This window comes from Vulpes lagopus, chromosome 7 (genome assembly GCF_018345385.1).
Source record: "Vulpes lagopus strain Blue_001 chromosome 7, ASM1834538v1, whole genome shotgun sequence".
Classification (NCBI taxonomy): Eukaryota; Metazoa; Chordata; class Mammalia; order Carnivora; family Canidae; genus Vulpes; species Vulpes lagopus.
The window spans coordinates 118,772,613-119,028,298 of NC_054830.1; the positions used below are offsets into that span (position 1 = coordinate 118,772,613).

General features: G+C 37.8%; 1 protein-coding gene and 2 long non-coding RNA genes across 15 annotated transcripts; 1 reads left to right on the plus strand and 2 right to left on the minus strand.

Moving 5' to 3' along the window:
• Positions 1 to 102,144: 102,144 nt before the first annotated feature.
• CSNK1G3 (casein kinase 1 gamma 3) lies at positions 102,145 to 215,920 on the minus strand. 12 transcript variants are annotated; one of them, XR_005988852.1, is made up of 15 exons: positions 215,555 to 215,688; positions 180,554 to 180,982; positions 172,876 to 172,916; positions 168,506 to 168,575; positions 154,761 to 154,909; positions 153,027 to 153,261; positions 136,560 to 136,645; positions 136,357 to 136,441; positions 134,188 to 134,336; positions 132,442 to 132,537; positions 128,579 to 128,674; positions 118,834 to 118,940; positions 118,295 to 118,318; positions 104,518 to 108,423; positions 102,145 to 103,829 (listed from the first exon to the last, which is right to left on the minus strand). XR_005988852.1 is itself a non-coding variant. In XM_041761538.1 (15 exons), the coding sequence occupies exons 3-15, from the start codon at positions 180,729 to 180,731 to the stop codon at positions 108,369 to 108,371; spliced, it is 1,371 nt and encodes a 456-aa protein (XP_041617472.1). In that variant the 5' UTR covers positions 180,732 to 180,982; positions 213,999 to 214,599; positions 215,789 to 215,920; the 3' UTR covers positions 102,145 to 108,368. The 12 variants fall into 12 exon arrangements, 11 of the variants coding, with proteins under 11 accessions (XP_041617472.1, XP_041617471.1, XP_041617474.1 ...); XM_041761538.1 differs by lacking the exon at positions 215,555 to 215,688 and adding exons at positions 213,999 to 214,599; positions 215,789 to 215,920 and having other exon boundaries at positions 102,145 to 108,423; XM_041761537.1 differs by lacking the exon at positions 215,555 to 215,688 and adding an exon at positions 215,789 to 215,920 and having other exon boundaries at positions 102,145 to 108,423.
• Positions 215,921 to 218,756: 2,836 nt separating this feature from the next.
• Positions 218,757 to 223,187, minus strand: LOC121494741. Of its 2 annotated transcripts, none has more exons than XR_005988855.1 (3): positions 223,054 to 223,187; positions 220,106 to 220,333; positions 218,757 to 218,806 (listed from the first exon to the last, which is right to left on the minus strand). It is a non-coding gene; the product is annotated as an uncharacterized LOC121494741 (long non-coding RNA). The 2 variants fall into 2 exon arrangements; XR_005988854.1 differs by lacking the exon at positions 218,757 to 218,806 and adding an exon at positions 219,423 to 219,541.
• On the plus strand, positions 219,538 to 228,828 carry LOC121494740. Its single transcript, XR_005988853.1, has 4 exons — positions 219,538 to 219,741; positions 223,104 to 223,777; positions 225,589 to 225,674; positions 228,173 to 228,828. It is a non-coding gene; the product is annotated as an uncharacterized LOC121494740 (long non-coding RNA).
• Positions 228,829 to 255,686: the final 26,858 nt, after the last annotated feature.

The following is a 255,686-nucleotide window of genomic DNA, read 5'->3' on the forward strand; positions in this document are numbered from 1 at the left end:
AAGCTACCCAGGGGGCCTCTAGTGTTTTCAAGGTAAATTGGAAGGAAGGAAGAAAAGAAAAGAAGGAAGGAAGAGAAAGGAGGGAAGAAAAGAAGGAAGGAAGGAAGGAAGGAAGGAAGGAAGGAAGGAAGGAAGGAAGAAAGGAAGGAAAGAAGGAAGCAAGAAGGGAAGGAAGAGGAAGAAGGGAAGAAAGGAGGGAAGGAAAGAAGGAAGAAGGGAAGGAAGGAAGGAAGGAAGGAAGGAAGGAAGGGAGGAAGGAAAGAAAGAAGGAAGGAGGGAAGGAAGAGGAAGGAGGAAAGAAAGGAGGGAAGGAAAGAAGGAAGAAAGGAAGGAGGGAAGGAAAGAAAGAAGGAAGGAAGAAGGGAGGAAGATATAGATATATAATTGTTATTATAAACTGTGTCTGTCATTTCACCCACTTAGCTGAGGATGTCTATAGTACCCTTCTAAGAAAAACTGTTGTTTTCTTCAGCAACTGCCTTAACAACTTAGTAACACCTGGAGTATGGGCCCACTATACACGGACAAAGTTTAGGGGAAAAAGAACTTAACTTACTCTGTGTAATGAAGTAAGAGGGAATGTGGAGTTATCCACCCATGCATTGAGAAAGAAGCTGCTAGCCTGAGAAAGGAAACTAGAAGTGTCAAGAAGGAACCCTGCAAAATGGCAGTGAGCTTGGGTATCCAGAGGGGTATCACTGTGCAAGAATTATATGTAAATTTCAAAAATAATATTACAACTGAGAAACATTTTCTATCTATGTGATATGGTTTCTTTACTATCCTCTAAGCCTTTAGCAAAAGCCCATTCTAAGCAGAGACACTTGCAAAAGAGCTGAGCCCCAAGGAGGAGCTTTCAGGGATAGATCTAGGAGATAGTGGTGAAGACAAGGAGTACAGTGAGCACAATGACTGAAGAAGAGTTGGGAGACAAACCAGGACCTCCCACGTGGACAACAGGAAATTGCTTCCAGCAGGGAGCACCAGGAGGGGAGAGAGAGGCTGCATCCTGCCATCCAGAGCTATGGTCTGTTTAGTCAGTAAAGAACTTATGTGTGGGCAGAAGAGGATCCCAACAAGAACCTAAATTGTATCTTCCCCTGCAGTTGAGAAGTGCCTGGGAGTGTCAGGAAAATTGGAAATGTGGGCAGGAGAGAAACCGATCCTTTTGAGGAACTAGTTGCCTTTGACTTCTTGTCAGCATATAAACATGCTCACATCTCCACCACCTTTTTTGAAAAAGATTTATTTATTTATTTATTTATTTATTTATTTATTTATTTATTTATGAGAGAGTGAGCGAGACAGAGAGCATGAGCAGGTTGTGGAGCAGAGGAGGAAGCAGGGAGCACAATGCAGGGCTCAATCCCAGGACCTTGAGATTATGACCTGAGCCAAAGGCAGAAGCTTAACAGACTGAGCCACCCAGGCACCCCCAGAGTCCTATATTTTAGAAGAATTGTCCACAAAAACTATCTCTGCTTCCCCACCTCACATCCTCTCTTTAATCCATAGCAACCAGTTTCCATTATCCTTGCTTCCCTAAAACTAATTTCAGTAAGTTCACAAAATGACCACCTTTGAAATTCCATACAGTAAGTACCATTTAGTCATCATCTGTTTTCACATAAAGACAGAAACTCAATTAATTTTAGGAATAAAAAAGTTACTTGATCAGTGGTTTCAATTTAACAAGGAAAGACAATTTCTTATTTACATAGTGGGTTTCTTTTTGACAAAACTTACAGGCAGTTTCTCATTCTTCTCTCCTCTTTCCTCTCTGCTGCAGTCAACACACATGATCCTCCATCCTATTTTGAAACTCTCTCTTCAACTTGCTCTATTCATTGCGGCTTCATCTTTTCAACTCCATGAACTTTTCCTGCTCAGTGCGTGGAGGCTATAGAAGTGGAGGCAGGGCTTCATGAAAGACCAGCTGGATGGGTTAGCAGAGGTCAGCCCCTAAAGGCTGTTATAAACCAGACTGAGACACTCAGGCTTTATCTTCAGATTGGCGGGCAGCCATTGCAATAGGCGATGGTAAGTATGCAGTACTTATAAAATTTATAAAACAAGAAATAAGATTTCTTATTTTTGAAGGTCACTCTAGAGAAAGTACTGAGTGTATGAAGATAAGAGTAGGAAGGCCAGGGAAAGAAATGTTGCCACAATGCAACAATGGTCAGGATGCACATATATCCTAGGAGAAATGAAGATTAAAAAGTGGACAGATTCAAGAGATATTCTGGAAGCAGAATTTACAGAACTGGGTGGCTGACTGAATAAGGAGAAAAGCGTAGACAATACACTCATGATTCGGTCTCTAGCTGAGGGTAGCCAGGTGAATGTTCAGGTCACCCACTGAGATAACACATACAGGAAGAAGAGAGGTAGGCTTATGATTAATTAAGTCTGGGCTTTAAGGTTCCTTCACCCAAGTGGAAATGTCTGATAGGCAATGGGATATATGCCTATCAGGAGAGACGTTTGGACCAAAATATAATTTTGGAAATCATGAGAACATAGAAAATAAGTGGAGAAATGAATGTGATGATTCTCTCGTCTCCTGTATTTACCTACTTCATGTGAAACTATAAGAATATAACCGTGGTTGGGGAGGACTCAAGACTCTCTAAGTCTTGATGAGGATGAATAAAAGGGACTCAACTGGAGCTTCAGAAGCCAAATCTAGGCTACATCATCTACATGCACTTATAAATGTTAAGAGAGAGGGGCCAGAATGAACTAACAGAACAAGTGACCTCAGAAGAGCCAAAGGTAATTCATAGTGCAAAAAAGAAATGTTTTAAAAATTCTCATTGATAACATCAGGTCTTTGAGAGTATATTATATCCCTTACAAACAAAATAAATTAAAAGCAGAAGCTGCTATGACAGGAACGATCAGAGAACAAGAAAACATTACTCAACATGAAAAGTATTAGTATCAAAATTAAAAATTCAATAGAAATTATTGAAGAAAAACTTCAGTAAATTTCCCAGCATGTAGAATAAAAAGAAGAAATGGGATATACAAGAAAAAGCAGTTAGGAGACATACGTGATCAATTAAAGGTCCAACATCCAGTTAATTTATTCAAAATGCTTTCAGATGCTCAAAGTGGCTTTTTTAGTTCTTTAGAGATAAATGATATGACCATCCTCATACATCCCCACCTAATCAGTTACAGAAAGCTTTGTTTTAGTCCAAATCGGTAAATTCAATCCAATGCAGTAATTTTAAAGTTCCTTGGGTAAAATTCCATCCTTTTCATTTCCTCTTCCTGCCTCTGCTCCCACAGGATGGCAGCTGGAGAAGGAAAAGTGTGACACACCTGTGGCTTCAGGGCAGCGTGAGACAGGACAAGATAGAGTCCTTATATCCATGAGTGTCCCTTAGACTCTTGTTCATCTTTACTGCAAAGTAACAGGATTGGGGGATCCTGTGACTGCTCGTTGTAATAGTTGACCTTATTATGTCTCTGAGTATTGTGGAATCTACTGGCATCCATTCCTGGTCTCTTTTGGCTAAGTGAGGGCCAGGCCTGCTGAGGCTCTCTGGCTGGTGTGTGACCTCACTCCAGTTCTCAAAGGCACATGGAACTCCCTTAGTCTCATCTTTGAGCCCCACTTGGACCATGGTCCTCATAGATTCTGGCCCCCATGGCTTCTGCTGCCAGGGCTCCTCATTGCTTGCCACAACATGCCAGATCTGCAACTCAACCAGCCTCCATATATCCTATGGGAACTCAGGATTTCTCAGAAAATAAACCCTGGCTATTTCCTCCCAACCATGTTGGGCCACTGAGCTTACATTCTAGTTTTGTGAGCCCCTACATGGGCTGTGAAGTTTGTGGAACACCTTGTTCCATTGCCCCAATCAAGGAACAAGCATTCACCTCAACTATGTAACATACTCTTCCCCAGTGACATGAATTGCCCAGAGAGGACAGATCAAGTCAGGTCTCCTACTGCCTCCTACAGGAACCAGAGGAACAGGTTTGGGGCCTTCCCTCTTTTTGGTTGGGCCCTTCTTTGCCCTGTTTTAGGCATAGAACTCTCTCTATGGTCTTATCCACCAAGCCTGCCTTTTGATGTATAAGAGAGAGAGAAAAAAAAAAGGAATTTAGAACGTTTTTATGTCTCTCAGAAATCCATAGATTTCAAGCCTGTCACTTTGCTTTGACTTCAAGTATCCCTTGTTAAATTTTAGAAGCTGAATATAGATTCATTTTTGTCTCTTTGCATTTCGACTGTAAAGATTCTAATCCTACTCCCCTAGGTAAGTTGATACCTCAAGGTAACCAGAGAAAGGGCCATATACACAGAACTGTAAAATGGGAGAGAATACTAATATATTTCAAAATATAAACCCCTTTCATATTCATATACTGTCTTGATAGCCTAAAATATTTTCTTAAGTCTAAGGCTACCTCTGGAAGTATGGCTGGGGGAGAAGGAAAGAATAGGGGAATATGCAGTTGGAATTTTTCTTGTGCTTTGTCATATCCATTACTTCAATACATTATTTTTTTAAGATTTATTTATTTATTTATTTTATACAAAGAGAGAGTGATAGCACATGCACATGAGTGGGGAAAGGGGCAAAAGGAGAGGGAGAGAGAGAATCTCAAGCAGACTCCCCACTGAGCACAGAGCTTAACACAGGACTCAGTCTCACAACTCTGAGATCATGACCTGAGCCAAATCAAGAGTCAGACACTTAACCAAGGGAGCCACCCAGGAACCTCTTTTAATACTTTAATTAAGACTTTTGTACCATGGGGAATTGAGAAAATACATGTGCCTATACTTTGAGCAGGGAAGATCTCTTCCATACCAGAAAAATGGTGGTGGTGATGGACACTGGCAAACAAACCAGTGCTCATTTGGAATAGTGATTTCTCAAAGGATACCAATCACAGGGGAGGTCATGTGAGTATGACAAATAACCCCAAGTAAAGACCCAAGATGCCTCTTCTTGAGCACATACAGCATTATATGCTGGCCTTGTAAATAGCTAGGGGACAAGTCTTAGGTAAGTGTTCCTGACATTTGGACTGGTGAGGGCTAGTGCTGCTGTGGTTTGAGTTACATTCCTTCTAGATCGATCTCAAAGTCTTCTACTTAATATCCCATCTACATTTATTATCATTCAAGCCTTTATCATTTCTCACCTTAATCAATGGGCTGTTTGCCATTTAATACCTCGTCTGCAGCTCTATATCTACCACCATCCAATGGTACTGAATGAACAAATGAACGAATGGCTACTGACTTTCATTCACTAAAATCTATTTGGGATTCTCCTGCCTCGTGATCCTCCTAGTTATCAATCAAGAAAAATAATTGTCATTATAAAGCATTTCTTGTAGGATCCCTGGGTGGCTCTGTGGTTTAGTACCACCCTCGACCCAGGGTGTGATCCTGGAGTCCCGGGATCGAGTCACACATTGGGCTCCCTGCATGGAGCCTGCTTCTCCCTCTGCCTGTGTCTCTGCCTCTGTGTGTGTGTGTGTGTGTGTGTCTCTCTCTTTCTCTGTGTGTGTGTGTGTGTGTGTGTGTCCCTAATGAATAAATAAAATCTTTAAAAAAATAAAAATAAAGCATTTCTTCAGTACTTGAGACGTTTTTCTATTATAAAGGGAAATTTCTACTTATTGGTTAATATACATATTTTAAATCATGTTAGCATATTTTCAAGCCTTACATATGCCATTAAATTATTTACTTAAGTACATAGATATTACTGTACTCTTTCTTTGATCACTAACTCCCCCAAATAATTCATTTGACCAATTAATATATAATTTGAGTAAAGGGAAAAAAATATATCCAACCAATTTTTTAAGTGTTCAGATAAATCAAACAGCAGCTCCTAAAGATTTATAGTACACTCCCTCACAGGCTGTTATCTAGTTTTGAAATAAAATGATTTCTAAATCTTGGCTAAATAGTAATGTTTCCTAGCAAAAGAATGGAATTACTTTATGAGAAAAATAGAAATAGCAGACTTCTGAATAAAAATAGACTTAGAACGTGGCTTAGAAATTATTATTCCACTTAATTCTGCCCATGCCTGCAAACACACATCACATGAACAATCTCTCTCTCCTTCTCTCCCTCCCTCTCCCCCTCACTCTTCCTCCCTCTCTTTTTCCCTCTCTCTATCTCTTTCTCTCTCTTTCTCTAACTTTTTAAGGTTCATAATTTGACATTTGGAATTCTCCTGTGACCTTAAGAAAGAATTCTCCAAAGGACTGGATTTGGGGAATTGAGATTATTAGTATTACTCATGGAATGAAACACATAGAGGTGCTTTCACAGCTTCATCAGGCTACAAAATTAGTCACTAGACTTGCTGGCAAACTCTCAAATTACAAGTCCTGATTCCAGGATGGAAATATAACCTTAGTGAATCATCATTCACAGGAAAAGGAGTCAAAGGCTTTAAACTTTCCATCCTCTATTTAGTTTTGAAACAATACTTGGCCAGGTGATTTTTTTTTTTATGTTAGTATAATATTTCTTATTTTTACAGGCCACTCCAACCATCTTTTTTGCCAGCAAGGGGATTAACAATTGCATGTGATATGTAATAGCTATCCCCAAAAATCAGCATAGCTGGCAATGACTCGAGAGTAATTTAGATGCCTTCAAATCTCTGACATACAAAGCCATTAGTTCAGCCAATTCTGACATCATTAAGTTACACTATTCTTTTGACCGGTGAAATCTCTTGGTTCCTTCCAACCCCTGCCCTCCCACATTTGCCATAAAGTATTCTTCAAAACGCATTGAGATTTTATGAAAGATAATTCTAAGAGTAACAAGCAATCTCTCATGCTCTGTCCATTGTTGGATTCAGTATGGTGGTCTTTACACCTTTCCTGAATGGTCTATATGAGGCTGCGTCTCCTCCGAGAGAAAAATCCAGTTCAGAACAATGACATTTGCTGATCAGTATGTAGGTTAAAAAGAAAAACCAAAACCCTGAGTTTTAAAATATAAGAACTAAGTAACCTGCATCCTAAAATGGAATCATCTAAATGTAGAAATGGGAATTCTTGTTAAAACCTACTCGTTTTGAAATTTGAGCTGAATCAGGTACATAGCTGTAACTTCCTGAGCATTTGTCTTGAAAACTAATTAGAAAATCTGGAGATAGTACTTGGTATTCCTAACATGTCCCGGAAGCCTTTGTGTTAGTTCTTTCGATTCCAACCTCCCGTTTGGAAGCTATCCAGAATCTAACAATCAGACGAGCTTGACTCACCAAGATTCACTTTCTCAATGTATATCACTCAGTGAGGACATGAGAACAATAACTTGGTGAATGGCGCGAGAGACAGAAAGTAAGAAAAGGTATTCTATTATAATGACTATAGAACAGTTCCCCATCAAGAGTACATTCGGCTCTTTATAAAACAAATGTGTTGTTTCTTTGCTCTTATACACAGATATGTCTTTAAACATGCAAGGGAAACCACATGGAGTAACTGGAAATTAATCATGTCAACATTATGCTCTGCTTATTTCTAAACCACAGGCTGGAATTCAGCTAACCTAAACTTGACGGAATGTTCATGTAACAGCTGGCAACATGAATTTAAAAAAAAAAAAAAAAGGACTCTGAGAGTAATGAAAACAAAAAATACAGCCCGTGACACTGATCTAAGTTTTGACAGACGTTTTTGGTCAGCATAACATATGAGCTCAGAAATGAAGTTCTAGCCATGTACCTTTCAGAAAAAGACTCCCTGTATAAATAAAGTTGTTATAGAAAATGACTAGAAGCATCATACCCTAAGCATCTTGGCCAATAAGAAATTGAACATTAATGGAAACTGACTATTCCTTACATGTCCCCATGAGCTAATAGACGAAACATCCAAGGCATCTGGAATTACTTGTTCTGTTATGGGCTGTCATACAGTTTATCATCCCAGGACCAATTTGACGTGGCTAGCGCTCTTAAAAGCCCCAGTAACTCTGCGGCTAAACAAAAATTCCATTTGGAGCAACAGCAGCACTTGTCCACCATCGGAACAGGTGGAAAGAGAAGGGGTTTGAACACAACTACTTATCACACAACACTAATATACATAAAAGAGAAGAACAGGCCTGGCACTTGATTCTTAAATTGTCTCTGGCCAGCACGTCAGTATTGATTGAAGATCCAGCAGCAGAGAAAAGCATCACGTATACATTCAGAGATGAAGGGGCGGTTATCCACTCTATTTCTTGTCACCTGGCTGGATCAGTCTCTCATTTTTAGGACAAATGATAATAAAAATCATGAGCGTTGTATGGTACCTCTAAAGAAAATATCTCTTCCACTCCCCCAACAAACGGTAAAAAACAACAACAACAAAAAAAAAAACAACAACAGCAACCTAATAGTCTTCCTTCCCTTCATAGATAAAGGCAATCTGATGTGAAAATTGTGAAAATGTTTTCTCCTAAGTGATGGAATGTGCGGTCATGCACCAGCAACCTGGTGCTGAATATCAACTTGCCTGTTCTGGAAGAAACCGCTCTGGGGTTGGACAGGGCGCACGGTTAGAAAGAGAGGCCCTTCAGTACTTGAGGGGAGGCTGTGCACTCTATTTCAGAAGATGGAGGTTTATCTTCCAGCGTAGGGCTTTGATGTTATTCATATGCTAACAATATCAGCATTTCCTCGCAGCACTCAATACACAGAGGATAAAAGACATCATTTGCTGACATGGGTCTCAACACTTTCCGTCCAGCATACTGATCAACAATCTGCATTCAGCTTCCACAGCTAAGCCACCACATAACCTTTAAATTGTTCTTTTAGCACTTTCAAATTCCGGTCAAAATAATTTACCATTTTATAGAATAAAATGATGAAACAAAGAATTCTAACTGTATTTTTCTCTTCAGTCCTAAAATGTGGCTTCAGGGCCCCGAGGGCTCCTTTCATCTCATCTGAGTGCTGGCATATGATGTGATTGTTAACATAGCTGGCCACCAGATGAAGTGAATTATCTAAACTGCCAAAGTTCCCACTTTCTTTCCAATTTAAACATCAATTTAACACAGAAACTGAAGGGTATTATGAAAGCTTTAATATGAACCATTTCAGACATGAGAAAAAAATACTGGAAGGGTTTTGCAAGCAGCCAAACAAATACGGAATTTTTTTAAACATAAAGATGAGTCAGGGAAATGAATGGAGCAGCAGAGTGTACACGGTACATGCTCTACCCAGCAGTGATGGAGAAGGACCTCTTTGTCTTAAATAAACATGCTTTTCAGAACAGGGGAGGATTTCACCAAAGGAAATAATCTAGGTGAATTGTTAGGTCATTAACTAAATACAGCAATCAACAGTAAAGTGAAGACTTCTGATTTAAGACATTTCAAAATGCATATTATCCACGTGGACAATCTGGAATGTTTTTTAATAGTCTCCTCTGGATTATTGGAATCCTTTTCAAGAGATGACTCACTTTTCTCACGGAAATGGTTTTCTCCATTTGGATCACTAGCTGTTAACAGAATGTGCAAGCATATGTCCTGCATATCTCTTTGGAAATGAAACCACTTCATAGTTAATTCATAACAATAGGCATTGATGCTTTCTCACACAAAATAAAGTACTTCCTATATTCCCCATAAATTAAAGCAAATTTAAACCAAAAGGATATGAAATATCAATTTTTAAGCCTTCACAATACAAATGCCATTAACATGCAAAATGCCTGAAGAGATATATTCACAACTATACAAATTTGCCCTTATCAAAATATGACATTGGAAGACTTGAAATAAGATCTGAAAAGTCATAATTAGCTAAGATTTGATAATGAGCTAGTTGAATACATATGATTTTGCTAGCCAAAAACATTCCTGAAAGTTAACGTTATTATAGACTTTCCTCTAGAAAATAATATTGCTTAGAATCAATTTGTTATTTAAATAGGTAGATGATAGATAGATAGATAGATAGATAGATAGATAGATAGATGATGGATAGATAGGTAAGTTAGCCCTTTTACTATACAGAACTGCTCTAATCACCATTTCCATCTTAAAAGTATAATTTGGGAAAGTGTAAGACTATTAAAAATATGTGCAGTGACTGTGGGAAACATTAATTACACTCTAGATGAAAGCAAACAGGATATCACCATATAAGGATTGCATGGCTGTTCCCATATGGATTACACAGGGAATATTATTGACAAATTCAGAACAACCATATGCAATGCTCAATGGCACTTCCAAATATAAAACACGAATACAGTATTTAATACATTTACAGCATGTTGCATACCAAATGATCAAGCAATTTACTGAAGATTAGCATTTAAGAAACAAATAACACTACAAATACCATATGTACCTGTTAATGATTTATTGTTTATGTTGGTGATATTCATGAGATTGATCTTGTGTTAAAAACAAGTTTTCAGAGAATTTTCTGGCTCGGCACACTTCGTGGTAAATTAAAGAAAAATTATAGAACCATCTTGCCAAAGGGGACCTTTGAGATCATGTGGTCTTATTTTAAAATGGAAAAATTAAAGCCCTGAAATGTCAAGCTGCTGGCCCAAGATTGCAATGTCCAGGAATGGCGGAGTCCCTGGTTTCTGGGCCAGCCCCCAAATTAAAGCTGCCCTAATTTGCTCATATTTACTCAAAACACACATATATTTTTAAGTCTTCATAGGCTTATCTGTTGTCCAGCACATCACCTGCAGAAACACCCAGCTCTGGGTCTGACAGTGTAACAGCACCGCTCCTTTTCCAGGGTGATTTCACTGACAATGACTCACACTTCCCTTGGATTCACTGGGGAACAGAAGGAGAGGGTGACCTCAATAGAAAAACAGACGTGGCTCCATAAAAGTCATAAGAGAGCCGAAAAGTGTTTAATCCTGAAATGGGCTCCGTTGGAAAATGTCTTTAAAATGATGTTTTGTTCTTCCTATAGAGCACTTTGAGAAACATAACCACACATATGCCAACCCTGCTCCCAACATACCAGCCATGACTAGAAGGCGAAGAGAAAAGGCCTGAAAATTAAGGCAGAATGTATGACTCTCAGGTGCACAGTTTAGCATTATATAACTCTCCATCCTTCCTCCCTTATGGCCCCTCTGCCCCCAGCATAAACAAGAAAAGCTTCCCTCTGGACTCACCACCCCTGAAAAGTGTTAAACCAAATCACTCAAGTGAAATTCCAGACATATACCCAGATATAAAACAACAACTTTAAGGAAACCTGGCCAGTCACTCAAAATATACTTTTTCCCCCCAACAGAACCTTAGGAACTTTCTTAACACTGAAATGTCAAATCTCCAGACAGATTCTTAGTAAATTATATCAGGACAGTAACTGTTTCCTCTTGAACATCATTTTCATTTCAAGGCAAATACAGCTCCAGCCTAGAACATTCCCTCAAAACCAGGATTATAATAGGAATTCAGCACGTTCAAACTGAACACACTTGAATAATTATGCCAGAAAGCCTTCAATTTGGGATTTGGGGAAGGGAGAAAGTTAATCTTTAAAATATTATTACCAAAACAGACCATTTTTATGTTTATTACAGAAGTACTGGGTCTTCCATGGATTATGGAAATTGGGGATCCCTTATGAGGCTTACGAGGACTTGTTATTAAGTTATAAAATCATTTCCCAACCACCTAATAATTCATATCCAATACTGTTCATAAGGTTCTGAGAGTTGTCATTAGCCCAATATATAAAAGGACACTGCTCCCAGATTAATCACTCTAATTCCTTCTCTGGCTCAGTAAACCCCACTCTTCCATCAAGCCAATTATACTGGAAATTATCCTGTTATTTTAACTTTCAATGAGACATTTGTAATAGGTTAAATGTAGTACATAGAAACATCTATAGGAATCAAGCTACATACTATCCATGTTGTTACACATTGTCACTTTTCAAAAAAAAAAAATCAATAAGCCTGAGAGTGTAGCAATTATATGACCAAAGTGTATACCCACCTTATCCGCTAACACAGTGCAACAGTTGCATAGACTAAATTTAATATTAATCATCAGTAATGGGACACTGACCAACTTATACAATAATGGCACTGCCATCCAGCCCTTGAGATTTCCCTGATCAGTGATAGTTGTTCTATCTATCCCTTTTTGACATGGTATACAGTTACTACACTCTGGATCCCTTAAAGTCAAAGTCCACAGGGCGACAGTGAGGTCATAGATGTGAATTTAGCTATTTCGAAGACAACAGGTCAAGTAGGGATAGATGACCCTGTCAGAGTTACTATGTGTATTCAGATATCTGGGAATGGAAAGTAACCATGCTCTTACAGATATGGTCCCAGTGCATTCTCCAGATCAGTTTTGATACACCTTCGGGTTAATTATACTGAAGATTTCCTGAAAGAAATATTGACCAGTAAGCATTGCCTAGGCAAGGAGAATGGTGATCTAGAAGACTTCTCTGACATAGGGTCCAGGAAGAGAGCTATTATAGATAAACAGTGATTACCACCACCATCTTGTCTCTCTTATATCTGTCCTTGGGTTTGACAGATATAACATTGCATCAAGATGATTTGTTCTGAATATTGTAATATTTTGCTATCATGGGATACAGAGGAGACTTTTTAAAATTCACCAAATTTCTTAGCAAAAGAGAAATAAACTAGTTAACCTGAGCAGTCTGAATATACTCATCTACCTCCTTGCTACTTGAAGTGGGTGTCCAGGGATCAGCTCTACTGCCATCACCTGAGTACATGTTAGAAATGCAGAATCTGAGATACCACTAGACCTCTTAAAATCGAATCCACTTTTTAACAAGATCTCTAGGTGATTTATGTGGACATTGAATTGTGAAAAGCACTGATATAGTTGTGTTTATGATGTTACAACCAAAGAGAAGAATTGAACCCAAAGTATTATCCTTATTTCTTTCTTGTAGCTCATGGAAGATGTCAACTTGCATTTGGTATATATTGTATACAGTCCCAGAGCTTAGCAAGTAAAAGCCAAAGGATCTCCCTGACACCACCTGAGAAACCTGTTTCCTCAAATAATCAATTATTTTGAAACAGAAAATGTTAAGGCTGAGAATCAACAGTTCCAAACACTAGGCCTCTCTTGCCAGTATTTGTGTGTCTTTGGGTAAATCAGTTTCCTTTTCTGTGTTCACTCTGTGCTTGATACCATGCAGAGTTCTTGGGATTCAACACTGGACAAGACAGACATGGCCTCTTTGCTTCAGTTTTTCATGCGTAAGCGTAAGAAGATTTGAGGCAAAAATGAGCACAGACATAAAATTTTGTGGTAAGTTCAAAGAACAGTAAGCAATTGTTTAGCGTGGTACAGGATATATGGTAGATAGTCTGGGGAATAACCTGGCATGAGAAGAGTTGTGTGACTTGTTCTGAAGTTTGGTCTTAGGCAAAAGGGGAGCCATCACTAGAGTGGGATGGGAAAGACATGAGAACAACCTGAATTTTAGAGCTATTTCTCTGCACTGACTAGAAGGATCCATTTAAAAGAGAAGAGGCTGAACACAAGATATGCACTTAGGAGGATACAGAAGAAAACCAGTAAAGAAAAGACAAGAACCTTAAGGGGGGGGGCAGCCTGGGTGGCTCAGTGGTTTAGCGCCGCCTTCAGCCCAGGGTGTGATCCTGGAGACCCGGGATTGAGTCCCACGTTGGGCTCCCTGCGTGGAGCCTGCTTCTCCCTCTGCCTGTCTCTCTGTCTCTCTGTGTCTCTCATGAATAAATAAATAAATAATCTTAAAAAAAAAAAAAAAGAACCTGAAGGGGTAGAATTGGCCCATATAGAACTATATGGTATACCGAAGTTTTCAGGAGAAATTTCTAGCAGCAATTGAAAAGAATGATGAGGTTGTTAACCAGGAGAGAGACCACAGTAGGAGGAGTGGGTTCTGGAGCAAGAAAGCAAAGGACAGTGACCATCAATCATTGAGTCTGCAGGCTTGGAGAGGCCTGAGGAGGTTTCAGGGGTGACATCAATAGACAGGACAGAATGAGGATTTGCTCCTCAGACAAAATGACAGATGAAGGGCAAACTATAAACCAAACCCCTAGAATCAAAGTGGAACAAAGATATCGAAGGAAAGACGTCTGATGATAGTGTGAGTGTATGAACATTTTAGGAAAAACAGCAAGAAGTGCAAATAGCATGAATTCTTTTAACTCTAAGGAAATTACACACCTGGAAGACAAGAATGGGAGGAAACAACATCAGAGTGACACAGTGACAGAGTAGCAGCAGCAAGTAAACACTCCACCAACTGCAACAGGACAAAATGTGTTCTACAGATATGAAGAGGGATTGATAGAAAGCTTTTCTTCTACCTATTCTGTTTGATAATGACTTGTGTTTTTGTAATTTCCAGACTTGAGAGTTAATCATCGCAGTGTGGCTCACTTTGACATCTGTGTGGGGTCACAGAGTCTTAGATGTTTTCCTCTCTCTACAAATGATGACACACACTCAGAATGCCACAAAACCCCATTTCCCAATAAGGGGCCCTGTCCATTAGCTCTCACTATATTGATGGATATGGGTCCCCATGAATACTAAGTGCACACAGCCTCACTGACTACCAATGAGTAAAGGAAAAATGGAAGCAAGAACTGCAAAGGGTTATAATCTGTTCCAACCCCCAGCCCAGAAATGGATTTCTATAGCTAGACTTGGGGGACATTATTAGAATCCTTGCCTGGTTGGTGTGAAGATTCAAAGGTAAACCCCCTTTGTTTAACCTGATGTTCTTTCTAGCTGCAACCTGCTCCTTGATTCAGAATCGGAGGATGAACAATTAAAGAATGGCAGAAAATCATACCTGATGGAGCACTGAATGCAGAATTTTACTTAAAATTAGCATTATAGTCAGGAACTGAGTGTGTCTGTGTAAATCAACTCCATAAATACACTCGCCTCTGGTTGAAGTAGCACCAGACCCTCTGTCCTCAGAGAGAGTTTCAGGCACTCTCCCTGGGACACCAAATGCTGATTCAGAGACATGGGGTGGCAATAAATGACTCAAGTGGACTTAGAGAAATATGCCATGGTTTTACCTCTTGCTTATCAGCTTTAGGAGCCTGCTTGGACTCCTAGGTAAGAAATGGCTATTTTGTCAGCCACCAAAAAACCCATTACAAGTACTGTGTATATTTCTGGTGTGTGATACAAAGAAAGGACAGTGCAGGGGCAACTGGGTGGCTCAGTTGGTTAAGCATCTGCCTTCCACTCTGGTCATGATCCTGGGGACCCGGGATTGAGCCCCAAGTCAGGCTCCTTGCTCAACGAGGAGTCTGCTTCTCCCTCTCCCTCTTCCCTCTGTGCTCTCTCTCTCAAATAAATAAATAAAATCAAGAAAGAAAGAAAGAAAGAAAGAAAGAAAGAAAGAAAGAAAGAAAGAAAGAGAGAGAGAAGAGAAAGAAAGAAAGAAAGAAAGAAAGAAAGAAGAAAGAAAGAAAGAAAGAAAGAAAGAAAGAAAGAAAGAAAGAAAGAAAAAAAGCAAGCAAGCAGGGCCCCTGGGCGCCTCAGGGTTTGAGCATCTGCCTTCAGCTCAGGTGATGATCTCGGAGTCCTGAGATCTAGTTCTACATCAGGCTCCCCACGAGGAGTCTGCTTCTCCCTCTGACTGTGTCTCTGTCTCTCTCTCTGTGTCTCTCATGAATAAATAAAATCTTAAAAAAAAAAAAAAGAACGGACAGTACAGTATCTCTCTTCTCTCCCACCCTCTTACCATCTCTCTCTCTCTCTCTCTCTCTCACACACACACACACACACACACACACACACACGTGCACGCACACGAGTAAAGAGGAAGGGCAACCATGAAAAATTCTAATGGTGCAATGTGAGCCAGAGTTATTTGCTTTTTGCCCTTTATTCATGGGAAGGAACAGACAAGGAGGAGGAAGGAGCAAAGAAGAAAAGCAGGTAGAAAAGGTGACAGGCCCATGAAGGCCAGTAGGAGACAAAGAAGCAGGACGCAGCAACAGCTGCACACCAAACTCATCATTAGTTCAGAAGCAAGCGGTCATTGTGGATTAGTGTGGAAAAAGCAAGTGGTTTGAACTTGAGATCAACACGGACTCAATACAAAACAAAGTGCCAAAGGCAGCAACAAAACTGGTGAAAATCAACTCTATAGAGACTGTTTTTCAGGCTGACATTAAGCAAAGCAGAGGCAGCCAAGGGGCCTTCCTCCTTACCCCTTTGTCTTGTAGCTATCGTGGCCAGCCGGAAAGAGAGGATAGGGTGGAAATCCAGGTGGGAAGTACAGTTTGCATGAAGAGTTAGATCAGGAGTCTTGCTTAATTGTGGGACCTTGGGTAGCTCTCTTTGCCCCCAGCCTCATCTTTCTCATTTTGTGGATGAGAACTCTGAAGCACAGAGAGTTTAAGTAAGAGTTCCAAGAATTTGCACCTCCAACAATTTAGCACTAGAGTGCATGCTCTAAAAAATATGCCATATTATCATAACAGTCCTTGGAGCAAATCTGGTCAACTTTTGCATTTTGCGGGAGAGGAAACTGAGGCTTTCATTGGTGATGTAATTTATTTTCTATCACACGGACAGTCAGGACCATCAGCCCATTGCAGGAACAGAAGATCCCATTTCAATTGGAAACAGTCCCTAGCCCCAAATGAATAATCCAGGGCCCGCCCTGAAGGGTGACATGTTTGTCACATTTTATTCAATCACTTTCCCCTGCAGATAATGGAATGAGTCATGTTATTTATTCCTATCAGATTCTAGTGGGGAAGGCATCTTAGTAACAAAATATGATGAATTTGCAACTAGTGGTATTTTTTTCATGCTTAATGTAAAAGAACAAGAGGAGAGGAAGGGAACCAACTTTTATTAAATCATCACTGAGCTCGGCATTCTGTGCTCTGATCCTCACAGATATGGAAAGACCCTGTGGCCAGAAGGGTCTAGGAAGAGTTAATAACAAAAAGATTCTTACCTGAGAGGCTATAAAGAAAGTGTGAGCAACTGTATTGTTTAGTTATATTTAATTGGCTGGGGTAGCTAAGACAAACATTTCTACTGAAGCAGAAATCTGGTTATCACAGCCTTCAGAATTCACTCAAAATTTGTTGCTTGCTATTCGCTGATTTGGTAGGTGATGGATGACAGCAAGCTTTCTGGGTACAAGGGCAAGTTTCCTCAGACTGAACATGGTGATTCAAGCTACAGGAGCTTCACCTCAAGCTGGCACCCACCACCACCCCACCAAATGTTCTCACCTTCCGGAGGAGAATTTACCTCAGGTCATAATGTAGGCAAAAAAGACAAACAGAGGAAACAGTTCCATCTAAAGAGCTGTCTGTCCTAAAACTCCCTTGAGATAAATGACTCCAAATAAAGAATTATATTCTGTTGCAAACCTTTCCTTTCTCTGCCTCCATATAAATCAGGTCCATAACAGTAGCATTGAATTTTCTAGGCTAAGAATAGGGATTCTCTAAGACATAGACACCAAAATTCAGCTTCAGAACCTCACGTGATACTTCCTAAAATGAAGACTCCAGGCTTTCTGCACAAACCTCATGCCGTGGCACCTTCACTCACTACCCCAACCACCCAGTTGACCCAGGCCCGAAACAAGTTAGGACTATGCATGTAGTCTGTTCCCTGCTGTTGCTCTGTTCTGTCCACTCACCTCAAGTGGGCTTCCCCTCCCCTGAGCCATCTCCCTAAAGCTTCTGGATTCCAGCTCATGAGTAAGAAAGAGTAGGGGTAAAGCAAGATAGAGGAATATGATCCACCAGTGCCCTATGTCTCCACCAGTCCAGAAGCAACTGGGAGGGGCCTCAGCAGGGACACCCTGCCTCATGGTGCCCCTTCTTCTACACCCCTGCACCCTGTGTCTTCCACCAAGACTGTAGTGTTTCCAAGTGCTGACTCTGCTGAAGCTGAAGACCTCACCGGGACGAGTGTTATGGAGAGTGATTGATTGAAATTCAGAGCACTTTGCAGAATGATTTGTTTGACATTCCCAGTAGGAAACTCTTGTTTGTTGAACTTATTATTCATTCATGTATTCATGAAAAAAATACAATAAATGCATAATCTCCGCATAGTGCCTCAATGATCACATTGAAATGAACCCGGAGCTTTGCAGGGCTAAGCAAGGTCTTTAGTTTGCAACAGAACGGTTTTACATCGCAATATCATTAACTGTGTCTAGAGTTTACATTATGCTTATAAATCAGCAAGGGAAATTTAACCTCCATTGTAATTTAAGGTTATACAGAGAATCAGACATTAAAAATGCATATGCATAATAATAACTCCTTGTGTGACTTTTTTTTTCTTTTTTTTTTTTTTTTTTTTTTTGGTTTTCCTCTTACTGAGTGATTTAACAATTACCTTGTTGAGATGTAACTGAGTCTGTTCAGCTAGTGTTTGTGTTTTGACTTTTTGACAACCAGAATACAAGCCAGGGGAAATGCAGAAATTATTTCCAACATCCATGGGTAGCTTGGGAAAATGGCTCTTTAAATAAGTTATTAGAGGAGGGGAAAACAATCAAGGGTATTGAAGAAACACGGGCTGTCAAACGCTGTGTTTTAAAACAACAGCCATTACTAGGGCCTAAAGCAGGAAGGTCAAAGTGTTATGGTGGCACATTCTTGGGCTGGCCCTTAATGTTTGCATTTGCAGCTGCTACAGTGACAGTCGCTGGTCCTCCTAGGGAGAGCGAGTGCAGGGAATAAAAGGAAGGACCATCACAGCATGGTGACCTCCTTTCAAAAGCAAATGTTGGTCATCAGAAGACAAAAAAAAAAAAAAAGAACTGAAGAGCTACATCATGCATGCTCTTGCCTCTGAGCTTTCTTTCATATGGATTGCCTTTATTCTCAAATACCCCCAGTGAAAGCTGCTAGAGAGTGTATTCTTTTATAAAATTTAATTTACCTGACCTTTCTCCTGTTCACATGGTAAGAGTCACCCACAAACGTCATAGCTTGCTCTCATTTCATGGGAGAAAGAGCCAAAAGGAGAAAACCATGACCCGAAAGTGCTTTCTGAAGCCTGAGTAGCCAGACCCTTGAGGTCACTGGTGACCATGACCATGGTCAAGCATGTGATTCATGTCACAGGAATATCTGTAGACTTTGTGCAATTATTGAATATCTCACATCAACTATGTCTCTGGAGCTGATCCCAGCTAGTCCTGCACAGGTTCCATCAGGAGCCTCTACCCAAATTCTTCATCCACATACATGAAGCCACTTCGCACTCCTCAAACTCTTGCCACTTTGCAGTGTGCTCCTTTTAAAAAATTCCCTTTTGCCCACCCCTACCACACATATAACTGAGAGGCAGTACATACTACATACCCCTCACTAAGATATTTTGGGTCTATCTCTCCATTTTCCAAATGACTCATGGAAACCAGCCTGTGTTCTCCCCTGACCTTCTGCAACAACACTCCAAGAAGACATCTCCACCCTCAAAAGCTGCACATGTTGATATATCCAAAGTCTGTAGACAAATTCAAAGTCTTGTTCCACTGTATACCTCTGAAGCTTATAAGCATTGCATTGTTTCTCATTCTCTGTTTCTTTTTTTTTTTCTTTAAGATTTTATTTATTTATTCATGACAGACACAGAGAGAGAGAGAGAGAGGCAGAGACACAGGCAGAGGGAGAAGCAGGCTCCATGCTGGGAGCCCGACGCAGGACTCGATCCAGGGTTCTCCAGCCAGGATAAGGCCCTGGGCTAAAGGCAGCGCCAAACCCCCGAGCCACCTGGGCTGCCCTCATTCTCTGTTTCCATTCAGAAATTCCTTCCCTAATTTTTTTTAAAGATTTATTTACTTATTTGAGAGAGAGAGAGAATAGTGGGAGGAGGAGGAGAGGGAGAGAGGATCCTCAAGCAGACTCCTTGCTGAGTGCAGACCCTAATATGGAGCTCTAGCTCATGACCCTGAGATCATGACCTGAGCCGAAATCAAGAGTCAGTCTCTTAACCAACTGAGCCACCCAGGTGCCCCTCTTCACTGATTTTTAAGACACTTCTCAGGATTCTTCACCATCCCCCTCTTTTACATCATTAGTCACTCCAGCTCTCTTTCCTCTCCCACGTGCCTGTGTGGTTGTTGACGCTCTTCATATAATGTAGTCTTCTCTCCTAAGCCCTGCTATTTTCCTGAACTTTACTAAAAACACTCACCCACTTTGAAAATATCAAAATGTAGGACTTGAGAAGACAAATACAATAGGCAAAACTGTGGCAAAGGCAGAGAAGACAAAAAGTTAAACAGATTTTAAAATACTGGAAATGAGAAAGGATTCTATGTAAGAAGTAGTGAATTTTTTCTAAATAATAAGGGAATTACAGATTTAAATACACAGGAATAAATTTTAAAACATAGATGCAATGCAAAAACAAAATTAGCAATAAAGGTCAAAAGAAGGGATGGAAAATCCAAATATGGGATCCCTGGGTGGCGCAGCGGTTTGGCGCCTGTCTTTGGCCCAGGGCGCGATCCTGGAGACCCGGGATCGAATCCCACGTCAGGCTCCCGGTGCATGGAGCCTGCTTCTCCCTCTGCCTGTGTCTCTGCCTCTCTCTCTCTCTGTGACTATCATAAATAAATAAAATTAAAAAAAAAAAAAAGAAAATCCAAATATATTAGTGATAATAGAAAATATTTCAAAGGCAGATGAAAACATCCAACCCCTCCACCTCCTAAAACAACTAATGTAGATATTTTCATGGGAAACCTGATACAAATATATAAACTCTATGATTTTAAAACTATTCCAGAGCATGTTATAAACTTTTAAATGTTTTAAACAAATTTACAAATTCCCAGAAGTGATACTAAAGTCAAAGAAAAATAGGATTTAAAAACACTATAACTCAATCTCCTTTATGAATGCAAACCCAAAAAAATCCTAATTAAAGTACAAGGACAAATATCCCAAAAAATGTATTAAATGAGTAATATATTATAAAAAGTAAGATTTCAAATATCAATGTAATTATTAGCAGTGGAATTCAGTACATTAATAAAATTAAAAACCAGGAAGTAAATTTGACTTCTGCAATGAAGGAATACTTGGTAATATACCTGCTTTCTCACGATAAATAGAAAACTGGAAAAATTCAAGAAGCAACTGTTTTCAGACATTGGGTAACAGGTAGCATGTGAACATGATCCCTGAGCAGAGGGAAAAATTGAGGTCAGTCTGTCTTTCTGCCTGCAGGCACTTTTTGGATAGAACATAGAGTCAGAATCTAAGCAAATCACACTTAATGAGTAAGGTAAACCTCTACCAAGCCAGGCAGCAAAGAAATGTAAGGAAACTCAAACCTAAACAATCTCTAAGCCCATGCAGAGTTCTGATAAGTCATAGTGAAGAGACCTCACTGAGAATCTACCAATATATTGAGGAAAGATCCCCAAAGGGTTATGGCTGAATAGCAGGACTGAACTAGCTAAGTAAAGGCTACTGTAGGTCACTGTGACAGAGCTTAAAATAAATCTGGAAAAGATCAAGGTGAAAACAAAATTCCATACTTCTAAAAGGGAAACAAGAAAACCAACATCTTCAACAAAATGTTTAACATCTAATAAAAAATTATTATATGGGTGAAAAAGCCGAAAAACCATCCATTTGAAAAACTTGCTTCTATCTCACATCATTCATAAAAATAAATTCCAAATAGATCATAACTATGATAAATATATACATATGAAGATAATATAATGAATTCATATATCTAAGAGGGAGTATATTGAATTACATATTATATCAACATATAATATTCATAAAATACTGATATTATAAGAAGTTATAGGGAATATATTATATATTTTAAATAATATAATGAATTCATATAAAATAACACATATAACATATATAATGACATGAATATACATATGAAAATATAAAATGTTTTTAATTGTCTTGTGGTAGAAAAAGCTTTTTTAAGCAAGACAAAATCTAGAAATGTAAAGGAAAGATGAACAGGTTTGACTACTTATTTTAAAAAAAAAAAACAAGCTTATATTAAGAAAGATAGATAAGTAAATTTAAAAGACAAAAAAGACATTGAGAAAAATGTTTATAACATATGTAACAGGCAAAGGTCTTCTGTAAACCATTAAGAAATAAGATAAACCAATAAAAGTGTACAACAGTATAAACAGGCAATTGACAGGAAATTTAAAAAACTCAAATGGCCAATAAACATGAGAAAAGCTTAAGTGAATTGCTTATTAAGGGAAGTGAAATTAAAATAAGTTATGTTTTATTTTCACCCATTAGTTTTGACAGCAATTAAAAGAATTACTAATATCCACAGCTGACAAGACTGAGCAAATGGGCAATCCCATAGAACCTCAGTGAGTATATAAATTGCTTGAAGATCAATTTGGTAATTTCTATCCACATTGAGAAATGCATATGCACTTTGACCCAACAATTGTGCTTCTAAGAATCTATAATACAGAAATGCTCTAACCTGCACACAACGATAAGACAATATTAATTTGAGGAATCTATAGTATGAAATTTTATATTCAAAGCCTATTTCCAGCTCTAGTCAGCTGTGGGACCCTGGAAAAGATAACAATATCTCTGAACCTCACTTTTCTTATCTGTAAAAGGGGAATAGTAATAGGACCTAGTTTACAAGTTCAGTGCAAAGAAAGAATCAAATGATTTATGTGAAGGGCTTAACATAGAGCATGGCACATCATAAGCTTTCAATAAAAAATTTTTTCTTCATTCTCTGCTATATTTCCTAGAACTTAGAACAGTGCCCATCATATAGCAGGAGCTTCATAAATATTTGTTGTGTGGATTTCATATTATTTTTTCTCCTGCAGGCCTCATTTCCTGTGGGAAATCATCTCTTTGGTGTATGCTGTCATCTCTGCGATGTATCACTCAGCACCCGCCCCCCAACTTCAAGAATGAAAGACTTATTACCCCAGCTGTTGGAGTGCAACCAGAAGCCTGCACCTCACTATAGATTTGTCCTAGCTGGAACTGCCTTAACTGAAGAAAGCCACCTGGCTCAAAGGCACCTCCCCACCCCAGGGCAATCCACATCAAGTGAGTATTGACAGGAGAACTTAAAAGCCTAGACCTCCCATCCTAATTCAGTAAAGCTGTCATCCCATCTTCGAAACTCCCCAGAGGGTCACCTGAGGTTTCCAATGAGACAATATTGCAGCTCAATCTCTCACTCTACCAAATCCTGCTTCCCAGGTGTTGCCCCCACCCATGTGCTCCAATAAATCCTCAAAATGCTCATCTTAGATCACGCTTCTCTAACTAACCCAACCTGTGATACTGACATCTAAATCTAAATTAGCAAAAGATATATATACATATTTTAAGATTTTTTTTATTCATGAGAGACAAAGAGAGAAAGGCAGAGACATAGGCAGAGGGAGAAGCAGGCTCCCTACAGGGAGCCCGATGCAGGACTCAGTCCCTGCTCCAGGGGATCACGACTTGAGCCAAAGGCAGACGCTCAACCACTGAGCCACCCAGGTGCTCCAAAAGATCCTCTTGTAATACCCTATTTTTCCCTTCATAATTTGTAGATAATAGTAATAATAAGGATGTGATAATTTAATATCTCCTTGACTAGACTCTAAGCTAAGTAGAGATTCTGCTTTTGTTTAAAATGTTCATATTTTATGAACATTACCTCGCTTCATCTCATCCTGGTCCCGATTCTGACAGGAACCATATATTTTTATTATTCTTGATTTGTTTTGTGTTTTGTGTTCATTTTTACTACACCCAAATCCATGTCTGATCCTGGAGACCCCAGATCGAATCCCACGTCAGGCTCCCTACATGGAGCCTGCTTCTCCCTCTGCCTCTCTCTCTCTGTCTCTCATGAATAAATAAATAAAATAAAATAAAAATAGAAAACTGACAAGATTTGCCCACACTCAGATATGCCAACATGAGAAGAGCTCTGATACATACTGACAAGTGAAAAAGCCAATTGCAGAGTAATACATAGTCTGCCATGATAGGTAGACACATACATACATAGAAATACAGACAGATATCTAAATGAATATATGGTGTGCTATACTATAAACCTTTAGTTGGGTGGAATTGTGTCTGAAGAAGGATGTGAATGGAAAATGATACTTAATAGTATATGACATAATTCTGAATTGTATAAACTTTCAAAGAGCACATACGGCAATTTTTAAAGCCTTAAAAAAATTTTTTTCAGAAAACCTTACCACCTTCAGGGAGTCTTCCTTAATGGAAGATTACTGAATATCACCGTGGGTCTCCTAACATGGGGTAAGAGGCCTCTGTTTGTTTCCATGATGCGTTGTAAGGCTCAAGTGATTCACATCTCTGTATGCTCTGTCTCGGCCATCAGACTGAAAATTTTACTGAGTCTGAGGCTGACCACTCTTTTCAATAATGCCTTTCCAATAATCCAGGTCAATACTATTCTACTCAGCATTGTACTGACTACCTGATAAATGCAAGGCCTTGTGGGCCTTACTCGTTGTATTTGTATATGGCATACTAACGCATTACCATGGGAGTGCTCTTTCTGTACACGCAAGAAATTACAGGGAGTACTTAGCTGGGCCAAAGTTATAAAAAATAAAAGCCATACTTAGATATTCTGCAGGTTACCTTCCCACCGAAGTTCCTATGCACCAATACCACTTATGCTAAAATTGATACAATATCATAGGATGCCCAACTTAGTGCCACGCTTCAAGAGATGTGCCAATGACACAGCATTCAATCAAATATGGCATCAAATAATCTCTTTTATCTGTAAAATTTTACAAAAACTATTGAGTCGGATTAAAGTGGCATCGATAACCAATGACAGATTTTTAGTTAGCTATCCTGACCTCTCGTCTTCTAATTTTTGACTCTTGAGGTAGTTAGACATGTTTCTTGAGATCCTGGAACTCCCAGGGGGTGTGAATGGATTGATGCCCATAGGCAGGTCTGTGAATTTTTCAAGAAGGGACAATTACCACCTGGCCTCCAAAGAACCAAGGCCATGGAGTTTTACTTTTATGTTTCTCTTTGTAAATTTCCCCCAGCTTTTACCTATATTGAATTACATTGTGACTTATTTCTTCCAAGTTGACATATGTATACAGCCTGAAGTGAAGGGAGCAGGTCCTGACATGAGTTTAAATTTCTAAATGCACGGAGATTGAAGGTAAGTGAGTATTACTATAACATTACCTGTTGACACTGCAATAAATTTGGAGATCAATTTACCTTTAAAATGTCACTGTTCCCATGCTTGCATTCAGACTTAAATAATCTTCTCATCTACAGATTGATTACAAAACTATTTGGATTCTAAAATTTGTATTGGAGGATCAGGAGGAGGAAGAGTATATTAGAAAAAGGAAGTGGGGGATCCCTGGGTGGCGCAGCGGTTTGGCGCCTGCCTTTGGCCCAGGGCGCGATCCTGGAGACCCGGGATCGAATCCCACATCAGGCTCCTGGTGCATGGAGCCTGCTTCTCCCTCCGCCTGTGTCTCTGCCTCTCTCTCTCTCTGTGACTATCATAAATAAATAAAAAATTAAAAAAAAAAAAAAAAAGAAAAAGGAAGTGGGGGTGGATTTTAAAAATCTGGCTTCTGAAAATTATAAATCTTAAAAGCTCATTTTAAATTCCAGCTGAAATGAATCATCTTTAGTTAATGCTCCTATTAAAAATGAATGTGATATAACTGCAAATATGTTAGGGTTAACAGATACTTAGGAGGGCAAAAAACAGTCACAATTTTCTGGTGTACAATGAAATAAAGACGCTTCAAAAAAACTTTTAAGGAAAAAGTGTCACTTGGCACCAACCATTTATTCAATATCCATCTGTCATCACTGTACTTACTATTTTTCAAGTAACCAAAATTCCTTTGTACATTTTGTATTTCTCTTCCTAAAGGTCATTGACAATGTAGATGATAAGTCAATACAATCATAAAAGCATAAAGAGAACAAATAGCATCTAACGTGCCATTTACCAGCCAAGGGCCATCGCTGTTTGGAACCCCTTATATCTAATGTTGCTCAGAGAAACTCTGTTTCATTTGTATAAGATTCAGTGCATAATCAGGCTGGAAAGACAGAGGAATTAGACTAAAAAAAAGTGCCAGATTAGTTCACAAAAGGGGGAGACCCATACTCATGTCAAACAAAAAGGTTGAAAGGCCAAATTTGGATAAATTGTGTTTTAAAGGAGAATATTTAAATAGAGCTAGGGTTCTACTTTAAGCCTAAGGGTTGTTTCAAGGGTCTCTTTCCCTAGAAGATTCAAAATAACAATTGAGGTACTGAAGCTCTCCATCCACCAATAAGCCAATAAACTCAATAAATGGATTTATAAATGATATATCCCAGAGAACATTTCAAAAATCTTCTTCCCTCCCTCCCTACAAAACCCTTAACTTAAATCCTGAGGAGTAAGAAGCAGCATTTATCATGTCACCAGAAACAAATTCTAGATGTAAAATAATATGCTTGTTGAACAGCAATTCTATGTCTCCATATATGGAATTGTTCTGGAAACATGGTGTAGCAAAGAATGAGTAAGGACTTCGGCAATGAGAAAAATACGGGGTTTTTTGCTTTTCATCTTCTATTCTTCAACTAATTGTTTACTTTCATGAAGACTCAGTTTCATCATCTGGTAAAATGGAATAAAAATATCTCCCTTACAACATTTGAGGTTCAAATGAGATGTCCACACAGTAAAGCACATTGACACCACATGAGGTAGCTGAGCAGGGCTACTCCTTCCTATTGTTTTCCTTTTCTGTGATTCTGTCTTTCCACAACGTGGTGTATTTCTTCTTACAAGGACACTAGCAGTATGCACCAAGCTGGGAGAGTTTCACAAATACTAGGCAGCACCTCAGAGTACTAAATTGTTGAACAATGAATTACCAAAGAGATGAACAAAATAATCCGCTTAATGAAGACTCAAGTCTTTGAGAACAAATGTTCTAAATAGGTAACTACATGAAAAACTTGTTGGGGGGTGTTGAAAAAAAGACATTGCTATTAAACAAATATGTTTTTGATCAAATGAGCTAAGCTTCTGTGATTTCTGCTTTATGATTTATGCAAAAATATACATGTAAGTGAATGAGTGCTAGGCCTCTTAATGTTCCATTTGGGGAATTCTTTTTCAAATGGCCCTTCTTTAAAAAATCCCAACTTTAGCTTGCTGCTTACAGCAAAATATCAAAATGACAGTTAAAATATTGGAACTCTCCATATATTGGGAAGATAACAAATACCACCAATAAATTCATAAATAATACAAACCAGAAAACATTTCTGTAAATCTCTTCCTCTCCCTATTCCCACTGAACCATCACTGCCTTCCCTGAGGCATTTGAAAGAGTGACCAGGTATTAAAAATAAAAGTGTGGCAAGGTAAGCAAAAAAGAGACAGCTGATTGCCCTGAAAAGAATAGGTGTCAGCACTGAATCAAAATATGTATCCCAATGAGCACACACAAAAGGAAACTTTTGCAAGGTTCTTGGCTTTATAAATACTGAAAGAAAGGAGAGAGAGCTTGCATTTACCAATCACATCCCCCTCGTTAAAAGCTGTTTGACGCAGGAAAGATGAGTCACTGCCAAAATAGCAAATAAGATCTTTTCAGGCCCAGCACCCAAAGTCTATCTGACAAGGGGCCACAGCATGTCACTTGAAATGATGTGCTTCCTGCCTAGGAAATGATATGGATGGCCATACCCGACTGAGTGTAACAGTGGTATGATGGCAGGCTCTGAAGGCTGCTTTATTTGGTAATTGTTTGGGAATAGGTCTCTATACTAGCTACATAATTTCTCACAGGGATGCTATATCATCTGAGGGCTTCAAGTTCTATTCACCTGGAAAATGTAATCTACAATGAGGAGGAAAAAACTGTACAACAGCATGACCATGATGTCTCTACAAGGCGAAAATGCCGGCAGTAAAGAACCACACACTGATTTAAGCGCTCCTGTCAACATTTGCTTCCTGGGGGCCCTGAGGACCAATACACTCTTGCAGGGAAGCAAATTTGGGTCTTATAGACAAAGCTCCTAGAACTGATTATTCAGTCAAGTCCCCAGGAACCCTTAACACATTTCATATTTTTCAATTTGAAAGAATGGTACTACTTATCTAGAAACCTCCTTTCTCCCAGAAATATAATCCATCAACAAAAATATCACATCAGCAAAAAAGAAAAAAAAGGAGAATTAAATGTCTGCCTATTTACTGTTTTCTTTTCAGTGTCCTACAATTGATATATGACTAATATCCAGCTGTCCATCTAAAACAAAGTCATTACTTGGTGAGACCATTCTTGCCAGTTGTAGTGAATGACTCAGTAAAATGTTGCTGAATTGGGATCTTAGGTTTTACCAATTCTGATAACCAGTTTCACAACAGAGTTCATCTCTGGACAGTTTGTATTTTGAAAATGGATCCAAGACAAATGCACTAAAAGAGCTGGATATAAAAATTCAAGCTATTCAGATGGACTTTAGCTATAGTATATAAGTTCTGACATATTGGTTAACTTAAAATGTTTACCATGTCTTTTGATATTATCACCTGCAGTTTAACAGTTGTTTTAATGTTATAAATTGTCCTGATACTCTTAGCCAATGACTCAGACCATGATGCAAGAAGGAGGAGACTTAAATACACTGTCACTCTTTAAATCTGACATATATGCCTACTCTACCAATTTCTATAAACATTTAAAAATTGGAAGCAGATTTAAAAAAACAAAAATCAAAAACCACACATATAAATTGAAGTGAAAGGAAGCTGATTAATAATAGAACACTGGTCTGGGTCACCAGAAAGTTGGTAAAGCCCAAATGAAAGTTTCAGTAGACCAAAACAAATTCCCACTTCATTTCACTTCACATATTCTCTGTCCTAACCCCGTGGATACATATTTGAATAACTCTTTACTCTCAAAGACTTCTCAATTTACTAAAAAAGGACATAAAACACAAACCTTTGCAAAACTCATAATAAAAGCATTAAGAGAGGACCATCTGAGTAGTCAAGGATGGAGACAGGAGAGAAAACTGACTCTTATTCCAGAGGATACTGGAAGGGTATGAAGATGTAATCAAGGTTCAAGCACAGAGGAACTCACACTTCTTGTGTTATAAGGTAACTGAATATTCTGCCTCAGCATAGTGATAAGGGGGTTAAATGATTCATTTGCAGCAATGAATGAACTAATATCTCATTGATGACTTAAAACCTGTGACCACTGGGGCAGCCTGGGTGGCTCAGTGGCTTAGTGCCCCCTTCAGCCTAGGGCCTAATCCTGTAGTCCTGGGATGGAGTCCCATGTCAGGCTCCCATGCAGGGAGCTTCTTCCTCTGCCTGTGTCTCTGCCTCTCTCTTTCTCTCTCTCTCTCTTTCTCTCTCTGTCTCTCATGAATAAATAAATAAAATCTTAAAAAAAAAAAAAAGTGTGACCACAAGTAACATGACCAGATTGCCTGGGAAGAGGTTAGGAACTCGGGGCTCTGCACCCCCAATCCACCCTTTCCTACCAGGCCCCTTGAAACCAGTACATCATTAGGTTTGGCCAAAGCACAGTGAGATGTCTTCTTTTATGGGACAATGTATATGAAAGGATGTTCATCTATGAGCGCCCAGGGGAATCAGAGATGCCATTGGCCAACCCAAGATGTCATTTAGACTATGATGCTACAGAGATCAGACTCTAGCTCCTTGTGGTGCTAATTTCTCGGACATCATGGAAGTGATCCCACTAGGTAGAAATGTTTGATTAAAGCAACTTTTTCCAACTGAAGTCTTCTTTTAAGTTACTAATGACGAAACTTACTGATTTTCCTCAATGAACAGCATTGTATGAATCCATCACTGTTTTTTTGTTCTCCCTACAATTTTGTACCAACCAAGGAAGGCTTCATCAAGTCATGAGCAATACAGTATAAATTCAAAAAACACCCTCAATTTTAGATCTGAATGAAGTCCTGAAGGAAAATATCTATGTCAATTTCCTTTAAGATTATGATCATTGCCTTGGAGCTCACTCATCACCCTGTACTTCCCTCCCTGTCTGCAAATCATCCCCTTTCAGGACAACCAGTATAATAATATACTCAATTATGGTCACTAAAAAAAAAAAAAAAGAAAAAACAGGAGGTGGGGTTAAAAGTCCTTGACATAACCAACCAATCAATCATTTACTCTCTCTCATTCAGATCTGAGCATTATTATTAAGATCTATTTGTAAAGACCCATGGTTATGGGCCCTGTGACATCCATTACTGAAGTGAAACAACTTTTCCCTTTCATAAGAAAAGATGAGGTCAATGTGGTTTTTGTTCTCCTATGAAGTGTAAGGCATCTGTGAACTTTCAGAGACATGACCTGCCTTTTAGAAAGAAAAGAACAAAAAAAAAAAAAGAAGAAGAAGAAAAGAGCAATAAACGCCCTTAAGCCCCCTAATTAAAAGTCCTCTTACTTAGAAATCATGCTTACTCATGTTCTATACCAGAAACACCACTCATACTTTGATTCGTTCATTAACAAAATTAAATAGCTATGTACCAGGCACTGTCCCAGATGCTCAGGATAGACCAGTGAACAAAACAGATCAAGATCTCTGCCAGTGAAGATCTCACATTCTAGTAAAATAACTCTGGGTTTAGGACAGAAGTGGCATTGTGGAAGAAAAGAAATCATAGGGGCACCTGGCTCAGTGGTTGAGTGTCTGTCTGCCTTTGTCTCAGATTGTGATCCCAGAGTCCTGGGATCGAGTCCCATATCAGACTCCCCACAGGAAGCCTGCCTCTCCCTCTGCCTATGTATTTGCCTCTTTCTGTGTCTCTCATGAATAAATAAATAAAATCTTAAAAAAAATAAATCATAAGTCCATCAATAAATAGTGTTGGGACCATTGTTCATCCATTTGAAACAAAATAAAAATAAAGTTAGATCCCTACCTCATACTGGACATAAAAATAATAATAAATTTTCAGACTAAAATGTAAAATATACTCTTTGTAGTAACTTAAAGTAGGAAAAAATTTCTTAAACAGGAAACAAAGCAAAATCCACATTGTTCTATTTGATTATATAGTAATTCAAAACTTCTGCAAAAAAACAGCAACAAAAAACAAGCCACAGACTGAAAGAATGCACATACATAATCAGGAAAGAATTTGTATACAGAATGTATAGAACGTTCCTACACATCAATGGGAAATAAAGATTAAAAGCCTAATTTTTAAAATGGGGGGAAAAAACATGTGCAGTATATTCATAAAAGAGAAAATCTTAGGAGCCAATAAACTTATAAAAAAAAATAAAAGTGATGCGGCGCCTGGGTGGCTCAGCAGTTGAGCGTCTGCCTTTGGTTCAGGATGTGATCCTAGTCCAGGGATTGAGCTCCCTATGGGGAGCCTGATTGTCCCTCTGCCTATGTCTGTGCCTCTCTCTGTCTCTCATGTATAAATAAATAAATTTTTTTAAGTGATAGGCCCTAAAGTTACAGGGAAAATGCAATTTTGGCAGCAAGGAGATGTAATTTTACACCCATTAAGTTGGCAAACATTTTAAAGTCAGAGGATACCAAGTATGGATGAAGACGTGGAGCAAGAAGACTTCTCAGTCACTGCTAAGGAGAGGAGATTGGTACAGATACATTGTAGAGCAATTTGGTAACATCTAGGAAACAGCTTGCTCCAATGCTCAAAGATACCTGCCTGAATATGTTCTTCTATTTGTACCACTGTGTATTCTGAGCAAAAGTTGGGAAAGAAATTAAATGCCCCATGAGCAGAAAACCACAGAGATTATACCATATTCAGCAATGCAACCCTGCAGCTGTTAAAATGAATAAACTAGGGCCACATTTAATTAACACAGAGAGTACTCAGAAACACAAGAGTCAAAGAAAATTATTTGCAGGAAACACAGAGTATGATAACAAATCTTTTCAAAATCTATTTTAAAAAAAGCTAAATATTTATAGAGATTTAGATTTGAATAAAAGTATTTCTAAAGAGGGTGCCTGGGTGGCTCAGTTGGTTAAGACTCTTACTCTTGATTTCGAGGCTCAGGTCACGATTTCAGGGTCATGAGATCAAGCCTTCTTGTGTGGGTTCCATGTTGGGCATGGAGTCTACATGGGATAGTCTCTCTCCCTCTCTCTGCCTGCCCTTACCCCACCCCACCCCCAAAAAAGTATTTCTGAAAACCATTAACACAAAAGACATTAAATTCACAGTGGTGGTTACTTCCAGAATGGAGGCTGGGGAATAAAGTTAGGGAGCAGCATACTGTGATCCTCAACACTAACTGTAGTGTTCTGTTTCTTTAAAAATATCTCAAGTGGAGATCACAAAAATCTTAAGATTTAATAAATCTGATTGGTAGATATATACATGCTCCCAAAGATAGCCTGTACTTGTCTATACTTGTCTATAAATGTGAAATATTTCCTAATAACATTACTGGTTTTTAAAGAAGAGGGAGCATAAAATAAAATTAGATGAAATTTGTTCCTTTTGTACCTGAAATAGGCAAAACAAATTTGAGACCATAGGCTCACACTGTCCATTCAGAAATAAAACAAATTAAAAGAATTGTGTGTCTGCTTCCCCCCTGCCCTCTCTCTCAAAGTATCACATTCACCTGGCTGTCCCTGCAGTGATTAGCTGCTGGCTGCCAAGTGCACACAAAATGCATTTGCTAGTGTCCTGTCAGCCCAACCTATGAAGAAGCCTACCTTCAGGAAGAGCCTAGACAGGAAATCATCTTCTAATACTCAACCTTGCAAATAACACGGAATACAAATTTCATTAAGCATCTGTCTTTCAGTATTTTTTTAATTCCTACCTTGTTGCAATTAGAAAAGAAAAAAAAGACAGGTGCCTGGGTGGCATCTGACTTTGGCTCAGGTCATAATCTCAAGGTCTTAGGATCAAGCCCCACTTCAGATGCCCACTCCTCAGAGAGTCAGCCTCTCCTTCCTCTTGCTCTGCCCCTCCCCCACCCACGTTCTGTCTCTCAAATAAATAAATAAAATCTTTAAAAAAAAGAATCATAGCATGATCTTGGCTTGAGAAAATAAACATGGTGATCATTTTTGGCAGGCCATGGAATAGAAACAAATAGGACTGAATCATTGATTCCCCATCTTCTTCCTTCCAGACATGTTTTCACTCCTACCTTCAAGTATTTTTTTCTACAATGGTTTTATCTATTCACTTTAATCCCTATAGCTAATAAGTTCATGTGTCATCTTAAGCACTTCACATTGCTTCCTTCGAAAATGATCCCACTCTTACAAAGTTGAGGAATTTAGTACAATCTTATTTTCTACATTATGCTGATCTGGGCCAAAATAATTTAGGAGTTTAAACACAAATTAGTGTTTTATTACATTTTGTTATATATGGTATCTTTCTAGAATAATTTTTAATGCTCAAGAATTATCTAGACAGTTCCATAGGTTTAACTTGTATCAATGAATAATATAGTCTTTTTTTACCCAGACTTCTGCAATTTTTACCTCTTATTTTTGACTTTTAATCATTAGGAGCTGTGCTTTCCAAACTTTAATATACATATGAATCACCTAGGGGTCTTGTTAAAATGCAGATTCTAATTTTGGTAGGTCTTGGGAGGGGCGTGATATTCTGCATTACTAACAAGCTCCCAGGTGATGCTGATGCATCACTTTTGATCAAGGAGCTCAAGTAAATTTTTCAACAATACATAAGTAGTGTGTTTTCTGCATCTTTGCATATTTGAAAATGTCTTTCTATTGTTTATACATGTGAATAACATACTCAGTAACAACAGTATACTTGAAACACAAATTTTTCTCACACATCTCTTTGGTAGATGCTCTATTATCTTTCAGTGTTATTATGCATTGCAGGGAAGGAATATTGAGGCTCACTTTACCTGAGTCCTTTGAAATAACAGCACTTTTTCCTATCTGGAAGCTTGCAAGAGGTTTTCTTATATCACAAGAATTCAAAATTCTGCATAATAAATCTAAATGTATTTCTACTTTTATTTCATTTGGTGGAGACAACAGTGAGCATTTTTAATCTGAAATTTTTTCAAGCTTATGAAAAAAATTTTCTTCATCCCTGATTAAGACATGTGCCCAAAATTTTTTTAATTTATCAATTCTTACTTTCCTTAAACTGGATCATCTCCTTTATTCCCATTTCATCAATTATAGTTGGAGATTTTAATACCTAACCTTCAATAACTGATAGAACTAGACAGAAAGAAAGACAGTAAGGATACAATAACTTGAACAGTATCAACCAGTTTGATCTAACTGAATTTAATATAATGCAACTCTATACCTTCTTACAATAAAATATGTTACAACGTTGAAAATGAAAGATGTGTGGATATACTTGCCAACACCAACGAATCTTAGAAACAAGGTTGAGGAGGGGAAAGGCATTTCATAAAAAAAGGAGCTTCACTGAAAAACTATTTTCATAAAAATAAGCAAAACTATTTACTAAATATAACTACTATTTACTCTAGTAAATAGTCAGAAAAACAAACAAAAAAGGAATACAACACAATTCACTATACTATCTACTTCTGAGAGAAATGAATACACAGTATATTTAAAGTTTTTTTTTTCAGGTTTCTTTTTTTTTTCATCTTTTTTTTTTATTCAATTTGCCAACATATAGCACCCAGTGCTCATCCCATCAAGTTATTTAAAATTCTTAAATGTTCTACTTAAAATAGATAACAGATTTGTTATTTTTATTTCATTGCTATACTAATCCCATTCAAATGTTAAAAATTCCAATCACAGAATCAGCTTCTACTAAGATAAATGAAAGTAAAACTCAGAAAAGGGTGGAGGGAATGATAGCATGAGAACCTTTATAAATCTGCTTCAGGGGATCCCTGGGTGGCTCAGCAGTTTGGCTCCTGCCTTCAGCCCAGGGCATGATCCTGGAGTCTGGGATGGAGTCCCACATCAGGCTCCCTGCATGGAACCTGCTTCTCCCTCTGCCTGTGTCTCTGTCTGTCTCTCTCTCTCTCTCTCTCTCTCTCTCTCTCGGTCCCTCATGAATAAGTAAAATCTTAAAATAAAAAGAATCTGCTTCAGCATAAAAGCAAGTGAAAACTCTAGCAAAAGTTGTCAAAATTAAATTTTCAGAACACAAAGATTTAATTAAAGTCTTGCAACAATCTCAGGAATGTTCAAGAAATATTGCAAAATTGCAGTAAGAATTTCAGGAATTTTGACTTACTCTCATCCTCTTGCCCTACACAAAGAAACAGAGAAGTATGGACAATATACATAGAAAATAATAGTTATCAGAAACTGACCTGAAGGGACCCTAAAATTAGACTTACTCAATAAAACGTTTCAATTAGCTCATATAAATATATTCAAGGAAATTAAGGAAACCATATATAAAGAATGAAGGGACCAAGAGAATGAAAAGACAAATCATATTCCAGGAGAAAATGTTTGCAAAAAACAAAACTGATAAAAGACTGTTATCCAAAAAAGACTGTTATCCAAAATATATACAAGGAACATTTAAAACTCAACAATAAGAAAAGGGACAACCCAACTGAAAAATTAGCAAAAGATCTAAATAGCTATCTTAGCAAAAAAAAAAAAAAAAAAAGATATACAGATGGCAAATAAACAAATGAAAAAATACTCAACATCATATGTCATTAGGGAATTGCAAATCAAAACAACAGTGTGATACCACTAACACACTTAATAGTATGCTTGAAATCCAAAATGCTAATAACACCAAATGCTGGCAAGAATGTGGAGCAACACGAACTCTTAGTCATCAAGAGTCAACTTAGTCCCACTAAGAGTCAACTCTTAGTGGGAAAGTGAAATGGTACAACCACTCTGGGAAAAACCTTGGGAGTTTTTTACAGAATTAAGCATATTCTGAAAATATCCCACAGTCACACTCCTTGTTTTAACCCAAATGATTTGAAAACTTAGGCCCATACAAACACCTGCTTTTTTAAAATACATGTTTATAGCAATCTTAGTCAAAATCCCTAAAACTTGGGAGCAACTAAGATGACCTTCAGTAGGTGAATGAATGAATAAACTGTGGTATGTCCAGAAAATGGAGTATTATTCAGCACTAAAAATAAATGAGCTTCCAAGTCACCAAAAAACATGGATGAACCATAAATGCAATTTACTAAGTGAAAGAAGACAATCTGAGAAGACTGTATATTCTGTGATTCTAACAACATGATATTCTGGAAAAGGTGGAACTGTGGAAGTAATAAAATGATCACTGGTTGCCAGCGGTATGGAGGGGAGAGGAATGAAGAGGTGGGACACAGGGGATTTATTTGCAGGACAGGGAAACTATGTATGATCCCACCATGGTGGACACATGTTAAAATATAAATTTGTCAAAACCCTTACAAAATACAATGCCAAGAGTGAAACCTAATGTAAAGTATGGCTTTTAGGTGATAATTATGTGTCAATGTTGTTTCATCAAGTCTACACTCTTGTATAGGATGTTAATGGTGGAGAAGGTTGTTTATTGGGAGAGGGAGAAAATGTATGTATGACTCTGTACTTTCTCCTCAACTTTGCTGTGAAATGAAAACTGTTCCAAAAATTAAGTACACGTATAACACAAACAAAAAAGAACTAAAGAAAAGAATGACAACAATGTCTCATAGAGAAAAGCAAATAACAATAAAGAATTAGGCATTATAAAAAAAGAATCAAATAGAAATTCTGCAGTTGAAAAGTATGATAATCAAAATGAAAATTCACTAGGGGGGGTGAAGAACAGATTTTAGGAGTCAGAAGACAGAATCAGCAAACTTTATTTGGTCTGAAACACAGGAAATAAAAAGAATAAAGAAAAATGAATGGAGCCGTAAAGAAAGGAAGTCTTCAAGTATACCAATGTATGCCTAATGGGAGTCTCAGATGGAGAAGAAAGAAAGAGGCAGAAAGAATATATGAAGAAACAATGGTTGAAACATCTCAAATTTAATTTCAAAGATTCATCTACAACTCAAGAATCTCAATGAATTCCAAGAAGAAAAAAATTCAAGGATATCTAGACATATCATAATTAAATTGTTGAAAAGCAAAAACAAGGAGAAAATCTTGAAAGCAACAAAAGATATACAAGGGATCTTCAATAATATTAACAGCAAGTTTCTCATCAAAAACCACAGAGGTTTCAAAACAGTTCACTGACATAATCAGCCTGCTGAAAGAAACAGATGGTCTACCAAGAATTCTATCTCTAGAAAGAAAACCCTCAAAAAGTGAAGGAGAAATTAAGACATTCGCAAACAAATAAAAACTGAAAGAGTTCAAGAACCTGTAGGTCAGGTTCTTGTAGGACCTGACCTACAAGAAACACTGAAGGGATTCCTTCAAGTTGAAGGAAGGAACACAGGAGAGTAACTTGAATCCACTTGAAGAAATAAAGAGCACTGGTGAAGATAATTACATCGGTAAACATAAGAAGTATAAATATAACATAATGAAACATCTTTCCTCTATTTGATTTATAAGACAACTTCATAAAAGACAACTTATAAGACAACTATATGCCCAACTTATAAGACAACTTATAAAAATGGTAACTGGCTTAGAATTTGTGAAAGTGTAATTTGCTTGGCAAGAATGGTGCAAAGGAGTGGGGCCAGAATGAAATTGTGTGAAAGTAACATTTTGTGTTCTACTGAAGTCAAACTCATGCAAACTAAATTGTTTTTAGTTAGGATGTTAATTTTAATCCCAGGGCAATCACTAAGAAAATAACATATATATATATATGTATAACATATATGTTATACATATATATATTATTATATATACATATATATTAAAAGAAATAACAAGGACAGAGATTGGTAGAATATATTTTTTAAAAATATGGCCAAGCATATAAACTCAGAGACATTAAGGAGGTCACGTGATGTGATGAGCACTGAGTATTATACACAAATGATAAATCACTGAACGCTACATCTGAAACTAAGCATGTACTTTATGTTAGCTAACTGAATTTAAATTAAAAAAATAAAAAAATAAACTCAGAGACAAAAAAGTTGAAAGTAAAAGAGTAGAAAACAATGCCATGCAAGCAGGAATCAAAAGAGAATGAAAATGGCTATAACAACATTACATGCAGTATACCTTAAGGCAAAACCGTTCATAAATTATCTTCATTTCACCAGTAAGGGAATCAAAGCATAGAGAAGTTAACTAGTTGGTCCAAGATCACAGAACACACAACTGAGAGATAGGAAATGAGATTTAGGAAGTCTAGCATCCAGAGACAGGATGGACATTGAGGAAAAGCTGCAATTCTTGAATCTCAAAATGAATGTTTAAAATTAATATTGTATTTCAGGGTTTGGCAAATATTGGTCCCTGGCCTGTTTTTGTAAGACCCATGAGCTAAGAATAGTCCTTAAATTTTTAAACAGTGAAAAAAAATATGAAGAACATTTCACGACATATGAACATCATATTAAACTATTGTCATTCTTGTGCATTTTGTCAGAATCAAAGCTGAATATTTTCATGTGTCATACCATACAGCAGTTCCATGGTTTAGTAGAGATGAAGTTTCATCTCCAATATTTTTGTTTTATTTAAATTCAAGTTAGTTAACATATAGCATATTATTAATTTGGGGATAGAATTTAGTGTTTCATCAGTTGCATACAGCATCCAGTGTTCATTCCATCAAGTGCCCTCCTTAATGCCCATCACCCAGTTAACCCATGCCCCGCCCCTCCCCTCCAGCAACCCTCATCTTGTTTCCTATAGTTAAGATTCTCTTTTGGTTTGTCTCTCTCTGTTTTTATCCTATTTTATTTTTCTTTCTCTTCCCCTGTGTTCATCTGTTTTGTTTCTTATATTACATGTATGAGTGAAACCATATGGTATTTGTCTTTCTCTGATTGACTGGTTTCACTCAGCATAATACCCTCTAGTTCCATCCACATTATTGCTAATGGCAAGATTTCATTCTTTTGGATGGCTGAGTAGTATTCCACTGTGTATATATAATGCACTTTCTTTACCCATTCATCTGTCAATAGACATCTGGGCCCTTTTCATAGTTTGGCTATTGTGGACATCGCTGCTATAAACATTGGGGTGCATGTGCCCCTTCAGATAGCTGTTTGTATCATTTGGATAAATACCTAGTACTGCAATTGCTGGGTCATAGGGTACTTTCCATTTTTAACCTTTTGAGGAACCTCCCTACTGTCTTTCAGAGTGGCTGCACCAGTTTTCATTACCATCAACAGTACAAGAGGGTTCCCCTTTCTCCACATCCTCACCAGCATCTGTTGTTTCCTGAGTTATTAATTTTAGCCATTCTGGCCCCTGTGAGGTGGTATCTCATTGTGATTTTGATTTGTATTTCTCTAATGATGAGTAATGTTGAGCATTTTGTCATGTGTCTGTTAGCCATTTGCATGTCTTTGGAGAAATCTCATTTCTATCTTTTGAGCTCAAGGCCAAGACTGAAATTTTTCTGAACCTCAAGAACTACCTTCAACCATGATTATCCAACACTGAATGCCTTTTGGAATCAGTTTTGCTGAAGACTATAATGTTTTTAGATGTAAAAGCTTTCCCTCAGATGTTTAGTTCTGGCTCTGACAACATAGATGGTACTGGACTAACTATGAAATGTAGTTGTGGAAGCAGGACGACATAATTTAAATTTGTTTAAAGGCATTATAGACAGTCAATGCAGGCTCTATTTAAGGAGCTTTGCTTTCCTTGAGAAAAGGAAAAATATGAAATGAACTTTCTGCTCACTTTGGCTTTTTTTTCCCTAGAGCCATTCAGTGGAGGAAGGAACGATGTTCAGGCAGAAAGAGTGGTCTTGCTAGGCTGACCACTGCCCCAAGTCAAGGTAGGCACAGGAGCTAAAATATTAGTGCAAAGACTCAGGCAGCCCAGGTGGCTCAGCTGTTTAGGTTGCCTTCAACCCAGGGCCTGATCCTGGAGACCTGGGATTGAGTCCCACATCGGGCTCCCTGCATGGAGCCTGTTTCTCCCTCTGCCTGTGTCTCTGCCTGTGTGTGTGTGTGTGTGTGTGTGTGTGTGTGTGTGTGTGTCTCATAAATAAATAAATAAAATCTTTTAAAAAAATAAAATATTAGGGCAAAGACTCACATATCAGGGGACTTTAGAGAAGAGAACCTCAAAATTTGCCAACCAATTCCCCTTTCACCGTGTTTATAGAATTATAGCACACACACACACATGTGCACACACAGCAAAAAAAAAAAAAAAAAACAGCAGCTGCAAATCTAAAAAGTTAAGCACAGACGTGAGCACCCTCCTGGTGCTGGGAGACGGGTGTTAGAGTTCAAGGTCCAAGCCAAATGAGAAGGGCTAGAATTTCTGCATAATTAGAGAACTGCATCCAAGGTCTAAGGACAACACCCTAGAAGTAAGGGGGGGAAAACCTGAGCCCCAACAAACAGCCATTTATAGGAATAAAATGATTTGCTGTACTCATCCCCCTGTCAAAAAATTTAAGCCACTCTGATTCACTTTTTAGCCCATGGTCTATTTTGGTTTGGTCTATTTCAGTCATGTGCAGGTAAAAGTTTCACAACCAGCTTTCCAAGGGCAAAAAATCCAGATTTGTAGCATTTGTCCATTTCCATTGTGCACATATTCCCACCAGGGCCAATTTCAAGTTACCAGTATGACATCACTGAACACAGATTTGGGGAGAGATGTGCACTAGTGACTCTCACCAGCTGATATGAGAGGGCCCCAGCACACTCCTGAAACCATGCCGCCCAAACCCTAGAGTTCACATCTTCAAACTCAATTAAAAAATAAACCCTAGAGTTCACATCTTCAAACTCAATTTAAAAAAGGAAGATTTCATAAACCCGAATATATCTTATAATTCAGTGTTTGTTTTAATATTTACAAATGTTGAATTAATGTGACTATCTCATTTCAGAGATTTTCTTTTCTGTAAGGTAAGACTTACAATGTAACATCATTCTTGAACACAATCTCTTCTTTGGCCTTCAGGATGAGTCTCTCTTATTCAAAGATAAACGAAAGAAGTATGCTGTACACCCACTGAAAACTTTTTTCCATGGATTTACCTTAAACTCATGTTGATGAAACATAGTTGGATTCAACAAATACCATGGAGTGTATACTCTATTTAAGGCACTGTGCAATGCAATGAAGGGTTTCATGTCTTTAATTGTTTTTATCAAAACAAAAATTCAACAGTCTAAAAGAAAACTTACTATAAGGAAATTTATATTTTTCGTGATTGCAGGGAAGTGGGAGTTGAGAATTGTGGCAGGGGGTGGGGGGGACCCAAAGCAAAGAGCAGGGATATAACAGTGTACATAAGGTTGAAAGATTAGAAAATGAAAATACTGGGTTCCAAGGCTCCATCTCTTGTCTTTTTAGTAGCATGTGAACTCAGTTTGAAGCCACCCCCACAATGACCCATGACCAACAGGGGACATATTTCCATTCTGGCTTCATGAATTTGGTATTGTATTACCTTATTTGTGGCTCTCCTCCTCTGTCAGGGAAGAGTCAGCCAAGTTCTTCTGGGCTATTCACATATGTCTAAATCACCCATTTTCTAGCACTTGAGAAAAGTATTCTTTTTCCTTCTAAAACCCTGGCTTATAATGAATTTACTCCATAACACAGTGTTTCTGTGAGGAGGAAAAAATCTTATTTGATTCTCTAGAGATGATGGCTTCACTTCCCTTTGTGTCTTGATGTATAAAAACATATATTCTAATATTACATTTTTATCCTGCTGAAATGCAGCATTATGTTTGCCTTGGCTTACACGATTCCACTTGGGCTAATGTCTGTTTAGCTTTGTTAGACTAAGTCTATCCGATGTATTAATATGGGAGAGTGTACTAGTTTCCACTGCAGCTGTAACAAATTACCATAAATTTAGTAGCTTAAAACAACACAAATTTTTTATTTCACAGTTCTGGATATCAGAAGTCTGATTTGGTCTCATTGGGCTAAGACTGTGGTGTCAGCATGGCTGAATTCCTTCTGGAGGCTCTACGGGAAAATCATTTTTTACCTTTTTCAGCTTCTACAGACTGCCTGTCTTATTTGGCTCTTCTGTCTTCAAAGCCATCAATGACCACCAAGTCTCTCACACCTCATACCACTCTGATAGCGACTCTCCTGCCTCCCTCTTTCACTTGTAAGGACTTTGTAATTACACTGGGTCAATCAGGATAAACCAGAGTAATCTCCCCATCTTAAATTCAGCTGGATAGAACCTTAATCCCCCTTTGCCAACTAACATAACACTTTCATAAATTCCAGATGAGGATATGGACGCTATAGTAGTGCCATTATTCTGCCTACTACAGAATGGGAGGGAATAACAGCTAGATAAAAGACCAAGAAGATGTAGAACAGTTTTGCAACTCCATCCGTTCTCAAAAAAGTCATGACATGCTGTCATTACAAAACTAAAATACATAATTTATAATGATCAGTCCCTCTCTCTTATGTTTGTGTGGCCAAGGCCCACTCTCTTTGCAAATGGAATATCCTCAGGAGTGATTGCATTTCTACAATAGGGAGATACTTTGTATATTGACTAGACTTCTAATGTTGCTCCAGATGACTCCAAAGCTAAAGGATAAAAGCCACTCATTTCACAGATAAAGAAAGAGAGGTCCAAAGAGGTAAGAGAATTCACCCACCTCTTCACATGAAGCAAGCCAAAGACAAGACTTAGAAACCAGGTCTCCTGATTCTCCATTCAGGGCTCTTTTCCAATCCAAGGCCACAGCCAGTGACTGAGGGTCTTTGGTAACTTTCCTACTGTCAGCATTAGGGAGGAGTGTAGAATCCATCACTCTTGAAAATCAAAACGATGCCATTCCCTCCAGTGTGATAAAAAGTCATCCCACTCTCATCTCAACGCTAGTGTAAGTGCTGGGACAAATTATGGGTGCAAGGAGATTGAGTCGATCATAAATTCATTCCCAACATTCCTCTGGAAAACAATGCTGATTAGCTGACACCACAGTTTTTACAAATCCCCCCCACCAAAAGGGGTTAGGAAATACAAATGCTTTTTTTTTTTTTAATTTTTTATTTATTTATGATAGTCACAGAGAGAGAGAGAAAGGCAGAGACACAGGCGGAGGGAGAAGCAGGCTCCATGCACCGGGAGCCTGATGTGGGATTCGATCCCGGGTCTCCAGGATCGCGCCCTGGGCCAAAGGCAGGCGCCAAACCACTGCGCCACCCAGGGATCCCTTTTTTTTTTTTTTAAACACCATTCAGTGAGAAATAAGAATTCTGCCAAAGGGATCAATGGTGCTCTGGGAAAGCTTCTGCCTTCATGATAAGTGGACAGTAAGATCTAGGTTGTGTCTTTCTTCGTATTCCTACTTGGAGGACAAGAGCTTTTTTGTTTGTTTGCTGCTCTTTTATAAGCATTAGAAAGTACCTAAAATATACATAGATATTTTTCTGAATAAATAAATATTGTTGAACCAGGCCAGCAGTTACAACAGCTATTTGAAATACAGAGAAGAATATCAGGTGAATCCCAAGAATATTTTCCTTGACATCATTGTGCCACTGAATTCATATCAACAGCCACCTCCCTCCCCGTTGTTATGTGACAAAATTTAATTTCACTTGATATCTACCATATGTCCAATTCTCTGTTACTTGCAGCCAAAAGTACTACTCACCTATAGAGTCACTTTACACACCACAAGTCTACAAATCAGATAAATGAAAACAGCTGCCTTTAGCGTAGGGAAAATTTATAAGATCACAATAATGTTCAATATCTTGACAGGGTGATAATGTTCAATATCTTGATAGAGGTTCAAGTATGCAATTTCCAAAACACAGTATATATACATTTAGGATTCTTGCATAATTATATGTAATTTTAACTAATAGAATAAGAGCTGTAAACAAATGTTGAACTCTGGTTTATGATATGCACACTGAAGTTTTATACAACAGGCAGTATATGGATATCTGCAATTTACCTTGCAGTGCATCAAATGATAAAATACAGAGCAACAGAAGTATTGATATATGGTAAAGCAAGTGCAATAGAATGTTAGAGACAAGGAGTGCCCATTTGGGAGTTCACCCTCAAATTTTTTCAACTTTTCTGTAAGTTTGAAAATGTTTGTAATAGCCCTATCTCATTAATATATATGTGCCAGACCCGGAGGGAATGATGGTTTTGAAATTTCTGTTTATATGAGGCAGAGTAGCTCTCTAATTTGGGATAGGAAGAAATAGCTGGAGGACATCTCCTCCTAGTATGTTACAATCATAGTATTAATCCTCACAATAATAAAACTCTTGGTGGCAATTTCTTTTTGAACTTGACAAAATCAATACTAAATTTTCCTGAAAGAATGAACAGATAATAATAGTTGGTAATTTAGAATAAAATAAAGGAATAAGGAGGAACTTATTCACTTGCATATTAAAACAAATTAGAAATCTAGTAAGGAAGCATTTACCCTGATTGAAATTTAATATACTCAATTTCTAGAATTATGGTATATATGCTGTATCTTTTAAAAGCACCTAGAAATACTGGATTAAATATAGCTAACATCATCTTAGAGGCATAACTGAGATATGAAAAAGTAAGAGTAGTCTCCAGGAGTCAAACCACCAGGGCCCAATTAAGTACTACCTGCAGAGCCCTCACCATCTGACAGAGTAGAATACATTTGAACAATGATCAAGTGTAAGAAAAGAGACACCAAAAGGAGTAATCATAAAGACAAATGATTTCATTAAGTAGGTATTATAACAAATATTTGAGGGAGAGAGGCAAGAGGGCGGAAGAGCAGGGGTCTTCAATTCATCTGGTCCCACAAACTTACCTAGATAACTTTCAAAACATCCTGGACACCTATAAATTCAACCTGAGATGTAAAGAGAGGACAGCTGAAATGCTACAGAGAGAAAAGTAGGAAGGTGGAAAGAAGGAAGGAAGGAAGGAAGGAAGGAAGGAAGGAAGGAAGGAAGGAAGGAAGAAGAAGAAGAAGAAGAAGAAGAAGAAAAGAAGAAGAAGAAAGAAAGAAAGAAAGAAAGAAAGAAAGAGAAAGAAAGAAGAAAGAAAGAAAGAAAGAAAGAAAGAAAGAAAGAAGAAAGAAAGAAAGAAGAAAGAAAGAAAGAAGAAAGAAAGAAAGAAAGAAAGAAAGAAAGAAAGAAAGAAAGAAGAAAGAAAGAAAGAAAGAAAGAAAGAAAGAAAGAAAGAAAGAAAGAAAGAAAGAAAGAAGAAAGAAAATGGGGAGGGGAACCATGACAAGTCAGGCAAAAGCAGAGCTGCAAAAGCCACTGAGGCACCAAAGCCTAGCTCTGGACAAGCAGGTACTTTAAAAATCCGCACCTGAGTTTTCCCTGACTGAAATGTGCTTAGCAGAGAAACAACACAGTATCACAGGAGTGGCAGTGAAGCCTCAAGATTGCTGGAGACACTATACGAGGAGGGGCGCCTGGGAGAAAGCTCACAATCTTGGTAAAGGACTGGATCACCAAAACCCTCCAGGCATTTGGGAGAAGCCAGCCGATTAGGTGAGCCAGCTCTGGAGCTCAGCGTGAACGAGGCTGCTGTCCTCCATTCCCATCAGGAGAGGCGGCCCCTGGGAGCGCAGGTCCAGCCAGTACAGGGCCCTTGATCCCAGGGTGGGTGCTAAAGCAGACAAACCCGACTCTCCTCCGTTCCCCATGGGACACGTGGAAGGGGGGTGGCGCCCAGGAAAGCGAGAACTCTTCTGCTGCTGGGCACCCGGCCTGTCCCCAGAGGCATTAAGGCCAGTGTGGACTAGGAGACTGCAGTTCCGTACTCGCAGGGAGCTCTTGGCTTCCGAGCTGGAGATCTGGCTGTCACCATTTTTAATTTTTTTCTCTTCTTTTCACCTTTCAACTGAGAGAGGTGGGGTCCCTAGGGAACAAAGGCCTCACAGAATAAGCAGCTCATTTTGAGCCCGGGACCCAGGACACGGCGGACACCTCCATCCAGGCACAGACACCTGAGAATCAGCGCAACAGACCCCTCCCCTATAAGAACTACTGGAAGAACAAGCTTAATGAACAAGCAGCTCCGAAAGCTTCAGGACTGAGGGAAAATAGTATATAGAACTAGAGGGTTGGATTTTTTGAGGGTTTTGTTTTGTTTTGTTTTGTTTCATTATGAATCATTTTTATATCTGGTTAAAAATTTCCAGTATTTTTTTTTCTCTTTTCCTGTCTTAACTACAATATTTTACCAACCCTTTGTTTTTAAGCTTCTTCCCTTTTGACTTCCATATTTCTACAATTACAAGTCTCATTTTGTTGTGCAATGGTGGAAGTTAGTATTATCTAACACACAGGCCAAAATACACCCAAAACCAAGTGGAATACCATATTGGTTCATTCTGTGAGACTACTATCTCTTCCTTCCCATTCTTCCCCTCTTTTATCTTGTTTATGTTTTTGTGGTTGGTGTTGGGTCTTGATATAAGTTTTACTGGTTCATACAAGTTTGAAATTGAGCATCTTCTAATATACATTAAAAACACACTCAGAACCAAGAGGATCACCCTCTAGGTCCCCTTGGGGGAACTATATTCTCTCTCAACCACCACTTCCTCACCACCACCACGACCTCTCTTTTTTTCTTCTTCTTCTTTGTTTTTTTGTTTTTAGTTTTTTATTTTTACTATTTTGTTTTAAATTTTTTCACTTTAGCAATCCTCTTATTTTGATCTGTTCTTCTTTTTCTTTTATTTTCTGGTCTCTGTCCTCTTTGGAATTGTCTAGGGTGTGTTTTACTTAGGTCGTGGTTGATATTTTTGACTCAGCTCACTCATACAGCCACTCTGCACTTGACAAAATGATTAGAAGGAAGAATTAACCAAAAATGAAAGAACCAGAAGCAATACTCTCTGCCAAAGAGCTTAAATATGAGGTCAGAAATTCAATTCAGAAGTACCATTAAAAAGGTACCAGTGACCCTGGAGAAAAGCATAAAGGGTCCTAGGGACTCTTAATGCAGAATTGAGATCTAATCAGGCCAAAATTAAAAATACTTTAACTGTGATGCAGTCCAAACTGGATGCTCTAAGGCTAGGGTTAATCAGATGGATGAGAGAGTGAGTGACATAGAAGACCAGTTGATGGAAAGGAAGGAAGCTAAGGAAAAAAGAGAAAACAATTAAGAACCCATAAAGAAAGTTTTGGAAAATAAATGCAAGCTAGAAAAAGAAGAATATATGTCTAGTTGGAATTCCAAAAGAGACTGAGAGATAGAGAGAACCACAAAGTATATTTGAACAAATCATAGGTGAGAACTTCCTGAATCTGGGGCAGAAAACAGGCATTCAGATCCAAGAGATAGAGAGGTCCCCCCCAAAAACAATAAAACCATTCAACATTTGATAGTGAAACTTGCAAATTTCAAAGATAAAGAGAAAATTCTAACAGCAGCCCAACACAAGAGATTCTTAACTTATATGGGGAAAATATCAGATTAACAGCTGACCTCTCCACAGAGACCTGGCAGGACAGAAAGGACTGGCACGATATATTCAGGTCACTAAATGAGAAAAACATGCAGCCAAGAATATTTCATCCAGCAAGGCTCTCATTCAAAATAGAAGGAGAGATAAAGAGCTTCCAGGATAGGCAGAAACTGAAAGATTATGTGACCACCACCAGACCAGCTCTGCAAGAAATATGAAAGGGACCCTGTAAAAGAAAGAGGGAGCCCAAAGAAACAATCCACAAAAACAGGGGCTGAATAGGTAATATGATGACACTAAATTTGTATCTTTTAATAGTTACTCTGAATGTGAATGGGCTAAATGATCCCATCAAAGGACGCAGGGTATTGGACTGGATTAAAAAGCAAGACCCATCTATATGCTGTCTATGAGAGACTCGTTTAGACCTAAGAATACCTCCAGCCTGAAAATGAAGGGGTGGAGAACCATTTACCATTCAAATGGCCCTCAAAAGAAAGCTGGGGTAGCAATCTTCATATCAGATAAATTAGAGTCTATACCAAAGACCATTATAAGAGATGAAGACGGATACTATATCATACTTAAAGGGTCTATCCCACAAGAAAACCTGACAATCATGAATAGTTTTGCCCCTAATGTCAGAGCCTCCAAGTATATCAATCAATTAATAACCTAAGTAAAGAGATACTTAGATAACAATACACAAATAGTAGGAGACTTCAACACAGCACTCTTAGCAAAAGACAGATCTTCTAAACAAAACATCAACAAAGAAACAAGGGCCTTGAATGAAACACTGGACCAGATGGACGTCACAGATATACACCAAACATTACATCCTAATACACATTCTTCTCAAGTGCACATGGAGCTTTCTCCAGAATAGACCACATACCGGGTCACAAATCAGGTCTCAATCGATACCAAAAGATTGAGATTGTCTCCCTGAATATTTCCAGACCACAATGCTTTGAAACTGGAACTCAATCACAAGAAGGAACTTGGAAGAAACTCAAACACATAGAGGTTAAAGAGCATCCTGCTAAAAGATGAATGGGTCAACCAGAAAATTAGAGAAGAATTAAAAAGATTTGTTGAAACTAATGAAAATGAAAACACAACTGTTCAAAATCTTTGGGCTACAGCAAAAGCGGTCCTAAGAGGGAAATACATCGTAACACAAGCCTCCCTCAAAAAACTGGAAAAAAAAACTCAAATACACACGCTAAAATTACACCCAAAGGAATTGAAGAACAGCACATAATGCCTAAACCAAGTAGAAAAAGAGAGATAATTAAATTTGAGCAGAACTCAATGAAATAGGGACCAGATGAACTATAGAACAGATAAACAAAATCAGGAGCTGATTCTTTGAAAGAATTAATAAGACAAATAAATCCCTAGCCAGCTTTATAAAAAGAAAAAAAAAACTCAAAGTAATAAAATTATAAATGAAAGAGGAGAGATCACAAGCAATACCAAGGAAATACTAACAATTTTTTAAAAACATATCATGAGCAACTATATGCTGACAGATTAGGCAATCTAGAAGAAATGGATGCATTTCTGGAAACCCGCAAATTACCAAAACTGGAACAGGAAGAAATAGAAAACCTAAACAGGCCAATAGCCAGGGAGTAAATTGAAGCAGTCATCAAAAACCTCCCAAGACACAAGAGTCCAGGGCCAGGTGGCTTCCCAGGGGAATTCTATCAAACGTTTAAAGAAGAAATCATACCTATTCTACTAAAGCTATTCCAAAAGATAGAAAGGAATACTTCTGAACTCATTTTATGAGGCCAGCATTACCTTGATCCCAAAATGAGACAAAGACCCCACCAAAAAGCAGAATTATAGACCAACATCCCTGATGAATATGGATGTAAAATTTTTCACCAAGATACTAGCCAATAGGATCCAACAGTACATTAAGATTATTCACCATGACCAAGGTGGGATTTATCCCCAGGATGCAAGGCTGGTTCAACACTGGTAAAACAATCAATGTGATAGATCACATCAAAAGGAGAAAAAACAAGAACCATATAATCCTCTCAAATGATGCAGAGAAAGCATTTGACAAACTACAGCATCCATTCTTGATCAAAACTCTTCAGTGTGTAGGGATAGAGGGAACATGCCTCAATATCATAAAGGCCATTTATGAAAAACCCACAGCAAATATCATTCTCAATGGGTAAAAACTGAGAACCTTTCCCCTAAGATCAGGAACATGACAAGGATGTTCACTCTCACCACTGTTATTCAACATTAGTACTAGAAGTCCTAGCCTCAGCAGTCAGACACCAAACAGCAACACAAAAAAGGCATGCATTCAAGCTGGCAAAGAAGGAATCAAATTCTCCCTCTTTACAAATGACATGATACTGTGTATAGAAAACCCAAAAGACTCCACCCCCAAGATAGCTAGAACTCATACAGCAATTCAGCAATGTGGCAGGATACAAAATCAATGCCCAGAAATCAGTGGCATTTCTGTACACTAACCATGAAACTGAAGAAAGGGAAATTAATGAATCAATCTCATTTTCAATTGCACCCGAAACCATAAGATACCTAGGAATAAACCTGACCAAAAAGGTAAAGGATCTATACTCCAAAAATTACAGAACACTTATGAAAGAAATTGAGGAAGACATAAAGAGATGGAAAAACATTCCATGCTCATGGATTAGAAGAATTAATATTATGAAAATGTCCATGCTACCCAGGGCAATTTGCACGTTCAATGCAATCCCTATCAAAATACCATGGACTTTCTTCACAGAGTTGGAAGAAACAGTCTTAAGATCTGTATGGAATCAGGAAAGACCCTAAATAGCCAGAGGAATATTGAAAAGAAAACCAAAGTTGGGGAGCATCACAATGCCAGATTTCAAGTATTACAAAGCTATGATCAAGACAGTGTGGTACTGGCACAAAAACAGACACATAGATCAATGGAACAGAATAGAGAATCCAGAAATGTGCCCTCAACTCTATGGTCAACTAAAATTTGACAAAGCAGAAAAACTATCCACTGGAAAAAGGACAGTCTCTTCAATAGATGGTGCTGGGAAAATTGGACAGCCATGTGCAGAAGAATGAAACTAGACCATTCTCTTACACCAGACACAAAGATAAACTCAAAATGGTTGAAAGATCTAAATGTGAGATAAGAATCCATCAAAATCCTGTAGGGTAACACAGGCAAAAACCTTTATAACTTGGCCACAGCAACTTCTTGCAAGACACATCTATGAAGGCAAGAGAAACAAAAACAGAATGAACTATTGGGACCTAATCAGGATAAACAGCTTCTGCACAGCAAAAGAAACAGTCAACAAAACTAAAAGACAACCTACAGAATGGGAGAAGATATTTGCAAATGACATATTAGATAAAGAGCTAGCATCCAAGATCTATAAAGAACTTATCAAACTTAACACCCAAGAAACAAACAGTTCAGTCATGAAATGTGCAGAAGACATGAACAGAAATTTCTCCAGAGAAGACATACACTGGCCAACAAGCACATGAGAAAATGCGCCTCATCACTTGCCATCAGGGAAATACAAATCAAAACCACCATGAGATACCACCTCACACCAGTGAGAATGGGGAAAATTAACAAGACAGGAAACAACAAATGTTGGAGAGGATGTGGAGAAAGGGGAACCCTCTTGCACTGTTGGTGGGAATGTGAACTGGTACAGCCACTCTGGAAAACTGTGTGGAGATTCCTCAAAGAGTTAAGAATAGAGCTACCCTACCAGCCAGCAACTGCACTACTGGAGTTTTATCCCAAAGATACAGATGTGGTGAAACGACAGGACACTTGCACCCCAATGTTCAGAGCAGCAATATTCACAATAGCCAAACTATGGAAGGAGCCAAGAAGTCCTTCAACAGATAAGTGGATAAAGAAGATGTGGTCTATGTATACAATGGAATATTACTCAGCCATCAAAAGGATGCATACCCACCATTTGCTTCGACATGGATGAAACTGGAGGGTATTATGCTGAGTAAAATAAGTCAATTGGAGAAAATCAATCATCATATAGTTTCACTCAACCATGGAATATAAGAAATAGTGAAAGAGATTATAAGGGAAAAGAGGGGAACTGGGTGAGGAAAATTAGAGAGGGAGACAAACAATGAGAGACTCCTAACTCTGGGAAACACACAAAGGATTGCAGAAAGGGAGGAAGATGGGGGGATGGGGTTACTGGGTGACAGACAATAAGGAGGCCACTTGATGGGATGAGCACTGGGTGTTGTACTATATGCTGGCAAATTAAATGTAAAAACCCCAAGACTTGAGAACGGGGAGGCCACAGTTTAAGTCCCTGTCTATGTCAGAAGGACCAACAACCATAAGTGCAGAGAGAAATTGGATGTGCCCATTCAAGCATAGAGTCAATTCACCCTTCCTTCACCACTTTATTATACCAAGGCCCCAGAGTGTTGATGCTACCCACCCATTTTAGGGAAAGCTATCTTCTTGACTCATTCTACCAATTCAAATGTTCTCTCTTCTGGAAACACGTTCACAGACACACCCAAAAGTAATATTTTATCAGTTATGTGGGAATCCTACAGCCTAGTCAAGCTGACAAATACAAGTAACTATAACAACTCCTAAATCTTGTTTTATATATTATATATATGTACTAAGGGCTAACAAAATATCTATATTATAAAACAATACCCAGAAACATAAAATTAAAATATGAGTTTGGATGTATGTCTACACATGAATGTGTACATATTCTTTTTTTAAAAAAGACTTTATTTGGGGCACCTGGGTGCCTGGGAGCCTGCAGCTCCCCCTGCTTGTGCTCTCCCTCTCTCTCTGTCAAATAAATAAAATCTTTTTAAAAAATATTTATTTGAGAGAGCGTGAGCAGAGGGGAGGAGCAGAGGGAGAGAGAGAAGAAGCAGACTCCCTGATGAGCAGGGAGCCCAATGTGGGGCTCAATCCCAGGTCCCTGGGATCATGACACAAGCCAGAAGGCAGATGCTTAACCATCTGAGCCACCCAGGTGTCCCATGTGTATGTGTTCTAACATGGATTATCTTGAGCACCTTCTGGGATAGTCATGCTCCCCTCCCTCACTTTGAAAACAATTGGTCTATATGAGTCTATATCATATAAAGTAAGGATGAGGCAGTAAGAAAGCCCCATAAACTTCCTTCATTTTCTAGGTGATGCCCAAATTTCTGTTCATTTCTTCAGTTTTAACTCTTAGCATAAATGGCTTCCAGTTACCTTTCAGGGAACATTTTTAATTACAGAAAGGGGAGAGAGCACATGAGGACAGCAGCTAATTCAGTGGGGAGCAGATCAATATGAAACCCAAAGGGGAGGGCTAGAAGTCACAGAGCTTCAGAGAGTAAATATCCCTCTCTTAGAGACATGAAGCCATTTACTCAGAAAGAATTTATAGCACACACTTAATAAAACTGGAATATTCTTCAGTTCTTACAAATTTTGTTTTTAAATAAAATGTTTAACAATCTGCCACTTTCTTATTTCAAAGAGAAAAAGAATAGGCCCGAATGTCTTCCACTGCAATGATCTTCAAGATGAGTTCTGTGCAGCTGGCTGGACCAGCTCCCTCTCCCCTATTTGCCATGAGCATTCTCCCTACACTGCTCACCTGGTCAAAGATATACTTAGTCGCAGACAAAGAATGAAGTTTTTTGGTCAAGAACTTCTAAGTATCATGTTTCTTTCACATCAGCAAAATAGAGGACACGGATTTTTTTTTTTAATTCTAGAATTTTCCATGCTTCAAATCCTCTATAATCATTAAAAGCAATCCTTTAAAATGCAATCTTTGGATTATTTAAAATCTACATGCTTTCAGTCCTTTTTTGCTTTTTTTCCACCCATTTTATACTTTAGAAGATGTAGCTATTTTAGTTTTGAATAAAACCAAAAGTAAAAGCTAATAATTTCTGTTAGCTTTTACAGAAAATGAAGTCACGGTAATCAAATGAGAAGAAGAAAAGGGCACAAGGGGCAAAATTTGATTTTCTTTTAGTAGTAGTAGTAGTAGTAGTAGTAGTAGTAGTAGTAGTAGTAGTAGTAGTAAATATATAGAAATCAGTTCTTATTTTCAAGTGTGATCCTAAAGCAACTGACACAAGTCTGGGCTGGAGCTGGGTTGAGTGACATATTCAAAGCTTCCATTCCCCTGAATCCACATATCTGTAGATCAAATATAGCCAGTTTGAGCTTATTTCCAGTCTCCTCCTTTAGCTGCTCAGGAAGTCAAGTTTTATAGATAATGGAGAGTATAACGCTTTGTGTATCAAACGTTTTAATTTTAATTTATTTAAGTTATTGGTTTGGCAAACTTCCCAAAATGGATTTCATGTTCTTAGTTAAACAATATCAAATGTAATTGGACATTTTCTTGATACATTTTTTTCTGTATCTTTTTTAAAATGTTTTATTGGTGTTCAATTTGCCAACATATAGCATAACACCCAGTGCTCATCCCATCAAGTGCCCCCCTAGTGCCCGTCACCCAGTCACCCCAACCCCCCACCTACCTCCCTTTCTACCACCCCTTGTTCATTTCCCAGAGTTAGGAGTCTCTCATGTTCTGTTGCCCTTTCTGATATTTCCCACTCATTTTTTCTCCTTTCCCCTTTATTCCCTTTCACTATTTTTTATATTCCCCAAATGAATAAGAAATTTAACAGTCATGATGACTATCAATTTCCATATTCAAAAAAAAATCCATATTCACCCATATATCCGTGAGTTCACATTTACCTTCTATGTGTTCTTGTCCTTGTCTCCCCAGAACTCCAACACTGTAGGCTCCTCTTGTTGTGAAAGTCCTTGTGGACAATGTTTCTAATTGGAGGAGTTCTTCTACCAGCCAGAAATCTGCACCTCCCTGAGTGACCATAGCTTAGAAAACAGAAGCCATCTTACTATAAATTATAGTACATTGGCTTCCCAGGAGAAGGTGAAAGATGATCCTATATGAAAAGTGCAAGGGGCTTTTACTCAATTTGGTTATTTATCAAATTTTTGGTTCTCTCTGGTTTTCAAGGATAATGCCAATATGTGAATGCTTGGTAAGTAAACTATCATTTAAGGACTAGTCCTCAGAATATTCATAGTGTATATCAAAATTTGAGTGGAAAAATCTGAGTAATAGCCCAGAGTATACCAGTATTTGAGTGGAAAAATCAAGGCTCCAAGCAAAAAATTCCTTATCCAGGTGACATTAAGTCCATTAAGATACTGAAAACTGAACTCATGCATATGCTCAGTGAATCTGTTTCTACTTGGAGATTAATAGACACTCTAGATTCTGATTACAAATTACTCAGTCTGTAATTCTGACCCACAATCTTTAACACCTCATTTCACTCCGTGCCTTGGAATTTCATTAAGAGTTCCTTAGACATGACTGTAATGCCAGAAAGCCAGAATGAGTAGAGGTCAACCCCTACAATGGAGTTGAAGCAAAAGAAACAAAAAGCAGTGCACACAACTAGCCAGAAATAATCACGTAGCCCTGAAACCAGCTCTTTATTTTAAAAGATTAAAGCAATCTTTTTCTGTTGACTAAATTACCAAGATCATAATCCAACTCTTTACTTATTTTTACTTTGCCAGTCTGGCTTCAAATTTGCTATGGTATTGATATAAACATATTAAATTTTTTTTTATTTATGATAGTCACACAAAGAGAGAGAGGGGGGAGGGGAGGCAGAAACACAGGCAGAGGGAGAAGCAGGCTCCATGCACCAGGAGCCCGACGTGGGATTCCATCCCGGGTCTCCAGGATCGCGCCCTGGGCCAAAGGCAGGCACCAAACCACTGCGCCACCCAGGGATCCCGATATAAACATATTAAAGGGATGTAACTTGAAATTCAAGCACTGGGAAAGCATCATAAGTAACAAACAAAAAGGAGGGGGAAAAAGTCCCTCCCAAAAAATAACAAACAAAACCTTCGCTATCCATTTCCCAAATTTCCAGAACACATAATCAGTTAGCAATGATAAAGCCTGAGAATCCTCTCTATATAGCAAAATTTTGTCCTCCAGGGAATTTCCACACACCAAAATAATCCACCTGACAAAATAAAAAGATAGGACTGGGTTGCAAAATTCTGTAATGAGCAAGAAATTCTGTAATGCCATCTGTGTCATGAAGATGTAGATTCTCAGGATCAATAAATTGGAAGTTTAACAGATGTATTTTGTTATTTTCCTCTCTCTAGTAGAGTTCTGTTCTCACAATAAAATGCCAAATATGATTTATATTGATCAATTTTAGAACTTTTGTAATATACAAAGCACCTCTCTGTTGTGGGAAAGCAGACTCTCTGAAGGGTGTCCATTTACAGAGTGGGCTTCAGCCATGACATGTAAAGATTGCCCACTGAAAAATAGGCATCATATCTGTAAAACGCTATGCTTATAATTTTTAAGAACAAATGGACTTATGAATTGTTCTGCATCATCTTCAGTTCTCCTATCCCTAAATAGCATTGTTAACCAGGATCCCCTTCCCACATTGGAATGGCAAATAAACTAAGTGTAACACAACCACACAGGAGCTGATACAAGTGAGATCAAGTTAGGTCCAAGGAAGCACAATGCTACATTTCAGGAGGCAGGATAATTCAACACCAGAAAATGGGCCTCTGCATGCCAAGATGCAAAGGGAAGCCAAGCCATTTTGTTCAGTGAAATAGGGTCTCTCCTCAAAGGGAGACTACACTGTGGGGCAAATGCATTACAGAATCAGAGTTTCAAGGAAAAAAGAAGGATGCTTTTCCTAAGTGCTGGAAAACAAGGTGATTTAGATATATGTGAAAAGCTCGAAAGAAGCTGGCTGACTCTTTCCTGACAGAGGAGAGCCACAAATAAAGTAATAAAATTCCAATTTCATGAAGTTAGTGCTAGAGAATGGAGCAATTTCCTGTTTTCACTGTAGGTCACTGGATGGAGGGGTAGGGGTGGGGGTTCAAGAGCCATCACCATGGAGTTCACACAACATGAAAAGAACAATGAACACTTGGGATGGCAGTATTGTAAATCCTTCATGGTAGCTCTTTATGTGTGGTATTTGCTTAGGGGATCCTTTTTCCTCTTCCAGGCAATTCTGATAAATAAATCGTCCCTTTCTCTTAAGTTTCTTATATGGCAACCAAACCTAACACCTTGATGAGAATAAATAAATAAATAAATAAATAAATAAATAAATAAATAAATGTAAATCTTCTTAGTAAATGAAGTGCCTCAAATATAGTACATGTTCCATAAATACGCATGGAATAGAGCTTTACTTAATCAACATCTGTTTGAGGCAAATAAATGCAAAAGTTGCTCATCAGGATCCAGGCCATATCCACTATTTGGCTTTGAGGGAGATTTTCTCCTGCTATAGTCCAGAGAAGGTTGTACTCATGAATATTTATATAAGTACCACTGATTAGTGGGGTGGGGGAAGTCTGCAAGGAGAACAGATGGCAGGTGCTCTCAAAAACCTTACCCTTCCCTCCACTCACAATCTCAAACAAAGATTCTATCTCACAGTTCTAACCTGCTGACTTTTTAACTTCCCTCCTTGTGGCACTGAATGTGGATTCTTTCCAACTCAGGTGTTTTGAAGTGTACTGTACTGTCCACTAGAGAAGAGAGACTTAAGGACACCCCAGGTCCTGTGCAGCTTGGGTTCCATCCCCTGACAATCTCTACCAAGTAGATGCATTGCTTGTGATGTGGAAGGAAGATGAGAGGCAGAGTCTGAGCTGGTGCTGCTTCTTTATGTGGACATGCACAGCCATGGAAGGTTTTGATTTTTCCACAGCAAGAGCAATAAAGAACCCAATGCCTGGTCCTTAGCACTGTGAATGTGAAGAAGTAGGACCAGAGCATCCATTTTCATGGTTTGGATCATGTCTGAGATGGTACAGTCCAGAAACTAATATCTGTGTGACAGACTCCCCATACTGGTGCAGATGAGCTACAAAAATGGGCAGTCCCTGGTACTACTCTGATTTATTCCTGGAAGCTCAGCCCAGAGTTTGTTCCTGGTCCTCTGACTCTTTTGTAAGCACCTAATTAAGCATTTTCTGCCTAACTAGCTATTAGAACACTTCTCTTCATAGTTTTTTCCTTCTACTTTTTCTTTGATTTGCAACAGTCAGGTAAGCTAAGAGGGGAAAAAAGATTTTTCTAAGAAAGTTTAAGCATTATATATTATATAATATATATAATTATATATATCATAATTATATACATATAATTATATATTATAATATATAAATAATTATAGTATATTATATATTGAGATCTGTAGCACAGAGATTTTATAATGACTCATATAATAGGCAAGATAGGGATAAGAAGTAAAGAAATTCCTGCTCCACAGGACCCAATAAGACTCTCCAGGGACAATGAGGGGAGCAGAGAGCAGAGGGCAAGAGAGAGTATCCAGATTCAAGGTTCCTCACTCACAATTCAGAAGGGAAAATGACAACAACAAAAAATCTATGTAAAGAAGAGCTACCCAGATAGTCCAGGCCTGAACTGATAAATATGAGGGCTGATGCCTGTCCTCTCTTAAAATAGGAAGACAGCTTCTTAGAAAAGTCCCACATTCAACATGAAAGGATTAGAGCAGCAAGAGCTGGGAACAGGTGGGCATAAGGACAACTATGTCGATTCTATTCTAGGATGATGCAGAAAAGATAATCAAGAGTTCTTGATCCTGGGATCCCTGGGTGGTGCAGCGGTTTGGCGCCTGCCTTTGGCCCAGGGCGCGATCCTGGAGACCCGGGATCGAATCCCACATCAGGCTCCCGGTGCATGGAGCCTGCTTCTCCCTCCGCCTGTGTCTCTGCCTCTCTCTCTCTCTGACTATCATAAATAAATAAAAAATTAAAAAAAAAAGAGTTCTTGATCCTTCCCCCCACCCCCACCCGGAGGGAAAAAGAGTAATATGGGGGTTGGAAGATGGCAGGTAAGCAAGAAGATGTCTGAGGTCAAGAGAGGGATAGCTGCCAACATGAGAGCTTTTGCAGTTGGAGACAAAGGCAATTACCATCATGTCACCCCAAGACCAGCTGGGCCAACCACACCTCAGTGGATGCCAAGGCAGGAAGTTTGGGGAACAGGCTCACTAAGGAACATCACTGCAGGTTCCACATTGGCAGAAACTGATGTCCCAAGTTCAAGTGGGACAAAAAAAACTGAAGCAGAGGTCAAGAAGACCATATATTGCTTTCCTGATGCCAGAATAATACATTTCTTTGATGAAAAGAGATGCCCTGTGAGTGGTAAATAAGGACAAAAAGGGAGCATAAAGACAACATAGCAGTCTGAGAATATATATAAGGTTAGGTAAAATATATCCTGGACACTGATCATGATAACATTTAAATTTAGCTTAGAAGTCAAAGGTTGGACTGAAAATACCCAAATAGGAAAGAAGAAGTTATCATGTCAAGGCAGACTGGGAGACTCAAGGACAAAGTGAGCTTGATTACAGAAAATAGACTTTTTTGTGGAAAAACACATCATCCTGTGTAAATTATGATACCATTCTAAAAGCTATAATTCATTTATTGAGTGGTTGCCATGTGTCAGTCACTGCCCTAATAAAATGCAATAAACATTATTTCACTTAATCTTGGTGTGGCCAAATTACCCTCCCTGTACAGGTAAGGGAACTGAATCTCACAAATGTTTAATAGCTTATCCAAGGATGAATAAAATTATATACATGACAAAGATGTGATAAAGCCAAATCTACAGCCAATTCTACAGCCCAATCTACAATATTTCACAAATTACCCCAACAAGCAGTCAGTTACTTCAAATGTTTCCTTCCTTCCTCTTCCATCTTAGCTGTTGGACACAACAGAGACAGATCATAAGGATTTCTCTCTGCATGATGGTTTGGAAAGAAAGAAAAAAACTCATCTCACCACAGCTATTTTCTTCCCATAACTGGAGTTTGCTTTCCTGGCCCTTTTCTTAACCATATTCCCAACTTAGTAGATCTACAGGCACTAAATAGAAAAAGAAGAAAGACCAAGAATGCAGGTATTTGGATCTGGACAGATGGCAGGTGCTATTAGACATTTATCATGCCTCCTTTCTAGACTAATTCACTATGTGGCTAATTCACATAAAACAAAATGGCTATCAGATATTCTTCAACCCTTAGTTCTAAAGCAAGAATTATGAAATCAATGTACAAATTATTTTTAAAATTCTAATGTAACATTATTTTGGATGCCATAAAACAATATAAAAGAACTTGCTGGTGGCATTTCCTTTCCCTGCCACCCCTTGGAACGAGGCTCGATTGCAGTGTTTTCCAATGTTCTTCATTGGAACCCACTCAATTACTCCTACTCCTTCACAATTTTGACTATCATTGCTCACAGAACCTGAATCAGACTATAAAGGCTTACAGAAGATACACCATGCTGGACACCAGATTCCATTCTTTCATTCTTTGCCCATCAAACCATCCCTGAAGCTCAGGAGGCAGGCCTGGGTGCCAGCTGCCAGCTCTGAGTTGGAGAGCTGGAGCTGGCTCAGGCCTGACTGGGGGCCCAGATACCAAGCTTCCCCAGCCAAGCAGAGCCTGATTTCGGCTTGACTGCTTCGCTGAGAGCTTCCATGGCATCAGCCAATGCCACTGAACAGGTTCTGGATGGTTGTCTCCATAACTTCTGTTGCTACTGTCAGACTGTTGAGCCAGGAATCTTTCCCAGAGGACCAAAAGCATATTTTACCTCAGCTTCTGTGCTTTTATCTGCATTTATTTTAGCATTCAAAGAACCAGGAATTCCTAAGCATGTCTTGTTTGCTTTTGTATGTCCCTAATATATAAGCACTCACACAATGCTTATTTGAACAAACGAATGACTTAATAAAATAATGAATGAGTGATAGAATTAATCAGAAAAGCAAGCATAACCATGTAAAAATATATTTAATTTAAAAATAGCTCTTATTCAACCTGATATCGCTGTCCAGATGCCAAGGAATGATGCCCAGTGCTTCTCAAACTTGAATCTACTGAAGAATCACCTAGAGATCTTAGTATATAATACAACGTTTGATTCACTAGATCTGGGATTGTGCCTGAGTTTCTGCATGTCTGAAAATCTCTCAGGTGATTCTATTGGCTCAGATCACATTTGGAGTGGCAATATCCTAATCAGCACCAACTAATGGGTCTTAACATCATTAAAATCTTATTGAACTTCTTAGACAAGGCAAACTTACCTATGATTAATAAAATAACGTATGTGCATTGGCACACAGTAAGCAATTGATAAAAAAAAGTTAAATCATAGTTTCAACAGGAAGTCAGTAAATTTGGCTTATAGAAGCAACAAGGAAATGGACCCAGGAATTCAAGAAGAGAGTGTATGTGAAAAAATCTTCTCACTCCTATCTGTCAGAATGAATTTCAGAACTTTGTATCAAGTGAACACAGTGTGGTCAGCTTTGAGCCAGGTTAAATTTGCCAGCCAAACCTTCAGTTTTAAAATACCTTTAGACCAAGGTATAATTCTTTCAAACTTCTTTGTCAACTTCATTTTCAAGAAAATGGGAAAATAGTTCAAACATGATCATTATCCCAAAAGAGTTTTTAAAAATTGGGACACCTGGGTGGCTCAGTGGTTGGGCATCTACCTTCGGCTCAGGGCATGATCCCAGAGATCCAGAATTGAGTACTATGTTGGGCTCCCTGCATGGAGCCTGCTTCTCCCTCTTCCTATGTCTCTGCCTCTCTCTCTCTCTCTCTCTCTCTCTCTCTCTCATAAATAAATAAAATGTTTTTTAAAAAGAGTTTTAAAAAATTGCCCTCTGTCATTGATAAGTAATAAGAAAGTAGTGAGCAAAATGGAACTTCTACTGAGTAAAATTACACATTAAGTTGATCGTGGTTCTCCAGAAACCAACACCTATGAGAAAGAATGTAAAAGACAATATATTCCCATTGATAATTTAAAAAACATGATTTTGAGGGTGCCTGGGTGGCTCAGCCCATTGAGCATCCGACTTGGTTTCAGCTCAGGTCTCAGGATGTCATGGGTCCTGATATTGAGTCCCAAGTGGGGCTTAGCATTCACTGGGTGTCCGCTTGAAAATTCTCTCCCTCTGACCCTCCCTCCCCCTCTCTCAAATAAATAAATAAGTCTTTTAAAGAAAGAGCATGATTTTGGAAGAAGATACCCATTTGTTTAATAATGATGTTAGGATTCTGGTACATAGTGGCTTCTAAAAATTAAATAATTACAGAACAATCTCTATTTCCTGGCAACAATATGTAAAATCATGCCTATGTACCTAATTTGGAGCTAGCGTGCAAGTGAAAATCATAATAGAACTTAGCTAATAAACATAAAACCTGATGCAGAGAACCAAGTTAGTAGTATTCCCAAGTTCCTGACACAACCATCATCAATTGGCCATACAAGGCCTTCATCTTGTTTCACTTTCTTTTTCTGCTTTAACTTCAATCTCCACTCCTAATCCACAACTCCATTGGTAGGAAATCACTCTAATGTGTTTAACGTATTCCTGGACCACTTACATATATTTGAAACATGGTACTGTTTTGTTGTGTGTTTGTTTTAAATTTGCCTAAGTATAGGGAAGTTATAGGTTCTGTTACCTCACTTTTTCCTTTCAACACCATGTGTAAAAGATTTCTTTCTCTAGAAAGATTTCCTAATGCTTTTTCTAATTCATTACCTCTGTAAGTATCCACAATATCTAATCTATTTCCCTAGAGATAGAGACCTAGGTTATCAACCACACTCTGCCCTACAAATAATGCTTAATCGAACATTCTTATACATGCCTCCTCAAGGGACCAGAACACAAGTTCCAGAGGAGTGGAATGAATGTGTCATGAGACCCTATGCATACTAAATTAAACTCAGTTTCTCCAGATCGTTCTGCAGGTTAGCTTTTTGAGTATATAGTCTCTGTGTGATCCATGGTTCTGGATTTTTCTTTCCTGTAACATTTTTAAAAATATTGTTGACAGTATTCCTTGTCAGTGTTTGACTTCTCAGATCATGTTTCTTAGCCAATTCCCTATCAATTGACTTTAATGATGGTGCCATTCATTAAATAGAATTTATAATTTTTTTTGTAGTCAAATTTATCATTATTTAAATCTTATGCCTTGTACTTTTAGGGTCTTATTTAATAATTCTTCCACAACTCAGAATTACAGAGATATTTTCTGATGTACTTTTTATTCGGTTTATAGTTTTATACTTCATTCTTAAGCCTGGAATTAATCTAAACTGTATTTTTAATAACTAATTTTGTCTTTCTCTAATAGTGGCCTGTTTTCTCACTTTTGGCTAATAAATAAATCATCTCTTTCCATTAGGTCCACTCCTATACATATCAAATTCCCATGCAAACCTGGACTTGTTTTTGAGCACTTAATTCTACTCCACAGATCTATCAATATGTCTCTGCACCATACTGTCTCATTCCTACAGCCTTGTAGTAATCCTCCCCTTCACGACTTACTTACATTTTTCTGAAATAAACTCAACTACATCTTGACTTTTTTTAGTTGCTAGATTCAATTTACTAACATTTGAGTAAGAATTTTTGCATCTATATTCATATGTGAGAGCCACACAAAATTATTTTTTCTTGAGCTATTTGTAGCAGACATGATTCCCCTACTTATTCCTAACAGAACATAGACTGTCACAGAGATAGATGCCTTGATTTCAAGGGATAATAAGTCTCTCTGACCCTAAAATATGAATTATGATTGATTTAACTCAATCAAAGGAATTCCATTCTCCTCCATCGGTGATTTCTCTGGGTATCAGTGTATGATCCATTTCTGGCCAAGAGACATAACAGGACAGGTGCTTGGGACCTTCCTTTCTTCCTGTATAAATAGCCTCACTTAGAGAAAGCCTTACCCTACTTCTTTTTTTCCTTGCAAAGTGTGAGACTGTGAGGCTCTAAGTTCCAGTCTGAGGTAACAACCATGAGGATAAAAAGGCAGTAATAAAGTTGGTAAAGAAGATGAGAAAGGAACTAGGTTCCTGATGGAATTAGTAGGTAAGTGAATCAATTCTATCAAGCACTATCATTTTTATTACATGAGAAAAATAAATCAGGGCAGCCCCGGTGGCGCAGCGGTTTAGCGCCGCCTGCAGCCCAGGGCGTGATCCTGGAGATCCCAGATCAAGTCCCACTTCAGGCTCTCTGTATGGTGCCTGCTTCTCTCTCTCTCTCTCTCTCTCTCTCTCTCTCTCTCTCTCGGTCTCTATGAATAAATAAATAAATCTTAAAAAAAAAAAAAAAGAAAAGAAAAATAAATCACTATTTGTTTAAAGATGGCTAGGTTTTTTGTGACTTGAACCTGAACCCTAAATTATACACCTAGTTTTATTGTAGGTTTTCCTAGAAGCAGACCCTAAGGTAAGGATTTGAGATGTAAAAATCCTATATAAAATCTTAACAAAGTGTAATTCGCTACATCAAAAGATTAAATTATAAAAATCACAAGATCATCTCAGTAGATGCAGGAAAATGATTTTATTAAATTAAACATCTATTCATGATTTTAAAAATGCTACTATACTAGAAATAGAAGGGATGAGCTTATTGCATAAAAAGCTATCTGTGAATTCTACTGCAAAAATTATACTGAATGATATAATACTGAAAGCTTTACCTCAGAGAATGAAGACAAGATATGGATGTCTGCTGTCACCACTTGTAATCCCCACTATCCTAGCTACTGCAATAAGGTAAGGAAAGAAAAACATAAGAAAAAGACTGGAAGATAAAAACTAAAAGTTTTTTTTTCTACATGACATAATAAGTATACTCAAAAATCCAAAAGACTCTATAAACTATTAGAATTAATACTAGGATTCAGAGCAATCACAATATTAAAAATCTGTTTTAGGGATCCCTGGGTGGCGCAGCGGTTTGGCGCCTGCCTTTGGCCCAGGGCGCGATCCTGGAGACCCGGGATCGAATCCCACGTCAGGCTCCCGGTGCATGGAGCCTGCTTCTCCCTCTGCCTATGTCTCTGCCTCTCTCTCTCTCTCTGTGACTATCATAAATAAAAAAATTAAAAAAAAAAAAATAAATAAAAAAAAAATAAAAAAATTAAAAAAAAAAATAAAAAAAAAAAAAATAAAAAAAAAATAAATAAATAAAAAATAAAAATCTGTTTTATGTCTAAATACTAGTAACAAGCAAACAGAAGTAAAATTCTTAAAATTCAAAGAGCATTTGTAATAAGATGTGAAAAATACCTAATAGCTTGGAGTAAATCCAACAATAACTATGTGAAAATGCTGTAAAATACTACTTACAGAAATTAAAGAAGACCTAAGAAAACAGTGAGATGTAGTATGTTCATGTATTCTAAATTAATGCTGTAAAGATATCCATTGTCATGCCTAATTGATAGATCCAATGAAATTCCAAACAAAATCCCAGCAGGTATGTATGTGTGCATGTGGAAACTGGCTAGCTTAGATGTTATATAGATCAATAATGGCCAAAACTTCTTGAAAAAAAACAAACTGGAAAACTTCTGCTAGATATAAAGCTACTTTAATTAAGACAGTGATATATTGGTACAAAATTTTTTTTAAAAAAGCCAGTGTACAAATAGAATTCAGAGCAAGTTGGCAGACTATGAAGCCCCAGACCCTCTTTCCCTCTCAATAACAATATGTGGACCAATTCTCACTTGTGGGAAACCTAGAAGCCAATTAAGAAACTCCTATACCCCAGAAGAACATAAAAACAGCCACAGTGAAGACAATAGGAAAATTCATGGCACTCACTTACCTTAATTCTTCCCTCTTGTTGATGTGGCATGATTGGGAGAAAGCCCTCAGCTCCCAGCTTCTTCCTGAGGAGGAAAAGATTGAAGCATATGTCTAACAGTCAGACTTTTGAGAGGCTTCCTGAGGGACCTGTATCTGTCTCCTGTGTCAGGGCACTGATAGGACATAACTTATGTACTCTAGATGCCTGGGTGACACTGAATGATGAAAGAGAGCAGGACAGCTTGACTATACTCCTGGTACAGCAGACAGGATGATATAGCTCCATGACCTCTCCCTTGAGAAAAAAGAAGAGCAGAAAATGTGCCCAAAATTCTGACTCAATGGGGTACCTGGGTGGCTCAGTGGTTAAGTGTCTGCCTTTGCCTTTGGCTCAGGTCATGCAGTGTCCTGGGATCAAGTCCCACAGCAGGCTCCGCATAGGAAGCCTGCTTCTCCCTCTGCCTATGTCTCTGCCTCTCTCTGTGTGTCTCTCATGAATTAATAAAAAAAAATTCTGACTCAATGCTGGATGAAAAAACCCACCAATCAAAAATACTATACCCAGCAAAACTGTACTTCAAAAATAAAGGGAAAATAAAGCTGAGGGAATTCATCATCACTAAACTTGCCTCTTAAGAAATATAATTTCTTCTCCATTTATTCACCCAAGGAAAATTGGTACCTATGTGTGCCAAAAGTCATAGAAAAAAAGAATCATGTTGCTTTTACAAAAACATGATTAATAATGGTTAAGAGTTGGGGACAAAAAGCAAATGACTATAAAGAGTAGAATGAATGAATGACAGTTTATATAACAGGATAACATACAGCAATAAAAATGAACAAATTATTGCAACACACGGCATCACAGATGAACCTCATAAATGTAACACTGAGTTACAATAGCCAGATGCAAAAGAATAATTTCTGTATGATTCAATTTTTATAAAATTTGAAAACAGTCAAAACTAATCTATGGGCCTTAACCTCAGTGGTTACATTTGTAGGGGTGATAGGAAGAAATTATAAGCACAAAGGGAATTTCTAAAATTGGGTCATATCCTAGTTCTTAATCTGAGTGGTTGTTACATGGGTGGGTCCATTTTGTGATAAGTCATCAAGATATAATCTTATGATTTGTTCATTTTCCTATGTGTATGGTAAGAAAAAGGTATACACTAAAAAAAATGTCTCTATTACTACTGACTCCAATCCACATAATGGTCATATCCACCATCTGACCCAGGGTAATCATTTTTTCTATTTATTTGCCTCTGTGTTTTGTTGTTTCCTATTTCTTAATTAAGATTTTTATTTTGTTATACAGTTGCCACTTGCACAACATGGGATTTAGGGGTGCTGGCCCAGCACACAGTCAAAAATCCATGTAAAACTTTTGGGGCACCTGGGTGGATCAGTCAGTTAAGCATCCAACTCTTGATCTCAGCTCAGGTCTTCATCTCAAGATGGTGACTTCAAAACCCACAGTGGGCTCCACACTAGGCATGGAGCCTACTTTTAAAAAAAAATTCCATGTATAACTTTTGACTCCTCCAAACCTTAACTATTAATAGCCTACTGGCGGTAGAAGAATTAGTTTATAAATAGTTTATTAATATGTATTTTGAATTTTGTAAGTATTATATACTGTACTTTTACAGTAAAGTAAGCTAGAGAAAATAAAATGTTATTTAGAAAAATCACAAGAGAGGGGCATCTGGATGGCTCAGTCTGTTAAGCATCTGCCTTCAGCTCAGGTCATGATCCTAGGGTCCTGGGATTGAGACCCACATTGGGCTCCCTGCTGAGCAGGGAGCCTACTTCTCCCTCTGCCACCTGCCCTAGTTGTGCTCGCTAGTGCTCTCTCATGCTCTCTCTCAAATAAATAAAATCCTTTTTTTAAAAAAGAAAAGAAAATCATAGAAGAAAATATATTTATATTAGTGCATTTATCACACACACACACACACACACACACACACACACACAAAATCCATGTGTAAGTAGACCAATGCAATTAAAACCCATGCTGTTCAAGAGTCAACTCTAATTTTGGATTAGCATGCAGTTATAAGAAATAACGTAGCAGAATCTCATGAATCCTTTATCCAGTTTCCTCTGATGGAAATATTTTGTAAAACCATAGTAGAGCATACAACCAGGATACTGATGGAGATACAATCAAGATAAAGAACATTTCCATCATCCCAAGGATCTCTCACATTGACTTTTATAAATACTTCCCTCCAGTAGCACCAATACTGTTCTTCATTTCTATAGTTTTGTCATTTCTATTATTTTATATAAATGGAATCATACATTGTGCAACCTATTGGGATTAGCTTTTTTTCTTTCACTCAGCATAATTCTCTGGAGATTTATCCAGGTCATTGTATATCAATAGTTCTTTCCACTTTACTGTAGAGTAGTATTCCACAGTATGGATATTCCACAGTTTGCTGGCCATTCACCTGTTACTTACAGTTTGGGGTTGTTATGAATAAACCTGCCATGCATATTTGTGTACAAACAAACATAAGTCTTCATTTACGTGGTTTGGTTTACACAGACATGGGTGCAATTACTGTGCCAGGACATCGTTGTGTGTTTGCTTTTTAAAGAAATTGCCAAACTATTTTCCAGAGTACCATGTTACAGTCCCATAAGCGATATACAAGTGACCCAGTTTCTCCACTTCCTCACCAGGCTGTGATGTTGCCACTAGTTTTTATTTGAGCCATTCTGATAGGTACGTAGTGATATTATCATAGTGGTTTTCATTTGAATTCCCCTGTTGTCTGCTGATGTTGAGTCTCTTTTCATGTGTTTAATCTGCCATCTGTGTATCTTCAGGGAAATGTGTAGGCCTTTTGCCCATGTGATAATTGGACTGTTTGCTTTTTTTACTGTTGAGTTTTGAGAGCCCTTTCTATACCCTAGGTACTCGTCTTTTGTCTGATGTGTGATTTGCTAATCCTTTGTCACATACGTTGGTTTTCTCCCATTCTGTACCTTGTCTTTTCATCTTTCTAACAGAGTGTTTCCCAGAGCACATTGTTAAATTTTCATAAAGATCAATTTATCAATTTTTTCTTTTATAGGTTGTGTTTTCGTGTCAAATCTAAAACCATTTGCCTGGTCCTAGATCCCAAAATCTCTGTCTTGTATTTTCTTTCTGAAACACTAAATGTGTTTTAGTTTCATGTTTTACATGTAAGCCTGTGATTCATTCTAACTTTTTATAATGTGTGAGCCTTAGGTTCAAGGTTTTTTTTTTTTTTTTTAACCACAGATGTCCAATTGTTCCAGCACTATTTATTGAAAATTCTATTTTAAGTTTATAAATTACTCTGGCATGTTTGTAAAAACTTAATCAGGCATGTCTGTGTGTTCCTGTTCGTGTGTATGTCTGGGTTCTCTATTCTGTTCCCATGATCTACATATCTATCCCACCACTAACAGCACATAATAATGATTACTGTAGCTACACAATAATTCTTGAGATTGGGTAAATGGATTCCTGCCACTCTATTCTTTTTCAAAATCATTATAGCTACAGCAGTTCCTTTTTCTTTCCATATAAGCTTTATATAATCTTGTCCAGATCAACAACAAAACAAACAAATATATATATATATATATATATATATATATATATATATATAATCACTGGTATTTAGATAGGATTTGTATTAATGCTGTTTATCAACTTGGGAAGAATTGACATCATTATTTTGTTGACTCTTCCACTACAGAAACACAGATTTTTCTCCATATATCTTTAATTTCTTTCACCAGTGTTGTGTGAAAGAATACAAGTCAGCTTACAAGTACTGTACATGTTTTGTTAGATCACCACTGAAGAATTTTATTTTTTTGAGCGAGTATAAACAGTATTTGAATTTCAGTGTCCATGTGTTCATTGCTAGTATATAAACATGTAATTTTATATGTTTATCTTGTGTCCTGCAACCTTGCTGAACTTAGTTTTTAGGACTTCTATTTTACTTATTTATTCTCATTGTTCTTCACATTTTTTGAACATTGAAGTCCTCAAAAATGAAAAATATGCTACTTCCATAATATAAATATCATTAAAAATATATCTGAACTTCTTGAAGGTTTAATTCCACTGGCTACTGATTTTTATGCATGGTTGATTATTTCCATGTATGTTTTATATTTCAGAGGTTATGATCTCCACTTTAGTGACACGTTACTAGCAGGAACGCAATAGAACCTGATTTATTTTGTTTGTGTAATTTTACATTTTCTCCTAAAGCATTCCAGGGGTAGTATTGTCTTAGATTTGATTTTTATAACTAAAAATGTACACATGCATTACAATACTCATAATTAAAAATTATTTGAGAATTTTTTCTTCTATGAAAAAAAGGTTTTCTTTCTATGCTGGTGAGTTAACAAAATATTAGAAAAATACCAGAATTATCTAGTCCATTTTGCACTCAGGGTCTGGTACTTTGAGGGTTTAAGCTTTATGCATCTCCAAATTTAAATTTCCTACATCATTTGGCATGTTTGGTTTGACCATTAAGACCAAGTCCTTTGGTTAATGATACTAGTCCCATCTCTAAGGCAATTGCAACATCAACTCATATTTTTTTTTCCCTCTGGTTTTAGCACCTCCACCCACCTCCATTTTGGATTTCTAATGATTTCCTTTACTTTCTTAGAGCTCAATTACACATTTAGGGTGATTTGTTATACTCTACCCAATGTTTCAGGGTTTTTTGTAATATGAACACTTTAATTCTATTAAGACAGATGTAATGTCAGCTATTACTGTTTTGATTACACTATTAAATTCTCTTAATTAATATTTTACTTAGAATTTATCATCCAGGCTCATAAGTGAAATAGGCCTATAATTTTATTTGGCTTTATAACCAAGATTGCAGTAGCTTTTAAATGAGTTGGGTGGCTTTAATATTTTTCTATTTTTTGGAACAATCTGTATAATATACACATTCTATTACTCAATTTCTTGGTAAAATTCTCTTACTAAGTATTCTGGGTATGAGTCTCTAATGGTAGGAAGTCTTTGATCTACACTGCCAGGGTTGGGTTGTTCTTGTTTTTGTTTTTGTTTTTGTTTTGGTTTTTGTTTTAATGATTATTGGCCTATTTATATGCTCCTTCCTCATATCAATTTTGGCATTTACAGAAATCACTCTTTGCCCCTTTTCAGACTGTACGCATATGTTCCTTCATAATATTTTTATCATTTTAAATCTGTGCTGTGATTATTAGAAAGTTTTTTCTGTATTGTGTCTTCTCTCTTATCTAGTTTAGGTCACTCTTGATGGAGGTTTGTATCTTATAAATCTTTTTCAACCAGCTCTTGATTTTTGTTCTGTACTAAGGAACTTTAGACACAGTAATAAAGTTAACGTCTTCCAGACATTTTTGTTATAATCATGCTTTGTACAACTATAAATTCAAAATATAATAAAGCAAATCAAGAACTTATTTAAATCTAGACAGTGCTTGAGATCAATAGGGTCTCTTGGGTATTAAGGCCAGCATTTTTACTAGTCTAGCCTTCTCACACCCTCTAATCACCACAATCATGCCTTATGTATTACCCATTGTTATGATAAAGAAACCACTAGAACACTAAAAGCATCTGAGTTGTTCATGCAACAGCTTTATTCTGGCAGTTACCACATCGTGATGAATACCATTTTCCATAATATAAATCATGTTCCCTCAGAAAACAAAAAATGTCATTTCTATTTCCATTGATGAAAATGCAGCCTGGGAGGGACCTCCCTGTACATACTTTCTAAAAAAAAAAGAGAGAGAGAAAGCACAGTGAACTTTTTTAAATGTCATCAGGGAATGAAACTAAGAACTATAGGATTTTAAAATTAAAACTGACTAAAGATGTCAAATAGTTCATCACCCTCATTTTGTAGCTTAAGAAGTGTTAGCCTAGAAAGCTAACATGTACTAGATGACCCCTGAGAACCAGAACATACTAGATCACTGATTTAAGACTGATAAGGAACTGAGCTGTTTTGTTTTGTTTTTTCCTTTCCGAAACATGTTAGAAAAAGGACAAAATTCTGAAGCAGCTGGGTGGTTCCATCCGTTAGGCAACTGACTCTTGATTTTGGCTCAGGTCGTGATCTCAGGGTCATGAGCTCAAGCCGGCTCTGCACTCAGCAGGGAGTCTGTCTGAGATTCTCTTTCTCATTCTCCCTTTGTCCCTCCTTCTGCATACACATGTTCTCTCTCAAATAAATAAATAAATCTTAAAAAATAAAAGAAGAAAAAAACAGAATTCCTAGACACTAAGAACTTGGTAGTGACCAAGGGAAGATGGAGAATGGGGGTGTGAGAGGAGAAACAGAACTTAGGGAAGAATCCTACAAAGCATTTAATGAGGACACATGAATTTGAGAATACCACTCAAATTACCATATGGTAGTAAATGAGAACCAACCTCTTTCTTCATGTCACTTTTATAAATCAAAGCCAAAGGTCCCATTTATATTTTATTGCTTAAGTTGACATTATCATTCTCGTTGTTCAAACAGTGATATCTTTACCTGCAAAGTTATCTCTGCAATTATGGAGGGTGGGATGCCAGAAAGAAGGCAAACAGAAAATAGGCACCACATTTCTTTTATTAGAGAATGCTAATGATTGCCAGTATTTCCTGTCTGTCACATTTGCAATCTAGGAGGAAAAGGAAAATATGAAATGCAATTTAATTTAAACTCAGAGCCTAATCATCAATGACCTTTAAACTCTGAAACTAGCACTACTGCCCACATGGTAAATGCAATTATGAGATTTGATTTCCTATATGTTATAGGCACTGAAACTGTTTTAATTGACACTGATATATATTTGTAATAACTTCTGTATAAATTAAAAATCAATGCCAATTTCAACTCTCTGGTTAATTTTTTTACTGAACAGACAAAAATTTCACAGGTGCTGCACATTTGCAAATGGCAAAACAACAAATAAAACAAAACAGAGATCTGATACAGAACTCAACTGTTTTAAACCCAGAAATGAGCTTCTGGCTACAGGACTTACCAAACCCACTGAGCAATGGTGCCAGATCGAAATTTGCTTCAGCCTTTAGGGAGCTTTCCCAAATGTTATGACAGGTGAGGGCCTCAATCACTCTGCTGGCTCTCTACTCCTACCCTCAGACTAAACCAACAGCATGGTCTCTGCTTCATTTTTGTTTGTGAGACGCTTCTGTTCTGCTTTAGCTGAGGCCCAGCTGAGCACAATGGAGCAGTCCTCAGGATAGTTTGATTGGGTTCCTGTATTCAGAGGTGGCACACTCGTTGAGGTGGTTACTCCCTCCCCCCAAACATGGACTCAGATTCCAGCAGCCAGGCTTTGACCGAACCATGCCTAGTGGAAAACTCAGCATGCATGGAATATGTGCATGAACACACATACACGTACCCCTACACAATGAGGGAGAAGGTTGTTGTGGTGGTGGTTCTGACTTCCAGTTGGTATTTATGGGCAGGTGGCTTATAACACCCTTCACCACCAGGATGGGAGACAGCACTGTGCAGGGGCCATTTAGGATTTCAGAGCACAGACAAATTGAAACTCAGACTCTTCTGGAAAAGCTACCACCCCCTCTTGAGTGCATCCACTTAAGCTCTTCCTTCCTTTCTAAACTGCTGGCTAGAATTTACAGCACTTTTCATACAGCAAATGCTGAGGATCGGGAAAGCTGTCAGGGCTCTTATTTCCTTTTTCTTTTCCACATTGATTTCATCTGAGACTGAACATATCAGCAATTATGCCTGTCAAATCCAGACTTAAACTTCCTATACAATTTTGAGAGTATCCCCTGTTGACATCAGGCCATCTGGAGTTGGGTCTTCTTTATGAATCCCCATATGTACACAATCAGACCATACAGTTGACTATACAGTGCTATCATTTCAGGCTTCCTCCTCCAAAGGCGCAAGCCAGGGAGCATTTCTCATAATGATAAATAAGAAAAATGAGAATTACATGCTTACATTTGGAAAAAAAGGAGTATCAGTAAACCGTGTGGCAATAAAAATTGTATTCAGCTGGATTGGGAGCATTTGTACAAAACGAATGTGTGATCCAACTTTAACAATATTTTTTATATTTATTATATATATGTAACTAGAGGTCTATGAACCTCAAACAAAAACATGGCAAGAGGTATGTTTTCAGGGGCTCCTGGGTGGCTCAGTAGGTTAAGCGTCAGACTCCTGATTTTGGCTCACATCATGATCTCAGTGTCCAGGAGTGGGCTCAGCGGGGAGTCTATTTGAAAATTCTCTCTCTCCCTCCCCCTCGGCCCCTCCCCCTACTCTCTCCCTCTCTTCCTAAAATAAATAAATAAATCGTAAAAGAGAGAGATGTTTTTATGTGCTCTTCACCTGCTTGTGTTTTCTAAGGTTTCTGTAATAGTTTTGCATTGCTTTTGTTATAAAGTAACAGAAAAGTTTTAAACTAGCATGAGATGACCTACTGCAAGAGAGTGTAAAGAATGGAAGTCTCCTTATAGACCCAGAATAGCCAAGTGTATATAAACAGAAGGAAATGTACAATTGTATGTAAATAAACATACACAGAGCTCAGGAAAATAGAGCTGAGCTTGGGAAAATACAGAGCTGGAATCACCTTCCCAGAATATTTTTATATACACCCACAATGATATTTATATAAACTCACCATCTGAGACTTCTCATGTTACTGTCTTGCCATTTATGCAGCCCTGACGCTCCAGCAGAGCCTCCTTTACAACCCCATTTTGAGCACCTTAACCTCACTCTGGCATACAAATTCAAATGGCAGTAAATTATAATATGGGGAGTCTTCTCTGGTAATAGCTCAGAAAATAAAAACTAACCAAACTTTTCCAAATGCCTTTTTTTTCCAGAGAAATAAGGGATCATGGGAAAAGAAGAGGTGGTTTAAAACAAAAACAAACAAAAATACTATTCCTTTCTCTCAAGCCAATAGCACTAAATCCTAACTGCCTTGTAAATCTCCACCAATTTGGGCTCCATGTAAATCTCAAACGAGTTCTCTCACTGAACCCTCCCCTAGAAAGTGCCTGGCAGGATGTTTATAGAATCATTACTGGTACATTTTTCTCTGCAAGAAAAAAAAAGTGATGGCTGTGGTTTCATTCTTTAGGGGGTACAAAAATGTATTTCAGGAAGCAGTAAGCCTTTTCATTTAAAAAAAAAAAAAAAGACTCTAGTTCCAACCATAATTATATTCTCACAAAGAAATTGAGAAATGGGATTTTCTCTTTTTTTTTGGTAGATCAATGGCTTTATCCAAGCAACAGCTCATGAATAAATCTCTTTTTAAAGATCTAAAATGTGACACAAGCTCATTATTAGAAAATATTCAAATAACTATATAGCTTTAAGGGGGGAAATTGTAGTACAGTGTTCTGAACAGGAGCTGCATTCTCAATGATGTATCTTTTTTTTAATTATTGGGAAAGTACATTTTTGGTTAGATTAAAGCATATCTTCTCTGAGATCACTTTTCCTACATATTTCAACTGTAACAAAATAATGCAACACTAATCTCTAAGACTTTTTTCAGTAATAGATGTTTTTCCTCAGTAAATCAATGCAAAGGCTAATCGGGGTGGAAGGTGACTATCTCTTGTGGTTATAAATACATTTGCATTGCTATCAATCTTTTCCACTACCAATGTTAAACGAGGCTGAACAACCTAGGGGAAAAAAATAAAATAACGTTCAACGTTAGCACGTAGTAAATGCTGCCATCAAGTGGCCAAATAGAGAGTTGCCCTAACAAAAAATAAAGACCACTAAATTGCTAACACAAGGTTTCAAATCTGGAATCAATCTTACTTGATTTGACGAGCATTTTTATCATAAATAGGGGCCTTAAAACTAAGATCACTGGGTAAAAGAGGTCCCATGGTCTGTTTTTGAACAGCCCACAGGCTAAAAATGTGGTCCACAAACTCAAAAACAGAAACCAAGAAACTCTACAATAATACTCTACAAGTGAATATTCTTTAGGCTATTAACATTAGTAGCTTATTACTAAATTATAAGCCCTCATCCCAAAACCAGTCTAAGGCAATGTTATATGTTGGTGGCATTGAACTTGAACTATAAAATGTTGAAAAGCATTTAACTCTATCTTCTGACGTCAATAAATTGTTTTAATAATCTTAGAACCTAATATGGACAAATTGTCTTAAGAACTTCCATTGTTCATTGACTATAATTAAGTTTGAAGTAGGTAGGATGTCTGAGTAATGAGAAATGGCTTCCGTGGAACTCAGCCTGATATATTTCCCCATAGTTGGTGGTGGGAGCTATAGGTTTTTAACGTTTTAAAAGATGGACTCCTGTATCTCTGATTAATTGTTTGTTAACTTATTTTCATTTTGCATGGTGGGGGGAAAAAAGTACAATACAGAGGTGAGAATTACAAAAACGTGCAATTTTTTTAAATCAACAGATTTTAACAATGTTCACGAGAAAAATTTTTTCTTTCATTTACATAATGGTATATGTGAAAGCACTAAGCCCAAGTGGGGATGTTTATTCTCAAAGACCTTCTAAGTGATGCAGGCAATTAGATAGTTCATCACTGCTCAATGAACAAACACATTTTTTTTACAAACGCATTTTAAATATACATTTCATAATTAATAGAATTTTGGAAGTAAGAGCTGGTTCTGAGGTTATCAAAGTTCTATAAAACCCAAAGTATTTCTTAAATTGTGGTCAAGTAAAGTATTTCTCAAATTGTGGTCAAGAAACCACCTGCAAAAGAATCACAGAAAATGCTTATCAAAAAATGAGATTCTTATGGGCAACTGGGTGGCTCAGTCAGTTAAGCATCTGACTTCGGCTCAGGTCATAATCCCAAGATCCTAGGATGGAGCCCCACATGGGGCTGCTGAGCAGGGAGACTGCTTCTCCCTTTGCCCCTCTCCTTGTTCATGTTCTCTCTGTCGCTCTCACTCTTTCAAATAAATAAGGAAAATCATTTTTAACAAATGGAATTCTTAGACCTTATCTTGGACCTATTGAGTCAGAATTCCAAGGGAGAAAGGATGGAATTTGAATTTTTAACAAATCCCTTAAGTTGCTTTTATGACCTTAAAATTTAAGAACCTTCTCATTTTAGTATATGAGAGACCAAAATGAACTGATTTTCTTAAGATCACAAAGTTTGGAGCCAGAAACAGAAACCAATCTTCCTGTCCTACAGTCCAAAATTCATTATCCCATACTATGTAAACTGAGAAATATTTTCCCATATCCAGTCTCAAAATCTTTGCACTATGAGGGGTAACCACTGACTACATACAGAAGAGACACTTTGTAAGTATGTCTTATGGTCTTTAATCAGCTAAAAATAAAAGAAGCTACATTAACAAGAAGGTATCCATCACCATTAAAACTAATAATAGCTGACTTTTCTGAAAAGACAACAGTGTAAAGTGGTCTCTGCTCCTTCATTTACTATGAAACCAAACAAAAACAAGACCAAGTAATATATATCAAAAGATGAACCTCCACGTGTTGGACTGTTCACTCAAAGAGAAAAAAAATTTCCTACTTGAACTGAAGGCCAGTTACAATGTGACTTTGCCAGCCATTGAAACTGGACTGGTCTTCTGACTTGCTTTGACCAGAAGAACACAGCATAAATACTGCTTTGAGACTTCTACAGCTCAGCCATAAGAGGTCTTGAATCTCCTTACCCTCTCAGAACATGAAGGCACCATGCTACGAAGACAGCAAGGATGATAACCATGCAGAGAGGACCAGACATGCCCAGCTCCCTCAGCCATCACAACTGAGTCTCTACCATAGCCCCATAAATGAACCAGAGTGAGACCAGCAGAACTGCCCAGACAACCAAGAGAACTGGGAGATGTAATAAGTTGTGGTTGATTTCAGTCACTAAGTTTTGGGGTGGTTATTATGTAACAACAGGTAATTAATACACTAAGAAACAACCATAACCCTAAACCACAACACAGAGAAAAACTGTATGAAGAAACGATCACAATGTTAAACCACAAGAGCTGCCAAGTACAGTGAAAGTCCTGTGAAAACAGGGGAGGGCTCTATGAGAGAGTCACTACAAGCCCTGAGCAGAGGGAGGCATTTGTCACGCTAAGTGGGTGGAGTATACCAAGACAAAAAGAATCACTCTTCACCTGAAGGGCCAACTGGATCTATGAAGAAGCTACGGGACCATCAGTAAAACTTACTTCATGTGACAGGGTAGCAGATATTACCCAGCTGAATAAGAAAGCATACAGACATGTCATTTTTTCAAAAGCTACTGCAAGTGAAACAGAGTGACAAGAAACTATCAGTAGCGAGGAGTCCTGCAAAGAAGCAGGGAAAATCATTATGAAAAAAAGAAAAGAAAGAAAAAAATCAGTATGTGCAGAGAGACTTCTGGCTAACTCAGAGAGTTGATTTAAATACTGAGGGTAGGGCAATAGTGAGAATGTGCTCAAAAACCATGGTCTATATAAAATTCAAACATCCTACTGCACTCTACTTAAGCCTCCTCTATGCTATCCATCATCAAATAGCTGATTCAGGAGTGCGTTACAGATGAATAGTAGAAAAAAATCAGCTGGCGTTTATACAAAAGGAATACCAAAAGCCTGAGAAAAAGAATATGGCAAGCAGAAGGCAGATCAAAATTCACAAGGCTATAACATACATCAGGCCAAAAATGAAAAACACAGTACTCTTTAAATAAGTTATTTTTAAAGTTACAGCCCTTCTAAAACAAGAATTCAGATAAGACATCATAGAACTCAAGGAAAAAGACCACAGAATAAATGTAATGAAAAGTGATGCATCAGAGTGAAAAAAAAAAGAGGAGAAAAATGAAACTATTACATAAATGAAGGTCACAATAAAGGCATTAAAGGGGGAAAAAAGCCATCTCTAAAAGCACATAAATATAGAAAAGCACAGATTTTTGTAAAGTATTTGAAAAAAATTTACTATTCTAGAGCCAAAGGAAATCCAACATATATATAATTGACATTCCTCAATAAGAAACATAATAATAAATATTCAAAGATAAGTAAAAGAAAAATTCCTGAAATAAAGGAAGAATCAAATGTGTAGACAGAATGAGGACACTGCATACCAGAAAAACAGTTGCTAAAGAATGATCAACATAGCCTGAGAAACTTACTAGAATTTAATGTTACAGGATTCTTTAGGGGACAAGAAAGAATCAATTTATCCTATATGAAATATTAAAATTTGGCTGACCTCTGACTTTAAAAAAAGGTCACTGTAGAAGGCAATAGGGTGTACCTACCAAGTCCTCAGGGAAGGAAAATAGAAACCAAGAATGTTCAATCTAAACAAGTTATCATTTCAAGTATAAAATCATTGACAGTTAATAAGAAACATACAAGAAATCAAGTACACATGTCCTTTGAGCTCTTCTTTAAAACAGTACCTACAATCTGATATCTCATAAATTTAGAGATGAATGGAGAATTGTGAAAGACTGTGAGAATTATAAGTAGAACAGAATATAAATGTAATAGATCATAACAATTTAGAAATAATATTACAATCTAACTCAGGTGGTATAGGAAAAGGAGAAGTAGGAAGGGAAGTTGGAATAAAGAGAAAACATACACATCTCCATAACTCTTAGGAGTCAAATAGGTGTTGAATCTTGAAATGACAGCTCATTAAATCATGATTTAAAAATATAAAGACTGAAAAAAATATGAACACTTCAGACCATGTGACAAATAAAAATGGTTATAAACTAAGAACAGATCAGGGTACCTCTCTAAGTCAGTTGAGCATCAGACTTTTGATCTCAGTTTGGGGTTTTTTTTTTGCCTTGGGCTCCATGCTGGGCATGGAGCCCACTTTAAAAAAAAAAAAAAAAAAACCTAACTAAAACTTGATCATAAAAAAATGATAGGTTCAAAATTTTAAAAATTATTGTCAAGACACTAAATGTGAAAAAGCAAAAAATATCCTCGATATTTCTATATCTAATTTCCTCACATTAGAACCAGAGGAAAAAATAATCTGCTATGGAACACAGTGATTCCAGAAAGACTGAAGAAAAAGAAAAGACAAAGAAAGAACATAAGCAGAGAGACCTGAAAGTGCTGGTCAAGGAGGAGCCAGAAATTCATCAAATTTCCCTGTAGAGATGGGAGACTTTCCTCTTCCCTCCTCCATGGTAAGAGCAATGAAGCCCATTTCTTCCTGCAGGAGGTATATCATTCAGACTAGTAAACCAAAATTAAACAAACAATTATAATAAATCACAGCCCAGTTTCTCCTCATTGCCTCATTTGACATTTATTCAACAAAATTAACAGTGTAAAACAAAACAAAAAACACTTTTCACTATAACTGTATTTGTAAGTCACTTTAAACTGAGAGTTTAAATGCGTCTATTCTGAATTTTTTAAATTATTTCTTTTAATAGTTGCATTTCAGAATTGCTTTTACAAAAAAAATACTATCCTTTTTCATGTAATTGTGTATTTTTTTTTTAACTATCTTTCATTTAGCTGGCACAAGGGTCAAGAGAGAGGAAAGGAGAAAGGAATTCATTTGAGAGATGATGGTACCTGGTTGAGTTTGACATCCTTCCTCTCATCTTTGCATGATTTTCACAACTCATTGCAATGATTCTTCATGGAGTTGGAGTGGTTGGACAGCCCCTGAAAAGCTGTGGTATAGACCTCTAGGAGAGGATGTCCTGATGTTATTCCAAACAGTCTTGAAGAACTGGAAGATTCATGGAAGCTGTTAGGTGTTCCTGACACTAGGAGAACCACAGGACTCTCAGCGACAGCTACCTCATTCTTCACTAACCTAGGAGTGACAGGTCTTCCTAAGGAGGAAGTGATGGCTACAAGTGACAATCCAGCTCACAACTTGGAGCTGGAACAGGAAGCCACAAGGATATGAATGAGAGAAGTTTTCCCAGGGAGGTGGCAAGTTCTAAAGAAACTGTGAACATCACAAAGCCGGGCATACTAGTGAATCAAGCAAATCTTGTCAGAAAATTCCAATACATACTGTACACACTGAGAGGAATAAATGGAGTAATTGGTTTAAGTGAGGAAGTAAATGAGTATTATGGTTATGTGTGCCTTAAGCTCTTAAAATTCCTTTTAGTTAAGCTTTGAGAGTAGATTCACTTCAACCTTTCTTCTAAAATGGATCCAGCAGGTTTTAAGTGACTGCTGGAGCCCATAAAACAGAGATGAATCACCAGTAAAACTGATCTCTTATGTTCCTCTAGTAAAATCATTGCACAATATTCACACTACGTTCAGTAGCTGATGGATCATATCTAACTGAACTTTGAAAATGCATCACTTGGGTGTCATCCTGTATGAGATGGGCTGAGAACATTACGCCTCTTGCTGTCTCTAGCACAAATGACCCAAGAGGTATACTTAAGGGGGAAGTGACCACAGAAAGAGTAAAGACAGAAACATCAAAGAATGACAGGTTCAACAATGAACTAACACTTGACCTTTCCTTACCATCTAGATGTACATGGAACCAACAATTCACTTTTAAGTCATTAACACTTTTATCAGAATCACCTGTTTGAGAAATTACCTATGCCTTAATTTCACACAGCTTGTCACACAAAAAAGAGAAAGCTAGCTAGATTTCATATTCTCAAGTATTAGTGTCATTTTTCTCAGAGGAAAGTTAAGGAGCTTTTATTTGTAAATATTAAGGAAAGCGGTAAACGATGATTCATAAATAAAACATGGAGTACATCCACGTGGCAGGCCTCCTCACACATGCTACCAGATGTAATCCACAATGAGCAAGTCCAAGGGCTTGAAGAGGAAATGGGGTTTTGTTCCAAGGAGTGAGGTTGGGGATGAGCTAGGGAATGATTAGAAATCTCTAAGTTAGGGGGGATGGTCTTCTTGAATAGAAGAGGCCAGAATCTTCCTCCAACAGAGCACTCTGGTAGAACGAGTGTGTAACAATGAACCCTAGGAGCTATGGCCTTAGGAGACCACAGAAAAAAATTTACTGGCTTCGTTGTTCATAGGGGAAATGGCTGTTCTGAATAGCACACTGACTCACTTTTAAATGTTCCAACTAGATTGAAACCATGAGCAGTGTCTGATCAACCATGCTTCACAGAAAACTAGAGTCCTTACCTCAGATTCCTGCCCTAATTAAACTCCCAAGCCTTTGTTCAACCCTAGATTTGGGAAGGGCCTTCCCCTCATGACTAATAGTGGACATTTTGCCAACTTTTGTAAGCAGGGGCTCAGATTTAATTTGATTCAGGAAAATAAAGCAATATGACATTTTATTATATTCTACTTAATATAATTTTAATAAAACAATATATTTTAATATCTTGAACTTGAGTATTATAGAGCAAATACATTTCTGTCTCATTTGGCTTTCTCAGTCATAGAATCAACCCAACATTTCCTTCAGCAAAAAATGTGTTATGCCCAAATAACATCACTGCATTTAATTTAACTGTTACTCAATGGTTTTAGTGTACCATTATTCTATTCAGACACTGCCCACAACATGGCTACTAAAGAAATGTAAATGTTAGGAAATACTGCAGTCTAAAAGCAGTGAGATGAAATCTCATGGCAGTGAGAGTGGGACAGAATTCTAAATTCAAGGGGCATCACTATGACTGCTATGGACTTGCTGAAATTGATTATCAGTATGGGGGATGTCAAAAGTTCAATGGCTCTGGTAGGCACCTTCCTTTACAAGCTAGCCCTATCTATTTACAATGGCTCACACACATGTTAAGAATAGTTAAATCTGCCAGGGACAAAACATGGTAGCATTGCAAGCAAGGACAGTGTCTTCCGATCTTTTTATCTTGTGGCAGACCCAAGATATTCCACCCCGATCCCCAGAATCTGTAAATGTTACCTTATATGACAAAAGGGACTTTGTGGATAATCTGGTGAGGATTGGGAGATAGGATTAACATGGGTTACCCAGGTAGGCCCTAGGTAATTATAAGTGTCCTCAAGAAAGAGAGTTATGAAATCAGAAGGAGGAGAAGTGAATGTGACTATGGAAACAAAGAGTGGAGAGATGCAGGCACCAGCCAAGGGATAAGGGGCAGACTCTGGAAGCCAGAAAAAGTAAGGAAATGGATTCCTTCTAGACCTTCCAGAAGAAACCAGCCCTGCCAACAACCTGATTATACCAAGTAAAACTGATTTCAGAATTCTGTCCTCTGGTGTCATTTTCAGCCAGAAGTTCATCATAATTTGGAAAGAAAGAAAAGTAAGTAAATACGGGCACCTGGGTGGCTCAGTCAGTTAAGTGTGTGACTCTTAATTTCAGCTCAGGTCTTGATCTCAGGAATGTTGGCCCTTCATTGGGCTCTGTGCTCAGTGGGGAATCTGCTTAAGATTCTCTCTTTTATTCTCCCTCTGCCCCTCTCCCCCTGCTGTCTCCCTCTCTAAAACAAATAAACAAATTCTTTTTTTTTAAATGAATAAATAAAATAATTACCTCTGATTCTTATCTCTTATTAGTTTTAAGCTAATAACTATGGCTAACTTCAACATTACACAAATTGGTCCTCCTAACTGATCCTATAAAACCCCAGCATTTATCTAAGGAAAAATATACCATCTCTAGATAAAGTGCTTACACTATTTTTTTGACAACCTACCTGGTTGATAATATTTCTAGTCATTAATTTCAGATTCAGAAAGAGGGAATTCAGCCATTTTTCATAGCCCTGCAGAAGTCATGTACATTTCTGCTGAATCAAGCACAAGATAATGCTACAAGATCCACGCAACTGAAACACATCACCTCAGCCACCATACACTGCTAACTATTAAAACAAAATGGGAATCGGTTTTTCAACCGATAGTTTACCTAAAAGTCTCTCTTAGGCAGGTTTGACCTTTACATTATGAATTTCATTTTGCTGTAAGCTCTTACATTTATATTACTGCTTAACATGCACTCTTCATAGAAACCTGCCCTAACAATTCCTAACTGTATTTATTCATGCTGAGCATCCTGCTTAACCACTCGCCTAAAATGCAGTACAGCTACCAGAAAAATAATATTTCCTGTTATTTCAGAACTGTGAAGGTCAGACCAGCTTCATGCAAAGGGAAATGAAATGTTTTGTGTCTTTAGGCTGTGCAGTATAATTTTAATGCTTTTCTTGCTGTTGATGGGAGCACCTTCACCTGGTCTTCATTGTACTGTTAGCTGTTGTTCTCCTCTGCCTTCTTCCCCATGCCTTTTTAACTAAACAAGGTTACTCCTAATGCCCACCATCGATAGGAGTTAAGGAACATGCACAGCATTGAAAATTTAAGTTAAAAACAGCTTTTGTTACCAGAAAGCAAGAATTGCATTCATGAAATAGTTCTGCAAAGTTCCCTAATCAAGGAATTAATCCCTTGAATAAAATAAGTTATTTCATCCTCTATACTATTTTGAGGAGTCAGATGATTTCACAGATTGCCTCCTGTTGGTTTCCAATTAAACTTGCACATGACGGTGATGAAAGCCCATCCCTACTCTAAGTGGCTGCTTTCCAATGGAGTCTTACAGCAGTGTGGCTCAATGCTTAGGCTCAGAAAGACCTGGGTTTGAAATTTCATTCTAGTCAGTTATTTGCTGTTTGAACACATGCAGGCTGCCTAACCTTCTTGGTGCTGCATTCAACAAAACAAATGTCCATTGTTTTATTATTATTGCCCCCTTGCTTATGGAATTGTGATAAAATAAACCTCAGGACAACTGCAGAATTTGCAAATATTTCTTGCATTGAAAATGTACTTTGCACAGAAATCAGGCCAGGACCTTAGAGATATGAAAAGGGAAGTTCTATAGGACCAGGCAGTGTGTCAAAGTGTGTGCCCACACACAGGGTCGGCAACATAAAATACAAAGAGAGCATTGTAAGCTTAGATGGGTTTGGGAGAAGGATCAACGTCAGGGGGGCTCCAAGTTAGCATGGGAGGCACAACAACAAGTAAGATCCTAGTGATCTTCAAAGACAAGCATTTAAAAGGCCTTACGTCACCTATTGGCTTCCAGTCACCACTGGAAAATTCCTTGTCATGTTAGAGATCAGAGGGCAAGAACCAACTCCTTGAGAATTTCCCATACAACCAGCTTATAACTCTCCTATTATCATCATATTACATATGGACATGAGAATGTTCTCCAATATTTGTTTTCCGCAGTGGGTTGAATTGTGGCTCCCAAAATACACATCTGCCCAAAACCTGTGGAAGTGACCTTATTTGAAAAAAAAAAAAAAGAGAGTTTTTGTAGTTGTAGTTGAAGATCTCAAGGTGAGATCATACTGATTGAATAGGTGGGCCCTAAATCCAATGACAATGTCATTGTCACAGACAAAAAAGATGCAGACATGGTGTAGAAGGCCATGTGACAAAAGGCACAGTTACAGAGTCCCAGGTTTGAAACCTGACTCTAGTCCTAGAAGGGAATCAAACTCTTCTTTAATTCAGCAGTTCTCTTATGGAGGGCCGCATTTGATGGGTATGCATTTAATATAAGTTGGGAAGTGGGAAGCTATATCTGTGATTTATCTACCACCTAAATTCCTTAGACAGTACTCCTAACTCCAGATCTTACCAACCATTAGATCTGGGACTGTTTACGTCTCACCTTGCTCAGGATCATGTCAGGAACCACAGAAGTACAGAGCCGTTAGGAGAACACCCTGGTCTTTCACTGGTAGAGTCCATGCCTGGAGCAACAAGGCAGTACTACATCTACCTGCAGCTTCTTCCCCTGCAGGCAGTTGCCTCTCATGCTTCTCTGGCATTTTTCCATAGCCTACAAAATGTGACAAAAATAAATTCAGACTTCAATGTTTCTGACTTAGAGTGTCATCATGTCATTAACTCAGTACCTCCCTTCTAGAAGGTGACAAGGGCAGTCAGTGTCAGACCTCAGTGAGAGAGAAAGCTGACAGCAAACAGAGGATTCTGTAAATCTCCAGTATTACAGAGAGGTCATCAGATGAGGAGTGAAATCAACAACTCCTTCCTTGCAAAGGCGAGATCTAGGGGCATGACAGAGCAGAAAAAATTCTCCTGAGATAAAGGCTTGAAGGGCCCCTGGGTGGCTCAGCAGTGAGCATCTGCCTTTGGCTCCGGGCGTGATCCCTGAGTCCCTGGATCAAGTCCCACATTGGGCTCCCTGCAGGGAGCCTGCTTCTCCGTCTGCCTGGGTCTCTGCCTCTCTGTGTGTCTCTCATGAATAAATAAATAAAATCTTAAAAAAAAAAAAAAAGGAGACTTTCCTTTCCTTGTACAAACATCTGTACTATTTGGATGTCCATCACTGGCATATATTGCTATTTGAATTAATAAAAGGATACTTGGAAGCTCCAATTGGCACAGGTAGCCAGACAGGCTGAGTGCTGAGCTGCACTTCTTAGGATCCCACAAACCACAGTAACAATGGACTTGTTAACGTAAGTCTTTAAATACTTGGTTAATTATAAAAGATGCATGGAGTCAGAATAATATTATATTGCTCTAATATATCATTTTCCAAAGAATTAATTTTAGAGCCAATGGCCATATCTTAATACCAGTTTATGAAAATAGAAGGATTATTTTCATTATATACAGTCTAAAAAACAAAATATGGTTTAGGAAACTATGCAATCATAGAATTCACTTCAGTATCAAATCTGATCTCCTTTCCTCAAAGACTCCTTTATATGAGGTAGATGCTTTGATCTCAAGACACAATTAGAATAAACTGGGGAAAATATTTGGTCTGAGGGCCCCAAATATAAGCATCACAGCCAAAATAACTCTTGTGTGACCCAATTTAACATAAATACTTAATTTTTTAAATCAGTTTACAGATGCTTAATGAAAGCAGAACCCAGTCACAAGGCAGAGCCCTGTCATATCCTTGGTGATAACTCCTTAGGTGTCAGGACTCCAAAAGTAAACTTGAAGCCATCATTTCACATGAACTTAATTTGAGCCAGAAAGAAATTAAGGCCTGTAGTATAGTTTACATGAAAATGACATAAGCATTCATTCATGTCTTTTTGTCCTGAAAACCTTTTGCAGACAAAGGCTACATTTTTAAGGCGCATAATGACGGTACATTCAACTTAGTGAAAGGTGAATAAAGAAGAGTTCAGGATATCATTGCCATTTGAGTGTAGAAATCCAAGACAAAGACTCTTGAGAACTTCCTATGAGTTAACAACCTGTCATCTCCTAAGTGGACTACCTTTACAGAGAGATGAGGCACTAGCCTGAGAAACACATGTAGGGTTGGAATTCCAGGGGTGAGACATGATAAAATCAACAGAAATGATCACACAATGAAATATTACTAGGCATAAACTAGGAATGAAGTACTGGTATGTGCTACCACACAGATAGGCCTTGAAACTGTGAAGCTGAGGGAAAGAACCAATTTCAAAAGGTTGTGGGACTTCACTAAGATTAAATGTCTGGAGTAGGTAAGTCGACAGAGACCACAAGTAGTCTCTGGTATGAGGGGACATGGAAAGTAACTATTTAGTAGGTATGGGGTTTCTCTTTAGGGTGATGAAAATGTTCTGGAGTTAAGTAGTGATGTCAGTTGCACAACACTGTGAATATACTTACTGCCACAAGATTGTACAATTTAAAATATTTAAAATGATGAATTTTTGCAATGTGAATTTGCTCTCAATGATAGATGATAGATAGATAGATAGAATTATACATCTGTGTTGCACATAGAAGAAACCTGCAAGAGTCTGCCTAGTTTCAGGATTTTTTTACAATCAAAGAATAATATCCTTCCAATGACAAAATGTCTAGTAAGAAGAACACATTTAGCATTTGAGAGCACTACTGATCTGCACTCATATTCCTCTTTTATCCCTAAATGTATTATCTTCATTGAGCATCACACACTGTTAGTCACTGATGGAATAGAGGTAAGTAAAATCTAATTTTTCTCCAAGAGGAGGAAATTTCTTATGTGAATTGACATATAAACAAAATTTATTTGTCTATGTCTAAACCAACAAACACACTAAAACATAATATTTTTTTCTGAGATAAAATGGAATTTGAAATTTATATTTTTAATCAATAGTAAGTATAACAGAGTAACCAAATTAATTTCCTGACCTACTTAATTATTTTTCATTATTTTCTTCCATCAGCAAAATCAGAAGCAATAGACTTTTGTACATTTCCCTTGTTTTTATTTTGGTTAACATCAGGTTTAGGAAAACTTTATCCTTCACATATAATACTCACAGTGTAAATACATAAAGACCACAATTTACGGTCTACATATACTTGAAAGCAAAATGTTACACTGCATTGGCATGGAAGTTTTAAAACCCAAGCTAAGGGACGCCTGGGTGGCTCGTGGTTGAACACCTGCCCCTGGTTCAGTGCGTGATCCCGTGGTCTCGGGATCGAGCCCCAAATCAGGCTCCTTGCCTGGAGCCCCCTTCTCCCTCTGCCTATGTCTCTGCCTTTCTCTCTGTGTGTCTTTTGTGAATAAATAAATAAAATCTTTAAAAAAACAAATAAATAAAACTCAAGCTAACTAGATTTCTATATCCATGCCAAAAACAATGTAAGATGATTAATATGAAACATAAAATGTCAGCAAGATACATAATACAATTTATATTACCAAGGACTCTAAAAAAAAGAACAACTTGCTTGCAAAACAATTCTTATATAAAAAGCTTTTTTCAAAAGTGGATTGTCACCATAATAGCATTGTCACCATAACAGCAGATTTCTTTCATTTCAACTACAATTTCGTAATTTAATAATGTTTGTCAGTAACTTTATACATTGCCTAAAGGAAAACTAATGGTCGGGATAGCAAATATTGTAAAAAAAAAAAAAAAAAAGAAGAAGAAGAAGAAGAAGAAGAAGAAGAAGAAGAAGAAGAAGAAGAAGAAGAAGAAGAAGGAGAAGGAGAAGGAGAAGGAGAAGGAGAAGGAGAAGGAGAAGGAGAAGGAGAAGGAGAAGGAGGAGAAGGAGAAGGAGAAGGAGAAGGAGAAGGAGAAGGAGAAGAAGAAGAAGAAGAAAGAAGGAGAAGGAGAAGGAGAAGAAGAAGAAGAAGAAGAAGAAGAAGAAGAAGAAGAAGTAGTTGTTTGAAATAAATCCGTTTGGTCTTTGACTTTTTTTGAGAACCAGCCCCCAGTCTCCTGATGGCTCCATTTTCTCCCACAGGCTGCCTCCTCTCTGATTCACTTATGTCTCAATCCAAAAAGAGCCATTGCTTTGAAAAACTTTCTCACTTCCCTCAACCCTACAGGCAAGTTATCTCTACAAAGTCTAAACCAGATCAGCCTCTTCTTCACTTCCTTCTTTCTCTGGAGATGGAGCTCATCTCCCCAGGGATTTCTTTTTCTCCACCAGTAGCTTCGACCTCATCCCCACAGATGGATAGATGATAGATTCTTCCTCAGTGAACAAACACATTCAAGCTCCTCCAAACCTAAAGCCACAAGCAAAACACTCTCCTCCCTTGATCCTGCTCCTCCATCCAGTTTTTCATCTTTCCTCTTAGCCAAGCCTCCTGAAAGATGTCTGTGCCCAAAGTCTGCTTCCTTGTCTCTTCACTCCCTTCAATGTTTTTAATCTTTCATTTGTAAAATACTTTTTAAAAAAATCTAAAACACAAAATTCATTCATGATCTCACTTTTGAAGGAAAGCTATTTAAGTTAATAAATAAAATTTATCCTTCTTCATCCATGCCTATCTTTGTCAGGGGGCTCTTAGAAAATACTGCCAAAGCTTCTTGACCTCTGGCCAAATGGCCATCCTTCCCTCCTCTGGGATAAAGATGAGCCATCTCCTGAATGGAACTGCAACACACAGGGTGCTCTTGTGTTCCCCAGGGATAATTTATATAGCTTACAGCCAGGGGAGGCAATGAAAGCATGCACACAATCAATTTCCATCATTTCAGCTTTCTCTGTGGCATGAGAACTTACACAGGCTTTGCATGCTTTGTACATTTCCATTAGAGAATACAGGAAACCTACTTCTCAGTGTCCTAAATGGGAAAGGGAAAGTTGGACATGCACATCATCATTGCTGAGGATCCCTGGTATGTAAAAAGGATAGCAGGGAGCATATTGTACCCAGAAGCTTTATCAGCAACAAACATCTTGCTCCACATCTTCATTCTAAAGGTTTTCAACTTAATTCAAGGAAAAAGTCATACCAGTAGAGAACTGAGAAACTAGTGAGGGTACTATCTAATAATCACTTTATATTGTTGTGAGTAGAAAATCCAAGGGTCTCTGTTGAAGAGCCTCCCTGACAGAACCTGTCCCTTGGTGTTCCAAAACTTGGATTCACCATCTTGTAAAAAGAACCTGTGAACTTTGGGCCTGGTCAAGAGGAGACTTTTAGGCAACAGTCTCGCTAAATATCACACTATCTGACTTCTGACAGTTGTTCATCTTTTCTGGCATCTATGCATACAACTTCACTAGTCCAACAGCCTTCTTTCATTTCATTCTGTCTCTGTCCCCTGCAGTTCCACTGGGGAAGCTGATGCAGTCCGTGGTTCACACTCAGATGAGTCTCATCAGTTGTGTGCTCACATCCTTCGTGTTCTCTTCAGAACAAGCTTTTAAATGTTTTGCCATGTGGATAGGCTTAGAATTTTCCAAATATTTGGACTCTGGTTCCCTTTTGCTTTAACTATTCCTTTCTCAACCCATCTCTCCCTACACATGTTTTACTATAATCTATCAGGAGGAGCCAAGATGCTTCCTTCAACACTTCATTTAGAGATATTCTTAGCTAAATATCCAATTTCATGACGTGCCTGGATGGTGCAGTCAGTTGAGTGACGCTCTTGGTTTCAGCTCAGGTCGTGATCTCAGGGTCATGAGATCAAGCCTCGAGTAGGGCTCTGCACTCATCATGGAGTCTGATTGAGATTCCCTCCCTCTCCCTTAGCCCCTCCCCCCTCTCTCAAATAAATAAAGCTTTAAAAATTAAATAATAAATATCCAATGTCATCCCTTGCAGGCTCTATGTCCCACAAATACTAGAAGAACACAGTTCAGCCATGTTCTTTGCTACCCTAGGACATGATCCTTTTCTTCACTGTCCAACAGCATGGTTCTCATTTCAACCACACATTACCAAAATGGCCTTACCATCCATGTTTCTTCCAACATTTTGTTCCTGGTTATTTATGTATTCTCTAAGAAGATGGAAGCTTTCTCCACAGCTCTTCTCTTCTTTCTGAGGTCTCCCTAGAGTGACCCTTCACAATTCTTTCATGGCCGTTTCAGCTTCTTCTAGCACACCCCTCAAAATTCCTCTAACCTCTACCTACTGTCCAGTTCTAAAGCGATTTTTAGATACTTATTACAGCAGCATTCCATTTTGGGTACCAAATTCTGAATCAGTCTGCTCAAGCTGACAAAAAAAAAAAAAAAAAACAGCACTGACTGGTGACTTGAACAACAGTTCTGGGGGCTGGGAAGTCCAGGGTCAAGGCACAGGTAGATTTGACTCCCGGTGAGCTTCCTCTTTTTGGCTTGTAGACAGCTGCCTTCTTTCTGTGCTCTCATGTGGCAGAGAGAACGAGCTCTGGTCTTTCTTTAACTCCTCATAAGCTCTAATCCTATCATGGGGACCCAGTCCTCATGAACTCACCTAAACCTAATTACATCCCAAAAGACCCACCTCCATATACCACTGCATTGGGCATTTGGGCTTTAGGAATGAACTTGAAGGTGAGAAGTGAGGGGCACAAATATTCAGTCCAGACTAGTTGCCTTATTGAGATGAAATACAAGTACAGAAAGATTAAATGCTGAAGCTGGGTCATAGCTGAACCCTGAATAGAATATCCAATTTCCTAATCCAGTTCTTCTCTGAGGCCATGAGGTGGAAAAGAAGAACAGAGAGAAAGAGAGGAACATCTGACACCCATTTAGTGAAATCAGTACCCTATCTCTCAGCAGTATTTTGTTTTTTTTTCCTGTTTTCTCCAAAATAACTGCAATTTCCCATTGATTTGATGCTTGCCAAAAACACCTTACTTGCAGAAATCTGAATTCCTACAAATGTATGCCTCCGATGAGACTAGGCATGCAGTTGGGGCTTCCACCACATTATTTCTTCCCCTGGAAGCTGTCTTCTCCTGTACTGCTTAAAATAATAGCCAATAATAGCTCCCATTCATTGAATCCCTACCATGAGCTAAACTGTGCAACAATGAACTTATCACCTCTTCTTCACCAAAATGCCATTAATATGTTTATTTCTTTCTTGAAACAAGGAAAATGAGACTTTAAAGAGGTGAACGACCTGGCCAAAGTCATAGAGCCAGCAAGTGTTGAGAGCCACGGTGCAGGTTCACTCAACTGCCAAGAACAAAACCTCACCCATAGCCTCCTCTGCCCTGGTGGCCAGAGCCCTCTCTAACCTCTTTTTGCAAAGCCCTCTCTGCCACACTCCCTCAGTTCCCTATTTTCCCCCAGTAGCTGAGACTGGTTACCCAACACCACTGATGACAGTTCACCCTCCTGTGAGAAACCTAAAACCCAGAACTGTTTCTTTTAAGATATAGATGCAGGAAGCTTTGTCTGCTAGGTTAGATGGATTCTCCTAAGGAATAAGGACTCAGAACAATCATGTAGGCTGGACCGTGAGAGCTTTGTCAGTACAGGTGTCAGCATATATTTAATACCTTCAGATAGAAATCTTTCCATGTACTATTTACCATGTAGAATATAAGAGTTTTCCGTGTCCTTAAGCACCATATAAGGAATAAATATATTTCACAATTCTTTAGGGAAGCACTTTGCAAGCACTTTTTTTTTTAAAGTAGACCCATTATTCAAACAAAATTATTCCCAAAACCCTAGTGTGTCAGCATCACAGAAGGAAGGAGATGGCACCAACAGGGTGGTAGAGATGTGTGGACTGGAATGAGGCACTGGAATGAGGCTGCCATCCACTAGCTCATTTTCAAAACACAGCCACTGGGGGGATGTCATGGATTCAGCAAAGTCTGTAAATTAATCTGAAGGTATTTTGAATTAACTGTGGTTACTTGTTCACAACTTGGAACTTTGGCTAAAGAAGACTCTTTTCCTTTCTGGAATATGAAAAACAGGTACTTTCCATTCTTAGTGCCCACTTCTGGTCTTCTCTCAGCCAAACCTGTAGGAGAGACCCTAAGGGATCATTCAGACACTTATTTGTGGAGGGATAATTTTTGGTTGGTAAGGTCATTGAAGTGATTTGAGCACCAATAATTCTGGAGGAAGAAAAAGTTCCAATTACCAAACTTGTATAATTCATTATACATATGTTGATGTATTATATAAATTTATAATTTATCATTTTTATGATTTGAAAATAAAGCCGCATATAGAATATTGAGGGCATCCCGATAAAGTCAATATGGGACATAGGACAAAACTACAAAGTACAAGACAGAAGTGGTTTTCCCACTCATACGATATTTTAAAATGAGATCTTAATTTCCAAGGCACAATTTAAGATGGCTTAGAGCTTTACCTCATGAGTTCCAGGGAAGAGCATATTTGACTTGTTAAAGAAATTTTTAAACTGAATGAGGATGAAGGTAAAAAGAGGAGCTTAATAAAAGCCACTGAAGTGGCTGTTGTCTATGTCACTAGGTTAGAGATGGCTGAGTAAATCACTCAAGCAGAGAAGTTAGCAATAATCCTGAAAATAGCATGCAACAGTCCTCACACTAATGCACAGACAGCAACAGGAAGACTGGGGTAAAAACAGAACACGATAAATGTGACCTAGGAGCCACTGCCACTGGGTATGAGATTTCTGACTAGAACACTCACACGAGAAGGGAGTTACAGGGGAGTGTACAGGCATGATATGTACCCACAGTGAAGTTAAGGACACCCATGATAAAATGCATTGTGGAAATATCTGGGCAAGAAGAGAGGAAAAACTGGGATACAATTATGAAAATATATTACAGAATGCCAGGACAGAGAAAGAAAATCAGATTGGGAACTAAGTGGGAAAAAAAAGTTAGGATACATCAACTTTAATTAAAAGAACACTAAATAGGGAAACATAAAAGTTAGTAGTAATAGAGAACTTCAAATGTCCAAAGAGTATCTTTTTTTTTTTTCTAAAGCAGAGCATCTGACAATATTTTATATGCCCAAAAGCTAATCTCCTGGGAAGTAGAGATAGCAAAAATCTACTCTAGACCGCAAAAATGACCAGCAAGAAGGAATTGAATGATAAAGTGGAAGTGTCAAGCATCTGGAGAGAATGTGAGCATCTCATGTTAAGATCTGTGATACCTCGTGAAGGGAGCTCAAGACTGTGATTCCAGCTCTGGTACTAAAAATAATCCTGATAAAGAAAAAAGGAATAAGCTTGCCCAAAAAAGAAAAAACTCTTCTGACAAGCTCTGCTTTTGAAAGAATACATACTAGAGCTGAAATAGTGCACATAGCAAATGAATACGAGAAAGGTAAAAATCTCAGTGGAGGTTTTTGGGATTAGTTGAGGATTTCTTTAAAAAAAAAAATACTATGTCCAACGAAAAAGGGTTTTATAAACTGTATGCCAAGCTGGATGAAGAGAAAGGGCTGCACGGTGATGACAAAGAGAATAGATGGCATAACTTTGGATTACATTTTTTTCTGGTATCTTTTATTAAAAATCAAGAATAACATTCAGCCAGGAAAGTTAAGAAGGAAGATATGGCAGGAAGAAAATGAAACCCATCATAGGTACATATATTGAAAAAGGAAAATTAGAGTCAATGAAAGATGGTGGAAGAGTAGGGGTCCTCAACTCACCTGGCCCCACAAACTTACCTAGATAACTTTCAAAACATCCTGAACACCTATGAATTCAACCTGAGATGTAAAGAGAGAACAGCTGGAAAGCTACAAAGTTTTCACTTCTAACAAGGTAGGAAGGTGGAAAGAACAAAGAGGAGGGGGAGAAGAGAGGGGAAGGGAGGGGAGGGGGAGGGGAGGGGAGAGAAAAAAAAGAAAGAGAAAGGAAGAAGAGGGGAACCATGACAAGCCAGGAAAGCAGAGCCGCAAAAACCTCCCCAACACCAACCCCGACCCTGGACAAGTGGGAACTTAAAAAATCCGTGCCTGAGGCTTCCGTGACAGAAAAGTACTTAGCAGGGAAAGAAAGCAGAATTGCAGAAGAGGCAGTGAAGCCTCAAGATTCCCGGAGACACTGTTCAAGGAGGGGCGCCTGGGATAAGGCTCACCGAAAACCGCCATCCAATCTTGGTAAAGGGCTACAGCACCACAACCCTCTGTAAAGGTACTAGTAAAGATATTAGTGGCTCTAGAAAAAAGCATAAAGGACTCTAGAGACTCTGTTAATGTAGAATTGAGATCTAATCAGGCCAAAATTAAAAATACTTTAACTGAGATGGAGTCCAAACTGCATGTCCTAATGACCAGGGTTAATGAGGTGGACGAGAGAGTGACACAGAAGACCAGTTAATGTAAAGGAAGGAAGCTGAGGAAAAAAGAGAAAAACAATTAAGAACCCATGAAGAAAGGTTTGGAAAATAAATGCAAGCTTGAAAAGGAAAAATATATGTCTAATTGGGATTCCAGAAGAGACTGAGAGGACCACAAAGTATATCTGAATAAATCATAGGTGAGAACTTCCCTAATCTGGGAAGGAAACAGGCATTCAAATCCAAGAGATAGAGAGGTACCCCCCAAAATCAATAAATACCATTCAACACCTCGATATTTAATAGTGAAACTTGCAAATTTCAAAGATAAAGAGAAAATTCTAAAAGCAGCTCAAGACAAGATTTATTTTTTAAGATTTTGTTTATTTATTCATGAGAGACACACAGAGAGGCAGAGGCAGAGGGAGAAGCAGGCTCCACACAGGGAGCCCGACATCATACTTGATCCCGGGTCCCTAGGATCAGGCCCTGGGTCGAAGGCAGCGCTAAACTGCTAAGCCACCCGGGCTGCCCAAGACAAGAGATTCTTAACTTATACGGGGAGAAATATCATATTAATAGCAGACCTCTCCACAGAGACCTGGCAGGACAGAAAGGGCTGGCAGGATATATTCAGGGCACTAAATGAGAAAAACATGCAGCCAAGAATATTTCATCCAGCAAGGCTCTCATTCAAAATAGAAGGAGAGATAAAGAGCTTCCAGATAGGCAGAAACTGAAAGATTATGTGACCACCAGACTGGCTCTGCAAGAAATATGAAGGGGACCCTGTAAAAGAAAGAGGGAGCCCAAAGAAGCAATCCACAAAAACAGGGGCTGAATAGGTAATATGATGACACTAAATTCATATCTTTTAATAGTTACTCTGAATGTGAATGGGCTAAATGATCCCATCAAAGGACACAGGGTATTAGACTGGATAAAAAAGCAAGACCCATCTACATGCTGTCTACGAGAGACTCACTTAGACCTACGAATACCTCCAGCCTGAAAATGAAGGGGTGGAGAACCATTTACCATTCAAATGGTCCTCAAAGAAAGCTGAGGTAGCAATCCTCATATCAGATAAATTAGAGTCTATACCAAAGACCATTATAAGAGATGAAGACAGATACTATATCATACTTAAAGGGTCTTCCCACAAGAAAACCTGACAATCATGAATATTTATGTCCCTAATGTCAGAGCCTCCAAGTATATCAATCAATTAATAACCTAAGTAAAGAGATACTTAGATAACAATACACAAATAGTAGGAGACTTCAACACAGCACTCCCAGCAAAAGACAGATATTCTAAACAAAACATCAACAAAGAAACAAGGGCCTTGAATAAAACACTGGACCAGATGGACGTCACAGATATATACTAAACATTACATCCTAATGCAACTGAATACACATTCTTCTCAAGTGCACATGGAGCTTTCTCCAGAATAGACCACATACCGGATCACAAATCAGGTCTCAATCGATACCAAAAGATTGAGATTGTCTCCCTGCATATTTCCAGACCACAATGCTTTGAAACTGGAACTCAATCACAAGAAGGAACTTGGAAGAAACTCAAACATATGGAGGTGAAAGAGCATCCTGCTAAAAGATGAATGGGTCAACCAGAAAATTAGAGAAGAATTAAAAAGATTTGTGGAAACTTATGAAAATGAAAACACAACTGTTCAAAATCTTTGGGCTACAGCAAAAGCGGTCCTAAGAGGGAAATACATCACAACACAAGCCTCCCTCAGAAAACTGGAAAAAACTCAAATACACAGGCTAACCTCGCACCCAAAGGAATTGGAGAAAGAACAGCAAATAAAGCATAAACCAAGTAGAAGAAGAGATAATTAAATTTGAGCAGAACTCAATGAAATAGGGACCAGATGAACTATAGAACAGATCAACAAAATCAGGAGCTGGTTCTTTGAAAGAATTGATAAGATAAATAAACCCCTAGCCAGCCTTACTACAAAGAAAAAAGACTCAAAGTAATAAAATCACAAATGAAAGAGGAGAGATCACAACTAATACCAAGGAAATACTAACAATTTTTAAAAACATATCATGAGCAACTATATGCCGACAGATTAGGCAATCTAGAAGAAATGCATCCATTTCTGGAAACCTGCAAATTACCAAAACGGGAACAGGAAGAAATAGAAAACCTAAACAGGCCAATAGCCAGGGAGAAAATTGAAGCAGTCATCAAAAACCTCCCAAGACACAAAAGTCCAGGGCCAGGTGGCTTCCCAGGAGAATTCTATCAAACATTTAAAGAAATCATACCTATTCTACTAAAGCTGTTCCATAAGATAGAAAGGAATACTTCTGAACTCATTTTATGAGGCCAGCATTACCTTGATCCCAAAATGAGACAAAGACCCCACCAAAAAGGAGAATTATAGACCAACATCCCTGATGAATATGGATATAAAAATTTTCACCAAGATACTAGCCAACAGGATCCAACAGTACATTAAGATTATTCACCATGACCAAGTGGGATTTATCCCCAAGATGCATGGGTGGTTCAACACTTGTAAAACAATCAACGTGATAGATCACATCAACAAGAGAAAAAACAAGAACATATGATCCTCTCAAATGATGCAGAGAAAGCATTTGACAAACTACAGCATCCATTCCTGATTAAAACTCTTCAGAGTGTAGGGATAGAAGGAACATGCCTCAATATCATAAAAGCCATTTATGAAAAGCCCACAGCAAATATTATTCTCAATGGGGAAAAACTGAGACCCTTTCCCCTAAGATCAGGAACACGACAGGGATGTCCACTCTCACCACTTATTCAACATAGTACTAGAAGTCCTAGCCTCAAAAGACATGAACAAAAATCTCACAGAGGAAGACATAGACATGGCCAACAAGCACATGAGAAAATGCTCCGCATCACTGGCCATCAGGGAAATACCTGATGAGATGAGATACCACCTCACAATGGTGAGAATGGGGAAAATTAACAAGGCAGGAAACAACAAATGTTGGAGAGGATGCACTGTTGGTGGGAATATGAACTGGTGCAGCCACTCTGGAAAACTGTGTGGAGGTTCCTCAAAGAGTTAAAATAGATCTGCCCTATGACCCAGCAATTGCACTGCTGGGGATTTACCCCAAAGATACAGATGCAGTGAAACGCCGGGACACCTGCACCCCGATGTTTATAGCAGCAATGTCCACAATAGCCAAACTGTGGAAGGAGCCTCGGTGTCCATCGAAAGATGAATGGATAAAGAAGCTGTGGTCTATGTATACAATGGAATATTCCTCAGCCATTAGAAACGACAAATACCCACCATTTGCTTCAACATGGATGGAACTGGAGGGTATTATGCTGAGTGAAGTAAGTCAATCGGAGAAGGACAAACATTATATAGTCTCATTCATTTGGGGAATATAAAAAATAGTGAAAGGGAATAAAGGGGAAAGGAGAAAAAATGAGTGGGAAATATCAGAGAGGGAGACAGAACATGAGAGACTCCTAACTCTGGGAAATGAACAAGGTGTGGTGGAAAGAGAGGTGGATGGGTGTGGGGGTGACTGGCACTGAGGGGGGCACTTGATGGGATAGGCACTGGGTGTTATGCTATATGTTGGCAAATTGAACTCCAATAAAAAAATAAATAAAATTTAAAAATAATATTTAAATAATAAAATAATAAAAGAAGTCCTAGCCTCGGCAGTCAGACAACAAAAAGAAATAAAGACATTCAAATTGGCAAAGAAGTCAAACTCACCCTCTTTGCAGATGACATGATACTGTGTATAGAAAACCCAAAAGACACCCCAAGACAGCTAGAACTCATACAGCAATTCAGCAATGTGGCAGGATACAAAATCAATGCATGGAAATCAGTGGCATTTCTGTACGTTAACCATGAGACTGAAGAAAGGGAAATTAAGGAGTCAATCCCATTTACAATTGCACCCGAAACCGTAAGATACCTAGGAATAAACCTAACCAAAGAGGTAAAGGATCTATACTCCAAAAGTTACAGAACACTTATGAAAGAAATTAAGGAAGACATAAAGAGATGGAAAAATATTCCATGCTCATGGATTAGAAGAATTAATATTGTGAAAATGTCAATGCTACCCATGGCAATTTGCATTTTTTTTAAGATTTTACTTATTTTATTCTCGAGAGACACACACAGAGAGAGAGAGAGAGAGAGAGAGAGAGAGGCAGAGACATGGGCAGAGGGAGAAGCAAGCTCCATGCAGGGAGCCTGACATGGGACTTGATCCCAGGTCTCCAGGAGCACGCCCTGGGCTGAAGGTGGCGCTAAACCGCTGAGCCACGGGGGCTGCCCCAATTTGCATGTTCAATGCAATCCCTACCAAATACCATGGACTTTCTTCACAGAGTTGAAACAGATAATCTTAAGATTTGTATGGAATCAGAAAAGACCCCAAATAACCAGAGGAATATTGAAAAGAATCCAATGCTGGGAGCATCACAATGCTGGATTCAAGCTGTACTACAAAGCTGTGATCATCAACACACTGTGGTACTGGCACAAAAACAGACACATAGATCAATGGAACAGAATTGAGAACCCAGAAATGGGCCCTCAACTCTGTGGTCAGCTAAAATTTGACAAAGCAGGAAAGACTATCCACTGGAAAAAGGACACTCTCTTCAATAGATGGTGCTGGAAAATTGGACAGCCATGTGCAGAAGTATGAAACTAGACCCTTCTCTTACACCATACACAAAGATAAACTCCAAATGGATGAAAGATCTAAATGTGAGACAAGAGTCCATCAAAATCCTAGAGGAGAACACAGGCAACACCCTTTTTGAACTTGGCCACAGCAACTTCTTGCAAGACACATCTATGAAGGTAAGGGAAACAAAAGCAAAAATGAACTACTGGGATTTTATCAAGATAAACAGCTTCTGCACAGCAAAAGAAATAGTCAACAAAACTAAAAGACAACCTACAGAATGGGAGAAGATATTTGCAAATGACATATCAGATGAAGGGCTAGTATCCAAGATCTATAAAGAACTTATTAAACTCAACACCCAAGAAACAAACAATCCAGTCATGAAATGACAGAAGACATGAATAGAAATTTCTCCAAAGAAGACCCAGACATGGCCAACAAGCACATGAGAAAATGCTCCACATCACCTGCCATTAGGGAAATACAAATCAAAACCACAATGAGACACCACCTCACACCAGTGAGAATGGGGAAGATTAACAAGACAGGAAACAAATGTTGGAGAGGATGTGGAGAAAGGGGAACCCTCTTGCACTGTTGGTGGGAAAGTGAACTGGTACAGCCACTCTGGAAAACTGTGTGGAGGTTCCTCAGAGTTTAAATAGAGCTACCCTATGACCCAGCAATTGCACTACTGAGTATTTACGCCAAAGATACTGATGTAGTGAAACCCTGGGACACCTGCACCCCAATGTTCAGAGCAGCAATGTTCACAGTAGCCAAACTGTGGAAGGAGCCACGATGTCTATTGACAGATGAATGGATAAAGAAGATGTGGTCTATATATACAATGGAATATTACTCAGCCATCAGAAGACAAATAACCCCCATCTGCTTTGACATGGATGGAACTGGAGAGTATTATGCTGAGTGAAACAAGTCAATTGGAGAAGGACAATCATCATATGGTTTCACTCAACCATGGAATATAAGAAATAGTGAAAGGGATTATAAGGGAAAGGAGGGGAACTGAGTGGGGAATATTAGAAGGGTGACAAAATATGAGAAACTCCTAACTCTGGGAAACAAAGATTGCAGAAGGGGAGGTGGGTGGGGAGATGGGTTAGCTAGGTGATGGTCACTGAGGAGGGCACTTAATGGGATGAGCACTGGGTGTTATCCTAGATGGTAGCAAATCGAATTTAAATAAAATATCTTTTTAAAAGCAGCTAATGGTAGTTATGCGGTGAAGGATTATCATACATTTAGAACACTTAGAGATTGTGTTATTGGTTCAATGAATTGATAATGACCTTAGACTAGGATTACAATGATTTGACCTAGAGTCTGGCCCTGGCTATCTGCAGTTTGACATTTTTATCAATAAAGGTATAGAATTGATGGCTCTGAATTTATCAATGCCATTAAGTGAGGAAAGATAGCTAAATGTGCAATGTGACAGGATTAGCATACAAATATTTCTAAACAGATAGGAATGATGGCTTCCATCCAAGAAAAAGTTCAATAAATACTAGTTAGTCCTTACTCTTGTCTCAAAGAGCAGAAGCTGACTCTCTGCATGAGAAGTCAAGGTGTGCTCATTTTTAAACTCTAATGTATTATAAGTTAATGGTAAAAGGTACCTTGAATTAAGAGCCATATAAGTATTTTCACTAATCCTCAGAGCCATGCTGCAAATAAAGAATTATCTGCAATGTGAGGGGAGGACACTGATGCTAAGAAGTCAAATACTTGCCACTGTTCTTACAAGTGAATAAGTGAAAAGCAAATCAAATTTGTCTGATCTCAAAATAAATGTTCTTTTCAGATTCAACATCTAACTTCCTATGGGAGCCAGATATCTCATTGACCTTATTTCCAATTTCCACACACACTGTGCTGTATTTTCTTTACCATTATCATAGTTCTTGACGCTATTTCAAAAAGGCCCTTTCTTTTATAAAGGTAGGATAGGGGATCCCTGGGTGGCGCAGCGGTTTGGTGCCTGCCTTTGGCCCAGGGCGCGATCCTGGAGACCCGGGATCGAATCCCACATCGGGCTCCCAGTGCATGGAGCCTGCTTCTCCCTCTGCCTGTGTCTCTGCCTCTCTCTCTCTCTCTCTTTCTCTCTCTGTGACTATCATAAATAAAAAAATTAAAAAAAAAAAAGGATAGGTTATCTTTTGGTAGGTAGTGGCATTCAATCAGGTACCAAAATAATGTACATCAAATATCAAAATCTGTCCAATGTAGACTAGAAACTGAGGTGGGCCAACTATGGTCTGCAAATCAAACCCAGCCCACCTCCTGCTTTTATTTGATCCAAGAGCTAATGATGGTATTTACCTTAATAAACGGCTGAAAAATGTCAAGAGTATTTCATGACACGTAAGAATTATATGAAATTCATATTCAGTGTCCATCAATAAAGTTTTATTGTAACACAGCCAAGCTCATTCATTTACATAGTGTCTATGGCTGCTCCCATGCTACAAAGGCAGAGGTGAATAATTGTGACAGAGACCATCTGTGGCATTCTCATTGCTACACACTGCCATTCAACACACTCCAAATCTCAATGATGCACTTATAAGTCAACAGCATTTCAAGTGCCACACATTCTGTCACACAGACATTTTACTATTTTATTACTAATGCATATCAATTATGTAAAAAGAATAGTGAACTTTAAGTGTAGCACTTTTAAGGCACAGTGGAGTGGAATGTGGATTATTTGTTATACAATTATATGGCAAAGCATCGTGTTTGTTATGCAATGACACTGTAGCTGTGCGAAAAGAATACAATTTATTATGACATTACCAGACTGAGCTCTCATCACAATATCCCCAGCTCACAGGAAAGCAACAGTCAGAACAGTTAGAAAACTTACAACAGAGTATCTCATCACAGTAGAATTCTTTCACACACACACAAAATGAGAACAAGGGGCAACCAATCAGTTACTTCCCAAGGGTCTCACTGTTAGCCAAGCAGAGCTATTTACTGACGGTGAGTTAAGGTTAATTGTATTTGATCGCAGCAGCCAGAAATTATGTCCAGAGAAAACAAATTTGTTGAAGACTAACTTTTTAGCAAGGACAGGTGCTTGAAGACTCAAGGACACCAATAGTCAACTAAAAAGCAAGGCAAATGATTTCAAGGTACTCTCCTTAGCTTTTGATGAGCCAACAGACATTAGCAATACTGCCTAGTTTTTTGTTTACTAGAGAAGTCAATGCAGAGCTTGAAGTGACTCAGGAATTAACCTTCAGGAAAAGCATCTGTAGAGCAACTATATTAAAGTATATTTTTAAGGAACATGAGAAAACACCAATTCAGTGTGAAATGAAGTGGAATATACCAAGATGTGTTAGAATAGATGGTGGTAAGAATGTGTGGAGCAGAAAAAGTTACACTGGACAAATTTACAAAGCTTGTCAAAATGTAGGATGTCTAAAGTCAATGTTTATACTTTATGTGACTCCTCAGCAGGTATTTTTTGGAATATACTGAATCGGTCAGGTTATTGAGTAAGTAGTCAATGGTGCATTCCATTCACCTTGTGGTCTTAGCCATCATCACTTCCATATCAGAAATAGAAGAGGATCCTGGCTTGCCCAACCATACAAGTCTGATGGCAGTGGTAAAGTTTGACTGCAATTTTTTCAGCTCAGGACTGAGGCTGCAAATTTGCTGAATGAGAACCACCTCTGCCTATTATAGATGAACACTGAATTTTGCTTGTGCTGCAGATTTGATCGTGTTTCTTAATAAGTTCAACTTAAAATTATAAGCCAGAACAGCACTTATATGTGAAACTTACACTGCTGCAAAGTCAATATGGTAACAACTAATATTTAAATACAAGTAATGTCAAGCTGCTTTATACAACTTCCGACACAGTCAAGTTCAAATGGAACAAGAGTTCCACTCCCATACAAATTTGCAGTGGATCTGTTTTCCAGAGTCAACTACAGTTCCAGCTGGACTTTTGGATCTCAATGCAAGTTCAAAGGATATTTCCATATTCAAAATTCATTTAACTGTACAAGCGAGGAGCATTTAATTAGTCTTCAATTGGAAGTGATTATACCTGCAAAGGAATGATATACCAAAAGGCAAATATCAAGAGTGAATCCAATAGAATTATTTAAGTACCTTCCAAATGATAAATATGTTCAATTAAAACTATGCACGTTGAGGACTGATAACAGTATTCGGTAATACCTATCTGCGGGAGGGCATTTCCAAAGATGAAATATGTAGAGTCACATTACAAATCAGTATAATAGATGAACACTTGCCATTGATTTCAAACCCTGATTAAATGAAATATTATCCCCTCAAAATAATTCATTTGTCATTAGTAGACTTGTATCTCAAAAAAAAATTGTACTAGGTGTTAATATATATTTTGGATTTCATTAATAAAAAATTAGTGATTTGTTTTCTTTCTAGTTACCCAAGTATTTTAGAGCCTCAGTTTTGTCTCTTGGCCCACAAAGTTTGCCAACCCTCAGGCTAGACTAGCGCAGGAGTATCTTTACATTTAAATGCAATTCCAATACTGTGAACATTCCTGTGAACAAATGCTCTTTCTAGCGAACACATTTTTATATCCCAGCAATACTACCTGGTAATACATAGTCCTTTCCTTGGTTATGATCCCTGTATTTTTTTTAGGTAAATATCCTAAGAAAATAACATGTGGGTCTCTATAAGACTTAGGCAGAGGAAACTAGTTATCCTGAATGTCAGCAAAACTTTGTAATTCCACTTACTTGTACTCTTGCAGAAAAATCAGCTTTTTACTCTACTGATCCAGCTCTATCACAAATACTTTAAATGCTAGACAAAAACAAAAAGCACACCAAATAAGGTATTTAGGACTTCCATTTTTACCTGAGTCAAATGTACTCACACTTACTATATAGGATTTCTAGTAACATATTCAGATTAATAAAAGTCCAATAATAATATTTTTGAACTTAAAATAATTAGGTTTGCCTTTTGGATCTTTTGTTTTTCTCATCAAGATGGTGGCTGCTTATGGATTTTGCCTCTGCAGGATCCATTCACTCTGTTTTCTGATAATAAGGTCTGTACTTCCTCTTGGTTAACACCCTTTGCACCTCCTTTCTCAGTCCAATGTGTCCTCTGAAAGTGGGAAAAGAGCATTCCCTTGGCCACAGTAATCGGCTCAGGGATGGGCTTGTGAACCCATGAAGCAATAAATGTCAATCTTAGGATTTTGTTACGATTGCTGAGAGAAATTGCTCTTTGTTTCGGCTGAGATTACGAAGATGGTAGAAGTCTGAAGCTCCTGGGTGGCCACTTCACTATCACACAGGAGGTGTCCCTGGCAATGAAAACAGCACTGTAGAAAGCAAAACAGATATACAGAGAGAGACAGTGTAGAGTCATCTACACTAGGGTCAACCACATCTGAAGCCAGTCCTACCACTGGACTTTCCAGTTAGATGCGATAACGTGCACCCCTGTTTAAGCCACTTGGAATTCAGAGGGTGCTGGCTGATGCAGCTATGTTGTCATTTGGGCTGAATCTCCATGTTAAATCAGACTTTTCTAGATAGGGCCTTTGGACCATGATGTTTCATCTCCAGATCTTTCTACTGACTGACTGCTGGTGCTCAGTGTGTGCTGCTTTGCTTCATCTTACCTGGAGTATCTTTCAGTAGCACAGCACCATTAATACCATTTTGGAAAACTCCTTTGAAAGCACCTAGCACAAGGATAAGTTGTGAGATACTGTCACAGATATATGCCCTCCATCTGCAATAATAAAGTCATTCACTTAAAATTGGATTAATAACATTTCATTTCTGTGAACACCCCAGCATGACTTCATTTTTTAAAAGGAATAAAATGATTCTGTTTCTTTTCCTTGCTTTAACAGTGGCATGAGTTTTAATTAATTGCTCTATTAAATGCTTCAGGGAAGTGTAAGGCTTTTTCTTGAACTTCGATTAAAGAAATCTCAGATACTTCCTGGTGTGTACTCCTTACCATGGGGGCTCCAACAAAGCAAAATCCAAACAGAAACACAAAACATAAAAGCATACTCCTTGGGCTCTGCTTCTCACATAAACAAACCTAAGTGAACCAGATTTTTTAAATTCCTGCCTTACATTATTACAAGTAGCATCACTTTACCCATGATTAGAGGAAGGGGGGAAAGCAAGTTTAAAAAAACTACCTTTATTTTTTATTTCTTTTTCAGTTACATACTTTTAAACAGGGATGTGTTTCATTATTCAGACATTCAGGCAATGTTGATTTCATTAGTGTTGACAGAAAAGAAGCATAAAAATGCAAAACATTGTTGACTTAACCTGAACATACCTGCATTACCTATTATTGACCAGTTTGTGTTGCCAAAAGACTTATTCCTTGGCATTAAAATGGAGCACTTAAAAATATTGCTAAAAAGCAAATGTCTACACACTGGTCTTTGCAGCAAATAAGGGTATTTATACTTTTAAAATATTTTAAGTCCATAATTGGATTAATATACACACCTTCTTATGTATAAGGAGTTCAGATCATATAAACACTGTACAGTCCAAAAACCCTACTGAGAATAAAACTAAATAGGCTTATGATAAGAAATACAGATATCGCATGTATTTACAAATATCATAGACACACAAATTTGGTCAAATACTGTAAAGAAAGAAGTGGTTTCACATTATAATGGCCAAAACATCCATCCACCTTGCTCAAGGCAAACAAAAATAAAAACTCAGTTATGTAATTCCTGTCGTTTAAGATCATGACAGTATACAAACAGAATGGGAAACTGTTGACCAAATTATACAACAAATGTCTTCTAGGCTAAGTGTGGGCCTCTAAAATCTAGAACTTGAAAAGATCATTCAGACGATTCAGAGCAACAATGATAAACAATGTCTGATCTGCAGTATTCATATGGGAGCCTAATTTATCAAAAACAACACACTGAACTTTTGGCTAATAAGAAAAATAAATTACAAAGTACAATTAAATTCCTGTAAATGCAAAAATGAAGTCAAAAATGTAATTTATTTACTTTAAGTACACATTTTAAATGTTACCTTGAGACAATAAAAATAAATAAGCATGCCTGAAGGCATGTACTGAAAGACAAAGAAAGGGCTGTGTGGAAAGAGTAAGTAACCTTATAAATGAAAGGTGAATATGAGATTTGAAAAACATCATTCTCTTCCTAGCCAGTCTTTTTGTTGTAACTCTTCTTGAAAATTCTGACTAGTAGTAGAATGTGACCAAAGTACACCTGTGTCTTTATGGCTTAAAACAAAGCATACTGAAAAAATGGAATGGGTTTCCTTTTTTACAGAACTGTTACTTTGTTCATATGCAGGCACTTCAAAAGACTATGGAGGCAAAGCACCTGACCCATCCTTTCCAAAATAGTTTTCGATCATCAAAATTATACTAAATAGTAGGAAATTCCAGAGAACCAGCAAAGTTGAATACAAGAGACTAATGTGCACGGGGGCAGGGAGGTGGGGGAGGTGGGAGGTGGGCATTACAGTAACCCAGTGTTTATTACTGGGGGGTGGGGGTGAGGGGGTCCTTTATTTTATCAAAAAGCAAATAATTAATAAACAGACACCACTGCATGGCACATCCAAAATTTTCTGCTTAAGGGAGAATGTAATCATTCAGCAGTAGGTTTCAGTGGGATGTCCTCAGACTTCAACCTTATACATTGCAATGAGATTCACATTTATTTCTTCTCCTTAGTGTATTAAAAAAAAAAAAACTCCAACATATTTCATTTCTCAAAGTATTCATTTCTTGCTGTCTAACATACATTATCTGGAAGCATAAAGTTACATTATACAAATATTTTGTGGGTATTTTTTTGTTTGTTTATTTTTTTTTTAAAGCACTTTTGCCACTTCAGCAACACTGTACTTCACGTGGTGGTGCAACAAAAGCAGAGCTCCTATTTACCACACTAACTTGTGATTCATTTTACCACCGCCATCTGCCAAACCCATAGAGCTTTTTCCTCAGTACCTCTGGGCAGTGACTGTACCACGATTTCACAGAGAGAATGTTAATATGACTCATGAATAGCAGTACCATCAGTAATGCTGAAGTCAATGCAGATGTCACACAAAAAATCAACTTCTCATAAAATAACTTCTTTTATATATTTGGGCAACTGCGTCTTCTCTGTTGCATTATCCACTGGGGAGAAAAATCCTGCTTGATTCTGCTCTTATAGAAGTTATAAAAAAAAAAAACAGATTAGGCATATCTAACTGTTTGACACTGAAGATACTGTACTGCTTTCTACAACAGGAGGAGAGCTTCTGAAAAATGTCCTTAGGACTGCATCCATCAGTACCACCTCCTTGGTCCATTCCATTCATTGATGGGCAAAGCACTCATGTTTTGACAAAACTTTAAAGCTTCCATAAAAGTTAAATTAGAAAAAAATATGAATGTAAGACAACCACAAAATGAAGTATGAAAGTATGACATTTTGTTTCTAAGAGTGAGTCCTTGAAAATATATGTGGTCACTACAGAGATGATTTTAATCACAAGACAGCAGATGAACACGTAAGTAACTCCCCATGATCTGTCTGTGTCCAGAGTCATTTGTGACGCTGTATGGTTTTCCTTTTCCTTCGTTTGAAAAAACAGCAGCACCTGCAGATGGAGGGAAACACTTCTTGTATTATAAAGGTACTAAAGGGTCACAAAGTAAAGGCTGAGTTTAGCATATTAATGTAAATGGTCATAAAAAGCAATAAGCTAATGCAAGATACACAGTGAACATGCCCATGAAGCATATATATTAGTGAACCTATGGCAGAGTTATTACTGTTTCATCAACGTGCCTTTTAGGAATAGAGCCAGACTATGCAATGTTACAAGGAGACACTAAATTGAAAAGGCTTTGCACAAGACTGAGAAGCTATGGAATTCTGAATGCTCACTGACCCACCATATTTTATTTTGAATACTCATTAACCTCTGGCAATGAGTGGCATGCTTTTATAAAAGTCATCTTATGCATTCTCTCCCTTTATTCCTCATATCTGTATATGATTGTGAAAGCCACTGTTAGAAAAGTAATAATGATCCTAATACTGAGGATTTTATTTTCACCAAGAATCAGATTCCAAAAATCTCTTTTTAGAAAAAGCCCAGATAAACTCTTCAACAAACATTTTCTGCCACATTTACAAACTGGAAGAGAGAAAATACATTAACCAGCATAGTATTCTTTAATTCTCTAAGGGTTAACATGTCAAACTTACCCTAAGTTAATTAAGTAAAAACCATGCTTAACATTTAAAATAGCATAATCAAGGTGATTCAGTTTTGTAGTCTATGAGGGAAGAGCATATTGAGTTTCATTTCCAAGTAAAAAAATCTAGAGATGATCACTCAGAGACCTGGTTTTTTCCATAGTAAGTTTTCCTAGCCATGAGGAGACATAGCACAGGTTAACACGTGAAAAGCAATGCTAAGGCTGATACAAACTCATAGTTAGAAGAGAATCATTGAGTAAAAACTAACAAAAAAAGAAATACACGCATGCACATAAATATTCTAAAAGTCTGACATTCCCTCAAATAAAGATCTGGCTCTTTTCCCCTTCCACACTTAAAGGAAAATCCATCTATTAGAATATCAAGAAGACAGGTGACACAGAGGTTCTCCCCGCCACCCCCCCTCCCCCGCCCCCACTGAAGTCTAGGGTGTGTGCATATGTAAATATCTAAATCCTGTTTTGTAATTAAATTTAAATTGAGTCACACAGTGGTTCAATCAACAAAATACTGCCAATTCAAAGCTCATATAGAATGAGACCTTATAAAGATGTTCCTCTAATTCTTACCAGCCCACCTGCATAAAAGGATAGTAAATGAATAAATTTCAAGCTAAGCAAAATGAAGACCACCTAGCTTGAAGCGTGCTATTCAGCAAAAGACTGTGGAAGATGAAGTATTTGCTAGATATCTTGTATATCTTTCTGTGAAAGAAATGTAAACAGAAACCCATACTGTTCAGCTAAATTATACAATCTCTCCACCCACATTATTGTTAGTCAAAAATAATTTCAGACCATTTACTGTTATTTATGCCCTATGAAATCACTATGGGGCATTTGGCATAAAACCAAAATACATGATTGGATTTTTTTTAACTTCATTCAAATAGCACACGATTAGACCATGGAGTATGAATAATTTAAACCTGTATATGTCAGCTGGTACAGACTCAACTGGAAATAATGTGCAGTTATGAATCTTTATGAATTTTACTCTTACTGAGGTGACCACCAGAGAAACCAGAAAGAAATTACCCAAAGGCCTCGAAAAGAGCTACCTCGGAAAAAGAGATTTTTCCTGGATTTATAAAAATAAGTGAACTTTATTTGTAACTGTCAGCTATCTAAATACTTTCTCAACTCTGTTATATAAATTTTCTAAGATAACACAATGAAACAAAAGATTATTTAACTCAGATTCTAGGAGATGATAACCATTATTTTAAAAAAACTTTCAGTAAAAGACTTAGGAAAGTTCATATTGTAAAAAAAAAGTTCATATTGTAAAAAAAATTTTTTAATTGGTATTTAGAAGAAACAGATCAAATATTTAGAATATCAAGAATATGATCACACAAATACATTTCAATGGAAATGTATTATTCAATAGCATTCTATTAATAATGTTCACTGTTCCCAAATACTGTCATTTGTCTTTTCAAACTACAAGTTTTAAAAATTCTTCTGATGAAAAGTATTTTAGTGTTTATTAAAAAAGATTTCCATAAAAGCGTTTTGGAACAGAGAATTTAATGTAATTCATGTTTTTGATCAACAAGTTCCAGATTTTCCACACTTGTATTAGCAATTCACCTTGTCTGACTTATTCTTCTAGTACCATCAATTTGCCTTCCAACTTAAGACAGCCAAGTCCTTCCTATTTCTAAGGTCCTCTTCCCTTTAACTATGTATTATTTAACACAGAAAACCAGCCCAAGCATTTACTTGAGACTAAATAAAATTTTCAAATAAATCATAACCATATAGACCTTTTAAACTGAAACTCAATCTAAAAAAAAGATCTATTTGTTAGAAATAAATTTCTCCAAATAGAGTAAGTACATACACCCTTGAAATGGATTTGCCCTGGAAGACAACATGCTATTAAACTGACTACCACCAGGGGGCAGCATTACTTTATTCACTAGGAATGTATCTAAATAAAGAGGAGATGCTCTCAAAATAGAAGATAGTTATAAAAGAAGAGAATGATATTCAACTTGTGGCTAGTTTCTTAAAACATACCAAAGACTGATTTACAGTCTTTGTGATTAAGAAATTAGGTCTCATATCAGTTGCCTTCTATCTAAAACTGCTGCTCCCACACGGCCACTCTGACATGGCCATTTTACTCCTCTCCGTCCTCAGCACTAATCTGAATTTATGTTATTTACTTACTGACTATCTGCCTCCACATAGAATGCAAGCCCACAGATACATCCCACAGTTGGTACTCATGTAATATGTACTGAATAAGTGAATGACTTGCCCTATAAATGCCAGTCATGGACTAAGAACCTAGTGAAAATTCTACGGCATGTTCTAAAACTAGAGTCCTTACCCCTGGCCCACAAGCCCTAGTGAAATCTCACAAACTGCAGATTTTAGCACCTGTGGAAGCTTTCCTGGAGAAAAGTTGTTTACACAGGATTCTTAGGAGTCTAAACCCAAGATGCACTGCTCTGCCTACACACCTAGCCAGGCCTCCCCTCCAGCTGCTCCATTTCCAAGGGGTCCTCATCCCAGAAGCTATGAGGTGAGCACTGGAGATACTGAGCGTCCACTGTGCCATCAACTTACATGAATGCAGGTAAATGTGTAAAAAGAAACAATGTAATTTTAACACTAGGGGCAAGTCAAAGGGGAAAAAAGTTATTAGTAACAGTAATTGCAAATGATAGCCAATAGTGCAGAAATTAGCACTGCCGAAGTTCCCGCAGGTGAGGTGAGCAAGTTACTTTGATCACTACATTTCACTACCTGGTCTTAGAAAATTATCCACATCTTTAAAATGTTTAAGCACATTTTTCTCCATGCTGCTCAGTGGCAACATTTTCTCCTACATTAGTCCTCACCTCATTTGAAGCCTCTTCAGATCTAGACTACTGACAGCCCTGGGGAAACAGATTAAGCTTACAGGACATTTAAATCATGTTCTTGTCAATGTTCCTCCTCCTCTTGGCTCTTTTGTGATTATGCCTCTATGGCTCCAGTACACCAATATGCTCTCACAAGGCAGATGCACACTCCTGACGTATTTCCGCAGCTAGCCTAAAAGCCCTGGAGCCACAGCTCTATTCTTATTTAAATTCTTTGGAAATAAATGCTAAATCATGTTTCTGATGAACTTGAGGAGTGGCACCATAAATACTGTTTAGGCAGTCAACAGGAAATCATAACGGATCAAAGTCCTCAATACGTAGAAAACATACACGAGAAGGGATGAGGCTTTGCTGGTGATACTGCACCATTTCTCCTTCATTTGTCGCCTTTTCCTGCCTTGAGGATCTGACTGTCTTCCTGGATGCATGGCACAGACTTCCTTCTCACACAGCTACCTGAAACTGCCACATGAATCTCTGTCTGCATCTGAAGCTCCTGTCTATCCTTTCTGCAATGACTCACTGGCTCCACCATCAGGTGACAGACTGTTGGGTACCTGCCTGGCCAGACCTATCTATGTAGGACCCCAGAGCCTGGCCTCTCCTTATCTGCAGAGTATACAGAAAACAGCTTTTTAGATATCTGTATTTAATTCTCTGACAAAGGATTTTGCATCCTTCAAATCTATACAAGAAATGTAACTTAAGATTTCTGAATCCCTTGGTGTAAAACATGAAGAGCTGATCAGGTAAGCAAAAAAAGTTTAGATAGAAGCCCGAGAACTTATTAAACTCAACACCAAAGAAACAAACAATCCAATCATGAAATGGGCAAAAAACATGAACAGAAATCTCACAGAGGAAGACATGGACATGGCCAACATGCACATGAGAAAATGCTCTGCATCACTTGCCATCAGGGAACTACAAATCAAAACCACAATGAGATACCACCTCACACCAGTGAGAATGGGGAAAATTAACAAGGCAGGAAACAACAAATGTTGGAGAGGATGAGGAGAAAAGGGAACCCTCTTACACTGTTGGTGGGAATGTGAACTGGTGCAGCCACTCTGGAAAACTGTGTGGAGGTTCCTCAAAGAGTTAAAAATAGACCTGCCCTATGACCCAGCAATTGCACTGTTGGGGATTTACCCCAAAGATTCAGATGCAATTGTACTGTTGGGGATTTACCCCAAAGATTCAGATGCAATGAACACCTGCACCCCGATGTTTCTAGCAGCAATGGCCACAATAGCCAAACTGTGGAAGGAGCCTCGGTGTCCATCGAAAGATGAATGGATAAAGAAGCTGTGGTTTATGTATACAATGGAATATTACTCAGCAATTAGAAACGACAAATACCCACCATTTGCTTCAACGTGGATGGAACTGGAGGGTATTATGCTGAGTGAAATAAGTCAGTCGGAGAAGGACAAACAGTGTATGTTCTCATTCATTTGGGGAATATAAATAATAGTGAAAGGGAATATAAAGGAAGGGAAAAGAAATGTTGGGAAATATCAGGAAGGGAGACAGAACATAAAGACTCCTAACTCGGGGAAACGAACTAGGGGTGGTGGAAGGGGGGAGGAGGGCGGGTGTTGGAGGGGAATGGGTGACGGGCACTGAGGTGGACACTTGACGGGATGAGCACTGGGTGTTATTCTGTATGTTGGTAAATTGAACACCAATAAAAATTAATTAAAAAAAAAAAAAAGATAGAAGCCCAAGGCCATCGACATAACTAACTAACTGGGAACCTGCAGATCCATCCTTATCTTTAATTTCTTCCTCTCCATCCACATGCAATTAGTCTCTCAAGTCCAAATGACTTTCAAAGTTGTCCCATCCTCTCATGCTGGCTTACTTCCGAACTTCTTGTCTCTGCCACTGCTAAGAGCCTCTTAACAGACGTCCAGGCTAAGTGTCCTCCTTCCTCTCTGCAATGTGCCATCCAAACCGGCCCTCGCACAGAGATGGCCTTGCCTTCTGCCTTTTACATTTCACCAATGGTTCTCCTTGGTCTAAGGCATTAGGTCCACACAGTTCTTACAGTTTGGTTCCAATCTATTTCCACTCTTCCCTTAGTCTCATCTTACATCAAGCTGCCTCTCGAGGGAGAGAGGGAGAAGGATGGATTGATTTTATGTAATCTAAGGAACCCCAGGAATAGACATAAGCCTCAAAAGTGCTGCCAAACTAATTTGTGTAAGGCTCAATATGATTATACCATTTCTTGGCTTAAAATCCACAGCATGCTTTCTGTGTTGAGAACGGATCATGCCCCCCCCCCCCAACCTGGCTAGTAAGGCGCTTTGAGATTAGCCACTCAGATCATCTCAGCTCCTGCTGGGATGCATTTGTGCTTACTATACATGAATGGGTTACTCCTTGGACTTGCCCCATTCTTTCCTTGCTCCACATGCTGCTCAGCGACTTCTGACTCCTGCACTCAACCCTTTGCCAAACCTACTCATCTTCCAGAAAAAAAAGTAAATGTGCCCTTACCCATGAAGATGCTTCTGGTCTTCCAGCTGGAAGAGCACATGCCAGTCTCTTAAATCTGGTAACACTGTATCCTAGAAGCTAATCCTGTAATACCTAGTATTAGACCAGTAATTCTCAGTCGTGGTTGCTCCTTAGAATCAGCTTACAAGCTTTTTAAAAATACTGTCAACCAGGGGCATCTGGGTGACTCACTCAGTTAAGCATCTGCCTTCAGCTCAGGTCATGATCCCAGGGCCTGGGATCGAGTCCCACATTAGGCTCCCTGCTCAGCTGGGAGTCTGCTTCTTCTCTCCCTCTGCCCTTACTCCCCACTTGTGTTCTGTCTCTCTAATAAATAAAGTCTTTACAAAAAAATACTGTCAACCAGATCCTCATCACAGAAGAATTCAAAAACTCTGATAGTGTAACCTAAGCATTCACATAGTTCTGAAACTCCCCAGATGTTTGTGATTTGAAGCAAGGACTGAGGACAACTAGGTGAAAATTACTGGTGTATTTCCTACCTTTTCTAAGGGAACATAAGGGCCTTGACTTATCTTTGTAATCACCATGTTAGCAAACACACAGTAAATGTTGGAAAAGGGATAGAAATAATAAGAGAAATAATGGTGAAAAAAGATAATTACATACTCCTTAAAAACTCAGTAACTAAACCAAAGGAAGCTTTGGTTTTCCAAAATTCCTGGAAGGAATGATGAGGGTGCTATCACTTTATCACCTGTCTTGAAAAAAAAATTCTCAGCCACAGTGAAGAAGGCAACATCTCATTACTAATGAATAAGCCATTATATGCAGGGCAACAGAATATTTTCCATCATCACTTGGAAATCATATATGGAACCCTATAATGTACTGTTCTAGGAACCCTGAGCCTCTAAAATGCCCAACTTACATTATAATTAATGGGGTGGGGTGAAAGGGGCCTCCGCCAATCACAGTTAAGAAGAGAGGGAGGTGGAAATTTGAAAAGTAATTCTCAGCAGGTTCCTACCAACCTATAAAATGGTGGGAAAACAGAAGCATAAGATGCAATTTAGGAAAAAAACACATTCACAGTCCCTCACCACAGACTAAGAAGGTATGAGGAATGCAAAAACAAACTCACAAGAATGTGAGAGTCACTTGATTAAAGAGAAATCAAATGTGACAGGTTGCAAGTTTTTAACCAGTGAGGAGGCAGGGAAGTTCGGAGGATTTCTGTAATCCATCTGGACTCAAGCTTTAACGAAATTATGGGTTGCTCTCCATTTTTAAAAAATAACAGCTCTATTAAAATGTAATTCCAATTATTATCAAATTAACACTTATAAAGTATACAATTCAGGAGTTTTTAATATATTCAAAGAGTTCTGCATCTATCACCACTATCAAACTTGAAACCATTTCCATTGCCCCCAAAAGAAATGACATAATCTAACCTACTAGCAACCCCTCCCACCCTCCTTTCCCTGCCCTAGGCAATCACTGCATTTTTCTTTCTATATTGGCCTATTCTGGACATTGCACATAATCAAAATCATAGAACATGTGGCCTTTTGTGCCTGGCTTCCTTCACTTAGCTTCATCAGATTTTCTATTTCATTATTTTACACTGTCAACTAATACTCCACTGTACAGATACACCACATTATTTAGTCCTAATTATTTAGTAATAACTCACTGAGGCATAGTGCGTTGGGCACTGTGGATCTGAAGATAAGAGAGGCCTGGCTTTCAAGAAATTGAAGAAGTTTCACAGAGAGAGAGCTAACAAGAACAACATACCAGCAGCAGACATAAGGAACCCAGGGAATACAGTGTTCAGAAGGGAAAACGAAGCAGGGCAAGATGGGCAGGGGTCGAACTATGAGAGGTATAAAGGGCCTTGGGCCCTGCCAAGGAACGTGGACTCAAGGCTACAGGCCATGGACGACCTTTCCTTCGAGGCCTTTCCCAACACACTTGCTTTTTTCTCATCTTCCAACACGTACGGATAGAAACCCAAACCCACAACATATATACACCCACACTCATCCCAACTAAAGAAGCTTCTATGAAGCTACCTCCACAAGGCATTCCCTGACCACCCTGTCCGTAAGTAACCTTGTTCCCATAAGCTCTCACAGGTTATTTTATACCTTTTAACGGTAGTTATCAGATACAAATTATTACTATGTGCTAAAACACCACAATCTGCCTTGCTAGGGTGTCATCTACTTAAGGGCAAGGACAGGTTCAGATTATTTCTAAAATCCAAATGTACAACTGATGACTGAATAAATGGGAAAAGGGAATCGATCTGGCTAAAACGCAGGTGTCTCAGATGAAGTGGACAGTGAACAGCCAGTCTCAGTGAAGAGTGTGGGCGTACAAGTAAAAACAGGAGACATGGCTGAGGAGAACAACAATGGGAGAGGTCACTGGCAGCTGGAAGCGGAAATATAAAGAGGGTAGGGATAGCTACTGAACACTGCCATCGGCAAGACAAAAAAACAGTGCATTATCATAGTTAATATCCTCAACGATCTATGAAGCAGATAATATGTGCCTCATTTTATAGAGAAAGAAACAAGCATGAGATGAGCAGGTAATTCTAAGTGGCAGGAGCAGGATTCTACGACCCATGTTCAACTGTACAGGATATGCGTCTTCCAATCTGCCACACCACTTCTGTAACTCCACTTGGAAGTATATCAGCAAACATCAACTGCTGTTTTTGTTCTTGATGTAAAAATGCATAAGTACGTAGCTGATTAATTATATCTTCAAATCCACTAAGTCACACTGGCAATAAATTCCATAGTCAAAAGTGATAAAAATAGAAACTTGATTACTGATCTTTAAAAAGAAATATCCACAACTAAAATCTCCTTATCTTGCAACCAGCAAATAAGAATTATTTGGGAATTTATGTAAAGTTCCTTTTGGATAGGAGTAGAATGTTCCAAAATTTATTAATCTAAGCAACTTTCTTTATTCACTCCCAGGCTCACTCAAGATTTGTCCTGAAACTGAGAGGAACATATTAAATGTGGCATTAAAGTACAGGCAAATATAGGAGAAGAGTTTAAATTCAACATAACTTGACAATAGGAATTTTTTTTCATAACATCTGCAATTAGCAAGAACTATTTATTTTATTTTTTTTAATTTTTATTTATTTATGATAGTCACACAGAGAGAGAGAGAGGCAGAGGCACAGGCGGAGGGAGAAGCAGGCTCCACGCACCGGGAGCCCGATGTGGGATTCGATCCTGGGTCTCCAGGATCGCGCCCTGGGCCAAACGCAGGCGCCAAACCGCTGCGCCACCCAGGGATCCCAGCAAGAACTATTTAGATGATGACTTCCATAACACTGTCTCACTATAGTTAATCATAAATTTATTAGTGTATCCCATGTGTATTCAATGGCAATACAATTAGTAAGTGAAACACTCTTAGTGATACTATTGGGGTGGAAGTGAAGGATATGCTATGTGTACTTAATAATTACCAAGAGGAAAAAAGCTTGAAACTCAAAATCCTCCCTTTCCATTTAAAATAGCAAATAAAGCCTCTGTGTTACAAAACAAATGCACAAGCACAAGCAGAGTGGATGTTATTGACTGCTCAATTAAAAGTGCCCCCAAATCGATGTCACTTGAAGCAAAAAAAAAAAAAAAGAATATGTTGCAGCAGGCAAAAGAGCTCCTCAAACAATTATTTCTTGCTTTTTAGACCTAATGTAAATGACACCAAATATTTTTGAACTTTGACCAATTGTAATTTCTATGTTCAAAGATATGTTTTTTAAAAATGCGAAATGATGCTAATCTTTGAAATTACAGTCCAGGGAGCTATTTCTGCCTGCCTACACTTGAAAACTCACCACATGTTCAACACTTTCTGGCAGCTATACACACACACACAAAAAAAAAAAAAAAAAAACAAGGAAAAAGAGAGAGAGGGAGAAAGGTCATCAGAAATAGCCCACATTGAAATTTTCACATTGTTTTTCATGCTTAATTTTTTTCCAAGCAGCATTATCATTTACATTCACAGGAAAACTACTTTAAAACTAATATGAACACATGCAGCATACTATAAAATTTTTATTCTTATGTTTACAGCATAAGAGCATCTACCCTATAGAAATAATTTCCATGCATCAATACTCCTAAAAATAAAAAGCCAAAAATATGCTATTAATTCTAAGAAATTGACCATAGTTTTTAAATATTTTATAAAATATTTACTGGAATAGCATTATTTTAAACTCAGTGATTAAAATAAATAAAAATATCACTTGTTTTGCATGCACCTATTCCCTGAAAAAAATTTCATAGAAAAATTGTAGATGACTATAAATTTCTAACATGCACAGTTGAAGCACAGAAAAGTACTAAAAGAAGTAAAGCAAATACATACTTGGTTTCATCCATCACTTCTACTTCTGTAGGGGCTGTAATGGGTGCATTGGAACGTCCTGCAGTGGGGTCATCTGTGTTTAACTCTCCATTTGTAGAGCTTACAACCTGTCGAAAAGAAGAAGGAAATACATATATATATATATATATATATATATACACATACACACATACACACAAAGTAACAAGTTATATGATGATAAAAACTAAGGCTAAAGTATTTCAATTAGAAAGTTAATAAGAAGAACATAAAACAATTAGTATGTAGTTGAGCTGTTCATAACTGAATATAGTAATAAGTCTAATATTTTATTAAAATTCAAGGCCATCCAGTATTTGCTTTTTGACATACTTCCTTTCCATCTTGAAATTTGTCTTGTCTCTTTCCCTCTGATTTGTAAGACTAACTCCTACACTTGGGTCTGAATCAACAACCCCAGATGTGCCCATGTCCACTGGCATCTTGCTAATCACAAATTATTTCCTTCATAAACTTCAGTATTGCTCCTTCTAATAGATCTTTCATTTCAGTGTGTAATGACACTTGGGCGTCTCTTGCATACTGCCAATTCATCTACCCAGGTGTTCACCCCCCAGATCCAGGAGTCACTGCGAATCCTCTCTTTGACTGAAACCTCGCATCTCATCCATCAGGGAGGCCTGTTAATTTCTCCCCCAAAACACATCCCCAATCTAATCAGTTCTCCCCACCTCTATTATTATCAGGACTTTAGTTCAAGCCACCATGATCTCTTATGTGAAGAAGAGCAACAAGCTATTAACTGGTCTCTTTTTACCTACCCCCACCCTCCATTAATGTACTGTCTATACAACAATCAGAGTGCTCATTTGAAGACAGAAATTAGATCATGTATAATTAACCTGCTTAAATCTCTTCAAGTACCAACTTCCTATTTCACTTAAAATAAAGATTCGTATTCTTTACCCTAATTTACAAAGCCTCACAACATCTGAATCCTGCCTACCTCTCTGATCTCATACTACTTTCCCCCTTATTCACTAGCCTCCATCCAGTATGTCAAACTTATTCCCACCTTAAGGCTTTGGCAATTATCTATTTTTGATGCCTTCCTGCTTATTGGCCATATTCTCATCTTTCAGATTCTTAGAGAACATCCCTAAAGCAGCCCTTTTCTATCATACAATCTAAGACTTCCATACAGACACACTATGTCATGTTATACTCTACTATTAACTCTGTATAGCGTTTATCCAGATAGATATTTTTCGGATTATGTTTCTTGACACCCATTCCCACTGCCTCCTGCTCCATGACAGCAAAAACTTTGTCCTGTTGCTCACTATATCTCCCCACTACACCTAGCACAGAACAATCAATAAATATTTGTTGAAATAAATAAATGCATGCATGAATGAAATCCTAAAACAAAATAAAAATCATAGCAAAATTCCCACATTCTCCCAAATCCTCTTGGTCCTATAGTCACCTTTATAGGACTTATTTCTTGCTTTCCCCTCAACTTCTTCAAAACAATAGTCTTAACTTACCACTTCCATTTTTATAAAATTTTCCACTCATTTATTCCTTAACTCCTTGCAATCGATACTCTATAGCTACATCAGATTTCTAGTAAGAGTACTCTCGCAGGTTACCAATGACTCCTAGAAAAATATATTTGGTGGCCTTTGCTCAGTCCTCATTTTCCTATACATTTCTGTATCACTTAGCACTAGCTGATACTCTGCAGTAGATGGGTCCAGAAACAAAGCCTGGCTTTAACATTCACCCACTATGTGACCTGGGAAAGATAGCTCATCATGCTAAACCACAGGGTTCTCAGATATGAAATGGGAAACAACAGTATCCATTTAACAAAATTGATAGGAAGAAATGGAATCAATGCGTAAGGGGCAGTGATAGGCATATTTTAAGAGCTCCATGAATGGCGGCCCTTGTTCCTCAGCCAGTTTGCCAGCATTCGTGGCTTCAGCCACAACCACAAAGTAAAGGACTCAGTGAGCGCAACTGCTTGCCCACATGTTCACTTACACCACATGTGGTACCTCAAATGCAGTATTTCCAAAATGAAATTTCTCATACTCCTCTTAAATGGGTCACTCCTCCTATCTAGGGTTCCAATTTTTAGTAAACCCTACCTTCTTCTCAGACCTCCAGGTTCAAAATACCAATCACTTCTGCTGCTTCCCCTATCAGAGCTTGTTATAAGGGGGAAAACATGCTAATATATCAAAGGCCTGGACAGCAGACTGACAGCTGACTACCAGATTTAATTAACAGGGTCCATTTACAGAGGCCCATTTTACTGAAACTTAACTAATTCTCGGGTTCTTACCGAGACCACAATGTGCCAGGCACTCTTCCAGGAACTTGGAAAAACACAAGAAAAACACCCTTGCCCTCCTCAACCTGATAGTCCAGGGCATAGCAACAGGCCTCTCGCCCTCACAACTCCCAGAGAAGTCACTAGAAGTCAACCAACAAACCTAGATGAATAGAGGATTATGGAGGCTGAGTTTCCTGTATGGTATATAGACCAAGTACTTAGAAACGAACACTGCATTTGTGCCCACAGCTGAAAACACACAAAAATGCCTTGATCATTGTTAGTGACAACCAACTGAAGGAAAGGAATACCCCTGTGCCTCAGTCTGCCACTCTTCTCTGGGGCACCCACTTCTTTCTTTCTGGCATTCTATTGAGCTCCATGTCAATTTTTTCTCTTTATTTCTCCCTCTTTCTGAAAACATTCAACAATCATTATTTGTTCTAATTATCAAACATAATTTGGTTCTTTATTCTTAATTTTTAAGATGTCAGAACTCCTAGGCTGAACTGGAAAAGAAAGCAGGATTCTTATACTTTTGTATTCGCCACTATCTGTAATTAGCAGAGTGCCTTGCATGCAGAAGATAAACAGTTTACTCAACAATTTCCATTGCTCTTCCCTCAACATCATATTCACAGGTTTCTTTTCCTCCTTTGTGTTCACTGGCCTAAGACAGCTGGAGGGCATGCATCTCAAACTACAGGCAGCTCCTCGAATGTGTCCTCCCTTCCTTTAAACAGTATCATTGAAAACTGATAACTCAGGTAGTCTAAATTTCCAGCAAGAGCAACTGTATGAACATGGTAATTATATAATATGACTTACTTCAGTTCACACAAAGTCATGCCTGACTTTAAAAAGCTTTTAGAGAAATGTTTCAAATCTCATTCCACCTGGTTGACCACAACCAGACAAGAAGGAAATAACATCGTCATTTATATATTTTTTTAACGTAATGTTTTTTTCCTTTCCCCGATTCCTTAACTCTTTGAGTTAAGGCTAATATCTCAGGGTAAGAATAGAATCAATGTGGTAATAGAGTTCTCCTATAAAAGCAGCCTACTTGGGATCCCTGGGTGGCGCAGCGGTTTGGCGCCTGCCTTTGGCCCAGGGCGCGATCCTGGAGACCCGGGATCGAATCCCACGTCGGGCTCCCGGTGCATGGAGCCTGCTTCTCCCTCTGCCTGTGTCTCTGCCTCTCTCTCTATCTCTCTGTGACTATCATAAATAAATAAAAATTTAAAAAAAAAAAAAAAAAAAAAAAAAAGCAGCCTACTTAACACTGGTGACATGAGAGTATATCAGGGCATTAAATTTGTTTTCATTTAAGGAAATTAGTGTCTTTTTGTAAAGGCATTTTACAAAGAAAAAAACAAAGACATAATATTATAAACAGCCTTTATATCCCTATAAACCTAAATCATCCAATATGCACAAATTATTTTTATAAACCAAATTCTGAAGGATTCCATTTAGGTAACATTTCTAAAATTATAACTTGAAGTAGAACATGGGAGTCTCTGTGATATTAGTGTCCATCAGCTGATTTTTGTAATGAAAGTATATCTAAAAGTGACAGCCGCTTTTAGGTTTGACACTTGAAAAAATAAGTCAGTTGTTTTTAGGGTTTTTTCTTCTTGTTGTTCTTAAAGAAGTTTTCTGCGATATTCCTGCTTTAATAAGAAACCTAGTACAGTTATTTTAAGTGGTTACAAAAAAATAAAACAAATAAAAAAGCATCCAGATGTGGCGTTACTACTAGAGTATCCAACTTTAAGAGAAGAGGGTGTGGAAATAGCCTGCAGGTAAGACTAGGAGACAAATGATTGTTCACTTGATGGCTACCTGCCATATCTAATTCCAAAAGAAGTCATTCTCATAGACTTTTGAGTACAAGGATAACACACAGTATCTTTGTAGTCAATGATTTTGTAAGGCAAATTAATTTACTTTCCAAATACAAGGAATTCATATAAATCAGTTGTATTACCACCTTCCTAATTTCTACTGAGTTATTGTAAGGATAATACCACGTGTGCAGTAGAGGTTCACCATCTTCATTAACCAGATCTTCTTCTAACCAATAAATATATTAGACATATTAAATGTTATATACCTTACTGATGCCCTAAGTTTTCTCCAAAAGCCATCATTAAGAAAGCACACTAATAAATGAAATATTGTTAAGAGTAATTTCCCAAGAGTCTTCTGGATCCATATGCTAAGGTTCACACATACTACATGAAACCAACTTTCTTACATATTCTAAAACCTAGAGCTAGAGTGTTAACTTGATATTCCAACAGATGACTCAAAACCACAGTGACATTCTCATGGATTTTCAGCAAAGATAAGCTAAAATGGATTTTCAATTTAACGTTCACATATAGAAGTACCAGGCTGAGCACTATGAGTATTCCAGTTTTTCAAGACGTTACTGTAAAAGAATAAGAAAATAAACCTGTAATGCTCATTTAGCCAAATGAACACCCAGATGAGGCATTTCTTAAGCTAACCTGACAGAGCTGAGCTGGAAATTATTTACCTGCTAATGGCACACAAACCCTCCTCGCACAAACTATCTTGTACATATTACAGCACCCTGGAAACAGGAGGGAAAGACACAACTGTACTCATCACTGAATTCTCCTACTGGTTAGTACCTGTGTATTTTCAAAGATGTGAGAGAGAAAAGTGAAGGCAGTGCCTGGCCGTGTTTTAGAAAAGAGGAGTGCTAATGACAAGCACAACGGAGGACTGGGTGAGGTGTAGCACCTACTACTCCTCTGACTTCTAACCAGGCATGTTTCCTTACCATTTTGAAATACATCTGTCTCATTCTGTTCTGCTATCCTCACCTGTATTTGTATGTCTCAAGTTACAGGGACTCAAACAGCAGAGGGTCCAGCATAAGAATTAATGTTAGTCCTTCATTCCCATGCACAGTACCCAGCTGCACAAGACAGTGGCAACATTTGTGGGTCTGCCCTTTCCCCCAGATGCTCAGACTCAAGTGTTCCTTTAACTGCAACCAGAGGCTGGACAACTAGAGAAGATGTCCAAACAATCGGGACCCACACCACCTCACGGGAAGCAGTCTTCCAGAAGTGCCCTTAACATCTATCTTCCTCCCTCTGCTAAAAAAACTGCCTCTCCGCGTCCCGGGGCAGGGCTTCTGGGTGGCCAAGAACGCAAGGGAACTGTGCTCCAGCGAAAGGCACAGTCCCCCATGGGATTCGAGATGAGCACTACCAGTTGTCAGCTATGCATTTAAAACCTCATTTTGGAGATCCTGGCTTGCCAGGCAGACACACATCATAGAAGGATAAGTGACATTAACCTTCCCCTTGGTCCTGACACCAAACTAAATTCTTCCTTCTAATTATCAGGCAAATCCTCCCATTTCTCTTCATCTTGGCTACCCATCACTTTCCCTCAGCTAGACTTCTGAGAGCTGTGTTCCTGCCTCAGACTCGTTCTCCCTTTAGTCTGGTCTCCAGCAAAAGTCATCCTTAGGAAAAACACTAACAGAGTTACCTCACTTGTCTAATTCTCTTTACAGCTACCCAATATCCTCAAATCAAGTCCAAATTTAATAACAAGACCTGTTAAATCCTAGACAATTTGCCTGCTGCCTACCTCTCAGTCTCATTTCTACACCCACACACACACACAACAGCTTGACTGGACTGGAGTCCATTGCTCAGGAGGTCTCTCTCTCTCTCTCCTCTGCCACCTTATGGGTGCTGTCTTCTTGCCTGGGATAGTCCTCTCTAGAACCCTTTCACCTACTAACTTCTACTGATTCTTCACTTTAAAAACAGGTAAAAAAACAGAATCCAAAAAAAGACACAACTATTTCCAGGAAATCTTAACCCACTAAATGCCGGTTAGGTGCTTCTCTACACATTCTCATAGCATGCTATATTTTCTCCACTGACCACATTGACTGTTTAATTAACCTTCCCCACTAGCTAAAAGTTCCTTGGGGACAGACACCCTATCTTTGTTATTCTTCTTTTATTCAAAGACACCACTACAGTGCCTAGCACTTCCTAGTAGACATGTATATATATTTGCTGAATAATGACTGGCCAAGAAACTGAAAGTGCTAGGTCTAAGTTTCTCAGCCATATTTATTACCAAGGATTCTAAAGGCAGCAGAGAAGAACACACCTGGATGCCTTGGGAGCTTTTCCAAAATACATATAAGCTATGAACAAATTCAAAATTAGGTCTTCATATATCTGAATATAATTTTCAATCTCTTGAGTGGAAAAAATTTATCAAGCATGTAGCAAGATCCTTCCCCCATCAGTGAATTAACATAATTACACTAAAGATATAGCATAAAATTAGATAAATTCCAATTTGACAATGCTTTCTTTGGGTAGTACCACTAGACTTCACTTCCCAGAGACTAATCAAGTTTCTTAATCTGAAAAAGAATCAATTATTCGAGCATTTAGTACTTCATAAGTCCTACCTTCTATGCTCAATACTTTTTAAATTAAGTTCTCATGACAAAACCATGAGGTAGAGGTATTATCAATATTTCCATTTTACTGATGAATAATCTAAGGCATAGAATCTAAACTCAATTCGACTCTAGGGTTTGTGCTCTTAAACACAAGGAAATCAATGATTTGTAATACATATAGTAATTCTAAGGAGGGGAAAAAAGGAGTTGAAATTTAGACTCTACCAATCAGTTCCTATTAAAAGCACATCTGAAATAATAAATATTTAAGGATCCTTCTGTAAGTCAAAACAACAGGAGATTTCATCTTGCACGTCAACTGGAGGCAGACTGGAATGGCTTTGTGGTGACACAGTGAGAGCAATTCTGAGTTCCAGGAACACAGGGCAGTGACGGATGAGGGACGAATGCCATAGGCCTCAAATGGCTCATTTGAGGTAACTCCTGATTCTGCTCCCAAATACCCTAAATCTGCACCATATCTATTTATCATCAGACAGCTATCAAGTTACTATGGTAATGTCTTTCATGAGAAACTATTCGATAACAGGACCTTAGTTATTTGCTGAAAGCAAGTTTTTAAATTGCCAAATACAGTCTTTGTACCTCCTGCAAAGTCAACACTAGAAACTGTAGCATAACAATCATCACAAAGAATCTCAAGACAAACTATTCTTACACTTTTGTATTCATAAAAAGGTTTTCTCTTTATCTCTTCCCTTTATCAGACAACGAGAACAACTGAATACAGTTTCCCTTCCTTTGTTCAGAATGAAATGGAGGATTCATTTATTAGAATAATCACATTAGCTTAGATTTTAGTAACTTTTTTTTTTTTTTAAGATTTTATTTATTTATTCATGAGAGACACAGAGAGAGGCAGAGACATAGGCAGAGGGAGAAGCAGGCTCCATGCAAGGAGTCTAATGTAGGACTTGATCCTGGGACTCCAGGATCACACCCTGGGTCAAAGGCAGACACTCAATCACTGAGCCACCCAGGCATCCCTAGTAACTTTTCTCTCCTCTTCTTATTACTAGTTTTAAACGACAATTTTATTAGTCCAATTATTCAAGTGCCATATTGTAACTTTTCGAACTTTTTAAGTGGGTAGGCTATAAAGCATAAATTAAGTCAATATTTTAGGACAGAACAAGATTGAGGCATGAGCCTACTTACATTGCCAGTCAATTTTTCACAGAGGTCAAACTTGCTTAATGCCCATCGTGTCAGGTTAGTTGATGGTGTAAAATATATTCAGGAAGTCAATGAAAATAATGTAAATTTTTTTTTTGCTTGTGTATTACTAGAATGCTACTACGTAAAACTGATCGTGTATTGAATATTAGAATGAAGCCAGATGTAGTCTCCGTAGGCAGAGCAGTTGTTAAAGGGATGGTGAGAAAGAAAGTAAGTGGAAACATCTCTTTGGGAACATACAAAAAAAGAGAACATACAATACTACAGTGATGAGCCAAATCATCAAAGTCATTCACCCTGTGATGGTCTGGAGATCCCATGAACCACCTTTGGGAATCCCACAGGGTAAGAGGAAGCTAAGAAAATACACATTCGTGGTATGACAGAGAAGGGGCCAGAAAGCTTTTAATAGTATCGTAACTGCTGCAGATATCAGTGACCACTGAGCAAGACACCTGCTATTATAACATACGACACTTAGAAACATGTAAACGTATACAGACAAACATACCATCCAGTTTGTGTTATGAAACTAAATATAACTTGTTCCATTAGCTATTCCAAGGGTATGAATTGGGGTCATAAAAATTGTTTTAGATCTTAAAATTCAGGCACCCTTGCTTCTGAGTCCTCTTCAAATACTTGCATTACACAGGACTGAAAGGTCCACAGACGACAAAGTTCTATAAAAATATTTGGTTACATAATTTAAATTACCTCTAAAATTTAAAGGGTGAGAAAAACATGAGCACCCATAAGATTTAATCAAGAACGGATTTTTAGAATTCAAATGAAGAAAGAAGAAAATCTATGGGCAGATATCCAATAGACTAAATATATATACACATTCACTAAGAAAAATGCAAACTTGGTAAAACATAATGGAAAATTATTCAAGTGGAATTATGTAGAGGAAAAAAATCAAAACTTTTAAAGAAAGTTCTAAATTAAAATGGATGCAGATAATATTTATTATCTCAATTACTTTAAACTGGCATTTAAATTACCTGAAGTGAGCATTTTAAAAGAAGAGACTTAGTAACCTTCCCCTTTCTATAATTCACATAAAAGATGAAATCAGGGGGGCATGTGAGGGCAAGATAAGTTATTTCCAAGGGTACAGAAAAGGGGAGGGAGGAACACACTTCAAAAAAAAGGACTGCTTTAAATTTTTAGAAATATCCAGGAAATTGAGGAGAGTAACAAATCCTCATTCTTGAAATTATTTTCTCCACCTGATATTTTCTAGAAACAAAATATACCATTGTAACAATAAGGGTCATGTTTATTGGATCAATTAATCTGAAAGTATATTCTGAGTACTAAGGATAAAAAATTTCCTATTTTCAAGCTTAAAGAAGGCAAAAATCAACGAAAGGGAAAAGATATAAAAGTGTTCTATTACAGCATTAAAGAAGACTGAACTTATTATTGGAAAATCAAGCTTAACACATATTTCAATTAATACAGTTTGTTTTTCTAACCTGTTTTGAGTATGAGTTACTTAAATATTTTTGCATATACTTGCAAAAATGAACAAAGACAAAATCGTAGTATCCCTGGTGGTCTTTCTAGACCATGTTAATTTTGCTTTTTGGTTAAATACAAAGGTAGAGAATTATGGAGAGTTCAGTAACAAGTTTTTCATTAGGATATGAAGTCATGCCATGAGTTCCAAAAAAGGGTTAGTTGTATAAATTTGGGAAATAATCACTCATGCAAAAATCAGAAAATACCTGTACCGAGCCACCATGTCTGTCTGCTGCAAGGTGAGCTCTCAAATGGTGGGGATTTGCCTGCTGGGAGTCCCAAGCTGCCCTGTGGTCTGCCGACTGCCATTTATTTAATGCATGTGGCATGCATGGAAGAAGAAAAACCCAATATGTTAAACATCTCATCCTTATAATATAGAAAACAAACGTATAAAAGGAAATTTAAAATACCCTTGCTATTCTGAATCACAGATGCAGTTATCTTTGCATACTGGATGTGGAGAAGTTTTTATTACATGGCTACCATTAGGTAATGATCAACCATAAAAGTAAAACAGAATCATAGAGTTTAGAAGTATAAGGGCTTTAGATATCCTATTCCACCCTCCAATTTTATAAATGAAGTGAACAAAAAACCAGGGAGGTAAAAATCATGTGTCCAAGAAAGCATTCCAAATAAATCACAGAAGTACTAAAATTCCATCCACTATATTTTCTTACAGTAGAGGTCCCCCTTGGTTTTCTAATGAGGACTTACTTCTAACACTGTTAAAAAGATAGTCTTTATAAATAGCTGTATGTAGATCCTAGAAAACTTTTTTCTCTTGCTTAGTACTGTGTTTCTGATTGTGAGGTTAATATGAAAAAAAAAAACAGAAAAGTTCTCTGAAAAGTGGCAAGTGTTATACAGAAGAACACTATGAGGATATGATAGGCATTTTTTTTTTTTTATTATTCAGTGACAGTCCTACTTTATATGAATCCCTTTGTTTCCCTGACCTCTTTTTATCTAGTTCAAATTAAGGAACCCATTCCCATGATAGACTGATATCTAGATGCTTTTACATGACTTGGCAACACTGCACGGCAATAACCACAAACTAATAATAATATACTAACAGAATTAGGAGTAGCTGCTTAAGAGGGGTCAATATGTATGTTCCAGGAAAATGTGGTCAGCACCAATAAAAAGATGGGAAAGGAATACAATAGTTAACATTGTTTTATAATTACATGTTTGGTTCTCCATCAGCTGCTTTCCATGTGTTACCTCATTTTGAGATAGATAGTATCATTCTCATTTCAATGAGGAAGAGACTTAGACTTTAAATACTTGCCTAAGGTCAAAGAAATTGCAAGAAATACAGGAGGGATTGAAACTCAAGAGCCTACTACTCGGCCAGTAGTACTACCTAGCTCCTTAATATAATGATATATGTTTAAAGTCTTCAGTGCTCTTTTCTTTATTTCTTTTTCAAACTAAGTCAAGAAAAACTTGCCATAAAAAAAAATAAAAAAAATAAAAAAAAAAAATAAAAAAAACCTTGTCACAAAGTGCCAAGTATATTGAGCCCTTGGGAGCCTGAACCTATCAGTGGCCAGAGCAAGCCTAGGAGAGAAGAGATGTTAGGTCCAAGTGGGCACAATGAATAAATGTTATGGCACTAAGCTTCCCTAATTAAACTGTACAATGCAAACTTACATAAGAAGTATGAAGGAGCATGAAGTCTACCATCAAAACAATTACCACAGTTCTAGGTCTTTTCATTAAACCTTCTGTGTTCATGACCAGAATTTAGCAGGTATATACCTTAAACTAAGATAAATTAGATGAGATTAAATCTAAAAAAGACAAAAGAATGAAAATGATGCTAAAATGGAGACAAATACCTAAATACTACCTAGAACAACAGGTAACATTTAAGGGTCATGGACCTCGTAAAGAAGATAGGAACAGTTCTCCAGCCTCTCCTCACAATCAATAGTTACATGTACACCTAACACCTTCTCTGAAATGTCAGGAGATCCCGACTTCAACCGTCAACTCTAAATTACAAATTATTTATCTGGGGACATTACATTTCAGTCATTTAACTACATGTTCTTTTATGACTATCAACTTCGAATATCTCATACAACTGAAATGTTTACTGTTTCACAGATGTTTAGGAAAAGTTTCTGAGATATATAACTTTTTTTTATTATGATAACAGCCTGCATACCCAGGTTTCAAATTTAATACATAAGCTACCCTAAAGGGTTTCCTGGGGAAAAAAACACACACACAAAAGAAAACAAAAATTGACTCCCTGCATCTACTACAACAAGGACAACACAAATAAAATATGATTCTCGCCCTCAGTGAGCTCACAATCTAGCTAGGAAGACAAGTCTGAAACAGGTAGAAAGTTCAACCTGAAGAGATTTGAATTATAATAGAATTCAACATTAAAAGAAGAGTTTCACTTATTATAATACCTAACAGCTACAGAGAACATGAATTATTGATCTTCATCCAATTGAGAAATTATTCTGACATATAAAACACAAACTCCAAGTCTTGTCTTGGAGCCATTTCTTTCTATATGCAGAAAGAGTATTATCAGAGTATTTAAACTGTCAACGAGTAATAATTTATATCTGAAGAAATTTATATATAAGATCCTTTATTGTCCCAATTTTTCTAAGGCAAAATTCTAAAACTATTCTGTTTTAAATGGCTGTACTTTAAAGCACAATATTGTTAAATATCCCCCAAATGGAGTATTTTATTTTGCTATGATTTTTTAGTGTGTTGTGCTCTTTCCTTTGATTTTCATCTCATTTAACTCACTTGAACTCTGGTGGGATAAATTATACAAGAGTAAAAAAGGACAGCACATTATATATCCCCAGAAAGGGTTGTAAGTGAAAATTTTAAAGACACTATTTAACTCCCAACCAGCAAAACATTTTATGTCAAAGATACATTAAATCAAGCTTATTACAAAACAAAAAAAGTGAGAACATCACTCAAAAATTTCAACAGCTTTCAATTACCCTACCCAGACTCTACTGTCAATTTAGCTGCTATGCTTTGCCTCAAACCTACTCTGCTCAAAGCAAACTGAAATGCTCACTATTCCTCAAACTCTACATTTTTAAACTTCTTCATACTGTTCTCTCTCCCCAAAATGCCCTTATTCCTTCATCTGCCTTTTAAAAATTCAATTCATCAGGCTCATTTCAAAAGCCACCTTCTCCATAAACTCTTCGTAGATCCCCCGTATTTCAATGATCTTCCGTGGCACTTTATTAATATGTTTCATGTGAGACAGCTTACACTGTTCAGTGATGTATTTATTTCTGAGTTTATCATAATGATCACAGTAACAGTAACACGAGCCATGAGACCTGAGATGTAGTGCATACTTATAGGAATTAACAAGGGATATTTCTGTTTCACAGATGAGAGAACTTAGGTTTTGAAAGATAAAGTATTTTGTCCAGGATCGAGTCATATCCAGGTATGTCTGATTTCAGAGACTGAGTGAGCTCATAGCCATTCATTACAAAATAATTTCTTACAGGTGTTTTCCTTATTTGTTGCATTTCTGCGACCTGTAGAATAGTAGCTTTCAAAAAGCAGAAACTCAGCAAAAAATGTATTGAGCTAAATTAAACTATAGTTAGAAAGACTAACTCCTATTATAATTTATTCCAATAGGATATCCAATTACTTCCATTCTAAGAAAGTATCAAATGTTGCTCAAAGTTTATGCTAATTTATACCACTAACGAGAAATTTATTAAACATGTTCTTGTGATTTTTAAACTTCGTAAAGAATGAAAATTAGGGGGAAATGGTTTATTTGTTGCAAATCTATGCATTTTCAATCCTTAATATGCATGTGCATATAATCTGTTTTATGTATTAAAAAATGTATTTTGATCCTTCAATATCTATCTACATGTGTACGTATGTGATCACATAACACACGGGCGCACATGTACACACACCTGTAAAGCTACCATCTGGGCATGGTAAAATACCAGATTTACTTTTAAACTGTCAGAAGGTAATACAGAAGCAAATAAGACATTTCACATCTGAAAGGGCAGCAAACCTGGTTTTTGGATTGTTGCATCTTATCTCTGTGTTGATGTGCTTCTCTGTTTGATGACAGAGCAGGATCTTGCTGAACTGCACCCACTGGAGTAGGCTACAATACAATAATTAGCATCAATACATTCTATTTTAGAAGTCTTATTTAAAATAATTTAGCTGCTTCATGGAATCAAGGAAATAATAAAGGACACTTAAAGTGAAGCCTACAAAAAGATATCACAAAGTATATCATTAAAAATAACAAGTTAAAACAAAAGAAATGTAGCTACTTTTTATACTGTTTTCAAAATATTTAAATATTTTATTAAGTATTCACTTTTACATCAACAAAATACTCTCTAATGTTATCTTTACTTTCAGGTTACTTTCTCATATGAAAGTGTACTTATGTATGTCTCATTTTTAAAGTTAATGTATAAACAGAATAAGTAATTTCAAACAGATAAGGAAATGATTTTTTAAATAAGCTAATAAAATGGCCTATTGGCCATATTTTGATTCAGGAGAGACTTCTAAAAATTTTTACTTTTCAAATATGTTTCAAACTCAATATAAATACTTTAAGCACAGTTTATTCAGATATGCATCATAGATACCATATATAGTAAATCACTTTGGATTCAAGAAAAATATAGATCAAACACTTTAATAAGTGAATTGTTCAAAAATACCTGAATCTGAGAGTTTGGCAGCTCCAAATATGGATAAAAATTCACTAACAGTGAGCCACAATTAAAGAAATCTTGTAAGACATTCTTATTTAAAAAACTAGTGAGAAGAAATATTTTAAAAGTTGTCTCTTCAAAGAAGAATTTCATGATGTGTCCCTTTAAGTGATGAGCTCCAATCCTATAGTTACATTCAAGACAATTTCTAAAAATTTTATAAAATTTAAGTTTTATAAAAAATAGTTTTAGAAAGCCAAAACATGCTCCAATTTTTATGTATCAGTCTATTTAAGACAAAACTTAAAACTATTAGTCTAATTAAAACCCACAGCTTTACATTACTAATGTTTTGAGAAATGGCTAAAATAAAACTAAATGATCTTTTTTTTTTTTTTCCTAAGATTTTATTTATTTATTCATGAGAGAGACAGAGAGAGAGAGAGGCAGAGACATAGTCAGAGGGAGAAGCAGGCCCCTAGCAGGGAGCCCGATGTGGGACTTGATCCCGGGACTCCAGGATCATGCCCTGGGCTGAAGGCGGCGCCAAACCACTGAGACAACGGGGCTGCCCACTAAATGATCTTTTAAAGTAACAGGATAGGGACGCCTGTGTGGCTCAGCGGTTTAGCGCCCACCTTTGGCCCAGGGCGTGATCCTGGAGTCCCGGAATGGAGTCCCACATGGGGCTCCCTACAAGGAGCCTGCTTCCCCATTCTGACTGTGTCTCTGCTTCTGCCTCTCTCTCTGTTTCTCATGAATAAATAAATAAAATATTTTAAAAAAAATAAAGTAAGAGGATATTATATAAAAAAAAATTATATTTGACATTAAGGACTAAATCAGGAATGAAAAGTTCAAAATAACTCATTACTTTAAAAGCAGGAGGTCCAAATATGGGATTTTTATAAAATTCAAAGAATAATTTTAGTACTGTGCTACCTAAAATGCCCATGAAAATGAAATAAAATTAATCCTTTTAAAAAAATTATTTGTACTCACTCTTTTCACTGAAGAAGCTGTACTGCAGGGAAAAGAAAAGACTACAAATTATCTTTCATTATATAGCAAGTACTCACCAACTGTTTACCAATCCAGTCATATTCATAATCAAACAAATATCCTTTTCGATCAAACAAGTCAGTAAAAAGCTTTCTTAGGTAGTCATAGTCTGGTTTTTCAAAAAAATCTAGCCTTCTTACATAACGAAGATATGTTGCCATTTCTTCTAGAAAGGAATAAAAATTGTTCTGATTATACTTTTCTATCTACTCATTACTAATAAAATTATTTAAAGATCTAAAAATACAATGTTATAAAAACATGAAAAAGTAACAAAATCCTGCTGCAATTTAAAATTTTAGGAATTTAGGGGCACCTGGGTGGCTCAGTCAGTTAAACATCTGCCTTTGGCTCAGGTCATGATCTCAGGGTCCTGGGATGGAGACCCGTGTCAGGCTCCCTGATCAACGGGGAGTCTGCTTCTCCCATTCCCTGGGCTGCTCTCTCATGCTCTTTCTCAAATAAATAAATAAAATCTTAAAATTTTTTAAATTTTAGGAATTTAATCTCAATGAAATTCTAAAGAAGAGAAGGGAAGAAAAAAATAGGGTCAACAGAGAAATGAGAGGTTTTATTAAATAAATACGTTTATTTCATTTCACTAGGAAAGGCTCAAATTTTTATTTACATTGTTGCTTTGAATAGAAACCTTGGATAGTACTAAATATTGAATTAGCAACTTAATAATACATAATTACTTAAACACAAGCATCATACTTAGCTCATCAACTTAAAATTTATTTAAAATACTAGTGTGAATTGATTTATATATTAAATTATATATTAAAGCATCTGCACTCACTTGATGGATGTTTTTTACCATCAGGTACATTCACTAACTGACCTATAGAAGATTCAAATTTCTAACTTGGGCTATTTCTAACATAATTCTAACCAAGCAAAATAAAGCTAAGAGATCTCAGAAATAAAACAGCAGCAGAATTTAATTCTTTTAATTTCTGGTCATATAAAATTATCTGGTAATATACAAATTTCTCTGTGCCACTGTAATTCTCAAAGTATAAGAGATATGCATTTTTCTTATAGGTCCTACTTTCCTAAAGAAAAAGAAAGAAAAAGTCATAAAAGTCAACAAGTAAAATGGTGAGCAATTAGTAAAACAGGGTTTCACCATCAGGGCATAGAAAATCACTATACTAAGAGATGGAAGGTTACTCTCAGGTATTTTTCCGATTCAATTCATTTACAGTGGCCAGTGAAAACAGGATCCTGCACAGTCCAACAGGCAATAAGAATGGTACTCAGTGACCTTCCTCATAGAGTGACTCTCACTATTCCACGTTCTACCTAGCTACCTGGTTAATTTACTTTGACATCCCCATTTTATCCTGCAGAAATTTGTATAGGCTTCATAATAACACATAGCCAGTCTGCCTACACCTACACTAGTAGTGTCAACCAGTATTTTTTTTAATCTTCCACTTTTAGATATTACAGCAAAGAAGAAAATTATGTAATTAGGGTTTGCTGTCAAAGAATAATATAAGCAAATCTGAGGAAGCGCTACCTGAGATCACGCTGCTCGCTGATACTACAGCAATGATGCCAGCATTCTCCAGGAGGACATATGAATACTGAAGTGAGGTATGAATTTAATCTTGGACCTTCAGGTTTGGTTCATGTTTTACTTAATACATTAGCAACAAATTAATATCATCCCTTAATTGATTTAGGAATCTTACGTAAATTTTTGTTGCCAAAACTCTACATGGAAGTAAAACTATTTTCATAAAGCTCCCCAATGTAACATTCACCTAAAAGTAGTAAGGTTTGTAGATCTTAATGTACTTTGAAAACTAAATCATACAACACACACCTCCTTTGAGCTTGACAATGAAACTCAAATGACTAACACTATGCACCAAAACTTTATAGTTGGCATTTCTCAGCAAATCTTTTAACTTATTAAAAGTATGTCACTGATACTTTAGCTGATACTGGTCAACACTATTAAAAGATGGGATTTTCATCTATTAATACCATCTTAACAAAGAAAATACACAAACTGCCCCCATGGCTTATGCATGAAATGCTGACATCTTTTAAATCATACTTTGAACTCATTTTTTTAAGCATAAAAAAAGGAATTATAAACTTGAGCAATGGAAATTAACAGCTCTGGTTTCCTGTGTAAGCACATGTACCAGTGTGGTATTATTCATTACCTGGAAAATTTTCACATAATACTTCTATAGGTGTGGCTCGTTTTGTATCTCCAATTTTCTGATACCTCTCCTTTAATGTGTCAGCCTAAAAAAGAAAGGAAAAAATCTTGAGAAAGTGGTAAATTTAAAATTAACTACTTGGAAGACAGAAACTTAACATATTAACAATTTATAACTTTCAAAGGAAACATAAAAACCATTACCTTTAAACCTTGCCAAGGAAGACTGCCCCTCAGAAAATACATGAACATATGACCTAAAGCTTCTAAGTCATCTCTTCTACTTTGTTCTGAAATATAAGAGAAACATCAATTTCACTTTCCTAGTTAAGGATACAAGAATGGAGAATTAACTCTTTGGTTACATATAAATTAATCCCCAAAGTTTAGTATATAAATGTAAAATACCTAGCACTTACAAGCAACAAATCATGTCCAGTTAAACAATGTTTTTAACATTAAAATTACGATGCATCTTTGGGGATCCCTGGGTGGCTCAGCGGTTTGGCGCCTGCCTTTGGCCCAGGGTGAGATCCTGGAGTCCCGGGATCGAGTCCCACATCGGGCTCCCGGCAGGAGGCACTTATCCCTCCTCCTGTGTCTCTGCCTCTCTCTCTCTCTTTCTCTCTCTCTCTATCATAAATAAATATTTAAATAAATAAATAAATAAAATAAATAAAATAAAATAAAATAAAATAAAATAAAATAAAATAAAATAAAATAAAATAAAATAAAATAAAATTATGGTGCATCTTTAATATATGCCACTATGGTTTTTCTGGTTTGTTTTTTTGTGTTTTTTTTTTTTTTTTTTAAGATTCTATTGGGTGTTCATTTCTCTCCTTAGATATCTATCCATAGAAGTATACAGCAAGGCAGAAAGGGTTCCATAGTCAAATACAAAGTCAATGTGTTACTATAGCTCCATCTTAAACACCCAGGATATAACATATTTAATATGGTTCAGAAAAACCTCAGAGATAAAAATGTTTAACTTCACTTAACTCTGCATTTCCTGAACTTAATATGAACACAAAATGTCCATTCTATATACTCTCCAATAATGACAAATACATTTAGGATTTTGTGTAATATATTCTTAAAAACACTTGTGTTTGACACATCCCAACATTAATAACCCCTCTGCAACCAACCAAAAATATGCTGCTAGAACAAACTGCCATTTTCAAATTGCTGCTGTTGTTTTAGTAACAAAATGTTATATAGCACATAACTAAGTGACAATTACAGATGAAGGCTTGGAAAGATACATCTGCTGAGTTTTTCAATGTTTTTGTCACTGAAGTTAAATGCCTAAGATTTATTACAATTTTAAGATAATATAAAAACTTTGGGGTTTCGTACATAGCAGAGCAGCTCCTTCGCTGCGATCTATTGAAAGTCAGCCCTCGACACAGGATTTGTAAAAAAATAAAATAAAATAAAGTAAAATAACATAAAAACTCTAACAATAAGAGGAAGAAACAATACTTTAATTATAAAAAGATGTTCATGTGTAAGACATTTTATCCAAATGAGTAATCATCATACTACCTAAGCAGTACTGAAAGTTTTTGAAAAAGCAAACTTTTCAAAGCATGGCTCTGCACTAGCGCAAACGGGACAGAAAAACCTTTTAATTTCTACTATGTAATCTCACTCTACAATTGCTTTCTGTACCACTAGCTACAGTTTGCATATATGTTGTGATATTATCTAGTCAAGACCTATCCTTCAACCAGACAGCAGATTATAGGACAGCAGATGTCTCTTGGCTCATTTTCCTCAAGACTGAGTATAATGGCTGCATAGGGCAGGCACTCAACATGTACTAAATATAAAAATGTACATTTGAAAATATATAATACTAGATATGTGTCCCTTTCCTAGAAGCAAACGAAGATATTCAGAAGAAAACATATCAAATTGTTAGTAATTAGGATTATGAGATTAGAGGATTAAAAAAGACATTCCACCTTCTTATTTCATATACTCAAACTGCAGTATAATGCAAATTTTTCCCTTTTGCTTGTATTTTCTATTACAACAATGTAAGCATATGCTATTAGAAACAGAAAACTTTCAAAATAAGTAAAATAGACTTAAGGTCTTTTTAGAGCCATTAATAAAAGTGGGGATGTGAATAACATGAAAAAAATGAGTAATATATTTTATATATACAATTTCACTTTATTAGATCCTGGGAACCTAAAGAATGGAGTTATGCAAAGAAAAAACATTATTTCTGAAGTCCCACTGAGAATCACAATCATCCCTAAAACTTTTTCTTTTCAAAAGATTTTATTTACTTATTCATGAGAGACACAGAGAGAGAGAGAGGCAGAGACACAGGCAGACTCAATCCCAGGACTCCGAGATCACGCCCTGAGTGGAAGGCAGATGGCTCAACCACTGAGCCACCCAAGCGTCCTACCTCTAAAATTTTTAAAAGCCTCAAATGAGCAGATCTAATGCTGGAGACTGATTCCTTGTATATGTATGACATGAGCTAGAAGAACGTGCATTTTTTAAAACCTAGCAGATGATTCTGAAATACAGCCAGATTTGATAAGCACTAAAAAAAGAAACTATTTTTACTGAAGTATACTTTACACATAATAAAATACACGCATTATAAGGGTAGAGTTTGAAAAACTTTAACAAGGTACATCAAAGTATCACCACAATCAACAAGCATTTCCAACACTCCAAAAAGTTACCTAATGCCCATTGCCTGTTTTTTTCCCCTTCCCCTGGCCTCGAAACATCCACTTATCTGCTTTCTGTCAGGCTACACTAAATTTGATTTTTTAAAAATAGTTTCACATGAAAAACATCATATGCTATGGACACTTGGGTCCAAATTCTTTCACTCAACATAATGTCTTTATGTTTGTCCATGCGTTGGTAGTTCATTACTTTTTATTGCTGAGTAGTATACCACAATATATTTATATTTATATGTTCAACAGTTGATGGACCATGAGTAACTTCCAGTTTGGGGCTACTGTGAATAAAGCCTTTATGAACATCCCAATACAAAGCCTTTATGAACATCCTATACAGATACATCCAAATACAAATCCTAATACAAAAAACATACAAATACAAATACACAAATACAGATTGTGTGAACATATGTTTCCATTTCTCTTGTGTAAATATTTAGGAGGATTACTGCTTCATATGAAAAGTATAGACTTTACTTTTTAAGATACTTCTATACTGTATTCCAAAGAAATTGTGCCATTTTATATTTCCACCAGCAAAGTATAAGAATTCCAGTTGCTGTAGTGCCCATCCTACATTTAGCATAGTCACTCTTTTATATTTTAGCCATGCTAATGGCTGTGAGGTGTTAGCTCACTGTGATTTAATTTGAATTTCACCAGTGACTAATATTTTTTGAGCACTGTTTCAGTGTTACTGCTTATTCATACATCTTTTTTGCGAAGTGTCTATTTAAATATTATACTCATTTTTTTTAATTGTACTATTTGTCTTGTTATAAAGTTGTAAGAGTTGTTTGTGTATTCCAGATACAAGTAGTTGTCAGATATAAGTTCTGCAAGTACATTCTCCCACATTGTAGTTTGCTTTGTTTTCTTAACAGTATATTTCAAAGAACAGAATTTCACATTTTGATGAAGCACAACATATATCAGGTTTTTGTTGTTGTTTGCTTATGCTTTTTTTTTTTTTTTTTTTTTTTTTTATTTATGATAGGCACACAGTGAGAGAGAGAGAAGCAGAGACACAGGCAGAGGGAGAAGCAGGCTCCATGCACCGGGAGCCCGACGTGGGATTCGATCCCGGGTCTCCAGGATCGCGCCCTGGGCCAAAGGCAGGCGCTAAACCGCTGCGCCACCCAGGGATCCCCTGCTTATGCTTTTTTATGTCCTATCTGAAAATCTCCGGTAAGCCTAATGTTAGAAAGATTTTCTATTTTTTCTTCAAGAAATTCTACAGTTTGGGTTCTTAAACTTAAATCTAGGATTCTTTGAAGTAATTTTTCTTCTTTTTGCTCCATGTGGGTAAGGGTTTAAAGTCATTTTCTTCAATACTAAAACCTAGTTATTATCACACAGTTTCTTTACAATACTATCCTCTTCCCCCTTGAATTACTTTTGCACCCTTCTTGAAAACCAATTGAGCATCTGGGTAGGGGTCCATTTCAGGACTCTGTATTGTGACTCATTTATCTATGTCTAGGCCAACATCACCACATAGAAGAAGAAGGGAAAAAAATAATGATAAATGAGGAAACCAATGATGACAAAAAAAGACAATTTAAAAAACCCACAAAATCAAAAGCTGGCTACATGAAAAATTCAATAAAATTAATGCTCTCACTAGGCTAAAAGAATGAAAATACAAATTACTAGCATCAGGAGCAACAAAGGGGCACCAGGAGAGATCCTACATACATAAAAAGAATGGTAAAAAGAGTGGTAAAAGAATATTATGAACTTATGCCAGTAAATTCAACAACTCAGATGAAATGGACAAATGCCTTGAAAGCTACAAGTTACAAAGATAATGTGAATAGTTCTATAATAAATAAAGAGATTTAATTTATAATTTAAAAACTTCCCAAAATATAAGTGAAGGTGAGAGAGCATCACTAGTAAATTCCATTAAACAGTTAAGGAATAATACTAGCTCTACACAAACTCTTTCAGGAAGCAGAGGAGAAGGGAATCTTTCCCAACTCTTTTCATTAACGATATTACCAGTAAAAGACATTAAAAGCAAAGGAAAATACAGGAAATGTCCCTCATCAACACAGTCACAAAATCCTTCAAAGCTAATACACCATGACTAAGTAGAGTTCATCCTATGAATTTAAGATTGGTTTAACTTTCAAAAACCAATGTAATTGATCATATAAAAGATATAAATCATATGATTGCCTAAAAAGATACAGAAAAAGCACTTAATAAAACATAACGCGCATTTACAATAAAAAAAATACTCATTAAACAAGGAATAGACAAAAAACTTCATTCTGACAAAAGACTTCTATGAAAAACCTGTAACTAATATAATTCTTACATGGGAAAGGCACCCCTACAATCAGGAACAAAACAAGGATGTTCACTCTCACATTATCTACTAAGTGTCGTAATGGAAACTCTTGTTTCTACAAAAAAAAAAAAAAAAAAAAAATTAAAGGTATTCAGATTGGAAATGAGTAAGCGAAACTAGTTTTCTCTGCAGACTCTATGACTATATATGTGAAAAATCCTACGTAATCTACAAAAAAGCTCTGAGAACTAGTATAGGAGTCTTTAGCAAGGTTACAGGATACAAGGTCAACTTATAAAAATCAACTGTGGGCAGCCCGGGGTGGCTCAGCGGTTTAGCACTGCCTTCAGCCAGGGCATGACCCTGGAGACCAGGGAACAAGTCCCACATCGGGCTCCCTGCGAGGAGGAGCCTGCTTTTCCCTCTGCCTGTGTCTCGGCCTCTCTTTCTCTGTCTCTAATGAATAAATAAATAAAATCTTTTAAAAAAATAAAAATCAACTGTACTTTTTTGAAAGTAACCAACAACTGGAAAAACAAATTTAAAAGGCAATACCATTTTCAGCAGCATCAAAAAGAAATATTGTAGAGATAAATTTCAAGGACTGAACAATACATAAATACTGACCCCTCCAAGTAGCACTGTTAAAGAGCAGAACACAATATAAAAGTCAATTTTCCTCTAAATTCTATCCAAGGTGTGGGATTCAGTTACTACAGTGCCCACAAGCCATGATCATAAGTGATCTTGCCTATATGGTTGTCTCAGAGAACAGTATTAGTCTCAAAACCTCCACAGTATTTTAAGGTTCAAGCCATAAATACAAACTAGTAAAATAAACCACTTCTGAAACTCAGTCTGAAATGTTTCTTACCCTCATAACTCTTTTCTTTGTGTTCTTTCATCAACTGACAAATCTGGAAGTAAATTTCATCATGTAGTGAGTAATAGAAGTCATGGGGAAGGCTTTATCTTTGAAACACAGTAATAACTAAAGAATACCTCCTCAGGTCTTTAACAGTTCTGGTTCATGGGGGGAAAAAAAAAACTTCCAAAGGCAATCTGGTCCTTATTAAACCCTGTTCACATTTTTTTAAAGCTCTTAACTACAAAGGCCTGTTTGAAAATGGATGCTTCCCTCAAAGCCAAGAATTCTTATTATAAGGACCCTTAGCATGAGCAACTAAGAAATTAGAAAGCAATGATTTACTTTACAATAGGTATCTTTAACGAATCTTTTAAATAGGTTTTCCATTAAGTTTACAAGTTATGTAAACAGTCAATTAAACTTTGCTTTTTAAGGATATATGTATCACATAAAATACATATAACCAACACATATTAAGAGCCTAGTATGTGTCAGTGTGTCATTTTGATGATCTTTTAAAATTCTAGCTATACTCAAAGCAACAACTAATCCCAAATAAGAAAACAAAAGCTCAGAAAGGTTAAGAGACTAGCCCAAAAATATGCACCTGAAAGAGAAAGGCAGAATTCTAAACCACATGTCCACCCTTTTTTCATGTCAGAAAGCAAAAGCAAAACAGAAACCATCAATTATTCAAATGTTTATTGTACACCCTCTGCAATACTTTTCTACTTAAAAGTTCTACTCCTTACCTCAACATTATTTTCCTCTTTATAAACTGATTTCATTCCTTGTATGCCTAGAACTGTTTTCTATTTTGACTGAATTTCAATTCAATTTTCAGCAACAGAAAAATACTCCCTTTTCATTAGCTCAAATTTACTCTTGTCAAAAAAAATATATACAAACACTTAGAAGTGGAAAACTTTGTAATATACACATATATGTTGGCAAAAAAATAAGCTCATTACAGCATTTTCCTGCAAAAATGAAAAATGAGATCAAGACATGTTAGTCAAAACTAAATACAGGCAAGACAAGGGAGCTCAAAAGAAAACAATGAAGAAAACCTTGGTAATGAAGAAAGAGTAATACATTGCAAATATTTGATCTTTAAGATACATGAGTGTTTTTTATAAAAAGATATACATGGCTGTTGAAAACAAAATTTATAACAGTGGAGTTTTCAGTGTATGTTGATATGTATATGACTACAACATAAAGAGGGGAGAGTATCAAAATTCTTTCAGTGATATATTTGAGATCTGTATATTTTAATGCATATACATTATGTCTCAAAGATATAAAGTTATCATATCACTAGGTTGTACAACTGAAACTAATGCAATATTGTATGTCAGCTATACTAAAAAAAATTGAAAAATAAAAGGATGAAGAAAGATATAAAAATTTTCTTTCCCTGAAGAAAATTTAAATCATTCTTTATATATAAATAAAAAACTGGGGATCCCTGGGTGGCCCAGCAGTTTAGCGCCTGCCTTCAGCCCATGGTATGATCCTAGAGTCCCAGGATCAAATGCCATATTGGGCTCCCTGTAAGGAGCCTGCTTCTCCCTCTGCCTGTGTCTCTGCCTCTCTGTGTGTCTCTCATGAATAAATAAATAAAATATTTTTTAAAATAAATAAATAAACACAAATTTTAAAGCAAAAATTACTACAAGTAAATATTTCACTTTTTTCTTCCTAAAAATGTTAAAAATTACATTTCCCTAACATTGCACAAAAAAAACCCAAAACACTCTTCTTTCTCAAGATTCACTGAGCTCATTAACATCTTTCAAAATTATATAATTAAAATGGTTTTTGTTAAATGAAAACACAAACCTATTTAGGAAAAGAAAAGACACAATTATGCAAGACAATTTGCTGCAACAACTCACCAATCCAGATACCCAGTCTAGCAATAACAAGAATGCATAAAGAGAAAAACTTTTCTGAGCAATGGAACTCAGCACATGCATTCATCTGATTCCTAAAGAAGTCTCTTGAAATCCAGTTCTCTTAATTTAGATAAGACCCAATGAATTTGGCTATCAAGAAAAGCAAATCAAAAGAACAGCGTACTGCCAGCAACAGTACTACACAAGATAAATAGTATGCTACAAGACATTTAATATAAAAAAACCCTATTAAAAAATACACTACCCAAAATAACTATAAATCTACAGTAATCAATACACAGTAGTTTGTGAAAGAACAAAAAGATAATTGAATAGAATATAGAGAGCCAAAAATAGACCAGCATAACAAATATAATCATCTTTGACAAACAAGCACAAGCAATACAATGCAGCAAAGTTTTTTCAACCAATGGTACTCAAACAACTGGATGTCATCCATATGTTAAAAAAAATTAATCTAGACATAGATTTTATACTCTTTACAAAAATTAACCAAAATGGGTCAAAAGACCTGTCAATTGCAAAACTATAAAATTCCTGGAATATAACATGGAGAAAATCTAGATGACCATGGGTTTAGAGATGACTTTTTAGATGTAACACCAAAGGTGTGACCATTGAAAGAAATAGTTGATGAGCTAGACTTGGTTAAAATTAAAACTTCAGTTTTCTGCTAAAGACACTGTCAAGAGAATAAAGATAAGCCACAGACTAGGAGAAAATATTTGCAAAAGATACAGCTCATAAAGAGCTATTATCCAAAATATACAAAGAACTCTTAAAATCAACAGTAATAAAACAAATAACCTGATTAAAAATGGGCCAAAGAGGGGCACCTGGGTGGCTCAGTGGTTGAGCATCTGCCTTTGGCTTAGGCTGTGATCCCACAGTACTGGGATCAAGATCCGCATCAGGTTCCCTCTCCCTCTCCCTCTGCCTATGTCTCTGCCTCCCTCTGTGTGTCTCTCATGAATAAATAAAATCTTTTAAAAAGTTTGAAAAAAAATTAAAGTACAAATGCACAAGACCTTAAAAGACACCTCACCAAAAAGATACATAGATGACAAGTAAGCATATGAAAAAATGCTACACATCCTGTGTCATCAAGAAACACAAATTAAAATGAGATAACACTACTGTGACACAGTGATTTATAGGAAATATAATCATCATTCAGATGACATTCACCAGATATATATTTCTTAAGATATATTCAGTCTTTAGCCACAGTTATTTTTTTTTTATTTTTTTAAAAGATTTTATGTATTTATTCATGAGAGACACAGAGAGAGAGGCAGAGACACAGGCAGAAGGAGAAGCAGGCTCCGTGCAGAGAGCCCAACGTAAGACTTGATCCTGGGTCTCCAGGATCACACTCTGGGCCAAAGGCAGCACTAAACCGCTGAGCCACCCAGCCTGTCCTAGCCACAGTTCTTGAAAACACTTCCGGACCATAAAGGTGAAATGGGTATCCTGTTATTAATGAAGGTGAATTCTGAACCCTCTCAAGGTCAGGGGCTGGTTGCCAGGAAGACCAACCATATGATTAGAGGGTTGGAAATTTCAGTCCCACCCCCACAACCTTTGGCAGGGAAGAGAGGCTGAAGGTTGAATTAGCCAATGGCCAATGCATTAGTCAATCATGACTATGTAATGAACCCCCCATAAAAACCTAAGAGGTTTTTTACCCTTTACAACTCTTTTACCCTTTTAGAAGACTTTACACTTTAGACTTTTCTGGTTCTTGGGGAACCAGAACGTTCGCTGCATGTGTCAGCAAGCCAGGTCCCACAAGCTTCACTAGGACAGAAGTGCCTTTGTTTGAGATCTCATCCTACATTCTTATCCTTTATCATGTCCTATAATAAACTGGTAAACCTAAGTAAGTTCTTTCCTGAGTCTATGAAACCACTCTAGCAAATAAATTGAACTTAAGGAAGGTGGTACTGGAGCCTCTTATCTGCAGATAATCAGTCAGAAGCACAGGTAACAACCTAGAGCTTCAAAGTGGTATCTGAAGTAGGATGTGGAGAGCAATCCTGTAGGAAGGAATTCTTAACACCTTGGGATCAGATGCTATCTCCAGGTAGACAATGTCAGAATTTAAGCTGAATTCTACTACAAGTGTCTGAGAATTGCTTGGTGTTGTGGAGGGAAAAAGCTCTTTTCCACACAGGAGTTTGTCCCAGGAACCCTAGAAGAACTACATAGCCATTAATAAAGGTGGAAATCTAAAACACTAACAATACCGAGGGCTGGCCAGAATGTGGAGCAATAGGATCATTTCTTGGCAGTGGGAATGCAAAATGTGCAGGCACTCTGAAAGATAGTTTAGGGGCTTCTTACAACATACTTCTAACATATGATCCAGCATTGTCCTTGGTATTTACCCAAAGGAGTTGAAAACGTAGGTCCCATAAAAACCTGTACATAGGGGGATCCCTGGGTGGCTCAGCGGTTTGAAGCCTGCCTTCGTTTGGCCCAGGGCGTGATCCTGGAGTCCCGGGATCAAGTCCCACATCAGGCACCCTGCATGGAACCTGCTTCTCCCTCTGCCTATCTCTGCCTCTGTGTGTGTGTGTGTGTGTGTGTGTGTGTCTCTCATGAATAAATAAATAAAATCTTAAAAAAAAAACTGTACATGGATGTTTATAGCAGCTTTATTCATAATTGCCAAAATTTGGAGGCAATCAAGATGCCCTTCAGTAGAAGAATGAGTAAAAAAAACTGTGGTACCTCCAGACAATGCAATATTATTCAGCACTAAAAAGAAATGAGCTATCAAGAAACCTTGGAAAACCTTGGAAACCTATGGAAAACATGGAGAAATCTTAAATGCGTATTACCAAGTAAAAGAAGCCAGTTTGAAAAGGCTACATACTGTTTATTTCAAACTACATGTATTTGGAAAAGGCAAAACTATGGAGACAATAAAAAGACCAGTGGTTGCCAGGGGTTTGGAGAGAGGGAGGTAAGGGACAAGGGATGATTAGGTGGAGCATAGAGGATGCCTAGGGAAGTAAAACTCTCCTGTATGATACTATAATGGTGGATACATGTAATTATAAATGTATCTAAAACCCACAGAATGTGCAATACCAAGAGTAAACTATGGACTCTAGATGGATAATGATGTGTCAGTGTAGGTTCATCAAATGTACCAGTCTGGTGGGGAATGTGGATATTGGGGTGGTGCTGCAGGGAGTATAAGGGAAATCTCTGTACCTTCTGCCTAATTTTCTGTAAATCAAAAACTTCTTTTAAAAAACTGTTCTAAAAAATAACATCTATTAAAAAAAAAAGCACTGGTATTTAAATGCATTTTCTCTAAACTTAGATAACCTTCTCCAACTAAACTTGATTACTATATAATAGTAATCATACAAAACTTACAAGGCTGAATCATCCAGAAAATGTAAATCATGCTCATCATATTTTGTCTAAGAAAATGAGGAATTGTCCAATTCATTTTTAAACTGTTAAAATGTAATTATAAAATGTAAATACATGTTTTTAAACTGCTAAAAAGCTGTTTGGGAGCCTCAGAGCTGTCCTCAGGAATTTGGGCAATTAAGTGAGAAATTATATGAATCACATCATCAGATGACAGCACAGAAAGAAGGCATTTTTGTAAAACCATTCTGTGATCCCTTTGCTCCTGTACAGAAAGCTTACCACTTAGAGGCTTGAAATGTTATTCTTCTAAGCAACACAGATTTTTATTAACACAAAGCAAATGGCAGTTTATTCCTCAAATCCTAGTCCCTTTCTTCATGAATACTCAATATTAATTTTTTAAAAATTAGACAATTCTAATGTTACTTACTAGAGAGAAATGCATAGTATTTATTCTATCTCAAATGACTTAAACAAGAGTTTTTTCATGAAATGACAAAGTGATCCAAAAGGAAGATTATGAGGTTCAAAGCAGTTGACAAAACAAAACTCTTTAAAAAGATTAAAAATAAGACACTCAAGCAGACACAATTTAAAAAAACAATTCAACATGATAACAGTAAAGAAGGCTTCCACTAAGGCAGACCACAAAAATCCACATGTCACACATAGCTTTAGTAAGATTTCATCTTGGACAGTGACTTAAGAAGGTTTTAGAAGGTACATAAGTGAAGCACGACATCTGCATTTTGAACATTAATCATCCAGTGAAGATCAACAGATACGTAACACAGGAATAAAGAAGCTAAAATCCACAATGTGATTTTACACTATTCTTCCATCTTTTTCCTTTTCAAATCTGATACAATGCAGTGATCTTCACAAAGGAAAAATAAATCTGCACAAATGTCTATATGGTCATATTCTCTTTTGAAGTATGTATGTACAAAGTTCTTGAATGCACAAGAATAAATAAATGAATAAGAAGGCTTTAATTCCTCTTAAAAGGGTAATCACCAAAGCCCAGGCAAAGCAGGAAAGAAATCATAGAAAAGAAATAATATATACACAAATTAAAATCACCACTAAAAGATCATATTTTCACTTTTTCTTTTTTATTTGCTCCTGACTCCTCACAAAGCCAAGTGCTCTAGAAACTCAAAACATCATTAATAAGCCCATGTTCGCAGCCATCTCACTTAAAAATGCTTTAACTCTTCAGCACTTAAACTCACATGACTTTAGCTTACTCCTAACTTCTTAAAAAACAGGAAATCATGTAATCTGGGAAACAAATTTTCTCTCTGTTAATATTGCCCACTACTTCCCAAGTACTATGTCAAAACTGAGAAGCAGGGTTTTGATAAATAGGAGAAAGTAAGGGTTAAAGCTTTAGTTCTTTGTAATACTGGCCAAAGAAATATTTTGTTTTCTTTCTGAAAAAGGAGTAAAAAGAGATTACTCTAATAGTTAAATGCCATTTCCCAAGCTCTGAAGGCTTTTCCTAACAAGGACAAACATATCAGATTCACTTTGCCATTTCTACAAATAGAATGCTGTTACATTTACCATTGTTCAGATAAAAAAAAAACACTGGGCCATAAGGAAGTTGTGACTTCATGTCTCACAATAAAATGGTGGTGAACCTTTGTTAGTTGTTATGAAATAGTCTGTTAACAACCACCATGACATGAAAATCTCTCACAGACACTGTTCATATAAGTACAGGTGTATCTGATTTTAATAGAAGACACAATTCTGAAAGTTGTGTATCTACTCAACCTTATTTTAAATCTATCACAAAAGTGTGCTACTGAAAGGCACTCCTCCCGCAAACACTACCTGAAGGCAACTAATTTTAGATATTTGAAACTTTTCTTAAAGTAAGGCAAATTTGCATTTTTCAGGCATTTCAGACAGCTGAAAAGAAAAAGAAATACCATGGCTCTACTATCAGGAGGCTGTCAGGGAAAATCCTATTAGCAAGTGCTATTAGTTCTGATCGAGAGAAGAAACAGGGACATGGCATATATAGCAGGTAAGTCTGGGAAGAAGCCTGGGTCAGATGACTGCTAAGGTCTTTAACAACAAGTGACTATATACTGTAAGGTACACTTGAGCAGTGATGATGGGTAAGTACTGACTGGTTTACATTTCTGTCTATTCTTCCTTTTGAGTGAGATGTCAGGGATGAAATCTAAAAGCAGAAAATTAAGTTTGACTTTCTCTGATATGAAAACTTATCATGGTTTAAAACTTAAAAATAAACTACTATAAATATAACCTAGAACTGATTTTTTTTAGAAAGGCAAAGAAGTAACTCCATGGGAAAGAATATGGCATCATAAAAAGAACCTGAAAGTCTAATAATTCACACCACATAAAAATTAATTCTAGATGGTAAAGGAAAACATAGAATGTCTTCATCTAATGGGGACAACGACTTATTAGGATTCAAAGAGTAATAATCATAAAACAAAAAATTAATAATTGATTTCACAAATATTTACAACTTCTGCACATCCACTGGCACCATTAAGATAATGAGTAGATAAGCCACAGACTAGGAGAATCTACTCACAGTACATATATTTGGGAAAGAATTTATATACAGGACATATAAAGAATTCCTACAAATCAATAATCAAATGACACACATGTCACAAAAGAATGTATACAAATGGTCAATAAGCACAGGAAACTGCTCAGAATCACGAGTTATGGAGAAACAAAATATCATTACATACCCACTACAACAGCTAAAATGAAAAAGAATGACAACTCCAACTGTTGTCAAGACTGTGAAACAAACATAACTCTCATTCACTGCTGGTGGAAACAAAATGGTGTAAATACTTTGGGGTACTGATGGGCAGATTCCTATAAAGTTAAACAATACCTACTATATGACCCAACAATAATTCTAATCTTAGATATTTACCCAAAAGAACTGAAAACATATGCCCACTAAAAGGTTTAAAAATCTCTATTAGTAAAAACCTTTTAATAATCAAAATGTTCATCAACATTAGAATATAAAATCTGTGTAGGGTATCTGTGCAATGGAATACTGATTAGCCTTAAAAAGAAACAAATTATCAGGGTGCCTCCATGGCTCAGTCTGTTGAGTGCCCAATTCTTGATCTTGGCCCAGGTCATAATCTCATAATCTTGAAGAGATCAAGCCTCCAGTCCGGCTCAGTGCTGGGTGTGGAGCCTGCTTAAGAATCTCTTTCCCTCCCTCTCCTAATGCCCCTCCCTCTTCTCTAAAAAAAAGAAAAGAAAAAAATACTGAAAAATAAACATTAGCCTCATACTAAGCAAAAGAAGCCAGATGATTCCATTTATACGAAGTAATAGAATTAGCAAAACTAATCTATGGTAAAAAGAAATCCTATCAATGGTTACTTTTAGACAAAGTATGGAGAGAACAAGAATAGAGTCTAGAGGATGATGATAATGTAAATTTTGACAGGGCTGTGGACTATCCATACTCAAATGCTGTAAATTTTACTCAATGTAAATTTTATTTCAATTTAAAAATGAACTTTTCAATAAAACAAGAATTATAAATACTGTCAATTCTAGTAAGCTTGCTTTACATACTGCTATTTGCCACCAATTCTGAAACGATATTCTGAGGATCTTAGCCTTCTAACAATGAGTAAACAGAGTAGTGGTAGCCAGATTTCTCACTGTCCACAAAAAGACATATATAGAGGAAAGAGAAGGGAATTACACACATGGAAAACAAGGATGCTACTTTGTGATATTAGACTAAAATTAAATGTATCAGCATCAACTCGTGATTCTTAATAGATAAGCATTAACACATGTGTAGGCATATTTGCATATGTATATATGTGTGGACGTGTGATTCACATATGCATATGCATTTCTAAGTTCTGCTACAGAAAGAGTCTAGAAATAATAACACACCAATAGCAATGAATATATCCAGTGCCCAAATCTTGCTTTCTATCATTATCCAATAAAAGGGAGAAACAAGAAAAATCTAGAACAATTTGTAGCTCCAGAAAGTAAAGGTCTCAATCATGAGAACAAAAGGATAGATCAGCCAGCTTGATGGAGCAACCAATGACCAAATCTGGGACAATGTGAGTAGTATCAAAAGAAAGAATGACAGTAATAAACTATACTGCTTTCAATAAAATTCAAATTCATGAGTCCATACTGACAAAAGTCCTTAAATGGGAAAGGAAGAAAAACCTTTTGCTTACATTAGATCAATAAACACACAAAGAATAATCAATTAGGAAATCATCACTGGATGCTAAATCTAGTAAGTAAAATTTGAGGAGGAACAACATATTTGTATTTACATAAACTCAAAAATCTACTTACAAAATACTTTTGAATTGCAAAGACAAAACTTATAGATGGAGGATCTTAGAAGACACTACACTAAAGCAATGGGCCAAAACTTGAAACCAAATGCCATCACATGCCTCCTGACTTGATGCACTGACAACATGTCACTTGTGATTTTGTGCTACAAATGCATACTCAAATAGAATCATGAAGAAATTATGAGACAGACTCAAATTGAAGACATTCCACATAATAGCCAAAGGTACTTAACAAAAATATCCAGGTCATGAGCCATAAAGAAAGGTAAAGGAGTGTTCCAAATAAAAAGAGACTAAAGAGATGTGACAAACAAATTATGTGTTCCTGGACAGGGAAAAAAACAAAAAACAAAAAACTGTAAGAAACTCTGTAAGGTTGATATTATTGTATAAGGAACCCTCTTTAAAAAGTTACATAATTTGCCCCAAGTCATATAGTTACTACATAGTAAACAAAACCACTAAGGTAGGGCAGCCCCGGTGACCCAGCGGTTTAGCGGCGCCTTCAGCCCAAGACTGATCCTGGAGACCCAGGATCGGGTCCTGCGTCGGGCTCCCTGCATGGAGCCTGCTTCTCCCTCTGCCTGTGTCTCTGCCTCTCTCTCTCTCTCTGTATCTCTCATGAATAAATAAATAAAATCTTTAAGAAAAAAACAAAACCCTAAGATATATACTCTTAGCATTAAATGTATTGGGTAGGATGCCCTCTCCATGGCTTGCTGTATCAGAGAGCCAGTCTCAATCAAAAATCTTCACACACTAAATGCAGCTAAAATTAAGTATTTGCTCATATTCTTTAATATAAGGATAATCATATGCATCAGCCTCACTGTGTATCAAAGCTGAACATTTCAAGTTGTCACATAAAAAAAAAGACATGGTGAATGATATGCCATTCATTTACCCTAGAACAACTTAAAGAGTTGTAATAAATATAAATCAAAGTTAACTCTAGCGAGCTGTGATAAATAATAATTACAACAGAAGCAACTGTAATCCCACCAAAACTGAACCATAATAACAAAAACTTGCACTGTTAGCATAGTTACTAAATTCAAATTTCTGTACTTATGAAAGGTATACGTACCTTTTCCTAAATGTGTGTTTATGCTCATATATCTAGCTGTTCCTGTAAGGCTCTTGTGTTCTCTGTATGGTATGTGTTTCTTCGTCTCTGGATCAATATATTCCTTTGCCAAACCAAAATCTATAATATGAATAACTTGCTGGGTTTTGTTTCCTGGACGTCCTATTAAGAAGTTCTCAGGCTTTACATCTCTGTATATCAAGTTCTTTGAGTGGACATATTCCATGCGAGAGATCTTGATTCACCAAAAAAAAAAAAAAAAGGAAAGAAAGAAAAAAGAAAGTTTTATTTTAGGCTATGACTAGCATAAAAAGAGCATGATAGAGATGAGAAAATTCTCACATAGAAAACAACATAAAGAAGAAAAAAGTAAGAAACTGTTTCAACCCTTTAAAAGTAATATAATATCAGTCTATAGTTTCTCAAAAATATATTCAATTATGACTAGAAGTCTTTGGTTTCACTATTACAGTCACTTATAAATGAAAGTATTTGAACTTCATAAATTGCTTTCACGCTGGTAAGCCAGATCTGTCAGCACTTATAGATGAAGCCACCTCAGACACCCAAACAAGTCTACCAATACGAAGTCTTGAACTGAGACATACAGAGACATCTTCATAAAGTTGGAATCTGTTCTTCCTTATCAATCCAATCATGGAGTAACTGCTATATTAAAGAAACTTGGAGTCTAAATTGTTAAATAAAAACAACACAGTATCCTTCAGGAGACCTCTTTTTTCTTTTTATAACTTATGTCTTTCTTTAGGTATTAAACATTTTAAAAGATCTTGAAACCAGAAAATTCTGGAAGACCAATCTAATGATAATATAGTACATTTCCACTAATTCTTTTACACATTCTCAAACAATGTTCATTGTATAAACTGTCACAGTGTAGGACATGACAAACAAGAAAACAAAATTGCTTCATTTAGCGATAATAATAGTTGACAACACAATGTAAATACACAGCCACTTAGGACATTTTAGTTTGTTAACAAATTCTGGATCATAATATAAAATATTCTATGACCAACACTTTTCATTAATGATATATTTTGAGCATTTTCCAGGTTACAGGACATTTTTTAATACACAGTTTTTAAAGGCTACATATTATTTATGGCTGTTAATAATTTATTCAACTAATTCTATTATCTCTACATTTGGGTTTTTTCTCACTTTATGATAAACATCCTTGCACAATATGCTTTTAAGTATATGTGAACACTTCGGCTGGATATATTTGTAGAGACAAAATTAATGAGTCAATGGAGAAAAACAATTTTAAGATTTTGCAACATTCTACTGGCAGTGATTTCAAAACTGCCTTAAATCATTCTCTAAGTTGTTTCCTCATAGGTTCCTTGAAAATTTAAATATTTTATAAGACTCTCCCATTGTTTCTTCTTTTTCTAGGCCATTAGAATTTATCCCTAACATTATAAATCCACATTTCTCTTTTCTAAGCATTCCTCTTCTAATATGAAAGCTAGACACAATTCTCAAGCTGAGCATTCTGATCTTAAGGCACTAAGGTATTAATTCTTTTACCCAAATAAAATGTACTTGGCTCGGTTATTTTGAGTTCTACACATCCTAAGAAGACGAAATGCAGAAACGTCATTAGGTCAAATCTTCTGTGAAGATAACAACACAGACCTTGAGATTTTCTATCTAAATGTGTGACACCAAAGGAACCATGGCTTCAGAACCTCCTGCTTGACTTACCAGCTGGATAGCGATCATGAGAACTGTCTTAAGAGAAAACGTCCTGTCACATAAATCAAACAAATCTTCCAAACTAGGTCCCAGAAGTTCGAGCACCATGGCATTGTATTTACCACAAGGGCCAAAATAGTAAACTTGAGGTATACCATCTGAGGGAAAAGAAAAAGGATTTTAATCATTTCCTTATCTTAAATATCATATTTTTCTTCCTTAGAAAATCAATAGGTGGCATTAATCTTTTTTTTTTTTTTTTTTCAAGAACTGCAGCAGTATCTGCACTTTTTCCAAACATACAATGAATTTTTCCGGAATCAATCTCCTCCCTGTACCTTTTCCTTCATGTTCACAGGGCAGCCTGGTTCCATCTCTCCTGCAGCTGCATTACTGAACTACATCATAAACAGTGCTTCAGTGTTGGTCTCCAACACCTTACCAGAGAGAGGAAGTGAGAGAATATGTTTCCTTGCCACACAGGAAAGATACGATTTTTTTTTAAACAAACAAGTCACTGTTCTCTTTAGTAAGTCTGAAGTAGGCATAATGCTAGGATTACCCTCCAAGATTTCCATTCTCTGCACATACATCATACAATTCCCTTCCCACGAGTGCAGGTAAGACCCCAGATTTCATTCTTGTGATTAGGTTATGCTATGTAACAAGGTGATGTAATTAAGGCCTCATCAGTGGGCCTGAACAAGTCAGGTAAGCCCTTTAAAAAGGAGGGTCCAAAGTCAAAGATATTCAAAGCAGCAGAGAAACTCTGATTTTTAAAAAGCAAACTGTCATGTTGTAGAAGAGGCCATGTGCCCCGGAATGTTGGGCAGGCTCTAGCAACTGAGGGCCTCGTTCCTATAGCCATGAGGTATTGAACTCTGAAAATAATCAGTGAGCTTGGAAAAAGACTCTGAGCCTCAGGTCAGACTCTAGTCCAGGCTTACACCTAGATTTCAGCCTGGCAATACTCTCCACAGAGGACCCAGTTAAGCCATGCCTGGAGTCCTGGCCCACAGAAATTGAGAGATAAAGAAGTCTCTTCCACTATGCTACTATATACTACGTAATTTATCATACAATACAAAATAATACAAATCCCAAATATGAAGCCTAAATGCACATAAATCACCTGTATTTTATTTTTAGAACTAAGAGATTTGCAATAAACATATCATCAGTGATCAATTTATCTTAACAATGCATTTATTTGTGTAAAGTAAACTCCTTCCATCTTCAACGTCTCACTTTTACTTTCAAGTGATTTTTTTTTTTTTTTGCTTGTTAGTTTGTTTTTAGTAATTTTAGAAGGGAAAAGAGTCTCTAGATAAAACTTTCCTATTCTTTTTTAAACTTTCCTTTTTTAAACTGTCCTGTTCTTTTTCAAATTCATTGTAGTTGCACTTATCTGTAACATTAGCAATTTGAATAAGACCAGTTTTTCTCAAATGTGAATAGTGAGGCAGCAGAACATCTGGGGAAGAAGGCAAGACAGGTAATAAATTGGTGAGGGGAGTGGACACATTCAAACTGCATACATGACCCACCCCCGAAACAGATTCATATACACCTTCTCCATATATGTATGTCAGCACACCTTGCCACACACTCACACACACAAACACTTCCCTTCACCATGGGCATCACTGTTTTAGCATAAGCCACTCTTACCATAGCCAGTCTTGCAAGCATGTGTCAGATCTACCCCTCATATGTGTAAAAACAGGGAAAAAGTTCAGAAATAGTGAAATGAAAGCTCACTAAAGTTTATTCCAACTCTGAAATACTACTTTTATTGTGCTATACACTGCTTTTATTATACTATTAAGAGCCTGGAGCTGCAATTAAGACATTAATACTTCTGAGCTACTGAGTTTTTAAAATTATTTCCACAAGGCCATATTTTTCCCCTCTCTGCCACTGGAAGTTAATTTTCATGCTCTTCATTTAGCAATCTCTAATAACTCACTTCTACCCTAGTTTGTTGCTTCTGATCTGTAAGATGCAAGCAAAGCAGATCATCAAGTTTGTTAGAACTATATATGGAATGGAAAACTAAACAGGTTCTGAGGTTCTTCCATGAAAGGACTGTCAAAGAGCTTTTCAACTTCCTTCAGAGGCACCATCTGTATTCTTAATATTCATTTAAGTTGTTGTGAGATGACCTCTCAATAAGGTAGCAATATATCTTGGTTTATTAAATGACTGATTTATTCAAATGTTTTCAAAGCTTTCCAGAAACAGAAAATCATTTAAGTAATCTCACGGTCTTAATTCAATGAATGCTTATAGAACAGGCACTACATCTTTATGCATAGGGTGAGACATGATGGGTTAAAAGGGTGGACAAGACACCTTGATCAAAAATAATTTAACCAGGGAATGCAAATTTAGGTTAACATTCAAATATCCACCAATGCAGCTCACCAGAGTAACAGAATAAATATGAAAAAACATGACATCATCTTAAGAGATATTGAAAAAGCATGTGACATCAACTCTCAGCAAATCTGGGAAAGAGGGTAACTTCCTCAGTCTGGTAAAGGGCCTCTATGAGAAACTCACAGCTAACATCATACTTAATGGTAAAAGAATTAATGCTTTCCACTTATGACTGGAAACAAGACAAGGATGTCCACTTTCACCTCTTCTATTCAACAGTATAGAATTCTACATTGTTGAATTCTATTCAACAATGCAGGAAAAAAAAGCCATTTTAAAAAATGAACAAAGAGAGTCCGTTACTTTAAGCAAAAGTGAAATAATTTACTCGTTCCTATTTGTTACCAATAATAAAATTCAAGCTTTCACAGAAAAATTAGATTTTTGCCAGGATGACTTTTGAAAGCTTCCCAATACTAAAGACAGAAAAACACAATACCTTTTCCGATAAAACTGTGGTAACATTTACTACAACTTAATTTTAGGTAATAAATATGGCAATAATTGAAAATCTCATTCAGTAAATCAGTTTTTTCCAAGTGACCAATGCATGTTTTTATAAAACCATGAACAGGTAAATGATCTAAAATATAATGGATTTTAATGTAAGAGAGACTAGGAAAATGCTTTTCCATGTGGCTTCTAGCTCTACACTACAACTTTAAGAAACTACCACTGGTCAAGTTTTAGTGTAGTACCAAAAAGATATTTATAATCTAAAAGCTACTTAATTAGCCCAGACTAACAAAGCTGTGAGTTAAAATCTTGTTGGTGAAATACGAATTGGAACATTTTTAGAAGAAAACTGTCCTAACCTTTTCAAAAAACCCAAAAACATGCATAAGACCATACTGAAGTTGTGGTGCTGGTAACAGTTTAAAAAAAAAAAAAAAAAAAGAAGAAGGAAGGAAGGAAGGAAGAAACTAAATGGGAACCACCTAAACATTCATCAACTACAGACTAATTTAACAAATTATGTTCATCAATTATGTCATACCCATATTGTAGAACACAACACAGCCTTTAACTACCTGTGGGGATACACTGTGAAGGACAACTTCTGTTATTTACTTCCTATAATTCTGAAGTGATCATTTAATTATGTTGTTTACAACAATCATACATTACTTTTAAAATAAAATGTTTTTAATGAGTTATTAAACACACATACGAAAAGACACTAGAAGGAAAAAACAGAAAGCTAACAACAGAGATTAGAGGAAGCACAGGTGACTTCCACTTCCATTTTTATACTTTTTAAACTTTCCCAAATTGTTATGAAAAAATGCTATTTTTACAATCAGGAATAAAATGTCTCTGTGTGTCTCTCATGAATAAATAAAAAATCTTTTTAAAAAAGGAATAAAATGCTCATTTTTTTATATTCTTCTGGAACCACAAAGAAAATCTTGATTGGAAAATGATTTAGACTACATTATTTATCCCATGTATTAACTTACTGAGCAAGTGTTTCTTAAACATCCTCCCAAATGTTGAAAATTATACAGGTGTACTTCTACTCATATTAACTATCAGCTTCATTCTGGAGCTCCTAGAAACAAAGCAAAGTATACCTTTCGGACTCTGTCACCTTATAATGTGTGTAGCCTCCCTTGCCTTCCCACCACACCTCACTAACACAAGGAACAGACCTATTCGAAGGCTCAGATTTATTTACTCTGTCTCATTTGAGCTCTTCTAAAGCTGCATTCCAGAAATTTCTACTCTAGCTCCGCCATCCAAGCAGTCAACTTCTCATTTTACTCAACCTTCAAATCTCTTATCAAACTATCTCTATTAAACGTGACACAAAACTATAATTATTCACACACAATTTCTCACAGATGAGGAAAAGCATGCATAAGGAAATCTGCTCTGCTCTACTTCATATAAGCCAACTTGTTGCTAGAGGAGAATTACTGCATCTCTAACATGTACATTCAATCAAGCTATTTACATAACATACCTTTGAGTTCCTAAGTTTCTCAAAAACTTCCTTTTTTTAATGGTTTCAAAGTATCTCAAAATTACATATCTCTACCTTATTCATGATGGCTAAATTTCATAAAAAGCATTACATTTCATCGGGTAAATTTAACAGATATCAGGTAAATTTCATTGGGTAAATTTAACAAATGCTAGACTAAGTCTAGCATTTGAATGAGAATACTTCAGTTTCATCATGCAATATAATTTTACCTTAATATATGACTCAGCATTAAATCTTTGGGGAATGAAAAAGGATAAGCAATTATAAATGACTATGAATCAATGTGTTTACAAACTTCTTAGGTAAGTATTAATAATGTATTTCAACACCAATTTCTTTTTTTTTTTTTAATATTTTATTTATTTATTTGAGAGAGCCGGGGCGGGGGGTGGGGAGAGAGAGAGAGAGAGAGAGAGAGAGAGAGACTATGCACATCAGCAGTGACGAGGGGCAAAGGGACAGGGAGAAGCAGACTCCTCACTGAGCAGGAATTTGATCCCAAGACTCTGAGATCATGACCTCAGTCAAAGGCAGCCACCCAACCAACTGAGCCACCCAGGTGCCCTCAACACCAATTTCATCTCACTGATGTACAAAATCAAGAGTTACAATTTTTCTTTAAAACCCTAGGATGTAAAAAAAATAAAAAAAAATAAAAAAATAAAAAAAAAACCCTAGGATGTGGGATCCCTGGGTGGTGCAGCGGTTTGGCGCCTGCCTTTGGCCCAGGGCGCGATCCTGGAGACCCGGGATCGAATCCCACGTCGGGCTCCCGGTGTATGGAGCCTGCTTCTCTCCCTCTGCCTATGTCTCTGCCTCTCTCTCTCTCTCTCTGTGACTGTAATAAAATAAAAATTAAAATTAAAAAAAAAACAACCCTAGGATGTAAAGCAAACTGTGCAAAGGTCAAACTAGAATTTCATTTCCCAGGACAAGTCTGGACAGTTTTCTAACACTGAGCAAGTTAAATTGTTAGGAGTTAGGAAACATTGCAACTAACAAAGGAGTGCTGGGGAGTACCCCAGGCAAAAACAAAATAAAACCACAGCTAATATGAACATGGGAGGCAAAACTACCAGGAAGAGGATTTATGGAAGGAGGAGAGATGAAGGAAAAGAGGGTGAGAGAGAAGAGGAAGGCAGAAAGAAGCCTTAAAAAGAAGAGTAATGAGGTGTTAAATTACTACCCATACCTCTTGACCAAAGTACTTGGCTACTGAATTGTATGAATGCAATAACTCAGAGGCTGGATCAAGCTTTATGTTTGGTCTTGTATCTAGTGAATTTTCAACTATAAACTTATACTACACCCAATTCCAATTGTTCTAAAATTCTTTGTAAGACTACTATAAAGAGCCATCCATTGTGAATTTATGAAAATTAGTTCTGGTAATTTCCAGTATCCCTAACTTTCAAGGCAAGTATATTTTTTCTCCCAAGAATGGGCAAAAATACAAAATTCATATATTATTTGAAAATACAATCTCACCCTTTGTCTCCTAACATTAATTTTATCAAACGCTTCTTTTTATATTTCAGCATTCCATTTAAGTGACAAAACATTAATTAATTAAAGTCACAGAACAACATTAGGAGGTGTAACAAATACTCTTAAGACTGCTTACTATATTTTGTGCCAGGTATTGAAGTACTTCAGCTCCTTATAGTTGGGCAATAGTTAAATGCATCATTAAAAGAAATAATATCATGACGTTTCTTTTCATTTTCATAACTGGTAGTATTCACATGGGAAGGATTAGAACAAAAGCCTTAAAATTCTGACTAGGAAATTTGAAATCTACAGATGTGCTTAAGAAATCCTAAAATCTGATTAGAAATACTATACAGAATTATCACATATGCTATATTCTTTTTCAAGGAAGTTTCACTTTAAGGTGTTCTTAACCTTTAACATAAAAGCTTATACTCTTAACTCAGCAGTTCTCCACATGTGGTCTGGAGACACATCAAGGGAATGGGAAGGGTGGGAACCAAGGGAAGGGAATGGGTGGTCCATGAGACCCTTTCAGGAGGTCAATGACATCAAAATTGTTTTTACAACAACACTAAGATGTCATTTACCCTTTTCACTCTCCTTCTCTCACAAGCAAACAGTCATATTTTCCAGGGGCTACACAACATGTGATATGTCAGTGGACTGAAAGAAGAAGATAAGGAAAATCCAGCTGTTTTCTGGTAAGCCAGAAACAAAGAAATGTGCAAATTCGTAAAATAAAAGCACTCTTTTCAGATTATTTTGATTTGGAAAATGTGGTTAGTTGTGATTTTAAAATGTTAGTGTTAATTCAAAATGAATTAATGTAGGAACAGTTTTATATTTGTTTTAATTTCTCATATGGTAAATATATATAACTCACAACAACAAAAGTTCTCTGGGATCTTCAAAAAGTTTGAAGGGTAAAAAAGGATCCTGAGACCCAGAAGTATGAAAATTGCTGACCTAGCTGAACAGCAAGCTCTGATGTGAACAAGCAGATGCAGTGGGTTCCAGACGTGGCCAACAGTGGTTCCATTAAATATCATAACACCCACATTTAGAAATAAAATTCTACCAATGAACCCCAAATGAAATAAGGTCACCCCACAGTAAAAAGAAAATAAAAGTCTTTCTGTGATAATACTCTTTACACATTTTGAGATCATTCTAAATTTCAAAGAACGTTAAAAAAAATAACACCTACAAACAAGTATTGTCCATTATATTGAATATTACATGAATAAAGAATATTGCATGAATATTGAATAAAATTATATTCATCATATTATGTTACATTATTCATTATTCAGTTATTATTCTCTGGGCCTAATTACGAAGGAAAAAATAAATTCTCTGTATCATTTTACCCAAGCTTCTAGTTTACGTATCTTTCTCTCACAATGTGTTACTTAATATTTAAATCAAAAATAAAAATGAAATATGAAACCATCAACAGTATTTAATGGTTTTATACTTTCAATCTTTTTAATATTACATAGAGAAATTTAAAAATTATGCTGCATTTTAGAAAATTAAATCCGTCACCATTTAGTCCTACCCTAGTCAAAGGTATTTTTTTTTTAATTTAAGATTCTTATGTGATTAATTTCTCACTAAAAATACTATAATTACCACACCACATAGAACTACTCTAATACCTGTACCACATAAACCAAACTAAAAGCACTATTAGTTAAACTTTCCTTATTATGTTGATAATGCATAGCTTTCTTTAAGTGTATACATTCTCCATCAACTATGACTAACACAAAACCTTTGTACTGCTTCTATCAAAAGTAGCAACATACACGGGTAGTCACATATAAATTCCTAAAAGTTGAGCAATGCATAACTGAAAGAAATTCCCATAAAGAGAGGCCTCTGTAAGGAATGAGAAATATTACGCATATTTACGATGTCTTCTCAAAGCAATTAAGCTATGACAGAAAAGGGAACTCTCAGAAGCTGCTACATCAACTGCTGTTGATCTGAGCTTACATTAAGTCTACACTAGTCACTGGCTCACCCAATACAGGATTCTTTATTATGTTTGTTAATACCAAAATGCAATGGGAGATATCCTAATTAGTTTATTCACTTCACTCCCATGGTTTTTACAGCATTTTCTTTTAGTTCTCTCAGACATTTATACACAGAAAGAACAGAATTTCTCATTTCTTCAATATAGAAAACTTTTAATCAGGCTTCTCAATTAAAGGAACTTTAGATATTAATAAATGTAGATATCCAGCTTTAAAAGTTTTGGATTATTACAACCTTTCTTAAAAGTAAACGGTATGATCAGATTTCCATACATTATGGAATCACCAACACACATTTAACTAGCAAACAGCCCTAAATTGTCTTGAAAAGGAAGTGAAAATGGAGGTGTCTGTAAACCAGAGCAAAACACAGAGGAAATACCTAAATCGTGATTTTTTTAACAAGGCACAAGCCAAGAAGGCAGAGGGGTCAGTACAAGGCAGGAAGAAGAGCTCTTTTAACAACTCTCAGAAGGCAATACTATGGAGAAGTATAATTTTAGAAAGAGCCACTGCTGCTATTATCAAATTATTGTTTAGAACTACATAGTTCAAGGCACATCAAAAAGCCAAGGCACTCACTTAGAAACAATGATTTACATATGCATGGTCTCAAACAGTGTGTTTAACACTACTTCTATAGTTACAGATCTAGTTACAGATCGCTGACAACAGTAATTTATAACAGAAAAAGACTATTCTACTTCCTCTCGTAAGTAATAATTTATGACAAAGAAAAGTTATTTTGCTTTCTGTCAGGAAGATTATCAGCTAATAAAGAAATTCTGGGGCAGCCCCGGTGGCTCAACGGTTTAGCACCACGCCTTCAGCCCGGGATGTGATCCTGGAGACCCAGGATGGAGTCCCACATTGGGCTCCCTATGTGGAGCCTGCTTGTCCCTCTGCCTATGTCTCTGCCTCTCCCTCTCTCTCTCTGTCTCTCTCTGTCTCTCTCTCTCTCTGTATCTCTCTCTCTGCCCCTCATGAATAAATAAATAAAATATAAAAAAAATAAATATATATTTCAGGAGAGAAACAAAACAATGTCAGGAAATGTACTGCAAAAGAGGTGACATTTAGCTAGGGCCCAAAGAAAGAAGGAATTCATTGAGAAAGAAAGACATTCCACATAGGAGAATACAGAGGAAAATAATATGATCTATTCAAGGAACAGTAAATTGAGTGTAACCAAAAAGTGGATTAGTAGAAAGAGAAAGAAATTTGGATTTTATGCTAAATGATATGACAGAACTTTGTGATCATCCCAATTGGCCGAAATCCGAGGCAATTACCCTTTTCATCTTGAATGGGTGTGCCACTAATAGCACAAAATAATCCAGAAGAGCAAACAGGTCTTTGGGAAGAGAGCAAAATCACTGGAAAAGTAAAAAGAAGAGAGGGAATGCAATTCTAGGTACACAGAATTTCTGATCCCACTAAGGTCATGCATGTATAACTAGATTTTAAGAATGGAGGCAAGGGATAGAGAACTGGAAGTATTTGGACAGCAATTTCATCTGTTTTCTTCCTTCCGTTTCAAGAAATTCAGGACCATATGATGAAAGCCACATACTAAAAACAGGAGCACAATTCCTTACTTGTGAGTAGCTATATGAACCCTACAATTGTCTACCTGAGAACTGCTTGTTCATTTTTTCTCACAAAACATCCCTTCCCTTGTGTAAACTACTGCTATTGTGATTTTTATGACTGAAAAAGTCATTTGTACCCAGTGCAGTGGTCAGTGTGGTTTTGTCTCTGTTCCTCTTCTTATGTCATGCTCTATACTCTCCCCTGTGGGATCTCAGTCATTCCCTTAGTTTTAGAAACCACCTATATGCTGATGATTCCCAAATCTAGATCTTCCTTTGACTCAATAAATGCTGACTGGATGTGACAAAACAAGACTATTTGATACATTACATTTTTTGCAATCTATTACAGAAAGCAGTAATGGTATGAAACAATACTCTAATCCTGGGGAAAGCTAAGTAGTGAGAGAGAGGCAGCCCCTCATGTACACACTGCAGTAATGTTATATAGAATAGTTTCAGTGTCTGTATAGAATGGATTCAGGAAACAAATACAAAAGAAAACAGAGATATTCTCAGGAAATATTCTATTTCAGAGAAACAGAGACATATGGACTTACAGGAGGTTAAAAATACAGAAATTATATATTTTTTTCACAGATAGCCCAATAAATAATCCTAAATAAATACATCTTTTAATTTTTGCTTTGACTGTGGTCAGGCACACATGACATAAAATCTGTTATTTTAGCCATTTTTAAGTGTTTAGCTCAGTGGCATGAGGGAAATACTCACACCGTTGTACAACCATCACCACTATCCATGTCCAGAACTCTTCCTTCCATCACTTCATCCTGAAACTCCATACCTATGAAATAATATTTTCCTATTTCCCTATCCCCTTACAGCCCCCTGGCAACCACCATTCTGTCTCTATGAATCTGACTACTCTAGGGACCTCAAATAAGAGATCACAGAGTATTTGTCTGTGACAGGCTTATTTTAGTTAGCATAATGTCCTCAAGGCTCATCTATATTGTAGCATATGTCCAAATTTCCCTTCTTTTTAAAGACTGAATAACATTTCATCATATGTATAGATCACACTTTGTTTATCCATTCATCTGTTGATGGACACTTAGGTTGTTTCCATCTTTTGGCTACTGCAAATCATGCTGCTATGAACACAGGGGTATGATATCCATTAGCATGCAATCTTTTGTACAGATAAACAAGAAGTAGAATTGCTGGATCAAATGGTAATTCTATGTTTAATTTTCTTTGAGGAACAGTCATACTGTTTTCCATAACATCTGCAGCTGTACCATTTTACATTCCCACCAGCAATGCATGAAGACTTTGATTTTTCCACATTCATACTAACATTTGTTTACTGGTTATTGGTTTGATAACAGCCATTCTATGGATATGAAGTGGTATATCTTTACAGTTTTCATTTATATTTCTCTAATGATTGCTGATATTGAGCATTTTTTCAGGTGCTTATTGGCCATCTCTACATAGTTGGAGAAATGTCTACTCAAGCCTTTTGCCCACTTTTGAAACACCCTGTCTGTATTCTTGTGGTCAAGTTTTAGGAGTTCACTGAGTCTCAGTATTAATTAATTATACTTATTTTTAAAGAGAATACTAACAATCACACTGCTACTTAAATAAAACTTAAAATATTTTAAGAGAGTTATAAGTAAAATTACCTTGGATGACTCATTTATGATTAAGACCAGTCTGAAAATATAACCCCTTCAAGTATCAATTCCAAAATCAAACTTTTTGTTTATTAGGCTCCATGCCCACTGTGGGGCTTGAACTCGGGACTGTGAGATCAAGAGTCACATCCTTTACTGACTGAGACAGCCAGCACCCCCCAAATCCAACTATTTTAAAAAATCATCAGTCCCTCCCCAAACAACTAAACTCTTGTTTTCTCTACAAAGCTCACATGGGCATTATAAAATGTTTTTAAAATTCATGATTGATATAAAAATTCTGTAGTAACCTAAATTCACGATTCACATAAAATACTCAAAAATATTCACACTTTCGTCAGCTTCATGCAATACCATTCATATTTCAATCTATGTAAATGCTATGCCATGGAGCACAGGGAAGCGTCCTAATATATACTGATTGTCCTCTATATGGTGGACTCTGTCACTATGGAATACTGTAGCCCTATGGCATTCAAGTGGTCAAGACATAGGCCTCATTTTTACTACCCTGACATAATTTTTAAAGTTAAAGAAGGCAAAGATATAATAATAAAAGTAAGTGTACATTTGGTACTCAATTCAATGACTCCCTAAACTCTAAATTGACTTATTCATTCTTCTCTAATTAAAGTGTTCGATCGTATTTTTCCAAATGATAGCCTTACTGTATAAATAATGATCGATCTGCTGTCTTTATTTCCCCAGCATCCAATCTTCCTCTGATTAACACCTCAGTTTCCCAATAGGCAACCATGTAGCCCCATTCTTAGTCCCAGAGTCATCAGTAGCTCCTGAGATGAGCAAAAGATCTAAACCTGGGCAATGAAATTCAGCAATTAAAACAAGGAAAGGCATGAGATCCAAAGTAAGACAGTAAGATTCGGTCCTAGAACTTTCGCTAGAATTTTTAGGGAAAAAAATGACATCGTAATTGCTAAGCTAGGCTATTGGTAACCACCTCCGCCATCTCATAAAAAGGGCCAACCAGAAAATGAAACTTACACACATACACAAAGACAGAGCACAGAAACAAATTCAAGAATGTTCCTGATGGCAGTATTTGAAGTCCTGGATACAATAATGTCTTAAAAATAGGTCCTTTCCCTGAATTTCCAGTAGATGAGCCAATAAACTCTTTTTTTTTTTTTTTTCCACTTAGCTTCTTAGGGCTTTCTATCACTTGCTAGTACTAACTAATATGTATGGTTTCATACATAATTAGTTTTATCCCCCTATCCTTTAAATCTCAGTTGTCAATGATAATTTTGATAACTCCTAGAGGGCTGCTATCAGACTTAAAAATGCATTATGAGAAGACTTCAGTGATAAAAACATTAATACAAAATGTCAACTTATTGTCCCTATAGTGACTACTCATTTGGAAAGTATGCTGTTAGGAAAAAAAAAGAAGGAAAAAAAAGAAAAAAGAAAGAAAAGAATGTGCAAAATTAATAACGTATTAAGAAGTGCTCAGCTCTATCAACTAGAATAAAAACATGTGCTTACAAAAAGACACAAGAAAATAAATCCATTTTATTAAATCCGGGGAAACAAAATATCCCTAGCTGATAAGGAACTACACATACAGAGCCATTACAGTCAGCAGAACAGAAGTGAACAGAAAATGTACAGCTGTGAGAGGCATTTACATAAAGGCAACGCAACATATATAGGAAATCTTCTTATTAGCTTTTTTTCCAATGGCAAAAAATATCCCTGCTCATTAATTTTATAGTTCATATAAAAATACCTGTACTAAAAAAAAAAAATTCACCTTTATTAACTTCATACAATGTAATTACTGCATACTTGTGGCTAAAACAGCAATTTATTTTGTCACAGATCTGGAAGCCAGAAACCTGGAATCATTCTCATTAGGTTGAATCAAGGTATTGGTAGGAGCATATTCTATCTGGAGATTCTAAGGAAGAATCCTGGAAACCTCTTCCAGGTTTCTGTGACTGCCAGCATTCACTGTTATGGCTACATAAGCAATCTGCATTTTAAAACCACTTTGCCTTCTTCTTGGTGTATATAAAATATCTTTCTTTTACAAGGACATTTGTGACTGTATTGAGGTGCTATCCAATAATCCAGAATAATCTACCCATCACAAAATCCTTAATTTCATCATTCCTGCAAAGGTAAATTTACAGGTTCCAAGGATTATGATATGGGTATCTTTTATGGGCCACTTTTCAGCCTACCACTGTCCTAAGTCATTTCAGTAACTATAATATCACCAAAAAGGCTAAGACTTTAGAAGTCATATGCATCTTGTATTTTCAAGTTAATTTTTTTTCACAATGTTCCCTATTCATATTAGCACCAACCAAGTAAGCTCCAAAAAAAGTCATAATTAAAACAAAAAGAGAACATTAAGACTCTAGTAAGGAAATGTCTTGTAAGCATAGCCTTAAAGAAGTGATTCATTTTAACCAAATTTAAAATACTATTCTTTTAAACCAAAGAGTTATTATAACAATTTGTTGCAAATTTAAAAATTAATACAAGACTTTACCTCCAGATCCTAACTGCTTGTAGAATCTGTATTCCAAATGTAGCTGTGGTGCTCTGGATTTCATGGGCTCCTAATTAAAAAATAAAAAAAAATAACAAAAAACATTTAAATTATTAAAACATCACTAAGCCCCAATTCCAAATGTTCTAAATCTTAATGTCAACTCTTATATAATTTAATATTCTACTAGGCATCTTTCTCTAAGGTTGTTAGATCCACATAAAAATCAACTTTACATTCAATTAAAATCAATTGATGCCATAAATGTACATAAGGTTAAGTGGCTATTAGATGAAGCAGTAAAGAAATCTATATGTCTGACTTTTTGACCCTGAAGAAAATTATACTCTGAACATTCATGGCTAGGGAAATGATAGCCCTTACTCTTTCTCCTCTTTCCAAGAATTCATCTCTGAACTGTGTACTTCTCATGTAAAGGTTCTAGATTAAAAGAAGGCATAGACAAGTGAGAAAGAACAAAGATGAAAGTATGAAAATTTTGACAGGAGCAACAAGAGATTTTTTAATTTTTTTAACTAGGGTATAGCTTACAATAAAACACACAGTTTGTAAGCATTAGGTCCATGAGTTTAGTTAACTACATATATTCCCACAACCACCACCTCAAAAAACCTTTAGAACATTTCCATCACCCTTCCCTCAGAAGCAGTCTGCTATCACCTTTGGATGAGTTTCATCTGTTGTTGGATTTCATATAACTGACATTATACAGCATGTTTTATATGTGTGTGTCTAGCTTTTTTTCATTCAACATGTTTGTGAGATTTATACACTCAGAGAAACAACATAAAAGCAAGAAAGACTCTAGATAGAAGAAATAAATAATAAATGTGTGAAAATATCTGCAGAAAACAGGAAACTATATAATAAAGTAACAGGAAATCTGTACAAGATCCAGTAGGAAAGTAAAACAAAATAACAATATTTAAACAAAACCAACAGAACTTCAAAAAATTTTCTATGACTTCAATAACTGAATTTGCAAACTCAGTCTGCCAGCAAAGTAACACAACAGAAGACAGACTTTGGAAGATGCATGGGAAAATGTCTACAGAACTAGAAAATGTACAATGCCTCTACAGAAATTATATGGAATGCATTATGAAGAAAGAAAAACAGAAAATACAGGGGAAAAAATGAGAGACCTAGACAACACAATGAGAAAGTCTAACAGACATTTCATAAGAGTCTCAGGAGGACAACAGGGAGAGAAGCGACCAGGAGCAACAAGTGAAGAAGTAACTGCTATGAATCTTCAAGAACTGATGAAAGACAGCAAACCACAAACTCAGGAGGAATACAGATCCCAAACAAAAGAACTAAAAACAAATCTATGGCCAAGGCATATCCTAATGAAAACTATAACCCATGAAAAAGACTTCAGAAAAAGAATGTGTAAAATCCCAGGGGAACAATTATAGTCATAAGTATTATTTTAAGAGAAAACAATGAGCTCAGCTCTTGAGAGGCAGGAGAGTAAAACAGTTAAAAGCACAGACACTAAAACTACACTGTTGTGAGTTTGAATCCTAAATCCACTACATACTAGCTGAGCGGCTTTGGCAAATTACTTAACTTTTTTGTACTTCTCAGCGTCCTCTTCTATTAGAGGGATAACACTTTATACTTCTCATTATACATATATGCATATGATTATTTTATTTGATACATATATACATTTATACAACTTAAAACAGTTCCTTCCACATAGTGAGTGGCTATAATATCTATAAATTCTTCACTTAACTATACAGAAGTACATAACCATAAAATGTAATGAAAGATGCCCCTTATACAACCACCAGTGAAATTAAATACATAACTTATTCACTCACTAAAACTCCCAGATAAAAACAGAAACTCAGATCTAATTTAGGTGAGTCAGTTCAGCTTGATTAGTACTTTACTAGCAATAAAATTTTATTACACCACCATGTAACAAAAGTCTAACAGGCTGACATTTTCATTATTCATGAACACCAGGTTATTAGGTAAGTGCAAACAACAACATATGAGGGTACAAGCTAAGGTCAGATTAACAAATTACCCAGAAACAAACTATCAATCTGAACTAGGATAAGATTAAATAAATGTGAAACTCTTTCTAAGAGATAGCAGAATGGAAAGTAGTCACTGAAATATGCTCTCTGAACACGACTGTTATCAAAATGCTCCTACTTGTACCAAAATACAGAAATCAGATGGCACTGAAGGTAGAGAGACATATAGCATTTTCAACTGATAACTTTTAAGGCAGGTTCTGAACAAAATTATGTTATACATTAAAAACAAACACAATATATACAAACAATAAAATATATAAGGAAATTTTATAAATTTTATATACATAAATATTTAATAAACTAAGTACCAAAATATGCGCCAATAGTTTATATGAAATGTCTTCTATCTCACCAATATAGTTCTGGATGAATTCAAGGCAAAGGTGATTCTATAAACTTCAAAATACCAGACATAGATCAAAAGAAATTGCCATTTCCAAAAAAAAAAAAAAAACACTATTATTTATGTAGTGTTGATCACTGTGCCTTAAAAAAAGGGGCAAATCAGAGCAGAGGGAGACTGTCCAAGAAAAAAAAGGAAAAAATAACTAAGGGGATAGTGACATGGCACAAAGATAAACTAAAAAGAGTTGTAAGTACATGTGTATATATATAAGACTACATGATGGGATGCCTGGGTGGCTCAGCAGTTTAGCACCTGCCTTTGGCCCAACGCATGATCCTGGAGTCCTGGGATCGAGTCCCACGTCAGGTTCCCTGCATGGAGCCTGCTTGTCCCTCTGCCTGTGTCTCTGCCTCTCTCTCTCTGTGTGTGTCTCTCATGAATAAATAAAATCTTTAAAAACAAAAAGACTAAAATGATGACATACTAAATGTTTACTAAGGCATCAGAGGCCAGGAGGGTAAATAAGTCCCAAATCTGAGAATAAAAAGATCTAAGGGTCACCAAATTAATTCCTGGAACACACAAAGACAGGTGAGCCTAAAGCAGTGGCTCCTGCTTTGAAACAGTGGTTGATATGTCTTAGCATATCAGTTCAACAACATTCACAAGCTTCTGTGAGTAGAGCTGCTCACTATAGGCTGCTGTGGCAGTACACAGAATTATGGGTGTTGCCACATTCCTGTCCTTGTGTGCCACTCCCACTCCCAACATCACACAATGTCTAGATCCTAGACTGCTGGCCTTGAACATGGAAAAAGGAAGAATTCCAAAGAAGTGAAAGTCAGCAATGCCCTTTCAAACACCGTCCAATGCCTACATCCTGGGCCTCCCTATTGTGATTCATACAAACCAACCCTTGTTCTGATTTCATGCTCAGAAGGGAACCTTGTCATTTTAACTAGCTTTCTATGCAGATCAGCCTATAGAGACCAAACATGTCTATACTGATTTGGGCATTCTGAACATGTCATAGTAAAATACCTCATTTTAAATTAGAAAGTTAACTCTTCTAAATATTTATATCTCTGATAGCTTGACTGATTGTATGAACTGAATGATTACTATAAATCCACCTTTAATTGTCAGGGTCAATCTTAAGAGATGACCTACTAGATTTCCTATCCTAAAGCTAAAGAGCAAATCTTAAAACTAAGGTGAACTCATCTAGATAAAAGCCAGCCCCAAACTACACGCCAGTCAGCCAGTTTCTTCTGGTGGAGTCACAACCCTCTTGGGCATCTTTACTTCTCAGTGAAAGAAACAGCATTTGTTACAGTGAAGCTTGGTCTACAATCACAAAGACACTTCAAATTAAGTAGTACAGTTTTCTATCTCATCCCAAAAGTTTTTCTATTTCTCTCCACTGCCTCTTATTTTAATAGTCTCTCCTTATATATTAATGTCACATTACCCGAATAACAGTGGTTATTTTGGCAGAAGCAAGATTGACAATGGCTAGCAGACTGGAAAAACCAAACCATGATTAACCTCAGGGAAACCTGGCTGGCAAACCAGAGAGAAAAACTGTGCCTGAAGTAAGTTCAGTCTTATAAAAATTCCCAGATCCCAATTCCTCCAGATAAGAGCTGCCTTACAGATGTCATAGTTGGCACATTTAGGACTACAGAAAGGTCCCATGGGAGTTTGCTTTCCCCGTTATCCTCCACTCACATCAATAATTTCTGAATCTCTGAAGGTCAAACCATATAAAAAAGTATCAATAGAAGCAGAGATTTTTTGGAAGCTACCTGGAAATATATTTTCAAGGAATGCAATCCTGAAGACTAAGGACATTTATGTCCAAATGCTTGAATCATTAAGCTAACCATCAAAGACAAAACAGGAAATCAATTAAGGAAAAATAAGAAACACGAACTTACCAGTTTAATTGCCACATATTCATTTGTATATAAATTTTTCCCTTGAAAAAGAAAGAAAATATGTCAGAGTCTACCGAGAATTAATTTTTAAAGATATATTATGTAAAACTCTACTCTGGTTGGAAAAAAGAGCACAAAATACATTTAAATAAAGCAAAAGGGGGGGCACCTGGGTGGCTCAGTCCATTAGGGGTCATCCACTCTTGAGGGTCATGTAATCTAGCCCTGCCTCGGGCTCCTCTCTCAGCAAGCAGTGTCCTTGAGATTCTCCCTGGCCCTTACCCTCTGCCCACCTTCCCACGCATGTGCTCGTGCTTTCTCGCTCTGTCTCAAATAAACAAATCTTTAAATAAAGCAAAATTGTTTGCTTCCAACTATGCAGCAAAAACTTCAATGACAAAGAAATCTCAAATCTTCAACTCAATGACGTATTTAGCATTTCACCTGGATTCAGAGTAGAAAATAATACTAATAAATATGTTAGCCCACTTACAAAAATGGAAAGATTCTTACTTTGCTGGAATATTGCACACAATACACAAAGTAAAACTACAGTCAAAGACTGATTAAAATAAATTTCAAAATCAGAACCCCTACATTAAAAACTGGAATACAATGTGAAAATAAAACAAAAAAAAAAGTGAAAATAAAAAAAATAATAATGTGAAAATTTAAAAAAAAAACTGGAATACAAATTCTTTTCCTAATCACCACCTCATTTTAAATTCTTCATTATTATGGGATGTATTCTCATTTGAGCTCATATGTAATCTAATAAGTATACTAAACACATAGAAAATATCTGGACTATATTAAAAATGAAATAAACTAAGAAACATATTATTCTATAACTGGTTCTAACTAGAGGGGGAAAATGGTTATTAGCAACTTACCTTATAACCAAATTAAATTCTGAATATTTTTAAATGTAGATATAAACCAAAAAACAAGAAAAAATATCACCCAATTTATAGACTTTTCTGAGCATTTAAAACCAGTGTAAAAAAAAAAAAAAAAAAAAAAAAACCAGTGTAAAGGGACACCTGCGTGGCTCAGCGGTTGAGCATCTGCTTTTGGCTCAGGGCATGATCCCAGGTCTGGGGATCAAGTCCCACATCAGGCTCCCTACGAGGAACCTGCTTTTCCCTCTATGTCTCTGCCTCTCTGTGTGTGTCTCTCATGAATAAATAAATAAAATCTTAAAAAAAAAAAAGGTGGAAAAAGATTTTACATAGAGTAGACAGCACAAAATGTGTTAAACCTCTGTATGCTGAAAAAGTTTACCATATACAAAGAACAGGTGAATAACAAATCAAAATAAAGATTTAACAGCTTTACTATGTAAAGAAGTCAAATGAACTACAGTAATCTTTGGCATTGAAAACTGAAAATAACGTAGAAAAATCCAAAGGGGCAGCATCAGTATCCCAAATTACACAGTATAGAAAATTTTGGAAGTAATAAGTATATGAAGACAATTTGATATATAAATTAATGTATTTCTTCACAAGTACAGTAAAAAGAATAAAACACAGAATGTGATTTCTGAATTTCCAGCATTTTTTCAATAAGCATGTATAATTTTTATGAGAAAAATAGAAAAATGATAGCATATTTTTTAAATTGTGATAGTAACTGGCCCCACTCACATCGGCTGAACACAGAATAGGCAATCATCTACTTTCACACATGTAATTTTCTACCATATACCCCTAACTTCCTTTTCTAATGCAGCTAAAGGAATGGCAGTAAACCTTTTAAGTAAAATTTCAGTCTCACATATGCACACCATATTTGTTCATACAGATACTGTAATACTCTTCTGAATTTTGTCCTTATTTTATAAAAATGAATAGGAAAAAAACAAGCATTCATACTAATGCTAAATAGCATAGGGCTCATTAACCATGATATGAGCACAGGGATGGAAATCAATAGGAGTGCCCAATATTTCTTATTGTGAAGAAATATATTAATTTATATATCATGAACATTAATCATGAACATTAAGCTATATTCAGGTACTCACTGATCCCATAAATATATAAAAAGAAAAAATCATACCAGGAAACATATCATATTCTTAGTCAATTAGTTCAACATTTAGATGTGCCTTCATGTATACTTTTGAGAATACATTATATATGAAATTGTAGGCTTCCTCGAGCAGGCACAGAGTGAATCAACGATACAGTGAGGAACTTCATCTTGAGGAACTAGTATCTCACAAAGGAATAATTCTGTTTTGAGTTCAAAGACAGAATTTTTATTTCCTCAGGACACCTGGGTGGCTCAGTGGTTGAGCATCTGCCTTCGGCTCAGGGTATGATCCTGGAGTCCTGTGATCGAGTCCCACATCAGGCTCCCAGCATGGAGCCTGCTTCTACCCTCTGCCTGTGTCTCTGCCTCTCTCTCTCTCTGTGTCTCTCATGAATAAATAAGTAAAATCTTTCAAAAAAAAAAAAGACTTTGTATTTCCTCAAGACATTATTATCCTTTCACAACTACTATGCATATGATGTTTAGTCACAGGTATCCAAGGAAAAATATCCACAGGACAAGAGATGAAGTTAAATACAGAGTCCACAGAACCAAAATATACCAAATTCTTCTATAAGTACTATTTTTACTGGCATTTATAGGATCAAATGTCTACTTTTAGGTCAGAGAAGAAAGCACTAAATCCTTAAAGCATCCTCTTTTTTTTTTGAACATTAAATATTTTGCTGAACTCAGGATTATATTTTTAAACATGAACAATGATGAAACAATATTACCAATGCATTTACGTCACCTAGCATACCTAACACACTTGGCTTTTAATCAAAGTTTGTTTTATGTATGAACAAACAAATAATGTGTAAAGTAGGTCTTTGTGCGTATAATGTGAATGAGAAGGAGGGAGTGTATGTGTAAAGTGAATCCAGTTATGACAAGGCTCCAAGTAGAATGGTTCCAATTAACCGACGTTTTAATCCAATTTCAAAGGATATTTCTGGCAGAGCTTTGTGCTACACTGAACTTGAAAAGATGGTGTTACCAATTTGGGGAATTGGGGTGGTAATTATTATAGAAAACTATGTTCTACAGAAACTATATATGTGTTTACAGCAGGAACTACTAGTTACCCACCAATAACCAAGCCCTCCATTCTACAATAAAAGAATGACTCAGTATTAAAATGGCTGTCCAACTGCAGACTACATTTCCAGCCTCTCTTTCAGCTTGGTGTGGCCATGTGATTAAGTTCCAGGTAGGAGTGGACATAAGGTTTGCCACTCCTCACTTCCAAAATGAATGTGTGCTGTCCTGGCCCTTTTTCTTCTTGCTAGCTGGCTGGCTAGCTAGGAGATAACAGCCAGACCAGCAGTCACCTTACACACAAAGACTGAGGATGCAGAGGTACCTCGACAGCCCTGAGTATGCCCCCTCTGGTTTGTATTATGTGGGAAAAAAAAAAAACACAAAAATTATTTTGCTTAATACCACCATATTCTAGGATCTCTTTTTTAGAACATCACAATCCATTCCTTATTATTACATTTTTCAGTTAAGTTCCATAACATGCTTCAGTTAGTAGCAGTAGAAAATCAATAAGCATAAAAATGATGAATGCACTCAAATCTGTATATTTGATATATATCATAAGGCCTGCAGAATTGTCAAACAATTCTTAAATAAAACCAATCAAACAAGGATTATGAACTACATAGAAGAAAAGAAACAAAAATATGAGCAGATACTGAAATTCCTGTGGTATACGTAATTATATCAAAAGTTACAATAACTTTTTTCAGGTACAGTGTCTCATAAAGCTATATATAACACCCTTGTTTTATGTTCTTTTAAGAGAGAGTCACTCAGGTGTAGCCCCAAGAGGGGACACAGAAGAAGCTCAGGAAAACAAAGTTTATTATGCTCACAGGTCCTAGACAAGGGAGTCACAGGAGAAGTATGATTGGTTCAAGTGGTGGGAGACAGAAACAAAGGAAAGGGAGCTTAGGCCAGCCTTTATTGGCATTTCTACAGAAAGCCAAGGCAAGGCAGGACAAACAGTTCAGGATTAACTAGTTGGATTAATTCTCATGGCAAATAATTCCAGGGTCTTTGGACTATATGGTCTCTCTTGTCTTGTACCTACCCATGGGATGATTAACAAAGAAGATTGTCTCTTAGAATACACAGGCCAGACAGAGGAGATAAGGCTCGGGACTGGATACTCTGCAGATCAAAGGCATGCTCCCAACTGAGTCCTTTGCTATGTCTAAGATTAGCTAGCCCCAGCAGGAGTAGTCTCTCCCCAGTCAGAAAGATTTTTTTTAAGATGTCAAAACATAATAGAAGAAAAACAAAAAATACATATATAATAAAACACTATATTTTAGCTAGCTATGTTCTCATTCAGTACCTATTAATATTTCTAGGAGTTTAGGTTAACTGTCTAAGCTAGAAAGAGATCTACAAATATGAAGAAGGCAAGCCTCACCACCAATACGTATAAAGATAAAATAAAACCGAAAATACATTAAATTGATCATTTTATAATAAAAAACAAGTAAAAATTTACTATCAATTATTTAAATGTAATTTAGATTATTTACAATGTTTATTTTCTTTTACTCTCAAGGCAATTGGACAGTTTTATGTCCAACCTTTTTTTTCTTAATAATTACCTGTAAGAGCAATTTCAACAGTGCATAATACTGTCTCCTCCTAGGGCATTTGGAAATTGCAGGGGAAAGAATTTGGGGCTGCATGCAGAGGTGTAACTTTCATTTAGTGCCCAAGAAGACAGAAGTTCTAAACATGAAGTATTTGGAACAGTCCTCTGCAAAAAAACTGTCCAGGCCAAAATGCCGATAGCATCTTTGTTGAAAGTTACTTACCTATAACATGTATAGCTTGTATTTTTTCTCACCTGATACTAATCACCAAAATTTTAGGGCCAGAAATCAAATATTCAAGAGGAGTAAAATGTTTTAAAGCAAGCACTTTTAGAATCCAAACCAGCTTTTAACATTAGTATGTTTATCCAGGTACATAAAGAATGATGCTCTGAACAACTTTTTTATATAGAGAAATTATCTGGGGCCTTTAAAAAAGGAGTAAAATGCTACATTCTTTAGTATCCTATCAATAAAAAGGAATAAAATGATTAAATTATCTATATAAGTATAGATGTTATTATATTATACATATAAAACACAAATACACAGAGTATAGATCATACATTTAAATAAATAAATATATACAAGTATATAATAACCATAGATGGATTAGATACAGATACACAACCAGGTAGATGACAGATAGATGGATGAATGGGCTAATAAAATCATCTTGTTCCTATTCCTGATTATTCACAGACTGGAAAAGAAAGGGACATTTTACTGCTTTTTCACTATATATAGCATATACAGTTTGAGTATATGGTACACATAGTTTCTCATATTGCCCCAGTAAAAGGGTCAGCTAGATTTGTTTTGTGTGTATACACACACACACACAGTGAGACATACATACACACACATAAGTGTGTGTGTAAATATATATGTATGTACTTATTTTGAAATAAATTATATGAAACTTTTAAATAAAATTGGCCAATGTACTGTATAGTACTGTAGTCATATCCACAAAGATAGGAAGAATACAAATACATATATATGAAATGTTATATACTTGTGAGTTCACTTACATATATAAATTTAAATAAATATACATACAACATGCCATTGTTTTCATTCTAAAATACAACAAATATCTTGATACCATCTTTTAAGGGAGGAGAACAATCATTGTCTTCCTAAAACATGCAGGTATAGTGCCGGTCCTTTTACATTATCATCTAAATTTCATCTTCACAGTAAACTACGAAGCAGAAAAAATTCCATTTTAAAGTTGAGGAATGTGAGGCCTCAAGTGGTTACATGACTTATATTTTCCATAATAGCAGGGACAAGTTTTATATTTTTCCAGTATTTTCAGTGCCTAATCAAGCCTCCCACATGGCAGATATGCAATGCATTTTGACTGGATGGTTGAAGTGTGCTCAGAGTTATACAAGTAAATAATCTTGTTTTTTCTAATTCCTATATCTGAAACAGTTTAAGAATTTCAAAATATCTAACTCAATATCCTTCAGAAAATAAACTATAAAAAACATTCACCCTTTCAAATATGTGAGTCCCTACTGAAATGCAAGAGTTGCTGGAAACATCAATCATAGCTCTTTACAAAGTATGTCATTGCCTTTTATTGGCTTGCTTCATGCAAAGATTTAATGCACATTAACAAAACAAATAGTATTAAAATGAAGGATTAACTACAAATTAGAGTGTTTTACAAGATGAAAAGTAATTGAGTAGATAAACATACAAATGGATTTTTCCTACTAAATAGTAGTAGTGCGGTTGTATCTAAGGAAAATTGTAAAGCTAGTTTTTCCTTTTTAGTTCACAAGTTTCCATTCTTGGTAGCCCATTGACCAGTCCTCAAGGAACCTCAGTACTGATGCTCATATAACCATGCTATCCTCTTCTTATCTCTTCACTCAAGAAAGCCACATCTGTACAGTACTAACGTTAGTTAAAAGTCTAGATGCTAGAGGCTCCTCTCAGAGTCTTGTCATTAAACTGCTGTGTGACATCTGGCAGGTAACTGTCCCTCACTGAGGTTCAATTGCCTTAAATGTAGAGTTAGGCTTAATTGAATCAGTTTACCAAAACTGCCTGATTTAAAACAAACTGAATCAGTTTGTTTTAGGACACTAAAACACTTTGTGTCCTTTCTTAAGAATATAGATTTCTTGGGGCACCTGAAAGCTCAGTGAATTAAGTATCCAATTCTGATTTCAGCTTAGGTCATGATTTCATGATCATGTGACAGAAACCTGCCTAGGGCTCCATGCTGGACATGGAGCCTGCTTAAGATTCTCTCTCACGCCCTCTCCCCCCTCTGCCCCTACCCTCCACCCCTACTACCTGCTCTCTAAAAAAAGAAACAAAACAAAAAATAATAATATATATCAGCCCCACCCCAAATGTACTTGGGGGGGTGATGGTATTACAATGTAAATTTCACTGAATTTTTTTTTTTTTTTTGTATTGAGAAAAAAGCGGGGAGGGGCAGTTGGAAAGGGAGAGGGAATCTTAGCTTGAGCAGAGCACTGAGTTCAATGCTGGGGCTCAATCTCACAACTCTGAGATCAGGACCTGAATAGAAACCAAGAGTTGGATGCTTAATTGACTGCACCATCCAGGTGCCCCAATTCTTCTGATTTTTATGCAGTTTCAGTATATTACCTTGACTTTAAGCCATACATACCCTCCTAAAGTGATCAGTTACTATATGTTTTCAAATTGGAAAAAAGTAGCATAAATATCATTCTTAAATAGCACCCTGAAAATGGCTCCTTAAAGGTGCTTTTTTTTTTCAGCTTTTTAGAGACTTTTTATTTTACTTTCTTTTTCCTCATATTACATATGGGTGATCTCAAGTAAACAGACACTCATTTCCTTACAAATGAAAATACAAATACGAAAGAAAGTTCCAACATTTATATTCTTTAAAATTACAATTAAATAACTAAACAATAACAATATCATTTTCATTAGAAAGTACTTTCAGTTTAAAAAGAAATGCTTCCAACATAATGGAATAAACAAAATAGTCTTACCTAATCGTAATTCTCCAAAATTGCCACATCCAATTTTTTTTCCAACTCTAAAGTTAGGTCCAACCATTAAAACTCCAGAAGATGAAGATCCAGTTCCTCGAGTGTTATGTCCCGACCGACCACTAGGTCGTGCCATTCTATCATCTGATTTGTCCTTGTCTTTCTTTTTATTATCCATATCAAGTTTGCGGTACTCCACTTTGAATTCTTTAATCAAGACAAGCACAATGAAATAGGGTATTGTGAGAATAGGTACATCACTATGTTAACTGTACCAGGTGGGTAATTGTTAACATTCAAATTGCAGTAGGTAGTCAGTTAACTGGTGCCTGTTCATCCCATTCGTAAAATTTTTTCTCAGTTGTCTTTTCAGCAAAACATGTCTTCGAAGTTATCTTTTCAATGATGTAAGCTGATATGGATAGAGAGCTAGAACATTAAGAAAAAAAAATAGTCAATTTAAAGAATTAAAAAAACATTTTTGGGAAATTAATAACATAAATGCAAGCAACGAATTACTGCTATTTGTTAATTCCCACTGAAATCAAACCACAGTAGACTTAAGCTAACCATTACTCTCTTTCCTATACTTTAATACCAAAGAGATCACAAAAACAAAGTAAATTTATTAAAAATTAAAAATATAATAGAAATGTACTATTTTATAAGCCAAAATACATTCACTAACCCAGACCTTACAATTTAAAATCTTTTCAGTTTACCAGTAAGTCAATATATGATTTTTCACTTAAAAGCAGAAAAGAGAATACATTTTGCAAATTAATAAAATATTTGAATAAAAATGTCTTCCACATGTCTACACACGCATACATACAAATTTTCAAAGTCTTTTCAAATATACAATCTCATTTGAACTTCATTCATTCAAATATTTATTGCCAAATAATTCAAACATTATTATTTTTAACTATAGATGGGAATGGACTTCAGAAGTGGTAATACAAAGAACTTTCTTGTCACCCAACATGGGAAACAGTTAATTCTTATATAACTTTGAACTAGACCTTAAAAAAATAAAATAAAAATAACTTCACAAGATTAAGAAATAATGGTAGGCATCAACCTAATAAGGTGGAGAAGGCTGGTTTTCAAATTTTCTAATATATACATGAAAACACTAAAGCTCAAAAAAAGGCTTTTGGAGGAGTCTTCCCCATTCATGTTCTCCTAGGAATTTCACCCAACTCATATACCTCAATTCTGCAAGCTTAAGCAATCCTCCTACTTTTGTTTGAACAATTTGAATGGATTCCTATTCTTTGCAATTAAAGCAGTGACTTCAAAACATAATCACTAGTAAGGAAACCAGGATCAGTTTCAAGGACTTCTTTTCCTATTTCTGAAACTGATCATATAATGCAATCATAACAAGGGTTGAAAGAAATAGTATTTTCTGATTAATTTCCGGCAATCCCCCAAATAGGCAATTAGTTCTAACACCCAATGTGTTCACAAGGTTTCTTATTATATCTGCCATATTCATATTTTGCAGATAAAACTGTAAGCCTCTGTTTGGTATTTGTAAAACTGAATGAGTTCTACATATACTGTTTATTCTGTTTCCAAATATAATACAGTAACTGATAGTAACCTTCCCATCCTGCTATAAGTAACTATAAAAATGGATAAAGCTTATAAAGCATCTGTTTTCAGGTATTGAGTAACAGGCACTGCAGTCTGTGATTTTTGAGAAAACGCAAACACAAAAGGTAAATCCCACTTTACCCAAGCTCTTAAGGGAGTGATAATTTTCTGACTACAGTACAGGGAGGTGAAAAAAAGGTAGTACACAGTGATCACAAATCAGTCACTATTGAAACAAGTGAAATTTCAGGATGTGGTACACAAGGTGAAGCAGTGGGTCAGTGCTGGGGGTAGGTGGTGGTAGGCAGAAAGCTAGACTACATGCATGGGTGGCAATATTCTGAAATATCTAGTAGACAACGGCTACTATGGGGTTAAATGAATAATAAACATTACAAACACTTCACAGTGCTGGGAGAGGTTTAAGTTCATATGTAGTCGTGGTGGAGGAACCTCATTAATATCCCAGGAATTCAGCTGAGACATCACAAAGACCAGGTCAAAAGAGTAAGGACCAAAATCTGGTGTAAATACCCTACACTCTCTCAACTAAAGCCTAAAACCAAGCCTAGATAGGATTAAGAATATCATCAATTAAATTAACCCCATTCCATAACAAAACTCAACATACTTAAAAAGACAAAAGACCGAAACACTTAACAATGTTGAATTTAGGGGATCCCTGGGTGGCGCAGTGGTTTGGCGCCTGCCTTTGGCCGAGGGCGCGATCCTGGAGACCCGGGATCGAATCCCACGTTGGGCTCCCGGTGGAGGGAGCCTGCTTCTCCATCTGCCTGTGTCTCTGTCTCTGTCTCTGTCTCTCTCTCTCTCTCTCTCTCTCTCTCTCTCTGTGACTATCATAAATAAATAAAAATTAAAAAAAAAACAATGTTGAATTTATAATGTCTAGCATACAATTAAAAATTATCAGAATACAAAATAAGCAGAAATGAGACCCACAGCCAGGAAACCATGCTGTCAAAGGAAACAGACTCCAAGAAAGAAACAGGACTTTAAAACTACTAAATACCTGTTAAAAATCTATTAAAATGAAAAAATAGAACAGGGCAGAAAAAAATATTTTGAATAAATAATGGTTCAAACTATCCCAAAGTCAGTGGAAAATATTAACCTACAAATTGAGGAAATGTGAAATTTTAAAAAAAAAAAAGGGTACTGAAAATTAGAGATGTACGGATATTAATTTCCTTAAAAGATAAATTACTGTTTAAAGCACAAATAAGGGGATCCCTGGTGGCTTAGTGGTTTAGCGCCTGCCTTCAGCCCAGGGTGTGATCCTGGAGTCCCGGGATCGAGTCCCACATCGGGCTCCCTGCATGGAGCCTGCTTCTCCCTCTACCTGTGTCTCTGCCTCTCTCTCTCTGTCTCTTTGTCTCTCTGTCTCTCTCATTGATAAATATATAAAATCTTAAAAAAAAAATTAAAGCACAAATAATTGTTTAGTGTCATTTTTAATTAAAATGGAAGTAAAATATATGACAACACAAATGGGGGTTAGTATATGGAATTACAGTATTTTAAGATTGTTGTATTTGTGAGCAATGATGTGATTCAATATGAAATGGCCAATAACAAGCAAAGATATATAGATTAACACTTAAGCCAAATACAAAAAAATTAACTGCAATAGGAATAACTAAACAGTGAAGACAAAATATAAAAATAATAAACATTTGATTTGAACAAAAGAGAAAGAAGACATGAGACAAAAAAAAAAAAAAAAAAACACACAGCAAGACACTATACTCCAAAATACATACAGGACTTTGAAAATGGACCATAATCTCAAAAGGGAAAAACTGTCAGACTATATTAAAAAGCAACATCCAGCTATATTAATCTGTAAAAACTATTTCAAATACAAAGACACAAAGAGACTAAAAGACACAAAGATGTACTATGCAAACTGATGTGTAAGAAAGCATGAGAAGCTATAATACTATCATACAAAGTAAACAGCAAAACAAAAGAAAGCTCCAAAGATATAGAGGTCCATTTCATAATGCCAGAAATATCAATTAAGCTGAAAGATATAAAAATCATAAATATGAACGAGCAAAATAAGAAACTGAAAAAAAAAAAAGAAACAAAAATTAACAAAACTAAAACTAAGAAAACCAAAGAGAAAAAAAGACCATCAAAGTTGAAAATGTTAACAATGGGTGGCTCAGTCAGTTGAGCAATCAACTCTGGATTTTGGCTCAGGTCATGATCTCAAGACATGAAAACAAGACCCACAACTGCAGGCTCCACACACAGCAGGAAGTCTGCTTGAGATTCTCTCACTCTCCCTCTTTTCCTTTTCTCCTCCCCACACTTACATACATACTCTCTCTAAAATAAATAAATAGGGAAGCCTGGGTGGCTCAGTGGTTGAGCGTCTGCCTTCAGCTCAGGGCATGATCTGGTCTGAAGACTGAATCCGGCATTGGGTTCCCTGTGAAAAGCCTGCTTTTCCCTCTGTCTATATTCTCTGCCTCTCTCTGTGTCTCCATGAATAAAAAAAATAAAATATAAAATAGTTATTTAAGAAAATTAAAAAGGAGGCAAAAATATCAGGATGTATATTGATGCAGTAGATCTAAATCAGCTACTCTGCACCTGACATTTATAAAATACAACATCCAAAAACTACAGAATAATAATATTTCCTTTAAATGTTCACCAAGAAAGATCATCATATGATGTATCATTATTTAAGTCTTATATAACTGAAATTTACAGAGCACATTATCTGATCACAAGCAAATTAATAAAGGATCAAAAACCATATGATATCCAGAAAATCCCCAAACATCTGAAAATTAAATAAACTTTTAAATAATTCATGAGTTGAAAATAAATCACATGAGAAATTGGGAAAAAACTCTAACAATATAATAATGAAACATTTGTAAGCTGATTCTAGGTCAACACTTAGAACAAAATCAGTTTTAAATGTCTAGATTAGAAAACGTTTTAAGGCAATAACCTAGGTTTTCTTAAAAAGCTAGAAAAGAACGAATTAGACATAACTTGAAGAAGTACTTTAATAGAGCTATTGTTAATATCCCATGGACTTATATGAAAATATAGTCTTAAGGGGGATTCCTGGGTGGCTCAGCGCTTTAGCACCTGCCTCCGGCCCAGGGCGTGATCCTGGAGTCCCGGGATCGAGTCCCACATCGGGCTCCCTGCATGGAGCCTGCTTCTCCCTCTGCCTGTGTCTCTTGCCTTTCTCTCCCTCTCTGTGTCTCTCATGAATGAATAAATAAAATCTTTAAATATATATATATATATTCTTAATGAATGAAAACAGGAGTTCTCAGCAGATAAATGCCAAAATATGATTTTAAAAAATGAAAACTCTAGAATAAAAAGACTCATATCTGAAATGAAAAGCTTCACTAGATACACTTAAAAACAGACTAAATAAAGCAGAATACAGTGTCAATGAACCTGAAAGGAGATCCAAAGAAATATCCCAGAAGCAAAATCAATGAAGTAGAAAATTTACAATAAAGAAAGAAAATAAAGCCAAAATATTCATTCTCTGAAAGTGGTCAATAGAACAGACAACTCCTAGCAAAAATGACCAAAAATAAAAGAAAAAATATGCAAAGAGATAATAACAATATTGAAAGGGACATCACTGAAGATCTTACAAATTTTAAAAAGATTAAGGACAATTATGAGTAACTTTATGCCAATAATTTGTGAACCCAGATGAAATGGACAAATTTCTTGGGGCACCTGGGTGGCTTGTCAGTTAAGCAACCAACTCTTGATTTCAGTTCAGGTCATGATCTTGGGGTCATGAGATCCAGTCCCCCCACTGGGTTCCACACTCAGCATGGAGTCTGCTTGTCCTTCTACCTCCCCCCACAACTTATGTTCTCTTTCTAAAATAATTAAATGTTTTTTTTTTAATGGACAAATTTCTTGAAAAATCCAACATAGGGTTATAAAATGAAACAGAAAATAGCAATTTAAAAAAAAATCTCTCAGATACTTGTGTGAAAGAAGTCAAAGTACATATTACGTGGTTCTAGTTTCATGAAGTTCTACAATCAGAAATAACAAGCTGTGGCGATAGAAATCACATCAGCATTACCTAAGGTGTTGGGAAATTTGAGTGAAAAGTAGCATGAGGAAACTTTATAGGGGGAAGGAAATGTTCTACATCTTAACCAGGAAAGGATTACACAGATGCATAAATCTGTCCAAACTCATAAAATAATACTTAAAACCTGTGCATTGTATTAAACACCACGGACACTTCAAAATGGGACTTTTAGAAATAACCCACATCCAAAAAAATGAATGTCCTATCTGAAAGACCATGTTTTTTTTCCCTCCTGTAACATTATCATAAAAGTCACCTGAAAAATACTACTTTTCTTCAAGTTAATGAGTATATCTGTACTCTACTTTAGAAGCTTTCTTTAAAGGGTCTTTCCACATTTCGATTACTTCTATTCTGGAAGTAACTTTCCTTGTGCAATTTTTCATGTTACGTTCAATATGTAGATTTTTCTTCATATTTAATGAAATGCCCAAAACACATTCTACACGTAATAAGAAATCAAATAATAAAGCAAAAACACCCCCTTGGGATACCCACACCCCTTCCTCCATCCCATCTGCTCATGCAGAGGTAATAACCATTACTTTCAGTTTGGTGTGTATGCTCTAGACCTTTTTTGTAATGTATGCACATACTTATACACAGCAATATTTATAGGTTTGCTTGCTTGCTTTACAGAAGTCCTGATAAAGCCTCTGAAAAACCAACAGCATCTCGCAAAAGAAACACCTTTTGAAAGCGTTTCATATATTAAAGGACTTCTGCCCGTTCATCTTCATACCCGTCTACCCAACGTGAACTGTAAAGGAGCAAGGGCTAGCATAAGGAAAGGGGGGAGCAAAAGTGTGAGACAACACCAAATCCCTTTCCGAAAGTTCCAGAGGCAAGAGCCCAGCCTGAAAGTGGGAGGTAGGGAGACAGTGGTTAAAAGAAGCAATGAATTAGCTTAAAACTGAACCTCAAAACAGGAATAGATATTTTTAACACGTGAAAATAAGTCCATTACTAAAAGTGAACTTATCCTAATCAATATGTGACAAGAAATCAATGGAAACTAAGATATCATCTACGAGCGGGCAAGGGAGAATTAATCAAAGTAGATATCTGATAATATTGGTTAATGAGAAATGAAGCTGTTTCCTGTTCAACTCTATCCAGTTTACCACATTCAAGAAACTCTTCATAAATGTGTAATAATAGATTTTCTTAGTCCTTAAAGGATTTTTACAAACTAGAGTTTTAATTAAAATATTTTATTAAGAATGGATAATAATGCAAATACTATCTAACAGTACTAGAATCAACTACAAGTTTGGCTATTAGCTATAGCCATAAATTCCAGTGTATAAGCTAAATCCAGCCTGTGGCTTATTTTGTACACTGCGAACTGAAAATGGTCTTTACATTTTTTAATGGATAGGGAAAAAAATTGAAAGAATAGTAACATTTTATGAAACATGAAGATTACATCAAATTTTATTCTCAATAAACAAATTTATATTTAGGAATGTTATAATTCATTTGCATGTTTTATGGCTGCTTCATGCTTCATAAGTTGAGTAGTTGTGAGACCCTATGTGGCGTGCTTGTCATTTCCCACTACTGCATAGCACGCCACAAATTGCTATGACTGTCCTGCTTTTAAATCACAGTGGAGTATGGACTACGTATTTCAAATCAGATGGTAAAGCACTGGTGTTCATTATAACAATATATTAAGAATGCAATATACCTAGACGTGTTCAAGGTGTCAGCTAGGCTGCATTCTCATATGGAGGCTTAAGTAGGAAAGAATTCTCTTGCAGGTCCTTTCAGATTATGGGCAGAATTCACATTTTTCAATATAAAGAGCCACTGCTTTTATCTGTCTCTGGGAAATAGTAGACCCTCAGGTCCTACCCGGTGCCTGTACTTCCTAGAAGCTGTCTACATATTGCCATGTGGGCTAATCCCACATAGCCAATTACTTCCTTCAGTCCCCAAAAAGAATCTCTAACTCTAATTTTCAAACAATGAGTTTTATACAAGGTAATATAACTTTCTCCAATACCTAAGTTCCCATCTTTGTACCCTGCTGCAATACAACAGTTCTCCCAGGTCTTGGGATCCTCACTATCTGCTTCCAGACCGCTCTGATGCTACCTGTCTATGAAAAATTAGAAAAAAGAAGTCTTTGAACATCAACTAATAGTGAAGACGTGGGCAAGGTTTACTCTATCTGTGCTTCTTTTGATATTTATAAAATAAGATCAGACGACATTCCTAAGGATACCCTTACATTATCCACAGTATTAAAACCGCCTGTCGAATCTGATGACAACGACTCTTATTACATATAATTTTGTGACCTCTGAAACTAGTACACTGCTGAACATGTACGTAGTCTGATTAAATGAATTCCTTCCATCTCTAAACATTTCCAGGTTTTAGTTGTATGCTTCTGACTTATCACAAGATGGCCTAAACATCAGGCTCTTCATTCCCCTGAAATACCTCGGTGAGCATCATTCATATATGCCAACCACGGTGATACCAGTGCACCCAAGAATTTCCTGGATGACAAGGCATTCCCTTGCCTGAATTACTCTGTTAACACTGTCTGCATTTCTGCTTTCTGTAGTGATTCATCCTAGCACCAAAGAAATATCAGGTCTGAAACTGAAGATATTCTTTCAAATATACTTAACAGCAATATATCATGAGTCACAAATACAAGTGCCCAAACAAGTAAGGCAGGTAACATTCATGAGTAAATTAAGCAGAGAAGACAAGACTGGGGACTACAGCAAACTGAAAAGCAAATACTTGATTTAAAAGGGGCAGCTAGGGATCCCTGGGTGGCGCAGCGGTTTGGCGCCTGCCTTTGGCCCAGGGCGCGATCCTGGAGACCCGGGATCGAATCCCACATCAGGCTCCCGGCGCATGGAGCCTGCTTCTCCCTCTGCCTGTGTCTCTGCCTCTCTCTCTTTCTCTCTGTATGACTATCATAAATAAATAAAATTTAAAAAAAATAAAAAAATAAAAAATAAAAAAATAAAAGGGGCAGCTATTACTCAGCTGTAAACAATATCATAGCCATTCAGGAATCTACACATGCAAAATTCTCAAGAAAATCCAGAAGCCTGTATTTCTTTTTTTTTTTTTTTAAGATTTTATTTATTTATTCATGATAGACATAGAGAGAGAGAGAGAGGCAGAGAAACAGGCAGAGGGAGAAGCAGGCTCCATGCAGGGAGCCCGATGTGGGACTCGATCCTGGGTCTCTAGGATCAGGCCCTGGGCTGAAGGTGGTGCTAAACTGCTGAGCCACCAGGGCTGCCCGAAGCCTGTATTTCTATGTGAAATTTCTATAATTGCTGTTTGCTGAGCACTTTAGATTCTCAAAACCATATGGTACTATTACAACGAATTCCTATTTTTTACCAACAAGGAAACTAAAATTGAAAGAAATTACACTGCATGACCAGCATTATGAAGTTAGGAAGTGGTACACTGAGAATATGATTAACGAAAAATAGAATTCCTCAGTTCATATTCTTACCCACTTTACCTCCCACTGTTGTTCCTGCTAACTGTCTAACCTCTCAAAATACAGACTATCCTTTCTAGCTACATCTGCAGGCTGGGACTGCTCCCTTTGGCCAGCCAATATTCTCAATATGTATAACATCTCAATGTTGTCAGACCCTAATCTGAACCAATCTGGGGTAAGGGGGGAACCCACCATTCAACAAGCTCCATTCACGTACATAGGGCTCCAAGACATTTATGAACAAAAAGACCGATCACCCTCCCCCTTCCCCCTCCACACACACACTGAACAAAAGAAACAAATCATTATCCTACAAAATTGCAGAGTGCTATCTTACTATGATACATATACCTTTCTATTGCAATATTTTATTTTTTAAGAGTTAATCATTGTAACAATGTATATCCATATCAATAAAAACACTTGGAGACGTGAAATAGTCATAAACTTTTGGAAACTGGGAAGAAAAGCACATACTGACACATGAAACCATGAAGGAAGCAAAGTCCCAAACTAAGTGTCAGAAAAAACAACAGGTAAATCAGGAACCAGTCTGCTACACAGAAGTTCACCAAGACTTCCTAAAGGAAGCTAGGTGAAAGAGTAAGACAAGAATGAAAAACAGAAGGAAGACAGGCAAATTACAAGAATGAGAAAACTGTAACTATTTTTTTTTAAACTGTAACTATTATTTCCTGTGTAAAGGAACAAAACAAAACAAAAACAAATCTCTAAGGAAACCAAAGGAGGTTCCAAAGAAGAACATAAGGGAGGGAAAATTATATTCTGGCATCACAAAATAAAAACTATCCCCATTTGGCATTCTGAAGAATTATTTGCCCAAAGACTGGTTCCCTGAGTTGGCACTCTAATGTGGAATCTAATAAGTCAATAAGCACCATAATGTATACGTGATTCCAAGAGACTGATGACAATCCAGAATCACTAGATTTGTGAAGAAAGCTAATTATACAAAAGAAAAATACAAACAAAAAAGCAAAGAAAAAACGTCAAAAGACTACATCACTCACACAAAACAAGAGAAAAACAACAAAAAATAAAAACAATTAGATCCTCAGAGGGTTTTGAGAAAAACAGTAACAGAGAAAGATAAAATAATGCTACATTAAATGGAATAAACAAAGACCAAGGATGGAAATCATCTGAAAATGTAAAACAAAAATAAGAAAACAAATATAGGAAAAGAGAATGAAGCAATCCAACACCTCCAATTTCCAAATGATAATTGTAATTAATGCAGAGGACAGGGAAAATTAAGAAAAAAATTTTTTTCAAAGAAAACTTTTAGCTACAACAAAAAGGGCCCATAGAATGCTAATCATGAAAAATATATCCCCTATTTTTTCCACCATTATTTATTTAAAACAACCAAGTATGGAAGCACCCCAAGTGTCTATTGATAGATGAATAAAGAAGATACAATATAAATTAAAATGGAATATTATTCACCCATAAAAAAGAATATAATCTTGCCATTTGTAATAACACGAATGAAGTGAGAAAATATATGGTTAGGCAAAATTAGTCTGAGAAATAGAAATACCACATGATCTCACTCATGTGGCATTAAGAAACAAACCAAATAAAGGAATAAAGGAGAGAGGAGGCAGACAAACCAAGAAACAAGATTCTTAACTACAGAGAACTGATACTTACCTGACAAGAGGTGGGGCGGGGGGGGGGGGGGGGAGGAGATGAATGAAATAAATGAAATATGTGATGGGAATGAAAGAATACACTTACCACAAAGAATACTAAGCAAGATATAGAATTGCTGAATCACTATATTGTATACCTGAAACTAATAGGTAACTGTATATAAACTATACTGAAATAAAAATAAAAAATTTTAAAAGATAATTAACCCTAGCATACTACTCGGTTCTCTTGTATGTCCTAACAGTGCAAGCATGGATAATTCATTTTCAGCTTTTAGAATCAATCTTACCCAAAAAAATGCAAGATACATGTAATAGAAGAGAATATAAATTTTTCCAACCTTGATACAACTGACAAATGCTCAGCTCTTAAGAGGCAATAGAAGAGGTCAAAGAAACAACAGAAATAAGAATATCTGCACCTTACAAGAATATAGACTAAAGATATAATGTAAAATTGTCTGAAACATAACAGACCTAACAATGGAATTAAAGTGTCAAAAGAAAGCAAGAGAGGAAGTAAACATAAAAACTACTTAACATTTAAAGACAGAAGGGTTACTGGGAATGTAATGTGTGACTGAAAATTTTATCACTCTTGGAAAATTTTAAGATAATGAATCCACGAAAAAAGACAATTTTACTTCTTCCCTTCCAAGTTAAATATCTTTTATTTATTTTTCTTGTCTGACTGCTATGGCTAGGACTTCCAATACTATGTGGAATACAGGTGGTGAGGCGGGTATTTTTGTCTTGGTTTTCATCTTGGAAAAGCTTTCAGCCTTTCACCATTAAATATGATGTCAGCTGCAGGCTTGTCACACGTGGTCTTTATTAAGTTGAGGTACCATTCTTTCTATACATAATTTCTTAACACTTTTAACATCAACGAAATTTGATTTTTGTCAACAATTTCTTCTGAACCTATTAAGGAGTTCATACTTTCATCTTTTTTCTGTTACTGTGGTGTATTACACTTATTGATTAGCAAATGTTGAAACGTCCTTCCATTCCAGATTCAAATTCCACTTGATTATGGTGTATGATCCTTTAAATATTCTGGTAAATTTAGTTTCCTACTATTTTGGGAAGGATTTTTGCATTTATACTTATGAGGGATATTGGTATGCAATATTCTTTTCTTGTAGTGCCCTTATCGCTTTGGCAGCAGGGCAATGTTGGCCTCGAGAAATTACTTTAGGAGTATTACCTCCTCTTCAATTTTTGAAAGAGTTTCAGGAGAACTAGGGTTAATTTTCCTTTATATGTTCAGTAAAATTCACGAACAAAGCCATCTGTTCCTGGTTTTTTGTTTTTGTTGTTGGGAGATTTTTTATCGCTAGTTCAATCTCCTTAGTTAGACGTCTATTCCAATTTTCTCTTTCTTCCTGAGTCTTAGTAGGTTGTTTATTTCTAGGACTTTATTTTTTCAGATAACACAATTTGTTGGCATATAATTACCTACAACAGTCTCTTATGAGACTTTGTATTTCTGCAGTATCAGTTGAAGTATCTCCTCTTTTATTTCCAATTTTGAGTCTTCTCTTTTTTTCTTAGTCTAGCTAAGCCTTTCATCAATTTTCTCCTGAAAATACAGGTCTTTCTGTGATCTTCTCTGTTATTGTTCCAGCTTCTATTTCACTTCGTTTGGCTCTGATCTCAATATTTCCTTCCTTCAGCTAACTTTAAACTGTTTGTTCTTTTTCTAGTTCTTTTTTCTCCACCTTGAGGTATAAACTTAGGTTCCTTTATTTAAGTTCTTTCTTTATTAACATAGGCACTTATCACAATAAATTTCCCTCTAACAATTGCTTTTGCTGTATCTGGTAAGTTCTGGTATAACGTGTATCTGAAAACTCTACCAAAAACTGTTTGCTATAATGAACACATTTAGTAATGTTACAGGATATAAAATCAACATACAAAAATCTGTTGAAATTCCATACACTAACAACAATGCTCTGACAGAAAAATTATGAAAGCAATTCCTTTTACAGTAGGATCAAAAAGAATTTACTATTTAGAAATAAATATAACCAAGGAGGTGAAAAGACCTATACACTGAAAACTGTAAGACAGTAATGAAAGATTCTTAAGAGGCAGAAATACATCAAAACGCAGTATATATTCTTTTTTTTTAATATTGTATTTATTTATTCACAAGAGACACAGAGAGAGAGAGAAGCAGAAACACAGGCAGAGGGAGAAGCAGGCTCCATGCAGGGAGCCCGACGTGGGGCTTGATCCTGGGTCTCCAAGATCACACTGTGCGCCAAAGGCGGTGCTAAACCACTGAGCCACCCGGGCTGCCCCAGTATATATTCTTAAGTTGGTACAAGGACTATCGTTACAATGATTAAACAACCCAAAGTGATCTACATAGTCATACAATCCTTACCAAAAGTCCAAAGGCTTTCTTCACAGAACAGAAAGAGCAATCCTAAAATTCATAGAGAACCACAAGATTCCAAATACCAAAGCAATCCTGAGGAAGAACAAAAGCAAAGGCATCACACTTCCTGACTTTAATCTGTAGAACACAACTAAAACAGTATGATATTGGCATTAAAAAAAAAAAAAGACACATATACTAATAGAACAGAATAGAGAGACCAGAAATCAATCCACACACATCTGGTCAACCAATCTTTGACAAGGGCACCAAAAACACACAGTGGGGAAAGGTCTCTTCAATAAATGGTGTTGGGAAAACTAGATAGCCACATGCAGAAGAATGAAACTGGACCTCTATTTTACATCATTCACAAAAATAAACTCGTAACAGACCAAACACTTAAATACAATGCCTGAAACAAGAACTCCTTAGAGAAAACAGAAAAAGCTTCTTGACACTGGTCTCGGCACTGATTCTTTTGGATATGATACCAAAAGCAAAGATAACAAAAGGAAAATGAACAGGTCTAACTACATTGAACTAAATGTCTTCTGTAGCAAAAAGAAACTACCACTGAAATAAAATGAAAATCTATAGAATGGGAATCTATAGAATGGGATATTTGCAAACCATATGTCTGAAAAGGGGTTAATGTGTAAAGTACATAAGGAACATATACAACTCAATTTTAAATAATGCGATTAAAAAATAGGCAAAGGATCTGATTAGCCATTTTTCCAAAGAAGATATACAAATAGCTAAGAGGTATACTAAAAATGTGCTCTACATCAGTAGTTATCATGCAAATGCAAATCGAAACTATAATCAGAAAGGATTTTATACCTGTTAGGACTGATGGCTATTATCAAAAAGATAAGAATTAACAAATGTGGCAAGGAGACAAAGAAAAGCAAACCCTGTGCACTGTTAATAAGAATATAAATTAGTACAGTCATTATGGAAAATAGTAGGGAGGTTCTCAAAAGAATCAAAAATAGAACTACCATATGATCCAGTAATCTCACTTCTGGGTATATATCCAAAGGAAACTAAAATAAGGATCTCAGAGAGATTTCTGCACCACCATGTTCACTGAAGCACTATTTCCCAATAGCCAAGTATGGCAACAACCTAGGTGTCTGTCACAGATGAATGCAAAAAGAAAACGGGCTATATTCAAGGGAACATTATTCAGCCATACAAAAGAAAGTTCTCCGACTGGCATACCACAGATGAACTTCCAGGGCATTATACTAAGTGAAATGTACCAGACAGAAAGACAAATGAATATGGAATCACTAATTTGTAGAATCTAAAAAAAAAAAAAGTCAAACTCAGAAAAAGGGAGAATAGATGGTGGATGCCAGCGACTACGAGAAAAGGAGAAATACATATCAAAAGGCAAACATTCAGTTACAAGATCAGTAAGTTCTGAAGATCTAATGTACAACAGGGTGATTATATTTTCATAATACTTTATTGCATATTTAAAATTTGCTGGGCATAGTAAACTTTCCTCGCTACGCACACACAAAAGGTAACTGAGTAATGGATTTCTTAATTAAAAGCATACAGCCTTTAATTTAATAAAAATGTTAATTCTACCATGAATAAATAGGTAGCAGTCATCCTAAAATAACTAAAAACACTGTCAGAACTTGATAAGAGTATCTCAAATTATTGAAAAGGAAAGTAGTATGTGCCTCTACAAATCATAGCTTTTGTTTTGGTTGAGTTTACTTTACTTTGAATAAAACTGGGCCCATTATTACTGGAAATAGTTGTGGAATTCTTTACCTGAAATCCATGGACCTTCTGGGTATTTTCTTAAGACACAAACCACAGCTCTCAGCAGATTCTTAGATTAGAATACTGTTAAAAAGTTAAGAACCACTGAATAGTGTATTATACGCTCCCTAAATCATAGATCCATTTGTAACAACCTATCCTAAAAACTAATATATGTACTTTATTTAAAAGCCAACCTTGTTATAGAAAAGTATGTAGGGCAGTTTACTATATACACACACTACAAAACAATTGAGAAAAGTTGCAAGTAAGGAAATCAGGCAAGAAGTTAGGTCATGATAGAAATGTAACTAGGTAATTCTAAATACAAAGTGGATATCATGCAGTGCAGTACTCATACATCACAAATTTGTTTTTCTGATTTCTAATTGTCAAGCAGAAACAGAAATATAAGCAGATGCAAGACTCAGAATGTTCACTAAAGTTACCCAGTTGCTAAAAGCCCACAGATAATCCTCGTATTGCATTATACCCACAGATGAAGTCAATTGTAGTAACAAAATTTCCCTTAGAAGTTTTAATTTCAAAAACTACAGGAAGAGAATGGAAAAACACAGCTTGAAAACTTAAAAATGGGGCATCCAGAGGGAAAAAAAAACTACTGAGGAAAGAAAAGTATCATACAAATGTGCCTAGCATACATTTTCTTGTAACACAAATAATGATCTATAAGCCTTAAGGATATTTTAACTTTTATTTAGGGAGATATTACCCTCTTAACTAAAACCTTAAAACGTCTGTAACGAAAAAGAATGGACATGGTTCGGTTGATGTGCATCAAGCTACATGAATGTGCACAAGTAGTAACAACATATTTACAAATTACGTTGATTCTATCACTCCTCAGCATATTGACTTAAATACCTATATTTAAAAGACAAAATTTAGTCAAGGAATGTATTTTTATTTATTGTTTCCTAAAAGATTTTATTTTTTTTATTCATGAGAGACACAGAGAAAGAGGCAGAGAAACAGGCAGAGGGAAAAAGCAGGCTCCATGCAGGGAGCCCAATGTGGGACTCAATCCCCGGACTCCGGAATCACGCCTTGAGCCAAAGGCTGAGCTCAACCACTGAGCCACCCAAGCATCCCAAAGGGATGTATTTTTCAATTGTCCTCAAGAATTGACTAAAAAAATACAAATGATCAATTGCTTTGCTTTCATAAACAATTACAATTTTGATGTAGTAACATCCACTAATAAAGATTTCAAGAGAGCTGCTAAAATACAGAAAACAGTAGACATAATCTGATTAGATGAACAGAAATGTAGGCCACTGGCATATTTCTAATTTGATGATCACTGAGGAATCTTCAAAACATAAAATATTAAATGCCATTCTCTAATCTTCGTGGCCCAACAATTTAATACATTACAGAGCCAACTGACACTCTTTACATGGCAACTACTTAAACCAGAGTAAGTTGCCTGAGAACATATCAGTATGTTATGTTCTACCCAAAACCCACCAGAACTAGCTAAAGCTTTCAAATATTAAAGAGTAGTTCTAAATTCTTTTAAATGCTTATTAATACTCCACCTAGCTTCCAAAATGTACGGCAATACATACACAGTTGTTCCATGGATCTGTAATATTAAGTATGAACATGTCCTGTGGTCATCTTTTCATGTTCAGCATGTTAGTCAACGATTCTTGCAAACACAAAATTAAAGGTAATGGAAATCTTAAAATTGCTTTTCACATGTCCCTTGCCACAGCATGGATTTCTCGCTGCTTTGTAACTTAAATGACAAAAGCCACATTTAGTATATGAAATGACCTATTCAGTGTTTTAAATGCCTTATTCAGTCTCTAATAATTACATTATAATCCATGACTCCAGGCTTCTCTGAAATTTACATGAGTAAGGATATTTGTGATGTGATGGCTAGCCGGTACATCACATGCTTCTATTAGCTGCAAGTGTCCCAGTTACTGGTTTCTGGCATGAGCTCAACTGTGGTTGTCTAAGAAAAGACTAAAACACTTATTTTTAAAAGCTCAACCATTAACTGTAATGTCAAAAATGGAGATTAATTTCTCTAATTACATACTACAGAAACTTCTGTCTCAGAAACATTTAGTAACTGTCCTCAATGACACTTTACATTTTGGAAACCTGACTTCAGTGATGCCCCCTGTATACTGCTCTTCAAGAGCCATGAAATTCCATCTTTAAAAAATGCCATCACTTCTAGTAGAGCTTATTCTCCAAGGTGCAGGTCATGACCCTAAATTAGTGGGTCATTAAAACAAAGTAAGAGGTCTCCAGAAGCACTTTTTTACATGAAATAGTATTAAACGGAGAAGAAAATGGAGTACACCTATGTCATAAGGAATAGTTTTGTTCAATGCGATTTTGTTTTTATAGGTTATCAATGGGTCACAATGGGTCATGATGTAAAATACCTTTTTAGAGGTTGTGATACATACATTTCTATGAGTTATAGTCAAAAAGTATTTCTAAGACTGAAAGATGTAATAAATATGTAACAGCACAGGAGTATCAAAACATACTAAATTGGGCAGCCCAGGTGGCTCAGCGGTTTAGCACCATCTTCAACCCAGGGCCTGATCCTGGAGACCCGGGATCAAGTGCCGCATCAGGCTCCCTGCGTGGAGCCTGCTTCTCCCTCCGCCTGTGTTTCTGCCTCTCTCTCTTTCTCTCTCACGAATAAATAAAATCTTAAAATATAAAGTAAAATATTTTTAAAAACATACTAAATTATAATCAGTTACAACTGAGTCCATTTTTAAAGAGAAATTTTATTAAAGTCTACATTTTCTTAACATACATAAATATTACTGAATATCTATCTAGGTAAGTAAATTTTCTAACTATCCAGGTCCGTTTTCTAGTAACTAGGATACAACTATATCATAAGGCTTCAAAATATCTTGTGTACCTCCTGTTTTCATTTTCACAGGTGAAGGAATTTATACTCTCATTCGTAATATCACTTATCACAGTCTCAAAGGTTGGACCAGGAGGGAATGTTTAATTTGAAAATGTTCAGCCCCCTAAACATTTATGACATGCACAGCCAGAAAAATATACATCACCCTTATCTCCTGCCCCTTTGAGCATGATGGGAATGAAAAATCAAACAGAGGTCACAGAAAGTTTCTATTAATGAAAAATTCACAGTATCAATCTCTATGAGCAGGTCATCTCACTACCTAAAACCACCTAGATAGCTGCAAATCCCAATCACAGGAACGGCGTTAAATTTAAGCTCCAAGCTGTCCAGCAAAGTCACGTTCCGTTCTGGAGTGCTCACTTGCATTCAACAAATACTTACTAAATATCTGCCCTGAACCAGGCAGAGTCCAACCGTATAGGGATATTTCAATGAACTTGTCTCAGAACAGGTCTCACCATGCCTTTTCAAGACTGTGGACTTTCTGACTCCCACAACCCTGTAATGTACTTTATATATTGATTACAAAGGATATCCTTCCCTATTTGAGCAAAACTAAAAACACATGGTTCCCAGAGTTACATTCTACAAAGTTGCAGCAAACTCTGAAACAGGGAACAATGCACAGTGGTGGCTCCTAGAGAAGATAAAGGGTTCAGCTCCTGGAAGCCTCTGGTCACAACATCGTCATCAAACGATTAATATACAACCTTGTTCACAGATGTTTCTATTTAAAAACGCCCTACTTAATACGTATTGTTGAGTCATTAACATTGAACTCAGAGCCAAAAGCACTAAAACTCATGCCTGAACTAATCCCATGTAACACACATTTTCTCAAAAAAAGTATATCACATGAGCTTTTTGAGTTAAAGTACCTAGACAGCACTTTGGTACTATTTTGGGTATTAGTACCATTATTTTATTTTTTTTAAGATTTTATTTATTTATTTGTGAGAGAACACACACACAGAGAGAGAGAGAGAGAGAGAGAGAAAGGCAGAGACACAGGCAGAGGGAGAAGCAGGCTCCATGCAGGGAGCATGACCTGTGACTCGATCCCAGGTCTCCAGGATCACGCCCTGGGCCAAAGGCGGCACTAAACCCATGAGCCCCTCGGGCTGCCCAGATCATGTCTTTCTCAAGGAAAGAAGGAAAGAAAAAGGTATGGACAAGCAGGCAATTTATAGATCTAAGAGATATTACAAGTAGAATAATACCTCATGAATCAAAGGTCATTTATACTGTAGCTTCTACTCTACAAAACACAGCTATGAACAGGAAGGAAAAAATGTACTAAAAGAGGTCACACTGGGTGATGGTCACTGAGGGAGGGGGGCACCTGACGGGATGAGCACTGGGTGTTATGCTATATGTTGGCAAATTGAACTCCAATAAAAAAAAGTTAAAATCAATAAAAAAAAAAGTAAATCTCAAATCAAAAAAAATTAAAAAATAAAAAAATAAAAAATAAAAGAGGTCACAAAAGGCATATTCTGCTCATTAAACAAAAAGAGCTCCTAAACTATCTTTTACTTTAATCTCAAATAATTTATTAAGCTTATTAGGAAATCAAACACAGAGGGAACAATAGAAGTGACAAGTAAAAATATGACAGAGAACAAAGAAGACAATCTTATACACCTGGATAAATTCAGATAGTCTATGCAGCACAGCACACTTTATAAATGTTGTGCTGAAGGGGAACACTGACTCAGCAAGATCTGAATATGCTTAAAAAATACTGAGAAGAATAAAAAGTAGAACATTTTAAAAAATAGTAAAGTAAGATATTGTAGGATAAATTCAGTCTTCAAATTTATCTAACAGATCATTGACTGATAATGCCAGATAAATGAGAAAGGACTTCAGAAAAGTCAGTAGCTGCTTCATACATAGTGCTCATAATGAACTTCTATTTTTTCTTCCTCACTATAGTGCTAACTTTCTAATTTGTAAAAATATATGTTTACAAATAACCATCTAGTGTAGGCAAAGGTCACATAATTAAAGGTTCGTTCAAGAGTATCACATTTGAGAATTTTATTTAGGAAGCTAATATTGTCCATTTTCATCACAGAAAGAACTTATTAATATTGTAAATGACATAATCATCAATAACCAAGTTGAAATCTATAAAAATCTAGCATGAAAGATGCAACAAGTGGGATCCCTGGGTGGCACAGCGGTTTGGCGCCTGCCTTTGGCCCAGGGCGCGATCCTGGAGACCCAGGATCGAATCCCACATCGGGCTCCCGGTGCATGGAGCCTGCTTCTCCCTCTGCCTGTGTCTCTGCCTCTCTCTCTCTCTGTGACTATCATAAGTAAATAAAAATTAAAAAAAAAAAAAAGATGCAACAAGTGATAGAAAAGATTAAACTACCACTTCTCCAGACTAAGGATTTCTTCCTGCCCAGATCAAAGAGAATCCTTCTCCAATGTAAGTGCTCTAGCCTGAAGACAGAAAAACAAAACTGAAAGACACTTTACTTCCCAATATAAGCACCAGGGTTAAAGCTTTTCTTTCTTTCTTTCTTTTTTCTTTTTTTTTGTTAAGACTTATTTGAGGAGGGCGCAGAGGGAGAGGGAGAGTCTTAAACAGATTCCAAACTGAGTGCGGAACCCAACTGAGATGGGGCTCGATCTCACAGCCCTGTGATCATGACCTGAGCCAAAATCAAGAGTCAGAAGCTTAAGCAACTCAACACCCAAGCACCCAAGGCCTAGTTTTTCCAACAGATCTTACTCATCTGAGCAAGAAAGAGCTCCAAAACATAACGAACACTGCATTCCCTAAAAACTGAGGCTCTCCTGAATCACACTCTATCTGACAGGTCTCTACAACAATGAAAATATTATGTTCAGAATTCATATTACTGTCATGTTTTTTGGTGTGCAACCAAATTGACAAACTAGTTATTAAAAGTAATTCAATACAGCAAACTTAAATATCAGGAATTGCTTTTCTTTTTCTTTTTTTTTTTTTTTTTTTTCCAGGAATTGCTTATTAGCAGAACTCTTCTACATTGCTGGGGGGAATGAAAAATGGCATACAGCTGCTTAGGAAAAGATTGGCACTTTCTCATAAAATTAAACATTTACCAGGCAGCCCCAGTGGCTCAGCGGTTTAGTGCCGCCTTAAGCCCAGGGTGTGATCCTGGAGACCCAGAATCGAGTACCACATCCGGCTCCCTGCATGGAGCCTGCTTCTCCCTCTGCCTGTGTCTGTGACTCTCTCTCTCTCTCTCTCTCTGTGTCTCTCTCATGAATAAAGAAAGAAAATCTTTTAAAAAAAAATTACTTAAACATTTACCATATGACCCAACAATTCCAATCCTAGGAACTTAACAACTGAAATGAAACCTTAAATTCACCAGAAAGAAAAAACAACTGCACACAAACGTTTGGGGTAGCTTTATTCCTGATTGCCAAAAACTGGAAACAAATGCTTCAAGTGGTGAATGGATAAACATGCTGAGGTACATCCAAATAATGGAACACCGCTCAGTATCAAAAAGAAACAACCAACACATCCTTCAGCAGGGATGAATCTCAAACACCCTACACAACAGGGAAGAAGCTAGATTCTAAAAGGCTACATACCACGGGGTTCAACCTATCTGCTATTCTGAAAAAGGAAAAATTACAGAAACTGAGAACAACAGATCGGGGATTGCTAAAGGCTGGAGTGGAAGAAGGGGATGAGTACCAAGAGGCAGCTGGAGGGACATTTTTGGAGCTAATGGAATTGTTCCATGCACCGATAGTAAGGGGAGCAAATTTTAGTGTGCGAAAATTTAAAAACAGGAAAAAGAAAAAAATTGTATCTAATACAAAAAAAAAAAAAACTTACAACAAACTCATAATTGAAATGACAAAAAAACTGAATACTTCCTATAAATTTTCTGGCTCACCCATAAAAGCATTTAATTTCAACTCCTGCCATTTAAAAAAAGAAAACCTTTCTATAAAGTATCTCTCTACTTTTAACCCTGAGTAACTAAGTCAGATGCTTGTGTTTATGACATTATTTAAAGTAGGACGAATTGGGACAGCCCCGGTGGCGCCGCCATTTGGCGCTGCCTGCAGCCTGGGGTGTGATCCTGGGGACCTGGGATCGAGTCCCACATCGGGCTCCCTGCATGAAGCCTGCTTCTCCCTCTGCCTGTGTCTCTGCCTCTCTCTCTCTCTCTCTCTCTCTCTCTCTCTCTGTGTGTGTGTCTATGAATAAATAAATAAAATTTAAAAAATAAATAAATAAAGTAGGACCAATTTGTTTGTTTGAGATATCTCATACAACTGTGATGATACACACTAAATTGGTTTGGAGTGAGCACAGCGCCTCAGGAGGCACTTAATCAAGGTTCTTCCATGTTAATTCTCCCTAATAAAAAAGATGAAATGATTAATCCATTCATCCAACACACAAGTAATCAGGAGAGGCCTATCATGTGCCAAACACAGGAAATGAAATGGCACACGAGACAATCACAATCTCTGACATCACACAGCTGAAACAATAATATAAAATACGATATATACAAGAGAACTACACTACTTTCAGAGCACACAGCAAGTGCACATACCCTAACTATGTAAGCTCTAAATCTACCATTAGTATCTACATTGTGAAATGCCTACTATCTTGGTAAATTAAAAAATACACCCAAGGGTGCCTGGTGTCTCAACCGGTTAACCGTCTGCCTTTGGCTCAGGTCATGATCCCAAGGCTCCTGGGATCGAGTCTGAGCTCCCTGCTCTGCGAGGAGCCTGCTTCTCCCTCTCCCTCTGCCCGCTGCTCCCTTGCTTGTGCTCTGTCAAATAAATAAGTAAAATCTAAAAACGCAACTGAAAAATATGCACCACAGTGCTCACCACCTCATGACCCCTCAGTGTTTAGGGAGGAAAAGGAAGCAAAGACCACGTACACAGAACACCACCAAGCAGTACAATCAATAATCACTCCTCTATAGTAAGGCCCTCTTCAGGGAAATAACAGACTATGCAGATTAATCTGTCACCTTTTCCACCAGCAGGGCATTTTTTTCTGACTCAGAATACCAAATCATGAACTTCCCTTGTTTAGAAATAGTATTTTAAAGGGTTTTCTTTTTTTTTGGGGGGGGGGGGTGTAATAAAAGGAGAGAAGAAAAACAACCAGAAAAGATGGGCGGGGGGGAGGGGGAGTCAGTTAGGTATATAGATTTTTTTGCAGTGAAGTCTTAAAAACAAATTAAGCAAGATTAAGGAAACTAAAACAGAGACATACAACCACACCCTTGCTTCTTTCTGTTATGAAAAAGGAAGCCAAGATATGTAAAAAGAGGACTGCCTGCAGGTGCTTTGGGATGAAGTTCCCATGTGCAGAGGTAAAATTATATAACCCAAGGACTAAACAGAGTGTGTGATGAATACTCACCTACACCAGTTACCCGAAACATTTTCCATCCCAAGCATCCTAATTACACAATGCTCCTGGGACCACACTGGGGCCCACAGGACCAGGGTTAATAATGCCAAAAAAACAGAACAGCTTTCAACAACTGTTAAACAAACACACATTAAAATAAACTGCCTCCTGGTATGTATGTATTTACAAGAGAAAACAAGCTCAAGAAATTTACTAGCATCTTCCTGAAACTCCATTTCAGAGGCATAAGATGTGAGTAGTTTCTATGAAGACACAAGTAGAACAAATCAATGCAGTTCCACAGGCCCTTTTCCAAAGTTCTTGCAGTCAAATATGTTTTGGAATCCTGAACTGTAGAGGATTTTTGACAGGTGTTACAGTGTGTACGCAACACATATCGTATGTATAAAAAGGCTGGGATGACACACAGAAGTCTGGAACCGTACATTATAATCAAACGTTTACTATTTTCTGCACTGAAACCTACAAATCCATGAAATACACAACAGTTCAGGACAAGTTTTATGAAAAACAAAAACAAAAACAATCTGCGCCAAACATACAAGAAAATATTTTTGGTTTTCAGAGCATTCTGGATGTTAGAATTGCTGATAAGGAATTACAGTCCTATAGAATAGTACCTAGTATTCAATGACTGTGTGTGCAAAGTGTTACTGGAAGCCTCATTATCAAGGTTCTATCTTTTTCCTCCTCCTTAAAAAAAAAAAAAAAAATCATTATCATGTGCTGATTTTCTTGGGGCATTTGCAGTGAACACAAAATAATTCTACAAGTCTTCTCCAAGTTCACACAGAACATGTCATCTACATTCTACCCACTCTTAAATTTCTTTACCCCAAATTGTCCCGCCAGGGCAGATTATAAAAGTCTAATCCTTGAAATTTACAAAGGAAGTGCCAAACCCGATTTTGTCACCATGTAAACATTTTTTGAGTGGAATTGAACATACTGAACGCATTCTAAAACGGCTTGTTCTCCTCATATCATAGAAGGCTGTAACGGGTAATGGTGTCTGTGACCTACGAAGCTACACCAAATGTGACGCAAAAAGGGCCTTGGTTTGTCATAAATGACCAGCTACAATAACCACAAAACCCTATTGTCATAGTGCATTTATATGTATACAATTACTGACTACACACGATACATACAATGTGCCATACGCACAATGACCATAAGTGAAGTAAACTATTCACTTGGGGGAAAACATATTCCTCATCAACAAAGGTATAAGAGAGTAAAGCAGTACAATCACACTTACACTAAACGATGAAATTTAGTACAAGTTCTAGGAACTTATGTTCTAGGAAAAATACAACTCAATGATATTATAAATATGATAAGTACAATACATTGAAGACTAATAAATTTTTGAATAGCAACAATTCTTGCACTCTTACAGTTTATGTAACTTGAAAGATACAACTCTTTTTATCACTTAGGCTTCTTAAGGTTTTCAGAGGCATCTGAGATGATGCTTAATTTATTCTTGATAAATGTGCCTTTAACGAATATTCCAAACCTCAAAAATCCTCTCATTTTGGTGCTATACGTAGCAAAAACTGCTAATAAGCAATGAATATAGTGGCATTAACTAAGGATTCTGGGTACGAAACTATAAAGAGAAGTCACTTCATTAAACCGGTCTTCTTGCAAATGCTTCCTGCGCATTTCTTGTCTCACTTTTACACTCCTATCCCAATTAATAAAGAGAACTTGAAAGTTAAAAGCTAAGAGATGTGTAGAAAGAGAAGAAGCAATCATTTTCAACCCTGCCACACACTGGAATCACCAGTCGAAAACCCTAAATTATATCAATGCCCCAGCCTCATCCCCAGATTCATATATCAATTAGCAAGGGGTAGAGTCCCAGTATCCATCATGTTTGTTAAGGTCCCCAGAAAATGTTAATGTGAAGTCAGGGCTAAGAACCACTGGTACCTACTGCCTTCTCCACAAACACTTTTCTCTTATTTTTAGTCAGTGGTAGCACTTCCAGCCCTGCACCAAGTACTGTGAGGATTATCTTTAAAATTATCCCTTTCTGTCCTCATTTACTCTACCACAGAAAAAAATTTACTAATTTTGAATTGGAAGATTTTAAACAAGTGCATATAGTAAAATACATTTTGACTTTTCTCACATTCTCATTCCCAATTCTCACAATTTTATTTTTCGAGCCATCTTCAAAAGCAACTTCATCAGTGGTTGGTAACTAGAATGTGGATAAACAGCAGAACACACAACAAGCATATATAATATACACTCAGTTACCAACTTTTTTTTCTTTTTAAGATTTTATTTTATTTATTCATGAGAGACAGAGAAAGAGAGAGGCAGAGGGACAAGCAGGCTCCTTGCAGGGAGCCCGACCTGGGACTCGATCCCGGGTCTCGATCCCAGGTCTCCAGGATCACACCCTGGGCTGAAGGTGGTGCTAAACCGCTGAGCCACCAGGGCTGCCCTCAGTTACCAACTTTTAACACATCATCAGAAAGTACTCAAAGGGGCATCCCAGGTGGCTCGAAGGTTTAGCGCCGCCTTCAACCCAGGGTGTGATCCTGGAGACCCGGGATCGAGTCTCGCACTGGCTCCCTGCATGGACCCTCTTCTCCCTCTGCCTGTGTCTCTGCCTCTCTCTCTGTCTGTCATGAATAAATACATAGAATCTTAAGTAAATTAATTAATTAAATAAATAAAGGAATATGACCTATAATATGTCTGGACATTCATATGACAGAAAAAGACTCAGTAAAACATCTACTATATTTTTAAATAAAAATTGACATTCTAAGACCACATCTTTAAGACGTACACTTTTTTTGACTCATCGTTTTGAGGTCTCTAGAACAAAAGAATATAAAATAATGTCTTATAAAAATATGCATCTACAAATACCAATTTTTTAAATGTTACCAACAACTGACATCTACTAGTTTCACCTCCAAAACAATATTGGGTTATGTCTGCAATTCAAATAAGGATTTCATTAAAAAGCCTTGTAGGGCAGCCCAGGTGGCTCAGCGGTTTAGTGCCGCCATTAGCACAGGGCATGATCCTGGAGACCTGGGATCAAGTCCCATATCGGGCTCCCTGCATGGAGCCTGCTTCTCCCTCTGTCCCTGTCTCTGCCTCTCTCTCTTTCTATCTCTCACAAATAAATAAATAAAATCTTAAAAAAAAAAACAAAGCCTTGTAGCCATATATTTGCACATCATAAAACGAGGAATATCAGGAATATTCTCTCTTCCCTACCTTTCACACTACCTACTATATTTGCCCGCCATTTCAAAGTATTCATTGCTAGAATATAAAATAAGTATTTCACAAAAAAAGAAAATAGACATGACACAGACTGGATGTAAGGGAAAAAAAATTTTTCCTTCCCTTTTTACTAAAGGAAACTCTGACTACAACTTTGACTCTAATACAGCGTCCCCTAATACACTGCCAAGTATGCCACCTGAAGTCAAAACCAAACAAGTTTTAAAAACAGGTAACACAATTAGTAACTACAAAACATTCAGAAGTCTACTACTTTTATACAGAACACTTGTATCAAAAGGTACCATATGGCTAATATTAACTTAAAATTTCAAGGTAAATAATTTTCATAAGTGCAATTCTAAAAGTAAACACAATTACAAAGTAGCACTGCATTCCAGGCATAAAGGTATGCCTTAAGAAACAAAAGAATTGTATGTTCAAATCGAAATTGGCAGAAAACACCCTCGCCTAGGGTTGTTTTTTTCCTCCTGCTTTAAAAAAAAAAATTACTATGTTTCCTGACAGTAAAAATAATAGAGAAGCATAAAAAGTGTAAAAACAAAAATCATCCCGAATCTTACCATTTATAAAAAACTATCATTAACAAAACATCCTTGCAGAAGACAGATGAATTCATTCTGTATACGCTGAACTACAACAATTACAATTGAAAGAATTAAAACAGCTAAAATCCTGTGTGTATTATACATATATATTGAGATATGTGTGTACACGCACACACACGCATTCTTTACATATAGTACAGTCAGAGAAATCTTTAAGGTAACAACTTCCTTGAACTGAAACATACATAAACTGTTCCAAGCACTTATTCTGCTTCGGCATTTTCATTTCAGCAGGCCACGTTGGAGGTTACTTGTCTGTGTGTGTGTGTGTGTGTGTGTGTGTGTGTGTTGCTGTGCTTGAGGGAAGATTAAAAAAATCTGTCCATTTGTTTGCTTAACTTAAAACAAAAACTCTAGCTAAAATCTTCCAGAGCCTGGAAATATATATCTGTACTAATGACAGTTGGCTGACTATTTTATAGAAATTAGCTCAGGATCCTAAGCAAAACTGCAAAGCAGACAAATCTCTTCATGGCCTCCCACCTCTTTGGGTCAGAAAGAGCATCAGACTAGCAATTCGAAGAGGAGAGTCTACCCACCAGGTGTGTGACATGAGCCTTTCACTCAACCTTCCCATGATTCATTTCATTTCAATTCCAAAATTCTATGATTCTCCCCTGTCTGCCCATTCCTCCACCAATTTTTTTGCTTCTCTCAAAATAAGTAAAAACTCTCCTTTCCTCCTATCTCACTAGGATTCCGTGGTTCAAAATAAACTCCCTCTGACCGACAAATTCCCATTTCCTAAACTCGCTCACTGTCCTCTAAGGGTAAAGAAGAAAGAAGTCTGATGACAGCAAAGGCGTGGGTAATTTTTGGAAAGGAGGGAGGGCAGCAGCTCAGAAAAAAATTACATCAAGTTCACAGGTACAAATTTTTACTTTAAAGTTACAATACCTTTATGAGTTTCATGGGAAAAAAGATAGAATCGCACAACTTGGATAACTGATTTTATGACCCAAACTCACTCAATATGAAAACTAACAGTGTTTCAGATCCAAAAAGATTCACACCTGAGCATTTTTAAGAGATAGCAATATAGAGACAGCTTTCTAATCTTTCATCTGCTACGTCTGTACAAACCTTTAAAGTTCAAAGTGCATTTATATGCATTATTTATTTTCATTCTCAAAACAAGTAGATGTAGTGGTCACTATTGATTGCCTTTCTAATAACATCCATTTCCCCCAAATTCTTCCATCCCACAATTTTTTAACATATCCACCCTCCACAATGTGACTGGGGAAAACGTGACCCCCTCCCCAACTGCAGGGGACATATCCTGATTAACAGAAATCAACCATGATAACCCTATTCCCCTTGTCATGACTGGTTAGGAAGTACACATGACCTAATTCTGGTCAATAAAACATGAGAGGAAAAGTATGCTGGTAAGCTTGTGCAAAACATTTCCTGGCCAATGCATGTCTAGATGTGATCCTGCTACCAGTCTGAGGATGAATCCAACACAAAGAGGAGAGCACAGCCAAAAAAAAAAAAAAAAAAAAAATCGCAGAAAGGCAGAGCAAAGCTCTGAAAAACTAGTCCTACGTAAATAGTTCACTGTTCCATACCAGAAACTACTGCCATTTCAGGCATTAAAATACAGTGACACCTAGATAAATAGTACACCCTACCTAGCTTTCCTTCGCCAACCTGGACCTCCTTTCCTAGAACTAAAAGTCCTGAAAGTTTTCCTTTTTGCTCTAGCTGAGCTAGGCAAGACATTAGGGCAGCTCCTCTAAGCTGTTGGACCAGCATGCCTTGCACCAAGCCCAAATGCTCCTGGTACACATCAAGAGTATGGCATTTCCTCCTCCAAGGGACAATTTCCTCTGCCAATGCACTCCAGCAGCCCCTACTCAGGTTGAGGAGATGCTGGCAGTCTAAGAAGGTTCCCCTCTATGTAAAAACTGAAAGGTCAAATGCAAAATCATATCAGGGGCCATACAGGAAAATTTGTGAGAACCAGAGGTTACTCATCCGACAAGATAGTGGAACAATTCACCCTAAGGTAGCAATGAATACAGTCAGGAATACCAGGATTTATTTCCTTTTTATAAGAAGACACTAGTAAATCAATCCCTAAGACAGAATATAAAATAGGTGGTATTTTAGAAGCAGATACTCTCTTTTAATATATAATTAACCAAGAGTTCCCAAGGCGGTTTAAAAGGGGAATCATTGGGGCACCAGGGTGGGCTCAGTCAGGTAAGCCTCTGGCTCTGGGATTCAGCTCAGGTCATGATCTCAGTTGTGAGATCCAGCCCCACACCCGGCTCTGCACTCAGCATTGAGTCCACTTGAGATTCTCTTTCCCCCTCTCCCTCCACCTCTCCCCCTGCTCCCTCCTTCTCCCTCTGTTTCAAATAAATTTTAAAACTCTTAAAAGAAGAAAACTCAAAAAGAACATATAACAAATCTACATATCTTAAACATTTTATTGCAACTGAAACATAAAAAAATGTACAATCCCAAAACAATCTTTTAATGCAAGACCAAGTCCTTTTATTAACGAATGGGTCTACAGATCACAAATCTGTCCTTCTTGCAAAAACCACACCTATCGTACATCGCCTATGACTTTTCATTTCAGTTAAACAGGGAAAGACATCCGTAAACCTGAAAAGCATCATACTGCAGAATGTTTTTTGATATTTTGGATTCAATGAGGGTTCCCCTCATTATTTCAAATTACCTCACCCACACTTAAATTTTAACTATAATTTACTGGATGGACTCACCTGTTTTCAAAAGAGCCCGAGGTTCTTAGACAAATAACTTTTTGCATCCATAGTACACTGAACGTTTCGTCAAACTGTGTAATTACAACACCAAGTACAAGTGCCACCAACAACTTGTTGGGGGCAAACACAAATAACTTTTGTAAGCATACTATAACAAAAGGGAATAAAAATTCAAACACAAACTAGAGAGTGGTCTACTACAATTTAATAAAGCATGCGCATAAACCAGCAAATGAAGGAAGAGTATCAATCTTTTCAGTGGGTTGAACAGGTGAGTTAAACAGAATCACCTAAGGTACTTTGTTCTCAAGAGTCACTCTTTATTCTACCCACCGATCAACCCTCCAACAACTCATAGGTATCCTAGGAAAAAGAGTATCATAAGATTTTACTAAATTGCACTGAAAGCTATAAAATATGTGGATGTAGATTTAGGCATATGCGGATCTAACTCAACTATAGACTTGCGTCAAATTAAATTATAACTGTATGATCTATTATTAGTCAGGAAAATGTCCAAAGGGGCTGTCTTCCCTACCAAATACATAAACACTTCAAGATCAGTAAGAATCCTTTCTCATTACAAAGATGAAGGGCAGGGAGCAGCAGGACAGAGTATAATGTAACCAAGCACCTACTATAGTTTAAGAACAGATCACCATACACCTCAATAATAGTAGGAAAACCTACAATTTAGGATACACTTATGATTTCTAAACCCCAGCTTTAAGAAGGCAGCGAGAAAAGAAAAAAGTGTCTATTAGCAGCCTCTAATGTGTGTGTAGACCTTATCTGTCTTCATACCTCTCTCACTTCGTATTTTCTGAGTAATGCAATACCTCTCCAAAGTCACTTCACATTCATGGATAATACACACTTGATTTCTACACAACGTGAAACCCAAACACGGTTCTGACCTGTTGATCAACACGAAAGGATACGCTGAGGTGTCTTTAGTCACTTAGAACCATACTGTCGTTCCTATGGAATCTCTACAATTAAAGAGCTACAGATATCCACCAAATGGTCATTTCCAAAACAGTTCCATCTTGAAGAACCAACGCCCAAACACATACTAACAATGCGAATCAATATCACAAAGTGCCAACCTCGGGAAACCGCGAAAGAGGAAGAGAATGGAAGATCAGGGAAAAAAAAAAAAAAAAAAAACAGATAACTTCAGAGTCTTAAACTCTGAAGTCGGGGGCAAAAAAAAAAAAAAAAAAAAGATTTAAAAATATACGCCGCTACGGGACGCCTGGGTGGCTCAGTACTTGAATGTCTGCCTTTCCCTCAAGGCCTGATCCCAAGGCCTTGGGATCAAGTCCCGCACTGGGCTCCCCACACAGAGCCAGCTTCTCCTTGTGCCTATGATTCGGCCTCTCTCTCTGTTCTCTCATGAATAAATAAAACCTCTTAAAAAACAACAAGAAAGTAGGCACTTAATAAATTTTAACGGGTATTAGTGCTGTCATTAGAAGGTTCACCATAATACAAAATCAGTTACAGAAATCCCTTTTGAACACCTACAGGGGAACAGTTGGCAAAATCCATCACGCAATCTTCCTTGTAATGTGAGTCCACACGGACATAACCACTGTTACCGTGAGGGCGGTATTTCTCGGAGTACTTCTTTGGTAGCGATAAAGTTCAGGATTAAATGATTTTAGGATCATTTAACATTTAAGATAACTAAAGACCTTACACGTATTATCCAGAACTGTGGACATTTCCCATTTTATGATCCCACTGTGATGGTCAATTCTCCCCTCCCTGTAGGTAGATTCCTTACATTTCACTTTATCCGTAGTGAATCTCACATTAACAATAATATAATTATCCAATGACCCGTGTTTTGTTTTGTTTTGTTGTTTAGTATTTCAGCATTCCCTTTATTTAGTTTGAAGTATCTTTTGCCGGGATCCCTGGGTGGCTCAGAGGCTTAGATCCTGGAGACCAGGGATCCAGTCCCACATCGGGATCCCTGCATGGAGCCTGCTTCTCCCTCCGCCTGTGTCTCCGCCTCTCTCTCTGTGTCGCTCGTGAATAAATTTTTAAAATATATCCTTTGGGGAAACCCTCTGACACTTGAACCACCACTTGTTCCCTTCGGAGAAACTCTGAATCAATCAACTACACCAGAAAACTACCCTACTGCCGGTATGGAGGGGATTACAGAGAAATAGAGAGCTTCTCATTTCTTCTGGAGGATCATCTTTACAACCCGGATTCATTTCATATACAACCAATGACCAGATTACCGGACACACATCCATATTCAAATTCAAGTACGGAAATAGGACAAAGCCAGGTATGGATTGTTGCTGATTAGGAACTTCTCCACATTCCTCCATTAGCATAAATGATAACAGGTGGATCATTCGGTTATACTTTGTTTCCTTGAACCTACTATCCTTACTTGCCTACCTACTTCCTAGAAGCATAACATCTGGACATTTGGAACTTTATACCTCAAAATGACTCATGTTTAAATACAAGGCATTCTGGACTTCCACGGCCTGATCTCCACCTATTTTCTCAGCTTCCTCTCTCACAAAGACCTCCTGGCACAGCCTCATATCCAGCTAACACGCCCCGGTAAGACCCAACCAACATGCCTGTGCTCCAGCTGTTTACTTTGCCTAGAACGCTAACTCCCTACACACGTACATACACATACACACACACACACACACACACACACACGCCAAATCCCATTAGGCACACTATAATATTTTAATGCCCAAATGGAGTGTTGCCAACTCCAAAGTAATTCAGAATTCCCCAGTCAAAAAAGATCTCTCTGTCTCTATCCCTCCCCCCTCTCACACACACACACACACACACACACACACACACACACGCATACAAACACACACACCGGGCTTCCATGCACCTGTAATAAATCCCACAGGTGTCTTGTGCTGCAACTATTTCAGTGCATGTCTGCTTCTCCATTTAAGGTGACGGCTGGGTCTGATTCATCTTCATATTTTAACCACTCTTCCGTCCTCACAACAGAGTAAACATCCCTTGCACATGCTAAAGCTACTACACTACACCTAGACTAGAATTCCTGTCTTTTTAGTTGAAGGAATAAATGAATACCGTCGTGGAGATTTTGTTAACAGGCAATGCTCTGCGAACCTAACAACGAAACTATCAATAATGACATAATGTATTGATTCTTGATGAGCTGATGAGTGGCCTGGCGGGAGACATCACTGAGCACACTAAAGCAGCACTGAAGAGTATCATTTTCTAAGTCCCGCCCACAAAGTCTCAGACCTGTCAACATTAAAATGAACCTTTCCGTCCCCCATCCTAACAAGAACTACGAATACCTGATGCATATCCAGAAATGCAAGCTCCCCTGGAAGCCGCGGTGTCTGTACATTCCAGAGCAGCCATGCCAAAGCCACACAGTGTGTCTGATGGTAGGTTTCTTTCAGTGCCTATCAATACAATTCCCACCTGATGGGCAACTAGGAAGGCTAATCTAGACAAAATGTACTTTATCTGAGCTCAAAACACAGCTGAAGCCAAGTCTGGAAATAGTCACGAGATGACGCTACCCAGAACTCCCCACCCCACCCCCAAGAAAGGTAAGAACAATGTCCCGAACTACATCTGATTTTCGGTGGGAAATGTTCTCTAAAACCGGCCTTACATCTTTCGAGCCCTAACGCATCCTTATAACCTGCGCTTATTTTTCTTCCACTTTTCCCTGCAGGGAAAGCATGTATTCCCCAAAGTATGGATGCACGGACTGGAAAACTAAAGACTTCTAATTTCAAAAAGCGTTCCAAGTTCGATGTACTTCAGCATCGTTTACTGTCAGCAAATGTCATGTCACTGGGAGCTGCTCAAGGAACGAATGTCAACTTCTTTTCTCGACCTCTTCGAAATCCGTAGGATTTTAATTTTCCAACTAGAGTCGACGTGCTAAAGCGAAAGGTTAAAAGGGGGTCACTGGCTGGCCGGCCGGCCTCCACACTCGTTACCGCCGAGTCACAACGAATTCGCACGGTGTAGCAACAGTAGCCGTCTCCCACGCGGACTCTCGGTCTCCGTCCGCCTCCCCCCGCCCCGGAGGCCTGGAATGATCCCACTACAGGCCCGACTACCCACGCCCCGGAGCACACGCGCACATCTCCATCACCGCCCCCCGGAAAGAGAGGTAGGAGCCGCGCTCCCGGAGTACCGACGCCCCGGCGTGTCACGGCCCCTGCCTGTGCCATAAACAACACGCCGGCACCTTCCCGGCAGGCAGCGGAGGCTGGCGGACCCCCTCACCCGACTCGCGCCGCGCTCAAGTTTGGCGCTAAGGCCACTGCCCTGCCCCCCACCCCACACGCAGCCCAGCGGGAAGCCGGGCCCCCCGGGCGCGCCGGCCCCGACCCTCCTCCGCGCCGCCCTCCGGCCCCAACCCCCCTCCCTCCCTCCCGGGGCTAATTGTCTGGACGCGGTCGCGCCCGCCCGCCCTCAGCACCCCTCCCCGCCGCAGCCGCCGCCTCCCCCCGGCTCGCCCGCCGCCCCGCCGCCCCGCCGCCCCGCCGCCCGCTCGCGCAGCGCCGCTCCGCAACTTCGGCGCCCGCCCGGCCCGCCGCCCGCGGCCCCCTCCCCGGCCGCCCGGCCCTCCGCGCCCCCGCGCCCCGCGGCCGCTGCCCCTCCCGCCCGCCCGCCCCGGCCCGGCCCGGCCCGGCGCGCGCCCGCCCGCCCGCCCCGCCCCTCCCCGCCGCGGCCCCCCTGCGGCGCCGCCCCCGCCGCCCCCGGCCCGCCCCGGCCCGCGACCCCGGCCCACCCAGCCCCGCCCGGGAAGGACCGAGCCGCCGCCGCGCCGACGCTGCCGCCGGGCCGGGGCCGCCGGCCGCGCGCCACCGCGGGAGGGGGGCTTTACCTCGGAGGCGCGGCCGCGAGCTGCGGGGTCGGTCCCGGGCGCGGGCGGCGCCCCTGCTCCGTCCGTCAGCGGCGGCGGCGGCGGCACATCACAGCCGCCGGCGACCGGAGGAGGAAAGCGAGCCACGCAGGGAGGGAGCGGGCGGGCGAGCGAGGCAGGGGGGAAGCAGCGAGCGAGGGAGGGGACGCAGCTCGGCGCCGACGCGCTCCCCGCACGCCTGCCGGGGCCTCCTACCGCCGCCTCTGGCCGGAGAGTCGCCGCCCGGGTCGCTGCTGCCGCCACCGATGCGGCCGGGAATGAATGCACAGCGGCGCCTCGCTTATCCGGAGGTCAAACATCCTTCTGCCTCGGGCATCCGGATCGGCGCCGGACCCGGAAGTGAACACATGGAAAAAAAATGAAAAAGGAAAGCGTCTCCCGAGCGGCCGCGGCCCCCAGGCTCCCGCAGCAGCGAAAAGAGCCGAGCGGAGCCGAAGATGACAGCGCCCAGCGCGGATTGGCCGGCTCGCCGACCGGAAGGGGCGCGGCACGCTCATTGGCTGGCGGGGCCTAGAAAAGCCAAGCCACGCCCCCTCCCCGCCTCCGCGCGAGCGCTGCGTGAGGCCGAGCGCCGAGTGGCAGTGGCCGCGGGGATGCTCCTGTGCGCCGGGCGAGGCCAGGCCGGGCGAGGGTCGGCCGGGTCTCGGGGGACGACCGGAAGCAAGCGCTCCCGTGCCGAGGGAGGGCGACTAACAACTCCGCGGCGTGGGTGAGCGAAGAGCCCCAGGGCGCCATTGTGCCAAGTCTGGGTCCGAGGCTTGGCCCGGCACAGCCCTCCAGGTGCGGAATTTTAGGGCCCCCCGGACGCACGCTCACACACTCCCGTTTTTGTGTGACCCCAGTGCTACGGCAGGGATGCAGCTGCGTGGAGCTGGGGCTTGTGGCTGCCCTGCGCATCCCATGGATTGTCGGCGGAGAACCCCGTTTGTGGGTTCAGGTAATGCCCGGAACTGTAGGACCCGATACTTCCTGTCTCGGTGTTTCCAGTGAACCTGCTGAAGTTTCCAGAGGCCAAGCATCGCTCAGCTGCTCAAGCTGTAGGACCCAGGGCAGAACCGGTGCTTCCTAACTCCACCTGCCAGTCCCGTCTGCCCACGCGGCTAAGGCAGAGGAGCCCCCCCCCCCCTTCTCGGGGCAGTTGCTTCAGGGGGATGAACGTATGTCACCTTGGAAAACCGCTGTAGGAATCCGTCCACCGTGAAGCTGTTTGTAGAGCACTCTGCACGTCCGGCTTCTTAACTGTTCATTATTACCCAGGGTTACTTTTGTCTAAAGTTCTTTGAAAAGTCAAACATGAAGGTGTGCATGAAGAAAAATCACAGCCTGGCCCTGATTAAGTATGCATTTATCAAACGTCTTTCTGTTATGATACGCTTTATCCAGAAACTTGAGTCTCTCCGTCTGTTTTTTTCTCCCACTCTCAGGAACAACGCAAAAGTGTCCCATGAACCAAATGCCCTTGAAAGTAATGGAGGATGTATCTTTTTCTCCCTCCCTCCCTCCTGGACTGATGATAAGGTTGATGTGTAAACCTCAGAGGTGTACTTACATGCAAAGACGCTGGTTTTGTTTCTCTATTACAGTAGGGTTTTTTACATTTTTTTTTTCAACCTCTCTTTTCACACTCTCTCCTGAACTGGAGCTGAAGAAGTGACGGCAGATAATAAGAGTACTGTCTCACTGTCTCTGTGATTGCCGCACCACCATCATTTCTTAGAGACTCCGAAGCAACGAAGGTTTTGGCGTGCTCGGACGAGAGAATAATTTGCCTAATCAAAGTACATATACGAAAGTTTCTGATCCCTCGCAGGGTCCGATACCAGACGGGAAACGAAGCTAATCGATCTCCACAAGTGAAAGAAATGTCTGACGTACAAGGAACTCTAAATATTGTCTTCCACAAACAACAAACCATTTTATATTCTCCGCCTCAAAAAAACACAGTTTAGATGAAGAACGCCTCCTACCCACCCTTCAAACTTCCCATAGATGTTTAAGAGATATAACATATATAGATATATGATCAAAGCACATGTTTAGATATGAATAGGAATGAGGGTTTACAGTGTTAAACACACTTACCTAAAGTCTCTTGTTAAAATTAGGCCTAGAGATTGCTATAGATTAAAACGGGCAAGTAACCCAGGTAGGCAGCCAATGAGATTTTCATATCATTCGATTGTAAGAAAAATTTGGCAATATGAAAAAAGATCACACTAATGAAGAAAAAAACCACAGGCGTCTCAACCAAACTCGTCCTTTTGTATCCTAATGTCTCAACATAAGCAGAAAAATCACACTTCTTCATCTGCTATATTATACACCAAGTACGGTTAATTTTTAGGTTTCCCATCACTGCCACATTTCAGATGTTTATATTTGATTAATGTTTTTCATTTTTCCAAAGCAGTGTGACATTCCCCCACCCCCCACCAGAACATTATTCTGTTCAGTATATATCTCTGTTGATACAAGTAAATATTTGTTCCACCATTTAGGCTTGCGGCAACTGTAATGATGCCTTTGAGAAAAAGAATGTATATTTCTATGAAAAAAAAAAGGATCATATATTTCCATTAAAATGAGAGGGCAAGTTATTTCAAAACGACGGCACTCTGAGGCTAACGTACATTTCATAGAAAAAAAAAACCAGGATTTATCCAGTGGGAGTTTGAGGACAGAAGAAAAAGAAAATAAAATTTCTGGGGACCTTTAATTTCACATCTGAGATAGAGTAAATATCCCAGTGTCTCCCTTACATGTGTTAATTCTTCTCTTTCTCTTCCTCTCACTCTGCGTGTTCACCTTGCTTACCTAGCCCCACTTACACCCATGCGTGCCCATGCCAACACACACACACACACACACACCCCATGGAGAAAGTGTAGACTTGAGGCCTTCAATTAGAGTTTTAAGCAGGAAAAGTATTCCCTTTCCTTCTTTCCCCACTTGAAGTCTTCCTGCTTATAAAAAAAAAAAAAAAAAGGAAAAACAGCCAGCTTTTCTCTCCACAAAATACACCTACATTCTCTCAAGCAAAGTACTCGTAAGACATGAAAAGAAACCATTTTGTTGGGGCGCCTGGGTGGCTCAGTCAGTTCAGCATCCGGCTCTTGATTTCAGCCCTGCTCAGGACCTCAGGGTCCTTAGATCAAGCCCTGCGTGGCGAGTCTACTTGAGATTCTCTCTCCCACATCTGTGCACTCTTTCTATCTGAAATTAAAAACAAAACAAACAAACAAAAACCTTTTTTTTATTTTTTTTTTATTTTTTTTCCTTTTTTTTTTTTTTTAAAAAAAAGGAAGCACTTTGTCAAAAGAAATTTAAAACTTCCAAGTTCCTAGCGTACCCTTAGAGATTATGGGAGCACTATACACTCATTTACTCCCGACATACATCATTCATACTATTAAAATAAGCCAATCTTCTTTTGTACAAAGTGATCAAGAAATAATCCCCAAATGCAAACAGGCATGGAAGATGGACCCTAGGCCTCTACTTTGGTGCCATGTGTCAACTATGTGGCCAATCTGGCTAAGTTAATTCAAGCAGGTATTTCCCATCTAACAAGATAACAACCAACACTTGTACAAATTCCAGTTTTATTATTCCATCTGAGTCTGACAGTCCTGTGAAGTAATGCAGCAGCTGCTGTTATTTTTTCCTGCTAGGAATACGGAATGATGGGCTCTAGGAGGTTAATTAACTGGCTCAAGATGATGTGACCATTAATAATCCGTTAGATATAAAATGCAAACTTATGAGATTAAGATGTTTACAAAAGCTTTTCAAAATAAGAACAGGAAACGTGCATTCTCTTCTTCCAAATATTTTATTGAACTGTAATGGTAAACCTAGCTTGGTGATTTACCTATTGACAGAGGGTAGAGCCTGAGGCAATGGCACGCCATTTGTTTCTTTTTCCAGGTTATCCTTAAGGTGAACTACCTGGAAGAAAGATAGAGTGAAGAAAAAGGAACTGCTCCAGGAGGAATAGGAAGGATACAAAATGAGACATTGTAACAGTAGCCAGAGCCAGAGCGGAACACAGCAAAGTCTTTTTGCTCAGATAACTTGAACTTGCCCAGTCAAGCCTGGAGTCAAGGGGAGGAAGAAGAAGGATGCCAGGAGAAAAAGACAACCGCCAGGTACAAGAATCACAAAACTTCTCTAAAAGGCGTTGCTGTCTTTTATAACAATAATCTTAAGTAATGTTTGGGGCACCTGGGTGGCTCAGCGAGCTAAGGTCTGCCCTTGGCTCACGTCGTGATCTCAAGGTCCTGGGATCCTACCCCAACCGGGGTTCCCTGCTCAGTGGGGAGTCGAGTCTGCTTCTCCCTCTCCCCCTGCCCCCGCCCCCTGCTCACGCACACTGTCTCCCTCTCTCTCAACTAAATAAATAAAATCTTTAAAAGAAAATCTTCAGTGAAGTGTCATAACAATAACATTGTTAGGACTCCCTTGTTTCAGCTCCGGCTGACAAAACAAAATACCATAGGCTGGGTGGCTTACCAAACAGAAATGTATTTTCTCGTGGTTCTGAAGGCCAGAAGTCTGACAGGAGGGGCTAACATGGTCAGGTTCTGTGGAGAGCTCTCTTCAGAGCTTGCAGATGGCCGGCTGCCTTCTCACTGTGTCTTCGTAGGACTTTCCTCAATGCAGGAGATCTCGTTCTCTAGCTCTTCTTAAAAGGGCACTCATCCCATCATAAGGATCCTCCCGTCGTGACTTCATCTAAACCTACATGTTAAAAAAAAATGTTTTTAATAAATAAAATAAAAAATAAAAACACAAATAAAATAAACCTAGAGGTTTCCAAAAAACCTCTTCTTCAAATACCATGGTTCTAGGGGTTAGGGCGTCAACATATGAATTGGGTTGGTGGAAGGGGGCACACAGTTCAGTCTATACCGCTCCCCAAAGGAATACTTCCACTGTAGAGTATGCCATCTGTCAGTAAAAGAGAAGTTAAAGACACGATATTTCTTATAGAAGACAACTTGTGGACAAATTATTTTATTTATTTTTTTTAAGATTTTATTTATTTATTCATGAGAGAGACAGAGAGAGGCAGAGACACAGGCACAGGGAGAAGCAAGCTCCATGCACGGAGCCTGACGTGGGACTCGATCCCAGGACTCAATCCCGGGACTCCAGGATCAGGCCCTGGGCTGAAGGCGGCGCTAAACCGCTGAGCCACCGGGACTGCCCCGGACAAAGAATTTTAAGACTTCATATGGGAAAAGATTGTATTCTTAAGAGAAAGAACTTCAAAAAAGAAACCTGCCTGTAGAGGCAAGCTGTAAACACCATGGAAAGTGTCTTGCCAAACAGAATGGTGAAATCTCTAGCTGGGCAATTTTATTTCTGGTTTTTTCCATTAGGAAGCCTGAATTTTGGCAGCTTTTAAGGAAATTTGGCTATCTGAAGATTGTTTTGTGATAAATGGAAGAGTTAGCTAAAACTGTGATGTTTATTTCTCCCCCTAACCCCCCTACCAGCAACCCCACCCCACCCCGCCCTTTTCTTTTTTGGTACTGATTTTAAGCACAGCTTGAATTCTGGGTATTATGTGAAGCTAAGGTTTAGAGATGGTTGTAATGATTCGCCCCTGCTCCATTTTCCATCCCTTGGTATTCTTTAGCTCCGCAGAGTTACCGTTTCTCCGTAACTACCTCAGGGGCCCATCCCAGTACATGAGCCAAATCGGACCAAGACTGAGCGTCTCATCAGCCCTCATCCGTGGGAATCATGCAATCCTCTGGCTGAGGATGCAGAGCGCCACTCTGTATAAGAGTGTATAGACTTCCAAGTGTGCCACCTCCCTGTCTTTTGGCCCCCTGTAATGTTGTCCCGGTTTATAACACCAAACTCCTCCTCGGATGTCCTTTTCTGATTGAAACTATAGGTTTTCCCAGAACCCCATCCAATGTGGAAAATTGTTCTGACTACACCAGTTCTGACTACACCCTAGGTCCCTCTGGCCCGGGACCTGCTACGATGAATTACCCTCACACTAACGAACTGCTCCAGGGTCCACACACTGACTAGGCCCACTGGATAACTGTATCCCTCTTCTGGACAAGACCACATTGGTACCACAACTTAGTCTAAGTCGTGTCTGACCTTCACATGCCCTTTGCACAGGGAACAGAGGAGTAGCTTGTGGGGTCAGCATCTGTGTCTAATTATGTTTCTTACTCTCTGTCATGTTTGCTCTTAAATTCATCCCTCTCTTCACCAGGCAGTCCTGCGAAATTCCTGACACGTCTTCATCCTCCCACCTGTTCCTATTACCCTATTGCTGTCGTCTCCAACCGAACAAGATCCCTGGGTCAACAGAACTCAAAACTCCCGTGGGAGGATACATCACTTAGAGCCTCGCTTCCTGTCCTTCCCATCCTCCTTCTCCTATGAGTAGGATTATATGGTTTTTCTGTTTCCTCCTATCTCCCTGCCATACGCCATCTGAACCATCTAAACCTCAATGGGCTCATCTGTAAAATGAGTCAGTATTTCCTACATCACAATGGTAGCAGGAAGATGAAAGGCTATGATACATCAGTAATGCACTTAGCACAGTGTCTGGCACGGAGGAAGCAGTAGGTAAATACATGTGTGTTGTTACCCACCACGTGACCCTGAGAAACCTACATTCTCTAATCCAACGTGAGCGGTAATACACAACAGAAGATGTCAGGTCGCAGGCTGTTCCCTAGCTTTATCATTTTCTTAAGATCTTCTTTATTTGCTTGAGACAGGGAGAGGAGCAGAGGGAGAGAGACAGAGGTAGAGAATCCCAAGAAAGCTCCCCTCCCCACCTGCTGAGCAGGGAGCCCGACCTGAGGATTGACCCCACGATTCTGAGACCATGACCTGAGCTGAAATCAAGAGTCAGAGGGCTTACCTGACTGAGCCACCCAGGTGCCGATGTTCTCGGGCTTTGAAAGTCTAAGGTATATGGAATGAGATTTGTGTCTGGAGGCAATACGTGATTTAAATTTGCCTCAGGCCCCCATGTCTCTTGATTCTCCCATGTCTGGTTGGACATGTATGGTAGAGTGGCTGCCCAGCACCTGTTTACCCCCCACAGTTACTTTTGATGAATTTTCTCCCTCTCCCTGTCGCCCCTGCCCCGGGGCTCTGCCTTCCTGTGAGTTGAGTCTTAGTTGAGAGGGGACTGATGGGGAACACCTCACCTAAATGCTGACAAATGGATACTCTCTCCCTGGACCGGAATAATCTTGAGCAGAGGGATGCGGAAACTGAAAACATTTGGAATGACATTCCATTCCCAGAGCAGCACCTTAACCACACAGCGCCTGCCCTAGGATGCTGGCTGTGACCCCACATCCCAGTCTTTGGGGCTTTCTGGATCCTGCCCTGCCCCCCAGGACCTCCGGCTTCCTGTCACTTCAGCAAAACCTCACCCCCCCCCCTCCCCCGCAAATGCGTTTTACCCAACTCTGTTTCGCTTGCACTCTCCACAGCACATTTCTCTTCTTTGCAGTGGAAGAATCTGGATCGCCATGCTTCCATCCCGGCTTTTGGCTCAGCTCAGCGCTGTCCCCTGCTTGTATCCTTTCTTCTGTGGCTTGGTTCTGTGCCCACATGGACACTGGAATTCCAAACTCTGGCTCAGTCCTGCTTCACTTCTTTGGCTCCCCCCTATTTGGTTCTGCCCGCGACGGGGACCTGAGGTAACTGACAAGAAACTTCCACCAAATGCCACAACTTGCTGCTTTCTAGAACTGCTGCTCTCATTCGAATTAGTGCATGTTTGTCAATTCATATTCATGATCCTAAAAGCCAGTCTCGTCCTGCATCTCATTTCCTTTCCATATATTAGCTGCGTTCCTTGGATCTTGTTGCAAATGAGCCCAGACGAATCCGATTGGTCTCTTTGCAATGGAACATGTCTTATATACTGAAGTCACTATCGCTGTTTCGGTACTTAGTGATGGGGTGGCCCCTCTTTCTGCAAGCTGCCTTACCGACTTAGTTCTGATCTTGGGATATTGAAGAGAATCCGCGTGTGCACTGTGTGAGCTACAGTCCTCAGTTTCCTCCTTCACGCCTGTCAACCAGACTTTAATATCTTGCGAGCAATCTGTCGGTGGTGTTGAACCCATGATCAGGGTTGCCGAAAAGAAAGTAGAAGCTGGCTTTAGAACTCGTATCCAGGTAAGGACAACCCACTTGTATGTGATCTGTTAACTGTTCATAAAAATGACCTTTGTCAGCAGGAAACTCAATACACGGAAACGTTGTGCACAGCAACAGAAATCATTATCTGGCACATACGGGAGATGATGAGTGCTCAGTAGAGAGAAAGAAGTGTGCCTATTTTTTACCTGTGCACGTTCAAGGATATTTTAAAAGACTGTAATTCCAAGTGGCTTTAAAATATGGTGACTTGCCTTTATATCCTTCAAGGCATGTATCCTAAGCGCAGAAACTAACCAAAAAAAAGGGGGTGGGTTTTTGTTTGTTTGTTTGTTTGTTTGTTTGTTTGTTTGTATTTCTCAGCAGTCACACTGCAGTGTCGATGTTCTGGGAGTGGTATCTATATAAAGTGGCATAGAGCAAAACAAGCAATTATGGCATAGTTCAATCCTGCCATCTCTGATGTTGATATGGGGGTGGGGGACGCCAACTAAACAGCTTGGTGTCCTACATTTGAATTGGAAATTCACATAGACTTGCCCGAGGTCACACCCCAAAAAATCATCATGAACTCCAGATATTTTCTCTAGATACCTTTTAGCTCGGTGCACTTGAATAGGCTCCAAAACAAGCTCAACTCAGCTGCAAAGAACACGGTGGGCCCCCACACTTTACAAATAGGAGAACCTTAGCAGAAAACGGCACGCTGTTAGTTTCCAAGTGATGCTGTAACGGATTACCCGAAATTTGGAGGCTTAAAACAACACAGAGGTTCACGTTACACGTCTGGAGGTCAGAAGAACGAAATGGTTGTCAACAAGCTAAACCCTCGGTGTTGGCAGGGCTGTGTTCCTTCCGAAAGCTTTCAGGGAGGATTCAGTCTCTTTGTGTCTTCCAGATTCTGGAGGCTTTCCTGCATTCCTGGGTACGGCCCATTTTCATTTTTAAGGCCAGCACCACATCACTTCGAATTCTGCTTCTCCCCTCACGCTCCTCTGCCTCTCACTCTCCTGTCTTCTTCTTTCACTCATAAGAACTCCCGTAATTGCATTGCGTCCACCGGGGATAATCCAGGATAATCTCCCTGTCTCAAAATTCTTGACTTAATCTCAATGCAAAGCCCCTTTTGCCATGTGGGATAATATAGTCACAGGTTCTGGGTATTAAGGTATGAACATCTTTGGGGGCCATTATTCTGCCTTCCATAGGGACCAAGTGACACAGAAGGGTTTGAGCATCTTATATATTTTTAATTTGTTTATTTGAGTATAGGCGACACACAATGTGACATTAGTTCACCGTGTCGGAGTTCAGCTTCTCCATACGTCATGCTATGTATGCCCATCACAAGTATAGCTACCATCTGGCACCACTTAGTACTATCACCATATTAGTGACCGTGCTCCCTATGCTGTCTCTTACATTCCTGTGACTTATTCCTTCCATAACTGGAAGCTCACATACCTCCCGCTCCCTCTCACCCATTTGCCCAACCCTCTACCTTCTTCCCTCTGACAACCATCAGTTTGTTCTCTCTGTATTTCTTAGGCCTGGTTCTGTTTTTTGTTTATTTGTTCCCTTTGTTGAGTTGGAGGGGTTTTCTGTTTTTGTTTTTTCTTAAAGGTAGATCCTAACTAACCCCAGTCCCTGCAGGTAAGAACCCAATACTTAGAAACATCACTCTGGGAATAATTCTGTTACTCTCCCCTGGAAGCCTGATGCAGCCGGGATAGAGTGAAATCAGCCACTCCTGAGTGCGTAAAGAAAGCCAAGTACCTGCTAGAAAACACCTCTTTGATTCATCATCGATCATTTTGTTCTTTTCATAGGTGAGAAAATGGAGACTCAGACAAAGTTTAAGACAAGTGTTCCAGTCACTCAGCTAGTAAGTGGCAGAGCTGGGATTTGAAGGCAGGTAGGTCTGACTCCAGAGTCCACGTATTTATGCTGCTCTTCCTGATGTAACAGGAGAGGTGAACAAGGAAACCTGGCGCACGCTGTCAGACTGAGGAACCACTAGAACGCTACTCCTCCACATCCAAAGTGGCAGAGGAATGAAGAGGGAGGGAAGGACATGGACAGGAAGGGAAGGGGGGGGGGGTCCTAAATTCGTCATTCATACCTCGCTGCTTTAGAGCAACTATAAGGACTTTGGGGGAGAGGGTGGAGAGGGATGGGCAGAGGGAAAGCTTAGATCTTTCTCTAGGCACAGCTTTGAGAATTGTAGCAGGTAGCCCTCCCAAGAAACGGCACCGGTCAGAGAATTCTTACGGTTTGTAGTCACACTTCTCATTCCACCCTTCTTCCAAATGTCACGTCCCAAAGAATGAGAGGTTCTTTAAACCAAAGAATCAATATTTACTTGTGCACAATAGGCTTCGTGGTATATATTGCTCTTTTCAGCCACGTATGTACACAATAGCCGATATTGATTAATTTCTGCAAACATCCTCCAACTTTTAACGGCTTGAAGTTCTCTCTATCAGGTACTCCTTTCGACTGACTAGTTTCTCCTCAAAGGCTCAATAGGAAGTTACATAATCTGACATCAGTGTTGGTGCAAACGTGGCCTGGTTAGACTTGACTCTGATAAGAGGATGTCAGTGTATTAAAGGGTCTACCGTCAAGTAGCAAGAGAGGTGTTTGTTTGGGAGTTTCCCTTTAAACTGCCTCGTTACATAATACTTAGTGAAAATGAATCTGAAAAATATCTTGGGGGGATTTTCTAAGATATATTCAGTGCCATTTCTAGAGATACTCTCAAATTTAGCATCGTATGTGGTCAGAGCTATCTGGCCCACGATATCGTGTATCTCCTCCGCTGCCTCCTAAAACATCCCTTCATAGACCAACCCTACCAAACCGTTCCTTTCTGTGTGGGCGTTGCTTACAAATCGAGGGACATTATAAGGAACAGCCCTATGCAACTCATTGTAGTCAGCACTCTAAGAGTAGTTTTAGGGATGACCTTCGCTATATCGCATCATGTCTTCTGCATGAGGGCCCAAGGAACAAACTTCTCATTTTCGATACCAGGAAGAGCTAAGCTTCTTTTAAACAGCTGGTGGGCTTTCATCTTACCGATGTCATAAATCACTGACCTCTCCCACTGACTTCCGGTGTTGATTTCTAGGAATCCTAGAAATAGGCTTCGTAGCCTATTTCTGAATGGTCCACGTGCCTTATGACATTCATGTTGGTCAACCAACTCTGGAAGAATCTTGTTTCATATACTCTTACCCCGCCTCCCCTTACTTTTATCTTGTTATACTGTAAGTACTCGTAGAAACTGCCTTGGTCCTTTGGATAATGAAGCAGGGTATCGAATCTATGTGAACTAATTTTCTATTTGTCTCTTTGGCACCTCCCATGAAAATTATTCGTCTTATCCCTTTCCAAATTTGGAGAGTGTATTTGGGCTACACTGACCAAATACGACACTCCTAAATTTCACACTGGGAGTTCCAGAGAGTACCTCAAGGAGAAATGCGTTTGTCATCGGAAGCAGCCAAAACTGAGGTACAGGGAAGCCTGTATGACTGTCACTTACAACAATTGTGCCGTTAAGATATTTTTCTAAGATAGAACAGTATTTTCAAATATAGTCCCAAACAAAGAAGCAAGGGCAGGCGATGATTTGCATAAGAAGGTACTTTTCACATGGGCATTCTTTATGTTATTGCCTCAAAATGTGTAATGGCTGGAACTTATTTATTTGGCAGTGGCTCATGATTCTCCCAAGCAACTATCAATTGAACCATCCCTCGTGATTGAGAAAATATATAACTGGTGTAACTCATATAACTCTCACCTCGTTACACACTGAATATAATGCCAACACTACCAATAGCAAAGAGAGCACGAACATTTAGTGAGTACCTACCACATACCAAGTACTCACTGGTACTTGCTGGTCATGTTGGAGGTGCAGAGATGTGTTGGATTCAGAATATAATGATGTGTGTGTGTGTGTGTGTGTGTGTGTGTGTGTGTGTCATGACATACCATATTTCTCTCTCAAAGCCGATGTAGCCTTTCTTTAGGCTAAATAAAGGTTATCTCGTGTCAGATGTTTTGAATTTCAAGGGCCCCTGTCATTCCAGTCCCTGCAGAGGGTGAAGCCAGGGCCTTCTTTTCCTGATGGTTTGATGCTACCCATGTGGGCTGCCTTCCAACGAAGGGTTGTGATTTGGCTGTGGGGTGAAGAAGGGATAACTAACTGCCTCCTTCCTCCCTCTGTCCTTTTGGGGGAGGCCACGTCAGTTGTCTGTTAACAAACCATTGTAACCACTATGTTGAGGAGCACAGTGTTAGGAAGACCAAAACTCAGAAATAGCTCAAGATCCCAAAACCTCTCGGTTATTTCTTCACTCTTCCTTTCTCCGTGCTTCCCCTGCCCCCACCCCTCAATAGAGTTTTCCTACTTGATGTAAACCACGCAGCAGTGACTCCTACAGCCTGGAAAGCCTGAGGTGAAAAATGTGACCATCAGCTTCCATGTTTGTCACGGCTCAGCTGAAGAACTAGACTCCAATGAATTTGTCATGGGTTACCAAATCTATGCTGCTGAAGAGCAAGACCTGTCTCAAGATGATCTAGCAGGATGCTGTATGTGTTCCAGTTCCACCAAAGTTCTAATTCTTACCCTCTTCTTGCTTCAAACATATTTTCTCCCTTTATGATCTCCCCTTTGCGGTCTCACTAATAGGAGTTTCCCATATTATATGTTTTACAGGTTCTCTAATGTGGCATTAGACTGCCACCATATCCTGGGCAGGCCCGAACAAGATCCACGATGGGGTGGGCAGTCACAAAGGGTGTCACCCTAAGTCTGTAGCTGTCCGTGTTCTATTTGTATGTCTGTGGACTATAATATGCCTTTATAAATCATGAAATTTAAAGATAAATTGGGCTTATGTGTGTTAATATAGAAAGATCCTCCAAATATATTAACTTTAAAAACCAACATGCAGAATAGTGTATATATTATGTTATCGTGCGTATGAAATTCAAATAAACACTAGCATACGTATTGAAGATCTGTCCAGATATACAAAAAAAATGGTGAGAGGGAAGACAGACAAGTGTAGGAGAGACATTTTTCACTGATTGAATATTTCATAAGAAATAGTATTTAATATTTTAAAATAATGAATATGTATGGATTACCAAGCTATAAATAAATAAACATTAAAAGCAGTTATGAATGTCTAAATCAATCTAATGGATTGGGGAACTGAAAAGAGAGTAAATTTGAGAAAGCATGCAGTACTCAGTATGACACAGTTTGATAGCTTCTAAATATTAGAAACAGAGGGACAGAAAAAGTCAGCGACAATCATAAGGTAAGTTCTATGAAAGAAAAAGTATAACTTCTTTCATTCATTGATAGCATGTATAGACTATCTCTATAAGGTATCAATTATTATTATGTTGAAAAAAATATTTTTTGTCCTTCACTATTTACGTTATGTTTAGAAGTTGGTAATATCTTTCCTTTTTTATGTAATGATTTCACTAAAAGATTCCTTTATTTTTAATTTGGCCTACTTGTTACCTTCAACTGCAGAGAACATGTTAACAAAATATGAAACCACACTAAGGAAATAAAGAATTAAACATAATGTTTTTTAGTTTATCAAACATTAAATGGTTGGGACTTAAAGGTCTTTATGAATCAGGGCACTGGGTGGCTCAGTTGGCCTAGCATCTGACTCTTAGTTTCTACTCAGGTCATGATCTCAGGGTCATGGGATTGAGCCCCAGTGTCAGGCTCCAAGCTCAGTGCGGAGTCTGCTTGAGATTTTCTCTCCCTCTGTCCCTCCAGCTTGTTCTCTCTCTCTGTCTCAAATAAATGAAATCTTTTTTAAAAAGGTTTTTATGAGGGATCCCTGGGTGGCGCAGCGGTTTGGCGCCTGCCTTTGGCCCAGGGCACGATCCTGGAGACATGGGATCGAATCCCACGTCGGGCTCCTGGTGCATGGAGCCTGCTTCTCCCTCTGCCTGTGTCTCTGCCTCTCTCTCTCTCTCTCTCTGTATGACTATCATAAATAAATAAGAATAATAAAAAAAGGTTTTTATGAATCTATGGCAAACTAGAAAAATGTAAGGTGTTTTAGAGTTCGAAAACATGTATAGAAAATAATTTTGGCTTTAAGGTATGATACCACTTGTATAAAGCTATTCCTGAATATTTTTAAATTTCATTTTATTTTATTTATATATATTTTAAATATTTTATTTATTTATTCATGAGAGACAGAGAGAGGGGCAGAGACATAGGCAGAGGGAGAAGCAGCTTCCTGTGGGGAGCCCAATGCAAGACTCAATCCTAGGACCCTGGGATCATGCCCTGATCCAAAGGTAGACACTCAACCACTGAGCCGCCCAGGTGCCCCAAATTTTATTTTTAAGTAATCTCTATATCTGTCATGGGGCTTGAACTCATAACCTTGAGATCAAGAGTTGCACCTGCTTGGCCAGGCAGGTGCCCCTATTCTTAAATTTTGTTTAAAAAGTTTGTTTAGAAGGATCTGGATAGTTTAGTGGGTTAAGCAACTGACTCTTGATTTCATGATCTCGGAGTCGTGATATCAAGCCGCGCATAGGGTTCCATGCTCAGTGGAGAGTTGGCTTGTGATTTTCCCTCTCCCTTCCTCTACCTCTCCCATCCACTCCCCGCCTCTCAAAATAAATGAATAATATTAAAAAAGAATAAAAAATAAATGCTTTTGTTTAGAACCTTCCGAACAATCATGCTCATTTGTTTCAATTATTACATATTTTGCCCACCTGGTCTGAGTTTGGGATCCTTATTCTTCTCTTGTGAATTGTTGGAATTTTGCATTGATACCGTATAAATAGCCTTGCCCACAAGAACTATTGTCCTTTCACTTGAAAATTTTGAAGCTCTTTCAACCATGTAAAGCCAACAGTGTCATATGTCATAGAACAATTTCTAAGCTTTCAAACACGCAAGAGGAAGACAAATTGCTCGGTGTGGAGGGAACCCCTTTATGTGTAAGCAGCCCAGTTCTTTCTCCAAATGAAGGTGGAAGGAGTGTTGAGAGTCCTCATGTTACTTGAGGAGGCAGAGGGGATCATCTTTCTTATTCATGGGGACAGGTGGCCCAGTGACCCAGAAAGGGATATGAGAGGCATCCCCCAGTGGCAGAGCTCTGCCTCCCAGCAAGGAGGTACAGGTGAAAGTCCACTTGGTTTGATAATCACTGATGCCCAGGCTGAGATCAAGAGGCTTTACCATGCTTGGCCACTGCCTGAAATTCAGCCTCCCTGCTTTGGCCCAAAAGATTTCTGACTAGTGCCTGGTCTTGTGTGGCCTCAACATTTTCTGGGCTGTTCCCATATCTTTGGCATTTCTGTATGAACTCTGTGCCAAAAGCATTCCCCCAAACCTTCTGCTTTCAGATTTATTTCCCCTTTCCCTGTAACTGACCTCATTCATAAGTTTTTCCTTGTCATTGGCGCCCCTCCTCCATCATAATTTATAGTCACTCCCTCATGATTATGCAGCTTCTGGCTGCTTAAGGGAAACACCTTACCTTGCCCTACTCAGCCTCTTCCTCCTCTAAAGCTTCTTCAGGCAGGACCTTGAAGTGTACCTGGAGTCCTCCAATGGAATCTAGACGAATAAACAGGTGATTTTCAGAGACTATATTCATGAACGACTCACATAATTGGTCATCTCCAGTATCAGAAGGAAATATGACAGTCAACTTGTCACTGCATTTGTTAGCATTACATGATATTCTGACCCCCCAAAAGTTAAATCTCATTTCAGTCAATTGTAAGGACTTGTCAAAGTTCTTTTGCAACACAGGAATTGTGTTGTCTTGGAACAAAGCTGTTTTAAATATAAATTGCTTTTCCAGAACCATAGATTGCTTAAAAACAATCTTTCTGTTTATTTTACTTGCAGGTTGGTTTAATTTTTTCATACACATGCCAGATTATAGGAGTGTTAGTTGATGATTTTATTACATTTTGTGGGGATAAGGAAGGGGTTCTGGCACCTCAGTCCTCTTATTATTTGGACAGAATCCCCCACTGTGCAATACCTTCTGGTTCAGAAGTCACAGGAGTCAAGTAAGCCATATTCCTCTTCCTGGAGGTTTCCATTCAGGTATGTGACCAAGACTGTCTTCAGAAATTTGTCTTGAGAAATGCGGGTCACATGAAAAATCATTCATGATTATTTACCTGAGGAATTTATCTTACTTTTCAAAAAAAAAGGATTTATTTATTTATTTGAGGGAGGAGGGGGGGAGGGAGAGAGTGAGAGAATCCCAAGAAGAATCCCCACTGAGTGTGGAGCCCAACATGGGGCTCGATCTCACGACCCTGAGAACATGATCTGAGCCTACACCGAGTCGGACACTTAACTGATAGCACTACCCAGGTGCCCCAAGGACTTTATCTTAAAAGACGAAGGCATGGGGATCCCTGGGTGGCTCAGTGGTTTAGTCCCTGCCTTCAGACCAGGGTGTGATCCTAGAATCCCGGGATTGAGTGCTGCATCGGGCTCCCTGCATGGAGCCTGCTTCTCCCTCTTCCTGGAGCCTGCTTCTCCCTCTTCCTGTGTCTGCCCCCCCCCCTCTCTCTCTCTCTGCGTGTGTCTCATGAATAATAAAAAAAAAAAGATGAAAGCAGTTGTTCTCATGCTCCATCCTTGTCAATATCAACTTCTTCAGACTTGTAAAAAGAATCAAGTTTCACAACGCTGGTACCTATGCGACCACTGATCCCATGAGCAACAGTACATTGCCTTATCTTACTAAAAAAATAAATATTAAAAGCAATGTTTTGAAAAAGAAGTCTCAAATGAGTCAAGTGTTCAGTAAATCTATAGACTGTGCTGCTTGCAGGTGTATGGTAGTCAGGAAAAGCAAATTCAAATCCCAAATAAGTGCCTCTTACATGAAAATATATAATCAGTTTGACACCAAATACCTATCTGGTGTCTGGAAAGTTGGGCCCCACACCGAAGGCTCATGTCTGCTTACTACAAATGTCTGGTTGGACATTCAACAGTGACAGGAGACAGATTAGCCTTGAGGAAGAGAAGTCCACATAGCTGAGCCTATGCATGGGTTCTATTTAGTCTCTGGGTCATCACTTTGTTTATGAGCTCATCACAGGCACAGAGTGTCTCAAGGAACATCCAGTTTTATTACAAATATCTCATTTACAATGGGAGGTTCATGAATGGAGTTCTTAGGAAAGGTGTCCAACCCCTACCAAGAGCCAATAGCAAGCCAAAAGCAGTTTCTCAAAAGGAGAATTATTATTATTTGTCAAAGAGATGTGCTTATGCTCAAATATTGTATGAGCCTCTACTGTGACTTGTTTATTGGAATTTTCTTACTTTCTTTTAAGATTTTGTTTCTTTATATGAGAAAGCATGAACAGAGGGTGGGGGAAAAGGGGCAGAAGAAGAGGGTGAAGCAGATTTTCTGTGGAGTAGGGAGCCCGACGTGATGCTCGGTCCCAGGACCTGGGATCATGCCGGAGCTGAAAGCAGGGACTTAACTGAGTTACCCAGATACCCCGGTTTATAGCCATTTTTGTTGCCATTTTCATAGGGTTTAGACAGCATTCTGATCTGCTGTGGGATCTTTGAGTCCCGTTAGATTCACTGGGTCATAAAGGTGAAATCACAGAGCTGTCTGATGTGAAGCTTACATTTCCTAGCCATCTCAGACCCCCGGTCTTACTCAAAATGTGTAGGCACTTGGATCACCTATAAATGAATCAAAGAAGTACACCTATATTATATGTTACTTTCAAAATCCAAAGGAGCTGATTGAGTGTTACCTCTGTCAGATGCAAAGTATATTAACTTGTCCTTCATATTGACAAGGACATCCCCATGTGCTCCAGACAGGTGAGAAGTCCCTCTAAAGTCACTGCCACTTTCCATTACTGGGTATTTCTAAGAGAATACAATAACATATTAGATTAACATGATGGCCCATGAAATGATGAGACTATCAAGTACCCTATGGCCAAATGGTGACAGAGTCCAAAAGGCCAGATAAGGAAACTATGCTCCTGCCAAGTGACAATAACCTTTGGAGATTATTTATTGAAATAGCATTCATGAGATCAACAGATTTAAACCAAAAACTCTTCCAGTATTTGCTCCAATAAAGAAATTATATCTGAACTGGCCACTAGAATTTGAAAAACAGATGAGGTTGAAGTGATCAATTGGATGAGGATGTTCCTGAAATACCTTGGAGAGTCTGGTGATTTCTACACAGGTCACACAAGCTGCCTCTGCATCTTCTAAGCCTTGGGAGGTAGCATTTAACTTTGTATTTCTATTCCACCTTTCCCAGCCTACTCCCCTCCCAAGGATATGATATGGCTTTCAAGTTACTTTCTGATGGGGAGAAGGAGTTATAAGAGTTTTCTTTGGTCCTTCCTACCCAAATAGCTAGGGGAACCATATAATTTATCATTAAAACCAGTACAATTTTAATAGTGGAAAAGAGCACTGCTAATAATTATGCTGGAAAACCAAGTACAAGCTGGTACTTCAGGGGTCAGGAATCCAGCGTGGGGATTTGGTATTTGCTGAGGTTATCTGTACTGGTAATGCACTCAGGAACCAGGAAAATCATCATCAGATAGCATCAGGAAGCCACTGAGCCTCCATAAGCCAGATTGGGTTCACGACTATAGTCATTACCTGATCTCTTGCAGCCTCCACTCTAACCAGTGAACCACGCTGATAGTATCTCCACATTCCTGGAAATTTGAGTTAGCTCAGAGCCAATGCCCAACAATCCCTGAGAGCTCTGGGTATTTGAGCTCCACTGCACTGTCATTCTGGTAGATGGCTACTTTCCCTTATGGAAAGCTGGAAAGAAAATCATAGGACACACTTGCATGTTATAGAGTACTTTCTTAAATGCATCCCACCTCATCCCAATGTGCTAGAGATGCATGTGTACAGACTCAGATCTGAGAACGAGGTGAAGAGCTGTTATGTTTGTGGGAGCTGAAAGCAGGCCTCTCCAAGCCCAGGGGGTATTGCTGTTATTATAGAAATCAAATAGGACCTCCTCGGGCTCTTCTCCCAGGACTTTAATTTTAGGCCTGGAGATTATAAAGGATTGGTGGAGGTAGGGCACATGGACTCAGATTTCCCCTGTTTGATAACTTCCTTGGATAAGGCTCTTCTAGGCACAGCAAGCAAGGCAATGGCAGACTTCTTCAAGTAGGAAAGAGACAATCCTTTGAGACATGCTATGCCTTCCAAATACCTTCATTCCTATCTTTATAGACCCAGTCGTTTTCAAATGACGGCTCTAATTTTCATACAGGAGTTGGAGAAGAGCTGTAGATTCAGTTGATATTACTCAACAACCCCCTGGATCAAATTCTGCATTTTATTTTTGGCTGTATTAGTCCAGCAACATAAAAAGATAAAAGGTTTGTTGTGTTTCTTTCTTTTTTTTTTTCTTTCTTTCTTTCTTTTTTTTTTTTTTGGTAAACACTAGTATAAGAGTTTGTTTTTATTCACTAACTTCCAACTTTTTGAAACCAACTGAAGCAACTATTTCATGCCGTCTTCCTCAATCTATTTATCCCATATTGAGCCTGAGATTCATTGTCCACCACGGAGCACTTTGGTGAATAAAATGGGTATGCTAAGAAAAATTATGCTGGGATAAGAGACATAAAATATCCAGGAGATCTTGGACATATCATCCTTCAACTCATGCTCTATATATTGTCTTAGGGCATTAGCTATGTGGTTGCCCAAAGTCTTATCTTCAGTGGATATTTCATTCCAGATGATAATTTGATTAAATCTGAATGAAAAAGTTGCCAGAGTAGCATCCTTTAATACTTGCTTACTATCATTTTAAGGCAAAGCATACCAGATAACCAGTCCCAGACTCCCTGCATTCCCATGAGGATCTGTTGCTAGAAATTTCCCTACATTCACTCATCTTACAACAATGTCTTATCAGGTAGGGTATTTGTATCAAATGGTACCTAACAGAGAGTGTTGGGCTGCTTGGATTCCCATTAAGTAACTGTTTACCTCCGAAAGATGGTATATTTCTGAAATACTTGGAAGATGTGATGTAGGGTTAACTAGCTCAGTGACATCTGGTACCAACATCAGATCTACTACAAAAATGGCAGAACAGCTCTCATTTGGTTATATTTTTGACAGCTGATTACTATCATATGTTCTAATGTGCCATAGCCTAATTTAAAAAATTTACACAAACAATTTATTTTCTACATTAACAAAGGTATAGTACTTAGTCATGTAGATGTTTTGGCCAAGGCAATATATTATCTGTGTAATTTGCAGACTCAGTTGGATAGTTTAGAGCTAAAGCATGTTTTTTTTTTCCTACCTAAACTAAAAGAGTAATTCCAGTGTGCACAATAAGAGAATAAAGAACTATGCCAATGGAATCGCAAATGTGGCAAAAAGGAATCACTTTTATGCTTTGGTGGAGAAGGGAACCATGACCAATCCTCTGGCTCTAGGACAGAATTTCCTCATGATAAGTGAAGAACTGGATTGGATGAATTATTAAGTAACTTCCAGCTCCATTATTCTATGAATTTATAAAACTCCAGCATGGAAAAATATCTGAATAGCTATCACTCAATGCTAGAAAGAGAAAGTTATTGGAATTTAATTAAAATGCATGTGCCTACAAAGCCTAGGGTTTGTTTTTGTTTTTGTTTTTTGTGCATGCAAGAGAGGTAGGCTGAAGGGAAAAGAGCTGTCAGCTTATTCCATGCTTTGGCCGAAGGAAGTCAATGTAGGCGTAGTTCAGGAAATCACTGTCAACAGTCTGGAAGATTCTGAAAAGAGGTGTTTGACAAGAGGGTGAGCATGCTGGAATAGAGGGAACCACCCATATGGACCCTGAAGATTTCAGTTTGGGTGTGGTGCTGTTGGATTTTTCCTTTTTGACATGGATTACACCTTTTACTTGCCAAGTTGGATCTCAAGCCTCTCCTACTATGGGACTCTACCATTTGCAGCAAGATATACATTTCCTATATGGTTACAAGAAACTTTACTTTGGGAAAATGAGCCACAACTTATGTTCCAAATATTGCACTCCAGAAAATTGAATGATCTTTTCATGTTTCTATTTTGAAAAGTTCTTTGACAATTATTTAAATGACCCATCTGGGTACCTTTGATGTCAAATAATTGTGGCCTCTTTTGGATATAAGCCTTGATACACAGTAAATGTTTCCCAGAAACTATGTTTTACAAAAGAAACTAAAGAAAATAAGTATTTATTTATTTTTATTTTTTTAATAATAAATTTATTTTTTATTGGTGTTCAATTTGCCAACATACAGAATAACACCCAGTGCTCATCCCATCAAGTGCCCCCCTCAGTGCCCGTCACCCATTCACCCCCACCCCCCGCCCTCCTCCCCTTCCACCACCACTAGTTCGTTTCCCAGAGTTAGGAGTCCTTATGTTCTGTCTCCCTTTCTGATATTTCCTACCAATTTCTTCTCCCTTCCCTTCTATTTCCTTTCACTATTATTTATATTCCCCAAATGAATGAGAACATATAATGTTTGTCCTTCCCCGATTAACTCATTTCACTCAGCATAATACCCTCCAGTTCTATACACCTCGAAGCAAATGTTGGGGATTTGTCGTTTCTAATGGCTGAGTAATATTCCATTGTATACATAGACCACAGCTTCTTTATCCATTCATCTTTCGATGGACACCGAGGCTCCTTCCACAGTTTGGCTATTGTGGACATTGCTGCTAGAAACATCGGGGTGCAGGTGTCCCGGCGTTTCATTGCATCTGTATCTTTGGGGTAAATCCCCAACAGTGCAATTGCTGGGTCGTAGGGCAGGTCTATTTTTAACTCTTTGAGGAACCTCCACACAGTTTTCCAGAGTGGCTGCACCAGTTCACATTCCCACCAACAGTGCAAGAGGGTTCCCTTTTCTCCGCATCCTCTCCAACATTTGTGGTTTCCTGCCTAGAAAAGAAGTATTTAAAGGCAGATGTCTTACAACTGCTTTTGCAATCCAGAGGCAGATACAGTTCATCTTCTGCCATGTTAACTTCGTGTGTGTGAGTGTGTGTGTGTGTGTGTGTGTGTGTGCGTGCATACTCTTGGATTTGATTAACGGTGAAAAACAATATTATAAGATCAAGAAAACAAACAGATTTGTCTTTGGGAAGTCATATTTATTGAATTGCTCAACAACTACTGAACTTACACTTACCAAGCAAAATTCTGTGATTTAGTGTTTCTTTATTTTGAATCCAGTTTTCCCAGTTGAAAATGTGGGCTTTGATCTTTATCTGTGAATTGCTCGATGTAGGCCTCAACACGTTCCATTTTGTGAGAAATTACTGTGCTCCACTTCTGGAATGAATTTCCCCAGGGATTATTAAATGGTTTGTGCTTTAATGCATGATAGTTTAAATTTTTCCCAATTTGATCAATTCCTTTTAAATTTGAATGAGATTCTGCTTCTCCTCCTGTACTTAGTGCTATTGACTCACGGTCAGTGGGGCATGAACTTGCAGTGGATTTTGTAGGAATGGTGATGTGAGTCCATCCTGACCTGGGAACTCTAAATCACTTCTCTTTGGACTAAAAGTGTAGTAACCATTAGGATCTTTAGTTGTAGATCAGAGTGACACATGGAAGTCCACATGGGTCCTGGTCTTAGCCTGGGTCAGCTTGGCACCATTTTTTGACGAGCGGTAGTAACTGACATCAGACAGTTATTTTCATCTTTGAAGTAGATCCAGGCTTTTGCTGTCTTGTTTTCTCTTTCCATTTCCCTAGGTTGGAGTTGCTTTATTTGCTGATATTTCCTAGCTTAGGTTGAGTTTCAAGCCAAGGGCATTACTGCAAGAGTAGCAAGAATAGAAAATCAATACCATATTGATTGCTAGTGAGAATGATTATGAATAACTTTAGTTGCCTTTTTGTAACTTTAGGCTCATTGTTCTTTCTATCTTCTCCACTTATGGCTTTCTGAAAATGTGGTTATTGAATCAAAGATGTGGAAGAAAATTATCATGTCTGTACAAGTCTGTAAATTCTTAAATGGTTTGCCTTAAAAAAATCTTCCATCATGGACATAAAAAGGATTATTTTCCTCTTCAGTTTTTTCATAAGAATAGTGTTATTTTCCTGGCCACATTTCTAATCAAATGGCCATGTATAGCCTGATATAATTTATGGTAAAAATACTTACCTGTTCACAATAATTTTCATTCCATTTCAGTACATAAAAAAATATATTGTATGATAACGCATTTATTTTAGACCTGGTGTTCCTTTCAAACTTTGAGCATGAAAAAATATTTGGCACACCTATAAACTTAGAAATGTTTTAAATTTTAAAGAAACCAGAGAGAACTAGGTCAAGCCTTAAGCATATTTGGACTTAGGAGAATGTATTCTTCAGCTGTCAGAACGTGGTGAGGGGGGAGGTTAAGATGGAAGCATCTGCTGGCCTTGGTAGGCTCCTGGAGAAATATCATTCTGCAGATAGAGGGTAGATTTGGGGGGCTTTTAAACAGCGGGAACATTGATCTGGACTCTACCTTTGGGAAAGCTGATTCGGAAAGGAACCAGAATCTTGCTGTCATCTTCAGTGCTGAATCATTTATGCTACTTGGTTGCAGGCAACCGAAATGACCTTAGCTAGTATAAATGAGAAGTAATTCACTAGAGGGATATAGATATTTCCAAAATCCAGGAAATGCTGGAGACACAGACCTCCATAAGGACTGGAATCAGAACACTGTTGGTAATCTAGGTATCCACAGAAGTCCAGACTCAGGACTGAAGCAGTATCAATTATTTGTCATACCTTCTGTCTTTTCTTTGAGATTCAAATCCTGAGAGACAGAGAGACAGAGAGAGACAAAGAGAGAGAGAGACAGAGAGAGTACAAGAGTACAATTTGCTTAGCGGGACATAGAGTGGGCAAAACCATTGATAGACATACTGCTATGACTTTATTCATGGGGGATGGGGAAGGGTCTCAAAAGAAAACAGGAAACTATTACCAGAAGGGCATGAAAAACCAACAGATCCCCTATGGGCAGTAATTTTCTCCCTCTCACATTTTTAGGACTTGTCATATCATTGTCCCCATACCTTCATAGCCCTATACTCTTGATGCTGTCCTCAACTCTTCCCCATCCTTTCTACTATAGACTCAGTCACCCCTCAAAAAGAGTTTTAAAACTCTAGTTCAGCTCTGAAAGGCTTGTGCATTGAGTTCTTACTTTGGTTAGGCTATGCCTTGTGGCCTAGTTCTAGCACACGCTCTGCCTTACTCTTGAGGTCCCATAGTCTTCTCTCTGAGATTCCAGTTCTAGTGACTATGACCTCACCTTATTTCTTGGAACTGAGCAGGACCAAAATTGTGATTTGCTTTTTGCTGGGCTTGGTGCTTTCCTTCACTTCCAATGGGTGCCTGATGCCCTGTTCTCTATCACAGAACTCCCGGGAGCTCTCTATCTGGTTGCTTCTACATTTTCCAGCACCGAGCTTCTTGTGCTTCTTCCATCAGAACACTTTTGATATTCCTGGTGTGATCCTGCTGATGCCAACTAGCTGTCTGCCAAAATTTCTCTCTTTTTAAAATCCAGAAACACCTTCATATACAGTTCTGGCTCATCTAATATTCCCATTTAATTCTACCTTTTCAATTTGTTTTAGTAAATATTGAATAGATTTAAAATCCTGATGATATGTTATTTTAATTTTTTAAAGTTTTTATTTAAATTCCAGTTAGTTAACGTACTGTGACATATTAGTTTCAGGTGTACCATATGGTAATTCCACACTTCCATACAATACCCAGGGCTCATCACAAGTGTACTCCTTAATCCCCATCATCTATTTCTCCCCAACCTCTTCCCTCTGGTAATCATCAGTTTATTCTCTATAGTTAAAAGTGTTTTTCTTGGTTTGCTTTTCTCTCTTTTTTTCCCTTTCGCTCATTTGCTTGTTCCTTAAATTCCACATATGAGTGAAATCATATGGTATTTGCTTTTGACTGACTTATTTTGCTTAGCACAATATTCTGTAGCTCCATCCCTGCCCTTGCAAATGGCAGGATATCATTCTGTTTTATGGCTAATATTCCATTATATATATATCACATTGATACATATATAACAATCACATCTTCTTTGTCCATTCATCAAAGCAGGAAAAAATATCCAATAGGAAAAAGAACATCTCTTCGACAAATGGTGTTGGGATAACTGGACTGCAACATGCCAAAGAATGAGAATGGACTACTTTCTTACACCATACATGAAGATAAATTCAAAATGGATGAAAGACCTAAATGTGAGACCTGAAACCATACAAATCCTAGAAAAGGACACAGGAAGTAACCACTTTGACATTGGCTGTAACATCTTCTTTCTAGATGTCTCCCCAGGCAAGGGAAACAAAAGCAAAAATAAACCATTGTGACTACATCAAAATAAAAAGCCTCTGCATGGTGAAGGACACAATCAACAAAAATGTCATTCTCTCTTAAAGTTACACTCTGCCTGACTGGTTAGAATGGGCCCATCCCACCTTTGAGGTCATAGAAACTGTTAGAACCTCAGCTCTGATATTGCCAGTGTGATCTTAGGTTACTGCACCTTTCTGAGCCTTGACTTAAACCTCAGAAGTTTAAATTAGATGACAACAAAGTAGCACTCCATAGATAGAAATGTACTTTTATCTGAATGCTCTCAGGGAATGTTTAACACTCTGCCCCTCCTCTTATGCTTGCTTTCCATAGCTGTAACCAACTGCTTGAGCCTACTTTGCCCTGAAGTAGGATGTTCACTGATAGTTGGATTGGAAATCCTTAAATCCTTTTTGAATGAATACAAAATTGGCCTTAGAGCAGAGCCCAGTGGGGACCACTGAGGGGGTGGGGCGGGGGGGGTGATGATATGGGAAAGAAGGATACACAGAGGGCCACATTATTTGAGGATTCATTATCCCCACCCCTAAAGTACAAGGTTACACAAAGAACCCAAAGTATCATAACAGGAAATTATCCATCCTTAACCTGATGACTTAAACACTGATCCCCATTCAACATCTCTCCCATCTTAACACCAGTGTTCATGCCAGTCTACTAAATCATCTTTGTTGTGGGTGCTGGAGCACACGTCTCAATTATAAGATTTATTATGCTAGATATTTCCTCTTTGCTTAAATGTCTTCCTTCATGCTAGATAGAGCTCCTCAAATGTAGGGATCTTTCTTGCTTTTCTTATCTTGTTACCTCCCTGTATTCAGCACTGTGACTGACTCGTAGGAGGTGCTCAATAAATGTTTGTTTCATGAAAGATGGAGAGACAGGATCCAGCCCACCCAGGGTTTCTTAACATAACTTTGACCTTAAAATAGCAATTAAGTATTACGTGTGCAAACAACTAGCTCTAGGATTGCTGCTTTGACGCTAAAAAGAACCAATAATCCAATCTCACACATAAGTCATGGAAGTAAACAATGGTGTCAAATTGCCTTTTTGTATAAATTTTAAAACCTGTATTCCAAAGTTGTATCTTGTTATTCCAACATTAACTACAACCTAGTTCTGATTCTCTGTTCCAGGCTGGCCTTGTCTGTTCGTGAGTGGGCAGGCAAAATACTTTATATTCATTTGGCCAGTAACAGTGAGCAAGAGCTCTTAATGGGAACACCACATCTCCCCAGCAGCTGCCACTTACACCCCTCTGTCCCCACCCTCAGTGTGCTGTCACATTAGGAGTGGAGGGAATGCTCTACAATGTTGGCAGCCAGAACCACACTCGTAAGTTAGTTAATTTCAGTTTAAATGGCTATGTCTAAGTGAATTGCCACCCATATCTGAAATTCCCTGATTTATATAATACCACTTGTTTTGTTCTATTTTCTTAAAAGAAACACCATTCTGCTAATAATCAGAATTACTCACAATCCTAACAATTGTAACTTTGTCTTGCAAAGATCATTAAGGGTCTTTTAAAATCCAACTTAGGCAAAAGTCTGTAAATATGTAAGATGTTGCATTCAATTGGGAAAAACAGCAGAATTTAACAGATCAGATTCTAAGGAGGACATAATAAGTACTTTAACTGTTACTGTGTGTGGGTTGATTCTGCAGTGGCTGAACAGCTCAGAATATTCAAAGAGCAGTATTTCTATGCGTGGGTAGTGGGCGGGAAGGGATGTCCTCTATGCAGGCAGCCAAGCGGCAAACATGCTTGTGATTGTAGTGCAGGGGAAAACATTGGTAAAGCTTATGAGGGTGAAACAATTAAACATAGACTTCTTGTCAGCCCACATGCCTTAAAGCCAGGGTCAGTAACCTAAAACCCTTAGTCTAATTCTGGCTTGCTTAAGACAGTCCTCAAGAATTGTTGGTCCAGCTCTCACCAGCCCAGACTAGATCTGGCCAGACACACACTGCCGGTTTGAGATACTATAACTTCCCCTTTCCCCTAAAGCCATTGGGACCTAAATAAAATTGTACCAATCAACTCCATTCCCAGTTCCTGAATTTAAAATTCAACTGTGGTTGGCTTTACATGACTATGGGAGAACTAGATGACATTTTAAGAGGTAAATTCCAAAATGTATCATTCTTAAAAGATGAATTTCCAGGCTTTTTTGGCATATTGTGCTCTTAGCCAGTGTTCTCTGATCAGTTCTTGTTGTGCTTTAAAGGCCTTAAGAAGGTGAAACCTATTTGTTTTGGAGGGGTGGGGAGGATAACATCATATTCAAAGGCAATTTGAATCTGGAAGTCGTTTTTAAGTGAGGATCATTATTATTAAGTTAAGTGCAGTAGAGGAAAGAACCTGAAAGAATCTGAAAAGGAAACCGCTATTACACACACACACACACACACACATATGAAACAATCAAGTAACAATTTTTAAACATACAAAAGTGCTCGAAAATGTATGGGAGTGGGACAAAAAGAAGCTCTAGTGGGAGTTCTCTAGGAAGAAGACAAGATTATTGGGAAAAAGTCTATGCTTTTGGGGAAAAGACAATTTGGCCTGCCAGGAAACTCATTCATGGAGATGAGGGAAACAATCACTTTCAGAGTTTAAGTGAAGGGATTCTGGGAAGGTTTGTCTGCAACAAAATCCTCCCCCACTGTTTGGTATCCCTTCCCCTTGAGATTGTTGCTGGAGAGATTATTGGGAGCAAGGAGTGTGAGGGATTGTGTCCACCAAGTATCATGATAGACATTGCAAATATCCCCAGAAGTGGTAATGCATTATTATAATCAGTGTTGCATTGTTTCATCTAATGCCTAAAGATATTAGGACGTTCAATGAAAATTAAGAGAGGGAGATCATTTTGGAGCATGGATCACTGCCCTGAAAGTACAAGAGCAGTTGGTTAGGATTGGAAAGACGGGAAAGATTCCAATGTATCGGGGAAGGTAGAAGTAGGATGGGGGGAATTAGGGGATGGAGTGGGGAGGACATTGTATTTAAATCATATTTCTTCTTAGGATTTTAGAACTATTTTAGTTTTGGGGGCACAAATGGTTAACTCTTGATTTGGCTCAGGTCACGATCTCAGGGTCATGAGATCAAGTCCCATGTCAAGCTCGCCTCCCCTACTCTCTCTCAGATAAATAAATCAATCCTTATTTTTATTTTTAAAGATTTTATTTATTCATGAGAGAGAGAAAGGCAGAGACATAGGCAAAGGAAGGAGCAGGCTCTTTTCAGGGAGCCTGATGCAGTACTTGATCCCTGGACCCCAGGATCACACCCTGAGCCAAAGGCAGACACTCAACCACTAAGTCACCCAGGAATCCCAATAAATCAATCTTTTAAAAAAGGAACTATTTTAGTTTTAGTTGTCCAAAGTTAGGGCAAGGATGATATTTCATGCTATCTGGTAGTTTCTCCAAACACTTGATGAAATTTGAAAAGAACATAAGCTTCTGGGGATCCCTGGGTGGCTCAGTGGTTTGGCACCTGCTTTTGGCCCAGGGCACAATCCTCCTGGAGTCCCGGGATCGAGTCCCGCGTTGGGCTCCGGGCATGGAGCCTGCTTCTCCCTCCTCCTGTGTCTCTGCCTCTCTCTCTCTCTCTCTCTATGTCTATCATGAATCAATCAATCAATCAATCTTAAAAAAAAGAAAGAACTCAAGCTTCAGAATTAGCATCCAATTCTAAACCACTCTTCACCTCAGGTAAGACTTAAATTCTCTAAGACCTACTGGAGCTACCAATATGCCTAGTGGACATATGTTGATTACCTACCCAACATTCAGTTCTCTTGTCTGCTGTCTTAGGAAAATCCTATATTTCCCAGCCAGTGGAACTTTGGCAAGGAGTAAACCCAATCCTAACTCTAAGAGTTGACTTTGATGAGTGCAAGTCGATAATTTCATCTAATTTAGGTTAAAGCTGTATAGAAAGACATTTGGGGGGGGGGCTTCCTATAATATGGGCAAACTCTTGTTTTACAAGAGACACTCTATCCTGATATATGGTGCCATGTGTTGATGTGAGTCTTGGAATGACTGCAGCTGTTATATTGCCAGAAGGAAGTCAGTTGAATTTGATGCATGAAAGGGGGCAGAGCTGAGAAAACTATAGAGAAATTTAGCCAGAGCACTAAACCTGAAACCGCATCTACCTCTGGACTCTTTAGTTATAGAAGCTGATTAATTCCTTTTTTTTTTTTTAGGTTAATGTTTTTTTAAAAAGATTTACTTATTTATTTATTCATGAGAGCCACAGAGAGAGAGGCAGAGACATAGGCAGAGTGAAAAGCAGGATCCCTACAGGGAGCCCAATGTGGGACTCCATCCCAGGACTCTGGGATCACCACCTGAGCTGAAGGCAGATGCTCAACCGCTGAGCCACTCAGGTGTCCCTGACTAATTCCTTTTGTGACCAAATCTGGGTTTGGTTTATGTTCTCTTACTTGGCACCAAAAGATTGCTGACCAATATATGAATTTCTTGTGGGTTTTCAGAAGATTATGGCCTGGCACAATGCTCTCTCTCTCTCTCTCTCTCTCTCTCTCTATATATATATATATATATATATATATATATATATATATATATATATAAACTTCAAGCAATGGTAGTTCCTTTACAAAAATTAATTTAACAAATATATGATGAACACCCATTATGCCATTATATGTAAGACATGGCACCAAGTTTTAGGTTTAGGCATATAAATAAAACTGGATCCATGTTCTCAGGAATTCAGAAACTACTAACAGATATATATTAGTCTTTCATTAAGTGACTGGCTATCACTAAAAAAATGTAAGCAGACAGAGACTAGGTTCTTTCATCTAGAATAGGATGTAGGATGTAGGTTACCCAGAATTTAAAAAGTTCATTCATGAATATAGAAATATTGACTAGAATGCTGATAGCTGAATATATTAACTATAATAAATAAGACAGTCTAATAATTTATTTAGAAACTTACAAATAGAGATGCCTGGGTGGCTCAGTCAGCTGAGCATCTGACTCTTGGTTTTGGCTCAGGTCATGATCTCAGGGTGGTAAAATCAAGCCCTGCATCAAGTGAGAAATCTGCTTGAGATACTCTTCCCTTTCCTCTCCCTCTGCTTCTCTCCCCACCTCTCTCTAATAAATAAATCTTAGAAAGGAAGAAAGGGTGCCTGGGTGGCTCAGTGGTTAAGCGGTTAAGCATCTGCCTTCAGCTCAGGTGGTGATCCTGGGGTCCTGGGATCGAGTCCCATGTTGGGCTCCCTGCATGGAGCCTGCTTCTCCCTCTGCCTGTGTCTCTGCCTCTCCCTCTCTCTCTCTTTCTCTGTCTCTCATGAATAAATAAAATCTTTAAAAATAAAAGATTTTAAAAATAAAAAAAGAAAGTAAGAAAGAAACTTACAAATAGCATAGAATCAATGTCAGGTTTTAACTGTGATCTTCAATTCTTCACAAATTCCTGCAACTGCTACAGCTTCTCTTGGTATCATTTAAAAATACAAACATTCTTCTCTTTTGTGATTCAGAAGGATTCTGAAGTCAGTACAGCACAATTTCAAATATGTTCTATTTAAGCAAATTTCACACAGTTCTAAAGACTCTGTAGATATTTCATAACACAGAAGCATTCTTTTCAAGATTTCCAGTTGAAACTCTGCTGCTGCTAGTGTTTTTGGAGTGAGAGAATACTATTTTTAGAGCTCAAACACGGTTTCTATTATAAGCATTTTCTTAAGAGTAGTAATACTTATCAGCAAATATTATTTAAAAGTCAGCTGGCTTTGTAGTGAGTTAGATTTGTTCCTTGAAGTTTGGGAAATACTACCTTGCATATTGTTATGATTCTATCTAAAGTACTTCTTCTAGTAGCACACTGAATTGGGTATTGTAACTATGTGCATAGTGTAACTTTGCAAAGTTGATCATAGTAATTTTCTTCTGCTATGTCATTCTTTGCATATGGGCGCACCAACCCTGAAGTAGGTGGGTCATCCTTAAAAGTCAGTTAGAATGCAGGGCCCGTGGGTGGCTCAAATGGTTGGCTCTTGGTTACATCTTGGGTTATGACCTCAAGGTCATTTGATTGAGCCCTGAATCGGGCTCTGCACTTAGTATGGCATCTGCTTGAGATTCTCTCTTTCTCTCCCTTTGCCCTGCCCCACAAGTGTGGCTCTCTCTCTTTCTTAAATCAATCAATAGATCTTAAAAAAAAAAAAAAAGTTAGAATGCATCAACAAAGAATTTAGAAAACATCACCAATGTGGTAGTTAGGCTTGTTTCAAAAACAACAAGCACGAGAACACAAGCTGTACCTAAAATAATTTTCTCTGTTATTTCAAGACAAGCCACTTGAGCAATAGGATGTGTGACTCTTTTTTAGGAGCTCAAATGTTGGCCTATTTAAATGAAATTTCAATAAGGAGTTTCAATAAATAGTATCTGGTTTCATTTTCACAGCAGAAGTTAATCAATAACGAGTGTGTGAAACTAAAATAGCATCTCTCCTAGGTAGGAAATAATATCCATGTAATGCTTCTTAAGGAAGTAAGATAGGTTTTCAACAAATGATTTTTGAAAAAGAAAAGAAAGAAGATAATAACGAAGGAATAAATACATGTCATTGCTAATCACCATCCTGATGTCTTATTAATTTATGGCTGGTGGATGATAAAATGTTCTATGCTTGTCCAAGACAAGCTAAACTTGTCTAAACTTGAGCTAAACTTTTTGAATTGCCTGTTTGATTGAACACTACAGCTGCCCTACAACTTTCACAAAATTTTCACAGTCCATATCACACAATGTCAGACATAAACAACTTTGCTTTACATTGAAAACATGAAGCAGAGAGGTAAATACCAAGAAAAGACAAGCTGGCCAGTAGCTATTACAAAGAAAAGACCTTTGTTCCCTGTTTCATGTTGTTGGTTTGTGTTTTCCTCTTTGTTCATTTGTGCTGTATCAGCTTGAGGTCAATTCCAATGATGAATGGTTCTGTCTCCTCGTCTTCTTCATCTTCATAGTAAATCCTTATCCGATTATGCAGAATTCAAGTAATTCAAGACCTTTTGGAACTGAGTCAGTCCTTGCTCATCTATGATTAAAAGTGAAGGTCACTTCCAAACAAGACAAGGTGGTGTAGACCTCTTTTTCCCTGATCCTTCCTGCTCAGTATAACTGTAAACCTTGGAAATGGTGCAAACAAAAGACAACTAAAGGAGGAATGTAACAATGTGTTTAGGAAAAGGTGGTTTGGGATCCCAAGACTGTAGGAAAAACATAATTTCAGGGTGTGGCATGTACTTCTATCCAACAGAAGGCCACAGAGGCCCAGAGTTTCTTGGCTTTCAACCTAGCAGATGAAGGTCCTTCAAGTGGGCTTACTCCTTCCCCCAGATTACACTGGAGTCCCTCTTTGACACCAAATGAGTGTGACACCACCCATAAAGGGGAATGAATTGGGAACATTCCCAGAAGTAAGAGACCAGAGAGGTCTTTCTCACTGGATCTGAGAATCTCCTTTTCCATTCTTTTCCAGGGAGAGACAATGAAGTAAATAAGCAGAGCTAGCAGAAGAGACCCAGTAGCCTGATCTGGGAGACCTCTTTGTCCCCTACAGGCCTGAAACTCAACTCCTTCATTCAGAAACACCCAGGGCAGCAGGGGGAGGTGGGGTGGGGAGTGAGCAGTACGTGTTAAAGATGAATTAATACCAATTTTACACAATATATTCCAGGTAAAAGAAGAGGAAACAATGCTTCCCTGCTTATTTTTTAAAAGATTTTATTTGTTTATGAGACACACAGAGAGGCAGAGACACAGGCAGAGGAAGAAGCAGGCTCCCCATGGGTAGCCTGATGTGGGACTTGATCCCAGGACCCCAGGATCATGCCTGGAGCCAAAGGCAGCTGCTCAACCACTGAGTCACCCAAGTGCCCTGCTTACCCACTTATTTTATGAAGCTACTATTACCCTGCCAGAACCAGATAAAATCAACCAAAAATCAAGCAAACAGCAAAATATTTCCTATGAACATAGATGCAAAAATATTCAACCAAAATATTAACAATGTGTTAAAAAATTATATACCACCGTCAAGAGGGATTTATTCCACTTTTATAGGGCTGGTTAAATATTACAAAAATGAATCAATATAATCTACCATATCAATAGGCTAAAGAAGAAAAATCATAACATCATATCAGTTGATACAGAAAAAGCATTTGGCTGCAAATCAAATACCTGTCCGTGATAAAAACAAACAAACAAACAAATAAACTGCCAGCAAATTAGGAATAGCATGTAATTAACACAATCTGATAAAGCAGCAACTACAGAAAACCAGCAACTAATATCAAACCTTAATGCTGGAAAACTAATGTCAAGGTAGGGACATCTACTTTTACCATCTTAATCAACATAGCACTGAAGTTCTAACCACTGTGATAAGGCAAGAAAAAGAAATAAAAAGCATACATTCTGGAAAAGAAGAAATAAAAGAATCTCTCTTGGCAGATGATATGATTGCCTACACAGAATTTAAAAGAAATAAATAAAATAAAACCCCACAAACTATTAAGGGAGTTCGGCAAGATCGAAGAGTACAAGATCAACACACAAAAATCAAACACATTTCTATATACTAACAAAGAATATGCAGAAAACACAATTAATGATGCAATTGCCATTTACAATTGCTTCAAAGAAAATGAAATACTTTGCACATAAGATGCACATAAGAAATCATGTACAGAATCTGCTGAAAATTCTAAAATGCTAAAAATTCTAAAATGCTCACAAAGAAAATTAAAGAAGATAAAACCAACTGGAGAGACATATTGTATTTATAGAATGGACATCGCAATTGAGTAAAGATATCACTTCTCCTCAGAGTCTTTTGATACTTGATTTCGGCTCCGGTCATGATCCCAGTGTCCTGGGATTAAGCCAGGGGATTGGGCTCCCTGCTCAGCTGGAAGTCTGCTTCTTCCTCTCCCACTGCCCATCCCCCTTGCTCCTGTTCACTTTTTTTTTTTTAAGATTTTATTTCTTTATTCATGAAGAGGCAGAGACACAGGCAGAGGAAGAAGCAGGCTCCATGCAGGGAGCCCGATGTGGGACTTGATCCTGGGACTCCAAGACCACATCCTGGACCAAAGGCAGGTGCTAAACTTCTGAGCCACCCAGGCATCCCTAAATAAAATCTTTTTTTTTTTTTAATAAAATCTTTTTTAAAAAAATGACCCATCCATAAGGGTCGGTTTTTTTTTTTTTTCCATAAGTGTTTCTTCTAGGTAATTAGGATATTCATTACTACACCTAAGCTTTAGGGGAATTCATGCCCTTTCAAAAATGTTCCTTGGTGCCTCTGACAGAGAATATAGTATTTGGAAACTGGGTGGTATCCATTCTAATATCAGTGACTGGCAATATTTTTAGGTGTTTTTGAGGGGAAAAATTCCTGTATAAATTCAAATTCTTCCAAATATTTTTAATTTACAAGGAAGAATCTTCCCTTATGCTCAACTTTTGTGTTCTCAAGAAAACATAATTTTTAAAAGATTTATTTATTTATTTGAGAGAGAGAGAGAGAGCAAGAGCACAAATGAGCAGGGGAGGGATCTCAAGGAGACTCTCAGATGAGTGGGGAGCCTGAATTGGGGCTCAATCTCGGGACCCTGAGATCACGACCTGAGCCCAATCAAGAGTCAGATGCTTAACAAACTAAGCCACCCAAGCACCTCAAGAAAATATAATTTTAAATAAAAGCATAAATTATAAGGATATCTTAGCCATATACTACAGCTATTTTCCATGTTTGTGTTGAACCAATTTGTGATACAATCTACTGAGATGTGAAGTTTTCTGCATCACCGACTGTATCCTTTTTACAATAAGTAAGGTCATTGTGAGGAAGGTAAAATATAAATCATACCAAGATATATAAAATATCACCTGTCCAATGCTCCCTTCAACACAGTCTCAAAAGTCTTCCTATAAGTAACCTACAAACATGAATTTTGGTATGATGATTTATAAGATACCTTATCTTCTCTTATCCCCCTTGGTGTAGATTGGAAGAGAGCCAAAAGGAAATAGATGAAAATATCAATTTGTGCTCATTTTCTTTTTTTTTTTTCTGTATAAGATGAGTATGTAGGATGGTTCAGACCCACAAATAGATAAACTTATACCTGACAGTGTGCCAAAAACCATGGTATGTAAAAATGGTTTTCACTGAAATGTGGTAAAATGATTTCCATTTGAACCTAGTTCTGAGGTTTTGATCTTCCCAAGTTCATTCATCCTCTACAGAAAATTCCTGAAGGGTTTAAGTCCAATCAAGGGGGTAGGTCTAAGATAGCAGTAAGGATCCCAAAACAATAACAACAATAATAAATTAATGTATGAGAATGCAGTGAAGTTAATTCAAACCTGTAAGCAGACCAGAAACTACATGCCTAAAAGCCCTTCAATTTGGAAATGGTCTGAGTCAGCCAGAATTCCCCTGGCACTCCCACCTCCAAGAGTCAGTGGAAACCACATCAGTTCTCAGAAGCATGTGCATTTGGAGTGGTGGGCATGTTGCCAATGCAATCTCTCCATGGTGATCATCTTGTTATAACACCAACCATCACAGAACCATCAGCCTGTGAAAGACAAAGCAAATGCAAAGGGATACTTCAATATCCATATTTACAATACAGAAACCTTAGTTGATATTTTTAAAATACATGTTAATATTAGATATTTTGAAGTTGGTACGAATTTTATAGGCATGGTAAGTGTGATTACAATTTCCACTTTTAACAGTCATTGCATTATCTGTTAATCTTTCAAAATGTATGCCATGGTCTTTAAATCCTTGATAGTTAATTAGATTAAAATGAAATGGTATCCTAAACATCAAAGAACAATTCTGCTAATGAGGAAAATAAAAGGAGGTCTTTATTTTCAAGAATTTTGCTACCAAATGTCCACAATAGCCAAACTGTGGAAGGAGCCTCGGTGTCCATCGAAAGAAGAATGGATAAAGAAGATGTGGTCTATGTATACAATGGAATATTACTCAGCCATTAGAAATGACGAATACCCACCATTTGCTTCAGCGTGGATGGACCTGGAGGGTATCATGCTGAGTGAAGTCAGTCAATCAGAGAAGGACAAACGTTGCATGGTCTCATTAATTTGGAGAATATAAAAAATAGTGAAAGGGAATAAAGGGGAAAGGAGAGAAAGTAAGTGGGAAATATCAGTGAGGGTGACAGGACATGAGAGACTCCTAACTCTGGGAAACGAACAAGGGGTAGTGGAAGGGGAGGTGAGTGGGGGGAAGGGGTGACTGGGTGACGGGCACTGAGGGGGCACTGATGGGATGAGCACTGGGTGATATGCTATATGTTGGCAAATTGAACTCCAATAAAGTGAGGATTTAAAAAAAAGAATTTTCCTATCTAAAAGGATATATTATAGAGAAGAGTATTTTGTGATTTCTAAATGATAAAAAAAAAATAAAGGAAAAAAAGCTACTCTTGGTGAGCAATAACATCCAGAATTCTTCTGTAGGACCTATATTGATACCAAGAGGCATTCTTAGAATGGTAATAAGGCAGAGTGAAATGGTGATGTGCTCGACGACCACTTGCTAAATAACAAGGAATTTTGTAAGACGGTTAATAATGCATTGGTAGCTTGAAATGGGCCAGGGTGGGAATATTTACACCATGGAAATTAGCAAATTCTACAAATGACAGCTCCCTTCTCCCGCTCAGAGAGCCAGTAATTAAACATTGGCCACCATACCACTGGATTTCACTCACAGTGGTGCAGTAAGTGGTCACTTACATTTGCGGTTTTGAGAGGACGAAATGCGGAAGGACCTATCCCATTTATTTTTTTCAAAGAAAAAAAGAAGAAGAAAAAGAAAAAGAAAAGCACAGTAAATTGCGTGTGTGTATAGTCTTGATAGTTTATAGAGCTCTCATCATGGTTGGTGTCATTTGATCTTTACAACAGTCCTGGAAAGCAGGTTTTAGCATTAGTCTCATTTTACAGGTGTGGTAACTGAAGCTCCAATGGATTTAGTGTCTTGCTCAAGGTTATACACTAATGATGGAATGGGTAAACTTAGATCTTCTGTTGGTAACTTCAGGAAATGTCTACCATGTCATGTTCCAGAAGTAAAAGTGCACGGAGTTGGACATACAGGCTAATTTGGATTGGGTTGGAAAATCTGGGTTGGAGCAGGGTGTAGAGCATGAACTGCCACTCCAGTAATGGGTAAAGTGTTCCCAAGCAACCAGGGAACAATAAAATAGTACCAGATACTTGAGTAGTGAATAGCTCAGGAAAAACTATATCAAAAGAAGGCTAGGAATTGTGCCAAAGGCAAAGCTGTCTTCAAACACAGGTGATTCACTGAAGGCATTAAAAAAAAATTAAAGTACCAACAGATTTGCCGGTTAAGATAGGGAAGGTGATGTCTAGAAATTGGTAATTGAAGGAAGCTGCTCCTACTCCTAACCTTGAAGATATTTAAACACCTACCGTTGGTCAAGGGTCGCTTTAGCAACCCACATGAATCTAGTTAATGGGGTGGTTCATGTATGTATTGAAGTGGGTTGGTGTGGGGAACAGGAAAGGTAACTAAAGGAGAGAAATGATTGTAGGGACTTTATGTAGAGAGACCCCAGATGAAGAATGATTTTGGGATTAGCTCAGTTTCTAGAGGTGGGATTAAGGTGGAATTCATTTCATAACACTTCAACCTGACTTGGCTTCAAAAGACAGTGGTACCCTTTACTTCTGGTTCTTTACTTCCAGTCATTTTATATAGAAGCCAGTCTTCATAATCCAATCTGAGATCTGCTTTAAAGTGACCCTGGAGTCTACGGTTGGTAAAAAGAGATGGAATTAAAGGTAGAGTAAAAAATTCACTTCACCAGAGATCAATAAAACTTTACTATGAAAAGGGCACAGATCGAGGACATTTTTGGAGATCAGTGTGGTTCAAATTGTTTGCTCTCATGAGGCAATATGGAGTCAATGTCACCAAAAGTATATATGGGCTGGGCTGGTGGTGGTTGAAGAGTAATATAAAAACAACTACACTCCATAGCAAGCACCTACCTATTTAACTATTGTATGCTATATACATAAGCACATTTATATATTATACACTATGTATGCTATATAACAAATATTATATGTATATATTGTATATAGTCCACAGACATACAAATAGAACACGGACAGCTACAGACTTAGGGTGACACCCTTTGTGACTGCCCACCCCATCGTGGATCTTGTTCGGGCCTGCCCAGGATATGGTGGCAGTCTAATGCCACATTAGAGAACCTGTAAAACATATAATATGGGAAACTCCTATTAGTGAGACCGCAAAGGGGAGATCATAAAGGGAGAAAATATGTTTGAAGCAAGAAGAGGGTAAGAATTAGAACTTTGGTGGAACTGGAACACATACAGCATCCTGCTAGATCATCTTGAGACAGGTCTTGCTCTTCAGCAGCATAGATTTGGTAACCCATGACAAATTCATTGGAGTCTAGTTCTTCAGCTGAGCCGTGACAAACATGGAAGCTGATGGTCACATTTTTCACCTCAGGCTTTCCAGGCTGTAGGAGTCACTGCTGCGTGGTTTACATCAAGTAGGAAAACTCTATTGAGGGGTGGGGGCAGGGGAAGCACGGAGAAAGGAAGAGTGAAGAAATAACCGAGAGGTTTTGGGATCTTGAGCTATTTCTGAGTTTTGGTCTTCCTAACACTGTGCTCCTCAACATAGTGGTTACAATGGTTTGTTAACAGACAACTGACGTGGCCTCCCCCAAAAGGACAGAGGGAGGAAGGAGGCAGTTAGTTATCCCTTCTTCACCCCACAGCCAAATCACAACCCTTCGTTGGAAGGCAGCCCACATGGGTAGCATCAAACCATCAGGAAAAGAAGGCCCTGGCTTCACCCTCTGCAGGGACTGGAATGACAGGGGCCCTTGAAATTCAAAACATCTGACACGAGATAACCTTTATTTAGCCTAAAGAAAGGCTACATCGGCTTTGAGAGAGAAATATGGTATGTCATCACACACACACACACACACACACACACACACACACACACATCATTATATTCTGAATCCAACACATCTCTGCACCTCCAACATGACCAGCAAGTACCAGTGAGTACTTGGTATGTGGTAGGTACTCACTAAATGTTCGTGCTCTCTTTGCTATTGGTAGTGTTGGCATTATATTCAGTGTGTAACGAGGTGAGAGTTATATGAGTTACACCAGTTATATATTTTCTCAATCACGAGGGATGGTTCAATTGATAGTTGCTTGGGAGAATCATGAGCCACTGCCAAATAAATAAGTTCCA

Coding starts and splice junctions, on each gene's coding strand:
- CSNK1G3 (XM_041761537.1), bottom strand. CDS start 180,731: ATGGATAATAAAAAGAAAGACAAGGACAAATCAGATGATAGAATGGCA. Junction 168,576..172,875: donor AATATGTGGCAATTAAACTG/GTAAGTTCGTGT, acceptor TTTTTTAATTAG/GAGCCCATGAAATCCAGAGC. Junction 108,424..118,294: donor CAGAAAGTGTTGAACATGTG/GTGAGTTTTCAA, acceptor CTCCATCTGCAG/GTGCTGCTGTTTTTTCAAAC.